The sequence below is a fragment of the Cetorhinus maximus genome, chromosome 22 (genome assembly GCF_964194155.1).
Source record: "Cetorhinus maximus chromosome 22, sCetMax3.hap1.1, whole genome shotgun sequence".
NCBI classification, from domain to species: Eukaryota; Metazoa; Chordata; class Chondrichthyes; order Lamniformes; family Cetorhinidae; genus Cetorhinus; species Cetorhinus maximus.
Window position 1 is genome coordinate 32,403,557 of NC_135900.1, and position 288,358 is coordinate 32,691,914.

Here is a 288,358-nt window from a genome sequence, read left to right on the forward strand (position 1 = left end):
ACACCAATCCCTTTGTGTGCAGACACAGAGTTGTATCTACTCTGGAGACTGGCTCTGTCTAACTGCATTGGTTACCTGGCACAAAACATGCACTTAAATACAACGCCAGTGTTCGTGTGCTGCGGGGAAAACTGTTCATCCTGCTTTTTTGAGAGGATAGTTGTCAAATGTTGTTTGATCATCTTCCTGCCAGGCGCCTTGGGCGTTTTACTATGTTAAAGGCGCTATATAAATGAAACTTGTCTCAAAGCTGCCAAGCCTCTGAACTAAAGTAAACAAAATAAAGATAAAAACAAAAAGCTAAAAGCTACTGCGGATGCTGGAAATCCAAAACAAAAACAGAATTACCTGGAAAAACTCAGCAGGTCTGGCAGCATCGGCGGAGAAGAAATCAGTTAACGTTTCGAGCCTTCATGGCCCTTCGGCAGAACTGAAGCATAGTTAGAAGAAGGGAGAAATATAAATTGGTTTAAGGTGGTGGGGGGGGGGGGGGTGGTGGGGGGAGAGAGAGACACATTGAGGGTGTGGTGATTGTGGAGATGAGCAGATAATCAAAAGATGTCACAGACAAAAGGGTCAAAGAGGTGTTTTGTCTGAGAAAAGTGCTAATTAAGAATGCAAGGCAGGATATTCAAAGTACAGCTCTAGTGGGGGTGGGGTGGAAAGGCTAACAAGGTTTTAGTTTTAGATTTAAAAATAATGGAAATAGGTGGGGAAAGAAGAATCTATATAAATTATTGAAAAAAAAGCGGGGGGAGGGGGAGGGGGGAAGAAACGGGGTGGGGATGGGGGGAGGGGGAGTTTAAGATCTAAAGTTGTTGAATTCAATATTCAGCCCGGAAGACTGTAAAGTGCCTAGTCGGAAGATGAGGTGCTGTTCCTCCAGTTTGCGTTGGGCTTCACTGGAACAATGCAGCAAGCCAAGGACAGACATGTGGGCAAGAGAACAGGGTGGAGTGTTAAAATGGCAAGCGACAGGGAGGTTTGGGTCTTTCTTGCGGACAGACCGCAGGTGTTCCGCAAAACGGTCGCCCAGTTTGCGTTTGGTCTCTCCAATGTAGAGGAGACCGCATTGGGAGCAACGAATGCAGTAGACTAAGTTAGGGGAAATGCAAGTGAAATGCTGCTTCACTTGAAAGGAGTGTTTGGGCCCTTGGACGGTGAGGAGAGAGGAAGTGAAGGGGCAGGTGTTGCATCTTCTGCGTGGGCATGGGGAGGTGCCATAAGTGGGGGTTGAGGAGTAGGGGGTGATGGAGGAGTGGACCAGGGTGTCCCGGAGGGAACGATCCCTACGGAATGCCGTCAGGGGGGGTGAAGGGAGAATGTGTTTGGTGGTGGCATCATGCTGGAGTTGGCGGAAATGGCGGAGGATGATCCTTTGAATGCGGAGGCTGGTGGGGTGATAAGTGAGGACAAGGGGGACCCTATCATGTTTCTGGGAAGGAGGAGAAGGCGTGAGGGAGGATGCGCGGGATATGGGCCGGACACGGTTGAGGGCCCTGTCAACGACCGTGGATGGAAAACCTCGGTTAAGGAAGAAGGAGGACATGTCAGAGGAGTTGTTTTTGAAGGTAGCGTCATCCGAACAGATGCGATGGAGGAGAAGGAAGTGAGAGAATGGGATGGAGTCTTTACAAGAAGCGGGGTGTGAGGAGCTGTAGTCGAGGTAGCTGTGGGAGTCGGTAGGCTTGTAATGGATATTGGTGGATATTGATATTGGCAAACTGGAGGAACAGCACCTCATCTTCCGACTAGGCACTTTACAGCCTTCCGGGCTGAATATTGAATTCAACAACTTTAGATCTTAAACTCCCCCTCCCCCCCCACCACCCCCCCTGCTTTTTTTTCAATAATTTATATAGATTCTTCTTTCCCCACCTATTTCCATTATTTTTAAATCTAAAACTAAAACCTTGTTAGCCTTTCCACCCCACCCCTACTAGAGCTGTACTTTGAATATCCTGTCCTCCATTCTTAATTAGCACTTTTCTCAGACAAAACACCTCTTTGACCCTTTTGTCTGTGACATCTTTTGATTATCTGCTCATCTCCACAATCACCACACCCTCAATGTGTCTCTCTCTCCCCCCACCACCCACCCCCCCCCACCTTAAACCAATTTATATTTCTCCCTTCTTCTAACTATGCTTCAGTTCTGCCGAAGGGCCATGAAGGCTCGAAACGTTAACTGATTTCTTCTCCGCCGATGCTGCCAGACCTGCTGAGTTTTTCCAGGTAATTCTGTTTTTGTTTTAAACAAAATAAAGGCTGGTATTGAAGTAACTTTCTATTGGTCTGTGTGGATTAAATTTCTCACCGAGGATATAAGTTTATCATTAGCAATCTTGAATCTGTTGTTTGCAATAATGCTTTCAAAACAGACAAGTGTTTAATAAGTGCTTTCCACATTGGCCAATAAAAATTGAGTACTGGTCTCCCTCCCGTATGTTGCTGTTGAACTGCTACCTCCTATTGCGACTCTTATTCAGACAACACCACAACATGCAGTGGCAATCAAAACTGGAACAAGAACAGGAGGCAGGATTTCCAGAGCTGTAAGTGCCCAAAAATGGCACTTGCCTCAGTAGCAGAGGTCCTAAATGCAGTGAGGATATCAGTCATGAAAGTTCAGACTTTCAAAATTAAAACAGACTCTTAATGGAAATAAAAACAGAAAATTCTAGAAATCCTCAGCAGATTGCCACATTGCTGTTTGTGGGAGCTTGCTGTGCACACATTGGCTGCTACGCTTCCTACATTGCAGCAGTGACCACGTTTCAAAAGTGCTTAATGGTTCTAAATTGCTTTGGAACATCCAGCGGTCACGGCAGGAATTAATGTTTCTTTTTTCATTCTCCTTCCATCCCTGTCTGACCATCCATTACTGACTTGATGGTCCCTCAACAAATGTTGTCCATCCACCCACTCAACGTATTCCACTGTTCTCACTCATAGGTCTCTTCTTTCCTTTCTGGCAGGAGAAGAAAGCTCAGAATACTAGGGAGAGACAGAGAACCTGGAGGTGGCCCTTCAGTCATCTCCATACTGACAGCTGTGGAGGGGCAGGCAGTGAAGATAAGCTGAGTCCAGCCATATCTGGCCACAGGTGATGGGGAGATAAGGGTCTCCCAGCTACCTGGTGATAGAATTAAATACCACACAGCTACATGGCATACAACACCCACTTATGTTAACTTGATGTCAGCAGCCATTGAAAAATGATGCTGTACACTAATTTGACTTAGTACCTTCTTACCATGTAGGATTCCAATTCATGTCTTTCATCTTCCACAGGCCCATCAAGTGTCTCACAGGAAGTGGTGCAAGAGGAGGTCAAAGACTTTTCTCAGAGGCAATCACTCACCATCATAGGGCTCATTTAAACTGTGAATCATTTCAGATATGCACACCCTGGTGGGACCAGCAAAACATGCATTTGGGTTTTCACATGGTGTCTCACACATCCCAAATGAGCAACAGGTGTGGGAGACAGCAGTGGAGAGTCCCCTCTGGTGGGTGCAGGATGCTCCAAGCTCTGCTTAACTGGACACAGGTGCTTTGTCCATGGAAAGAGTGGCTAATTGCATGGAGTATCAAATGGGGCTGTCAAACTAGTGTATGCTGGCCCTCAACTATGGCACCTTGAACAAGATTGATGAAAGTCTAACCTTGGTCCTTCTGTACTCCACTGATGTGCAGCAAAGTGCAGTCCTGCCATTGCTAGCAGAGATGTAGGTGACTATAGAGAAGATGGAGTAAGAAGACATAGAAGTGGGGACTCTCTTCAAAGCACTTCAACTTCTCACCCATGGCCCCTCAGTCAGTGTCCCATATGATGCCTCCTGTTTCGAGGGTCGAGTCTGACCCTGCATAGTTGGAGGTGGGACAGTCTTTGATGGGGCCCTCATGGCTCCAAATCCCGGAGGACATCAGCCAAGAACAAATGAGCAGCCAGAGCAGCGATATGAGCAGCCTGCTTTATCTCTGCTGAAGCCACAGGGATTGCACCATGTAGGAATAGCAGAAAAAGGAAGAATAAAGATTTTCAGTCGCGCAAGTGTATGAGAATGGGTGTTGATTGCTATGTCAGATTGTAAAATTTATGTTCAGGTTTTTAGTCAGGTAGAAGTTGTTTGTTTGCATCCTTTTCCTGTATTGCCCATTTTTGCCTGCTGCCTGCCTGGTAGCCTTCTCACTTCTGATGAATGGTGAGACAAGACTTAAAGGAGAAACATGGGTGTCTGTGACAAGGAAGCTTTGTTGATTGTAAGACTGACTTGTGGTGGGGAGTGAAGGGCCAAGTGGGTTCAGAATGTGGCTGTCAGATGGATTCACTAATGTAACTAAATCACGCCAAAATTAGGCCATCTCAGGAAGCCATGCATACCACTGTGGGTGCCCTCACCACATCATGTTCCTTTTCCTCCTGTTCTTCTCCTCCTCTGAAGTGGAATTGCATTCAGGTCCTTCTTCCTCCTGCAGCTCCTAACCTCACTGATGCGCTGTGTTGTGTGGAGTGCATCATGACTATTATTCTCAAGATCTGGGATGGTGCATACTGAATGGTGGCCCCAGGTCTGTCCAGGCACCTTCATTCAGATTGCCTGCTCAATGACAGTTCTTGCAGTCATGTGGCTTTGATTGTAATGCTCCTGGGCCTCATTGTTTGGACTCCTATTGGGTGTCATCTGTGGGCAGTCCTTGTTTTCTAGAGCCAGTGAGGTCTGAAGAGCTGAGGGAGGTGCCTGGCACAGAACGAAAACATTATCAAAGCAGCTCATTGAGGTCCCCGCAGACAAATGGTTATGATCATTATGGGGTTGCAGAGGAGCTGCACAACGATGGATTGGAAGCTCTTGCAGTTAACAAATACTCCAGGGTGATCTGGGGCTATCTTGATTGCCATATGTGTGCAGTCAATGGCTCCCAGGACCTTTGAGACTCCAGCCAGAGCCACAAAGCCAAGTGCCCTTTCATCCTGACTGGCCTCATAGGTGGCAGTATAAATAATTGTTGACCCTGGCAAGCATGTCATTACTCACCTGTATGATGCATTTATAGGGAGCAGGTTATGAAATTCCTGTAGATTCCTGAAAGGAGCCAGATGCAAATAAGTTGAGGGTAGTGGTCACTTTGACAGCCTCTGGCAAAGTGTGGCTATCAGGTCCATTTGGCAGGTGGTCTTCTTCCAGGAGGCTGCAAATGTCTGCGATTACCTGACACAATAGCCTGAGTCTTCTGAGGCACTGGTGATCAGCTGATCCTCTGCCTATATACCCTATGTTGGGGGATATTGCCTCCTGTGAGCTGCCCCTCTATGCTCACTCCCTCTCCCCTGTGGTGCGCCAGGTCTCTGGGGAGATGGCTGCAGCTCCTCTTGCTGCAGCTGCTCCTGGGCTGCTGGTATTTATGTTACTGCTGCCCATCTTGGTCCTCATCTGAGGTCTAAGGTGAAGCTGCATAAACATCTCCTCAGTCAAGCCCACATACAATTATTAAGGTGTAGAAATACAGGGCTGGGTGTATTAATGGGCGCATATAAACGTCAAAAGATACCATTGCACCTGCATGTCATGGCTTCTCATAAAATTGTCCTCTTCTAAATCAATGAGAGATCTTAAATGGGTTTCCATTCTCAGAATTCTCTTAACTGCAAACCAGAAAGCAACAGTAAAGAAAAAAACCTGAAGGAAAGTCTGATATGAGAAATAAAGGCTTCCGCAGAAAATGGCATGGGGAAGTGGCAAATAACAGCCTGAGTAAAAATGCAGCAGGATACTGTGATGCAGAGTGAAAGAAAGAACTTTCAAATTTTAGTTATAAAAACAATATTCTAGCCTTCAGGAATAAAACAAAGACATAGATCAGTCATGCGCACATGGATGAGCAGAACATGGGAAGCACAGCTCAGGTGAAATCTATGAAATTCAGCATGGGATCTAAATTGAATAGTTGTTCTTTGGAAATGAAGCTTGTGCTTGCCAATAGTGCAACTTTCTCTTGTTCACCAAAAGTACCAGAATCTGACCCAGTGTGAATTAGGTTTGCAAAGACGCATTTGAAGAACTCACACAATCTCAACATGTTTGTCTAGTGCTCATATTCCCAAAACGTTGCACGTTGCCAAGAATACAAATGCTTACTAATCGATGCTGTTAGTTGTGTGAACTAATCTCAGTGATCAGTAAGAACCATTGGATTATTCCTATCATTTCAAAATCTTTATTATTATATCCATATTTGTCATTGAATGACACAGAAAAGAGAAAAGAACTTCATGTCGAACTATTTGAAAGAATCTGACATGTTTGTGTGATGAGAAGTTGCTTTCTATTGCAAACTTTACAGTTAAGTATCAGTTAAACACTGTATCAATGGGCCAGATTTTGTAGTCTAAATAATGCTATGGCATTGTGCATAAGTGGTGCAGCATCTTTGGATGAGGAGCAGATACCTGGTTAAACATTAATATCCAAAAGTTGCTGCCTGAGTAGCGTGCTCTGACATTGGCTTTGTGAAAACAACTGCCAATTTATCTCCCTGGCACTGAAAATTAACTATTACAAATGCAGAGTCTCATTCCTACAGACGTTAAGGCCCGAATTTTTCAGGCAGCAGGCGGGCTCAGTGGGACCGGGTGGGGGGGGTCACATAGCCGATCGCCATCCGTGATTGGCTCCGCTCTGCCATTTTACGCGGGTGGGCCAATTAAGGCCCGCCCAGTATAATAAGCGAGCCATAGTGCTCAGCGCTACCTGTGCGGGGCAGGGGGAGGAGAGAGAGTCGGGGCCAGCACTCTTTCACGCATGTGGACGAAAGACCACTTCAATCTCCCTGAGGCACAGAGCTGCCTCGGGGAGATTGAATCGATATTCAAAAAATTAAATAAAAGGTTTAAAAATTTATTCAAACATGTCCCCTCATGTGACTGTGTCTGTTTTTGTATTTAGGAAAAAGTTTTATTCATTTCATAAGAGCTTTAGGAAACCTCATCCTGCTCATGGATGAGGTTTCCTAAAAAATGCGAAGGCCGCTTGGCCTTTTCACCTGCCCACCAACATTAAGGTTGGACAGGCAGCAATACTAATGACATCAATTACTTTCTCAATGGCCTTAATAGGCTGTTTGCGTATCGGCGGGTGCGCAGCTGACTCCAGCACGCGCACCCCCCCCACCACCGAACAAAATATCGCGGGACTGCGTGATGACGTCGGGACGCAGGCCCAAGGTCATTGCGCATCATTTTACGTGTCGGTGTGTCGGGCCCGCCCCCGCATGCCGACTGAAAAGTCCTGTCCTAAACGTGGTTGGAAATTTTTAGTTTTTTCCCCTTCTCCATGGTATGCCACCTGTGTTGGTTCATGGCGGGCACTAGAAATTTCAAGGGTGCAGTTTAAGGTGGTGTTAAAACTGCATGTAGCTCCTGTCCCCATCCCTACAGGATTTGAGCAAGCAATATTATTTCCTTTATCCCTATACACAACCAGCAATATTCCCAAAAAGAGGGCTCCCCTCTGGGTTGCATATTTTGATATGGGATAGTAATTTAGCCAATCGCCATTTTTATGATCCGGATATTTTCTACCTCGGAGAGGGGTTTGGGTCCCCCTTCCTGTAAATTAAATATAGCCAGGACCATTCTTACTAGTCGCAAGTGTGCGATGACACAATGTTTGGCTATTGGGTACGCTCCTGTCAGTCCTCTCAGCATAAGGAACAATTTCTGCCTTTGGGCGCCTAGGTCTGTAATCTGTCATCCATGATCCACTCTGGCACATCTCCATTGTGGACTTGGGCCAGGTTGTGCCAGACTTCTCCCACCAACCATGTGCCTTAGGCTATGCACACACACGGCCCCTGCCTGCCCATGTGGAGGCTGATGTAGGGATGCTGACATGGTGTGGGCATAGTTTTCTAAAACTTGCACAGATCCTTGTAAGGTTCCGGACAGGCTTTCTCCTGTCTGGCCCTGTTGTCTTTCCAATTCATTGGCTCTTAACTTAAGGCCCCGCAATGTGGCGGTCAGGTGATTAACCTTGTCATTTATCCCCGCTATGTCCAGGGAGTTAATAGTGAACGTCCCTGCACCATAGAAAGTGGCTGCGTCATTAATTAAGCTTTGTTTACGATGGGGCCGTGGGGGAAATTCCACCGTGCATGCGCCCTGGATGCTTGGAGAATGTCGGAGACTACCATATCAAAGGGCAGAATCTTTCCTATGGCGGGTGGGCTGGGCACGAGTGGGCGGAGGCGGGTGCGGGTGCAGAGCAGATCGCCACCCGCGATCGGCTCCACGCCACCATTTTACGCGGGTGGACCAATTAAGACACGCCCAGCATAATACGTGACCGGTAGCGCTCGCTGTGCAGGCGGGGGGAGGAGGGAGAGTCGGGGCCTGCGCTCTTTTGGGCATCCGCATGAAAGAGCACAGCAATCTCCCTGAGGCATGGAGCTGCCTCAGGGAGATTGAATATATATTAAAATAATTAAAGAAATGATTAAAAAATTTATTTAAACATGTCCCCTCATGTGACTGTGTCACATGAGTGGGGACATGTTTTTATATTTATGAAAATTTATTTATTTATTTATTTAATAGTTGCTTCAGAAACCTCATCCCGCTCGTGGATGAGGTTTCCTGAAAAACGCGAAGGCCGCTTGGGCTCTTCACCTGCCAGCCAACCTTAAGGTTGGACAGGCAGCATTCATAAGTGGTTCAATTAATTTCTTAATAGCCTTAATAGGCTGTGGCATGCGCCCGCCAAATGAAATATTGCGAAGGCATGTAATGATGTCGGGACACATGCCTGACATCATCGCTCATTGGCGTGTCAGGCCTGCCCCCACATGCCGACCGGAAAATTCTGCCCAAGGAGTCGGTGATGGAAGAACCTCATCTGTGCTTGGCACCACTCTGGTAGTCCCATCTGACTGACATTAAGTACAAATGAAACTATCTGATGTTTTATGTTCTCAAACAGATTCCCACCAGAGTCCTGTATCACAAGTCCACTCTGGGGTCCAGGGCAGACTTGCGGGCACTTTAAGGGCTCCCTGGTGGTTGAAACTGTAGTTCTGGGCGTTGTTGTTACTGGGGTCGTGTAGGTGGTTGTGGTTGTGGATGTGTTGTTCGGACACCCCCTCTATCTGCCATACTCCATCCAAAACTCCCTCGTACCATTTCTGGGACACATCCCCAAGCCCGTTAGGTTGGTGCTCGGGGAATCTGAGGTGGTGCTGTCAGTCATTATATTTGATACACATACAATATCAAAACATTTATCCCTGACACATCATGCATTGTCGGTGAGGGTCAGACATGTCTCTTTTTCTTTGTCCACTTTACTCAGGAGATTCTAAGGATACTTTTCATGGTACCATTGTTCCACTCCCAAATGTCCCTGGATACATCTTAGGTATACTCGTTTGTTAACAGTGATATTTAAGTGCTCCTGATCACAGTTGGCTTCACACGAGCTCATGTAGAACAGGCCTGGCTGAGTCCCTTGCTCGACTGTCTTGGTTCCCTTTATGATGGGGCTAATCGGGGTCATCAAACATATTGGCACTATTACAGCATCCATGTCCCTGTAAGAGAGAGCATAATGGATGCCGGTCATCACCAGTTAGTCCTTATTATTCTTTGCATTTCCATTGTTCTTAATCCGTGTCCAGCGTTTCCAGTGGCCTTGCCCTTTTATGTCCATGCTTGCGCATGTATCGCTGGTCATCAGGACCTTGGAAGGGGTGCTAAGCCTGGTTTTGCGGGCAGCGCCCTGATCATCATCATTTGACCCCCTACTTTTGGCTAGCTTTCCTTTTCTCCTGCCTGATCCACTTACATTTCCTTGATAATCTACTGGTCCCTAACCCCCTGTCTCAGGTCATGCAATTACTTACACAACTGTTTGATGATAAAAGTGAAATACTGCGGATGCTGGAAATCTGAAATTAAAACAGAAAACCCTGGAAAAACTCAGCAGGCCTGGCAGCATTTAACTCTGTTAAATTTTCGACTCTGTATGGCTCTTCTTCGGAGCATTGTTCTGTTTGACGAATTGTTTAATCCTTTCCCAAGCCGGTCCTACATCCTCACTGCCTGTACAAGTGCCCTCGGGAAGTCTCATGGCTAGTCTGGTCATTTGTTGGAAGGAATTAGTCTGGTCACTTGGTTAGGAGTCACCCGCTGTCTCATCAGGATACTGGCCAGCAGATTGGCCCAGCCCTCGCAGATTTTGGCAATGGTCTTGGAGAGTGACGCTTTGAGGGTTCTTTTCATTCTTTCCACCATACCCAAGCTCTGTGGTGGTATGGTATATGGAACTTTTGCTCAGCTCCCAACAGGGTACATGCCTGTATAATTATTTTACCTGTAAAATGTGTTCCCTGATCTGAGTCTGCCTGCAGAGGTATGCCCCATTGGGGTATAATTTCTTCAGCAAAAATTCTCTCTACAATATTAGCAGAACAATCTTTTGTCACAAATGCTTCTACCCATTGGGTGAACTGGTCCATTACAACTAAGCAAAACGTAAATCCCCTTTTAGTCCCTAATCGGCCATACTGCTCCTTTTACCCCCTCTTTTACTACTTATGATGTCCAGGCTCCTTTAGGCTTTACTAACTGCTTTGTTAACCTGTCATGCCATATTCTGAGATTTGACATGTCTAGATCCATCAGTGCTTGCACCCCCTTTAAAAGTGTACCATTTAGCTTGTATTGTCTCTCCTCACTCTTCCTAACAAAATCTATCACCTCACACTTTTCTGCATTGAATTTTATCTGCCATGTGTTCAACCATTCCATCAGCCTGTCTATGCCCTCTTAAAGTCTATTTCTATCTTCTTCACTGTTTACCATATTCCAATTTTTGCATCATTTTCAGATTTCAAAAAATGTACCCTCTGCCCCCATGCTCGAGGCATTAATGTAAATTAAAAACATCAGTGGTCCTAGTACTGAACCCTCAGGAACACCATTGTATACCTTGCTGCAGTCTGAGAAACATTCATTATAACTCTTTTTTTTTATCCCTCAACCAATATTGTATCCATGCTGCTATTGTCCCTTTAATCCCATGGGCTTCAATTTTGCTTACAAGTCTGATATGTGGTATTCATCAAATGCCTTTTGAAAGTCCATCTGCACAACAAAGAATTACATATGATTTATAGAACGGAAACAGGCCATTCGGTTCATGTCAGCATTTATGCTGCACTCAAACATTAACTGCATTACCTTCATCCACCCTCTCTGTTACTTTATCAAAAAATTCAGTCAAGTTATTCAATCATGATTTACCCTTTACAAATCCAAACTAGCTCTTCTTTATTGATTCAAGCTTGTTCATGTGGTTATTAATTTTCTCCTGGATTATTGTTTCGAAACCTTCCTTACCACCAAAACTGATTGGTCTCTAGTGATCAAGTTTATCCTTCTCCCCTTTTTTACAATCCCCCAGTTCTTTGCCTGTTATCTAATGAGGATTGGAAGTGTGTGGCTATCACCTCCACAATTTCCCCTGTTACTTCACTTAGCATTCTGTGATGTAGCCCATTTAGACTGTGTGACTTATCTAGTTTAAGTGCTGTCAGCCTTTCTAGTACCACTTCTTTATCTATTTTTATCTTATTCAATATCTGTCAATCTATTCTCATACTGTCTGTTTTCCCCTCTTATTTTCTTTTTCACTTCCCCTCTGTACTTTTCATATTCAGCCAGATTCTCACTTGCATTATCAAGCTTCTACCTGTCATGTGCCACCTTTCAATGTGTCATGCTTTAAATCCTTCATCATTGAGAGATTTCCAGCTTTGGTTTTTCTCCCTTTCCCTCTTGTCACACTAGTCAGGTCCAACACCTGACGATATTAGATTCCCTGCTAATACAAAATCTGGCACAGTATCTAACAACCACTCAGCCCAAATAAGGTATTGACAAAGGTCATATACCAAAGCTGGGAATGTTTAACTTCCTCCAAGTTTAAAAAGTTAACAATATTGTGATTTCACTTGTCACAGTTAAGTACCTCAGATATCAATATACAGGGTGTTAATTAATAATGTAATACCTCTATGTATTTAGCTCGAATCAGTGGGCTGGAAATTTCTTGTATGGCAAAAAAGACTTGTTCATCGGAAGATGTAAAGTACTCCTCCACAGGAAAGTTACTGTTCATTGGTGACTAACTCTTTTTCCACTTTTCTGACTTTGCATGAATTGATATCTAAGTAAAGATCTGACTAAGATTAATGTGTGTAGAATTGTGACCAAATATATTTCAATACAGATAAAACTTATTGTACAACCACGATCACGTGGCAAAATTTCATATGCATGAAGTCTGTCAAGAATTTTTTTATACAGAGAAACTGTATTAGAAGGGTGATGAAGGGGCTGACAAAGTATTGACCTGCTTTTCTGTTTCAGCTCCTAATTAGTCTGTGTACGTTCAGCACTCTTTATGTTAGTTTTGTATGTTACAATGTCATACTTAATTGCAATATTCTACTATAATTTATGACTTTTTTAATCACGTGTTATTGTGTTGATGTAACTAGTCAAATGACTAGATGACTAGGCAAGTTCCAAGCATTATTCAACGTTCAGCAGAACTTAAAATTCTGACTTGTCATTTAGAGTTATAACAAATGTTACATCTTAATTTTCCATGATTTACATGATTTTTTAGGTCTATAAATTCAGCCTATATCATAGCATAGGGGAAGAACATTAGAATTTCAGAAAAAAAAAACTCCCTATTCCAAAAATTGGTTGTGGCTTTATTTAAATGCTCTGTTATTGAGTGTAACTTGGTTTCTGATATATTACACCTAACAAAGAATCATAGTTATACAGATATTAATATAAAAGACATTCATTTAAAAACTTAGCTCAAATTGATACAAAAGGTTTTGTTTTCAGGATGTAGACAGTAGGAAACTTTGTTGGTGTTAAAAAGAGGAAGCTGATTTTAGCAGTATTTATATGGCAATCTCACTTGCAAATCTGCAGTGCTAACTTGAAAAGAGACTGGTTATCTTCAGCAATTGATGCACTGTCTGCGCTCAAAGTGGAACCGCCTCTGAAATTTATATTCAGGTAGGATGAACTTACTTTCCACAAAGGGTACATTTCATCCCTACAAAATATTCCTTGTACTGAGTGTTAATATAGAATACATATAATTAGTGAACTTATAAGAGAAATATAATTATAATCGTAAAGTTATGATTAAGTGATGTTTCATAAATACGTTAAATGTAATATATAAGAATTCTCAAAAGGCCTTCAATAAGGTACAGCATAATAGACCCATGAATAAAGATAAAGCATGTAGGTGACAGGTAGCAGACTGCATAGGAAGCTGGCTATGAAACAGAAAATAGACAATAGTGATAAAGGTTAACTACTCAGACAAGCAAAAGGTGGGAAGTGGTGTTCCACAAGGATTGATGCTGAGACCATTTTATTCATAATTTACATTAATGATTTGGACTTGGGAATCAGAAATATAATTTCAAATTTACAGACAACACCAAATTGGGATGAGTTGCTAATGCTAAAGAAGAATGTGACAAAATACAGGAAGACTTTTATAAATTTGGAGAATGGCCATGTAATTGACAAGTTAATTTTAATAGAGATTAATGTGAGGTGGCGCATCTTGGTAGGAAGGATAGAGGCCACATAGGACTTGGACGATGAGTTTAAGTGGGGTAGAGGGGCTAAGGGATCTGGGGATACAGACATACAAATCACTTAAAATAGTGACACAGATTAACAAAGCCATTAAAATGGCAAGCCAAACATTAGGATTAATTTCTAGGTTAGAATTGAAAAGTAGACATTAGCTTAAATATATAGAATCTTGGTTAGATCACACTTAAAGGATTGTGCACAGTTCTGGTCTCCATAATATATTAAAAATTTTAGAGGCATTGGTGATGGTGCAAAAACAATTTACTAGAATAATACCGGAACTGAGAAGATATACATATCAGAAAACACTGAACAGGTTGGGGATGTTTTTTCTAGAAAAGAGAAGACTGAGGGATGGACCTGATAGAGACAGGTCTTTAAAATAATGAAATATGTTAGACGTAGTAAGAAGTTTTTGTCGGGTATCTAAATCTAAAGGGCATAAATATAAAGTAACTTCTAATAAATCCAGTAATAAATTCAGGACAAACTTCTTTACGAAATAATGGATAGAATGTGAGATGTGCTACTACAGGAGGTAACGAGGTAAACAGCATAAATGCATTTAAGGGGAAGCCAGGTTAATGCATGAGAGGGGATAGAAGGGTGTGTTGATAGCTCACGGAAGCTGGAAAGTCTGACTCACAATGGATGATGTTCGAGGGGGTGGAGAGAAAGGTTCAGCTGCGTTTGGGGGAATAAGATGTACCAGGTAGTGGGAGAGGAAGGTCTAGGATCGACTGGAAGAGGAAGAGGTGTCAGGATGGGGTGAGGTTGGGAGGGGGGTAATGAAGGTGTCGGGGGGGAGGTTGGGAGGGGAGAGGGAGTAAGGGGGAGGAGGTCGTAACAGGGGAGAAGATGGTAACTGGGGAGGTAGGTGTAAGAGGGGTGGAAGGTGTAGGGAAGGGGTTTGGAGGGGGACAGGAATGCGGACAGTGGAGGGAGTCTGGGGGGAGGAAGGAGTGCAAAGAGGGGAAGGAGTAAGGCAGGTGGAAGAAGTAAGGCTGGAGGAAAGGGTCGGGAGAGGGGAAGGACTAAGTGTGGCGGGCGAAGTAAAGGTATCTGAAGGAGTCAGGAAGCGGGGGGGTAGGACCAAGGGGGTGGGTGGGGGGGGGGTGTGTGGGGGGGGGTGAGTCTGGGGGGGCTTGAAGAGGTTCCCATGGGGGGAAGGTGTTTCAAAGCAGGAAGGGGTTCCAAGGGGGGAAGCAAACCCCTGCAGGCAGCATTGAAAATGCTGAGGACATTGAGGTGAGTATGATACGTGAAGGACCCACGTGCCTGGGAGAGTGCTTGCATGAGGCTCCGTAAGGCCCTGCCACACAGACACTTCTCTCTCCATAATCACTCATTGGCCATCTGTTCCCTCGGCGACGCTAGAGGACGAGGTTGAGGGGCTCACAGACAAAGGGCACTTGGGGGGAGGGGACAGCCTCTGAGATTCTTGAGTGGATGACCCCCCGGTGTCCAGCTGACACTCCTCCTCCCATCGGGTGCCTGGGGGCCTCAGCCTGACTCCTTGAAGGGAAGAAGTACCTGGAGGGATGTCGAGGTGTCCCGTTTCCCTCTCGCATTCCCTCTCGCAGCAGGAACTCACCTATAGGGCAGAATCTTGCCCTTGGATGGCGTGCGGGCCCCACTGACTCGGCAGCGGGCGGGCAGCCGACCCCCACCACTGAAATGGGGCCCACCGCCATTTTGAGTGGGCGGGTCAAAATAAGGGCTGCCCAGCGGCCCGCCCGACAGGAAGCGCTATGCATTATGCACTTCCTGTGCGGGCGGGGGGAGGGATTTCCCATCTGTCAAAGTGCGCTCTTTCGCAAAGTCCTGTCTCAGGGAGAATACTGACAGTGATAAAAACTTTAAAAATAGAAACATTAAAAATTTATTAACATGTCCCCCTCATGTGACAATGTCACACGAGATGGGGCATGTTAATAAAGAACACATAAACTTTATTATTTTTGTACAAAACGGACATGAAACTTCATCCTGCCAGTGGATGAAGTTTCATGAATAATCTGGAGCCCGCTGGGGTTCCTGGCCTTCCCACCTTAAGGTTGGCCGGGCAGGTCTTTAAGTACTTTAACTAGCCTGTCAATGGCCTCAATTGGCCATTGACAGGTCAGCGGACGGACAGCTGATTTCGCTGTCCGCCCGCCTTCCTAAAAATTTAAATGGACCGGGATGACATCGGGGATTCCTCCCAACGTCACCCCACGTCATTTTCCCCTCGGCGACCGGGCCCCGCCCCCAAATCGCCGAGGGGAAAATCCTGGCCATAGTTATTGTGATGGAGTGCAGGTCTGTATACATCTCTGCTTTCTGCTGGACCAGGGTCTCCATGACGTCTACCATCCTCCCCATGGAGACCTCCATTCACGCACACGTGGGCACCACTTCATCAGAGAGCAGGCGGACGCACTCCTCCAACTCATGTGCCACTCTGTTGAGGGTTTCCAACAGCTCTGCGAGATGTTCCCCTGCCTTCTGCTGACTCTCCACGATGAGTTGGAAGGCTGAATCCAGAGGCTCGTCATCAGACTCAGACCTCACAGATGCCTCTTCCCCAGCAGTCCTCTGAGTGCTGGGGAGCTTGGCTGAACCTGCCTCCTCGTGCTGCGGACATGTGTCCATGCGGTGACCACCAGATTGTGAACCCGAGCCTGCTCTAGGCCTAGGTCCCACCGAGGTGTGTGTCTGCGCTAGTGCAGGGTGTGGGTAAGTGCTGTGATGGGTCTTCCAGGCAATGAAGGAGGTGTCCTCTTGGCTGGAGGTGAGGACCTGGATGGAGCTGAAGCACTGGCTGGCTGAGGGCGTTGATTGCTTGGCAGAGCTCACTATGAACCAAAGTAGAGATAATTAGTGCATGACAACAGAGTCAAAAGCAGGAGAGAGAGCACTCACAGTTGTGTTGAGAGAGGGACGATGTGGTGAGGATCCTCACAAAGGTGTTCGCCGCTGACCTCACCATCACCACAGGCACGGTCCATGTCCTCGCCAGTCAGTGCAATGGCACGCTCCCCAAAGTGAGTGAGGGGCCTAATATGGGCCACTCCACCCCCCAGTCTGCGGCCTCTCCCTGCTGCTGTGAGCCAGCTTCTCCTGTATGAAAACAGATGGAGAGAGTGTGAGCAGGACACATAACACTGCATGGAATGTCTGTGTGGTGAGCGGAGCCATGGATGGGATGAGGACACGAGCTCGAGATGATATGAGCCTGATGGAGATGTGAGGGTGTGTGTGAGAGTTAGTGTGTTGTCCCTTGAGGTGTGAGATCCCTGTGGATGTGTGATGGATTTGTGAGTGTGTGAGTTGCGAGTGATGAGCAGAGTCAGTTACCCTGTCGGAACGGATGAGACCATTCATCCTGTGGCAGCACTGGGTGGCTGTCCTCTTTTGCAGGGCATTGGTGCTGACCACCACTGCCACCGCCTCCCATGCTGGATTGGTGATGTAGCTGCCCATCCTGTGGCCAGAACGGGAGTAGGGCACATCGTGGCAGGCCTCCATGACATTCAAAGGACACTCGAGGGACGCGTCACTGAAGTGGCGGAGGGCTGCAGTCTTTTCACCTTTTGATGCCATCCTGTCTTCCATGTGGCACTCCTGGGCTGGAAGCACTGAGAGGTGTGCGCGCGATTGCACTTTAAAAGTGACTCCCAGTGTGATGAAGCAGTAAGGTGATGGCGTGGCGGGCAAATGAGAGCCCGCCCACCATGGAAATGGTGTTTCCCAGGAATGCATAATTAATCAGGCGGGTTTGGGACAATACGGTGTGAAAAGCTGCCATTGTGGCATTTTACCTGCCCGCTACTGCACTTGGTGCAAATAAAGGACGATTCTGCCCACCAATTCTTACACAGCATATCTCTGAGTGACATAATGTATTCTATAATGTTGATCTTTGCTGTTTACACTTAGTCAAGTGGGAACTAACGTGAAATTCAAACCTAAGACCAATACCACGATGGCAGCTGTGAAATTAAACCAAACGATCACATCTTGAAGCACATCATTGTGCAACATTGATTCAAGAGTGGAAACCCAATCCATGTTTAAAATCCCTGAAGTTAAAAAAAAGTGGGTTTTGCAAAGGGGAATATATTTGAAACATTGTATTTTAATGGATAAATCTGCACAATTAGTGAGTTGTTATAGACCATCTTGGATTTAGGAATGACGAATGAACCACAACTAATTAATAATCTGATATAGAGGGAAAATCTTGAAAATAGTGATCCTAATATTGAATTTGATATCAGGATTCAGGAGTGAAAGTCACAAACCGAGGCTTTAATCTTTCAAATTGGATGGGAATCTCTCTCAGAGTAAGAGGCCATGGAGACTCCCTGTCCTGGCCTCTCCATGATATTGACTCACTTTTCAACACCAGTGTTTCTTGTATACTGGAGGAGGAGTTCCCTGGCCTTTACCATGGGAGCCAAAAGGAAGCCATGAGGTAAAATTTGTTTTCCTGCTGCTTTCGGCTGTGCTTTGAGAATATCTGCACAGTTCGCCCCTCCTGATTGAACTCCCAAGATCTCCCTGCCAACCTTTAAACTTGGGCCGCCTAGACCTATCAGGCAGCCCCTGAGTGTAACTGGACAAAATAGGTAGGGTCGCGCATTGGCCACAGCTAGGACAACAGGCAATCCCCAAGAAAGAAGACTGATGGGGCCTGCACTTAAGGGTAAGTCTGGGATTTTGGATGTGCCTGGCTGACAGACCCCAGCGAAGGAGGGAAGGAGTGGGGTTGTTTTGAGATAGAGGGGGTTAAGGAGGGGATATGATCTGGGGGTGGCCTCCGATGGGCACAGGGGACCCTCCCCAAAGGACGTGCCTACCCTTCCTGCCTGACATTTTATGCTTCCATCTATATGGCTTTCAACGCCACCTATCAATGTGTGATTGATAAACATGGATATATGGCTTTTAATCCCATTATCTTTTTTATTGATTCATTCATGGAGTGTGGGTGTCACTGGCTAGGTCAACATTTATTGTCCATCCCTAATTTCCCTTGATAGATAGTGTTGAGTCGACTTCTTGAACCGCTGCAGTCCACGTGGTGTAGACTTGGAGCACCCACTCTGCTGTTAGGGAGGGAGTTTCAGGATTTTGACCCATGAAAGTGAAGGAATGGCCATATATTTCCATGTCAGGACAGTGTGTGGCTTGGAGGGGAATTTACACATAGTCGTGTTCCCTTGCATCTGCTGCCTTGTCTTTCTAGGTGGTAGAGATCAAGAGTTTGGGAGGTGCTGTTGAAGGACCCTTGGTGAATTGCTGCAGTGCATCTTGTAGATGGTACACACTGCTGCCACTTTGTGTCGGTGGTGGAGGAAATTAATGTTTAAGGTGGTGGATGGAGTGCTAATCAAGTGGCTGTTTTGTACTGGATAGTGTCAAGCTTCTTGAATTTTGTTGGAGCTGCACTCACCCAGGCAAGTGGAGAGTATTCCATCACACTCTTGATTTGTGCCTTGTAGATGGTGGACAGGCTTTGGGGTATCAGGAGGTGAGTCACTCACTGCGGAATTCCCAGCCTCTGACCTGCTCTTGTAGCGACAGTATTAATAAATATGTTGAATAGTGAGGCCCTAATACAAGTCCTTGTAGGACATCAGCAGTCACATCCTGCCAATTAGACATAAATCTGATTCACTTTGCTGTTTAGTTATTCTGACAATCACGGTCTACTGGAGAGGAAGAGACAGCTTAAGTGGAACACTGACGGAAATTGAAAGAATATTTAAATCGCATCATCCATACAGGTGCGCAGCCTTCAATCAGCAGTCAATATTCAGTAGATTTAAGCATCATTGATATGTGGATAATTTTGTTGAAGTACAACAATTTGTGTGAATGAATGGAATGCAAGAGACACCATTCAAGCGTGAAAATGTGGCATGGTGACTACTTACAAAGAAAATCATTCTTAATGAACAGTACCAGTCAATACAACCTGAGAGCCATTGTTCTACAGTATGACATGTCAAGTTGATGGTTTTAAATATTTTGTTTTTATGACAAAATAAACAATCATTTATCTACAGGAGTAGTCATTGCAGAAGAGAGTAACATGCAGGAATCTCCCACAGCAATTTCACTTCCTCTTTTTGCAATGTCAATAAAATATTGTGAAAACAAAATAAACGTTGCATCTTATTAGAATGCATGAAATATACTTAATTACAAAGAGCAATTTGTTAGTATTTACTAATTTTGATAGACTTTGTTTTAGAAACAGAGGTGTTGTCACCTTCTTGCTGATGCTCAAAACGTAACTACCTCACTTCAGACTTCTCACGGAAAGTCCAGAAATAAGATTCTTGCAATACAGAATGATTATTAATTCTATGCGTGTCTCATGAGCGTATGACTCAGCCTCACATTTAATCTGAATGACGGGAAAGGCCCACATACTTACATAACATTCCAGCTGTATTTATATACTTGTTTCTGATTTAGGTAAAAAAAAAGCAATATCATGTCAACATGAGTAAATTAGGCGCAATGAAAGGAATGTCTTTTCTAATAACCATCAACCTTCGGCACTCATTGTAGTTAAGAATACACAATCAAAAATAAATTCATAATGGCACCAAACTTTGACTGTGCCAGAATATAATGAAAATAATTATCATTCTATATTGCAAGAATCTTATTTCTGGGCTTTCCATGAGAAGTCTGAAGTTAGCTAGTTATGTTTTGAGCAACAGCAAGGTCAAAACAAAGTCTATCAAAAATATCATCGCCTATATTACTGGAAGAGATAATGCTTAACCAAATCTTGGATTTTTGGGAGTGAGTCTAGGTGTTGTCTATGGCATGAACTATAAGTCTCAAGTAGTATTGTGTACAGTTTTGTGTACTCCATTATAGAAAGGAGTCTGGATACTTGGAAAAAAACCCAAAATAGACTTTGTACTAGGAATAAGGACACAAGTGCATTGAGAGACTTGAAAAATGGAGTCTGTCTTCACTGGATCAGAGAAAGTTAAGGAGGATCTATTTTCATAGCTTTGAAAAGGTTTGAGAGGATGAATGGTATAAGATTATTTCATTGGTTGGTGAATCAGTGGCAGAGAGTCATAATTTAATGTTAGCACTAAAAGTATAAAGGGACACACCTATGGAAAACTTCCATCGTGCAAGGAGTTATTAGTGTTTTGCATGCACTATCACAAGTTATTGGTTATTGAAGCCATGTCATCAGGGCATTAAAAGGGAAATAGATTATCATTTGATTAGGAAAAATATTAAAGGGGAAGGGAAATAGGATTAGAGTAGAAGGCTCCGATGTAGAGTAACACACACAATGAAGTGAATGACCTCCTTCTGCTGAAATTTCTACTGCGCCTGAACCAGAGATTAAAACCCTTCCTTCACTCTGCTTTTTTCTACATGATCAGGAGGTGTGGGTGGGCAATGGGTAAGCTATTCTGGTCTTTACTGGGAATGACTTTTGGTATAAACTATGCATCTGATTCATGAAGCAATTCACAAAGGGTATTTATTAATTCAAAAACAAAAATATAATAGAATAGTTTACTGGTGCTTAGGATATTTTGCAAACAACCCCAGTTAAGTTATAATTCTATAGGAGATATGGAGGTGATTTCTGTTATGTAATATTTTAGCATTTAATATGAAAGTGGTAGCCATGTGTTCTGTCCTTTTTATTTCTTTGGAGAGGGATTGAACAACTTAGATATATAGTATAAGGTTAACATAACTAGTGTCACAATATTGAATATGTTTGATAATAATACAGTTTCTCACTACTATATTTCAAGTATGGTCACTCGTTATTTTAATTCCCCTATTTTAAACTATTTTTTCACTACCTCTGCCTCATGTGTCTATTACTGCTCCTTAAATGAGATAGCAGGCTGGCAAACAGCTCACATGTACCTGTGTGTTGACTTATATTGATATTTCTCTTCCCCCCAATAGTGGTAAAGTGCCTTGCCTTTTCTTACCAGCTTCTGCTAATCGCCCAGTTAACCTCTGCATGAGGAATGATGGACACCTGCCAAAAGCTATCTTTCCATGCCATCATGCATTGGTGCACATTGTCATTATACATTGGTAACATAATGAATGTCTAGTATTCCCACTCATTCATCAATCTTGTTGACTTACATTGGATCCCAGTCACCCAACACCTCCAATGTAAAATTCTCATCCCTGTGTTTAAATGTTGTCATGACTTTACACTTACTTATCTCCATAGCCACTTCCAGCCTTACAACACACCCGTTCCTAGAACTCCCTGATCTTCTGACCCTGGATAATTGAGTATCCAACCCTTTATCACACCTTTGACAGTCATGTCTTCAATCATTAAGGCCTCACACTCTAGAATCCCCCCCTTCAACTGCTTTGCCTCTCTCCTTCCCTCTCTACCTTTAAGGCCACTTCTATGACTGCCACCCCATATCTCATTATTTGTCTCAGCCTCCAATTTTGTCTGAAGAAAGGCTCTATATAAATGCAATTTATTATTATTCATGTTGTTGTAGGCTAATGCCTAAGGTGTACTAATGTAACTTCTCTTAAGTTCTTCAGTGTAAATTTGATGCCAATATAAGAACATTGTTTAAAATTGAAATGACAGAGCCACTTCAAATAATGCAGCTTGATTATTAGGTCATTAAGCGCAATGATCCTCGTGTATAATATTCACCTCAATTTAGTTTTAACAGTGTGAGGAGTGCAGTAAGTATTAATTTCTATGTTTAGTGCTCCTTGATCAGAAATGAAAAGTAAAGTACCCTCATCACAGGTTTGGTAATAATCATTGTTTACCATACATTGTTCACATGATAAAGGACAAGCGAAAGGAAACCTTTTCAATTAAATTCACACAAGTTTCCGTAAAAATAGCAGAGCCTGGTCAGGTGCCCACACAGAATAAAAAATTCCCATGATAACATGTGACTTTATTATGTCACTCCTCTTGTTTTACTTCTGTTTCTTTCAAAAGATAAACAAAAGATCTAGAAAAAAAACCTTCGGTTACTGACAGCTGGGCTATTACTAGCAGTCAGCCCTGTGAGGTAAACAAGGGAATAGTTAACATGGTGCTTTACCTCTATAATTGGCACTTAAACAGGATTCTTGATTTGATGTTCAAAATGTACATTCAGTTAGATAGATTACACAGGAGGGGAGAATTTTCTGTATGTCGGACAGGCCAGTTGGGAGCGGGTGGGCATGGAGCCAATTACCATCTGCGATTGGCTGGGCGCTATCATTTTACATGGACGGCCAGTTAAGGCCTGCCTGGTGTGATGCATGGCCAGTGGCCTACCTGTGCAGGCGGGGGAAGGAGGGAGAGTCGGGGCCTGCACTCTATCATGCATAAGAGTGCAGAAATCTCCCTGAGGCACGGAGCTGCCTCAGGGATATTAAGTGCATAATAAAGCTTCAGAAATAATAAAGTTAAAAATTATTTAGACATGTCCCCTCATGTGACAGTGTCACATGAGCTGGGACATGTCAGTGAATAATGCAAAAAATATTTATTTATTTAATAAAACCTTCAGGAAACCTTATCCTGCCCGTGGATGAGGTTTCCTAAAAACACGAAGGCTGCTGGGGTTCATTGCCTGTCCGCCAACCTTAAGGTTAGATGGGCAGTGTTGATAAGTACTTTAATTGGGTTTTTAATGGCCTTAACAGGCCTTTGACAGTTCGGCGGGCGCGCACCCGATGTCACCGCGCGTCATTTTATGCATCGGCGTGCCGGGCCTGCCCCCGCTCACCGACGTCAAAATTGTGGCCAGGTTTACCTTGCTTTCACCGTATGTTTTCCGAAGTTTGGTGCTAAATGGTTTTATCTGTGGGCTGCCAAGACAAGACTGCCCTTGTGCTACATATTTAGCATTTTCAAATAGCTAAATTAAGTGCTGTGTTATAAGTTAATATTGTAAGTGTATAATTTAGAAACTTATTGAATAATTCTGTTGAAAATTAAGAACATGAAGTGAATAATTAAATAACTGTTATAGGAGAAAATTTGTATTATAATTAACTTATATTTGCATGTGCTAATTGGTTTCACTTTGTCTTAAAGTAATATTATTCCTACCAATATAATTATAACCCCATGAGTTTAATTTTCCAGTTGATCTAATTTAAATTTGTGAAGACTTTTAGTTCACATTTAATTAAGTCATAGGTGATTCCTAGTGGTGTTTACATTTATACTTTCCACGTTTCATAAAGATACAGCTTATGGGCTGAATCTTTGGCTTGGCAAGCGCGGGCGGGGCCCGCTGAATTGTCAAAGGCCCATTAAGGCCATTTAACTGTCAATTAAAATAATTAATGGAGCTGCCCGTCCAACCTTAAGGTTGGCAGGCAGGCAAAGAACCTAGGCAGCCTTTGCATTTTTCATGGAACCTCATCCATGGGCAGGATGAGGTTTCATGAATGATTTTAAATTTAGAAATTTTTTAATATTGAAATTGATGCACATGTCCCAGCTCATGTGACAGTTTCACATGATGGAGCATGTCTGAATATTTTAAAAAAAACTTCTTTTTCTATTTTTCACATTCAAATTAATCTCCCTGAGGCACGGAGCTGCTTCAGGGAGATTTTTTGCGCTCTTTCGCGAGCATGCGCGAAAGAGCGTACTCCCGACTCAGGGAACCACCCCACCGCCCGCACAGGGAGCGCACAGCGTTTCCAGGCGTACATCACGCTGGTGGGCCTTAATTGGCCCGCCCACATCAAATGGCAGCATGGACCCAATCAGGGGTGCCGATCGGGTTTGCGCCCGCTCGCGCACAACAACCCCTGACTGGGGGGGGGGGGGATATATTTCTTTGGTAATGTGGGAAATTTCTTTTTCCTACCATTATGAAATGAACATTGGAACAATATTCCATTTGTAAATCCAGTAAATTAGGAACCATATGTTAACATGTTACCCTGAAAAGACAGTAGTTATACTCTTCAACTTTCGTAAATATAAATCTTTTATTACTCATCTTCTTCTACTATGTGCATTTAATAATTCTTCAGGAAAAATCAGATTTCAAAATCTTTAAACAGCTCCACTTGAAACTGGCACTAATTCAACAGTATGAAGCCAGTGTTGAAACGTCAACTCTTTTCTTCTCCGTCGATGCTGCCAGACCTGCTGAGCTTTTCCAGGTAATTCTGTTTTTGTTTTGGATTTCCAGCATCCGCAGTTTTTTGTTTTTATTTTTATATATATATATTTATATATTGAAGCCAGTGTTGATTGACTCAAACTATTCTTGGATTTAAGCTTCATTTGAATGCCACCAGTAAGCTATGGCAGTCATAGAAAGTTGGGAAATCAGTCAACTCCAATGCTAAACTGATCAGAAAGTCAGCTCTGGCATTTGGTGGAGCTGCCTGGAGGATCCTCCTGGCAACTTGAAAATTCTTTCTAAACCTTTATTGTTTTTTCTCTTGTGTGGCTGCCAGCAGCATCTTTAAAGATGGAATGGAAGTGACATGCACTTTGCCCATTTGTCCCTGAAAATTGTAAATAGGGATCTTTAATGGGCGTAGGACCATGTTTGACATTCCTCAGCAGTGTCTCGCCCAAAATATGTAGGCATGCTGTTTAATAGGATCCAAACCGGTTGGTGGAGTCAAAGCCAAGACACAGAGCCTTTCCTTGCTGAGAGAGTTTATTGACTTTGTTCAGTGTCAACACTCCTCACCTACACCCAGTGTCCCAGCTAGCCCCCATTTATATGTGCTCAAATACTGAACACCTATTTCCCATAACAATATAATTTCCATTAACAAACCTTAACAATGTAATTAATAGGGCATTGACATATGCTTCTTACCCATTAAAAGTGGGACTTGGACATCAAATTTGGCTTCTTGAGTGGAGGTGCCTCCACCCACCATTTTTTTTAACTGCCAGCTGCCCATTTTCAATGTGAGATATGAGCATCCAGCAGTTGAGAGCCAGCCTTGTTGTTTGTTTATTTAAGTTGTGTATTTTGTGTCCAGACATTATGGCAGTAATTTTAAACCCAAGAATGCATGGGATAGTATTAATGGGAGGAGTGGAGTTTAAATTGTTAACAACTTGGCCCTAGCCTGCCACAAATGTGTCTACTGGTTTAACAAGGTTGTGTCTGGGGTTGAATGATGTCCAGTCTTGTGAAGTGGGTCACTAATTATAATATTCAAGTGAGATTCAGATATTGTGATCAACTTAAATTTAACCGCAGCAGATCAGTTTCCCAGGACCCGGGCAACACTGCAGCTAAAGGGAGGTGGGATTTGTCACAGGAGGTAAGTGCTTTTCTGGCACTGCTTGTGGGCCAGGTGGAGCAGGAATGCTTCCCTCCTGGTCTGTCAAACAAGCCTTCCATGATCTTCCTTCCTCCCTGTAATGTCCAAAACCCCTCACATTCAGCAGCCCTGCTCACCCTGTGATCTCTACCGACCCCTCGACAATCTCTCAGACCCCTCCCCCGATCTCATTCCCCCTTCGTCCCTGCTATGCTCTTTGCCCTCTCCACTTCAATCTTCTTGATTGACTGGGGCCATCCTCAGCAGGGGCTTGTGCCACAGGCTTTGCTGTTTATTAGATAGCCAGTCAGCTTGTCAATGTGGCCAGCTGTCGGGCCAGAAATGGAATAAAAGGAATTCCAATTAATTCCTGCCATTAAATTCAGCAGGTCCTCTATGTTCCCAGCATTTCTGGCCTTCCTGAACGTTAATGAACAGTCCCGCTCCCTTCCTAACTCTGAGTATATAACAGGGCCAATTACCTGCTACTCTCAATGTCTAGCTGTAGATTAGCTTGTCAAACATTTGGATATTGGGGACCCTTTTAAATGTTGAGACATGTCTAGGGAGTCCCTTCCCTAATTTTCAAAAGACAATCTCAGTGTCTGAAGGAAAACAGTCCTGTCATTGCAGAAACTGTTTATTTCATTAGCCTTTGGAGCAACACAATTCACATTCTAGTCAATAAAAAAAAAATGCAAAATGGTAGATGGACAGAAATCTCTTGATCTTGCAGTCTTTTATGTGTTCACATAGACCTTAACGGCGAAGTTTATGGCCCGTTGCGGGGAGGGGGGAGGGGGAGGGTGGTTCAGGGCCATAAAATACAGCGAGCCGTTCAAAACCTCCATTGACTTCAGCGGGAGTGGAAGATCCCGCTGGTGGGACGGGCCGTAAAATTCCGCATAAGAGTTCGGGGGCTTCATTTTGAAGGTCTGCATTGTACAGGAGATGGTTTTGCATTCGTGCTCACACAGCTGAAGGGTTTCTGACTAGTGAATTCATAACTCAGCATTCCCTCACACTGGTCCATTTGGAGTTACAAAAGGACTTGTAATGTAGGGTTAAACACTTTTCTCAGGCATAAAGCATCAAGTTGGCTGGTTTATACACACACTATGTACAATTCGAAAAAGCATTTCTTTTTAGCTATAGAATATTGCAGATCCTTACAAGCCTCGATTTTGTTGCCTAAATACATTGGCCTGATATAAGCAAAATGAATTTCCCGCAATTTACTTACTTTTTAATATTGCTGTTGAAAGGAATAACCTCTTACTTACAAGCTGTCATGAGCCATCTTTTTTTGAGTCTCCCTGAGGTATATTTGCTAACTTTGTTGATGGCATTTTAGGGAGTGTTGTGCATGAACCCCAACAAAACCAAACTGAACATCATTATAAAATTAAATTCTGATTGTAAGATAAAGCATGTGAAAGAATGTTTGGGCAATTAGGTGAAAATGACATCAACCTATTTGGGAAATAAACAATCTGAAATCTCAGAAGAGCTGTGATGCCTGCCTGCATTTGTTAACTGCATAAGTAACTGTGAATACTTCATAACATAATACACAATAGCTACTGGTATCATATAGCTGCAGAGAAGTGACATTGATCCTTGTGCATGGAGAGAAAAAGTAAGAGTTAGTAACTAGTCACTAAATTTGCCTGCACTGTACTGTGTTGTAAGAACCCTAAATATACCCTGGGAAAATGTGTGACATAATGGTTATAATGCTAAAAAGATTTATCGTATCTTGGAGCAATTGATTTCAAACATACAAGTGATATGAATCATTCATTTGGCAATAATGAGGATGTTATACTTAATGTTTATTGTAAACAGATGTGGATATAAGTGAGGAAAGATATTCCATCCATAAATTGTTCATCACCTATAATTTAAGCATCTCTGGCCTTGTTTCAAATCATCGAATATTAACCTCTTGTTTTTGCATGAGTAGGTATTAAATCATGGCCACTGTGCTGTCTAGGTTTACTGGTGGCATGGTGTCATTCTTAGTGACATGGCTGAGTATCATACTTCTGAAGAAAAATTTATAGCCCATTATAAATCATCTTGATTTTTTTAAGGGTTGATGTGTTGATAATTTACAATCAGTATTCCACCACACTTGTATGTTTATGTGCCAAATATTCCGGCGCTGAAGTGTGGTGCAAACTACTTTACAGTGTGATTGGACAAAGCAGGCTCTTAAAGGACTGTGTGATGTAGAATAGTTAAAAACAGCTCTTCATGTCTGGATTTAGTGTTTAAACTAAACACTAGTTTAGTGTTTAAACTAAACTTAGCCCAAACAAGTAGGATCAAAAAGGACGCTCTCCAATAGTTGCACCACTGACTGTTCAGCACTGTGAAAATGGAAAAATGAAATATATAACCAACAACCTTTTCTATTTAGCAGTAAGTATGCAGGCACCAATGCCTGTCTACAGTGCCTATGACATCTTCTACTGCTGTGGGAAATAATTCTTGCCCCTATTTCTCCTCCAGGCTGGTTAATTTGTTTACTCATGTCCTCTCATTCTGCAAGCACAGTTTAGAATCAGGTGCCCTGCTTGCATTCTCGTCAACCGGTTCCTGTTTTTTTAAAGCCAGGGTCAGGTATCAAAATGATTTCTAAACATTTTTTATTCAAATCCAATACTCAAAGCTGTAATCTCAATTCTTCTGTAACATATGTCATTTCACACAATTCTGAAACTCTTGGGGCTTATTTTAACTAATTAAGATATTAATGCTTGGGAATATAATTAACAATAATTAGATACTTCACATAATTATATGTTAGCAGAACTAAACATGTACATTGATAAAGTTAAGAAGAGCCTTCCTAGGAAAGGAATCCCAATTATTCACACAGAAGGGGGTAGATTATGTTTTACATCTCTCCTGATTTTTTATTTCTATTGATTTTGTTTGCATTAGTTCTCTAGGGTTTTGGTGTATTTTTTTTGCCAGTTATGGCAGATGATGTAGCGAATGTCCAAAAGAAGTTGCCAATTTTTTGCTGTGTTTTTTGAGGGAGAAATATTGGCCAGGATACTGGGGGAGCTTCCTTGACTTTCTCAAATGCATTATCCTGAAAAAAAAAACAGCTGGGACCGTGGTTTAATATCTCTTCCAAAAGATAGCACCATTAGCCATGTAGTACTCCCTCACCGAAGTGTCATTATAGATTGCATCCTCAGGCCCATAGAGGGATGGGGCAGGGGGACTTGAACTCACAATCCCCTAACTCAGGGCATTACCCAACTGAGCCAAGGTCACACTTTCGGAAGGGAATAATTTCTGCCTGCTGATTGACCATGGTGGGCCCCATTTTCACTCCTGGCTTGGGAGTCCTTGTTCTAGGACCATTTGGACTGCAATATGCTGGCCTCAGTCTGGTATATGCAGTGTAAGTGCAAAGTATGTTTCTTTTCAGTAGACTCACAAGTTTTAACTTCTTTAATGCCACTTAAACCTAGGATCACAATGCTTTGAAAAAGTATGTAACTTTTCACTGAACTCATTGCATTATTATTGTAAATTATCTTTGAATATGGAGCAGTGAAAGTCTCTAATGTTCTAGGTTTTTTCTATGTTTAGATTCTGCTAGCAGTAATGGTCTGCACAATCTCCCTTTCTATTCATGGTTCTGAGAAATTGCTTATTTTTTTTGTGGTTGTTCTTTCTTGTCCTTCGCTTCTGCACCTTAGGGCATGGAGAAATTTCTGTTCTGAATGTTTCCTGGTTTGTACGTTTGTTCTTCTTTTCACTTCCCCATAGGTTCACTGGAACTTTCAGTTGCACAGCCATTAGATGTGTACCACATAATCTATACCTTCCTTCTGGGTCCCTGGAGTTGCCAATGCCATTTCCAAAGTTGCTGCCATTTTTAGCTGTCATTGCTGCTATGTGATAATCATCATCTAGTAGTTCTAGTTCTAGTTGAATAGAGGCCCCATGGTCCTCACCCTGGCTTAACAGATGGCTTACTTCTTTGATTGACAGGTCAGCCATCTGTTCAAACTGCTTCAGAGGTTTCAATGTATTCAGTTCTAGAGCTTATGTTTACATTGCTGTGAGATGGAATCCCATTATGAGTGCTTGGTTGAGCATAAGCCCCACTAATGAATTCAGCTATTTAGGAGTTGTTTACATAGCTGTGAAGGGGACTGTGTGATTTGTTTTATTGACAGCTTTATGAACTGCTAAGAGGATCTTGTCTTTGAAATGGTTTTTGAATGCCTGTTTGTTTATCTTGACAGTCTTATGAGCACTCAATAGGTTTCATCCACTTTTCAAAGGGAGTTTGAATGGATGTTTGTTTATTTGACAGTTTCATGAGTATTTAAAAGACTTTCCAGTGTTATTATAGGGCTCACAAATTCTGCCCATAGTGGACATTGGGGAAGTACTTCAAAGCCTCAACAAATCTCTGGACTTTAAGACTTAAAAATGAAAGCACATGTCCAGATGACACATTAAAGTCAGATTCTAAATATCATTGAATGCAGAAGAGGACTTTAACCTCTAGGTAAGGTACACTAATGCATGTGAATACTTACAGAATGCTGGTCAATTTAATGGTCACTTGCCCTATGATGAATCACTGCATTGAACATATTTAACTCACATACAGCATCTAATTATTATAGTTCATGTTGACGAGATCTTTTAAACTTACTTGTCAAAAGGTTACCAATTCCATGAAAGGGTTCCCCCAAGGCTTATGACTCCTCTGAGGTGTCATGAACCATGCATCCTAATAAAATAAGTCTGACTCCATGAAAATAGTGGGGGGCTTAAAATGCCCACCCCCATAATCAGATAAGACAAGGCGGTGATGTTACTTGCTACCCGCGCCCTAATCCTGGGGCCATAAAAATCACACATACTGGGAATGGATGCAGGAATCCTGGAACTGGATCCCACAGACCATTTTTAAATCTCACCTGCTTCCGTTCTGACATGGAAGGAGGCATGAAAATTCGGGCCCTGGACTTTAAGGGTTAAATTTTGAGGAGCTAGTGTTCTAGTTCTTGAAATTTAGAAGGTTAAAGGGTGAATTGATCACAGTTTCCAAGATATTAAAGGGTAGATACGGAGAAGCTATTTCTGCTAATTGGAGGGTCCAGCACTAGGGGGCATAGCCAAATAAAAAATAGAGCCAAACCTTGCAGGATGGAAATTAGGAAATGTTTCTTCATGTGTAAGATGGTAGAAGTTTGGAACACTTCTGCAAATGGCAATTGATGCTAGATCAAATGTTAATTTTAAAACTAAGATTGATCGATTTTTATTAAGCAAAAGTGTCAAGGGATATGAGGCAAAGGTGCATGAGGTTGCAGGGCAGCCATGATCTTATTGAATGGTGGAATAGGTTTGAGGAGCTAAGTGGCCTAATCTTGATCCTATTTTCTGATGTTCATCACTGCAGGGCACAACAACATTAAAAATGTCTTTTCATCTCAAAATCAGATGTTTTATTCGAAACAAAGTATTTTAAATATCCATATTTGGAAAATCTTCAATTTGGACTCATATCCTGTGGAAATTGATGAACCGCCACATCCCATAAAAAACAGTTAAAGAATACTATGGATGTAAAGAAAATCTATTGGCCTTGAAATTTACACTGTTTCTCTCGGGTTTCTGTGACTAACCTCCTGAAGTTGCACCAGAAGTCCAGTGGTAGGTAGCTCTGTGATCTTTCACAGCCATTATCCTCTAACCACAATGGTTAATAATGTCTGTAAGTGAACACTTCTTTAATCCACCAAATTATTCAAATTCCCCTAGCATATTCAGAATCCATTGCAGGTTGCTAACTCTCATCTTGAAAATAAGTCTGTTCAGCATACTATACAATTCAAAGTTTTAATTTCTTTTTGGATAAACTTAGCACAGATTACCTTTTGAAAGCTGTCATGGGCATAAAGAAATTTGCTGCCGCCTCACAGCTCCAGGGACCTGGGTTCAATCCTGACCTCGGGTGTCTGTCTGTGTGGAGTTTGCACATTCTCCCTGCGTCTGCATGAGTTTCCACAGGGTGCCCTGGTTTCCTCCCACTGTCCATAGACGTTAGGTGGATTGGCTATGGTAAATTGTTCCCCAGTGTGAGTGTATGCTCTGTGATGGACTGGCATCCTGTCCTGGGTGTACCCTGCCTAGTGCCCATTGCCTGTCAGGATAGGTTTTGACTCCGTGACCCTGAATTGGATGAAGTGGTTCTGGAAAATTGAGTGTATATGTATATATAAAAGGCTGCAGGGGGCATCTCCACATTGTACATATTATTTATGGTTTTTATACAAACCTAGAGTTGGTTAATTTAACCCAATGGTGGAGTAGAGATGGTAAAGCAGTAGTATTTTGACACGGATATTAGATTCAAAACTGCTAAGGATGTTTTAATGCCACTAATTCCCAGCTTTAGTACCTTTTTTTGGGGATTTGCTTTTACATTGTGCTAATTATTTTCTCACTGTCTTTAGGTTATTTAAATAATGCTCTAACTCTCAGTCAGTCCAGTAGATAAACGATCAGTTACCAGGTTTCTGCTAGTGGTTTTCAGCTTGACCTTTCACTCGATAGCGTAGTATTGCATAAGAGCAGCAGCTGCTTGGCACTGTTCTACTAATACAGTGCCAGCTAATATACTTGGTTTTAAAGCAACAACATCTGCAGCCTGCCTTGTTACAACACTTCAAGGGTTTGCATTTTGCGCATGGGTGGGCTAGGCGAATTGCAGTTGCACCTTCCAATTATCTGTAACATAACCTTTGCATCACACTATTTTATCTGTTATCTCACCTGGTGCGAGGTGTAGGAGTTGGGAGATTAGTTGGACTTGCAGTCTGCTGCACAAACTACTAAAAATATTAGACCTGGAAAGGCAAATATCATTGTAATATTTTGTTAAAAGCCAACCTCATTTTTTTACAAGCCTTTTACTGAATGTCTGAATCAAACTGAAGGATGTTATTTGGTTGCAATAAAATAAATTCTTTGTGAGTTTAAGACTGCTGATGGATATGAAATATGTGACTCTTCATATTCCTGCATCAAGAGAGAAAAGTGAGAGCTGAACAAACTTGGTGTAAAATTGGCATTTGCAAATTTCATATGTTAGCTTTCAATGTCTGGAGTGTTTGTGAATATTAGGTAATATGATTGCAACTGAAAGATTGATGTAACAATTAAGGGATGGATTTTCACTTAAGTGCGATGACTAAGGAGCTCTTTACAAATGGCACCCAGGTCCTGATTCGGGGATTCCTGATCCCATTCCAGGTGTTTCTGACTTTCAAGAGTGCCTTATAATGGTGTGAGCTGGTTCAGGTTGCAAACCTGCACCCAGCAGTCCTGACCTGGCTGGCTTCATTGCAGGAATAGGAATGTCCTAGTACTTCGCTATTTTCATGGAGTTGGGTCAGCTTTTCAAAGAACTCTGCAAGCAATTTTAAAATGTCCTAACTTCCCACAGTTGTGGCATTCAGCTCCCCCTGCTGGACATTCTTCCCCTTCATATAGCGTTTTCCCACCACACTGAGAGCATCTCGGTGGCGGTTGGTGCTCTTCTTCCTGATTTTGTGGGCTTTTGCTTCACTGCCATTCTCTTTTCCGTGTGACATATTGAATAGCTTTACTAAGTTTTTTCCAAGGGACATCACTTTCCCCACAAATAACCGCTCTGTTGTGCTCCCTAGGTTCAATCTGTCATGCTATTTGCACTGCTTATGTGAGAGTTAAATCTTCCCTTGTTTGAAAAAGATCTGATAGGGTTTCATCTAAGACTCCAACGATTGCATATTAATTTAGCTCTGAGGGTCCCATAGTCTCAACTCCCTGTGAGACTGTACAAGTCACTTATAAATGAGTCCATGTGTTTGCCCAGTTTTTGCCTCCTCTTACTATATTTCCCTTGCTCAATTATCACATTTTTTTGAACATTGAAGTATGAATCAAATGCTTGGAGGACTTTCTCATATTAACTTGAAGCCTCATCGATGCCCTGTCTTGCAATAACTTCATTTGCTATGGTCCCTATTGTGTAGGGTAAAGTACTGACCTGATCCTTCTGGCCCTTCTCATGCAAAACAGAAGCTGTACTGTAACTGGAAAACCTCTTCCTCCAATTGTCCTAGCGTTGAGCGTGTTGTGAGCCTTCAGCACTTCAGAATGGTTCTGGGAGTGGCAATGTAGACTCTATGCTCCCCCTAAGCTCTGGATCCATTGCTTCTTCAGTAGTTTGGCTAATATAAAAACAGAAAACGCTGGTAAAACTCAGCAGGTCTGGCAGCATCTGTAGAGAGAGAAACAGTTAATGTTTTTCAGTAGTTTGGCTGTTCGATTGTGATCTGTACTCACTGCTGTCTGGACTTTGCTTCTGCTGAACCCTTGAAACTTTGTTTCCAGGTGAGAACGCACTTTTCTGCCTGTCCTTTTTACAAGGATTTGCAGTCCTCCCTAGGAGTTTTTCTCGGTCTTTATGCTCTATCTGCCGCCACCATGTTTCAGATGGTGCACATGAACAGTCGACAGAAACCACCAGCTGCAACCATGTTTTGTCTTGGGTTCAGGATCTAGACGGGGTTCTTTAGGATTTTCTTAATACCCTAAGAATGCTTTCATAGACCTTTATCCATAAAAAACATTCTTGTTTATTTACAGGTCTATATACATCTTAGTACTCTATACAAGGATGTACTTCTGTTTTCTACCAAATCTGAGTCTCTAGGTCATATGACATTGCATCACAGTTACATCATTAGTTACATCAGTATCAGGTGCTCCTGATGTTAACCCTTTACTCTACATCTCCCCCATGCCAAGATATGCCCTCACCCACCCCTATGACCCCTCATGCCCCCCATGCCAAGGTATGCTCCACACTCACAGTCTATGGCCCCTCATGCCAAGATAGGGCACTTCCAAGTCCATTCACCCACTATGCACTGTATAGAAACAATTGACCTTATAGTGACAGTGGGGGGATTTTAAAAAACTGTTAAAAAGTAATTCATTGATAACTGTCCACTCCCTTAAAAGAACGCTACAGCCCAATTGAAGTATCAATCATCAAGACCCTTTAAAGTATCAATAGCTGAAACTGCAAGCACTTAAGACCTCTTTATTTTATGTAAATAAACATAATTAAATTCACAGCATAGATCAGACAGCCAGAGTTGTTAATCATGCAATGTTTTCCCTGGGGCACAAGTGTTGCAACAGACTAATGGATTTCTGGGCCAAGAATACATAATGAGGCTTGGCTGAGATCCCAGAAATCCACTGACCAGTTTAAACACCTGAGCCATGGAGAAAACATTGCTTGATTAACAGCTCTGGCTCTCTGATCTACCCTGTTAATTTCACAATGTTTATTTACACAGTATAAAGAACTTTCAAATGTTTGCAGTTTCTGCTATTGATACGTTAAAGGGTCTGGATGATTTACACTTTTATTGGCCTGTAATAAGAAGGAGCTTTTTTTAAGAAAGTGGAAATTTATCAATGTATGGCTGTTTTTTATAGCTTTTTTAAAAACATACTACTGTCACCATACTGTCCATTTTTTCTATAGAGTTTATAGTGGGTAAATGGGTATAGAAGTGCCAAACCTTGCTAGGCTGTGAGGGGCTACAGAAGTTGTTTGGGGGCATACCTTGGCATGGAGGGCATGAGTGACTATAGAGGGCGTGAGGGGGGCATATCTAGGCATGGGGAGCATGAGGGGCCAAAGGGATTGTTTGGGGGATGTATCTTGGCATAGGGGGGGCATGGGGCCATAGGTGGTTTGTGGGGAGGCATGCGATGGCATGGATGGGGCATAGGAAGTGTGTGGGGAGTTGAGAGGTGAGCACTGGAGTACCTGTTTTTACTATAGCTGGAACACAGTCCCAGAGCACTGAGGTGGGGCTTTTAAACAGCTTGCCTCTGCACCCGGCATCCTCTGTGGCTGCCTCCGAAATTTTTCCCGGGTTGGCTGGCATGTCTGAAACCCGCACCCACCCACAGTGAAAATCCCAGTTTGTGGAAACTTTCTCCCAAGGTGGGCGAGGATAGGCAGGAATTTTCCCAACTCCAGTTACCCTGCAACTGAAGCACTTAAGACCTCTTTATTTTGTGTAAATAAACATAATTAAATTGACAGCATAGATCAGACAGCCAGAGTTGTTAATCATGCAATGTTTTCCCTGGGGCTCATGTGTTTCAACAGACTAATGGATTTCTGGGCCAAGAATACATAATGAGGCTTGGCTGAGATCCCAGAAATCCACTGACCAGTTGAAACACCTGAGCCATGGAGAAGTCCATTACCCCAGCTCTAATCCCGCAGGTTAGCAAATTGGACGTACATATAGGGCAGGATTTTCCCATCGGTGAGCAGAGGGGCAGGGCCCGCTTGCCGACACATAAAATGATGTGTGATGATGTAGGGCGGAACTCCCGACGTCAGTGTGCCTCATTTAAATTTTCAGATAGGCGGGGGCTCAGCAAAATCAGCTGTGTGCCCGCCGACCTGTCAATGGCCAAATGAGGCCATTGATGGAGTCATTAAAGTGATTAATGGACCTGTCCATCCAACATTAAGGTTGGCGGGCAGGCTAGGAGCCCTGGCGGGCTTTAGAAAAAGCATGAAACCTCATCCACGGGTGGAATGAGGTTTCATGTAGGTTTTTAAAAATTTAATTAAAGTTTTTAAAAAAGTTATGGACATGTCCCAACTCATGTGACAGTGTCACAGGAGGGGACATGTCAGGGATTTTTTTTTTCTATTTTTAATATTTTTTATTGTGGAGCCGATCTCCCTGAGGCAGCACTTAGCCTTAGAGAGATGAGTGCGCTCTTTCGTGCGCATGTGCGAAAGAGCGCAGTCTCAGGTTTTGGGATTCCCCCACCACCCGCACAGGGAGCGCATAGCTGGGCGGACCTTAATTGGCCTTTTGGGGGTGCCAATCGGAGGCACGCCTCTTGCGCGCCCACACTTCAACTTCCCCCCACCCCCGACTGAGGGAAAATCCTGCCCATGAAATATGATTCTTAGCTTCCACAACCCCTCAATATGTTCATCCCAACAACTGCACACCTTAATCAAAACTTAAAACAGATTATCTGGTTATTATCATATTGCTGCTTGTGGGAGCTTGCTGTGCACATTTTGGCTGCCATATTTTCTACATTACAATAGCACCAACACTTCAAATGTACTTCATTCATTGTGAAATGCTTTGGGACATCCTTGGGCGGTGAAATATACAATTCAAGTGTTTTTTATCTTCCTCATCTTTAAAGAGATAAAATAATTTTGGAAAATCACTACGTAGCCATTGATTTTTATTTTGCTTCCAGGTGGTTTACTTCTTGCAATTGGAGGTGTATTTTCACAAAATTAGATTTCCTTCTAGTTTATTGTTTTCCTTTAATTTATTAAACATAAGTATTGGTGAATTACTTGTAACAGTCGAATAACATTCAGGTATAAATTAACAGCTGAAAATATTGATGCTTTCAGCCGATCTGAATGATGGAATTGACTCCTGGACACTTCTTTAGTCTGAAGCCATCTGGTGGGCATAATGAATAAGGCAGCCTAGTTAAAAGAAGGGTTCCATGCTGTGATTTATCAATAGAAGGTACAATGTGGAATAACATATACTGGGGTGTTGAAATTTTTGTTGTTACCATTTGTGTAGTCTCTGTAGAGATTAGGACTAGGACAGGTGATCAGCCACGATCCCTGCCTCCTGGACAAACTGCTCAGTCAACTTCAAGTCCTTGTTGAACAAAAGCTTCCTCCAAATTACCATCAACGACTGAGATGGGACCCTACTGAAATCTTTGCACTGTGGCTCCAGGTTCATCTTTCTGCTTGGTAACTTGCTCAGGCAGACCCTGGTAGTGCAGAAACAAGGTATCTCTTTGAACCTGAGCTATACCCTGGACACCACCAACATGTTTACAGTTGAAGAATTCAGGTATTAGCAAAGTGAAAGGTCAAATCTGAGCTCTGATTTTATAAGTTAACAATTAGTCCACTTATATTGGAACTACAATTATAAAATTCCACTTGCATTTATACAGCACCTTTCATGACCTCAGGACATCCCACAGCACTTTGCAGCCAAAGAAGTATTTTTGAATTGCAGTCCCTGTTGTAATGTAGGAAATGTGGAAGACAAATAGCGCACAGAAAGCTTCCACAAACAATAATGTGATAATGATGAGGTAATCTGTTTTTTTAGTGATATTTATTGAGGGATAAATGTATTGGCCAGGACATTGGGAATGGATTCCCTGCTCTTCTTTGAAGTAGTGCCATGTGATCTTTAACATTGTTATGACCATGTGAGGAGGGACCAATTGGCTCCCTTCTATTCCCACTCTTCGTTTGAATGCAAAAGTTTTTTTTAAAAAGAATATACTTACCAGTTCAGTGAGCATTTAACTGTTATGCACTGTGATCATAAATGACAGAATTAGACATGCTTTCTTGAGTTTTAACAAAGGAAAAAGGATAGATATTATACTTTCCCTGGTCTAAGTAAGTAAAAGACTTTCGCATGCACCCACACACTCAAAGTTCACACACACGTATACACTAGAAGTTCACACACACACACAGGAAGTGCACACACACATGCATGCATGCATGCATGCACACACACGCATAAATGCACACGCACACACAAATAGATTACCGTGGGGAAGGATAGTCTAAGCAAGTCCAGAGAAATAAAGCAGGTATACAGTTTGCGGAGGTTGGTAGCTTGGCTGGCTTGAATTTGGTGGTCCTGCTGCTTTCCCTCGTTGAAGCGATTTAAAGATGTAGATGGATGATTTGTTTCTTCCTTTGGAGACAGTAGTGTGGGGTTTAGTTCTCTGAGAAAGTCTCTGCCTCCACCTGGGTAGTTACAATCAGCACCAGGGTTCAAAAGCTTGCAAGCTGGGTTAGAGAGAGAGAGAGAGAGAGAGAGGAACCCCATTTTGGGTCTTCTTTCTTCAATGTTTCGGCTGCTTGTCCTCTACTGCAGAGAAAGCTGATGCTTAAACACACAAAGGGTGGGCATGGCACATGACTGTTGCCCAGCAATCGTGGTTGTGGCTAGTGTATTCCACTGTGACTTGATTAGTTCATATCTGAGAATCCTCCTCTCAGCCGGGGTCCCGTCGTCCAACTGATTGGCTTTAATGGTTCATCTCCAACCAGTTGAGTATCCCAGGCGATTGTCTTAGTGCTTTGCTGATGGAGATAGGATATGTAGTTCACTCCTATTAGCCTGAGGTAATTGACCTTTGATGGTTTTTTATGCAGACATGGGGGGGAGGTGGGGGGTGGCAGACTCGTACTCTGCCCCACCCAACTGGCACCGGTGGGTATCTTGGCAGGTGGGGCGGACAATCCTGCAGGAACTGTATAATCTGATTCCCGATGGCAGGAGTGGACGGCGGGAACTTGCAGTCCCAACCATCATGGTGGGATAATGGCATCTCGCCATTCTTGCCAGAGGCCGTCAGGAAGCCCTTTTGCATTCCATTGACAGGATTCAATGAGCCCCAATTAGAATTTCCAGCACCATCTCCCGCCCTGTCTAATCATCCCACCGCCAGCGGGTTTTTACATCGGTCTGGAACATGTTTGGACCAATGTGGTGTACACAAGTCGGGACTTACCTGGATAGAGGCCTGGGGCAGCTTGCGGAGCCTGGAAAAGTTGGGGGGACTCTCACAACGGTGGATCCAGGAGCATCTCGTAGACCAGGGGATGGATGGAGCATCGATCAGGCAGACCCTCGAGTGCCTGGAGCATCCAGAACATCGAGCGTCGAGTGGCTGGAGCATCTAGGATTTGGATCATGGAGCAGCAGGTGGTTGGCTGCATGAGGTACATTGGCACAGCGATGGTCTGTGGTGTGGGGAGGGAAGGGGAGGCAAGAAGACTGGGAGGAGAGGAATGAAGAGGTGGGGCAGTTGTGGAGGACTAGAGGTTGGGGGTGTTAGGGGAAAGAGCGAGGTGCTGCGGGGGTCTTGGAATGGGTGGCGAGGGCCATGGTGAAGTGCAAGGCACTTAGTGTGAGGGGGGAGTGCAGGGGAGTGAGGGGAGTTTTGGGGGAAGGGTTCAGAGGGAGGGGGTCTGCGGTATCGACTGCTGAGTCCTGGGGGGCAAACCAAGGGAATTGATGATATGAGGGGATGGTGACAGCCAAAGGAGGCAGTGGAATCTAGTAGCATGGGGGCGTGATGTTTTGGTGATGTTTGGTGAAGGGGCAGCGAGGGTTGTTGGAGGGTAGATGAAAGGACATGCGGATTTTGTGGGTGGGAAGGACGAGGATGGGCATTTCTACAGTGACTAGGGTGGGCTCCTCAGGAAGGAAGGGCAGGTGTACATTAACCTGTAGGGGATGGAGGGTAATGGAGGGGGCGTGGTGTTCAAAGGTGACTTTGGGGAGGTTCACAATGATGCCAGGAGGGTCATGGTTAGGGGGCAGAGGGTGTGCGTCATGGGGTGAGGGTAAAAGATGTTCGAGCTGGTCTTGAAGCTTACTCTCACTGTGGCTGCTCAGAACCTCAAGGTGGAGAAATCGAGATGCTGAAGGGAAGTTGGGTCATTGCGTGGGTGGAGCTTCAGGTCAGCCCAACTGGACAAGTGAAGGGGAATCCCAGCATGTAGTCCTTACACTGCAAAGGTGTTTGAACCAATGAGCATGTGAAGGTAAAGGAGCAGCGTGCGTGGGAGGCTTCTCGCACCCGACTCACAAGGGCCCTGGCAAAGATCTTTGTCTCCCTGGGTACGCATGATTCTGGGGGACAGAGGTCCAGCCTGGGGTGTCTCCCTGAAAAGAGGTCCCGGGGGGAGGGAGGGGGGTGGGGGGTGGGGGTGGCGCACAGGCTTAACGACTAAGAATCACAATGAAGCCACATCAGATCTCATTAAAGTGCACATGTAGTCAATTAACAAAAGTGTACCAACAGTGAACACTGAAAACACACACATGCAACCACATGTGAAGCTAGGACCTCTTAACTTTTCATTGCCAGCCACTGCATCCAGGTGCTACCCCGACATCCGCAGCAGGGGCGGAGGCAATTGGCTGACCACTATGCCCTTTGACTTTGGTGGGTGTCCTCTGTGTCATTGAGGCCAGAGGGCTCTGGCTTACTTTGGGTCTCCTGCTCTGGTGCAGCTGCTCCCTCTGCAGTCACAGAGGCCAAAGCTGATGGGGTCACAGATAAAGGGGATTCTGAAGGGATGCGCACCTTCAGAATCCTGAGTGGAGCTCCCTGCGTGTCCGCCTGTCACTCGCCTTCCCTCCAAAGGGTCCTTCCCTGACTCCTTGAGGAGAAGGGGCACCTGGTTAAGGTGCCCTGCCCCTTCTCATGTAGCCACTGCGAAACCTCGTCCATGGATACTGCGATGGAGTGCAGGTCTGTGCGCATCTCCAGCAGAAACTGGGCGTTGTGCTGGACACGGGTCTCCATGGCGTCTGCCACCCTCCCCATGAAGATCTCAATGCGTGCACATGTGAGTACCACTTCATCGGACAGCAGGCCTCATGTGCTTTCCTGTTGAGGGCCTCCAACATCTCTGCCTGATGGTCCCCTGCCTCTTGATGCATCTCAAGCATTTGCCTAGGGTTGGCCCCAGAGGCTCGTCATCTGACTTAGACTTTGCCGGGGCCTCTTCCCCAGGAGTCCCCTGAGTGTTGGGGAGCTTGGCTGTCTCTGCCTCCTCCCGCTGTGGAAATGTGTCTGTGCGGTGACCACCAGAATGTGAGACTCTGCCTGAACTAGTTCTCATACCCACTGAGGTGTGTGTCTCTGGGCTGGTGGACGGTGCAGGTGATTGCTGTGACTGTTCGACAGGAGCAATCTCGTCGGTGGCTCCATCATCCTCACTCCCATGTGGGCTGGAGCTGGTGGTGAAGTCGGGTTCAGGGTCTGGCCTCACCCTCTTCTTGCTGGTACCTGCAGTTGTGAGGGAGAGAGTGAGTGACTGCATGGTCTGCCTCCAACATGGCACCATGCATGACCCTTAGCTTTCTAGGTAGAGACATTAAGCATTGTTCCTTTCTGAATAGAGGCTGGACACCTAACTAACTGTCTCCTCATGCCCGGACCCGATCATCTTTGCCAGATCTGCAGCCCGCGGTTCATATGGCGCGACCTGGCATGGAGCCAGGGCCCCTACTGCCCTCTCTCTCTTGTTGTGCTTGTTGTGTGCCAACTTGTCCTGCACAAGGAGTGAGGATGGTTTGAGAGCACTTGTGATGCAGGTGGTGTTCACATGCTGTCAGTCGACAGCAGTAATCCACTGGCTACTCTATGCTGTGTGAAAGATGTACGGCAGCTAGTCCACCAGGGTTCTTTGGCAGCACCTTCCAGAGCATTGAGCTCATGCAGGTAGAAGGATAAGGCACAAGGAGCATGGCATCAGCTGTGTTTTCTGGTGCCCTCTACGCCAAGCCCCCCTCCCCCTTCAATAATATGAGCTCTCTGTGTGCAGGGTCAATGACCCGCTGTCGCCTCTCTACCTGCAGACTACATGGACTGCAGAATGGCCTTGAGGCATCAATGCATCACGTTGAGAAGCTCTCAGTGCATGGGCAGCACAGATGGCGGCCTGGTCACTGAGGCCCATGTTCCAGTTCCCAATCTGTGAGGTGAGTTTGAGAATAGAGGGTTCACTTACCCTGTCAGTGTGGATGAGGCCATTCATCCTTTTCCTGAACTGCAGGACTATCCTCTGGTGTATACTGTTAGCAGTCACAACCCTGACGACTGCCTCCCATGCAGGGTTGGTGAGTCGGGTCGGCCTCCTCCTTCCAGCCCTGGGTAGGAGGACATCCCTCCTGTCCTCCACTGTATTCAGCAGTACTTCCAGGGATGCAGCGCTGAATCTTGGTGCCGGTGCTGCTTGGGGTCTCCGAGCCATTTCCTGGACTGCAGTTCAGAGTGGGATAAAGCAGAAGCTGTCTGGGCGGCTTTTAAATATGATAGTGGGGCACGTTACTTCCTGCCCTCCCCTCTGCTAACAAGGCTGGGAAAACCCCGGTGCACAACTAATAAGCCCAACATTTCGCGATTCAGTGTGATTTCCCGTTGGGCTCTGCGGAGGGAAATACTCTCGCCTCCTGCCCCTGCCACAGGAATTAGGCCCCGGAGTGGAAAATCCTGGCCGGGGTCTCCATCTCAATGGGTTGGAATGTGAAAGGTACAGTGATGTAGATGGTGTAGCCATCTTTGGCTGCAAGCTCAAATCATGCTTTAGTTTCTATTTTAAAAGGTTCAATTTGTGTTTCCAGCAGGTGGATTCAAAACCATTATTTGATATAAAGCATGTTTCCGTGAAGGGCAGATGTGGCCTTGGTTTAATGTCTCATCTGAAAGACAGCACCTCTGACAGTGCAGCATTCTTTTAGTACTGAACTCGAACATTTGATTTGTTTTCAAGTCTCTGGAGTGAGACTTTCTAATAAGCAGTATGTCAGTTACCTGCTTTATGTAGGAACACACTGCAGCCTGAGGTACATGTGTTCCCAGTTGCAGCCAGAAATGACCATGATGCAATATAATTGGCAATTATGGTCACCTTAACTGCCACAGGCAATGCAGCGCTGGCTGTTTTAATGAGCTCCAGCTTTTGCTGTAACATTCTGCAGGAACCTGACATCTAGTCTCCTGTGTGAAGCACAATCCCTTTTTACAAAACTGAAGTTCAAATAGCTCAGGCTAGGTCTGTCAATCCTATGAGTAGGGTGAGGCCAGCTTCTTGGACTCCTTGCAAGGTCACATGATGCTCGCCAAAGCCCTCCCTCTTGTTGCTGCTGCTCCTAGTCCTTCATTACCTGCAGCCACTAATGAATGATCAATATCATTCTTGATCTTCAGTAAACCAAGAAGCTCTCTGTGCAAAGAAATGCCAAAAAAAAGCACAGTTGCAGCAAACCAGTTTCTTAAAAATGCTGCTTTGGCGTTCCAGATAAATACCAATGATCTGAGCATGAGCAGGGGAATGACTGTTTGAATAACACTGGCTGATTCTACCCAGCACTGAGCAGTCACCTCTCTAAGGTTAATGAAAATGGCAGTGGGGTTCTATTGATGTGATGGGACCCTGATTTGCACATGTTTGTGAAGCTTCAGGTGGGCATTCTGTATGTCTAAGCTAATCAAACTGGCAACAGTGGGAAAGGCATCAGAAACAAAATGATAAGTTCTGCACCCCTGTTTCCTTTGTGGTTCCCCTGCCTTTCCCTGTTGAAAACAGAATTGAAAAATCAGCCTTGTGAGTTCTATAAATATCTGCTCATTTTTGTTTTGAGATCAGGGGCAGAACCTTCCCGTTGGTGAGCAGGGTGGGGCCCTACACGTCTGCGCGTTAAATGACGCGCGGTGACGTCTTGTGAGTGTCCCGACGTCACTGTGCGCCTTCGCGATATTTCACTGGGCGGGCGCACGATGATGTTCGATGCACTCCCGCCATTAATTAACGGGCCACTTAAGGCCCTTGACTGAGCAATCGACGCCAATTTTACGGTGCCTATGCAATCTTCGGGTCGGCGCACGGGCGCAACAGGCAGGTGGGTAGGACACATTTGTATTAACCTCATCCACGGGCGGGATAAGAGAACTCACTGAGGTCACAAGTGTGCTCGGTCAAATATTTATTTTTGAAAGTTTTTCAAACTTGCCTGTGTGATCTGCAGTACTTCCAAACACATACCAGCTGCTTTTTCTGGATTCTTAACCTTCAGGTCAGCACTCTGCAGTGAGGAATCTTCTCTGGGCCTGCAAGTTTCAGGAAGCCTTCCCTTAGCCTGGGAATGGGAGCTGAACTGTCCACTGGAGGCAGCTCCTCTGAGGAGGAAGGGAGGGCTAGAAGGGGAAGGAAGCCAGGAGTGCACATTCAGCCTCCAGGGGAGCCACCTTTGGGAGGACAGGCGCAGGCACAAGGGGTGCAGGGCCAAGAGGTAGTCCAAGGCGGAAGGGGCCGCAGAAGACGCCACTATCCTGCTGCCAGGTTATACAGGCGGTGAAGCAGCTACCACAATGTGTCTGAGGGCGCTCCGTCTCTCAAGGGAGACAGTCAACTATATCTGTCAGATGATAGGCCCTGAGATCTCCATGAATTGTGTGGGTGGACACCCCATGCCAGTGGCTCTAAAGGTCACAGCTGCCCTTAACTTCTATGCCTCTAGCTCCTTCCAGGGCTCGGTGGGTGATCTTTGTGGTGTTGCCCAATCAGCTGTCCACAATTGTGTCAAGCAGGTTACAGACGCTCTGTTCAGACAGGCATTGACCTTCATCCACTTCGGTTGGGACCAGGCCAGCCAGACATAGCGAGCCAGAGGCTTTGCAGCCATTGCTGGCTTCCCCCGTGTCCAGGGTGCAATAGACTGCATACATGTGGCCATCAAGGCACCAGCAGGTGAGCCCAGTGCCTTTGTCAACAGGAAGGGCTTCCACTCCATGAACATGCAGATAATGTGTGACCACAGGATGCGGATTCTACAAGTCTGTGCAAGTTCCCAGGCAGCTCCTATGATGCTTACATCCTGAGACACTCCCAGGTGCCGGGGCTCTTCAGTGCTCCGGCTTGGCTGGATGGATGGCTGCTGGGTGACAAGGCTATCCCCTCAGAAGGTGGCTTATGACTCCTGTCTGCCATCCAAGAACAGAAGCTGAGCAGCGGTACAATAGGAGCCACGGCACCACAAGGGCTGTGGTGGAGAGAACCATCAGCCTTCTCAAGATGCGCTTCCGATGCCTGGGCTGCTCAGGGGACGCACTCCAGTACCCCCCAGATCGTGTCTCGGTGATAGTGGTTGCACGCTGCACTCTCCACAATCTTGCGCTGGAAAGGGGGGATGCAGTGGATGATAAAGACGTCAATGCAGTGGTTGTGGCTGCACACGATGAGTCCAGCAGTGAGTCCGAGGATGAGCATGCACAGGGAAATGCTGAGGGGGTAGATGCTGACCCGGGCATACTCCAGGGAGACAGGGACACCCGGGAGGCTTTAATACAATGAACCTTCAGCTAGCACACCACAGATGGGCCTCCAGGGTCGTAGGCCCTGGGCTGTAGGCTCCATACTCGACACTTAAGTGCAAAATCTGCCAGTTTAGGAACAGTAACTAAGGACCCTGTTAATAAAGCTAAATGTCCAACACAGCACTCCTTACATTTATGGAAACCATACGCATGCAGAAGAAAAGAGGCACCCTCAGCCATGGTGACATATCTGAATTTAATATGTCAAGCAAACCAACTTATTACAAAAAAAAGACAATAGTGTTACAAATCAAAACAAATCATAAGGACCACATCTCGGGTCAACACAAAAGCACCAGTGATAAACCCGTGGTGTGCCTAAGGTGCTTTATGTTTACGTGTTTGGGTGCTATGTCTTGGTGCTGCCCCTTCGCTGGGAGTGGCATCTGAGCTAGCCTGCTGATCTGCTGTTTTGTTGGTCTCAATGACCTTGGCAGTCGTCCTCTGGCCCGTGGAGCTAGTGCTGGCCCTACCTGGGAGGGAGCTGCCAGGTCCACAGCTGGCATCTCCCCAGTCGTCACAGCCTCACCAGATGTTACGGTCACTGGGAGAGGGGCGGAGGAGCTGCCGCCCTCATCCGGAGCACCCTGAGAGGTGCTCGCAGAGACGACAGGCAGCTGCTGCGCCGACGTGAGGTCACTTCGGACCTCCCTGCTCACCGTGGATGGATGGGCACCAAGCTGGGAAACTTAATGCCCAGACCATCTCCCACACTGGCACTGATCAGCTGATGTCAATGCCGATGTGAGGGCTTGCTGGTCAGCGCACATCCCCAGGAAGCCCTGATTGGTCTCCTGGAGGAGCCTCTCCACAAGAGTCACCACTCTCTCCATGGAGGACGCATGACGCGCGGAATTGTGGCTCATTGCTTCGGCGATCGTCCGCGTAGACTCCTCCATCACGGTGACGAAGCCAAGCATAGCCTCACGTATCTCCCTCAGATTCTCCCGCACACCCGGCCACATTTCCTGCACCTGCTGCGTCGCGGACGACTCCAGAGGCACATCATCAGGCACCGACTGAGCATGTGCCTGGTCCCCTGCAGTCCTCCAACTGCTGGCGCCATGGGCACTCTCTGTCTCTGCCAGCTCCTCCAGTGACTGTGAAGTGCCCTCACCGCTGTGCCCCGGGACACTAGCCGATATTCGAATTCTCACCGAGGTGCTAGTATCTGCGCTGGTGCCTGCCTCGCAGAAATGGTGTGAAGCCAGTGAGACTTCACGACCCTCAGGTGTGAGAGGGGGCCTCTGCTGCTCCTCCTCCCGGCCCTGCTCTGCTGATGCTGAAAGGAAGAACAAGGACATTGGATCAGTTAACATGGAGACAATGTCAATGTGCATCCTTGTCCCCTGGATCATTATGCGCTCATCCTTCCATAACCAATGGTCAAGCCCTGTTGTAAAATTAAATCAATTAACATTCAGCAGTGCTATGGCTGTTGGGAGAACTATGCTGACCTCACTGTTGGGAGTAAATACCTGGCCGTGGCACCCCAGCCTCACCGACACCAGTGGACCTTGGCGCATGACGCCTCTCCAGATCCAGGGCCTCCTGCTTGAAGCGGCTAAGAATGGTGATCTGCGCCTGGCCACTGCCAGTCCTCGCACGCTCTGCCGCGTTGTGAGCATTCTTCTCCTGAAAATGAGAGAAGAGAATTGGTTAGTGCAAATTGCACATGGACTCGCTTCACGCACGGCCCACCCCAACCAGAGTGGGACATATCAGGGCTCCAGTGCCTCCTCACCCCGCTGCTGCCGAACACTCACACAAAGATGCTAGGCCTGTTCCCCACCCCACCACCCACCCCTTGGACACATGCTGCCTACATCACATTAGGAATCACACGGTATATCCTTCCATAGCAAGGAGGCGCAAGTATGTGGAGCGCAGAGCGCGGCAGATGGTTCGTTGCCATGACACCTTGAAGCTCCCCCCCAGCATCTCATCACCCTGACTTGGACATGTTCTGGAGTTCAAACACAGCGCCAAGGTGCAGCTCCGCCAGGTTGCCCCCAAACCAGTCATGTGGGACTCAGTGTAAAACATGCTGCGGGGGCAAAACACATCTCTTCACCACCCTCTCAGGGTGACCTCGGCATGGGCAATATCTGCTGGCCCACCCAGCAAAGGACACATGCTGTTAATGATTCAATGCAGTCACTACACTCAGACTTGGGGGGTGGGGGGGCAGCAGAGGGTAAGCCGACCTGCTGGGTTAAATGCCCAATGCCAACATGGCACTCACTCTGCCAGAGTGCAACAAGTTGTTGAAGCGCTTGCGCCACTGGATCCAGGTGCGCTGCAGCACGTCGCGGGAGCTCACCACCTCTGCCACCTCCTCCCAGGCACGTTTCGTCATGTGGGGGGGCGTCCTCCTCCCATCCTGGAGAATCGGCACCTCGCGCCGTGCTGCCACCTCCTCGGAGGGCAGCAAGGCAGTCATCCGAGAAATAAGGGGCGCACTGGCACCCCTGCCCTACCCTCCGGCCTGGCCTGTCCCGCTGCCCTACCCTCCAGCCCGGTCTATCCCGCTGGCCTACCCTCTGGACTGGCCTGCTCACCAGAAGCCCTCTGGTGAGCTCTTCCACTTGCCATTGTGAGCAGCCTTGCAAAGGCTGCCAGCGCTTCTGATAAACAGGCCGCTGGTTCGCCACTGGACCCGGCAGTCAGTGCACTCCCGCCGCCGCTCGCTATCCTGCTATCCTCGGGAATCAGGCATTACGCTGGGCTAGCCTTAATTGGCTCCCCCACCGCGCCCACTCTCGCTCCGCACCACCCCCCCCCACCCCCGGCCAACCAGGAGTACATTAAAACCAAATAACATTTGTAAATCATTACTCTTGCACAAGGAACAATTTAGATAACATTATTCTTCAGATAAATAAATTCAACTACTTTCTTTTAAGCTTAAACAAACCTAAATTACTTGAACGAGAGGAAATCTTTGTACGGAGCATTTATCTTTTTATCCAAATGTTATTTCAATTATATAGAAGCAGGAGAGTATTATGGCCTTTAACTTTGATAGAGCGAGCCCAGGAAATTGATACTTTTTAAATCAAGTCCTACATATACCTCATATCAGATTATTTTCTCATATAAATTTCATTACCTACAGCTGCATGGGGAGGTCTACTATAGTCATTGTATTGGAGGGAATTGAATTTGTTAAATAGTGAGGATCTGCCTATTAAGTTTGCATGGAGCAGAAGAAATAAAATAATTAGTGTTGAAAAGAGCAAATCTGTAGGTGTGTGGAGTTTAAAAGGGTATTTGGACATGCTGAGCTGCTGAAAGATTTCTCTGTCTCAAAAGAAAAATACTGCTTAGTATTTTCACCACTGCATGATCAAAATAAGAACTAGAAATTAGTTCATGCTTATTGAAGCTACATAGTCTCATGCAGAGAGCTGTCTTTGGGAATGTTTTAATGAGCAGCGAAGGTCACCAGCGTGTGACACTGTTTTTCAGAGTTCCTCAGGAATGATGCAAATTTCCTGTCCAAACAGTTTAACAGCAGAGAGGACCCTTCTGCCACACAGCGGTACAGCGCAAGCCTTTGCATGCTGGCATTGCCATGAAGAGTTTGTGTCACCAAATGTGACACAGTTATTTTCATGCTGCGCCTACCTATTTAATGTTCGGAAACTACCACAGTGTGTATGCTGAGGATGCATGCAGGGTGAAAAATGATGCAGGACAACGTGTTCTACATCCCACTAAAGGTTCTATTTCTTTTAATCTGAATAAGCCACAAATACAACAGGAGTGAGTCAGTCCAACAGATCTTCGAGAGAATATTTTATATTAAAGAAACATCTTGCCTGTCCTGGGGAAGACACCAAATGCAAAATACTTTCAAGATGTTTTAGAGAAATGTAAAGTGCACTTTTAGAAAGAACCGACATTCAATTGATAGCAGGAAAGTCGTATCTCTGTCTGGTATTTGACTAAAAATTGGAGTCAGTCAGAAATTGGTGGCAAGCTTTGGTGGCGAAATACTGGAGGAGAAATTGGACTTGTGCCCAAAATGGAGAATTTTCTCCCTGCGCTAGTCTATGTAAGCACAAGGCATATGTCAAGCTTGGCATCATTTGAATTGATGTGCACGTTGTGGCCACACAATTCTGACAAACTTCAATACAGAGCTGGCCACAACCAGGTCCTGGAGTGGGGATGAAATGCAAAGAGGTCGTGAGCCAGGGCCCCCCAGCTGGCCATGGCATTTCTGCGCCATCAGTAGAATCACTCCTGTACTTTGAGCGGAATCTTATCCGGCCCTCAGAGGCCACTTTGGAGGCCGGGGGATGGGGTAATTTTGAAAGTTGCATGTTGGCTTGGCTCCCTGACCCTGTCCTGCCTCCAAGCGGGATGCCTGGGGTGGACCGCCATGCCAATCGGCAACCCATGTCATGGAGACAGGCTGGCAGTTAGGCAAATTAAGCTCCCTGTTCTTATATTACATGTCTTGAATAAGTACCATCAGAACTTCTGGAGAAAGGTCACAGACCTGAAACATTGAATATGCTTGTCTCTGCACAGATGCTTCAGAACCTGCTGAGTATTTCTAGCATTTTCTATTGTTATTTCTGGAAAGGTATTACCTGCTGGATCTAGCAGCTCCCACCTCCCTTCATTTGCCGGCTTTCTCAAGCCTGGAAAACATGGCTCATGCCATCTGTAAAAAGCCTAAGGAACAAAGCCTTATTATCATATCACAACCATTGGCCTGTCTCTCCAGAGTGGGTTATTATGACCACCCTGCCAGGGTTATAGAAGACTTAATTGTTATGCTTCAAATTTCTACCCATTCCTCCCCCTACCCCCGCCAACCCTCTCCCATCAATCATGGAAAGGTTAAAATTATCCCCATTGTGACTATGTCCATGAAACAGTTGGGAGCATTCAAATCCCATGCACTGGATGTGGAAGGGACATTAAAACACATCTTACATTATTATTCAAGAACTCTGCTTGATGGGTACCAGAATGACAAACACCTGGGCAAACTGGGCCATAGATTCTTCGAGGTTATTCTATGCCTTCAGATCAGACTAGGTGCAGCTGACATCTTTTCCTTAGGTTAGGAGTCTATAGAACAAAATCTTTGGCTCAGCAGGTTTGCAATGTGGGGATGAGGCAACAATCAGAAAAAACAGCCACTAGTGTTAAAATCAGTCCCATGGCTTCACACATCGCTGTCCTGCATGCAACTTCCAGCCTTTACTCTGAGCAAGTGTCACCCAGTAATTGTACATTAACACTTAATGAGCTTAAGCTATTAAAACTATAGACTTCAGCAGAGATATTTGGCCTTGATTTTTGTGGACTCAGGCCGAGTCAGGAGGCCTTTAAAAATGGCAGGTGGGACCTGATTCCATGCTAACCACCCCCACCCCCCACACCCACAATTCCTGTTTCCATCACTTTTTGTGGGGTAAGGATATGGGTAGCCAACCTGCACACAGCACCCTCGCTCCTTCTGGCTCCATCATGAGGGTGGGAATTTCAAACCCCTCCCCCTCCACAATTTTGATGGGGCCTGTTCTGTTAGTAAATATGTTTCACAGCACTTCAGAGGAATCGTGAACCATAGGGAAACCCTAGTCTTGAGCCAGGAACCTAAAAAAGCCATCCAAAATCCCCTTTGAAATACATTGCCTCTCTTACCTTCTCACAAAGCTGTCAATCAATCATAGCCATTCATATTATCAATAGCATAAAGCTATGATCTTCTTTACATCACTTAATCTTGCATAAATAATAAATATGTTTATTAAACAAAGTTATCCCCTCTGCAGCTATGTAACTATTACCTCCTGAGAGCTAAGTAGATTATTCATTTTTGGAGCTCAGCCAAACATTCATAATGAGGTCATCTGTCAACTGCAAGCATAGAAGCAGTTAGAATGGATTTATTAACATTTTTCTGAAGTTGTATGCTGAGCAGTTTTCTTCACTCTGCATTTTTCAACGCCTCTTTGCTAATTGTATCAGGCTCAGGACTACTTCAAAGGCTTGCCAGGCTTGCCAATGATTCATTGATTCTGTACATAATGGATACTGAGAGAATGAATATGGCAGATGTATGGGGAACATGGAAGAGCAATGGGAGATATGTAGGGGCATGGAAGATGCAAGGGGGCATTATGGGGTATGGGAGCATGGGCAGTGGTGCAGGTGACATTCATGATAACAACTGGGCTGATGACCCACTATACAGAGGCAGGCCTTCTAGCTTACTGGCCTCTGCCTTTGGAGGCGGCAAGTTCCATTCTGTCACTGCTTCTCTGGAATGAAAATATAGCAGGTGGGGGTCTCCTTAATGGGGATGGGTTTGCAGAGTCAGGAAATTTCTCAACTCATGCTTCCCATCTCCTTCACAAAAATCCAGCCCAAGAAGGGCATTTAGTTTGGGACCATTTTGTTCCATCTCGTATTTGGTGCTAGTCAGAAACACTTGGAGTGTACTACACCGGACATGGTCTGAATCTGCATGTATTTTTGAATTCAAGCAATTTCAGTAGGCAATATGTTCCTCCAGGGCAGTTGAACTGGGGAAAGTGCGTGGGAGCATGGTGGGGAAAGCCAGCAGCTGAGAAAATATGGTAGCCATAATGGCAGGCTGCTGTAGGGACTTCTGACTATAATCCAGTAACAGCAACAACAATTCGAAGGGCTATCATGTCTGACGGCATTGTCCAGTACCTGAAAGAAACATTTTTCTTTCCCTTGCTTCAACCTCTTGTTGCTTGTCTATGGTTAGGTCCATATGATCTGACATTGATAGGGGCAGGGCTTATGGCCTAGTGGTACTCAGCAAGTACTGCTGCTCAGCTGCTGTTACCAGAATGATGAGGTGGGAAGCATCATTAGATCCCTTCTCATCATTTGATGATGGTCTATTTCGAACACCCCACACTCCCCTCAGGGTCAATCTCAGAAATACCACAACAACGCAGAGAAGCCACCAGTGGTCTTCACTGCGTGGTCTTGTGCCATGCACCTGAGGAACAAGCATTCTCAGGGTTGGTGTAAATACTAGACCGATGGGTAAAAGAACATTAAAATAGCATTAAGAAACTGATGTCTATGTTTTTCCATTGACATAAGAGTCAGACAGTAACCCTGATTGAGGATTGTTAAAAGTTGGATGAAATCTGATTTCCATAGTTCGTCTTCCTGGAAACTTTCGGTAATTTCACTTCAAAATAACATTCTGCTTAAGTTCATCTCCATTGATCGAATTGTCAGTGCTTGGACTGCAGCCCTGCTGAAATAATTGGCCTTCCTATCAATTATTGATAGGGTGCATGATAATGAACCGACAATGTAAGAATTCATTTGCAATTAAAACTCTTTTCCATTTTTATTCCAACTGTAAGGCTTCTGAAAACGTGGAAAGATCGGAATGCAGTCACGAACTGAATGTCGGCTAGAGCTGACGAGGAAACAGCAGCAGCAGCAGGAGAGATGGGGCAGTGCATGGCAACACCACAGCACATCTCAATACGCTCAGGAGCATCTTCCTGTCTTGTCCACAACTCATGCATTCCAGGACATCTTCCCAAAAGGGACATGGAAACCAGCACAAATACCAGAGAACATTTTTAAGGTAGTACACTACTCTAGTAAAGCTTTGTAAGATCCATAATTTGGTTCTTAACAATTTTTTTTTAAAATTGTTATTTGTGAAATAATTTGTCCTGCCTAAATTGACCTAATCCTGAAGAATCTTAATGATAACACTGAATTACATTCAAATCCTTCAGCCTACATGTATTTTTGTTTACCATTCAATTAACTCACATTCAGCGAGATTCATTTTGTTTTTGGAATCTCTGTTTAAACTTTAGACTGGGAAAGAAATTCCAGTCTCCTGGACTGCCATTTTCAGAGGCTTCAGTGAATTCTGTGGTGTGGAAATAATTGTAGCAAAAAAGCTATTCAAAGGTCAGGCGAGGTTTCTTCTATAAAATCATGCCTACTCAAGTAAACCTTTAGTTAAAACAAAACACTTCTGCTTGCCCTGTGTTCTTCCCCCATCTGCATTATCCTATTTTCATTCCACTAGCAGGAGGCTAGTTACACCAGGGGCCCAGGAAGATTGGGAAGCGGAAAGGCGAATTTTTTATATTTAAAATGTTGATGCAGCTAAAGGGCTTAGCACATTACATAGCAAATATCATTTTGGGATACAGCATATGAATGCTTTGCAACATGACTGGTGGTGAATGTAGCAGACATGAAGAAATAGATAACTGGGATTTTTTTCTCTTGTCATATTTGGGCCTGCTTTGGACAAATTGATAAAGGTTGATTGCAATGATTATTTGTCAATGCCATTACCTTTGTATGATGCGGTTACCAGGCTGATTGAAGCTGACTTAGATGACATTGGTCTTTTTCATCAACAATTAGCACGTTCCTATATTAGCAGGCTTTTGGAAAAGGACCTGAAATGTCTGGAGCTAAAGAAGAATAATGGCTAGCTTCTAACATTTTAGAGCCTAATGTGGGAAGATGCTATTACAAATATGAGAATGATGGGATGCCATATGGGAAAACCAGGAAAACCACTAGGGAAGAAGCCATGACATTCAACAGCATGAGCCACTTGGAAGGAGGTAACTGAGTGAGATCTCCAATCATTCTAGGGCCTCCTAGCTGTATCAGCAGAAGTTGAATAAACCCATGAAGTAAGCACAGGTAAGAGTATTTTCAGACGAATAGCAGAGCAGATGAGTTAACTACAGGAACAGTCTGCAGGCAGATTTTTTGGGGCTATGTGGTTTACTATCAAATAAATATATGGTTATTCAGCATGCAGAGGACTGGAGTACAAAGGGAAGGAAATTATGCTACAGTTGTAAAAAGCTCTGATTATACTGTTCTGGAGTATTCTGTTCAGCTCTGGGCACTGCACCTTTGAAAGTATATATTGGTCTAATTGGAAGGTGTGCAGTGCAGATGCATCAGAAGAATACCAGGGCTAAACATTAAGTTATGGGTATAGGTTGCATGAACTGGGTTTGTATTCCCTTATGTATAGAAGAGTAAGCCTGATCTAATTGAGGTCTTTAAGGTGATTACAGAATTTGCTGGGGTAGATGGAGATAAACTATTTCCTCTGGTGGGGTAACAAAGGGACATAAAATGTAAAATTAGAGACAAGCTGTTCAGCAATGCAGGAAACACATTTTCACGTGAAGGACGATGGAAATCTGGAAGTTTCTCCTTCAAAAGGCTGTTGAGATAAGTTCAATTTTTAATAAAGAGATTAATAGACTTATGTTAGGTAGGGGTACTGAGGGATATGGAACCAAGCCAGATAAATGGGATTTAAGATACAGATCAGATACATGTTCCAATTGAATGGCAGACAGGCTAGAGGGGCTGAAAGGCCTATTCCTGTTCTTATGCATTCAATTAGAAAATGGAGCAGAAAAGAAATCTGCGAGCAACAAGGATTCAATTGAAATTTCAAAGTATTGCAAGTATTTTGTTGCATAGTACAACTTGTGCCAAGTATGTAAAGAATGTTTTAACTCGTTTGGTAGCTGCTTCCATAATTGGCTGAATTTATGACTGTAACATTATAAAGGCTATACAGCCATGACTCACATACTGAAGGTGATAACATAGCGCACGTACAGTTTATAGGAATGAACCCTAGAGAAGAATGCCATGTAATAATTACTTGACTACTGTTCATTCCCAAATTTAGCTAACGTCTCTCTCTTCTTTGGAACGACAAATTATGGCACATAGATGGAGTTCATAGTTGTGTACTTGTTTGTATCTCTCAGATGTTAGAAAAAGCCCCAACTGAAAGGAGTTTGGACAATCTCAAGCAAGCTCTTGTAGAATGTTTGTCCTTGTACCAAATTACTTACAATTCAATGTGAAATGTAGGCAATTAGTATGGTGAATAAAAAAAAATTCTCTCAGATGAAGGCTGAGGCGATACATTGCGACCTTTATTATGGCCTGCGACTGGTTATTCAGGATCTAGGCTGAAATCTTTCTGCCTCTAAAATTTTTCAGAAAAAGCAGGCGCCAATCCTGCTGCTTGTGCCTGACTATCTGCCTGCTCCACCTTACTGGAAGCAGCCAATTAAGAGGCTGTTTCCAGGAGGGCCATCCAATTAAGGACTGTGGGCAGGACAGGCACCCAGCAGAGCAAATGGGAGGGCCTACTGCATTGCCTCATCTGTACCCCAGCTGAGGGAGGTGCTTACTGCTGTGGCAGACAAGATGGAGGCACCCTCTGGGTAATTGCACCTTATTTAAAATGACTCATGACCTCAGGCATCAGGCCAACATTGCGGAGGGCAACACGTGGTCCTGTGGCAGCAACTGCCCAGTGGGGTGTGGGATTTAAATACAGGAGGACTCACAGGGCTTCCTGGCCTGCTACCAGGAGGCCATCACCAGGGACTTGCCAGGCTTTGCCTGCAGCATGGGGCCTGTCCGTGTCCGTCGCTGGTAAAAACCCAGCAACACCCCAATCTGGTCCCAACTGGCCAGGAAAATGGCACTAATTGGCTAACCATAGCTGTTGGGTGGGTAGCTGCTTCTGTTGTGTACCCACCTCAGGCAAGATTCGTCAGAGGAGGGAACACACCGAGTGGTCAACCTGGTACACATTGTCAAAAATTCCCACCACCCGCTTCCAAAGCTCTTTTGCATTAGCTGGTGAGATTGCAGCCATAAAGGTCCAGCATAAATCAATGAAATTTTGGGATTAAGGAAGCAAAATTCAAAAGCATAGCGCGCTTTTACACACAACTTGTTTTTTCAGAAAAACAGGCTGCCTGTATCTCGGGTTGGGAATCAGTGTTGCCAATACCAGTTATTGTGTGCAGACCATGCTGGCAGAATTCTGATGAGAAGTCCAGCACTGGAGGCCCAGGTTCCTGCACTGAAATCATGCAGATATGGTGGGTGGACCAATTTAGTGTCTTGCCTACCTCGATCTGAACAGCTGTAGGCACGCCTTGAATTGTGACCCCTGCGCCAGAAATTGGGGCAGAGGAATTTCTAGCCCGATATATCCGGACTGTGCTCTCCTGATTCAGAATTGCTTAACACTGACACTGCGTATTGAAGACTGGTCTGTTGTCTAATGTTGACACTTTTCACCTTGATGGTCAAAAAGGAACATCAATAATGAAATAAGTATTGGTCGATTGCAGCTGTTTCAGTATAGTTCTCTTAGAAAGTTAGATTCCTGCAAATGGAGAGGGTGTAAGTCACATCAACACTTGGAAAGGGGTGGGGAGGGGAATGGCTGGGCCGGAAGTAGGCTGTACCCTGAACAACCACAATTTGACGCTCTTTGGACTAGACAATTGAATTCTGGTAAGAGGGACCTTGGGCAGATCTTCTGTCCACCCCACATCAAACGGACATTCTGAGGGGATTTCCTGGGTTTCCCCAGAAAAGCCCTCCCTTTATGTCTTTGAAAGGTCTCATTGAAGCTCACATTAGTGAGACCTGGCATGAATGCCCTTGAGGCCTTCTGAATTCCACCAGACCTTCACTGGAGTGCCCCCTTTAGTTGAAGTGGCTTGATCCATGGCTTTGTGGAGAGTATTGTTTTTAAAAAAAAACTTCAGCCCAGTTGGGCCTCCAGAGGGCTCTGTTCCTCTTCAGAATGGTGGATTGGCTTGGACTGTGGCTGCTGCTTCTGATGCACCATTGCAGTTGCTGGTCATCTTTCCCCAGCTATGCAAATGACATCCTCCATGGAATTTGCCAGCTTTGGTTGAGGGCAAGTGGAGGTCCTGATCTGGGGCATATGCGCAGGCAGAGGAACGTTCCAGGGCTTTCCAGGGGTTAATGTTCAAACTTTAAAATGACACTTCAAGTGGTTTAATGCTTTATTCCTACTACAGTGGTGCAGTGGCTTAATTTACCACAACATGAGATTCATTAAGCTAAGATTGAAAACAGTTTCTGAAATGCTTGCTTTCAATTCTATGTGGAATAGTGCATGGATGTTAAAGGTTTGTAGAATAAAGACTTTGCTCAGTTCTGGCACTGAAGGAGAAATGCAGTCTCTGTAGATTAACATTACAAATCAGTCAATAGTGTCAGCCCAACAGTCTGTAATATATATAAAACAAAAACAAAAAATGCTGGAAAAGCTTAGTAGGTCTGGCAGCATCTGTGGAGAGAAAGACAGAGTTAATGTTTTGAGTCCGTATGACTCTTTGTCAAAGACTTCTTCACTGACTTGAACCTGCCACTTCCTCTAAGTGCTGCCCTGACATCTGCAGCAGGGCTGGAGACAGCTTGTGCAATGCTTGGCCCTGTTGCCTCTGGTGAATTTGGCATGCCCCCCTTGAGGGCCCCGGGTTGCTTTGGCCGTCCTCCTGTGGGCCAGCTGCTCTGTCTACAGTGACAGAGGTCGAGGTTGAGGGGGGTCATGGGCAAAGGAGATTCGGAGGGAGCAGACAGCTTCTGAGATTCCTGAGTGCATGACCCAGGGGTGTCCAGCTGCCGCTCCTCCTCCCTTCAGGTGCCCAAGTGCCCCGGCCTGACCCCTTGAGGGCAAGGAGTACCTGGAGGGGCATTGAGGTGCCCCGTTTTTCTCTCGTGTTGTCACTGCAGGAACTCACCCATAGTTACCATGTTGGAGTGCAGTTCCATGCGTACCTCTACATTCTGCTGGACCAGGGTCTCCATGGAGTCCGCCATCCTTCCCATGGAGATCATCATATGCACACATGTGGGCACCACTTCATCAGAGAGCAGGCAGATGCACTCTTCCAATTCATGTGCCACTTTGTTGAGGGCTTCCAACAGCTCTGTATAATGTTCCCCCATCTTCTACTGACATCCATAATGAGTTGGAAGGCCGAATCCAGAGGCTCATCATCTGACTTGGACCTCACACCTCACAGATGTCCCCAGCAGCTCTGAGTGCTGGGGAGCTCGGCTGAGCCTGCCTTCTCCTGTTGCAGACATCTGTCTGTGTGGTAACCACAGTAAACCTGAGCCTGCTCTAGATCTAGGTCCCGCTGAGGTATGTGTCTCTGTGCTGGTGGAGGGTGTGGGTCAGCGCTGTGACAGGTCTTCCAGGCTGCTTATTTCCAGCTCTTCTATGGAGGAGGTGTCCTCTTGACTGGAGATGAGGACCTGGGTCGAGCTGAGGCCCTCTTAGCTGGTGGTAAGGACCTGGATGGAGCTGAGGGACTGGCTGGCTGAAGGCGTTGGTTGCTTGGCAGAGCTCCCTGTGAACCAAAGTAGAGATAATTAGTCCATGGCAGCTGAGTTAAAAGCAGGAGAGAGAGACCACTCACTGTTGTGTTGAGAGAGGGATGATATGGTGCAGGATTCTCACGTGGGTGCTCGCCGTTGACCTCACCAGTCAGTGCAATGGCACATTCATCAAAGTGAGCAAGGGGCCTAATTTGGGCCACTCCACCACTGGTCTGGGACCTCACCTTGCTGTTGTGAGCCAGCTTCTCCTGCATGAAAACAGATGGAGTGTGTGTGAGATGTACACAGGGCACTAGAATGTTTGTGTGTGATGAGGATGTGAGCTCCAGAGGATATGAGCCTGATGGAGATGTGAGGGTATGTGTGAGAGTTAGTGGTGTTGTCCCTTGAGGTTTGAGATCCCTTGGATGTATGATGGGTTTGTGAGTGTGTGAGTTGAGAGTGATGAGGTGGTTGACTTACTCTGGTGGAATGGATGAGAGCATTCATCCTCTCACTGCACTGGATGGCTGAACACCTCTGTGCCCCAGTGGCATTGACCACCGCTGCCACTGCCTCCCAGGCTGGATTGGTGACTCTGGTGGACCTACTGTGGCCAAAACAGGGATGGAGAATATTGTGGCGGCCTTCCTCTGTGTCCAGCAGGCAACCCTGAGAAGCATCACTAAATTTGGGGGCTGCCGTTGTCTTTGCTTTCGGGGCCAGTTGTTGCCTGGAGCAGTCCTAGTCTGTAGACGTGAAGTAGGCATGCGCTCAGGCGCGCTTTAAATATGGCGCCAGGAGAAAGGAAGCGCTGCGGTCACAGCAGGGTAGGCAAATCTGAGCCTGCCTGCCAGGTATCCGGCATGTTTCCCGTGAATGCATTATTAATGAGGAGGGAAGTGCCGGGAATGGGACGATACAGTGAGAAAACCTGACATTGCGGCCGGCGGGTAAAACATCCTTTTTCCTGCCCGTTACCACATTTTGTGAAAATCTGGGATGATCCCGCCCTCAGTTTCTCCAGTCTCTCCCTAGTGCCATTTTACAAATCTCTTCTGAATCTCCAAGGTCTTGAGATCCTTCCTAAAAGTGTGGTGCCCAGAATTGAACATACTCCAGCTGAGGCCTAACTAGTGTTTTATAGAGGGTTAGCATAACTTTCTCGTTTTTGTACTCTTTGCCTCTATGGATAAAGCCAAGGATCCCATACATGTTGTTAAGAACCTTCTTGTCCTGTCACCTTCAAAGATTTGTGCATCTATACTTGCAGGTTTCTTTATTCCTCCACCCCTTTCAAATTGTACAATTTAGTTCCCTCAGCTGATTTCTGGGACAAAGGGGTTGTCTTATTAGGAATGGCAGGTAGGGCCATACACATTGGAGTTTAGAGGAATAAGAGGTGATATTATTGAAACATAAAAGATTCTAAGGGGGCTTGACAGGGTAGTTGTTGATAGGATGTTTCCTCTCCTGGGGAGTCCCTGTGCTAGGGAACACAGTTTCAAAAATATGGAGTCTCCCATTTAAGATGGAGATGAGGAGGAATTTCTTCTCTCAAAAGGTTGTTAGTGTTTGGAATTCTGTTCCATAGAGAGCAGTGGAGGCTGGGTCATTGAATATATTCAAGGCTGAGTTAGAAAGATTTTTGATTGACAAGTGAGCCAAGGAATATGGTTGACATACAGGAAGGTGGAGTTAACGCCACAATCAGATAAGCCATGATCTTATTGAATGGTGGAGAAGGCTTGGAGAGCTGAATGGCCTACTCCTGCTCCTATTTCTTATGCTTTTATATTGCCTCTGCTCAATCTTCCCACCAAAATGTATCACTTCACACTTCTCTGCTTTAAATTTCATCTGGCATGTGTCTGTTGATTTCACCAGGCTTCACTTGGGAAGCTGATCCTTCCCTACAGATCTCATCAATTCGGTGCTACCCAGATTAATCCCAGCTTCAGAGATTTTTCCTGCTATCAACTGGGTTGGACATAACACTAATGTTTAATTCAGAGCCTAGAATGCATTCAAAACAACAGTTAAAAATGAAAGTTTAGAATTATTTTCTTATTTACTTGTTGGCATTTGAATGGTTAAAGAATGATGTGCCTGTAGGGTAACCTCAAGGACGTGATGGCACAATATGTGTGGCATAATTTGACCATTTTCATCGTGCAGAGAGGATTACCTGGGCTTGTTAACATTCTCCTAATGTCACAATGTTAAGAGCACATTGTTTCTGGGATCACTGAACAATTATGTGTGCCTTTCACTTGCTCAATCAACATCAAACAATAATTTGTACAGTTTCCTTCTCCTGTCTTTTACTGCCACAGGAATGGAGTCTTGATAGCTCAGCTCTTTACTGTCATTAGAAGGATTGCAAATTCTGGGTCACTGTCACTAAGAGTACATTTTAACCTTGTTTTGGTGTAACTCTTAATTTACTCTCCTTTTTCTGTCTGCTCAGTAGTGTCCAAAGCTATATAGAACATATTGAATTATGTAAATATGAAACTGAAGTGATTCAATAAAGTTTTGATTATTTTAAAAAAAAGTTCCAAGACAAAGCAAAGTAAAAAGTTTATCATAATTTCTCAACATCCAGACATATTCTTACAGAAGAAGGCTTTTTAAAAAATTAACCTAACTGTACAATGAACAGTTTACACGAAGTGTGCTAATGCTAATTTTTTTAATAGGGCCTGAAGTAACTATAGTTTCTAAAATGAAGGTGGCTTCAATAGAATAAACATGGTAACAGAGAATATTAAGCTGATTTTGACTAAAATGGGTTTAAATGTTTTTGAAGCATAGCAGAAGTCCAGTTTAACCATAATGTCTAACAACATGCCATTGATTGATCTTTGTTGGTATGTTGCCAAATGAAATTTAAAAAAATCCTGTGATCATTTTTAAGGTGATGTCAATTAATGGTCATGGGAAGCAAACAATCTATTCTCCTGTGCTTTTAGGAACTGCAAGAGGTTTAAGTAAATCATGCAGGACATTATCAAAGTTGACATATCCTTGCTGTAACTTGGTTATGTGACAAGCAGCATGCGACATGCTCATCCTATATTTTCTTATTGATTTGGATCCCGCTGGATTGATGATGGGTTGGCCTTGCCCATCTCCATGGGCACTGACCCTGGCAGATCATCTGGGGTCTGGCCCATTTAAAATTTACCAGCGGCGGTATTTCCACAGCTGCCAGGTCAACTGTCTTAAGCAGGAGGGTAGAGGTGCATGGAAAAGGGTTGCAGCACCTCATCCAAAAATTAAAATAAAACAAGCCTCCCTTACATTGATCAATTGCTCTGTGATTGATAGTGCTAGTCAGGGCCCTTTAATTTTTAAACTTTTCCTCCTGTAGTCCCCACCCCCTTCCCCCGCTGCATATTCCTCATGATTATCAGTGTTATGAGGTCATTAATGAGCAGGAATATGTAAGATGGTGTATTACTGTTGTTAATGTAATATTTAAATGCAACCTCCCCAGTTTGTGGATATCTTGGAAGTAGTTATGGGTGTTAGAGAGTCAATGGAACAGCTCCATAACATGGAGGTTATTTTACTGGAAGGGTGAAAACACAACAGAAATCTGTTTTGTGCTATTAAAATACGCCTGTTTGAAAGTTTCGTTTTAGCATATGATTTTGGTTCTGAACAGCGGTTTCAGGATAGCTTGGGCATTGAGTGAGAGAGCACACTGGTTCTCAGATGTAACGCTAGAAGTCCTGATAGAGGGGGACCAGAGGAGGAAGGGTGCCCTTTTCCCTCATAGGGGAAGGAATCCACTTTGTCCTCCTATCCCTCCTGTCCGTCTCTTCAGGCGCAACTAGTGCCTGGCTTCATGTCCTCCTCCCTTTCCTCCTGTAGACCAAAGTGGACTCCCAACAAGATGCTGATCCCTTTCTCTTGGCGACTGCTATAAGATGTCCGATAAGTTAGAGTGGCACAATTCTCACTCTTGGGTATTGCTGAAAAAAGAGACATGACGTCGAAGCTTTTTGTCTTGCCCTCATCAGGATAGATGCAAGAATGCCAAATTTCAAAGAGAGGAAAAATTTAAGGTTCTTAGTCGGACTCACAATATAGCTCACTTAGGCATGCTAGAAGCTTCATATATTCAGATGCAGAGACCTGTCCTCTGCAGGCAAAAGGAAATTGTATAGACATTGCAACTTTTTTGAATAAACAAAAGCTTGGGGGCAGTAGCAACCTGATGCATTCGCCGTGGCAATATCTTGAGCAATGGGAGCCGACTTGCCAACCAATCAGCACCCCTTTTCTTATGCAGTGTAAATTGTTGTTCCCTTTGAAATTTGACATTCTTGCAATGATGAATGCAAGATGAAAAGCTTCGACAATATGTCTCTTTTTTTCATCTATACTCAAATTCTCACTCTTCTTAGGTGAAATCTTCAGAGAATTTCCAGAATAAAAGTTGGTAGAATGCTGGTGACGCCTTGATGAAATGTCCCAGATAGCCTCCCAATGAGTCTCAAAAGCCCTCTTCAAAACTCCAGCAGCAAGTGAACAGTGAAAGGATACCTGTATATGGTGCTCCAGATCCTCTGCACTAACTAATTTACTCATAATCAGCTATTTTCTGTTAGCAGAAGGTGTTAGGTCAAGCAATAGCAGCCAAATTGCATTCAACCTTGTTAATGAGCATAACAGTGGTTAATAAACATAACAGTGGCAATCAGCTGCTTAACTATCCTCAGGGTGGTCGTTCGAAGTGTAATTTACAACCCCTTTACCAAAATGACGCTTTGTGTTAAACGTGGGCTAAGACTGGCATTTCATCGTAAGGCCCAATCTTGGCCAGCCCAGAGGTTCTTTAGTATCTCAGGTATCCAGGGAAAATCACCTCCATTACGTCTTATTGCACTCATCAAATTTAGGCATTTTCAGGGTGGAAAATGCAGCCTGAAGAGTAAGGGAAATATCTCTGCTGCAAGGTTTGCTGGGAAGGGATTTATTAGAAAACAGTGATGCGACTTAAGTTAGTTGCTGGAAATTTCCTTGGAGGAGGGAGGAGGGCATGAGCTGGGTTTCCCCAATCAATGGCATCATTTTGGCAACCTGCCAAAATGTCTCCAGGATTTCCACCAATCTTATGCTGAAGTTGTGACAGCTGAACAGGATAGAACCCCTGAGGAGATTCCCAGCAGATTTGTTTCAGTAAATGAAAGCTTTGATTTCCATTTATTGCACTTATGAATGTGACTTGGATTGGAGATCATATAACTTGGAAGTGATAGGTTGTCATAAGAACTCTCTGCAAGATATTTCCCATAAAATAAATACCGGCAAAGTGTTACAAATGAGAGGTTTTATAAGATATAAAAGCAGAAAACGCTAGAAAAACTCAGCAGGTCTGACAGCATCTGTGGAGAAAGAAACAGAGGGCAGAATTTTCTGCCTGTGCCTGCCGGATGGGTGGGCCCGACCCAATCTCCGACGGGCGGGGCCTGACCCAATCTCCGGCGGGCGGGGAGCTGATCCCCACCAGAGAAGCGGGCCCCGCTGCTATTTTACGTGGGCGGGCCAATTAAGGCCTGCCCAGCGTGACGTCCGGCGGGATGTGCTATGCGCTATGCGCTTCCTGTGCGAGCTTGGGGGGAGGGCGATTCCCCAAAAGCAAGAGTGTGCTCTTTCGCGCATATGGATGAAAGAGCGCAAATCTCCCTGAGGCTAAGTGCAGCCTCAGGGAGGTCGCTTACACTTTAAAAAAGATTAAAAATAGAGAAAAAAAAATTCCCTAACATGTCCCCCTCATGTGACAATGTCACATGAGATGGGACATGTTAATAAATTACAGGTTTCATGTTTTTTCTATTGCCCGCCGGGACTCCTGGCCTGCCCACCAACCTTAAGGTTGGACGGGCAGGTCCTTTAATTGTTTAATTGATCCTGCCAATGGCCTCAGTTGGCCATTGACAGGTCGGCGGGCACACAGCTGATTTTGCTGTGCCCCCGCCTTCCTGAAAATTTAAATGGGGCGGGATGACATCGGGGGTTCCGCCCGATGTCATCCCGCGTCATTTTACGCGTCGGCGAGCGGACCCCGCCCCCTGCTCGCCAACGGCAAAATTCTGCCCAGAGTTAACGTTTCGAGTCTGCCCGACACTTCTTCAGAGCTAAAGAGAAGTAGAAATGTGATGGAATTTATACTGTTTAAAACATAACTATCTTATAAAACCTAAGATAAAAGCAAAATACTGCATATACTGAAAATATGAAATAAAAACAAAATGCTGGAAAAACTCAGCTGGTGGTGGAGCAGCTAAAACACGATAGAAAGTCAGCGATAGGTGGGGGCTATGGAGAGACTGACAAAGATGCCATGGGTAGAAGACAAAGGGAGTGTTAATGGTAGTGGTGAAGACTAAAAAAAGTGCCGATAGTGGCATAAAGGTAAGAAAGCAGAATGTGTTAATAGCAGAACAAGGGTTAGCACTCTTTGAAAGAACAACGTAGAACAAGTGACAGATGGCCCTTTTGGGGGTAGTGGGGGGAGGGGGAGTGGCTGGGGAAAAAGGATCTTAAAAATTGTGGTAAAAAGAGGGATAACACAATGAATGAGTCAATAAAAATGAAAATAAGTAAATAAATAAATAAAAATAAATTTTAAGAAAGGGATTTAAAAAGGGTTGAAGATAGAGGGCTCTGCGGATTCAGAATGTTAACTCTGTTTCTCTCTCCACAAATGTGTCAGACCTGCTGAGTTTTTCCAGCATTTTCTGTTTTTATTTCATATTTCCAGCATATGCAGTATTTTGATTTTATCTTAGGTTTTATAAGATAGTTATGTTTTGGACTGTATTTCTACTCTAGGGTAAAATGGAGGAATGAAGAGTGTCATTTGACCTGTTCTGAATTTTACTTATAGTAAATCTGCATGGTTTGGTTGGTAAAGATTAAAGTTGGGTGAGGGGGTGGGGAGCAGGTTGTTTTACTGGGTAGCAGGTGCAAAGTGTGGTAAATACCAAAAGCATCTGTGCTGACAGTGAGTAAATTGTTTGTCTCCAAGTCCCAGGGAGGTGTTGAGAATTTTATGTTGTAAACAATAATTTGATAATTAGCCATAGTCCATGTAGGACCATAGGTATTTCTCTCCATTAGAGAGAGACTGTTGGTTAGATAGCTTGAGGGGCGCCACTCTGATTATACTTTAAACTGCCTATTTAATTCCAAGATATAATAAAGTTGTGATCTAATAACATTTCTACCTGGATACAAGGCACATGTGATTCACATTGTCATGGAGATGGCCTTTGGGGAAGTGTGTAGTATCAGAATTCAAGGTTCGCCTGAAAGATATTTCTGAATTTCACAGACCAGACAGACTGCCAGGATCAGAGAGAAGGAGGGAGCAGATAGTGACGGCAAGTCTCTATGGTTCTCCTGCAGAAATGGGTGAGACCTCATGGTCAGATTGAAAAGACCAAATTTGTGAGGATTTAAAATGAGGTTGGAAGATTTTCCTAGCTCAAGCTAGAGGGAGGAGCTCCATGAAAGCCTTCACAGTGAAAGACAGTTCTGGGGTTAAGAGTTAATGGGCTGGGAAAGGAAAAGAGCAGAAGTAAACCCTCAGAAGCTAAGAATCATTTTGTACTAGTTCCGGGAGAATGGAATGTATACTTAAGGGATAAAGTATAACCAAGGAGTGGGATTTTTGGCTGTTAAAAGTAAATGGGGAAAGTTCTGTTCTGTAGTTTAAAATATTGAAATAATGGTTAGGCGATGTTACTTTTAGTTTGTTTCCAGAGTTTAGGACATAGCCAGCTGAAAGCATGACTGCCAACAGTGGGGTGATTGAAATAAGGGATGCACTGGGAACCAGAGTTTGAAGGAGTGCAGAGATCTCAAAGACCTGTCGGGCTGGAGGAGGCCGCACAGACACGGAGAGACAAGGCCATGGAGGGTTTTGAAAACATGGATGAAAATTTTAAAAGGGAGGCATTGTTGTTCAGGTGCCAGTAAGGTCAGCAAGCACAGGGATGATGGGTGAATGAGATTTGGGCTGAGTTAAAATATAAGAAACAGAGTTTTGGATGAGCACAACTTCAGGTAGGGTAGAAGATGGGAGGCTAGCCAGGAGAGGCCTGGAATAATCAAATCTAGAAATAGCAAAGGGTTAAATAAGGTCCTCAGTAGCAGATGAGCTGAGGAAAGGTTGAAGTTGAGCAATGTTACAGGATGGAAGAAGGCAGTCTTGAGGATGGTGTGGATATGTGGTTAGAAATTCAACTTTGGGTCAAACACAACACAAATCTTGTGATAAAGGCAAAATACCGCAGATGCTGGAAATCTGAAACAAAAACAAAAAGTGCTGGACAAACTCAGCAGGTCTGACAGTATCTATGGAGAGAAAGACAGAGTTAACGTTTCGAGTCTATATGACTCTTCTTCAGAACAAAGGTTGTGTGTGATCTAGTTCAGTTTAATACAGTTACCAAGGATAGAAATGGTTGGTGGGCAATGGAATTTATGGTGGGGGACCAAAGAGATTGGCTTCAGTCTCTCCTTTTCTGCCTATCCACTGTTAGATGTCGGACAAACATTGTGACAGTTGAGGAGTCCAAGGAGGTTTGGTGCAATCGAGCAAAATACTGCTGAAAGCTAAGCAGTTTCTTTTTCTCATTGAATTCTTGGATTGTTGGATAGCCGCTGGAGAGCCCTGTAGTGGGAAGGCATTGCAGCAGTGACTGACTTTTCACCGCTGATTCTGATAGCAGGTCTATGCCATGTTAGTGGCCTGCAGTTTCGGGGGCGGGGAGGCGCTGGTTAGGTCAAACGTAGAGCTTTTGAGTTACCTCTCAAAAATGGCAGAGGAAAATCAGGGCCACATGCTCACAATAACTTTTATACTGTTTATGAATGCTCAATAAGCAAAACAGTACTTTAACCATGAAAAATTGATATTACAATTATAGTAAATGCAAGGCTATTAATACAAAAGCCATATTGACTTAAAATAGTATGTGAGAAATTGTGAGTTAAACTGTCCAGTATTACATTACCAGCTACACATTGAACGTGGCTGTTCTAAGCATGTTTGTAAGAAAGAAAATAAATATTGTTTTATATATGGGAGCAACAGAAGAGAAAAAAAAAACCTGTTTTACCAGATGATCTGAAGTATTCAAATAATTTAAAAACTTTCTGCACTGCTTGTATTTTCATGGAGTTTTAAGACTCCAAATACATTTTACCTCCTGACGTTACTGATCTTATTAAACCCAGCAACTTTCTAAAACAGCATTACTGTGTACAGCGTAGCAGGTGGCAACATAAATACTTCTTCTCTCCAAGTCTTCAGTTCACTACCAATGTTTTAATCCTATTACTGCTAACTGAGTGAAGCCTGCAGTTCTTTTCGGTTATGCAAAGTTTAAGTCATAATTAGAATCAAAGGGGAGTAAAGAACCTTGTTAATACCAGTACTTAGCTCTCGTCAGCTTAGTTCAAAAAATTACTTGTTTTGATTGTCAGAAAAATTTAGACCTAGTGGGACAAAGCAATATAAAACTCAACGTAATCTTATTTTGTGAAAGTTAATATTTAGATCTCTGACGCTGAAATAGAAGCAGCAATCTAAATGCGTGCTTGAAGATGTATCAACAACCAATCTGTGTGTGTGAGAGAAGGAATAATCGTAGAATCATAGAATGGTTTCTGCAAAGATGGAAGGTATTCAGTCCCTCAAGTCTGTGTTGGCTTTCTGCAAGAGTATAAACCTATGGGCCCCTCTCCCTGTAGCACTGCAATTTTTTCCCCTTCAAGTACTTATCTAATTTATTTTTGATAAGTCGACAACCAATCTGAATGTTTGCTAGAAGAATTAAACTAAAGTACCAGGGCAAAGACCTAACATGTATTTTTAGGCTAGTTATGCTAGACAGTTTGCATCAGTGCAAAATCAAAACAGTTTTGCTTTCATGCAGGTTTAATCCTTCTCTTCACTTGACTCTCATTGCATCTGGCTGCTCCTCTGAAACTGGAAAGTCTCTGACTGGTCATCCAGCTTTGAGATCCTGCCAGCCACCCTTAATTGGACGGGGAACCTGTCTCCATGGCAATGAAGAAGTCACCCCGATCAAAATCCCAAAGAGTGGCAGGGTGTGGATTTGGGTCCTGGAAACAGTCCCGGTTCCTGTTCCCCACCCCACAAAGTGAAAATTCAGCCCCAGAGGTACAAATCAGGTTGATAGTAAATCAGCAGCCTGTTTTGCACTGTGTTCAATTTTCTTTTTCATTGAATGAGGAGTAAAACAAGCTGACAATTTCTGATCAGTCTGTTTCATGCTACCGCCCTTGATCAATTTCATCCCCTGTATTGATGACAGGTCATGACCTGAAACTTTAACTCTCTCCACAGATGCTGCCTGAACTGCTGAGCATTTCCTGCATTTTTGTTTTTATTTCAGATTTCCAGCATCTGCAGTACTTTGCTTTTGTTTCATCCCCTGTATGTTAGGTGTCAGACATATGCCTTATGCTTCTAAACTTAGAGGTACTGTGTAAAGAACATTTACAGACTGTTTTATATATGTTTCATGATTCTGTTCATGTTACACCACAACTGATGCAACTTGCAAAAGTGATGTTTGGGGTAATTAATTTTACAAAGCTTTTCCAGGTTGATATTTATTGTTCAGGATTAGAGCAAAATCTGCCTAGAAACACACCTAGCCCTGTCAAATTTGGGAGAAAACAATCTGCAAATTTCTAGCCCTGAATTTAAAATATTTCCCATGCACAATCATGTACAATAATGCACAACACATTGATTTCAGTGGCGAGTAGATTAGGGCTGCCTGCCACAGATACATGTAGAATCTAAAAAAGAACTGATGAACAAAGGCTTTGGATGTTTCAGCTGCCTTTATTAATATTAATATATATATATTAATGATCTAGATCCTGGTGTGCAGGGGACAATTTCAAAGATTATGGATGATACGAAGCTTGGGAGTGTTGTGAAATGTGAGGAGGATGGTGTGGAACATCAAGAGGACATAGACAAGTTGGTGGAGCGGGCAGATAGGTGGCAGATGAAGTTCAATGCAGAGAAGTACAAGGTGATGCATTTTGGTAGGAAGAACATGGACAGACAATATGAAATAAGAGGTGAAATGTTGAAGGGGGTGCAAGAGCAGAAGGACCTGGGTGTATATGTGCATTGATCATTGAAGGTGGCAGGACAGGTGGAAAGAGCAGTTAATAAAGCGTATGGTATCCTGGACTTTATTAATAGTGGCGTAGGGTACAAGAGCAAGGAGGTTATGCTAAATTTATATAAGACACTTGTTAGACCTCAGCTGGAGTGTTGTGTACAGTTCTGGGTGCCACACTATAGGAAGGATGTGAACACGTTGGAGACAGTGCAGAAAAGGTTTACAAGAATGGCTCCAGGGATGAGAAACTTCAGCTATGAGGATAGATTGGAGAGGTTGGGACTGTTCTCCTTGGAGAGAAGAAGGCTAAGAGGAGATTTGGTAGAGATGTTCAAAATCATGAGGATGCTGGACAGAATAGACAGGGAGAAGCTGTTCCCACACGTAAAAGGACCAAGAACGAGAGGGCACAGATTTAAAGTGATTTGCAAAAGAAGCAAATGTGACGTGAGAAAAAACTTTTTCACACACCGACTGGTTTGTGCCTGGAATGCACTGCCTGGAAGTGTGGTGGAGGCAGTTTCAACTGAGGCATTCAGGAGGACATTAGATGATTATTTGAATGGAAACAATGTGCAGGGGTACAGGGAAAAGGCAGGGCAATGGCACTAGGCCAGAATGCTCATTTGGAGAGCTGGTGCAGACATGATGGGTCGAATGGCCTCCTTCTGTGCCGTTAAAGTTCTGGGATTCTGTGATTTGCAATTATGTTTTTTTGCTGGTTCTTCCATGTTTGAAATCGTTTTTGCGGGACTTACCTGAAACTTATGTCAGGGGGCAAGCAAACCCAATTCATAGGATTGATCAAAGCAATGAGGGGAGGGGAGAAATTGGTAAAAGCCATTAGTGCAGAAATGTTAATTACTTTGACTGTCAGAGCAGCTTTCTAAAGTTGCCACATAACATTAAATGCATAATCAGATTTGCTTGTCTTACTTGGCGGGCAGAGTTTTGTCAGTTCTTTGTTGGGCCACAAGATGGAGCTTATTCTAGAAGTGATTTGTTTCATTTTGAATCGGAGACAGAGAAAGAAGAGATGATGCGACTGTCTGTCAGTGATGACAGTACAGTGTTTACAATAATATTAAGCAGTCTAAGGCTTGTTTGCTACACTCTATCACCCTCCGTTCAAGCAGGAAGTTTAATGATAAACAGATAAAATAGAAACGAGTAAGATGAAATCTTAAAGGTTAGTGGATAATCAGCAGCTATTTTAAAGATGTGATCAGATAATTAAATGAGAGGCAGAACCTGGAAAGTGTTGGCATTGATGGCATGATCACTAAGAATGAAAACTTGGAAAAATACTTGGCCCACTGATTGACCATGTCGTGGGGGGAGAGTGGTGGCGGGTGGAAGCAGCAAAATATAATAATTTATTTATGTAATTGTCTAAATTTTGAGGTGCCCACTTTCATTTATTTGCCAGATACTTTAACAAATATATAGGCAGCCCTGATGTTGTCAGTGAGTTCACTATCATCATGCCTTGAACAGTTCTGGGTAGTGAAATCATTTGCAGAAAAGGTTCAGCTCTTGGGTTTAAACATATAACATTATATTTTGGGGAGTGGCACTAGGCGAATTGCTCCATGGGAGAGCCAGAATAGACACGATGGGCCAAACAGCCTTCTTCTTTGCTGTAACCATTCTGTGATTATGATCTTAAATCCTGTAAATTTATTTTCATAACCTCGTTGAAATATAGTGGATGATTTCTCCTTCAATTTTAAAAACCTGACACAATATCTATAATAGTAAGCACTGGAAATATTTTGCATGCGTTTTATTTAAACAAAGTGAAGGTTTCCTCATACTGAAAACCTCAAGGACTAGAATCAAATTGCAGCATAATTAATATGGTTTACAGAGGCACAGGAACTAGGTAACTTTCTGAATAGTTAGAGACAGGCGTGTATAAAACCTACATTATATCTACAAAAACTTGAAGAAATGTCAATTTAGGAGTTTTTTTTTATATGAGAGTAGATTTTCTTCAAGCTGTATAACTGCTATTTAGAACCAGCTGCTCAAGTTACTTTTATTGCAGTTTTTATTTGATTCAACAAAAGAAGATGACAAAACAAGTGTAATTACGATATTTGCTGCAACCTTTCTTCTGTCAAACATCCACTATTCTCCTCCCCACAAAGTAAACTGTTAGTGTTCAGATGAACACCTACCCTACCTAAATTATTGAAAGATATATACCGTTATGTCAGATCACCCAGGATCAGGCACATTTTAATAGCTAGCCATATATGAAGTAAGTTTCACAGGTCTTTCTCCTTCCCTTCACACTGGCCATTTACGTAGAACACCAGCAACTGGATGCAGGTTAAAGAGGTTTTATTTCCTTCCTCAGAAGAGCAGGTTAAAATTGCAGTCTGTGGGATCAATGGGAAGGTTGGCTGTTGAGATTCTTGGGTAAATTTAACTGCCCGTCCAATCCGTTTGCTTATGAGGAGGTGAAAGTTCCTGCTCTCCACCCGTTCAGTTTGTTTGTCCTTTGAAGTGAAAATGACCATGTTCGTCTTCTGGGGTGTTGGTAGGATTTTGGCTGCTCCTGGAAGGTTCCGTTGCAAAGAGGACTGGATAACCACAGACGGTTGAGTTTTGGATGAGTTGCTGGCTCGGGATTTCCTCTCCTTGCATTTGCTCCCTGCCTCTGATATGTGCTTGCTTTCGAAGGAGGCTGCGCCTTTTTTTTATTTGGTTGTGCCAGATGCAGCGATCCTGTGCGAGCTCCTCCCAGGACTCGTAGTCAATATTAAACTCCTAAGTGAAGCCTTCAGGGTGTCTTTGTAGTGCCTCCTTTGACCACCATGAGAGCACACCCCAAACTCAAGTTCTCCATAGAAGATTCCCATTGGTAAGCAAGTGCCAGACATTCTGGCCACATGACCAGCCCAACTTAGTTGTGACTGTCTCGATATGGTGTGGATACTTGACATGCCAGCTCAGGTGAGTACCTGTGTATCTGGTATTTTGTCCTGCCATCTGATCTTCAGAAGCTTCTGAAAGCAGCTCAAGTGAAATTGGTAGAGCTTCTTGCACAACGCTGGTGCACAGTCCCAAGTCTCACATACATAGAACAGAGTGGGTAGGACTAATGCTGTATAGACTTTCATTTTGCTTGGCAGACTTACTCGTCTTCATTCCCAGACTGATGTTTGAAGTCTGCCAAAGGCTATGTTTGCTTTGGCAACTCTTTCATGTGAGTAGTTAGCAATATAGACAGCTCAAGACAGGGTGCTGTCTAAGTGAACTAATCCATGGCTGGCAGGCTGTGGTCATGGACTGAATCCTTGGGTTTGAGGTAGGGCTTTCCTGGAGCAGGCTTGTCCATTATTTCAGTTTTCTTCATGCTGATCATAAGACTGAAGCTGTCGCATGCTTTGGAGAACAAGTCCACGCTACGTTGCATGTGCAACTCTGAACTGGCAGCAAGTGCACAGTCACTGGAAAACAGGAAGTATGTCCTTGGAGGCCTTAGTCTTGGCCTGGAGTCAGCTCAGATTGGGCAGCTTCCCATCCATGTGAAATTGATATCGATGCCAGGATCACCATTTTAAAAAATTCTTTTGTGGGATGTTGGCATCGCTGGCTAGGTCAGCATTTATTGCCCATCCTGAATTGCCCTTGAGAAGGTGGTGGTGAGCCACCTTCTCGAACCGCTGCAGTCCACGTGTTGTAGGAACTCCCACAGTGCTGTTCGGAAGGAAGTTCCAGGATTTTGACCCAGCGACAGTGAAGGAACGGCAATATATTTCCAAGTCAGGGTGGTGTGTGACTTAGAGGGGAACTTGCAGGTGTTCCCATTTATCTGCTGCCCTTGTCCTTCTGAGTGCTAGAAGTCATGGGTTTGAAAGGTGCTGTTGAAGGAGTCTTGGTGAGTTGCTGCAGTGCCTCTTGTAGATGACACACACTGCTACCTCTGTGCATTGACGGTGGAGGGTGTGAATGTTTGTGGATGTGGTTCCAATCAAGCATGCTGCTTTGTTCTGGATGGTACCAAGCTTCTTGAGTGTTGTAGGAGCGGCACTCATCCAAGCAAGTGGGGAGTATTCCATCACACTCCTGACTTGTGCCTTGTAGATTGTAGACAGGCTTTGGGGAGTCAGGAGGTGAGTTACTCACTGCAGAATTCCTAGCCTCTGACCTGCTCATTTAGCCACAGTATGTAAATATCTGGTCCAGTTCAGTTTCTGGTCAATGGTAACCTTCAGGATGTTGGTAGTGGGGTATTCAGCGATGGTAATGCCATTGAATGTCAAGGGGAGGTGGTTAGATTCTCTCTTGTTGGCGATGGTCATGGCCTGGTACTTGGGTGGCATGAATGTTACTTGTCACTTATCAGTCCAAGCCTGAATATTGTCTGGGTCTTGCTGCATTTGGACATGGACTGCTTCTGTATCTGAGGAGTTCTGAATGGTGCTGAACATTGTGCAATCAGCAACGAACATCCCCACTTCTGACTTTATGATGGAAGGGAGGTCATTGATGAAGCAGCTGAAGGTGGTTGGGCCAAGGACAAAGGAACTCCTGCAGTGATGTCCTGGAACTCTGGAACTGAGATGACTGACCTCCAACAACCACAAACATCTTCCTTTGTACTAGGTATGACTCCAACCAGTGGCGAATTTCCCACCACCCCCCCAGTCCCGATTGCCATTGATTCCAGTTTTGCTTGAGCTCCTTGATGCCATACCCGGTCATAGGGACTCCCAGGGCAACTCTCTCCCTACTATATGCCACTGTCCTGCCACCTCTGGTGGGTCTGTCCTGTCAGTGGAATGGTGATGGTGGTGACTGGGACATTGTCTGTAAGGTATGATTCCATGCGAATGACTATGTCAGACTGTTGGCTTGACTAGTCTGTGGGACAGCTCTCCCAATTTTGACTCAAACCCCCAAATGTTATTAAGGAGGCCTTTTCAGTGTTGACAGGGCTGGGTGCCATAGTTGATACCGTGTGGTCCGTGTGGTTTCATTCCTTTTAGACTTCATAGTGGTTTGATCCAACTGACTGGCTTTCTAGGCCATTTCAGATGGCATTTAAGAGTCAACCACATTACTCTGGGTCTGGAGTCACATACAGGCCAGACCAGATTTCCTTCCGTAATCGACATTTGTGAACAAGATGGGTTTATGTTTACGACATTATGGTTTTGTGGTTACCATCAGACTAGCTTTTAATCCCAGGTTTATTAATTGAATTTGAATTTCACCAGCTGTCATGGTGTGATTTGAACCTGTCTTCCCAGATTTGAGCCTGGGCCTCTGGATTACTAGCCTAGTGACTTTACCACGACACCACCGTCTCCCGCTTCACGGAAGGCATTGGAGATCATGGCAGAGAAAAAAATTCTGAAGAGGGTCAGTGCTAGGATGTAGCCCTGTTTAACTCCATTAGTGACAGGGAATTGGCAGAAGATTCACCATCATCCAGGAGAAGCACGAGCACACTCCCATGGAATGGTCAACCATTGTGATGAATTTCTCAAGGCAGCCAAATTTCTCCATTATCTTCCAAAGGCCCTCATGACTGATTGTGTTGAAGGCCTTGGTCAGGTCAACAAACCTGGTGTAGAGGTCCATGTTCTGTTCTTGGCATTTCTCCTGGAGCTATCTAACTGCAAACACTATGTCCATGGCTCCTTGACCTTTCCTGAAGCCACACTGACTCTCTGGCAGTGGCTCCTGGTCAATATGTTGCACTAAAGCTCAAAGATTCTGGTGAAGATTTTACTGGTGATGGAGAGGTGTGAGATTCCGCTATGAGTGTTGCAAGGCTGGCGAGTTCCTTTCTGCTTATACAGGTAGACAATGGAGGCATCTTTGTATTCTTGCTGGATGGTTCCTTGGTCCCACATCGAGTGGTAGAATTCAGCCTTGTAGACCTCAGTTGAGAAAGCATCAGCCCCTGGAGCTTTGCCACTAGGCAGGAGTTTGATTGTGTTTGTTGTTTCTAATAGCGTGGGAGGGTTATCAAGACAGCTGTTGATGAACAGTAGACTGGGGTCTGTAGGCAGATTTCAGAGCATCATTGAATCTCATCCAATCTTCCTGGTCAACAAATTAGCGACTATCCTAACTGGCGAGTAGGAAGGAGGTAAGTGTGTCGCTTTGGAATCAAAGGACCGGATTTTCCTGTTCAAGGTGAGAAACGGGAGGTGGGATTGGTCCTGACTCACATTCCTGCCTTTGTTGCTAGCCTGCTGGGAGGCAAGATTTTCATGGGGTCAGGGTCTTAATGACCTAGAGACCGGTCTACTGCCCAATTAGTGACCCGGGAGGTGGTGGTGGAATGGTAGTGAGACAACAGGGAAGTGGGTCACATTCTGGTAGGATCAATGGCAGTTTTCTGTGTGTGGTCTTAAAGAAAAAGAGAGGATCTTCACCTTCAAAGTGCCGGGCAAATAGATAGCTGGGATCCGGGATAGGATAGGGTAAGATTGTTTATCGAAACTTCATTGCTGCTCAGTCGTGTTTTGTCAAAAGTTACACCATTTTCCCATCAAATCAAACCGTTTCAGCTGCCGCCAGTCTCTAGGTCATTAAGACCCTGACCCCATGAAAATTTTGCCTCCCAGCAGGCTAGCAACAAATGCAGGAATGTGAGTCAGGACCAGTCCCGCCTCCCGTTTCTCACCTTGAACAGGAAAATCCGGTCCTTTGATTCCAAAGCGACACACTTACCTCCTTTCCGGTCAGGCTGATACTGAGCAGCTTCACAGAGCTCCAAATGGCCTCGTGCCCCCATAAAAAACTCGGAAAGTCAGAAGGCGAAATCTTAACGAGCCCCCTAATGACTTCAACATGCCCAATTAACAAGGCAGGCCACTTCACCTTCCCGCCCATGCCCCACCCTGTCCCCCTGTCCTATGGAAGATCATCAGATTTGGAAGCGGTATGCTGGTGCCATTTTGTTTTTGCCTCCGTTCCATCCCGATTCGAGATGGGAAAACCTGGCCCAAGATGTTTCCAAGATAGCGTGCCTAGAAATTATAGTTTAGAACTAATTTCACTTCCAACAGACTCTGTAATCTGCTGCCTGAACCAGGTCAACTGCAGGGCAGTGCTGATGATTGACTAACCAGTCTGGCTCAGTAATGAAATCTAGAAAGGAAAACCTGACACTGAGGACTGGAATTCTTCCCATTCAGCCACAGATAACTGAAAGCCAAGCAGCAGAATTCTTGTATCATTTTGTGCTGGTAGAAACATATGTGCTCCTTCAGCTCTGACCTCTTTTGCACCTCCAATTTTCACCCCCCTCGCATTCATGTCCATCTTCAGCTGCCAAAGTTTTAAGCTCTGGAGTTCTCTCATGAACCTAAGATAAAAGCAAAAAACTGCGGATGCTGGAAATCCAAAACAAAAACAAAAATACCTGGAAAAACTCAGCAGGTCTGGCAGCATCTGCGGAGAGGAGCACAGTTAACGTTTCGAGTCCGAAACGTTAACTGTGCTCCTCTCCGCAGATGCTGCCAGACCTGCTGAGTTTTTCCAGGTATTTTTGTTTTTGTCTCTCATGAACCTTTCTGTCTCTACTTCTTTCTCCTCATTTAAGACGTTTTTTTAAAAACCTACTCTTTGACCAAGATTTTGGTCACGTATCATTGTGAGGTTCAGTGTCAAATTTTTGAATCATGGAATGGTACAGCACAGAAGAAGGCCATTCAGCTCATTGAGCCTGTGCTTGCCCTTTCAAAGACTTATTTAATTAATCACACTCCTCTCTTTCCACAGGTAATTAATTAACTAATTGGTAGCCTGTTGTGGTGTATAAAATATTCTGTTCCTGTTTCTTGTGATTACTGTTTCCTTTGTACTTCAGATGCCTGACATTTTAAATCATTCAAAACCTGCCCACTTACACAAGGTTAAAATCGGCTCCATGATGTCACAGGGGCATCATTGTTTACAACTGATGGCTTCTGCTCACCCTTTGAGAAGTTGACAGACTAAAACAATGTAGAAAAAACAGCTTCCCCAGCTCAATTTTCCCCATCTAGGAATTATTATTTCCTATTGCTTGATCCATCAACTGCTTCCAATATCCCTTTTTAAAAATGTATTCTCCTACTTAATTCCAAATCCCAGTAAACAGCGATCTATCATTTAATCAGAATTACCTGGAAAAACTCAGCAGGTCTGGCAGCATCGGCGGAGAAGAAATCAGTTAACGTTTCGAGCCCTCATGGCCCTTCGGCAGAACTGAAGCTCCCTTCTTCTAACTATGCTTCAGTTCTGCCGAAGGGCCATGAGGGCTCGAAACGTTAACTGATTTCTTCTCCGCCGATGCTGCCAGACCTGCTGAGTTTTTCCAGGTAATTCTGTTTTTGTTTTGGATTTCCAGCATCTGCAGTAGCTTTTAGCTTTTTGTTTTTATCATTTAATCAGTTGTTTTAGAAATTATAGCAGCATCATCCATATTTAGTCAAGCTTTCAAGAGAAATCCCTCTATTTTCTGTGGATCCCTGGGTGGGAATAGTACAGTGGAGTGCCTAATCCTGTAGCAAATACATCTGCGCCTACATGGGAATCTGATGCAAATGAAGTGGAATTGGGCTTTATAATTGTACCCAGCCCCAGTCATACGAAGAATTGACAGTGGCGTACACTAATGCCATGGAGGACCCAGGTAAATATTTTCATTAAACAGGGGCTTCACTGAATGTTTGGGCTGAAGATAGAGGTTGACTTTGCTCCCCTCCCATCTCCCCCTCCTACCTATTCCATGCCTATGTTACCTCTTGACTCAATTTTTGTACTTTCTTTCTCACTAGTCTCGTCACACTCCATAAACTGAAACTTATCCAAAATTATGCCGCCTACATACTATCTTGTACAAAAAGTGTAATTTTAACCCCAGCCTCCGTGAGTAAAATCAGTGTATGGTGTAAAATTGGTGGCCGTCACAATTCCGTCATTTTCCTGCCGGGTGGATTAGATTAAAATCACACCCTGGTGCTGCTCACCTCCTACTGTCCTTGCCAATCTATACTCCTTCCCTGTCCCACTGTATATTGGCCTTACACTATTCAACTACTGCATCATTTTTGCCTTATTTTGACTCTAGCCTTCTGTGCATCAATTGTTGCATCCACTTCATCGTTGGTGGTAGACTGTCACCAGTATTGGCCCTAATCGCTAAAATTCCATTCATATGTGAAAGACCTAAAACCTGCTTCAGGCATGGGTAAAAGACATCATCAAAGTTCATCCTTATCCAATATGGTGGGTGCCTGACTTCCACTCATAAATGTGTGCATGCTTATCAGCCATTCTGCGACCCTATCAGGCAGCACAGCATCTGAATAATTGGTGGTCCATAACCCAATTTCTAGGCTGTTCTATTCCAGAAAGCTAGTTTGTGAAAGATACAACTAGAGCCAATCTTTACACGCTTCTACATTTATTTACAGAGATACACTTTACAAGAATACACCTCCTAACCCAACAGCCACAGATTTAGTCTATTCATGTCTACTTATAAGAGTCCCAAGTGAATGCCCAATTAATGCCCCCCTCAACTGCAAGAAATTAAACACAATTAATATACAATTAACATAGGCCAGTGTTATAATCTCAGTCCAGAAATTTCCAGTCCAGTTGGCATTGGGTGTCATGGCAGGTGAGGTGGGGGGTGGGGAGTGCGGAGATCAATATGGCGAGATGGCCAAATATCAATTTTATGCCGTCATGAAACCAGTTTGCGATTGTCCGCTCCACCTGTCAATGGTGGGCCAAGTTTCCTGTCGCCATGCATTGGGAACCGAATTTCAATACTTTCCCATCTCATTATAAGCCCTACTTGCCAGAATCATCCCCCCACGCTGGATTATCCAGGCACGTCAGCGTGATTGCACACCGATGTGTTTCACAACTGTACAAAAGTGACGTGCACCTGGCGAGCTGCATTTCACTTGGGACTTCGAAGTTTGTTTGCCTACAGTGCTTCAGGCAGCACTCACGATCATTAATGTCAGGCTTCACAGGCAGAACCACATTGTTTTTAGGGGGGGCTCATCAGGCAGGTCTCTACCTACCAGACTAGCCATAAGGCGGGGGTGGCTTTTCAGTGGCTGCAGGGCTAAGGCTTGCTTAGGGAATGGGCATAAGAGGCCTCAGGCAAGGGAAGAGGCTGCAGGGTGAGGGCTGTATTGGAGAAGGTGGGTATCCCAGGATGTGTGTGGGAGCACATGTTGATTTGTGCAAATGGCCTCAAGATGGTGAGGGCTGAGGAGGCAGTCTCTAGAGGAGATGAGGCCAGATGGAGGCGTGTGATTGAGTGGTGATTGAATCATTCTTCGGTTTTCTGCACTGGATGGCTGACCTCTTGTGTGCAGCATTGGCACTGACCACCTCTGCCACCACCTCTCAAGCCAGCATGGTGAGATTGATGGGCCTCCTGTGACCAGAGCGGTAGTAGAGGACATGGCGGCGGGCCTCCACAGCATCCAGAAGGTGTCCTAGGGCTGCGTCACTGAATCGGGGGGCTGCGCCCTTCTTGGCTTTTGGGGCAATGTCTTCACCGGTGCCGTCCTGGGCTGTAAGCATTGAGAAGTATGCATGCAGTTTAAGTATGGTGCCTGGTGTGAGGAAGCGGTGAGGGAACAGCATGATGGGCAAATTGGAGGCCACCCACCAGCGAGGTGGCGTGTTTCTTGTGGCTGCATAATTAATGAGATGGGAAGCGATGATACGACATGAAAACCTGCCATTTTGGCCGACAGGTAGAACGACTTTTTTACCCGCCTGCTACCGCACTTTGTGCAAATCTGGGATGATTCCGCCCTCAACCTTGTAACCGCCCTCGCTACTCATTGTCAACTTTTTCTTATTCATTGATGGTATGTGGGCGTCGCTGGCTAGGCCATCATTTCTTGCCCATCCCGAAATGCCCTCGAGAAGCTGGTGGTGAGCTGCTTTCTTGAACCACCGCAATCCCTGTGGTGTAGGTACACCCCCAGTGCTGTTAGGGAGGGAGTTCCTCCCTAAATGAGCCCTACAATCATTCCTTTACAGCCCCCTCTTCCCTTTTATTCCTTTCATATTTTTAATGATCCTACTCTATTTGTCCTTGTTGTAACTGCAACCTGTCCTGGGCTGTAATATTTCAGCTACATTGTTGGATGAAGTCCAACAATTTTCCCAAAAATGATGCTGCTACTTAGAATATTGCAATTGTCTCACTGTACTTATGATAGTCTATGTTTTAATATTTTGCTGTAGTACTAAAGGAGAATGCGCCTTCTTTGTCTTAATGCTTGCACACCATTTCCAAAATGCAGAAAATGCTGGAAATTGAGAAATATAGACTCCGTGAAGCACCTTGGGACGTTTTATAATGTTAGAAGTGCTATATAAATGCAACTTGTTGTTGTTGGAACATTGACTAGGAAGTCAAATAAAGACAAATAGAACTGGTCAAAACAACCATGGGTGCAGAGAAAACAAGTAAAAGTCATTTGTGCAGAAATAGTAATTACTCTGCTCAGAGCAAACTGCATAATTTTAGCTAGTCCAAATCTCTGTAGACATTCAAGGGTCTCTCAGACTTGGTTCTGGCAAATTGAAGCTAAGCGGCCTGGATTCGGTAAGTGGTTTGTACCCCCAATGGGCAGAGTGTGCTTTCTATATTGGACAAACAGAAATTCTACAGCTTCAAGTTTCTTAGTATCTTGGTTGTGAGATTATAGTAATTTTCCTACTTTGCCAAACTCCCAAGTGTTGCTCGATTTGCAGTACTGTAGGGGCAAGTGAAAGTTGGTGCAATGCTTGTTCAGTCAACACAATCTAGTGGGTCTTTTGGCATGGTTGAACACTGTCCCTAATACCCAAACAAGAATATTCTTGAAGCATAAGTGATGCACAATACTATTCAGGGACTGTTCAGTGCACCCCTGTGGTGTAACTATTAAGCTTCAAACTATTTAAAAACTATAGTTCAAAAATACTGTGTTGGATCAACTACTATGCTGTGTATTTGCAGAGAAAAATGCCTTTGAAACTTCAAAATTGCAAGATTAAAAACATTAAAATACCATAACTGTAAGAATGTGAGGTCAAAAGATTTGTGACAGGAAGCTAATGCCTAATGACATTTTTGGCTTGAGAGGCTAACTTGAAGACTGTTTTAAACAAGATTATTTAATTGAATTATGAACAGGAAAACCCATATATAAATCAAATGAACATAAGTATTCTAGTGATATCGATTGAGACAACTGCATTTACAGATTCCTCCACTCAACACTTGCTTTCTTTATCTTTCCAATCGATCTATGATGCACTGCAAATATCTGTCAGCTTCACTGGGATTTATTTCAAGAATTTCCTTGCCTGGTGAATGTGTAACTTATATTATACATGGATGATTTGTTAGAAAACAAATGCTTCATCTCCCTTTGAACACACGCTAAAGTTGACATAACCCTACTGTGGAGCCCAAACAAAATTTATCACTTAAAAATCTACCCATTCTAAAACTTACAATTGTAATAGGAGCCATCTTAATCAGTTTCTTCTCTTCCCTTTCCTTTTCTTTTCAGTCTTATAATATGTTACCTAACTGTTCTTTATGACCCTTACACTGGCTAGAATGCTTCATTCTTGCTAACTGCTGTGGTGATTAGTGGAAAGGATTGTCTGCATCACCAGTTATTCAGGGCTTTTAGTATGCAGTTAATTCACATGAAGCTCCACAACCATCTGTTCATGGTTTGTTAGGCTGGAAAGCTTTATTCCCTCTGTTGTACCATTTAGTTGGCAGCAGTATATCTTCTGACAGAGTTGGAACCATATAGGAAGAGTTTTAGAGGATGATTAGAGTGGGGAGAAGGGTGGCGAAGAGAAGGACATAACCCTGGCAAAAAGATGGTGGGTGTTGAGCCCCTAATGATTGTGCCTGTTTTTCCTCATCCATGTTACAGAAATGTTTTGCCTTCAGAATGTGGAACTTACTACCACAAGGAGCAGTTGAGACAACTAGTATAGATGCATTTAAGGCAGAGCTAGATAAACATGTGGGGGAAAGGAATATGAGAATATGTGATAAAAGCAAAATACTGTGGAGGCTGGAAATCTGAAACAAAAACAAAAATTGCTGGAAAAACTCAGCAGGTCTGACAGCATCTGTGGAGAGGAAGACAGAGTTAATGTTTCGAGTCCTATAACTCTGATGAAGAGTCATATGGACTCGAAATAACTCTGCCTTCCTCTCCACAGATGCTGTCAGACCTGCTGAGTTTTTCCAGCAATTTTTGTTTTTGTTGTATGAGAATATGTGATTTGGGTTTGATGAAGAAGCATTGGAGAAGGCTCATGTGGTGAACCAGTATGGAACTGTTGGCTTGAATGGCCTGTTGCTATACTGCAAATACTATGCGATAACTTTTCTATCCCGTTGACTGCAAAACACCTGCCTATCTGAACTGAAGTCTGTCACTACAAATTAGTTCTGGCAGGTGCCAATTTGTGGGAGGTATGCAGGACAAATGAGCTCACTCGGCATGGTATGTCAGGGTCATTGTCTTTTATTCAGAATTGCATTTTGTGGTTTCACTGGCATTTTTTTTTTGAAGACTAAACTGCAGAGTGTGCAATAACTGCAAGAGTTAGACGGTTCCTCTTTCAATCAGTGTCACACAGTTCTAGTTACTCTGTGTAACTGAGGAAATGTAACCCAAGTACTCCTTCTGGAGTTGCACAATATTGTGAGTGATGCAAATTCAAAACCTCCCACTTATCTCATATCCAATAAGGGTTCCAGAGAGCATAGGAACAGCATTATTTGTGAATGAAAGTTTGAAAAAGTTTCTTTCTGATCATTTCAGTAAAAATGAGATAAAAGGGTTTTTTTTAATAAGAATAATCTTCTGTATTAATAAAAATTGTTTTCAGATCAGGTTAAAGATGATAAGCAACAGTATGAATATCGCAGTTTAAATCAGTTTGTGGGTGCGGGTTATGGAATTTGAGTAAAATCAGTATTATGGTTGTACAATAATTCATTGAGAGCTCTTTTGTGGAAATTATAATGCGTATTCTTTTATTTACATTAAGTTACAAACCCTTAGGAAATAGGTGCTCAAGGATTGTGATGATTTGTCAAGATAATTGTGCTTAGGTTTGAACACAATCCTTTCTGATATCATTAACTTATAATTCCTCTTAAGGCAGTTTCATAATTGATTTAATGACATTGTGTAAATAAAATATATCACTAGGGTTATTAAAGGTAATGTACCATCAGTGAGAAAGTGTATAGGAACATAAGAACAGGAGTATACCATTCAATCCCTTAAGCTTATTTTGCCATTCAATTAGATCCTGACTGATTATCTCAATCTATTTACCCATACGTGTTCCATATCCCCTGATAAACTTTCCAAACAAAAATCTACCAATCTCAGTCCTGAACATTTTAATTGACCCAAAACCCACAGCCTTTTGTTTGAGTGAATTCTAGATTTCAACTACTCTTTGTGTGAAAAAGTTCTTCCCGATTTCACTCCTAAATGGCCTAATGCTAAGATTAGTACTGTGATTATGACCTCTCGTTCTGGATTCCTCCACCAGAGAAAATCTACCTTATTGAATCCCTTTATCATTTTAAACACCTCTATTAGATCACCCCCTAAACTTCAAAACAGGAAGGAACATAAGCCAAGTTTATCCAATTTGGCTCACGGGGGAGAATTTTCTCCCCTTCGGGGGGGGTGGGGGGTTGTGCGGGTGCGCGCGCAGCTGATCGCTGCCCGTGGGCGGCTGGGCGCAGCCATTTTATGTGTGCAGGCCAATTAAGGCCCACCCAGTGTCATGTGAGCCTGGAAGCGCTGAGCGCTCTCTGTGCTGGTTGGGGGGGGTGGGGATTGCCTGAGTCGGGGCCTGTGCTCTTTCGCGCATGCTCGCAAAAGAGCGCAGAAACCTGAGGCACAGAGCTGCCTTGGAGATTAGGTTAAGCTTAAAAATTTTAATAAAGGGAAAAAAAAGGACATGTCCCCTCATGTGAAACTGTCACATGAGCTGGGACATGTCTATGAATTTTATTAAAAAATTTTTCAAATCTTTAAAAACCTTCATGAAACCTCATCCCGCCCAGGGATGAGGTTCCATGAAAAATGCGAAGGCCGCCTGGGCTCTTTGCCTGCCCGCCAGCCTTAAGGTTGGACGGGCAGCTCAGTTTATTGTTTTTATTGATAGTTAACTGGCCTTAATAGGCCTTTGACGTATTGGCGGGCGCGCACCCGAGTAGGCTGCACGCCTGCCGAACTGAAAATCTGAATGACGCGGGGTGATGGCACACCTGCCGCGTGTCATTTTAAGCCTCAGCGAGCAGGCCCCGCCCACATTCGCCGAGCCGAAGATTCTACCCATAAAGTTAGCTTATCTGTTTAGGATACAGGTGAACTACCCTTGTTGAAATACATTAGACAATTTCCATTTTTTAATGATTGTATTTTTTAATGTAGATGAAAGTCTCAAGTATTATTGTACAGGGATGATCTAGGATTGCAGTCAAGTACTTTAACCATATGCAAGCTTCACAGGATTAGTAACATCTTTTTGCATAACAGCATTTCAGGAAAAGAATGAGATTAAAAATCATATGTGTCAGATATTGAGCTCTTCCACTCAGACTTGAAAGGGTTAGTATAGTGGACAAGAAATAGAGTTCTGCACAATTGAATCCATTGTAAGAGAATATTGACAATGACTGTAGCAATCCATACGATCAAGGAGAACGCTGAGCAGTGGCGGCCTTAACTTAATATTGTGCGGAGGATGAGCAGTCCAGGGCCAGTGGCCAATGGCCTCCACTGGTGAGGGAGAATTCCGTCCATAGTAAACCAGACCCAGGCAACTCCTCAAAATCCCTCCTCTCCACATTGTGGCAGGAGACCTAAAGGAAACTTTAGAGCAGAGATTAAAAATAACTTGGGATGGTGTACAAAACACCAAGAATTGGATTAATTGGCATAGCATAAGGTGGCTGGGCACAGTTGGGGAAAGTGTCAGCCTTGGAAGAATCCCTACCAAGTACGAGTGTCCATGCAATTAGCTGTTCGAACTCTAACCTTTTCAGAATAATTAATGAATAACAGAGGGGATCAGGACAAAGACACAAAGTGATTTGGTGAGTCCTAGCAAGTAATACATCAAAGAATGTTGGTAATTGGCCCTGTGGCTTTCATTCTTTGCCCTATTTCTTTCAATTCATTGACTCAAAATAATGGGTTCAGGTTCATTATCAACAGGTTTAAGTACTAAGATTCCAACACTCCAACAAAGCTCTGATTGTGGCTGTACTTGTGGCTAAGTAGTAGGTGTAGGTCTGAGTGCATATGCTTGAAAGGTAACACGGTCGCTTAACAGTGATTTTGAATCTCTCTCTGCAAGTTAGACCGCAGAAAAGTTCAACAATTTATCTTAGTCAAGATTTCTTAAATTTAATGATGTTGGAATACAGCTGGTATGGGCAGGTAGGTACTGTTTAAAGAGCTTCTTTCCATTTTTAAAAGTCACTGTGAACCAATCTTTACGAGTTTATAAGTCTCCAGAGATATCTGGATGCTTTTTAACAAACCATTTGTTATCGTGTGAATGGTGTGTATGACGATCAGAGAAAGAATTATAATTAATTTCTGAATAGAAAAGTACATCGTTTCAGATGAGCTTGGATTTCAAGTGGATCTCAGCATTTTATCAATTTGCTGGTCTTGCACAAAACGCTGTGTGTGATGTGTGACAGAGAACTGCTTTGTAGTTGCTCATTTTGCAAATGCCTCTTGTGGGTTAGTGGTAAAGTGCAATAGCGAGAGGTTATTTCATACCAGAATGTGAATGTAGAAATCTGAACAGTTGCAGTTTTCAAACAAATGTTAATATTGATAAGTAACACAGATTGGTGCCATTAACAAGTAAACTCCAGTGGTTTCCGTTTAATAATGATTGACCCTTTTTCTGTTAACCATATGTCATAGCTTAGAATGCAATATCTTAATAAGAACTATAACTCATTTAGGAGTTTTTGATTGTCACCAAATTGATTAGATTTGCACTTTTTATTATCATGGGTGAAAAAAGGAAGGTTTTGAATAAGAGCTCTGAGAAAAGGCATAGATTCCAGAAATAAAAGTTCAGAATATTAGTCACTGTGTATGCTGTGAGTCCATCATTTTAATTTTAGGTTTCCTATATTTATGGTTATTGGCTAAAAGGAAAGAAAGCAATTGCATTTATATATATTGCCTTTCCTAACCTTAGGATATCCCAAAGGACTTTACAGCCATTTGAAGTACTTTTTTGTTTATTCACTGTTGTAATGTAGGAAGAGAAGATAAAGGCTATTCAAAATAATTGTTTAAAATTGTTTAAAAACAATTTAAGCACTTGTAAAGATTTCATGGATTGTCATCTTTTCACTCATTTAAATTGAATATGTTCTCCAATGACACCACCTTCCAATAGGAAACTGATCCTTCCCAATATGATCACATTATATCTCTAATTGTAGATATGTTAGCAAAACTTGAATACATTATGCATTAGAAACAAGACTTTTCCTATCCTAGCTCCTTGCACAGATTTTTTTACATCATTGGGTGGAATTGCCCGGTCCTGATGGCTGCAAGTGTCATGGCGGGCGTGAGTGGACAATATGGCGAGAAGGCCAGAAAGCAGTTTTACGCCGTCGTGAAACCAGTTTGCGATCGTCCGTTGGACCCGTCAATGATGGGTCGTGTTTCCCGATGCTGCACGTTGGGAACCTAATTTCAATACTTTAGCATCTCATTATAAGGCCAGCTTGCCGGAATCATCCCACCATGCTGGATCATCTGGACACGTTGGCGTGGTTGCGCCCTGATGTGTTTCACATTTGTACATAAACAATGTGCACGTGGTGAGTTGCACTTCGCTTGGGACTTTAAGGTTTGTTTGCCTACCGTGTTTCGGGCAGCACTTGCGGTCATCAGTGCCGGGCTTCACAGACAGCGCCACATCACTTTTAGAGGGGCTCGCGGGCAGGTCTCTACCTACCAGACCAGCCGTAAAGCTTTTCAGTGGCTGCAGGGCTAGGGCTTGCTTGGGGAAGGGGTGAAAGGGAAGAGGCTGCAGGGTGAGGGCTGTGCTGGGGGACGAGGGTACCCCAGGGAGTATGTGGGGGCATATGCTGGTCTGTACAAGTGGCCTCAAGGTGGTGAGGGCTGAGGAGGCAGTCTCCAGAGGAGATGAGGCCAGATGGAGATGTGAGGATGCTTGTGAGAGAGTGAGTGGTGATGTCCCTTGAGCTGGCAGTGGGTGAGATGCCAATGAATGTGTGATTGCCTTGTGAGTGTGTGAGTTCAGAGTGATGAGATGATTGCCTTACCCTGGCAGCGCGGATGAGATCATTCATCCATTTTCTGCACTGGTTGGCTGACCTCTTGTGTGCAGCATTAGCACTGACCACCTCTCCACCTAAGCCAGTGGTGAGACTGATGGGCCTCCTGCGGCCAGAATGGGAGTAGAGGACATTGCAGCAGCCTCCATGGCACCCAGAAGGCATCCCAGGGATGTATCACTGAATCGGGGGACTGCACTCTTCTTGGCTTTTGGGTCCATGTCTTCTGTGCAGCGCTGCTGCAGTTTAAATATGATGCCTGGCGTGAGGAAGTGGTGAAGTAATGGCGTGGTGGGCAAATTGGAGGCCGCCCACCAGCAAGAAGGCATGTTTCCTGTGGCTGCATAATTAATAAGGCGTGAAGGGGACAATACGGTGCGAAAGCCCACCATTATGGCTGGCAGGTAAAATGTCTTCTTTCACGCCCGCTACCGCACTTGGTGCGAATCTGGATTAATTCCGCCCATTGTGTCCAACACCATTTCAGCTCCCTGCACTTGTATTAATTTCACTCTTGTTTGTTACTCATGGATCTGCAATTTCTGGCATTGTGATGTAATGTCCTTTCATAATGCCTAATTGTGGTTGAAACTTTCAGCAGGATTTTCAAAGATCTTTTAACTTAGACAATAGTGAGGTGGTTTAACACGAGGTAGTTTGGGAATACAGGGGCCACATTCTGTGTATGCGGTTAGTTCTCAGACAGACCTGCTGGCCTGGGTTTGGTGTTCTGACGAAGCATCATCACATCCCACCAAGCAGAGATTCTAATTCACCACACCCTTTGAAATGTTGTAAAACTATAAAATACAACCATATCAGAGGAATCTGGAAATAAAATGGCATCTAGATAAATGATTGTAGATTAATTTAATGAAGAAACTCTGGCTTAGAAATTTGGTTGCATCCTTGTAGCTGTCAAGGCCACTGTGACTCTTATAGTTTTTAAGCTATGGGCCCTTGCCAGGACCCAGGTGACAGGAGTGTGTTTGTGAGATATGCATGAGGCATTTGAAACTGTGCCTGTGGTAGAAGAGCTGGCAGACAGTGCGTGAGATGTGAGTTGTGGGTAGGTGGGTGTTGTAATAATGGTGAGTGTGCAAGTGTAAAGAGGGGGTGCAGTGGAGTGTGGTGCAGTGATTGTAGGAAATTGAAGGGAATCAGGGAACAGTAGTCTTGAGAGTAGTGTGAGTCTCATAACTAATGAAGCTGTAGGTGCTGGAGGTGTGAGTAGAGTCTAAGGGAGCAGTATTCTTACCTTGACATATCCAATGAGATCATTGAACCTCTTCTGGCATTTCTGCGTGTAAAACACCTGACATTCACATACGCTACCACCTCCTACCATTGACAAAGGAGTTGATACCTGCAAGGGCTTCCTACCATCAGGGACAAAGAGGAGCCATCCCACTTTCCATTGCCTGTATCTCCAAGGCAGCATCCATAAACCTTGGTGCTCCTTCAGCACTTGTTTAAGCATTTTCTTCCTTTATGTCTTTCCCTGTTGTCTGTAGCCTCCCCTTTAAGGAGGTACTGGCTGCCTTTAAGTGGTGACAAAGACCCACCGTTAAATGACCCTTCCCCTGACAGTTGTGATCCAATGAGTAGAATGGATGGTGCTGGCTGCATACCTGCATGATTCAAATGTTCAGACAGCACAAATATTTACAAGACAAATTCACACTGGGTGTCATATTTTGCAATATCCAATTTAAAAATGATAGTAGGCCTGCTGCCACTGGCTGCAGTTCATCCCTTACTCCAGTTATATATACAAATTCTGGCCAGTGTTTTCCCCGATATGCCAGAAATTATGGAGACAGATTAAAGGTAAAAATAGATATGGCTGCAGAGGTTACTGCCTAAAGTTGCCCTTCAAATGTGCATAAAATTGAATTAATAGAAACCTGCTCACTTCTGCTTAATCAGTATCTGTGAGGACCTCAAAGCAGCTATGCGCTCATTTCTGATTCTCCACATCAGGAGTGGAGTTTTCCCAGAGAAGGCGAGGTGGGTTTGGGTGTGTACGGGAAGCTAAATCCCCTAACATGAGGTCGGATCAGGATCCCGAAAGCATCCCACTCTCTTCCGAGTCTCACCTGGGCTAGCATTGGGAGCCCCTCTGCAGTCGGTAAGTAATTAAAATATTCAAATAGCTCATTAAATATGGTTTTAACGCTCAGTTCAGGATGTGACAGCTAGGAAACCTGTTCCTTAATCTCAGAGCCACTCGCCAAGCTCACCGAGGCAAATCCACAGTGAGGAGCTGCTTCGGCAAGACTTCCAAACTGGCTTTGATCAGTGACACTGAAGAGCTCCGGCCTTGTCCAGGTGAGAGGTTGCTGTTCAAAGCACTTCTCCTCTCAGTGAGTGCTATCACTGCTAGACTGGTGAATTCCAACTGCTTGGAAGGCCTCTATAGCACTTCACTCACCTCGAGCTGCATTTTCCCACACCAGCCTACATCACAGCATGGTAGCAGGTTATATAGCTCCATCTTCCACCTCTGATGAGGGACAAGAGGAGAAACAATACCAGCAACAGCAGCACGAGCTACACCAGCAGCAGCTGCCTTTCCCTCAGCCACATGTCCCAGCAGCTGCCTTTCCCTCAGCCACATGTCCCAGCAGCTGCCTTCTCCTCTGCCGCCTGTCCCAGCAGCTGCCTTCTCCTCTGCCCTGTTTCCCAGCAGCTGCCTTCTCCTCTGCCGCCTGTCCCAGCAGCTGCCTTCTCCTCTGCCGCCTGTCCCAGCAGCTGCCTTCTCCTCTACCATGTCCCAGCAGCTGCCTTCTCCTCTGCCGCCTGTCCCAGCAGCTGCCTTCTCCTCTACCATGTCCCAGCAGCTGCCTTCTCCTCTACCATGTCCCAGCAGCTGCCTTCTCCTCTGCCGCCTGTCCCAGCAGCTGCCTTCTCCTCTGCCGCCTGTCCCAGCAGCTGCCTTCTCCTCCGCCGCCTGTCCCAGCAGCTGCCTTCTCCTCTGCCACCTGTCCCAGCAGCTGCCTTCTCCTCTGCCACCTGTCCCAGCAGCTGCCTTCTCCTCTGCCGCCTGTCCCAGCAGCTGCCTTCTCCTCCGCCGCCTGTCCCAGCAGCTGCCTTCTCCTCCGCCGCCTGTCCCAGCAGCTGCCTTCTCCTCTGCCGCCTGTCCCAGCAGCTGCCTTCTCCTCTGCCGCCTGTCCCAGCAGCTGCCTTCTCCACCGCTGCCTGTCCCAGCAGCTGCCTTCTCCTCCACCGCCTGTCCCAGCAGCTGCCATCTCCTCTGCCCTGTTTCCCAGCAGCTGCCTTCTCCTCTACCGCCTGTCCCAGCAGCTGCCATCTCCTCTGCCCTGTTTCCCAGCAGCTGCCTTCTCCACCGCTGCCTGTCCCAGCAGCTGCCTTCTCCTCTGCCCTGTTTCCCAGCAGCTGCCTTCTCCTCTGCCGTGTGTCCCAGCAGCTGCCTTCTCCTCTGCCCTGTTTCCCAGCAGCTGCCTTCTCCTCTGCCGCCTGTCCCAGCAGCTGCCTTCTCCTCTGCCCTGTTTCCCAGCAGCTGCCATCTCCTCTGCCCTGTTTCCCAGCAGCTGCCTTCTCCTCTGCCGCCTGTCCCAGCAGCTGCCTTCTCCTCTGCCCTGTTTCCCAGCAGCTGCCTTCTCCTCTGCCCTGTTTCCCAGCAGCTGCCTTCTCCACCGCTGCCTGTCCCAGCAGCTGCCATCTCCTCTGCCCTGTGTCCCAGCAGCTGCCTTCTCCTCCACCGCCTGTCCCAGCAGCTGCCTTCTCCTTAGCCGTGTGTCCCAGCAGCTGCCTTCTCCTTAGCCGTGTGTCCCAGCAGCTGCCTTCTCCTTAGCCGTGTGTCCCAGCAGCTGCCTTCTCCTCTGCCGCGTGTCCCAGCAGCTGTCTTCTTCTCTGCCGCGTGTCCCTTCACAGGGCAGATGGGATTGACCCTGAAATCCTGCTGGAACAAGGTGAAACTTGCTGAACAGGGTCTGCAGGATCATCTTTCTCAACATGTTCGAGCACCAGTGCCTCAGGAGACTTGAGCTTTCTCAGCAGGTTACCGCTGACATCGGCAGCCTGCTGTAACAAGATCTCCCTCCCAGTGGACCAGTTGGGCATGCATTGCCTGTGGCAGGTAAGGTGCCTGTCACTGGAGGGCCAACCTCCAATGAGTGAGTAACTCACTCCCCCAAAGCCTGTTCACAATCTACAAGGCACAAGTTAGAGTGATGAAAAATTCCCCACTTTCCTGGATAAGTGTAGCTTCAACAACACTGAACAAGCTCGATACTATTCAGAACAAAGAAGCCCACTTTGCTGGTACCTCACCCACCACCTTAAAAATTCACCACAGTGGCAGCAGTGAATACCATCTACAAGATGCACTGCAGCAACTTACAAAGGCTCCTTTGACAGCGCCTTCAAAACCCAGGACCTCTACCACCCAGAAGGACAAGGGAAACAGATGCATGAGAACACCACCACCTGCAACTTCCCCTCCAAGCCACACACCAACCTGGCTTGGAACTACATCGCTGATCCTTCACTGTCGCTGGATCAAAATCCTGGAGCTCGCTTCCTAACAGCACTATGGGTGTACCAACACAACATGATTCAAGGAGGCTACTCATCATCACCTTCACAAGGGCAATTAGGGATGAGCAACAAATGCTCCAGGGAAAAGTGAAAGACTGAGGGAGCAGCCTTCCCAGATCTCATTCCCATTCCTGTGGTTGCTGCAGCCTCAAAAATCTAAATACTGACGAGCCCTTGTAACGCATGTTGTGATCTCTTTAATTAGAAATCCTTTCTTTGATCATTTCAGTGCATCACCCCACATGCTCTCCTGAGGAGGGATACTAATACTATGGCTGAGTTAAAAAACGTGAGCAAAGCTTGCTCTTTCACCATTCAGTTTCCAACTGACAAATGTTCCCACTGTTTGGCCAGGGACTAAGTTGGGAAAACTCCACATCTGGTATCATGTCAGCAGTGCCTTTAGAAAATATGAACTCCAAAAATCCTAGAAAAAGGTCATTTGTATCCTTTGTCAACAATAGCCGTATTTGTGAACTATGATTAGTACAAATGTTAGGTGAGACACATTAAAATTAAAAATTAAACCCTGATTTTATCTTGGAGCGTGAATCAGATGGGCAGGGATGGAGAGAACAGGAAACGCCCAGGATAATGTTAGTGTGAGGCCCGAGTGTTTTTATATCCTGATTTACATTTTAATATAATTGATTTCATGGAGATAGGGACAGGCAGCCTCCCCGTTTTGTCCATGAAAATTTAGGTGGGCTTCCTGAGGCCTAATTAAATGTGAATGGAACTCTTAAAGTGAGATGGGATTCCCCATTTGATTCCAACAAGAAAAGACTTGCATTTATATAGTGTCTTTTATGATCACAAGACATCCCAAAGTGCTTTACAGCCAATGATGTACCTTTTGAAATGTAGTCACTGTTATAATGTAGTAAACATGAGAGCAAATTTGTGCTCAGCAAGCTCCAACAAACATTAATATAATCATGACCCAAATAGCCTGCTTTTGTGATGTTGATTGAGGGGTAAGTATTGGCCAGGACACCAGGGATATAACTCTCCTGTTCCTCTTTGGAATGCATCCACCTAAGAGGGCAGGTAGGGTCTTGGCTTAACATCTGATCTGAAAAATGGATGGCAGGATTAATGAGTATGGCAGGTTTCCCACTGCCTTCCTGGAGATTCTGAAGGGGGAGGTGAGGGAAAAGTGGGACATAATGTTATCAAACATCCACAGTTGCATCTTCAGAGCCACTATCCAGCAAACATGGCCAGAGGTGCCAACAGCATTACCCGCAGGACCTGGTTTCACTATACAAAGAGGTTAAATGACTTTACAAGAACAGCAGGGGTGAGTAAAGCTCTTTGTCTCTCCATTTATCATGAAAAAATTTGCTCACATTCCTTTCACTCCTCTTTCTCACCACTCTCAACAATTCCCTCCTCTCCATCACGTTCTTCAGCATTCAATCAGAAGGGCAAACTGGAATACCTCTCTATCATTCCAGACACCTTCCAAACCTCTTCTTTTGCCCTCTTCACACCACAAAAGCATTCTTTTCCCACATCCTAGTACTTGCGCAGCTACAACTATTCTTGCTCCCGACGCTCCTTCCTCACTTTAGATCCCATAAACTTGGCTTTACATTCATCACCTCCTCATTCTCATTTCACCTCATGGTGCAGGAAGCCCTGATATTAATGATGCAGGCAAAGCTGGGGGCTTACCTGAGCAGGATATCTAAATACTATTTGTAATCTATCATGCACCCCAGCAAATATTCAGCAAGCTTCACAACTTTAAAGTATTTTCTGAAGACTGTCACCTACTAAATTTCTGCTTTTCAGTGCTGTCTTAACTTGTGTCTCTTTTCTCTTTTCTCTAGGTCCTTCTCAGCAGCAAAATCTTCCTCAAGGAGAGACTTAGGAGGACATTCCTTCTAAGGATGCATCATCACATGCCCTATCCTTCCCAAGCACTAACACAGAGATTTGGTAATTTGGCTTATAGGGCCAAATGGAATTTTCTTGTTAGTATGAAAGAGGGCTTGTTTTGAGAGCAGAGATGATTTAGTTTCATAAATGAAGAGTATGATGGCGATTTGGACATGCATGCATTTGATGTAAGTTGGACACAATGAAAAAAGCAATCGATTACCAAAACATCTTATCAGTCTGATGACAGGGACACAGAAGTACAAACTTGGCTTTACACCAGCTCCCTGACCCAATGCTATGGAGTATCTTGAAGCCAATAAAGTGATTCTGAAGTGTAATCAATGGTGTGGTGTATGAAATAGACACTAAAGTTTCCATGAATCTATGAAATGCTCCTTGGAATAGCATAAACTTAAATTCCAATACTGGCTGCTAAGGGGTTAAAGCTATGCTGAGGCAGAATTTGAAATACTGGATTAATTATCTTATCCACTGATTTAAACAAAGTTTATATTTTCCATAATACCATTCCAGCAAATAGACCTTCAAGAGGTCAGCACATCTCCAGTAATGGTGTATTGGACCATTATTGATTTAATCTGCATTAATTCTTTCTGTCTGAGTTGTTGCCTGCTGTGATGAAAGAATGGTGTCACGTTGAATTAGTTGCATTTATTAGTGATTTCCAAAACATCCTTTCATTCCACACCTATCAGTAGAGGCTTGTTAGTATTTACTTGGATAGACATATGCAGAGGTCTGTACTTTACAACATCTGAAGATTTCTTGTGCCCTCAATCAGTAGAAGATCATCTTCAGTGCTAATGTGCTTAAGTGAACTCAGAATGATCTTCTGGTGGTGGAAGACACAAAAAATCTTCAGATGCTATGAACTACAGACCTCTGCATAGCACATCTTATTAATAGCAACAATCTTAATAGTATTGCTGAGAAAAAGACTTGCGGTCAGAGCTTTTTGATTTGCATTTATCAGGACAGATGCAGGAATGCCAAATTTTAAAGGGAACAACATTTTATGCATCATGAGAAAAGGATGCTGATTAGTTGGCAAGTCGACTCTAGTTGAGGAATTGCCATGGAAAATCATCAGGGAACAGTTTTCCCCCTTGCTTTTGTTGAATTCAGAAAAGGTGCAATGGCTGGAGATGTTCTTTTTGCTTGCAGAGGACAGGTCCTTGCAGGGATATGCGCTTATAAATGAGCAGGAAGTACCTACTCTAGTTTGGCAAAAATATGTTGTTCCAGTTACTCTCACAGGGACACCAGCTTTCCTAAGACAAATAGGATAAAGATTAGATAACTGTTGAGAAATATTATTCTGTGCGTTATAGGAGTATAGATTAAATCTAGTGTTGGGCTGGGGCACAATGATATATGTAGCTTCTAGCTTAATAGTAATTGCAGTTACTTGGAGCAGTGTTCTGTGATGGACTGGCATCCCGTCCTGGGTGTACCCTCCCTAACACCCAATGCCTGTTGGGATAGGCTCCGACTCCCCACGACCCTGAATTGGATGAAGTGGTTCTGGAAGATTGAGTGAGTGAGTGGAGCAGTGTTTTTCTTTCAGAAGTGAAATTAAATGGAGAAGCGTTACTTAGTTGAGTTCCTAAATGTGCGAGAAGCCGCTCCCAAGCTGCTAACTTTCAATACAATTATTTTGTAATAATTTTTATATTGTGTTAAACTGTTCAAATGAAAACATCTGAAAAATTGTTCATTAGCATTGCTCAAACTACTTAGCTTCAAGAGTAAAATGATTGAGTTAGAACTAACATGTTTAAGCTCCATGACTTGACAACTTTTGTCATAAAGTAAGTTCAACGTCGTTTTAACGCAATTACCATTCAAAAAAGTCTCCTATCCACATTTTTTTTTATCTCCTCAGTATTTCCCTCCCCCAGTCATAATATTCAGCACTATGACATAATCATGCTGATTGCACAAGGGTCAAACAAATGATTTCAGCACTATAAGAAGCAAAGCACCACAATTTTCAATAGTACTGTAAACATGTAGATTGGAGTACTGTCTCTTCCTCCTTCAGTGTCAACAGAGGACCTTACTCAGTATTTTCTTGTGCCTTAAATGCTTCCGTGGCCAAGATTGTACCAAGAATGATCACGGATGTTCAGGGATTAGAGAACTATGGGCCTTTGTACCAATACTGTTGCACTTGTCTGTGATTTCAGGTAGGAATTGAGTGAAGTAAGTTCTGGTTTATGGTCAGAGCATTTTTTGTATCTTGTAGCCAATGCTGTAATGGAATGTAGGCTCCTGCTGTATGAATGTGCATATGCCTGCTATTGTATGCATTCTCTTAGACAGTCCTGGTGATCTAGTGATGAATATCAGTATCCATTTCCTGGGGGTTAATGAGGAAGATTGATATGCCCATGTTCTTTGGGGCTTTGCACCCCACCCCAACATTATAATGCACAGAATGCACAGAATAATATTTCTCAACAGTTATCTAATCTTTACCCTATTTGTCTTAAGGGAGCTGGTGTCCCTGTGAGAGTAGCTGGAATGATAGCTTTTTACCAAACTAGAGTATGTACTTCCTGCTCATTTTACGTTGCATGTTGCTCTAATCGAAACTAATTTTAGCAACATTTCCTTCTCAGTAATTAAAAGAGAATCAGAAGTTGATTGTTTAAGTTATATTGTGAAAATATTAGACTAAATAAATGCTCATGTATAGTGCAGCTTTAAGCTCATGGCTCAGATTGGGAGAGAGAACTTTTCCCTCCCTCCCCATTATGTGTGAGTTAATCAGCTTCTGTCTCATCTTTGACTTACATTTTGTTAGCTGGATCAAGGAGTAATTAAGACAATTAAATAGTGAGTATCCTCATTAAGGCTGTTTGTAGTTAAGTATCTATTACTGTGAAAAGCTGACCTATTGTGCAATTAATCACCTATTACATTTATATTGATTAGTACAAAGTTGTACTAGGTCACACTTGATCTAATTTTACAACTAACATTGCAAATTATGACTGCCATCCATTGACTGAATTCCACATAAAACTTAGTTATATTGCATAATTGGTCATTTTAATTAAGGAATAAAGGCATTCTTCAATTAGTAAGTCTGGCTAGAAATCATATAAACTGGCCTTTTAAACTGTAATCTTATTTACAAATTCCGATCCTGTAATTATAATTGGTGAGAAATACTCTGAAGTAGTTCATCTTGGTTCAAGTTGTTATCTATTTCTAAAGTATTAAAATTACAAGTGAGTTCTTTAGGATTTTTATTGTTGATTGAAAAAATGACAATATTAATATCTAATGAAATTGTGAACAATGAAAGATTGACTTGATTTTCAAAGTAATCAATTATTTGGCTGGTTACATTGCCCACATAGGTGGTCAGAAATTGGAAATCTAAGATTAAGCATTCAGGTGTTTAGGTGCTGGAGTAATTTCTTTATCTCAGTACAGTGATGATCATCGTCTGTCTGTGCTCATTTTGCTGGCTTGCTTCTTTGCAATATGTACTCAGACTAATTTTCTGGTGGCTCATCTAGAGTCATAGTCAGTACAGAAGGAAGCTATTCAGCCCATTGAGTCCATGTTGGCTTGCTATAGAGCAATCCAATCAATCCCATTACCCTGTTCCATGCCAATGGCCCTGCAAGTTTATGTTCCTCAAGTGCCCATCCAATTTCCTTTTGAAATTGTTTATCGTCTCCACTTCCATCACCCTTGTAGGCAGCAAGTTCCATATCATTACCACTCACTGCATAAAAAAGATCTTACTCAAATCCCCTCTGCATCTTTTAGACAAAACTTTAAACCTGTGTCCCTCGTCCTTGTACCATTAATTAATGGGAACAGCTTTTCTGAAATTCTCTTTCTGTGCTATAACAATTTTGTGATTCTGTGAAAACATGTTGGGATGTTCCTTACTAAATGGCTCTCTTGTTTAATATTTATAATTGGACTTTAGCTTGGTTCCGTACTCTCAGTACTTTTACAAAATATAGGAAGACATATTATCTTTCCAAGGCAGTGAGAAAGTAAGATTAATTTGGATACTCTCATTTATTGTAGACCATGAAGTATCTCTTGACCTTGTTATTTAAGCCTCCACATTCCTGCCTTTGTGTGTAAATGCCATGAAGAAAATCTTTTTATAGTCAAAGAGTAGACTTGACCTACTTGAACCTCTGATTCTGGCTCTGTCTTTTTTATGGCAGCTCTTATGATCAGAGTACTCCAGATACATTGACTGCCAGTTAACACCCGGCACAAAATGTTTATCTTTTCAACCGTGGAACAAAGCAGAATGTCTAACACATACACACTCTCATGCTGAATATACAAGGGCATCCAATGTTTTGGAAATAGAGAAGGCATGGTGTATTTGATTTTTTTTTAAAATCTTGCATCAGAGGATCACTGTAAAATGGCCATAAACATCATGCTATTGGTGAATACATTTGGGGTGAAGAGTTCCTCTTTGTGCTAGTGTTACAAATTTAGTTCTGCCATAAATACCTTCTCTGCTTCAGTGGGACTAGTCTTAGCGATTTACTTCTGTTAACTCAAAATAGCTTTTATCTACTTGTTCGATGGAGTATCTCATAATTAGAGTATTCCTTTATGATTTTGAGGGTATATTTATGTCTTCAGCACTTATGTTTCTCCAACAATTGGTGAGGTGATGCATGGTATGAGTTGTTAAACTACTTTATTTCAAAGCATGTGAACTTACAGATAAACAGTTAAAATCAGATTTACTTATTTCAGTTGATATAATTGGCCTCCCTCTAATAACTGAAGTTAATGGGCATCAGGGAAGATGATTGTGGTGATGGTAGACAAATCACATCAGCCCCAGGGCAAAGTTGCAGCAGTTCCTCAGGGTAATATCCTAGGCCCAACTATCTTCAGCTGCTTCATCAATAAGCTTTCCCCCATTATTAGTTCAGAAAGGGGACTGTTAGCTGAGGATTGCCCAGTGTTCAGACCCATTTGTAATAGCTCCAGCAATCAAACACTCCATAATCACATGCACCAAGACCTGGACAACATCTGGACTTAGGCTGATTAAGTGACAAGTAGCATTCACGCCACACAAGTGCAAGGCAATGACCATCTCCAACAAGAGAGAATCTAACCACCTCCTGTCACTGTCATTACCATCACTGAACCCCGCACCACCATCATGTGGGTTACCATTGACCAGAAACTTAAATGTATAGACTACTCAGAATATGAGTCCACACCTATAATTATAAATAGACACACATCCCACTGAGGAGGAGGATGAAGTCAGAAAATCAGGATGTCTCTCCGAAAGGAGACATCAGAAACCTGAAATGGAATGAAAGAGGAGAATTGTTTTTAAATCTTCTAGCAAGTCATTCCGGCCATCTCTTCAACATTACTTATCCTTCTTGAATTGATTACTGTTCTATAAGCTGCCAGGACATTCTCAGCAGACTTCAGTTCCAATTTGTTTATTGGGCAATACGTGCACGCACACACAGACACACACACACACACACACACACAATCTCCAACAAGAGAGAATCCAACCATCGCCCCTTGACATTCATGGAATTACCATTGCTGAATCCCCCATTATGTACATCCTGGGGGTTACCATTGACCAGAAACTGAACTGGGCTAGCCATATAAATACTGTGACTACAAAAGCAGGTCAGAGGCTAGGGATCCTACGGCGAATAACTCACCCCCTGACTCCCCATAGTCTGCCCGTCTACAAGGCACAAGTCAGGAGTGTGATGGAATACTCTCCACTTGCCTGGATGAGTGCAGCTCCAACAACACTCAAGAAGCTTGACACCATCCAGGACAAGGCAGCCAGCTTGACTGGCACCCCTTCCACAAACATTCAGTCCCTCCACCACCGACGAACAGTGTTAGCAGTGTGTACCAACTATAAGATGCACTGCAGAAACTCACCAAGGCTTCTTAGGCAGCACATTCCGAACCTACGACCACTACCATCTAGAAGGACAAGGGCAGCAGATAGATGGGAACACCACCATATGGAAGATCCCCCCCAAGCCACTCACCATCCTGACTTGGAAATATAATCAACGTTCCTTCATTGTCGCTGGGTCAAAATCCTGGAACTCACTCCCTAACAGCACTGTGGGTGTACCTACACCACAGGGACTGCAGCGGTTCAAGAAGGTAGCTAACCTCCACCTTTTCAATGGCAATTAGGGATGAGCAATAAATGCTGGCCTAGCCAGAGATGCCCACATCCCATAAATGAATTTTTAAAAAATCTGCGTGGAATTCACAGGGCGTAGTCTGGGAATACTCCACATATGCCTCCAAATTGGCCCACAATATAATGCGGCGTATGCCTCTTTGGTGCCTAGCCCACATCGTGTAAGAACAATTTAGAGGGGAAAGGGAAGGGAAAGAAGCCTGATTAATCCGAGGTTCATCGTAAATTGGAGCTTCCTTATCCCCATTGGAATCATGGCAAAGATGTAACCCTCACATCTGAATTTTTCTCCTATTATTTTCTTTGCTTTTAAAAATGGCTTATAAAAGTGAATTCATGAAAGTTTATTCAAGTGCTTTGCTTAACAGAGGATAATGGCCCCCCTACACATCCACAAATGGTGGGGAGATAGCAGAGGAGCCAATCTTCAGGGGGAAGCCTGGAAATTGCAGACACATGGAGGTCTTGCCTCAGTTTCATTTTTTCTTTCACTTCCTATGTAGCATCTGGTTTGATTGACAAGTAGTTTTTCATTTTAAACCCCTCCTCCACTCACAACCCTTTACTGCCCATCATGTGAAGGGTTTAATATCAACCCCAATGTTACTGCTTTCAAAGATGGTGTTTCCTTTTATTGTTGAGATGTTGCCCCACTCTCCTTTAAATCTGCCATCACACCCTCTCCTCAAAAAAATACCCCTTGACCCAACGTGCTTGCAAACTACTATCCCTTCTCCAACTGCTCTTTCCACTCCAAAGAGTTTGAACTTGTTACTTGCCAAAGTTGTGCCCATCTTTCCTGAAACTCTATGTTTGAATACCTCCAATCAGGTTTCTGCCCCTGCTCCACGGCCAAAATGGCTCTTATCAAAGTCATAAATGACATCTTATGTAACTATGACAGAGGTAAACTATCCGTTCGTATCCTTCTTCACCTGTCTGCAACTTTTGACACGGTTGACCACATAATCCTCCCCTAACACCTCTCCACTGTGGTCCAGCTGGGTGGAACCACATTGTCTGGTACAGTTCTTACCTACCTAATCATAGCCAGATAATCACTTGCAATGGCTTCTCTTCCTGCTCCTGCAGTACTGTATGGGCAGAAATATCCTCTAATTAAAAATTGGGAAGACTGAAGCCATTTATTTTGGTCCTGCTCCAAACTCCATTCCCTAGCTACCAACTCCATCCATCTCCCTGCAACTAAACTGGACCGTTCACGACCCTGACATCATAATTTTCTCTATGATGAGCTTCCGACCTCATATCAGTGCCATCACTAAGTCCGCCTCTGTAACATCATCCCTGTCTCAGCTCTTCTGCTGCTGAAACCTTAATTCATGCTTTTGTTACCTCTAGACTCGACTATTCCAATGCACTCCTGGCTGACCTTCCACATCCTACCCTCCATAAGCTTGAGGTCATCCAAAACTCTGCTGCCTATGTCTAAACTCACAGAAAGACGCAGTTACCTCTCATCCCTATGCTCACTGACCTACAGGGGGTCATGGTTAAGCAATGTCTTGATTTTAAAATTCTCTTCCTTATTTTCCAATCCCTCCTTAGCCTCACCGCCCCCAAACCCCATGTCTGTAATCTCCTCTGACCCCACAACCCTCACATAATTCTGGCCTTTTAAGCATGTCTGATTTTCATCCCTCCACCATTGGTGACGTACATGTCTTCAACTGCCTGCGCCCTCAGCTCTGGAATTTCCTCCCTACTCTCCTTTAAGGCTCTCCTTAAAACCTACTTTTTTGAACAAGCTTTTTTTCATCTCACCTAATATCTCCTGTCTGGCTTGTTGTCATATTTGTTTCATAAAACTCCTCTGAAGTGACTTGGTTGTTCTATTACATTCAAGGTGAAAACGAATATGCAGTGTTCTTTCATTTAAGTGACATTCTGTATATGTAATCCAAGGGTATATTTCCTAATTCTTGATTCTCATTTTGTACAAATAACTGATTTTTAAAAAAAATTACATTTGAGACATGATATAAACACAGATTCAGTCGGCAGTGAATACAGCAAATGTCCCCAACTCCTGATGATCATCATAACTAAGACACAAATGAAACATTTGAGTTCCCAGTCAGTATCACATTTGACAATTCTTAATCTTTCACTTTTTAACTACAACATTTATCAAATGAACTTTAAACTACTAGGAAGAATGCCTTTAAATTAAGTTTATAGTTTCGGCACGGTACTTACACAGTGGTTTACTTTTACAGTGTATTTACAGAGTGGGTTGACTTGATTCTGGCAGTAAGTTTGAGTCCAGAAAGCACTTCACATTGATGCTACAGCTGTAGTCTAAATTGACCATTAAATTTCTAACTGTTACTAAATATCCTGCCTTTCCTGACATTTGCTAAAGGGCAAAGCAAAGGATTATATATCCTTCAGAAATGATGAGCTTTAGTCTTCAGGTTGTTCATATTTACAGAATGAAGTCTTATGAAACAGTTCCATTTCTAATTACAATCCATGCTAAATTAGCACAAGTAATGGATTTCTGTAACCTCTGAGCAACAGCTATTATGAAGTAACAGTAAGTAGGAATTTGAAATCAGGACGGCTTACTTTAACCTACAGCTTTGAGTAGCACAAACCAAACAACTGTTCTCAACAGTTTCAAAAAAGTCAACTTAAGCACTTTGGATAAACTTCTGTTTCATACTTTAAACTTCATTCTGTTCAAATAACTACATGGATTGTGAGCAACCAGCATAATTTAGATTGGAAGTATTCCCAGTCTGTTAGAATTCTTTGCAACAGCAGAAACACGGATGTCTAAAACACAGATCTCAAAAATACCCTCCCACCAAGCAGTGGCCCCTGAATTATTTATGTCTCATTTTATCATAATGAAGTCAGAACTTTTGTCAATACAAAAAATATGCCCATGCTTCTGAATTTTGGATTACCGACCAGTCGCCACACTCAAAGTGAAGAAGTGACTGCAAGTTTGAGGCCTTGGCCTCATTTACATTAGCCTGGTCAGTCCCCTCCTGACACAGTTGCTCAATTGGCCCCACACCCCCACTCCCAACCCGACCCCTGCCCCCACCAAAGCTTCTGTATTTGCCTGAGGGCCGCTGCGATGTCCAATCTTCAAATAAACTTTGCTTTGTGGAGAGTAACAAGTACCTCGCCAGCTATAGGGAAATGAAGCCCAAGGTCCAATCTAGTGTCTCAGACTTCATCATTCAAGTGCAGGAATCATACCTTATGGTCCACCTGAATTTCTTGTTTATTGTGCCACCCAATCCTCCTGGGAGTTTTCTCTCCAGCACAATAGTGTATTTAAGATACCAAACGTAATGCAATAGATGAGACAGAATATGGATCACATTATCACTCAAGCCATTGGAGGCCTCACACAGTTTTGTATTTCTGGACGAAATTCTTACTATACTAACATAAACAGCAAAGTATTTCTTGTGAATTTACAATGGGAACAATTAATTGAAAATATTGGAATTCTTGAATGTGAGAAAGTGGACACTTAATAAATGAATAGATTTTTTCTTTGACTTGCATGTTTATTGTATACCCGAGAAGTTGAAAATAACATGTTGGCCCACAACTATGTTTGGGAAATATAGTTGGGTTTACAGTATGCTAACTTGACTCTATTTGATATTTTATTCCATCAGAAATTCTGAAAATTATTCTTTTGTGACATTTAACTATTGATAGACAGATGGCAAATGTATGGTGTGAATAAATGTGTTTCCTTGTAAGACTTAAGAAAGGAAATACCTAGCTTTATGAACTATTTCCATTAAGAATTTCCAGCTTGTAAATTGTAAACTCCTAATGGAAATACAAAAGCAATATACTATGTATATTGGACATCTGAATTAAAGCAGAAAATGCTGGAAATATTCAGCAGGTCAGGTAGCATTTGTGTAGAGAAACAGGTTAACATTTCATTATGGAGTCCGAAAATGGTTATTAAACAGAAAGAATATCATCTCCATGTCGGCTTTCACCAAGAGCGACTCAGTTTTTCCCGCCTTTTTCCTATTGCCGTGGCAACTTTTTTCCCTTCAGGTTCTTATCCAACTTCCTTTTGAAAGCCATGATTGAATCTGCCTTCCCCACACTCTCAGGCAGTGTATTTCAGACCCTAACCACTTACTGTTTAGAAAGGTTTTTTCTCATTTCACAATTGCCGTACATGTTAAACTGATGTCCCCTGATTCTTGACTATTCCACCAATCGGAACAGTTCCGCTCTACGTAATCTGTCTTGACCCTTTATGATTTTGAACACCTCCATCAAATCTACTCTTAACTTTCCTTTCTTTAAGGAAGACAAGTCCAGCTCCTTATCCTTGTAACTGAAGTCCCTCAAGCCTGGAGCCAAACTTTGGTTTAATTTACCTGGACCAGATCTCTTCTCATCCCATTGAAATTAGTCCTTCTTCAATTAAGTATTTTTGACTCTAAATTGCTCATTATCTTTATCCATAGCCAATCCATACCTTATGATCACTGTTCCCTAAACGTTCCCCTACTGATACTTGATCTATATGACCCACCTGTTTCCTCAGAACCAGCTCCAGCAATGCCTCATTCCTCGTTAGGCTGGAAGTGTCTTAATCAGGAAAATTCACTTGAACACACTTCAAATCTGATAAAAAGTAATTCTCAATGGAAATAATGGACAAAATGAACTTGATTACAGATAGATTCCTCAACAGAGTCTCTGCCTCATCTCATCTGCTGCTGAAACCCTCACTCCTGCTTTTGTTACCTCTCAACTTGACTACTCCAATGCATCCCAGGTTGGCCTCCCACAGCCTACCCTCCGTAAACTTGAGGTTGTCCAAGATTCTGCTGCCCATGTCCTTATTCACACCAAGTCCCATTCACCATCACCTCTGTGCTTGCTGGCTTACATTTGTTACCAGTTAAGCAGCATCTTGGTTTAAAAATTTCATCTTTATCTTCCATGGCCTCACCTGTCCCTATCTGTGTAATCTCCTTCAGCCACTCAACCCTGCGAGATATCTGGACTCCTCTAATTCTGGCTTCATGAACATCCCTGATTTTAATCACTTCACCATTGGTGGCTGCACCTTCGGCTGCCAAGGCCTATCTTCCTTGCTTTCTTCCTTTAAAAAAAACCTAGCTCTTTAACCAAGCTTTTGGTGATGTGCCCTGATAGTACCTGATGCGTTTTGGCATTAAATTTTGCTGTACAATGCTCCAGTGAAGCATCTTGGAACATTGCATTGTATTAAAGGTGCTATATAAATGTAAGTTGTTGTTCTTGAGTTATTTTTATAAAAGCTCAAATGGAAGCTTCTACAGCTAGGAGCAAATACTTAGGGTGACTACCAAGGGGTGATCCAGGTTGTTATTTCACCATCTTCCTTAAAGACTCATGTCACTTTTAATGAAAGTAACTAACAATAGAATTACATTAGGTTAACAAATGCCAGCAAAAGCATGTTCTTGGCAGGTGCAATATACAAATATGACATACATAAAATTGGTGTGCAACAGCACAGCTTTCAATGCAAGGGCAAAATTTTTTGCAGGCAATTTCCCAATTATAAAATTGGATTAAAATTAATAGAACTTGCTAAAAGGGAAACATTATCTTTCTTAGGATGTTGAGTAAATTAGATTTTTGAAAGGGTTACACTGAAGGTCAACTAAGAAGGATGTTGCAGCAGCATTAAAGTACAGTATTGAACTAAAAACAGTAGCAGTGGTATCTTCAGCCAATGGGCTATTATGTAAATGCAAACCATTGAAAATGAAGTCTACAGAACTCCCATTGAATATTATCAAATCTTATCACTGAGTTTCAAGTAATGTTCTATAATGAGTAAAAATTCAAAGGACAGTGAGAGTATTTAGAATACTTAAACCGTGAAGAATTAGTTCATAGCAATGAACAATTATGGTTTTAAAAATAGAACTTAGGAAACATTTGCAGGATGGTATTGGATTGGACTGTAAGTTAGAGAATGATGGGTATAAACTTGATGGCACTAGACTCGAGCACAAAGGTTGTGATGCATTTCAACCTCAACATTAATCGGGTGAGGTTCTGGTGCTTGTGACACCTCCACAAACAGTCAGTCCCTTTAAAGAAATGAATGTTAAACCACTTGCATCACAAACAGTGGCCAGAAGGCAAATCCTGGGAAGGGGGCGAGTGCAGAATGGGATAGTGTGGAGTTGGGGGAAGAACTCCTACTCCTCCTGATTCCACAGAAATGATTTCCTTTTTAAACTTACCTTATGCTGTTCTGTGACTGCATAAGAAGTAGGCCCATCTTTGATGTTTCTGTGATGTCGAGCTTTGTAGAGAGAGTCTAAACCACGTATTAATTAGGCTCCTTATTTACATATGTAAGATTTCTAATTCCTGTTTCGGGTAGCCACCTCGTACGACCGAAAGGTCGCTCAACATGACATTGGGGCAGACGTTCTGCGGTCATCTTGAGGATGTGGGAAATTGGTCCCTGAAATTGCCCTTAAGTTACATTCATTTTATGGCTATAAAACAGGTGCAATCAGATCCAATATCTACCCAGCCATCTATCATAACTGAAAGATTATAACTTGAACTTTCATTACCATCTACTCATGGATCTCTCATGGCATTGGACACTCTAAGTTGGAGGCTTTCTTGATTGTATCTGTTGTATTTGTGTTGCTGTTTGTCTCTGTGCGTCTTCCATAAGTGTCATTTTCTATTTCTCTTCCTGATTCTTCCCTTGTCTTTCCTTCTTGATGAGAGATGATGAGTTGCGTGGGATGGTGTGAAAGGCATTATGTTTTATAGTGGGGCTTATGAGAAATACTTGATCCTTAGCAATTCTCTTCCTACCCCTTTCCATATCACTTAAACTCCATTGCTCCTCATACGTCTGCATTTTACTAGTACCTTCTCTCCTTGTTAATTTACACTAATTGAGTATTTAATTGTATTCAGGTGGTGGGCATTAACTGGGGATTCACTTATGCTCCTATATGTAGGACCAGACTGTAGCTGTGGCTGTTGTGTTTGAAGGTGCACATGTGTCTTTGTAAATAAAAGCTTAAAAATGATAAACATGAGGACCCATTTCTATACTTCACCACCCAGCTATCAGAAAAAACTGTTTTCCTCTCTTTAGCATTACTCCTACTCACTCCAGTCATTACCCCTATCTCTTCCCCTTGAAACTACCCACTGAACCCCTGTATTTCCACATTCCTCTTGATCCGTCACTAAATTCACCATTAACCTTTCAACTGCATTTCCCACATTCTCACTGACTCCATGCAAGCAGGTGGTACTAGGCCTTATTCTGTCAACCTGTTGCCCTCCCCTTCCTGTTTCCCTCAAAGAAGCTTAGCCAACCATTAAAATTCGACTTGCTCCCTTAGGTTCAATGGTGCAGACGTGAATGAATATGGCACACAACTGGTTTAACCGGTCATCAGTAGATATGGCTGCACTACATCATGCACTGCTGTTCTTGTTCACCTCCTTCAGAACTGCTTGCCGCTTCATTAACTAAGAATGTAAAGGTGACTACTGGCTACTTTTTTTCTCCAATACCAACCATCCTCTTAAACTCCCTCCCCTCTTGTACAACAGTATGCGTGTGAAGCTCATGGACTTCTTTGCCGCTAAGAATGAGACAATCGGTTCAGCTGGCTCTGCCACATCCTTCCCTTCACCTACTAAGCCAAGCTTTCCCCAAGGTTTTCCCCTGCCCAAACCTGAATTCATATATTTCCTTCGTTTTTCTCTTTCCCATTTGACTTCATCTTCGATGAGGTGCACGTCCTGCTTCTCCCACTAAACTGCTGACCAACCAACTTCTCTTTCTGACCCTCATGCTAGGCAATACTGAAAATGGTTGTTTCTCTTCATTTCTAATCTGTTGTCATTACCCAGTGTTAAAGAGCCCACCCTTGACTCCTTCTGTCTTTGCAAGCTATCATGTCTTCTCCCACCTTCCCTTCATTTCTGAAGTCCTTGATCATTTTGTGCTTCCCAAATCCATGTCCATCTTTCCCAAAAAACGCATCTTTGAAGCTTCCCAATCAGAAGTGTAAATGGACAGCCGACCCAGTGCCGCCCATTTGCTGCCTTGTGGGAACCATTAAACTGGAATTCAAATCCAAAGTTTAAAAAAAGGTGTTGAATTAGCAGATTTCTCACACATATGTGCGCCAATCAGGCTGACATCTTGGTGTGAGTGCCTGGATGCACTTATTGCAAGAGTTTTTAGGATCCTGGAAGGTTCTCCAATTTAAATGTCACTAGTTGGCTTGCACCAGTATAGTCATGTATTTGTGACCCTCTAGAAAAAGGGGCAGGTTACGTGATGGAAAACTGAATGTGGGATTGCCAGTACCAATGGACTAGAATAGGTCATTAATCTTCTTAATAAATCTCAAAATGATGCTAGGCCTATGAGTGTCCAAGCAAGTCCCAGTCCTGAAACTATAGTCTCGAAAGCTGATATATTACTTCTCACATAGCATACCAACGTGCTACAATAACACAAAAGCAAAATCCAACGGATGGTGAAAATCTGAAATAAATAAAACAGAAAATGCGGGAAATACACAGCAGGTCAGGCAGAGTCTATGGAGAGAGAAAACAGAGTTAAGCTTTCAGCTCTGTGATCTTTTGACAGATGCCCACGTACTGCTTGGAATGCCAGACTGATCTGAGGACATTTCTAGCTAGGGAGTAGTCCAGTTTGGACAGATTCGATAGGCAGAAACTGTTCCCATTTGGTTGAAGAGAACCAGAGGGCACCAATTTAAGGTGATTGGCAAAAGTAGCAATGACAAAATTAAGAGAAACTTCTTTACACAGTGAGTCATAAGGATCTGCAATTCATGTCCTGAGAGTGTAATGGAGGCAGATTCAGTTGTGGCTTTCAAAAGGTGCTTGGATCATTATCTGTAGAGGAAAAATTTGCAGAGTTATGAGGAAAGCTGGGGGAGTGCCACTCGGAGCATTGTTCTTGCAGAGAATTAGCACAGATATGATGGGCTGAATGGCCTCCTTCTGTGCTGTAACTATTCTATGATTTTATGATTCCCCAGGCTACACCCACTCTGACACATTGGGCTATATTTGGAATGTAAAAAGGGAGTGCAGTGGATGGCTTACACAAACCTGGGGTCAGCTACACACAAAAAATCCATTCAGCGTATACTTTCTATGAATAATGCTGTTTAATTTTCTCTTCTAACTTCTTCAAGCTTTGGAGAAACAACTGAACAGATGCAAGACGGCAGCTCACCATTACCTTCTCAAGGGTAATTAGGGATCGGCAATAAATGCTGGCCTAGCCAGTGACGCCCACATCTCATGAACAAATCTTAAAAAGTGCTGCTAAAGCGAAAGAAAAACGTGCCATTTGTTCAGACAACTGAATGATACTGTTGCATCTTGAGAACTTGAATACATTTTATATGTTCTTCCTGGGCAAATGTGTCAATCCAATTCTCTACCTCTTCCCCTTTTAGGGAATTTGGGAAAGTCCAAGATATTTAAATAAAGAAAGTAATGAAGGCATTCAAGAAACAAAAGCCATTTCCATTTCACGGGCCAATCATCACAGCCTAGGATATCACTGCAATGTCCTCAGCTCATTCATCTTCAGGTGCTTCATAAAGCCAGGAGTAGGTTCTTCACAAAGTCACTTGGGTCCTTTCAGGACCTCTCTGAAAATAAAACAGATTATATCAGCCCATCGCTGGACCTGGACAACATTTAGGGTGGAATGTTCGGTGCCCTCAGGCGTCGGGCGTGTTCGATGGCATGAGCGGACAATATAGCGAGAAGGCCAGAAATCAATGTTGTGAAACCAGTTTGCAATCATCCGCTCAGCCCGTCGATGGCGGGCTGCGTTTCCCGCCATTGGACATCGGGAACCTCATTGTAATACATCTGCATATCATTATAAGGCCAGCCCGCCGGAATCATACCCTGCCCCCCACCAACTGCTGGATCGTCCGCTCACGTTGGCGTGATTGCACACCGATATGTTTCACAACAGCATATATAAGGCGTGCACTTAGCGGACTGCATTTTGAGTGGAGCTCGGAAATGAGTGCACAGTAACGTTGCGCAGTATTCTCGAGGTTCACCTGTTGGACTTCAAGGTCGAGGCAAGGTGGGGGGGGCAAGGGCTGCCCTGCGGTTGAGGTGAGTTGGTGGCGAGGGCAAGGGCTGCCCTGTGGTGAGGCACATTGGAGGCTGGGGTGGGGGCAAGAGCTCTACCCACAAATGCATCCATGAGATCAGAAATGCCATCTTTGCGAGGGCACAACTTGGTGCATTTCACCCAGCACCAAGACAGCCAGGATGCAAGAGCGATTGGATTTGCCCAGATCTATGGCTTTCCACCAGTGGAGGGTGCCATCGACGGCACTCACGTGGCACTCAGATCTTCATCGTAACACCTGGTCAACTATGTCAACCGCAAGGGCTTCCAGTTGCTGAATGTGCAGCTGGTGTGTGACCACCACAAACGCATCCTGCAGGTCTGCACGTGGTTTCTAGGGTGTGTCCACGACTTTTACATTCTCAGTCGGCACAAATCCCTGACATCTTCCAGGGCCCACAGAGGCTGCAAGGTTGGCTCCTAAGAGACAAGGGCTGCCCACAGAGGACATGGCTGATGACACCTATATGGTGGCCTCAGACTGCAGCAGAGAGAAGGTACAATGAGGCTTATGCTGCAGCTCGCAACTTGGTGGAGCAAACCATCATGATGTTGAAAATGAGGTTCCGGTGCCTGGACCGGTCTGGTGGAGCCCTGCAATATAGTCCACAGAGGGTATCACACATCGTTGTCATCTGTTGCACCCTTTACAACCTGGAGCTGCAACGGGGAGAGGAACTGGCTGAGGAGGAGATGCAGGAGCTGGAGGTCTCCTCTGAAGAGGAGGATGTCGATGGTGACGAGGGTGATGAGGTCCTTGAAGGTGGTGATGATGGCAATGAAGCCATCGCACTGGCCAGATGAGGTAGGCGTGCTTGGGAGGCCCTCATAGCTGCTAGATTTGTGGAGGATGATGATGACATGCAGTGAGGAGACACCATAATCTTATCACATTGCATCTATGAATGTTTGACTCCAGTCTGGCTTATGGGAGCGCACATACCTTCTGTGAAAATGCTCCTGTCATGGAGATACAGTGGAGGCCCTAATAGTCGCTCGATTGCAGGAGGATGATGACGACATGCAGTGAGGACTCTCCATATATCTTCACATAGCCTCTGAGAATGCCTGATTCCTGTCTGGGCAGCTCACTTGCGCTCTGTGATTAGGGTCATATCATGGAGACACAGCCATGAAACTTTTTAAGCATCTGATCCTTTGTCTGCCTTCTGCACCTGACCCCTTCAGGAGCACAGCATCACTGTTCACAGATGCTGAAGAGATGGGGACCAGCCTCACCTTAAAAGTGCTGAGAACACACAGAGATGCCTCCACGGCATCCAAAAGGTGCTTGAGGGATGCGTCTTTAAACCAGGGTCTGCTGTCTTTTTGCCTTTTGGGGCCATCCTGTCTTCCGTGCGGCAGTGCTGGGCTGGAAGCATTGAGAGGTGCGCGCGCGGCTGCACTTTACATATGGTGCCCAGCGTGAAGAAGCGGTGAGGTGATTGCGCGGTGGCTGAATGAGAGCCCGCCCACCATGGAAACGGCGTTTTTCCCGGGAATGTATAGCTAATGCGGTGGGTTTGGGGATATGGTGGGACAAGCCGCCATTGCGGCCGGTGGGTTAAACATCATTTTCCCAACCCGCTACGGCACTTGGTGCAAATCTGGGACGATTACACCCTTGGGCTTGAGCTGCCAAATCACAGATAACATTGAAGTGGCAGATAATGACCTCTCTTCCTGAATTTTAAAGGCACCACCCTATGTGAAGAGTCATCACTAAACAGAAGCTTAACTAGACAAGCCTTTTTGTCAATGTGGCTACAACAGCAGACAATAGTCTGGTTAGACTGCAATGAATGGCTCAGCTCCTGACCACTCAAATCATCTTCAGCATCCACAAGGCTCAAGTCAGGTATGTGGTTCAGTACCCACCACTTGGCTGCTTGGGAGCAGCTGCAGCAACACTCAAGCTTAATATGATTCTGGATAGAGCAGCTGGTTGAATCATTGCGTGTCACTACACTCAATATCCTCCCCCTCCAGCCTTGGAGTGCCAGGTGATAGGAAAGCGTCATATAAGTTAGGGTCAGGTATAGAGGATGTACACTAGATGCAAAATGCAAGACTTCTAATATATTAGGTAGAGATTTATACTGGAGAACTTCCATTGCTCAAAGCTAAACTTAATTGTTTAAGGCCTAAAGTGTATATATACTCTTTATAAATCTCCACATTACAGTTTCCAGCCACTTGTCTTGCTCATATTGAAATGAAAACAGAAGAATGATCATTTTGTGTGCACAATCTAAAATACAGATGAGAGGAAGTTGGTGTAACCTAAGATAAACTTAATGCAGGGAAAAAGGGGATCTGTGCATACATAAACTTTCAGCTCCTGTTTTCAGAGGAAGTGGTGATGACAAGAGGGGGGCAGTGAGATCAGAATGTGGTTCGTGCATCATAGCATAGATTTAAGCAAGCAACGCAGCTGCTTCTTGATATGGTTGTGCATTGACACTTCACATAGGAAGTCCTTTTACTCGAAAGTGCTGTGTCATTTCTTTCTCACCCTTCTCTGGAATTCAAATGCTGTTGAAAAGGAAAGAAAAGCCATGTTGCTTCTCCTTTGCAACTGGACTTTAGACTGAAATATCCTAAGATCTGCATTCAGCTCTTTATTAAACCCGTTGAGTCTTATTATTGAGTTGTACATGCTGCATTCCCCGATGCACCAGTGAGTATGAGTCAATGCTATGTTGTAGAGCTGATAACACTGACAGAAATCCAATTAGTGCCAGGAGGTAGCACATTTACCAGTGACTTTATCTGTGGATTCTGTTTCACTTATGAAGACATATTGAGCTATAAAAAGTGAGAGCTCTGCCTTTTGCAGGAGCTGCAGTTTATTTCCGCTTTGACTGGGTGCAGGTTAAAATTTACTGAAGGAAAAAAACCCTGATTAAACAGGTTGAGCAGTAAAAAAAAAAGGTTAAAAATGTAATGATCAGATTAATTTGGCAATGCTTTTGATGAGTCATTTTTAGCTTTCTTGTATACATAAGCAGGGCTGAAAACACTTAACAGTGTTTTAATTATTTTTGGAAAAAAGTGTAGTTTCATAGTATTTAGTCACTGATATTGGGAATGGAACTAGTGATTAACAAAGCATGCAATTCATATGGTTGATTTAAAATAAAAGTTAATGTGATAAATATCAATTCAATTCTTGATGCTAAATCAGTTTTCGACATCGTGTTAAACTGTGTAGTGGAGACAAACTCAAAACCAGTGAAGATTATATGAAATCATATTTCATATATGGCAGCATAGGTTACAAGGGCAGCATGCTGGCACAGTGGTTAGCACTGCTGCCTCACAGCTCCAGGGACCTGGGTTTGATCCTGACCTCGGGTGTCTGTCTGCTTGCAGTTTGCAAGTTCTCCCTATGTCTGTGTGGGTTTCTGCTGGGTGATCTGGTTTACTCCCACTGTCCAAAGATGTGCTGGTTAGGTGGATTGGCTACGGTGAGTGTGCATGTCCTGTCCTAGGTGTGCCTTGCCAAGTGCCCATCCCCTGTTGGGATAGGCTCTGACTCCCTGTGACCCTGAATTGGATAAAGTGGTTCTAGAAAAGCAAGTGAGAGTATATGTTTCATTCACAATAAATTTCTTAAAAAATATGGTACAAAGTAAAACTAATTTGTTTAGATTTGACAAATAAAATCCAGTGTTTTGATCAATGTAGTAACAGACTTATTCCCTCGAAGTGAAAATATTTAATCCTAATTTGTATTAATTTACAACAACAACTTATATTTATATAGTGCCTTTAACATAATGAAATGTCCCAAGGCGCTTCAGGGAACATTATAAAACCAAGTATGCCACTGAGCAACTCATAAGTCAAATGACCAAAAGCTTTGTCAAAGAGGTGTGTTTTAAAGGAGGAAAGTGAGATAGAGGCGCAGGGAGGGAATTCCAGAGCTTGGGCCTAGAGAACTGAAGGCACGGCCACCAGTGTTGGAGCAATTAAAATTGGGAATGCACAAGAGGCCAGTACGCAGATATCTTGGAGGATTATGGGGTTGGAGGGGCAAGGCCGTAGAGGGTTAAGGAGGAGAATTTTAAATCAAGATGTTGCCATTGTGGACCGTGAGTACAGGGGTGATAGCGGGAACGGGACATGCTGCAAGTTAAGTCACGGGTAGCAGAGTTTTGAATCACATCAAGTTTACGGAGCGTAGGATGTGGAAGACCAGCCAAGTGCATTGGAATAGTCAAGTTTAGAGGCATTGAAGGCTGGAATGAGGGTTTCAGCAGTAGATGAGCTGAGTCAGGGATGAAGTTGAGTGTAAGTGATTTTTGTGAAGGCACAAATGAGGTCGGAAGCTCAACTCAGATCAAGCGTGACATTAAAGTTGCAAACAGACTGGTGTAATCTTAGACTGTTGCCATGGAGAGCAATGGAGTCAGTGGTTAGAGAAGAGAGTTTGGAATGGGGGCTGAAAGCAATGATTTCAGTCTTCACAATACTTAATGGGAGGAAATTTCTGCTCGTACAGTACTAGGTGCCGGGTAAGCTGTCTAATAACAATGGTGGAGGAGTTGAGAGAAGTGGTGGTGAGGTAGAGCTGGGTGTCATCAGTGTGCATATGAAAACCAACACTGTGGCTTTGGATAATATTACCGAGGGGCAGCATTTAGATGCGAAATAGGAAGGGGGAAAGGATAGCTCCTTGGGGGACACTAGAGTTAATGGAATGTGAGCCGGAAGAGAGGCCATCGCAAATTATTCTCTTACCTTAGTACTGCCACTCATTCATAAGGGACCATGCAAGTCTGAAGGAGAAACTTTGAAATTGTTTTGGTGAATGTTGACTGTTCATAAGAAATAAGGGCAGGAGTATGCTATTGGATGGATTAAACCTACTCCGCCATTCAGTAAAATCATGGCTGACCTGATTGTGACCTTAACTCCACTTTCTTGGTTGTCCCCATTACCAACGACTCCCTTGTCGATCAAAAATCTAAGTAACTCTGCCTTGAATATATTCAATGACACAGCCTCCACTGTTCTCTGTGGAAGAGAATGTCAAACACTAACAACCCTCTGAGAGAAGAGATTTCTCACCTCTGTCTTAAATGGGAGACCCTTTACTTTAAATTGTGCCCCCTAGTTTGAGGTTCCTCCATGAGAGGAAACATCCTCTCAGAATCTGCCCTGACAAGCCCCCTCACAATCTTACATGTTTCAATAAGGTCACGTCTCACTTTCCTAAATTCCAATAAGTATAGGCCCAAACCTGTTCAGCCTTTCCTTATAAGGCAACCCCTTCATCCCAGGAACCAATCTAGTGAACCTTTTCTGAGATGCTTCCAATGCAAGTATATACCATCTTAAGTAAGGAGACCAGAACTGTACACAGTACTTTAGATACAGTCTCACCAATGTCGTGGTACAATTGTAACAACACTTCCCTACTTTTATACTCCATCCCCTTGCAATAAAGGCCAACATTTCATTTGCCTTTCTAATTACTTGCTCTACCTGTATACTAACTTTTTGTAATTCATGTACAAGAACACCCAGATCTCTCTGTTCTGCAGCATTCCACAATCTCGCTATTTAAATAGTCATCTGTTTATCTATTCTTCCTGCCAAATTGGACAACCTGACATTTTCCCATATTATATTCTGTAAAACTCTTAACCAGGGAGTCTCACTACCCTCTAAGGTCCTCACCCCGTACTTGGCATCAACGACACAAAACAAATTATGGATATAATTTCCACTATATGTGGAAAACCTTTATTAACCCACTAAGCGATAGTATATACTTACAACACCAGTTGCTTAGTAAGATCGGCTTGCAGGAGCTCATGCCGGGTTGTCGGTCCGCTGAATGAATTCCTCCACACAACTTCCTGTGACTGACCGAATCACACTTCTTGGTTGCAGCCCCAATGTCCTTGGGAGCTGTGGCTTTATACCTCTTTCTGACCCTGGCCGCTTGGCATATAAAGTAATGACTTACATCGAGTCATCTGATTGGATTTTCAATCCCACGTGCAAAGACAACCTGCACATGGTCATTTCCTGCTCTTAGAAGGGGGTGTCTCCAGGTACCTACCAGCAATGGTTATGAGTACTGAATCTTAGTAAGGCAGGAAGAAAGTCATTCACACATACCCAAGGGACCATTGTCTGGGTCAGTTTCTGTAATCAGGGTGTCTGGTGGTTACCCACTGCCTCAGTGACATGTCCTGACATGTCTGTGTCTGTTTGTGTGTACATCCTTGTCGAGTCATTATTTAAAAAAAAAACCCATATAAGCCTCAGCATTGATTTCTTCAGTCAAAAATTTTCATCCAACACTCTATATCCTTACCACCCGGTTCTGAGCTCAGGACGTTGGTCCATCTCACAACTGGTTACATTTTGTCACATGTATAAAGATAATACATAGTAAAAAGAAACTCCGGTGTCCACTTCCATTCTAACAGGTTTGCCATTTACTTTCACTGTGCCAAATGTTGATTCTGTCTTTCCAACTTTCAGATTAAACAGCAAGTAAATGTCTGAATTTGTTGCTTCAGGCTCTTCTACATTGTAGATTTCATTGGACTTCTTTTGTCTACAAGACTGCTTGAATTTTTCCTTGCATTGCCTCATCATATATCCATTTCTGTGTCAATACTGGCATTTGATTTTTTAAAAACTGCCAATCACTAAAAGACTGCTTGTTTCCACACCGATTAAAATTATTCTTTGATTTCGCTGCTAAGTTATTTTTCTTTATTCTTCAGCTAGTGGGGGCTGTTTCCCGCTTCTTGGCAGAGTCTCGCTTTTTCGTGCCACTTTTGCCTGAGGTTTCCCACCTGATGTGGAGGATGGCACCATTTTGCACATGTATTGCCTTTGAATTTTTTACTGCGCTTTCCATGGCAAGCGCTACCTCTAGCGCCTTCTTGAAATCTGGATTCACTTTTGACAATGATCTTTTCTGAATAGTGTCCTTATTCACACCACACACTAAACGATCTCTGAGCATGTTGTTCAGAGTTGCATCGAGCTCACAGTGTTCCGTTAGCTGCTTCAAATTTCCAACGTGGCGTGCAATTGTCTCACCTGGGGCTTTATTTCGTGAATTAAACCTGAACATCTGCACTGTAACTGAGGGCTTGGGTTGAAAGCGACCTTCATGAAGTCCACAAATGCATCAAAATTGTTAGAATTTAGGGCAATGTGTGCCATCAAACTTCGAATCAAGCTGGAGGTTTTGGTCCCACAAATACTCAAGATTATCGGGTCGCCTCTTCTCTTCCCCCGTAATCTCATTCACTCGAAAAAAGAATGCAAGGCGTTCTGTGTATTGAGACCAATCATCTGTGGCAGGTTCAAAAGGATCAATTCTCCCAAATAGTGGCATTTTGAGAGCTCTAATGGAGCTTGCTACTTACAATTACTGGGCGAGGTACAGTGCCAATTTCTTTCTAACTTAATTTCTTCAGTTCAATTCTATTTTATCCTCATTGCCAGTTTGTTGTAGGGTGGCCAAGTTGTACTAATACTGATAGAGTTGACCAGCAGACACTGCTTGGGTGGAAACTTTAAGTTTATTTACAATATACTCAGCAGCAACTACATGTGTGCTTTCAACTCCAACTCTATCTCTACACTGACTGAGAAGGTAGCCCACGCTACTCTCCTATTGGTTGCTACAGATCATGTTATTTTCCTTAACAAGTATTATTCTTAAAGGTACATTACAACTTAAAAATCCATAATTACTACACAGAGGTTTAAGTTTAATTCCAGACTAAGGGCTCCGAGAGAGTCCATCACAACCTATATAGTGTCCCCTGCGACTTCGGGGTCACACTCAATGAGATGCTGTGGGACTGATTAGTTTGTGGAGTTCACGATGACCCCATTCAGTGCTGTTTACTCGCAGAAGTCAACATCGATTTGAAGCGCGCCCTGGAAATAGCACTAGCCATGGAAAGTGCTGTGAGAGACTTGAAGGCTTTGCAACACATACAACATGGTGCTGTTCTCCATGGGGGGCGGGAACCTACCGTCGGGCTTGGTGCGAAAACCAGAGGCACAGCAGCAAAACAAGAGGCAATGTCCACTGTTAGAAAATCAAAAAGGCCTGGTAGAAACATTTCAGCAGCGACTCCAAAGTTAATCTGTTATAGGTGTGGGGGTGATCATGTACCAGACACCTGCAGATTTAGGGAGGCAGAATTCCATTACTGCCGTAAGAAAGGTCAGGTAATAAAGCAATGCAGGGCGAAACTGAAACATCCCATAAGGCAGCAAACCAATATGATTGAATTGAATAATACAATGGAACTTGAAACTGACGATACCGACATCTATTCTCTGTACAGCGTCACAGTGGTAAAAATCGAACACATCACTGTCACAATCTAAGTGAATGGGAAGCCCCTAATAATGTCGGTAGATATGGGAGCCTCAACCACAGTGATGGGAGAGCACACATTTAAGTACCTAAATGAAGTTACCCAGCCACTGAATCTGGAGCGAACAATGGCTCAGTTGAAGACATACACTGGAGAATCCATACAGGTAAAAGGTATCGCCAAAGAAACCTATGTCCTATAAGCAACAGACAGCCCAGCTTCCAGTGATCATAGTGTCAGGTGAAGGACCTAGTCTTGTGGGCGGTGCCTGGTTACACCAAAAAAAAAAAACAAGCTCAACTGGTCTGAAATATTTCACTTGAGAACAGGAGAAGTTCCTGAACTGCTAAGGAAATATGACAATGTATTTCGCGATGAATTAGAGAAGTTAAAAAGCCAGCAAGCAAAAATATATGTCGATTCTCAGGCGACACCCCATTTCTTTAAGGCCAGACCTGTGCCTCATGCCTTAAAGGAGAAGGTGGATGCAGAGCTGTGCCGGTTAGAAAAGCTAGGCATCATCCAACCAGTCCAATTTTCGGAATGGGCAGCGCCCATAGTCCCAGTGGTGAAGCCTGACCAAACTATATGCATTTATGAGGACTATAAATTGACCGTGAAGAAGGCAGCCAAACTAGATAAATATCCTTTCCTGAGATGACTTATATGCAAAGCTAGCTGGAGGCAAATCCTATACAAAACTGGACATGAGCCATGCTTACCAACTGGATAGCATGTCTAGAGAGTATGTAACCATCAACACACACAAGGGTCTGTATCAATATATGCGCCTACCCTTTGGAGTATCGTCTGCATGTGCAATCTTCCAAAGGACAAGGGAGAGTCTTTTGCAAGGACTTCCCCAAGTAGTAGTTTACCTAGATGATGCTCTGATCACAGAGTCAACTGAAACTGAACATTTGGTCAACCTGAAAGAGGTGCTAAGAAGATTCTTGGAAGCCGGTGTACGATTAAAGAAAGAGAAATGTACATTCCAAGCACCAGAAGCTACTTACCTTGGTCTCAGGGTGGATGCCATGGGTTTGCATCGGTAGAAGAGAAAGTCAGGGCAATCAAAGAGGTGCCCTCTCTGTCTAGTGTAACCAAACTCAAGTTTTCTGGGCATAATCAACTATTATAGCTGCTGCTTGCCAAACTTGTAAACAGTGTTAGCACCATTACACTTGCTTAAAAAGAATCATCGTTGGTCATGGAATTCACAACAGGAAGAAGCTATTACATTCATCATGTGTATTGATACACTACGACCCATTGAAAGAATTGGTATTAATATGTGATGTGTCTCCTCATGGTGTGAAAGCTGTGTTATCACAAAGAATTGAGGATGGATTAGAAAGGCCAGTTGGCTATGTCTCAAAACCCTCTCCACAGCTGAGAAGGGTTATTCTTAACTACAAAAGGAAGGTTTATTGGTGATATCTGGGGTGAAGAAATTCCACCAGTAGCTGCAAGGACAACATTTCACCATTGTGTCGGACCATAAACCATTAATGGCTTTATTCAGTGAGGATAAGGCCATTCCTCCAATAGCATAAGCAAGAATTCAACATTGGGCTTTGATATTATCTGCACATGACTATACCTTTATGCACCATTCTGGCTTGTATATTGCCCTTGCGGATGCACTCAGTCGTATCCTATTACCAGATAGCATTGTACATGCGCCAGTGTCACAAGAAGTTGTGCTGAATTTCTTGGATTCTTTGCCTGTGTGTGTGAAGCAAATTAGAAATTGGATGATCAAAGATCCAATATTGTCGAAAGTCTGAGACCTTGTATTGCAAGGATGGTCAAATTCACCAGTGTCTGAAGAGATGAGGCCATTCCATGCCCGAGAAACAGAGTTAAGTTGTCAAGATAGAATCTTGTTATGGGGATCAAGAGTTGTCATCGCTTTGCAAGGAAGAGAACCACTCTTAACAGAGCTTCACAGTGCGCATCCAGGCATATCAAAGATGAAAATGCTTGTGCGACACTATGCTTGGTGGCCAGGCATAGGCAGTGATATTGAGAGCATGGTCAAGCACTGTCTCCATTGTCAGCAACAACAGAAGTTGCCTGTTTCAGCTCCCCTGCATCTGTGGGAGTGGCCTGGTCGACCCTGGGTTAGACTACATAACGATTATGTAGGACCACTCTTAGGTACCATGCTTTTATTGATCGTAGATATGCATTTTAAGTGGATGGATGTGTATGAAGTCAGATCACTGACATTGAGCGCAACTATTGAAAAGCTGCGTCAATGTTTTAGTATATTTGGCCTACTGGAAGTCATTGTTTCTGATGTGGTACAGTCTTTACCAGTACAAAGTTTCAGAGATTCATAAGTGTAAATGGAATCAGACATATTAAAACAGCACCATATCATCCCTCATCAAATGGTTTAGCTGAAAGAGCTGTGCAAACTTTCAAATCTGGAACGAAGAGGTTATCAGAAGGTACTCTAGAAGCTCAATTTCTCGCTTTCTTCTCAATTATTGTACAACACCTCATTCAACTATGGGTTCAACACCATCTGAAATATTGATGAAATTCCACCTGTGTACAAGGTTAAGTCTGGTGTTTCCAAACTTAGAGGGGAAGGTAGGGAAGAATCAGAACAATCAAAAATTGGATCATGATATTCATAGCAAAGCTCAAAGATTCACTGTAGGAGATACAGTTTTCGTGCAGAATTTTGGAAATGGACCTTGTTGGGTTCCTGGTACAATTATCTCAGAAACTCCCAGATGAAAGTGGAAGACTGAATTGTTCAAAAACATGTGGATCATCTTAGGAATAGAGAGACATTCCAACAACCAATCATTCTGCCTGTGATTAATGTTGAATCCTCAATCCCTGAGGTGACAGAGTGTCCTAGAATAGACATGCCGGATATCTCTGTAGAGTTGCCAAATCCTGAACTGCCGCTTTCTAATATTGTATCTGGTGCTGCAGTTCCCGATCATGTCAATCCATTGGAAGAACCTCAAGTGGTAGAGCTACGCCGCTCTAACCGAATGAGGAAACCACTTCAGAGTCTTGTTCTTGAATTGCCTGAGTTTTATAAAAGTAAATGTTATGGATTATTCAAAAGTTCCCTGTAAGTAGGAAGTGTGAAAAAATTAAATGGGTAGGATATGTAGTAATTGAAGGTATAGCCTCTCCTACTGCCTGTCAGGGGTCATGTGAATCTTCTTGGAGGCTCCGACCGATGAGCCTTAAGCGCAGGTAATCAGTGGGACGGAGCTTTCTTGTTGAGGACCTGGTTCAAGCATGTAGCATCTGAAAAGCTCTCTGTTTCTGGTTGAAACCTGTCTATACATCAAGTCATTACAGTGGGGAACTCTGCTCCCCGGGTCACCATGACCATGCAGTTGGGCCCTTCCTGATCCCAAGTGAACCTACAGGTTGGTGCTACTTTTTCAGTTACATCATTTGGCCAAACAAAAGTATCCTGTCTTGCAGCGCACGCAGACAAATCCGGGATTACCCAAGTGATCCCGTCCACCTGTGCCACGTAACTAGGGTGTTGGTCATAACGTGACAAATGGCCCTATTTGCTATCTCTAATGTTTTTTGACTCTGAAAAGAGGATTAGGTTTCACCCCTTTATTTAGGACAGGAGAATACAGAACCAACCCTAGCATGCCCATGCTGCTCTTCCCCAGATGACACATGTTTCACCGGGACATACCTGCATGAATCCGCTGATTTTACAGATATCAGTGGTAAGTTGATAAGTGGACATAACCCTGAGATGTTTATCAGTGACCAGGAAGGCAATCTCCCTTCCACAATCCTTTGCAGGTTTTCATGGGCCTTTTCCACCAACCAGGAACCATACGTTGTACACGCATCATTTTCTGCAGCTTCCACAGAGATATTTTTATTCTCTTTCAGAATTTCATTCATGTGGTGGGCATGCCTTTCCAGTTCTCCCACCACATCTTGCAAATGAACAACCATAATTTGGTCTTCCTAGTAATTCATCTGGTTCCACATCATTGTGGAATTGTCCACAAGAATAAGACAGAACTTGTTACCTTTCCTTGTGCTGCAGTCTCTCAATTTAAATAGTCTTCTGCTTCTCTATTCTTCCTGCCAAATCGGTCAACCTGGCATTTTACCACATCATGCGCCTTCTATCAAATTTTTGCCCACTCATGTCTATCTATATTTGTATCGCTGGCAATAGGACCTTCATGATGCTGTCATCAAGTAGGAACTACTGGAGTAGTAGAGCTCCGTGGATTGTTAATGCGCCAAAGATGTAGTAATATCTTTGCATTGGGACGCTCTTAAGCAATTTCCTTTGTTGGAGGCAGTAGAATGAATACACAGGTTAATGCTTTTCATGTCAGTCTGAACACTACTGCTTTGGTCCCAATGGAATCCGGGAAGTAGCAAGAATAAAGGAAGATGTAATTTTCCCAATATACTCCATTACAAACTACCAGTATTAGTTGAATTGGCTGTATCATGATTCTGAAATATATCAAACAATGCTGTTAAAGGACATCATGCAAACATTACCTTAATATTTAAACCATATAAAATTATATTATGGCCATTTCTTTGTCTTCTATTCAACATGAACATGATCAACACTTTTTTTTTTGCTTTGCATACCAATGACTAGAATTTGCTTTCCCATTCCAACTGAAATTGGACAATATAGCTGTAGGAAATGAGCCAAGGAGGCATCTCCAACTTTAATAGCACTTCCAAAAATCTTTTATCTCCACTCCATCAGGTAGGTTGATCTTGACCATCCTGCTACTTGTAAATGACAGCAGTGAGACAGAGTCTGCAAACCCAGATAATTTCCCTGTCTCAACCACCACCTCCACTTCAGCTCCAACACAGTCAACCCAATGGAAGACCAAGAAATAGTTAGGGGTAGATTACTGGGGCAATGATGGAAGGCTTCCTGATTGGAGAAATTGGGCCCAGTAGTATGCATCTCTGTGTGAGACTGAGTAAGAGCCACTCTGTGTGGAATTGGGTTTTTTAGTGCAAGGCTTTTCCTGCCACTAATCTCAGTGCTTCCTGCTCCATTTGGGTGCGGCCTATTATGTCCTCCCCTCATCTTTCACCTCCGCCTTGCATTATGCCACTTAAGGCCTTTAAAAAAGTAATTAACCCAATTAATGGACCAGCCCGTCCAACCTTAAGGTTGCTGGGCAGGCCGGGAGCCCAGGCGGCCTTCAGAAAAAACATGAAACCTCATCCACGGGTGGGATGAGGTTTCATGAGGGATTTAAAATGTGCGTAAAATTTTTCAATAAAAGTAATTGACATGTCCCTGCTCATGCGACAGTGTCACATGAGGAGACATGACAGGAATATTTTTTTCTGCCTGTAATAACGTTTTCACACTTGAGCTGATCTCCCTGAGGCAGCACTTTGCCTCAGGGGCATCTGTGCGCTCTTTCGCATGCATGCGCGAAAGAGTGCACTCCCGGCTCAGGGAATCACCCTCCGCCTGCTCAGGGAGCGCTCAGCACTTCCGAGCGGACGTCATGCTGGGTGGGCCTTAATTGGCCCACCCATGTAAAATGGCGGCGCGCCCCCGACTGGGGTGGCCGATCACGAACCCACCCGCTCATGCCCATTCCGGCACTTCCCCCCCCCTCCCACAATGGGGTGCGGGGGAATAGGGGCAAGTGCTGCCCTATATTGAGAGCTGAAGAAGAAGGAACATGGAATGTAACTGGGGAAGTGATGAATGTAAAGTGAGAAAGGGATGCTGGGTGAAGTTGCTGGCTGTGCAAATGCTAGGAGGTAGGAGAAGAAAGCTGTTAGTGTGTGATGTGAAGTGAGCAAAAGAAAAGTTTAGTGTATTTGCAATAAAAATGGAAGGTGTTCAATGTGTCCACGTGATCGTATACTAAAGGAAGTGATAGAGAGGAGGAAATGGTTGACAATGATGGGAGGGTAGGGTGAAAGAGGTGTTGAGAGAGAAGAAGAGCTGTACGCATATTTGCTGCTCTTGTTCAGTTATTGAAGTTCTTTCTAAATTACATCTTGGCCCTAGGATGATGTTGCTGGTTCTGATGCTGTCATCCACTTCTGTGTAAGCCTGCTGGAGAGCCTCCTATGGGTATGCTCCTATATATGCTGGGGAACAGTATTTCCCTCCTTGTGCTGACTTCCTCCATGACAGCCTCCGGAAAGGCACCTGGAAACCTGGAGGTGACCCCCGAGTCTCACTGTTGCATTCACAATTCTCTCCACGCTGTTCTATGTGGTAATAAGGAAAGCAACCTAGCTTTAAATAGCTCTCGTGTGACTTGTCAGAATTTGTACAGCAAAAATGGATGACCTGCCTCTTGGTTGTGTTATACAATTATTGTGTATATGTGTCACACTTTATGCTAGAAAAACTGTTTAGAATAGGATGAAAATTCTATCTAGGCCTATTTTGAGGGGCTGATGTGGAGGGAACAGTAAGGTAGAGAACTATAAATAGCCATTGCAATTTACAACACTATCAAACAAATATTCAGTTTTCTTAGGATTCCATAAATAGTCTAGAGTTATCTCATGAACATTTTTTTCATACTTAGCAAAATATGCAAAAAATTAAATTACTTGATTTAGACACACAACCCAAACCTTTAATTAATAACACTTGTCTAAATGACTAGGTCACTAATCAGGGTCTGCGTTTCGGGTCTCGAGTAAGAAAATGTTTGCATTCCAGTCATAAAGAGAATTCTGTTCAATACATCTCTGAGAATTTGTTTTTAGTCTTCACATGTAATTAAAACTTGTCTAATCTTATTGTCTAGTTGCTGGTTAGACTCATAGAGTCATAGAGGTCTACAGCACAGAAAAAGGCCCTTCAGCCCATTGAGCCTGCGCTGGTCAAACAAGTACCTAACTATTCTAATCCCATTTTCCAGCTCTAGGCCCGTAGCTTTGTATGCCATGGCATCTCAAGTACATACTTCTTAAATGTTATGAGGGTTTCTGCCTCTACCACCCTTTCAGGCAGAGTTCCAGATTCCCACCACCCTCTGGGTGAAAAAATTCTTCCTCACATCCCCTCTAAACCTCCTGCCCCTTACCTTAAATCTATACCCCCTGGGTTATTGATTCCTCCACCAAGGGGAAAAGTTCCTTCCTGTCTAACCTGTTATGCCCCTCATAATTTTATACACCTCAATCATGTCCCCCCTCAATCTCCTCTGTTCCAGGGAAAATAACACCAGTCTATCCAATCTCTCCTCATAACTAAAACTCTCCAATCCAGGCAACATCCTGGTAAATCTCCTCTGCACTCTTTCTGGTACAGTCACAACCTTCCTATGATGCAGATTCCAGAACTGCACGCAATACTTTAGCTGTGGCCTAACCAGAGTTTTATACAGTTCCAGCATAACCTCCCTGCTCTTACATTCTATGCCTCAGCTAATAAAGGCAAGTATCTCATATGCCTTCTTAACTACCTTATCTACCTGTCCCGCTACCTTAAGGGACCGGTGGACACGTAACCAAGGTCCCTCTGATCCTCGGCACTTCCTAGTGTCCTACCATTCATCACGTATTCCTGTGCCTTGTTTGTCCTGCCCAAATGCATCACCGCATGACTCATTAGAATTTCAATTCTATATTCTGAAAAAAGAAAAGGCTACTACTAAGAAGATTCACTGTAACGTCATTTTAGTCATTAAAAATATCTTTTCTGCAAAATATCCTCTCAGCAGTGCAGAATGCTATAAGTAGATCAGCTACACGGTTAACTTTGCAGGGTGCAGCACTTTTGCACTTGGCTGATCTTGTGCAGCTGAAAGCCTGGTGCTTGTGAAACATGTTGGGGTAGATTTTAACCTTGTGTGATAATGTAAAACAGCATCTCAACTGCACACCTCACGCAACCTTTCTTTACACTGACTTTGATAGAAATAAACATTGGGAGAAAAAGGGGCCTGCCATCTTGCTAGAGGTCACTTTACACTATTGCATAAAGTCCTGGTCCACCTCATGTTGAATTAGTGAGGAACATCTTATTCTTTAAACCAAGGCAATAAGATACAGCTTAGAACTTGATGATTATTCTAACAGCAAAAAAAAAAGACAAGGAATTAAAAACGCCTTATCGAATGAGATCATGGAAGATATATGACTACATTCCTCAGATTCTGAACATGTTGACTGGAAACTAAACCACTGGATAGGAACAAAAGTAACAGGTGTTTTAAATTTAAGTGTAGAATTGCAAATGAAATGGTCATGTCTGTGTCCCGGCCAGCTTTCTTGTAGTAATAATGAGATATGAAAGTATTGTATTGTGCAAAGCTACTCATGAGGTCAATCTAATTTTAGTATTCTGTATGTGTAAAATGACATTTTTTGGGAAGGATAATATCTAATAAAGTCCCTCATTGTTCTATTAGCATTTAATGAACTAAGCTCAAAACAAAAAAATATTTTGTGCCAAACACTGAATGAAGTATTTATTGTTTTTGATATTGCTTTGATATCACTTTGATATTTTACTCTGAGTAAATAAGTAATCAAAAAAGTAAAAACCAAAAGGCCAAAGTAAAAATTAAATGGCATCTTATGATTCTTCTGGTCTTCTCAAAGCAACAAATACTGTTATGGATCCCAGGATATGTAAAATCTCTGCCTCCAAAATAAAGCAGTGCTTTTCCTATGCTGAAAGGTAGCCTTCTTGTACTTAACATTTATTCCTTACAATTGTCTTTGAGTCATCAAGAAGCTAAGTATTTTTGATGGGTCAAGATGTTAGGGTTAGGGAATATAAGAGTAGACAGTACTGATGGTGAAACACGAATAGACAGTGAAGCATTTTTACTACCTGCCTGCACAAAGTGGGTAGCTGATCTGGCTCATTAAGAACCTCTTATGGCCAATCAAAGGAGGCTGATGAAGATTTTCCAGTCAGCATCCAGGTAACCACAGGCGGCAGGGGCCAGTTGAGCTGCCTGGAGGTGGCCTCTCAGTGGTAGACCGGGGGAGTCAGCACTCCAGGTAAGGTTAGAGGCTCTCTCTGTTTACCTGGGCGCTACAGCAGCCATAGACCATCCTGTAGAGCAGCTCTCCCCAGAATTGTGACAAAAGGTATTTTTCACTTTAAGTTTAACAAAGTTAGAGAGAGGGTACCTCCATTTTGATGTGCCCTCTCTCTCACTTACTTGCCATTGCACTCTGCTGCTGCTGCCAATCTGGAAGCCCTCTGATTGGCCCTCTAGCTTCAAGAGCCTACCTACTGTTATTAATCGGTTGTTGAGACTGGCCTCTGATTGTCTGCTCTGGAGAAAATCACAATACTGTTTCCCCACACTGTGCGGGCTTCTGATCCCCATTTGAGACTGATGGTGGGGTTGAAAAGCTCATAGGGAGAATCCTGCCCTAGCTATCTCAGCACAGACTCCAAATTGAATATACATTCTTCCAGGTCTGCTTGGCTCTCTTATACATTGAATTTTACCAACCAAGATATAAGAAAGACATATGTTTGTATTATCTAAATTTCTGTGTGTTTAAGGACTTGTTTTAATTTCATTTTTGATTTAACACTTTATCTCACATTAATAGTAAATTATCCCTGCAGATCTACAGTCAAGATGATTGGAATCTGATTTGGGAGAAAAAAGGTTAAAACTTGTAACTTGTCACCAGGTCAATACATTCTGCTATTCTCCCTACTCTAGGTCACGCCCCACCCCCCACCCCCCCCACCCCCCGCTCTCTTCCATCCCCCAGTGAAAGTCTACTCTGATCTTTTGCCCATTCTGATAAGTGTAGTATTCAATTATACTGTGTTTAATTATTACTATTGATACTAACTGTGCTTGATTAGCTAAGCCTGGATGTGGACTCAGAAAAGTAGAATTTGCTAGAAGCTAGAGGTACGAGCATGGAGCAGACATTTTTAAGCTGTGAATAAAACCTGTTACACACATAGAAACTTATGTCATCTCTGCATAACTCTGAGATATAAAATATACAACAATAAGCACAGCTAAATACTGTGTTTTTTGAAAAACAATTATATTTTTTCTTTAAATTGTAGTAAGGCCTATTTAATGAACTAGAAAGCTAGCCCCTCACAATCAGGGACCAGGCTTCAGCCTAGCTAGGAATCACGGATGCAGGCCTATGATAGTTATTATAGCGATTAGGGAATGTGTATGCAATAAGCTTGAGCAGATGGAATGCTCTTTAATAATACTTTTGATAAACTCTGGGTTTTGAATCTGTTTAAATGATTCTCCATGTAATTTACTTTCTATTCATCTCGGATAATGCACATGTTTTGAGAAGTTCCCTATTTAGCACAGTTGAGAAACTATAGGTCAGTGTGTCAGTGTTCAAGTTTGCCTCATTACTATAAATGAAGAACAGTGAATAAACACATGGCTATATTCACAGCAAATGCTAATGCACATTTTTCTTCATTACATCTTGTGATATCTTGGCAGGACAAAAACGCTGACGCATATCCAATTAAACTGGTTTATTCTGATTTTGGTTTATATACATACATACACAAATGGCCACTAGAGGGTGCTATTACACTCATTCCTCCTTACTGAAAAAATTACACAATGGGCAGAATTTTGCCCTTGGTGGGCGAGTGGGCCCCATCGGCTTGGCGGCGGGCAGGCAGCCGACCCCCACCACCGAAACGGGCCCCACTTTGAGTGGGCAGGCCAATTAAGGCCTTCCCAGCGGCCTGCCCGACAGGAAGCTTCCTGTGCGTGGGGGGGGAGGGAATCCCCAACTGTCAAAGTGCGCTCTTTCACGCATGCGCGCGAAAGAGCGCACTGCTCCCTGAGGCAAAGTGCTGTCTCAGGGAGTTTACTGACAGGTAAGAAAAGTAAAAAAATAGAGAAATATTAAAATTATTAACATGTCCCCCTCATGTGACAATGTCGCACGAGATGGGACATGTTAATAAGAAACACATAAAGTTTATTAAATTTTTAAAAAACGGACATGAAACTTCATCCCGCAAGTGGATGAAGTTTCATGAATAACCTGGAGCCCACTGGGGTTCCTGGCCTGCCTGCCAGCCTTAAGCTTAGACGGGCAGGTTAATTAGCCTGTCAATGGCCTTAATTAGCCATTGACAGGTTGGCGGGCAGACAGCTGATTTCGCTGTCCGCCCGCCTTCCTGAAGATTTAAATGGACCAGGATGACGTTGGGGTTTCCTCCTGACATCATCCCGCGTCATTTTCCCCTCCGCAAATGGGCCCCGCCCCCAAATCGCCGAGGGGAAAATTCAGCAGAATGTTAAAATTCCATACAACTTCTACACATTTCTTGTTTTTCATTTATTTACAAATTCAATTTAGTCACTGATTTCCTATTCCTAAGAGGATACCGCATTTCTTGACCCAAACTTACAGAATTTGGGGAAGGACCTTGAATCGTCTTGGCCTGAGTCTGAGCAAAAGTTCTCTCCAACAAAGACTGATTTTGCCCTCGACTTTCTATTGAATTTTCCATTTCATCAGGCATGTCTATCTGACTCTGATTTGGATCTGAACTAGTTTCAGGCACCACTTGTGTTGGAATAACTATTGGTACTCTACTTCTATCCCAACTATCCAATTCATCAAACTCATTTGATTCTTCCCAACCCCCTCCTTCTTCAAGAACCTTGGAAGGTAAAACATGATCTATGTCTACAAACCTAACCTTTCCACTACCAAACATCTTGACCAAATATGTGCAAGGACCACATATTTTCACGGCTCTTCCTGGTAGCCATTTCAACCGCTTATGATGATGACCTTTCACTTAACTTTCTGGTTCAACTGGAAGAGGCTTTTTCTTTCTCACTAACCCTTATCATGATTCTCCTTCTGCCTGGATTGTTTCTCTTCTACAAACTATGTTAAATGTGGCTTCAACAATGAAATCCTCATTCTAGACATTCTTCTAAGAAACAATTCAGCTAGCATTCTTCTGGTAGTAGTGTGAGGTGTGTTACGATAAATAAACAAAAAAATTGTCAGTTTGTGACTCAATGACAATTGATGTTTCTTCCAATTTGTATCTATCATTTGTTTAACAAGAGCATATCTAACTATTTTCACTGTGCGCTCCGTTGCTCCATTTGAAGCAGGATGGCATGGTGGAACTCTACTGTGTTTTACCCAATCTTTCTCATGAAATTTGAAAATTCTTCTAAACAAAACTGAATTCTGTTGACAGACACAATTTCCTCTGGGAACCCATAAGCAGCAAACAAAATATACAAGATATCTAGAATTTTGCTAGTTATTGTTTGATTCATTGGAAACCCCTCAACCCACTTTAAACGACTATCTATCACAATGAATAGCTATTGCCCTTCAGGTTCTGCAAAATCTGTGTGTAACCTCTGCCACACTCTAGCTGTCTATTTCCATGGTTGCAAAGGTACTGATGGTGGCTTCTTTTCTACTGCTTGACATACCCAATACTGTTTCACTGTGTCTTTTATGTCCTTATCTAATCCTAACCACCAAAGACAGCTCTTCACTAGACTGTTTGTCAAGCTCATCCCTAAATTGAGCTTAATCATGAAGATTTCATAGCAAGTGCGATCTGTACCTTTCAGGAATTACCACTCTGGCTCCCCACATAACATAACCTTTACCAGTTGCCAACCATTGCCAGACTGATAGCTTGGCAGGAGAAAAGCACTGGTGTGTACACTTGGAGTTCCAACACCTAGCTGAATTAGTTTATTCTAATTTTAAATTATATACATACAAACTCAAATGACCATAAGAGGGTGCTATTACACACCTATATTTCAAGCAGTAGTAACAGTTCATAAGATAGGATAACAAAATCATTAGAGGAGAGATTTCTCAATGGGAGCATACACATTTCCTACTGCAGGGCATTTCAGGTACACTCCATGTGCAGATCTGCCTGTAGCTGGAGCCTGCATTGGAGAATCAAGGTGGAAATTAGTTCAAGCCACAGGATCTCAGAACTACCTGTGGCTGTTGACACTGTGATCTTCTGCCAGCTGGAGAACTGAAAATATATTCTAGATGGATCAAATTCTTTCCTTCTGCCTTCAGTCTTTGGCTTGCTTCATGACCTTGGCAGATCTTCTGGTCTTATAACCATCCCAAGGCAAGCTCCGATACTGAATTACATCAGGTGTTTTTTTACCCTAGAGCATCCAGCAGTTCTAAGCATAGCTAGATGAGGCAAATGGCCAGGTATGCCTTATTAACATGAGATTGGTGGGTCTGCCCCTCCTACAGGTTCAGGCCAACTGATGACTGCAGGGAAAATCCTGGGCAGAACAATGGGAGAGGACATCTTTTATAGCTCCACCTTGTTGTCTTCTTCCTCTTTGTGCTTGGAAAATATTGTTCTCCCAGCTCCAGTGAAGAGGAAAATCTCCTCATATGTATGGCAATAACTCAAATTTGAACTGGGAAATTAAGATTGAACCTTCATACAGCAAAGTTTACTAATGAACATTTAATGTGCTAAGGGTTAAGGTCTGTGTAAAAAAAAAAGCACACAGGAAAGTAGCATGTACATCCAAACATGAACTTTGCCAATTTGTCATTTTAACACAACAGCTGCAAATCTTTCCAATTTGTGGATTGGAAGATTTCTTTTCAATAATACACTAAAAAGGCAATATGCAAAGAAAACAGCAATGTTTATTTGGAGAAGGCATAAAACTCAACAGAATGGAAAATTGGACAGGGTGCAGAAAAGGGTAGCTGATCCACTACAGACTGTTTTGTGCATCTGCTGAATTTGAATTTCAGTCTCACCCCTGTATCTTTAAACTCGGAGATATTTTCTCCTTTACGAAAAACATAACTTTAGGCTTTGACGAGGGAAAATTGTGCCCCATTTTAGCCCATCAATTCATTCAGTGTGGTAATTATGGTTGTAAATGCACTTCTTTCCACTTATACTGGAATACTAACATGCTATGTCAACAGCTCTTTTGTAAGGAAATTGGCACTATGCATTTTTACAGTGACCTTTTAAAGCTACGGTGAGTGATTGGTAATGGTCCAGAACTTTTCAAAGCCCATGGTGACTATACTATAAAGTGCAGAAAATATTACGCAGCAAATGATTCTCTTGCAAAGTTATTCTTACACTAAGCTGAATGGTCTGCGAAAATAGTTAAACATATGTAAATTTTACATGTTTGACAAACAAACAGATGAGTCTGGCCACTGAACCAGCATGACTCTACAGCTAATGATAGAGCAGCAGATCATAAAGGAATTGATAAGAAGGTCTAAAGATGACCAGGTTCAGAACTAACTGTCAAATGTATTTTTGCTTCTTTCAAAGTTTGTAATACAATCACTGTACCATTTGGATGTAATATCCTTGTGATCAAAATGATGGACACTTTCTTCTTGCCCCAAACAAAACAAAAGGCTTGCCATGCATTTCCCACCCCCAATTTTTGTTTCCTTGTGGGACATGTGTTATATTTTTATCACCCCTTGATGTAAATGGTGCTCACTCATGCTGCTCACTTCACTAATGTATGGTCATTAGCCTGCACTGTTCTCAGCCTCGCTGCCAATAAGCTGAAAGTAAGAACTTTGCACTTGGGTTGTACGCACAGCTCAGTTGATCCACACAAAATGATGAATAGTGCATTCAGCAATGGCTGCCAGTGCAATATTAATTTTAATTCATGAAAAGATTTGGGTTTGATCTTAATGTACGCTCAATGCTCAGTGTAACATTTACAATTTCCACATTGAATGAACTTAACACGAGCTTATGATAGCTGTGCGTGGGTAAATACAAGGGCTGCATTTGAGCTCCTAGAATAAAAGTTACACATTCAAATGTCAACAACTGTCTACTATCTGTATATTATTAACCAACGACCTTTTGAGTACATTGCATTTTTAAAAAATAAATACTCTAATGTCTATTAGCTGCCACAATGCTATTTTTATACAGATGTGTTCATGCATTTTATAAACTTGCTGATCTTTGGCAGCTTTGAATATTTGCTTCATTTTGAGCTCGGGGCATGTTGGATCAGCCAGAGCACCACAGATGTTAATTTATATATTTGACCTGCTATTTTTAGTTGCTAAAATCCATAAGTTATGGAGTTTATAATAACGTTCTGTGGCATTAAACATTTGGGCTATTTATCGTTTAGCAACAAATCCCTTTTTAGACTATGAATTTTAGCATGGTAATTATAGGCAAATGTCAAGAGATTAGTTTTTAGATCAAAAGTTGGGGAAATCTGGCAATGAATAGACCCTTCTATATCAGCTGTGAAACCCATCAGTGTAATCTTTACTTGACAAGAACACAGTTGTCTAAAGAAGTTCACAGATACTTATAGAATGGCTAAAGCACCGAAGGCAGCCATTTGGCCCGTTGTGCCCATGCCAGCTCTCAGCAATAGCAACTCACCTAGACCTACTCCCACATTTTCTCCATAGTCTTGCAATTTTTTTCTTTTCAGATAATTGTCCATTTCTCTTCCGAAAGCCACAATTTAATCTGCTTCCATCACATTCTCAGGCAATGCATTCCAGAACCTAACCAGTCGCTGAATAAAAATGTTTTTTCTCATATTGTCATTGCTTCTTCAGGCAACTAGGGGGAGGTGGTGGCATAGTGGTATTGTCACTGGCCTGGTAATCTAGAGACCCAGAATAATGCACTGGGGACCTGGGTTCATATCCCACCATGGCAGATTTTGGTGGAATTTGGAATTAAAAATTTAATGATGACCCTGAATCAATTGTTGTAAACCCACCTAGTTCACTAGTGTCCTTTAGGAAAGGAAATCTGCTGCCCGTACCTGGTCTGGCCTATATGTGACTCCAGATCCACAATAATGTGGTTGACTCTGAAATGCCCTCTGAACAAGGGCAATTAGGGATGGGCAATAAATGCTGGCCCAGTTTCACTCTATCAGACCCTTCATTATTTTGAACAACTATATCAAATCTCCTTTTAATCTTTTTTTCTCCAATGAGAACAGCCCCAGCTTCTCCAATCTATCCAAGTAACTGAAGTTCCTCATTCCTGGAATCATTCTTGTGAATCTTTTCTGCACTCTCTCCAATGCCTTCACATCCCCTCTAAAGTGTGGTGCCCAGAGCTGGACACAGTACTTCAGCTGAGGCAGAATATTTGTCTTAAACAGGTTTATCATAACTTCCTTGCGTTTGTATCCTATGCCCCTACTTATAAAGCTCTGGATCCCATTTGTTTTATTAACTGCTTTCTCAACCTGCCTGCCACCTTCAACGATTCGTGCACATAAACCCCAGCTCCCTCTGCTCCTGCACCTCCTGTAGAATTGTACCCTTTATTTATATTACCTCTCCTTGTTCTTCCTACCAAAATGAATCACTTCACACTTTCTGCATTAAATTCATCTGCCACTTATCCACCCATCCTATGGCGTGTCTAGGTCCCCTGCAAATTTATCACTGTCCTTACTGTTCACAATACATCCAAGTTTTGTGTCATCTGCGAATTTTGAAATTGTGCCCTGCACACCCAAGTCAAATCATTAATACAGATCAGGAAAAGCAGGGATCCAGTACTTACTCTTACAAAACTATGTAGATATTATTGCCTGCTGGAATGAGGATTGTTTGTCGCTGGAGCCCTATTCCAAAGGAATAACTCAAGCTTAAGTGTCAATTTTCAACTAAAAGAATGGGTAAAATTTTTAGCTTGGTGGGTGGGCGTGTGCCCAACCCAACTGAGTGTAAAATGATGTGCGATGACATCGGGCGTGCATCCTGGCGTCATTGCGCACTTGCGCGACATTTTGGTTGGCGGGCGCGTGCCGGAGTCGGCAGTGCACCCGCTGACAATTAAAAGGCCTGTTAAGGCCATTAAAAAGGTAATTAAAAGAAATTTTTCGCTGCCTGTCCAACCTTTGTAGCCCTTGCACCTTTTTGGAAACCTCATCCACGGGCAGGATGAGGTTTCCAAAAGCAAATAAAAATCAAATAAAAACTTGATTTTTTTCATTAATAACATGTCCCTGCTCATGTGACAGAGTAAATGAGGGGATATGTTTCATAACATTTTAATTTTTTTACTAATATTTTTTCATATATCTTTATCTGCCTGAGGCAGTTCTCTGCCTCAGGGAGATTATGTCGTGCGCACTCGCGTGCATGCACGAAGGTTGCGCTTGTCCGGCTCGCACTACCACCTTGCCGGCACAGGCAGTGCTGAGCACTGCCGCTCGCGTTTCACGCTGGGCAGGCCTTAATTGGCTTGCCAACATGAAATTGCCTTCTGGGCCCAATCGTGGGCGGTGGTTGGCATCTGGACTGCCCCCGCCCGTCCCCGCCGATCACACATGCCAAGGGCAAAATTCTGCCCCATGGCCTCTCCCATACCCATCATCCAACCCACCCCCATTTCTGTCATCTCCTGCAGCCCCGCAGCCCTCCGAGATATTGGCACTCATCTAATTCTGGTCTCTTGAGCATTCCTGATCACTTTAAGCACTCCATCATTGGTGGTCGTACCTTCAGTTGCCTAGGCCCTAAACTATGAAATTCTCTTGTTTAAACCTCTCCAACTCTATATTTCTCTTTTTTCTTCTAAGATACTCCTTAAAACCTACATCCTTGACCAAACTTTTGGCCTAAGAGCGTCTTCATAGATATCATAGAAATCTAAAGCACAGAAGGAGGCCATTTGGCCCACTATGTCCATGCTGCTGACCAGTAGCCATCCAGCCTAATCCCACGTTTAAGCTTTTGGACTGCAGCCTTGTAAGTTACATTACTTAAGTGCATATCTGAGTAGTTTTAAATTATTATGAGGGTTTCAGCATCAGGCAGTGAGTTCCAGATCCCCACCACTCTCTGGATGAATATATTTCCCCTTGATTCCCCTCTACATATCCCACTCTTACCCTATGTCTATGCCCTTGGTTGTGGACCCCTCAACTAAGTGGAATAGAGCCTTCCTATCCTCCTCTGTTCCAAAGAATATAACCCTAGCCTTCCCAATCCTTCCTCATAACTAAAATTTTCTAGCCCACGCAATATCCTTGTAATCTCCTTGGCACCCTCTCGAGTGCAATTACATCTTTCCTACAGTGCAGTGACCAGAACTGCAGGCAATACTCCAGCTGTGGCCTCAGTAATGTTTTATACAGTTTCAACATAACCTCCCAGCACTATATTTTATGTCTTGGCTACTAAAGGCAAGTATCCTGTATGGCTTCTTGACCAGTACAAAAGCAAAATACTGCAGATGCTGGAAATCTGACATAAAAACAGAAAATGCTGGGAAATATTCAGCAGGTCAGGTCATTGACCCGAAATGTTAAATCTGGATCTCTGCACAGATGCTGCCACCTTCCCTACATGTCCAGCTACCTTCAGGGATCTGTGGACATGCACTCCAAGGTCCCTCTTTTCATCTACACTTCTCGATATCTTGCCAGTTATTGTGTATTCCCTTGCCTTGTTTATCTTCTGAATGCCTTACCTCATACTTCTCTGCATTAAACTCCATTTCCACTGTCCCACCCACCTGACTAGTCCATTGATATCTCCCAGCGGTCTACAGCTTTCTTCTTCATTATCAGCCACATGGCCAATTTTTGTATCATCTGCAAACTTCTTGATCATACCCACTAGAGTCAAGTTCAAAACATTGAATACACAACAAGAAGCAAGGGGCCTAGTATCTTACTACATAGTCTTATGTGACTTGATGTTAAATTTTGTTTTATAAGGCTACTGTCGAGCGCCTTGTTTCTGATTGGCTGGCAGCTCTCAGGAGTGGAATATCTGTCCCACAGTAGGAAGTGCAGCAATAAATGTCCCCAGGGGGGCTGGGATCCTGGCAGCAGGCTTCCCGCTGACCGAATTAAGTTCCACCCATTAACAGATGCTGCCTGACCTGCTGAGTATTTCCAGCATTTTCTGTTTTTATTTCAGATTTCCAGCATCTGCAGTATTTGCAGTGGCCACATAACTAGTTGTTGTTACTGAATTTCCACATAATGAATTGTGTTGTTTTTAAGCTAATAGAAGACTGAGAAATAGTCAGACCAGGGTCTTCTGAATCAGGCCGTTTGTATATCCATTGCAGTAGGTAAGACGGTGTTATTTGCTGGAGTGTGGGGGAATTAGATTGCAATTTTAAGATTAGATTACAGGCTGTGGGCAGGCTCCTTTCTCCATGTATTGTGTAGTTAACTTGAGATTTTTCAAGAATAGTTGTTGCAAGAGCAGCTGGCACAAGTGGTCAAAGAAAGAAGCAAAGCATGGCACACTGACACAGAGGAAGATGGCATAATTTCATAGATTTTGACTTGCAAGGCATCCTCAGGAAAATTATGACCAGGAGACAGACTACTGGGTCCCTGTAGCAACAAGCCTGTCAGAAATGTCACTCATGCCACATGGAGGGTGGAGGCATTCCATCAGGATTGCAGACAAAGTTCAATGACCTCACCAGACTAGGTAAAGTAATGCAGTGGACAGTGTCCCTTTACTTCCTTAGGCACCCTAGGCATCAGTACACTCTTAAGTCGCTACAAGGGACACTTGCTTAACTAACCCTTCATAATGTACTCTGATTGTAACTCAGCATTTTGTAATAAGGCTATCCATATCCCTTAACAACAATTACATACACAACTCTAAAAGCCTCTTTCCTTTTTAACAGACAGGTATGCCACATTTTTTTCCAACTCTCCTCTGCTACTTGGTACATGTTTCTCAACTACTATTCCTTCCCTTAGTACCTCAGTCTTCTTGCAGGAGAAATTGCCTTGCAATGTTCACAAGAATCAAGCCACTGGAGAGCACTCTACTTTTGTCGTGTGAGATGTTGAGGTTGGAACCATGTCGCTACATCTACACTGTTGTCACTGGCATCCCTGTGATCCACATCAACACAAACTTTCTCTGTCCCTTAACCCCAGGGTGGGGGCAGAGGGTAATGCTCATCTGTTCTTAGCCTCTAACCTCCTACCTTGAAGATGTACCAGAAGAATAGAGAGAACAAGAGAAGGAAGATGATAATGATGGTGATGATGAAAAACAATAGAGATGGAACCACCGTGTTATGAACTAGGACTATGATGATGGAATGGAGAACAAGGAGGATGATGATTGAGACAGAGAGGTCTAACCCACCCAAGAGTTCCTGTACAGATCAGCTGCTTCATGTTCCTCTGCTCAACTTCTCCAAACTGAGCCCCTGCACAAATTATTCATTCTTATACAGCTCAGATAATTTCTCCCATGGAAAATGGATTGGCAGTCATGAGGATGTGATACTGGGTGATTCAGAGAGCACCAAGAAAGAGGGGGAGTTTGAAATGGGTGAGGATGTACCATCTTCCCACTGGAAACTGAGGAAAAGGCTGTCTTTAGCTTCAGAGAATTTAGACTCAGAACACATGGGAACTTGCCTAAAAATAAAAATGTTTGAGGAACATTGCCCATTTTGTGCTAGCTCTGAGGCCTGTCTCTAAGGATGTGTAACAACTGACAGGCGTGACTCTTTGTTTCAGCCTTCAATTACCTTTTATGGTTTGGTGTCAATTTTGCTTTATAACCCTCTGTGAAGCACCTTGGCATGTTTTATTATGTTAAAGATGCTATATAAATATAAATTGTTGCTGTTGTGTTTGTAGTGATATCAGTGAAGCTTTTTCCTTTCATTCAGGTATCCAAATGGAGTGAATGGCAGCTTCATTGGAACCTGCAGCAGACACCCATCAAAGTTGCAACCAGGGACTAGTCAGTGCCTCCATCTCGGTGGAAGTACAGACTTCAACTCAGGTAGCAATAGGGGAGAGAGTCGACATTATCTTGCATACCGGCTTCCAGTCCATGGCATCTATAATGCATACTATTGTTTTTCAGGGCTTTTGGGGAATTAGATCAGCTTCCCACTCACCCAAGGGCTCACCAATCCAATAGAATGGTGGTAAGTTGAATTGTCCTGTCTGGCACTGCTTTCTCAAAGAACAGCAGCACATGACTTTCTCCATAAAACACCAAGTTATTCAGTAGCTGTGAGCAACCTCTATGTGTTCCCTTTATAACCTAGAGGTATTTAATGTCATGGTCCTGCTCCAAGTCTCCCAAACCTCAGACATTCCCTTATTCCCCACAGTTTCCCGTGCTCCCAGTGGTCTCTAGATTACTCAGGGAAACTTGTATGCATTTATAGCCCAGCTTGGGGTTTACAATGCCAGTGAAGTTGATCATGGGTCAGAAGATAAAATTAGTTTCTCTAGTTTCAGATAATGTTTTGTGTCATAGGTTTTGAAGGGCTAATATTAAGGATGTTTGGATCTTCCTTACCACTAATCAAAGCCGATTCTTCAACGACATTTTGTTTTAAGTTTACTTTCATCTTCAATGGTCTACTAGATTGTTGATCCTCTCCCCGCCCCACTCCCCCTTCCACCATGCACAACTGAAAGGCACAAGTTTTGTACAAAAGCAAAATGCTGCAGATGCTGGAAATCTGAAATAAAAACAGAAATTGCTAGAAATACTCAACAGATCAGGCAACATCTGTCAATGAATGGAATTTAATGTGGCCAGCATAACATAATCATTTATAATTTGAAATATAAATTTGCACTCTATCTCATATTGAAGGTTGTATGTATGTATACAGGAAAGGTCTAGTGAATATTTTGGAGCAGGTAAAGTTTTCCTGTCGCCCTAACAGATTCCCAAAGGTTAGAATACAGGGATATTTACATGAAGTAAAAAGAAACTGCTTGGCTACTGACAAGCTGTCACCAGCTCAATTTTTCTAAGGTAGTATTGAAATCATAAAACATTCGATGTTACAGCCCATGTAGATTTTTGCTTTAATAAGAGATGATACAAAGCTCTCTATATCCTTTCCATTGGTATTTAGTAATTTTGACCTTCCCAGACTATATACAACTCTTGACCAAGAGGTAGGCAGATGTTTAACTTTGGCTTTTCCTAAACCATTTGGAATAGTTAGTAAGCAGGGCCAATCCTTGATATAGGCAACTACAAAACTTGCAATAAAAACAGAAAATGCTGGAAATACTCATGATGAAAGGTCAAAACCTTGAAATGTGGGGCAGAATTTAATGCCTCCCGAGGCGAGTTTGGAGGTCGGGGGCTGGGTGATTGTGCGGGAGACTGCTAGGTAGAAACCCCACCACCTTCCCACCTCCCCCCAATTAAGTCTGGGGCCGGGGTGGGAAAGCTTGCAGGCAACCATGCCACCCAGAGGCCAATTGAGGCCCTTAAGGGCCTCAAACCTGCTTTCACTGGTATTCAACCAGTAGACGGTGTGTGACTCACCATGTGGAGAGACTGCCTAACAAACCCTTTCTTCTAGAGAGACCCTCGTTCAAAAACACTCTGTGTCCGATCGAGGGACCCAGCATTGAGAAGGGGGTTGATCAATTAGGAGTGCACTTTACTTGTCCAACAGGAAAAGGTTTGTGACTTTCAGTCTGAACTGGAGTTCATCGTACAATTCAAGCAATCTAAAAGGTCTGTACTCCATAAACGGTGTAATGTACCATCAATCGCAGCGTATAAGTTGACCTAGTGTAGGATACGGTCCCATTTTTTAGGCCCAAAGGTCATATTTTTATGCTCATACTCCCCCAACTTTTTTTACACATGACATGCTATACTCGCATTAGTAGTCAGCCTCAATTTTCACCCTGCAAATGGATATTTTACTGACTGGTACCTTATAACTGTATGCAAAGGATCAAGCAGGTGATGCGGACTGTGTTGTGAAGAGGCGTAGAATGCCTACATAGAGCAAATCCTGTGTGACGAATGACAAAGATGGCGACCATCCACACCACTTCGGTGGTTCACTTTTATACTCAGTGGGCAGAAATTTTCGCTCGGTGAAATGACGCGTGTTGATGTCGGCCATGCGTGCCGACATCTACACGCAGTTGTGCAATAGTTCGGTCGGCAGGCACGCACCGGAGTCGGCAGCGCACCCGCTGACAATTAAAAGGCCTGTTAAAGCCTGTTAAATCAATTAACCTAAATTAACCTAAAGGCCTGCCTCAGCCAAGCCTGCCGCCAAGGGCGAAATTCTGCCCAGTATTTAAGTCAACCCCTGTTTTTGGAGGGATTATACGCTGACGTGTACAGTATTGGATTGAATGGATGATTTTAAAATATAGCTTGCCAGGATGCAATTGGTCATTAAAATAATGTTTCCGCATCTAGTCTCGTCATTGTTTTGTATCTTTAATTTTTACTTATAAAGTATTGCATTAGAAGTGTAAATCTTTAAGTGGTGAACTGAGGCAAGTGAAAGGACCTATCAACCAAACTGTATGACATCATACAACTGGGACTATTGTAATACATTTTTTTTCTCTCAAGCTGTAAACAGGAAGCATGTTAAGCATAATATTCTGAAGCTTCAACTTAAAAGGCTGTCTTCATGATGAGCAAGTATCAAAAAATTGGTTCTGACCTTGTGTGACCTATATTTTTTCCATCACAAAGGCCTTCCATCTCCATTACATCACCTGTCTCCATCCTTGCCTCAATTTATCTGAAGCTGAAGTCTTTACCCATGTTTTTGTTATCTCTAGGCTTGACTATTCCAATGCTTTCCTGGCTGACCTCCCATCTTTCACCCTCCATAAGATTTAAACTCATCCAAAACTCTGTCGCTGGTATCCTAAGCCACAACAAGTTTGTCATCCATCCCCTCTATACTTGCTGACCTATATTGGCTCCCAGTTCACCAATGCCTGGGTTTTATAATTTGCAGCCTTGTGTTTAAATCCCTTTATAATCTTGTCCCTCCCTGTCTCTGTGATATCCTCCAGGTCTACAACCCTCTAAGAACTTTGCATTTCTCCACCTCTTCCTTCTCTTTTACAACCCACCTTAGAACCTTTCTGTTTGGCCATGATTCTGGTAATATCTAATATCTATTACTATTACATGGTGTCAATTTAGTTGGATTATTCTCCTGTGACCCACCTTAGGATGTTTTCTAATATTAAAGACATTATTTAATTGTGAGAAAGATAGAGTTACATCTACATAGTGCATTTCACAACATTAGGACATTCCAAAATGCTTTACAGCCAATGAAGTACTTTTGAAGTGCAGTTGCTATAGGAAGGGCAGCAGTCAATTTGCACACAGCAAGTTTCCACCAATATAATAATGACAAGATAATTTTTTTTGTGTGATGTTGATTGAGGAATAATTATTGGTTGGGACAGCAGGGTTAACTCCCCCACTCTTCTTTGCAATAATGTCATGTGATCCTTTATGTGCGAGGGCAGAAGGAGCCTTGGTTTAATATCTCCTCTGAAAAGTGACAACTCCGACAGTGCAGCATGCCCTCAGCCTGGATTTATGTGCTCAAGTCCAGGAGAGGGACTTGAATTCACAATCTTTTGACTCAGAGGCAAGAGTGCGACCAACTGAACCATGGCTGATACACTAGTTGCTGACTAATTTGGAATGTGCTTAACTCTGACTGGAACAAAGAGACAATGCAGGTAAATAAATTGCCTATTGTGCAAGCTAAGTAATAGAAATTAGGTTTCACACTGTATTTTACAAGTTTGGGCAAGATTCCGCCCCCTGTATGCCATGCTTACAATAAGGGTACATGACACGGAAAAGGGCTGAGCTTGCTTTGGAGTGCTCCTTGAAGAGTTGGACAGTTTTGGACAGTTTTTGAGGTGTAGATTTTTGGCAGCGTGCATTTATCAATTTTCTCTATTTATGGGGCAGAATTTTGATTGGCAGTGGAGATGGGTTTGGGCACAAGCAGCAAGGGGGTGGGGATGCTAAGTCCCAAAAATTGCTTATGTCCAGAAACCGGACATAGTCCTGCTCACTTCCGTGCTGTGTTTGAAGACATCCTGTGCAACTTTCAGGTCTATACATTAAATATGTGAAAAAGTAATTAATGCAGACTTTAATCCTTTAACAGCCAGCATGTGGGTTTCTTGAGTTATGTGAAACCTGTTGGGATTAGCAAGGTGAGAATGCAGCAGGCATTGAGGGTTTTGTGAAAATAACAGGCTGGAAACCCTTTAAAGGGAGAAGGTACAGAACTGCTTTTCTGCCTAACTGAAAGGCTTGTACTCACAGGGCTTCTTCTGAGTGTGTGCATTTATGCTTACAGGTGATTTCTAACTTTTTGAAAGTCAGTTCACCTTTCTTGTACTTCATTCATCTTAATCTGATCTTCCCTGCCATCAACCTTCATTGCAGCATGGGAGCAGCTTATGCAGCCCCACTTAGGATTTCTAATGAGGAGTGAGAGGAGCAGCAACACCAACAGCAGCAGAAGAAATAGGAGCAGGAGTAGACCTGTCAAGCCTGCTCCACCATTCAATATGATCATTGCCGCTCTTGGGCTTCAACACCACTTTCCCACCCACTCTATGTCCCTTGACTCCCTGAGAGACTAAAAATCTGTCTAACCCAGCATTAGATGTATTTGACAAAGGATTATCCACAATTCTCAGAGGTAGAGAATTCCAAAGATCCACAACACTTTGAGTGAAGTAATTTCTCCTCATCTCAGTCCTAAATGATCGGCCCCTTATCCTGAGACTGTGGCCCCATGTTTTAGATTCCCCAACCAGCGGAAACAATCTCTCAGCGTCTACCCTATCTTAGAAACATGTACGTTTCAATGAGATCACCTCCCAATCTTCTAAACTTCAGAGAATATAGGTCCAATTTACTCAGTCTCTCATCACAGGTTAATCTCCTCCTCCCAGGGTCCAATCTGGTGAACGGTCATTGTACCGCCTGCAATGCAAGCATATTCTTCCTTAAATATGGAGACCAAAACTGCGCACAGTATTCCAGGTGTGATCTCACCCTGTATAACTGTAGCAAGACTTCTTTATTGCTGTGCTGCAATCCCCTTGCAATAAAGGCCAACATGTCATTTACCTTCCTAATTGCTTGCTGTACCCGCATGCTAACTTTGTGTCCTTTGGACGAACACACCCAAGTCTCTTTAAACATCAACACTTGCAAAATAGGCAACCTTTAAAAATATCCTGTTTTTCCACTTTTATGACCTTAGTGAATAACTTCACACTTCCCACATTGTACTCCATCTGCTATTTTTTTGCCCACTCACTTAACATGTCTATATCTCTTTGCAGCCCCTCTGTGTCCCCCCCCCAGTTTATCTTTCTGCCTAGCTTTATGTTTGTTATAGAGTTGATTTTCTTGTTGGAAACATTGAACTTTATTTGTAAGACAGCAGCAGCAGCTACATGTGTGCATCTAACACTATAACTAAAGAAGAACTGTCTCCTAGAGGTTCTCCATGCTGCTAACCATTGGTTTACATAGGTCATGCGATCTTACAACACAGGATTATTCTTAAAGCTACAGTCCTACACATTTATCAGAACTATAATTATTACATTCCTCCCCCTTTTACTTTTCTGTACATTTTGTATTTACAATGATATTTATCTCAGGACATTACAATATTTACACAGGTCATGAAATTACAAGTTCAGTCTTTCAGGGAGTTTTCTGATCCGTGTGGAATGTTGTAGCTCCACGACTTCCGATTCTTTGACAGGAACCAGATTCTCTGGAATCACATTACCCTCAGGTATCTCATTAGGCACAGGCAGTTCAGTGTCTTCCACTCTGACAGAGACATTGGGCATGTCTACCCTTGGTTAGCAACTTCAACAGGAGCCACAGGTTCAGCAATGGTTACAGGTAGAACATTATTTTGTTGGGATATCTCTCTTCTTCGTAAATGATCCACGTGCTTACGGGTGATCTGGGCCTCCACTTCCACATGGTACGACAATGATCTGGTCACAGAACTTACTTTACCCGGTAGCCACTTCAGTCCTCCGCTGAAATTCCTTACATACACTGCTTCTCCAATAGTAAATTGTCTCTCACGACTATGCAAACTATGAGTCGCTTTTTGGTTTCCTTGACTTTTCTCCACCTTTCGCTCTAAATTGGGAAGTATCAGGCTTAGCCTCGTTCGAAGATGGCACCTAATTCTGCAGGTGTTGCACCTGTCATAGTGTGGGGGGTTGTTCTGTAGTGAAATGGGAAATGAGCACGTTTAGATTCCATTGATTCATCTGTTAATTTTTCCATTCCAGCCTTAAATGTTTGTACTGCTTTTTCCACCAGTCCATTAGGTGATGGATGGTATGGTGCAGTCTTCACATGATTGATACCATTGATGCTGACAAATCTTTGAAATTCAGTGCTTGTAAATGCAGTACCATTATCTGAGACGATTACTTCTGGCAATCCATAGATAGTAAAGCTTTGGTGTAGTTTTGCTATAGCAGCGCTTGACGTTGGCAACTTAACCTCATAAACGCCTAACCACTTGGAATGAGCATCTATAATCAGTAGAAACTTGGGTCCATGAAAAGGACTGACGTAATCTAAGTGTAATCTCGCCCAGGATCTACCAGGCCACTCCCATGGGTGTAATGGGGCTGCCAGTGGCAACTTTTGTAGCTGTTGACATTGCACACAATAGTGTTTTACCACCTTTTCAATATCACTGTCCATTCCTGGCCACCAAAGGTAACTTTGCACTATTGTCTTCATTCATGAGATTCCTGGATGGGCACTGTGTACTAAAAGTGGTTCCCTTCCTTGTGAAGGAACTATTATTCATGCACCCCATAATAGAATACCATCTTGACTGCTCATTTTGTGTCCTTGGTTGAAAAATGGCTTTAATTCATCAGAGACTGGTTCCTGGGACCATCCATGTAACACTTGGTCTTTCACTCGAGACAGGACTGGATCACAATTCGTCCAGTTTCTTATCTGCCTGGCACAGACTGGTGAGGAATCCAGGAAATTATCACTAAAATGAACACTTGGGGAATTGGGACATGGTCATTATTCTCTTGCAAAGGAAGGTGACTTAGGGCATTGGCATTTGCTGTATGAATCCCTGGACTATGCAGAAAGTATTCATATACCACCAAAATTAGGGCCCATGTTTGAATGCGTGCAGAAGCTATGGGAGGGATAGCCTTTTCCTCGCTAGACAGATCCAAAACTGGTTTGTGGTCTGATACTATTGTGAAATATCACCCATGCATGTATTGGTGGAATTTCTTTTACACCAAAAATAATCAACAGACCTTCCTTTTCGATCTGAGAATATCCTTTCTCAGCTGTGGTAAGTGTCCTGGATACATAGCTTATTGGCCTGTCTGTACCACCACCCGCCCTGTGAGATAGTACCGCCTCCACTCCAAAGGGGAGTGCATCGCAGGTTAGCACCAATTCTTTTGTTGGGTCATAACTAGCAAATTTTAAGAGTGCAAGCGCTGTTTTACTTTCATGAGATCTTCTTCTTGGGGTGATTTCCAAACCCAACACTGGTTTTTCTTTAGCAGTGAGTGTAGAGGGGCTAGAATTGTTGATAGATTTGGTAGAAATCAGCCATAATAATTTACCATCCCTAAAAATTATTCAAGTTCAGAGACTTTCTTAGGTGCAGGTGCCTCTCTGATTGCTTAAACCTTCTCTTCAATAGGGTGTAACCCTTGGCCATCTACCCAGTGGCCCAAATAAATGGCTTCATTTGCCTGAAAAGTGCATCTTTTCTTCTTTAGGCACATTCCTGCTTCTAAAAATCATTTCAGGACTTCCTTTAGATTAGCCAAGTGTTCCTTTTCCATGAATCCAGTTATCAGTACATTGTCCAGGTAGACCACAACTTGAGGTAATCCTTGTAGCAAGCTCTCCATCGTCCTCTGGAAAATGGCACAGACCGAGGGAACACCGAAGGGCAGGCATGTGTACTGATATAACCCTTTGTGGGTGTCTATGGTTACGAATTCTCGGGATGCATTATCCAGCTCCAGTTGCTGATATGCATGTCTCATGTCAAGCTTTGTATACATTGTCCCTCCTGCTAGTTTGGCATAGAGGTCTTCAGTCTTGGGAATAGGGTACCTGTCCAGTTTGGCTGCTTTGTTGACCATTAGTTTATAGTTCCCACAGATCAGGGCGGTCTGATCCAGTTTTAGGACAGGAACTATGGGTGCTGACCACTCTGAGAATGGAACCACTTTTATAACGCCCAGCCTCTCTAGCCGGTTCAACTCAGCATCAACCTTCTGTCTCAGGGTGTATGGCACTAGTCTTGCTTTCAAGAAGTAAGGAGTTGCTTCTGGGTCTACGTAAATCTTGGCCTGTAGGCCTTGGATTTTTCCCAGTTCATCCTTGAAGACAGTGTCACTTTCTTTTTAAGCAGGTCTGGCAGTACTTCTGCTCACAACTGGAAGATTTCAGACCAGTTTCATTTAATCTCTTTCAACCAATCACAACCTAGAAGGCTTGGTCCTTCACCTTCTACCACCATCACTGGTAGTTGTGCTGTTTGGTGTCTATAATAAACATATACTCTAATGATACCTTTTACCTGGATTTCTTCACCTGTGTACATTTTCAAGTTCCAAATTTAATTGTGGCGCACCTTTATTTAAATATCGGAAAGTGTGTTCTCCTACTACAGTGGTAGAAGCACCAGTGCCTACTTCCATTTTTAAGGGCTTACCATTCACTTGCAATGTGACAGTAATTGGCTCTGTCTTCTCAACTTTCAGGTGAATAAGGAATAAATGTCAGAATTGGTTCTTTCTGGCTCTTCCACACCATATCCTTCATTGGACTTCGTCTGTTGCCTAGTAGCCTGTTTCAATCTCACTTTGCAATGTTTCAATATGCGTCCACTTTTGTGACAAAAATAACATTCCCCCTTTTTAAATTGCCAAACATTAGGAGCATGATTGTTTCTATGTCAATAAAAAATAGTTTTTGAATTTGCTCTAAGCTGTTTCTTCTAAATTTTTGGTTAGCGGGGGCTGTTTCCCGCTTGGCAGCAGAGCCCCAGCTTTTTGTGCCACTTTTGGCTGACCATTCCCACCCAACTAGGAAAATGACACCATTTTGTGCACCTTGAATCACTTGTGCATCCCTTACAGCGCTTTCCATCGCAAGCACTATTTCTAACGCTTTCTTAAAATCAAGATCCACTACAGTCAGCAATCTTTGCTGAATAGCATCCTCTTGCACGCCACAGGCCAAATGATCCCTGAGCATATCATTCAGGGTTTCACTAAAATCACAATATTCCATTAGTTGTTTTAATTCCACCACGTAGGTAGCAATGGTTTCCCCCAGGGCTCTATTCTGTGAATTGAAGCTGAATCTCACCATTGTGACTGAGGGCTTGGGTTAAAAATGTTGCTTAATGAGGTCTACTAATTCACTGAAGGTCTTCGAATCTGGGACACTGGGGGCTGTCAAGATTTGAATTAATTTGTAGGTTTTGCTCCCACAAATACTCAGGAGAATCGCTCCCCTCTTTTCCTCCCCCATGCTTTCACTGGCTTGAAAATAGAATGCAAGACGTTCTATATATTGAGACCAGTCATCTGTGGCTGCTTCAAAGGGACCAATTCTGACAAACTGTGGCATTTTGGATGAGTACATCTTCCTTTCTTTTTAATTATCTTAGATACTCACAATCGCTGGGTGAAGAACAGCACCGGCTCTGATCCCATCCCAACTCTAATAAATTTTGTCAAATAGGATTTCCCTTTTGTAAACTATGTTGACTTGTTCTAATCATACTATGCTTGTCTAAATGCATTGTTAAGGCTTCCTTAATAATAGATTCCAGCAGTTTCCCAATGACTGATGTTAGGCTAACTGGCCTGTAGCTCTATGTTTTCTCTCTAGTTCCGCTCTTGAAAAGCAGTGTTGCATTCATCAACTTCTGATCTGATGGGACCATTCCCGAATCTAAGGCATTTTGGAAAATCATAGCTAGCACATCCACCATCTCTGCAGCTATCTCTTTTAGAACCCTAGGGTGTAGGTCATCAGGTCCTGGGGATTTGTTGGATTTTAGTTCCTTAAGTTTCTACAACACTTTTTCTCTGCTGATGTTAATTGCCTTAATTTTCTCACTCTTTTTAGGTTACTGTCTATTCCTGGTATGCAACTTGAGCCTACTGTGAAGACAGACAAAATTATTTGTTCAATGCCTCTGCCATTTCCTTATTTCCCATGATAATTTCTCCTGTCTCCGTTTCTCAGGGACCAATGCTTACTTTAGCTGCCCTCTTCCATTTTATATACTGATAAAAGCTCTTACAACCTGTTCTTATATTTCTGCCTTGTTTATTCACATATTCTATTTTTCCCCTTTTAATCAGTATTTTGGTGGAATTTGTGAGTGTTTCTAAAACACTCCCAATCCTCAGACTTGCTGCTGCTCTTTGCAATATTATATGCCTCTTCTTTTAATCTAATATTATCCTTAACTTCCTGAGTGAGCCACGATGGGTCTTTCATGCTAAGTTTTTATTTTTCAATGGAATGCATTTTTGTTGAACATTTTGAATTGTTTCTTAAAATGTTTCCCACTGTTTAATTACTGCCATATTTTATAGTGTTTTTACCCAATCAATCTTAGCCAGTTCTCCCCTCATACCTATCTAATTAGCTTTGTTTAAGTTTAAGATTCTTGTTTGTGATTGCAGTATGTCACTTTTAAACTTAACATAAAATTTAATAGTATTATGATCACTATTTCCCAGTAGACCTTTCACTATGGAATTATTAATTAATCCTGCCTCATTAGACAGTACTAGATCTAAGATAACTTTATCCCTAGTCAGTTCCATAATGTATTGTCCCAGGAAAGTGTCATGAAAACATTCTACAAACTCATATCCTAGAACCCTCCTGCCAATTTGATTGAGTTTATATGAAGATTAAAGTCTCCCACAATTATTATAATGCCTTTGTTACAAGCTGCAATAATTTTTGTTTAATGTTCTGTCCTATGATATAACTACTGTTAGGGGGCCTGTAAACCACTCCCATCAGCATTTTCATACTCTTACTATTCCTAATTTCTACCCATTCTGATTCCACTTCATGATTCTACTTAAGGATCTGAGGCCAGATCCTTTCTCACTAATATCCTTATGCCCTTACTATCAGGGCTATCCCTCCTCCAAAGACAGCATTTTCTGTTTTTATTTCAGATTTCCAGCACCTGCACTACATTTCTTTTGCACCACTACATAATGCAATCTTACATGATAGTACCATTATCATAGGAACAGCACTGAGGTTTTCAGTCTGTAACAGCCCATGGTCCCTGAACTCTTTGACGGTTCCCAGAAAATGGAAGACCTGGGTTACTCTTTGCAATGAGAAATATCACATCATAGCCAAGTCCAGATACAATGAGATCATTGTGATCACCTGAGGTACTATTGAGATCATAAAGTCAGAAGTGGGGATGTTCACTGATGATTACACAATGTTCAGCACCATTCGCGATTCTTCAGATACTGAAACAGTCCATGTCCAAATGCAGAAAAACCTTGACAATATCCAGGCTTGGGCTGATAAGTGGCAAGTAACATTTGTGCCACACAAGTGCCAGGCAATGACCATCTCCAACAAGTGAGAATATAACCATTGCCCCTTGAAATTCAATGGCATTACCATTGCTGAATCCCCCACTATCAACATCCTGGGGGTTACCACTGACCAAAACTGAAATGGACTAGCCATATAAATACTATGACTAGAAGAGCAGGTCAGAGGCTAGGAATACTGCAACGAGTAACTCTTGACTCCCCAAAGCCTGTCCACCGTCTACAAGGCACAAGTCAGCAGTGTGATGGAATACTCTCCACATGCCTGGATGAGCGCAGCTCCAACAACGCGCAAGAAGCTGGACACCATCCAGAAGAAAGCAGCTCGCTTGATTGGCACCCCTTGCACAAACGTTCACTTCCTTCACCACTGATGCACAGTACTAGTACCAGACGCACTGCAGGGACTCACCAAGCCTCCTTTGGCAGCACCTTCCAAACCCACGACCACTACATCTAGAAGGACAAGAGCAGCAGACACATTGGAACACCACCACCTGGAAGTTCCCCTCCAAGCACTCACCATCCCGACTTGGAAATATATCCCTGTCCCTTCACTGTTGCTGGGTCAAAATCCTGGAACTCCCTCCTGAACAGCACTGTGGGTGTACCTACACCACATGGACTGCAGAGGTTCAGGAAGGCAGCTCACCACCACCTTCTCAAGGACAATTAGGGATGGGCAATAATTGCTGGCCTAGCCAGTGATGCCCACATCCCATGAATGAATTTTAAAAAAGTTCGCTATGTAAGGGCTTCAGTTGGCCTCTGGGCAGAAGGGTGGTCTGCCACCTCCCCTGCCGCTGGTAAAATGCACAGGAAAGCATTGGGCACACCAGATCTGTTAAGCCACCCAGTTTTTTGGAGTCTTCCATCTCCCAGCCCACTACCTGAAGCCTCATAAAATCCCAGCTTTTGTTGTCAACAGCTATGCCTGGTCATGGAAACTTCTGCTATTGGTCAACTTTGGTTTACTATGTGAACATGCAGACATTGCAGCCCCAAGAATGTTTGGTGTATTTCCTCCAATCAGACAATGCTTTCATCTTTCAGCCTTCCCTCACCAAAGATTTGTCTTTCCACAGGCCTACTGAATGCTGTCCATGCATTGGTGTTATTTACAATACATATATTCTTTACATTCTACAATTGTTCTCCATCGAGTACTTCTAGGAGGTGCATTTGTCCTAATGAGTGAATTGTTGTGATCTGGAATGCACTTCCTGAAAGGGTGTGAGAAAAGATTCAAAAGTAACTTTCAAAAAGATATTGGATAAATACTTGAAGAGGAAGAGAAAACCTGAAGAGCTATGGGGTGGGGGGTGGGGGGGAGGGAGAGCAGGGGAATTGGGCTAATTGGATAGTTCCTTGAAAGAGCTGACAAAGGCATGTTGAAAAGAATGGCCTCCTTCTGTTCTGTATCAATCTCCAATTTTATAAAGGCATAGGTTTTCTCTGCAGTGAAGAGAGGTAAAGACAAAGGCAGCTGACGTGAAGATGGATGAAGCCAGCACTGAGAATGGAATCGGTGCAGGTGAGAAAAAATCAACTCAGGATCAAGTACTGTAGCACTCCGAGGTTACAAACCTTTGGGCTTAGTCTGTGGTGGTACTGTGGGAGGTTGATGGCATTACCGACAAGCCTTCATTCCAACTTTCAGTTTTACTAAGATTAAATTCAAATCATCTATCTCTAAAGGTCAGACATATGATTGGAGCAAATAGAAACTGCTTTGGAATCGAAGGAGGTGGTGAGGTATAGTTGGGTGTCATCGGTATATAAGTGGAAATTGACCAGCTGTTATTACTGAGTGGTAGCATAGAGATGACAAAGAGCAGGATATTACAGTTTGGTTCTTCATTAAACAGTACAGTACTCATTCTAGGTTTGCAGTCTCACCAAAGGAAAGACCTTGAGAATAAACCATGAGAATAAACAAATAATTCAGCTTTTCACAATGGTAAATTCTTGTAAATGTAGGGTCACTTTTTATTGATTTTTATATGGAATTACATCACAGAAACATGTCATTTGGTCCAACAGGTCTATGCTAGTGTTTATGGCTCACATGACCCTCCTCCAACATTATTTCCACCAACATATGCTTCCATTCCTTTCTCCCACATGTATTTATCTTGCATCCTCTTAAATGCATCTACACTATTCACCTCAACCTCTCCCATGTGGTAGTGATTTATAGATTCTTACCATTCCCTGAGTTTCCATGTTTCAAGAATCATAGAAGTTTCTCTTGAATTTCTGACCAGGTTTATTAATGACTATCTTATATTTATGATCCCTAGATTGGTTTCCACTACAAGTGAAAACGTCTTATCTACGTCTACCCTGTCAACCCCCTTGCTAATTTTAAAGACTTCTATCAAGTCACCTCTTACTCTCCTCTTTTCTGGAGAAAAGACCCCGAACCTGTGCAGCCTTTTCTTGACAATTGTATCCTCTGTGTTCCGGTAACAGCCTTATTAATCTCCTTTGCACTTTTTCCAGTGCTTCTATATCATTTCTCTGTTATGAAGAGAAGAACTGACCACAGATTTTATGTTCTTGGAGTTTAATCAGGAAAATCAGAATTAATAGGTATTTAAAAGAAAGTTTAATTTTGAACCATTTTGATTCAAACCAGACCTTTTGAGGCCGTACCTTAGCAGTTCTGTAAATGCCATTGTTCTTCAGAACTTGTTTTTATAATTTTTGAAATATGCGTACTTTATTCTTGTATGATAAACCTGAGATTGTGACTTGTATTGCTGAACATAATAAAATTGTTAAATCATAGAAAATACATTTGTATAGTATTTTTCATTGGACATCATAAAAATTACTTTGAAACGTGATATTTTTATATTTTGATACAAAGGCTTTGCCTGGTTCTGAAAGTAAAAGAAGAAAATCATTATCCATTTAATCTCATAAATCCAGAAGGGCATCCATTAATAGTCCTGTAAAAAAAATATCTGTATATAGTTTAAAAATAACACTTCAGCTCTGATGTAGTTTTGTAGCAAGAATACAAACTGTGCCTCCTGGGGCTTTTTAACAAGGTGAAAGCAACCCTCTCTTCAAATCTAATGAGCAAATTGAAAAAGCATAATGCGATATTTTTGTTTACAGTGGGATTGTGCCCTTACCATTTCAGAGTCAGTACTGATGAAAGTCTGCCCTTCTGTATGTAAATACGAGCAACACAATGAGCTATAGAAAAAAAAAGCAATAAAAATGACTGGAGCATGTTTTGGAAGAGGAAGAACAAACAGTGTATTATCCATAGAGACCCTGGAGGAAAATATGGCAGAAGACAGTTGAATAAATAGTTGCGACTTAATAACAGGCAGAGTAGTACTGAATTCTCAACAACAAGACTATGCAGAATTTCTGTTGTGATCAAATTGGGGGAAAGTGACGTCTTTCCAAATCAGTAGCTCTCCGAAGTAATTGACACACTGTGTAACGGAAGAATGGTCCTATCTGCACCAATTAGATCTTTTAGCATTCATTGTCAGTTTATAAAGTCTTCTGCTTGGCTCCGGGAGTAGCACTCTTCTGAAGATTGGCTGCAGAAAGAAAATTCTGGAAACGACTGTGAAATTGTAGTCTTCACAAACTACAAGTGAACGACATACTCTTCTGTGATCCACAATGCCACACATATCAGAATATGCATATTGCAAGGTGAGAATCAGATTCATTATGATGAACGGTGTAGCCTTTGCGGTTGCTTGTAGCAGTAAGATGAGAAATTCAAATATTTAGTACTTTATTGCGCTGACCGAAGTACACATGTCCCCCTATGTTCCCAATGGCACAATCGACTTCTGAGGAGAACCTGAAGATGTTTTGTTTGTTTATTTTGTGTGTGTGTCTGTATATAATAAGACTAAGTGCAATTACAGCTGACCTCAATTTAATTTATTTATAACTGAATTCAGTTATTATTAAAGTATTTTGCTAAGAGATAAATTACTCAAAGTTTCAGGACATTATTTCTTTGTGAAATTAGAGGCGATATCTTTGCCATATTTAAAAGGTAGCTAGATTAATGGATTCAATAGATTTTATTACTTCAAAAATGTCAGAAGTTTAAATATCCTTTATAATAAATTCTACAAATAGATCAACAATCTCAAAAATTTAACTTGTGTCACAGATTCTGAAATATGTAGACAACGTCTAGTTACACTGGGGTGGAAGATTTCCTCTGGTGCTGCACAGCAAACCCCATGCTTTTTGAACAGGTTTAGATTTTTGTTACACATAGTGCACATGGAAATCCTTTATCTTATTAAGGGGGATTTAAAAAATATTATTCTGTTTCAATCTCTTTCTGCAGGGTTGTGAAGAGAATAACCTTTCAGAAAAGTATGGTTAGTTTGGACTCTAGGGAACCTTGGTATAAAATTGTATAAGATTACGAAAGCAATAACTGAATAGCTTATTGTCAGTTTAACGAGTGAAAGTTAAAACCTTCAGATAAAATTAAGCTTATTGAGTCATTTTTTAAAAAGGCATCTTGCATGAATCTCTTTATGCACCACAAAGTTAATAAATGTCATGAGGGATCATTCGGATGATAATATTTTCTGACACATGCAAGGTCATGGAAATCTTTGTTTTGTTGTGTACTAAATGCAGCTTGGAACTTCTTATAGAACAAAGCAAAAGCAGAATGTATGATTCCTGTAACATAACCGCAATCAAATGATTGATATTACCATTTTCCTTTTTCTACTATTTCAGTTTTATAAGGTCATAAAATCATAAGAAATGGGGGAGTATGCCATTTAGCCCATTGAACCTGTTCCAGCATTCAATAAGACCACGGCTGATCCGATTGTGTCTTTAACGCCACTTTCCTGCCTGTCCCACATAACACTTAACACCTTTGTTGATCAAAAATCTGTCTAACTCAGCCTGGAATATATTCAATGATTCAGTCTCCACTGTTCTCTGTGGAAGTGAATTCCAAAGACTAATAATGGCTCTCTATAATTGCACAGGCACAGCAACAGCAAAAGTAAAGACTTTGGAGTAGTTGAAAGTTTGCAGTTTCTGTTAGGTGCAATAACCTAGATCAGAAATGTATCTTTTTTGCCATGCACAGTGAAAATACATGTGTTCTATAACTACCGGTTATCACTTTTACAATAAGGCATTAAGGACCAAGATTTTCACATTATTTTCAACAGGTTCAAACACACCTGGAAAACCCAACAAAGTACCATCTTCACCAGACACAGAGGCAACAGGTGAAACAGTACCTCGCACTGGGCACCAAGCTTTCCAATCAGGCACTCTCCATTTCTCACTCGCACCCAGGAGAATCTGTTAGAGCAACTCCTATTATGAGAAATGCCCACATTCCCCCTGGCAATGAAAGTAATACACCTGAAAGTCCAATCACACTGCTGTCTCTAGGAACAAATCACGAAAATGAGGTAATCTTTCTTTTCGTATTTTTGCATCTCTTTCTTGCAATTGATTAGCTACAGTACATATGTGTTTCTACAATCTTTATTCAACTTCCGATTGCTTTTGTATGTATTTCTAATGCGCCAATTCTGGGCCATGTAATAAACTACTTCATCACTGATTTGAACGGCAACAACTTTTATTTGTAACCCCTTTAATGTAATGAAGAGTCACAAGGCACTTCACAGGAACATTATAAAACAGAGCCACATAAGCAGATATTAGGGCAGATGACTGAAAACTTGAGCAAAGAGATAGGTTTTAAGGAGAGTCTTAGAGGAGGAAAGTGAGATATAGAGGTGGAGAGGTAGAGGGAGCGTATTCCCGTGATTGGGGCCTAGACAACTGAAGGCATGGCTGCCAATGGTAGAGCAATTAAAATTGGGGAGTTTGCAAGAGGCCAGAATTATAGGGAATGCAGATATATCGGAGGGCCGTGGGCTGGAGGAGATTATAGTGATAGGGAGGGGTGGGGCCATGGAGGGATTTGAAAACAAAGATGATCATTTTAAGATCAAGACATTGCTTGACTGGGAGCCAATGTAGGTCAGCAAGCACAGGGTTGATAGGGGAACGGGACTTGCTGCGAGTTAAGACACAAGCAGCAGAATTTTGGATGAACTCAATTTTCAGAGAATAGAACGTGGAAGACCAGCCAGGAGTGTGTTGGAATAGTCAAGGTGACAAAGGCATGGATGAGGTAAGTGCAGCTGATGAGTTGTGACGGGGGTGAAGTCAGGCAATGTTACAGAGGTTGTCTTAGTGATGCTTTATTTATTTTCCCCCAATGCTTATGAATGTTTTAAAAGTGTTATCAATGAACCCTTACTGTAATAATTTAGTTTGTATATATTCTGAGATGCCACCTTTTTAAGTGGCATGGTCTTCATTTACAAATGGTCAAATGCATTTTTTTGTTTGTTGAAAAATACAATGATGTCAATCCATCTAAAGTATATAATTGTGTTACTTAGCTCTGCATTTTTCAGATTGCAACTTTTCCACAGGGGAACAGAATCTTTACATAGTCATTGGAGCTAAATAATTTGCAGAAAGATATCGTTGCATTGATTGTTGATTGTAAGAAATGTCTATGCATATCATTGGATTCTTTTCACTTCGAGGAAGAGGCAAAGTGAAAGTTGCACGGCACATAACCACCTATCACTTACATGAATTATTATGACAAACATAACCCTTTCGATTATATTCCCACTTCAAATGTAAAGAAAAAAAATGTGGAATGTATTTGCAAATGTGCTTTTAAATTGTAATTAAATTAGGATAAGATATGGTTTCCAACATACACAGGCTGCTAAGCCACTGTAACACTGGAGAGGAGGAAACACATCTAAGTTAGCAAGTTGAGGAAAGGAGGGCTAGTGCAATTTACCACAAGTTATATGCTTGGGGATTTATGATTTCCTTTTGAAGAGTCAGTCATTTTATTTTAACTACTTCAAGTTAGCTGGCATTTTAGCTTCTAAATGCAGACATAAAAGTTTGTTACAATTACATTATTTTGATTTTAATTAAAAAATAAGTCCTCTGTGCCACTGGTGAAGGACAAAACAAGCTTTGCTGAAGTATAGAATTTATTAAAACAAATTCTTAATTTTTTTTCAATTAAATTTATTTCTTCACTGTTTTACCATGTGCTACCATGGCTAGTAATCCAGAAACCCTGGGTAATGCTTTAGGGGCTTGGGTTCAAATCCCACCATTGAATGTGAATTCAATAAAAATCTGGAATTAAAAGTCTAATGATGACCATGAAACCATTGTTGATTGTTGTAAAAAACCCATCTGTCCATTAGTGTCCTTTAGGGGAGGAAATCTGCTGTCCTTATTTGGTCTGGCCTACATGTGACTCCAGAGCCACAGCAATGTGGCTGACTCTTAAATGCCCTCAGAACAAGGGCAATTAGGGATGGATAATAAATGCTGGCCTAGCCAGTGATGCCCACATCCTATGAATAAAAAAAAACTTCTTATGGTTCAGAGGACAGGTTGGAGACTTTCTCCAAGTTGTCCACGAGTGCCGGTGTTCAGCTACTTGTGAGGTGCTCTCTCCATTTGGGAATACCTTACCCATGGCACAGCTTGTTGGATCTTCATTCTGCTACACCAATAGTTTCCTCTTAAATCATCGACACATCAGATCTGTTTTTAAGTTATGTTCAATTATTGCTCGACTTACAACAATTTACAAGTACATTTTTAAATGTAATTTTAAAATGTCTTCTTTGGACTTAGTGTCATGCACAATATTCCAGCTGAGAAGGCAGGCCACTGTCTTACTGTGAGACTATGGCAAAGTGCACATGAGCTTTTGGTAAGAGGCAGCACAGGAGAATGGCCAGGCTGAAGCATCCCATGTCCTATGCTCTCTGTTAGGAAGTGCAGAATTTCTTATTGCCACTTCTTTTGATGGTACAATCAAAATAGGCACCTCACAATATGGAGAATTATAGGTAAAAACCTGCAGTTTGTATTACATTGTGTTGAAGCACCAAAATGTTGAACACCCAATTCACTCAGACCCAGGACTCTCTTTAAAAGTGACTCCCTGGGAGGCGCCTAGCTCATCTTGGTCAGGCCAAAATGGTCTCACATGGTCGTGAACATGCTGAATGGAATCAGGCCGTCCTTCACTGATGGTCTTCCACGGTTTCTGTAGCTTGGAATCTTCCACCAGTTCTTCTTGGAACTGCTGGAATTTGCATTGTGCAAACTGTACCAGTTCAGTTGATGGACTTGTGTTCTCCTGCAAGGGTAATGTTGCAGTTTTTTGTCAAAACATTCTGGGTATTTCGATATTTGATTGTGAACTGAAGTGAAAGGACTAGTTTCTGAGGTTGATCTGCCTTGTGATATATGACTTATTCCATGGATTGTCACTAGTGCAAGGTCACAGCATGTGGGTAAACCCGCAATTGTTGGGCCTTTAGTCACCACGATGTAGAACATCTGTGACACCCAGGACGATTGATTGTCCTTGCACTCCAGGACTTTGGATCCTGCATGTGGAATTAATGAACCGTTGTACACTGCGAATTTCACTTTTGGCCTTCCACCTTTGTGGATATGTGTCTTTTAGAATTTTCAGGGGTAGTATGTTGGTACTTGCCCCTTTGTCAATTTTAGCTAATAATGTATAGTTGCAAACTTTCTTAGGGCAGATAATTTGAATCTTGGCAAACACCTCAGGTTGCATGATGGTGTCTTTGTTTTCCACGAGATTGACAGTGTGAAACCTGGTGTTCACCACCCTTAGTCTCTTCGTGTACATCATTGTCATTTTCTGGTTTGTCAATCATCTCATGTTTATGTTTCTGACGGGATGTCAGATCTTCTTAGTGCTTGAAGGTACCCGTTGTGTACGGTCTGTTTGGATCAGTGCACGGCTCTCTGTAGCTGCATCAGCCATTGATCTAGTGCACTGCTGCTGCCAATGGCCATTTCTGCCACATGCTTTGCAGAATTACTGGAAAGCTGGGAATTTCCTTGGTGGATGCAGAAGGCCACACCTTCCACATGTCTTGCTAGGTTTGGATGTTCTACTTAAGTTCGCCAACAATTGCGGTGGTACTTAGGACCTGTTAACTTAGTCAACCTGCAAGGATTGCTTCGTACTTACCTTGATTATTGAGTAGCTCTTCAATGGTATACGTTTTGGATTTATCCAGCAGATATTTCCGTAATGCTTCCATGGGAGTGGATGTGATCACCAACTCAACTATTCAGCCTGCAGGTTCTGTGTTTGAAAATTCACAGTATGTACCCTTTTCTCTGCATCTGCCCTCAAAGTGGTCAATGGATTCTGTAGGCTGTTGTCAAAATGACAAGAACTCTAGTTGATGAATACAGAAAATTTAACCTGATTCTGAACAGTATTCAATTTAGTCCATATCTTTTGTGGACCATATAGCTTTTCTGCTGTTAATTCTGAAATGTTCAGCATGTGTAGATCTTCATTCAAATTGCTAAGCTTCCTTGTATGGCTCAAACAGACCAAAATCAAGAAACCATAGCTCTGTATGCTGCTTAAACATTTTGAATTCGGACAGTAGGTCAGTTGGACATTTTGACAATATCCCTTTGACCTTCCTTCTCCCATAGTACCTGGGATGAGTGCCACTTTTGCACGCTTTTCTGAAGATCCACCCATTATAATTGCAACGTTCACTGGCTCGATTTTATGATGACTTTGTTTGTTTGACTCTCCCTCATTCGTTATTAATCCGACCCACACCCTGGTCACTCGCCTTTCCCAGCTGAGCTAACCTGGTGCTGGTCCTCTCGATGCACTATCCCATTCACTGACTGACAGGCTCTGTGCTGCAATCTCGTCATGAGGGACCTGTCTGCTTACCAGCTCTTTATCTGAGCCTACCTCAGTGTTCTGTCTTCAAAGCTTTTCTTCGCAGGCACCCTCTGCGTTTTCAACCCTCTTTGACACAAACCAAAATGTCAAAGGGCTTCTCATGCCATATAGTATGATATATGGCTGTTCACCATGCCATACCTGTACTTAACCTTGCTGTCACACTGCTTGACCACCACTGAACACCATGTTTTTTTAATAATTATATAAATTATACAATCATTTAGAAGGGATTGTGTAAAGACATTGTGGGTTCATTTATTAAGACTAGGCACATGAGAACAGATATACATGGATAGAAAGCTTGAAAACATTAGCAGCAGTGCTGTGTGTTGTTCTGCTCACAGGCCAAAGTGAAACTGAGGCTGTATCACATGACACACTTCCCATCTGGTGATAGCACGCTGCTATCCCTTAAAGGCACATTACAACACTGATGTTCATTTGTAAAGTACTGAAAGATAGATTTGGTTTCTGTGTAAGTGACAACATCCTGTGTGTATACACAATGGGCAGAAAATTACGCTCGGCGGGTGCGCGCACGCACGCACGACCCAGCTGAGCGTAAAATGATACGTGATGATGTCGGGCGAGCATCCTGACTTCATCGCGCAGTCCCGTGATATCTTGTACGGCGGGCGCACACTGCCGACTACATCCACAGGCGGGATGAGGTTTCCTAAAGCAAATAAAAATCACATAAAAATTTTACACTTGAATTAAAAACATGTCCCTGCTCATGTGACAGAGTCACATGAGGGGACATGTTTCATAAGATTTATAAGATCTTTAATTTTTTAATCTGAAATCAGTTTATCTCCCTGAGGCAGCTCTCTGCTTCAGGGAAATTATGTAGCACGCACTTATGCGTATGCGCGAAGGTCACGCTCACCCGGCTCACACTCCTCTCTCCGCACCTCGCTGAACAGGCAGCGCTCAGCGCTGCTGCTCGCATTTCACTCTGGGTGGGCCTTAATTGCCTCGCCAGCATGAAATTGCCTTCCGGGCCCGATCGCAGGTGATGATTGGTTTCCCGACCACCCCCACCCACCACCACTGTGCCCTGCTTGCCAACAGCAAAATTCTGCCCAATATGTGTCCCATGCAATGCTATACAGCCTCCCTTTGACATGCATGAAGTGTGTATTAGTGCTCCATTTACACAACGTATACTGTATGCCACTCATTGAAAATAACAATCCCTGCTAAACAACAGCATGCAGAATTCTGTAACTTATCTGCACTCATGAAGCTGTTTGGTGGATAAAATAAAATGACAGGAGGTTAGTTGGTTGCGGATGTTACAAAACTTGGAAGCATTGTAAACTGTGAGGTGGACAGTGTAGAACTTCAAAAGGACATAGACAAGTCGGTAGAGTGGACAGATAGGTGGCAGTTTAAGTTCAATGTGGAGAAGTGTGAGGTGATGCATTTTGGTAAGAAGAACATGGAGGGACAACATAAAATAAGGGGTACAATTCTTAAGGGAGTGCAGGAGCAGAGGGACTTGGGTGTATATATGCATAGGTCATTGAAAGTAGCAGGACAGGTGGAGAGAGCAGTTAATGAAGAGTACAGTATCCTGGGCTTTATTAACAGGGACATAGAGTACAAGAGCAAGGAGGTTATGCTGAGCTTATGTAAGACACTAGTTAGCACTAGTTAGACCTCAGGTGGAGTAACGTGTACAGTTTTGGGTGCCACACTAGGAAGGATGCGAATGCATTGGAGAGAGTACAGAAGAGGTTTACAAGAATCGTTCCAGGGATGAGAAACTTCAGAGAAGGCTAAGAGGAGATTTGATAGAGGTGTTCAAAATCATGAGGGGAATGGATAGAGTTGATAGGGAGAAACTGTTTCCGCTCATAAAAGGTTCGAGAAGAAGAGGGCACAGATTTAAAGTGATTTGCAAAAGAAGAAAACGTGATGTGAGAATAAACATTTTCACACAGCGAGTGTTTCAAGTCTGGAATGCAATGCCTGGAAGTGTAGTGGCGGCAGGTTCAATCGAGGCATTCACGAGGGCATTAGATGATTATTTAACTAGAAATTATGTGCAAGGGTACAGGGAAAAGGCAGGAAGATGGTATTAAGTCATAATGCTCATAAGGAGAGTTGGTGCAGACATTCGGCGCTGTAACAATTCTGTGCTTGAGTGAGCCTCCTGTCTCGTAAAATGAAGGTTTGCGCTGTGATGGCTAACTGTGTTAAGCAACACCTGGTATGGATCAGGAGCCCCACGCTGGCATGGTAGTTTCTGCTGCATTTGCTGAGGCAGTGGCCTGAGAAGGTGTACAATTCACTGGCCTCTTTTCTCTGGGCCGTTCTCAGCCAGCTGAGCTTTTCATTTCTGCTTACCTCTTCCAATGCCCATCCAAGCAAACAGTAGGTGTTCAGAGGTCAGTGTCAATACCTGTTATCTTCATATCTGGCTCATAGGTGTCCATGTAATGGAGGTATGGACATCCAGGAGGTTGTGACCCAGCGGCCAATTCACTGTACAGAAGCTCTTTGGGTATTTGGCATTATCCATCTGATGAATGTATATGAGCCAAAGTAGACATTGTTGATTGAAGAATCAGTGTATTGCTGATGGAATTAGCATGTTCCAGAACCTCTGAGTTGGTGACCATGTCCTGCCAAGAGATGCTAAGGATACATCAGAGACAGCGAAAATGGAAACTGTTCAGCCTTTTCCCCTGTCTGGTATATGTTGTCCAAGTCTCACTGCTATATTAGGAGCGTGCTGAGGGGATAGGTTTGGTAGACCCACATTTCTTTTATTCATTCACGGGATGTGGGCTTCGCTGGCTGGGCCAGCAATTATTGCCCATCCCTAGTTGCCCTTGAAAAGGTTGTGGTGAGCTGCCTTCTTGAACTGCTGCAGTCCATGTGGTGTGGGTACACCTACAGTGCTGTTAGGAAGGGAGCTCCAGGATTTTCACCCAGTGACAGTGAATTCAGGATGGTGAGTGAGTTGGAGGGGAACTTCCAGGTGGTGGTGTTCCGATGTGTCTGCTGCCCTTCTCCTTCTAGATGGTAGTGGTTGTGGGTTTGGAAGGTACTGCCTAAGGAGCCTTGGTGAATTCCTGCGGTGCATCTTGTAGATGATACACACTGCTGCTGTGCATGGGCGGTGGAGTGAGTGAATGTTTTTGGATATGGTGCCAATCAAGTGAGCTGCTATGTCCTGGATGGTGTCAAGCTTTTTGAGTGTTGTAGGAGCTGCACTCACCCAGGTAAGTGGGGAGTATTCTATCACACTTGTGCCTTGTAGATGGTGTACAGGCTTTGGGGAGTTGGGAGGTGAGCTACTCGTCGCAGGATTCCTAGCTTCTGACCTGTTCTTGTAGCCACAAAATTTATATGGCTAGTCCAGTTCAGTTTATAGTCAATAGTAACCCCCAGGATGTTGACAGTAGGGGATTAGGTGATGGTAATGCCATTGAACGTCAAGGGGCAATGGTTAGATTCTCTTTTGTTGGAGATGATCATTGCCTGGCACTTGTGTGGCATGAATGTTACTTGCCATTTGTCAGCCTGAACCTGGTTATCGTCCAGGTCTTTTTTGCATTTGGACATGGACTGCTTCACTATCTGAGGAGTCGTGAATGGTGCTGAACATTGTGCAATCATCAGCGAAAATCTCCACTTCTGACCTTATGATGGAAGGAAGGTCATTGATGAAGCAGCTGAAGATGGTTGGGCTGAGGACATGGCCTTGAGGAACTTCTGCAACGATGTACTGGAGTTGAGTTGACTGACCTCCAACAACCACAACCATCTTTGTGCTAGGTAGGATTCCAACCAGTGGTGAGTTTTTCCCCCTGATTCCCATTGATTCCAGTTTTGCTCGAGCTCCTTGATACCACACTCAGTCAAATGTGGCCTTGATGTCAAGGGCAGTCACTCTCACCTCACCTCGGGAGTTTAGCTCTATTGTCCATGTTTGAACCAAGGCTGTAATGAGGTTAGCTGTTTGGTGTTCACGGTCAGGTTGCTGTTTTTCCACACTCTCTTACTGAGCTTGGACATAACAGCTATAGCTTTTGCAATGATTTCAGCATCAAGTAGCTCTCCTTTTGTTCTGATATGTAAGTAGACACCCTCCGTAGATGGCCTGGAGCAACAAAGAAGAATATGCCAATGAGTGTTGGTGCCAGAACACAACCCTGATTAACCCCACTGTGGATCTCAAAGGGTTCTGATGATACTCTGTTATAGCTTATCTTACCCATCATGTGTCATGGATCACATTGAGCAGCTTTGGCAGCCAGCCAATTTTCTCCAGTAGCTTAAATAGAATGTCTCTACTCACTTGGTGGGATCAGTGAAGGTAAAATATAGTGGTCTGTTTTGTTCATGGCATGTCCCTTGCAGGTACCGGACTGAGAACTTTAGATCTTTCAATGGGATTCAAGATTGATGCATTCAGTCAAAACCTGCCATCTGCCAAAGGCAACAAGGGGAAATACGTTTCCTATGATGCTCAGCAGGAGGGTACCTCAATAATTGCTACAATCACTGCAGTTGCCCTTGTTCTTGTCCAGGTCATAATCATTGCATCACGCATATCCTGGCACACTATCTCCTCCCTCCAGCAGATACTGCAAGAGTGCTGGTTTCCCACACTTGATGAGTCCAGGCGGCATAGCATTGCATCTGGAACTTTTCCCATGGCAAGTGAGTCAATAGCTTTGCTGAGCTCCTCACAGCCCCAGGCTAGAGCTTCAGAGGAACTCAGAGAAAGATTGTCCCCCAGACATGCAGCTTGCAGGCCCACTGGCATGTGGACACACCCTGGCACACATGAACCAAACTCCCAGCTAGGAGTTATCCAGTGCGTTGTGGATACATTGGGAGAGTTGAAGGTTAAGGGAGTAAACCCCCCTGACGAAAAACTCTGAAGCGGAGCCCAAAGGCGAACTGATGTATAAATAGATCATCTTTCCAGCAACTCCTGCAACCAAGCCGATGCTAAACGTTTTGTTTTGCGTTCCTTTGGACGCAACTGGGGAGGTCAAGGGGGGGGCGCCCTGATGTCAGGGCCTTCATAAATTTTTCCCAGGCTTGTGTCCCAGAGAGAAGACTCCAGTATCACAGTGTTAATGCAACAGGGGAAACAGCAGTTATGAGTGATAAACCCCACTCAATTGGCGTAGAGAACAGATCCTACAGGCCATCTCCAACAGTGGGAAGACTCATTGTGTCCCACTGCTCTGCCACCACCCACCTCAACTCGGACAGCTTTCGATTAGAATGGTGTTGACCTGCCTTGGTCCATCAGCTTCAATGGGTGCTTGGAGTTTATAGTCTCTGCTTAATAGGTGGACAGCCTCCATCGCACCAGGCAAACAAACAAAAAGAAAGAAGATGCCAACTCTTCGGTTGGCAAGCTGGGACATTAGGACAATGTGCACGGGCCTGACAGATGACTTACAGTTGGTCGATAGCAAGACAGCTGTGATCAACGTGCAACTCAACAGGCTGAACATTGACATAGCATCCCTATAAAGTTACTTGATAGTAATGTGGAAACTGAGGCTACCCAGTCATTCAATGGCAATGCCTCAGCGACCACAGAGCAATATTTTTTTATTTCTCATTGATTTTGGTTGCAGCAATGTCAGAAATACAAAAATTAAAACAGATTAACAATGCAATTGTTTTGAGTTAATACCCAAAACCACACACAACCCTGGATGGGATAGGGCTTGACAGAGCTGTGTTTTGTTCCCTTTTCTAAAAGCTATGTTTTCAAATGAAAGCCATATACATGTATAACACGTAACAGTCATGCCAACATGGGTTTCTTGTCCGCACTTGTTTATCACTATGAATGAAGACATGGGAAATACAATGACTTTACTCAGGGTTTGTGATGTATTGCAGTGGCTAGCCCATTCCCTTTTGATTGTCATTAAAAATAAAGTTGAGGGCACTTTATTCTGAAAATGTCATTTTCACCTGCAAACCACATATTGTTTTTAGATGGATGATGTTATCGATGATATAATCAGTTTGGAATCAAGTTGCTTCAACGAAGATTCTCTCGGTTGTTTGGAGCCACCTCCCCTCATCCATAACACAGTAAGTACTGATAGAGGAAAGAGACGTCTTTAGCAACCAGTCGATTTAGGGGCACTGGAGAACAGGGTGGGATGGACTAAAGATCCAACTTTGGTCTACTCCAAATGTTTTGTTCTTTCTTCCATATCACTTAAAATGAGAGAAAATATTTAATCTTAACCATTCTCTGTAGCATTTCTTTCATGACAACAGGTAAACTAGAAGATGGTTCAAGGAATTATGAACAGGTGGAAAAGCAATTCCACTTACGTAGGTCTTGAATTTATTGTTCAATGTTATGGATAAAGCATTTTTATGCAATATATTATACACTTTTGTCGATCTCTCCTTAGCTCCCACCTATCCCTGACCTTCTATTTTGCTCCACCTGCTCCACCCCCTTTATTACAGTATAAAATCCATCACATTTCTACTTCTCTTTAACTCTGAAGAAGGGTCATATGGACTTGAAATGTTAACTCTGTTTCTCTCTCCACAGATGCTGCCAGGCCTGCTGAGTTTTTCCAGCACTTTCTGTTATTTCAGATTTCCAGCATCCACAGTATTTTGCTTTATTTTCAAGCATTTGCATATTTTGTTGCAGATTAGTTGCTCTAAATGCACCAAAACCATATCATGTTATATTATTGTAATCTTCTGCTGGAGAAGACTAAAATCACAATGACACTGTGCCTGTTTCTAAATGTGCAGACGGAGTTTAAAAAAAACACAGCAAAAAGGCAACTGTAATTTTGATGTTAATGTTATTTTGAGGGGAGGATTCAACTTCTTCTGTAATGTCATAAGAAGTATTTGCAGAGCTGTCCATGCTACCTAACCCTTGTCCACTTTAATGCAAATTGAGTACTTGATTCCATTTCTATGTGGTGGGCAGGCCTACACTTGATGTTCCACTGGGAGCAGGGAGAGAGTTGAATTAACCATGCTGTTTTTATGTCATCAGCATCACCTTCTATTCAAAAGTTCAGGTTACAGATTTCAACCTAACAGTGCTACTAAAGCCACATAGGAGATTTTATAGTGAAAATGTTAAAGTATGATATAAAATCCTACTTTCAAGAAAAATATCACTTGGCCAGAATAGCAAGTTTTTCCTCTAATTTGATGAGTCCAGACAGGCATTTTATATTTTTTAATGTCACTATTAATTTTTACTCTATCTCTGCTGTAGGTGTTGAAGAATTCTGACTGCTCATGAGACTGTTGCCACAGTCTATTGTTCATGTGTGTTCTGCAGCATAAAGAATCAATGGGTTATGTGACCATTACCGTGTGCAGTTTTGGTCTCCTTATTTAAAAAAGATATAATTGCTTTAGAAGCAGTTCAGGGAAGGTTCACTGGTATGAAGGTGTTGATTTATGAAGAAAGGTTGAACAGGCTAGGCCTATATCCATTGGAGTTAGCTCTTACTCCAATTGGTTGGTTTTGGAATCACTTAGCTCTGTCTATTACTTGCTGCTTATGCCGTTTGGCACACAAGTAGTCCTGTGTTGTAGCTTCACCAGGTTGCCAACTCATTTTTAGGTATGCCTGGTGCTGCCCCTGGCATCCTCTCCTGCACTCTTCATTGAACCAGGGATGATCCTTCAGCTTGGTGGTAATGGTAGAGTGGGGGAGGATACAGGTTGTGGTTGAGTACAATTCTGCTGTTGCTGATAGCCTACAGCACCTTGTGGATGCCAGTCTTGAGTTGCTAGATCTGTCCAAAATCTATCCCATTTAGCACGATGGTAGTGCCACACAACACGATGGAGGGTATCTTCAACTTGAAGAGGGGACTTTGTCTTCACAACGACTGTGCGGTCACTTCTACCAATACTGTCATGGACAGATGCAGCTGCGGCAGGCAGGTTGGTGAGGATGAGGTCAAGTATGTTTTTCCCTCTTGTTGGTTCCCTCACCACCTGCCACAGACTCAGTCTAGCAGCTATGTCCTTTAGGACTCAGCCAGCTTGGTCTGTGGTGTGCTACTGAGCCACTCTTGGTGATGGACATTGAAGTTCCCCCCTCAGAGTACATTCTTCACCCTTGCCACCCTCAGTGCTTCCTCCAAGTGGTGTTCAACATGGAGGAGCATTGATTCATCAGCTGAGGGGTTGGGTGGTGGGGTGCGGTACATGGTAATCAGCAGGAGGTTTCCTTGCCATGTTTGACCTGATGCCATGAGACTTCATGGGGGCCAGAGTCAATGTTGAGGACTCTCAGGGCAACTCCCTCCTGACTGTATACCACTGTGCCGCCACCTCTGCTGAGTCTGTCTTGCTGGTGGGACTGGACATACCCAGGGATATTGATGGTGGTGTCTGGGACATTATCTGTAAGGTATGATTCCATGAGGATGACTATATCAGGCTGTAGCTTGACCAACCTATGAGACAGCTCTCCCAATTTTGGCACAAGCCAACACCTGTTAGCGAGGAGGACTTTGCAGGGTCAACAGGGCTGAGTTTACCGTTGTTCTAGGTCGATGCCAGGTGGTCTGTCCAGTGCCATTCCTTTTTACTGACTTTTTAGCGGTTTGATACAACTGAGTGGCTTGCTAGGCCATTTCAGAGGGCAGTTAAGAGTCAACCACATTGCTGTGGGTCTGGGGTCACATGTAGGCCAGACCAGGGGAGGACGGTAGATTTCCTTCCCTAAAGGGCATTAGTGAACCAGATGGGGTTTTTACGACAATCGACAATGGTTTCACGGTCATCATTAGACTTTTAATTCCAGATTTTTAAATTGAATTCAAATTCCACAATCTGCCATGGTGGGATTCAAACCCAGGTTCCCCGAGCATTACCCTGGGTCTCTAGATGACAATACCACTACGCCACTGTAGAGGAAATGACAATGGACACCCAGCCCCGTCGACCAAGCAAAGTTCTCCTGACTAACATCAGGAGCCCTGAAGAAGAGTCATATGAACTTAAAACGTCAACTCTGTTTCTCTCTCCTCAGATGCTGCCAGACCTGCTGAGTTCTTCCAGCATTTTCTGTTTTTATTGATTTAACATCTGGACGCTTGTGCCAAAATTGGAGGAACTGTCCCACACACTAGTCCAGCAACAGCCTGACATGGTCATACTCAAGGAATCATACCTTACAGATAACATCCCAGACACCACCATCACCATCTCCTGGTTATACGTTGTCCCACCACAGTAGTGACCCACCAAAGGTGGCGGCTGAGTGATATACAGTTGGGAGGGAATTGCCTTGGAGGTCCTCAACATTGATTCCAAATCCCATGAAGTCTCATGGCATCAGCTCAAACATGGGCAAGGAAACCTCCTGCTGATTACTGTTGTAATATGCCTTTAAGGGATAGGAGCATGGCATCACTAGGGGAGAAATGTGTCATGTGATTCAGTTTAATCTCACTTTTGCTTTTCAAGTACTCACAGCTCTGCAGTCTTTAATCTTTATATTCATGCATATATGTTCCCATTTGGCTAGTCGAAATAAATGAACCCACAATGCGTTTACAGAATTCCTTATAAGTGGTTGGTGTCTTTATATCACAACAGAACAATTACCACCGACTGCCCTCCCTCAGCTGATCAGAATCAGAATTCTTCCATGTTGAACACCACTTAGAGGAAGCAGTGAGGGTGGCAAAGGAGCAGAATATACTTTGGGTGGGGGACTCCAATGTCCATCACCAACAGTGGCCCGGTAGCACCACCACTGACTAAGCTGGCCGATTCCTAAAGGACCTAACTGCTATGCTGGGTCTGCAACAGGTAGTAAGGGAACCAACAATAGGGGGGAAAAAAAACTTGACCTAGTCCTCACCAATCTACCTGTCGCAGATGCATCTTTTCATGGCAATATTGGTTGGAGTGACCACCCCACAGTCCTTGTGAAGATGAAGCCTCGTCTTCACATTGAGCATACCCTCCATCATGTTGTGTGGCACTGCCACTGTGTTAAAGTTGGAACAGATCTAGCGACTCAGAACTGGGCATCCATGGTCATTAGTAGCAGCAGAATTGTATTCAACCTCAATCTGTAACCTCATGGCCTGGCATATCCCCCACTCCACCATAACCATCAAGGTGGGGGATCAACCCTGATTCAAGGAAGAGTGCAGGAGGGCAGGCCAGGGGAGCACCATGCATACCTAAAAATGAGGTGTCAGCCTGGTGAAGCTGCAACACATGACTATTTGTATGCCAAACAGCGGAAGCAGCATGTGATTGACAGAGCTAAGCGATCCCACAACCAACGGATCAGATTTAAGCTCAACCATCCTGCCACATCCAGTCATAAATGATGGTGGACAATGAAATGACTCACTGGAGGAGGTGGCACCACAAATATCTCCATCCTCAATGATGGGGGAGCCCAGCACATCAATGCAAATGACAAGGCTGAGGCATTTGCAACAATCTTCAGTCAGAAGTGCCAAGTGGATGATCCATCTCAGTCTCCTCCTGAGGAGCCTAGCATCAGATACCAGTCTTCAGCCAAATGATTCACTCCACGTGATATCAAGAAATGGCTGAAAGTACTGGATACTGCAAGGGCAATGGATCCTGACAATATTCCAGCAATAGTATTGAAGACTTTTGCTCCAGAACTAGCCATGTCCCGAGCCACACTTTTTCCAGTACAGCTACAACACTGGCATCGACCTGGCAAAGTAGAAAATTTCCCAGGTATGTCCTCTCAACTAAAAACAGGACAAATGCAACCAGGCCAATTATCGCCTGATCAGTCTACTCTCTATCATTAATTGATGGAAGGGGTTGTCAACAGTGCCATTGTTTCCTTATTTAAGGGAAATTGTAAATGTATTTAGGGGGAGACGGTGGAGTAGTGGTATTGTCACTGACTAGTGTTCCAGCGACCCAGGGTAATGCTCTGGGGACCCAGGTTTGAATCCCATTTGAATTCAATAAATATCTGGAATTAAAAGTCTGCTGAAGACCATGAAACTGCTGTTGATTGTTGTAAGAACCCATCTGGTTCACTAATGCCCTTTAGGGAAGGAAATCTGCTGTCCTTACCTGGTCTTGCCTACATGTGACTCCAGACCCACAGCATGCGGTTGACTCTTAAATGCCCTCTGATGGGCAATAAATGCTGGCTTAGCCAGTGTAGCCCACATCCCATGAATAAATAAAAAAAAAAAAATTGAAACAGTTCAAAGAAGGTTTACTAAACTAATAACTGGAATGGGAGGGCTGCCTTATGATGAAAGGTTGGACATGCTCTGATTGTATCCACTGGAGTTTATAAGATTAAAGAGGTGACTTGATTGAAATGTATACGATCCTGAGGGGTCTTGAGAGGGTGGATGTGAAAAGAATGTTTCCTCTTGTGGGAGAATCTAGAACTAGGGGTCACTGTTTAAAAATACAGGATTGCCTGTTTAAGACAGAGGTGAGGAGAAATTTTCTCTCAGAAGAGAGTGAGTCTTTGGAACTCTTTCTCAAAAGGAGGTAGAAGCAATCTTTGAATATTTTTTAAGGCAGAGTTAGATAGATTCTTGATAAACAAGAGGTGAAAGGGTGTCGGAGTTAGGTGGGAATATGGAGTTGAGGTTACAATCAGATCAGCCACAATCTTATGAAATGGCAGACCAGGCTCGAGGGGCTGAGTGGCCTCCTCCTGCTCCTAATTCATAAGTATATTCGTATCAAGCAGCACTTACTTAGCAATAACCTGCTCATTGACGCTCAGTTTGTGTTCTGCCAGGGCCACTCAACTCCTGATCTCATTACAGCCTTGGTCCAAACATGGATAAAAGAGCTGAACTCCAGCAGTGAGGTGAGAATGACTGTCCTTAACATCAAGGCAGTATTTGACTGAGTGTGACATCAAGAAGCCCTAGCAAAACTAGAGTCAATGGAAATCAGGGGGGAAAATTCTCCACAGGTTGGAGTCATACTTAGCACAAAGGAAGATGTTTGTGGCTGTTGGAGGTCAATCATCTCAGTCCCAGGACATTGATGCAGTAGTTCCTCAGGATCATGTCTAGGCCCAATTATTTTCAGCTACTTCATCAATAATTTCCCTCTATCATAATCTCAGAAGTGGGATGTTCGCTGATGATTGCACAATGTTCAGCACTATTCGCCACTCCTCAGATAACGAAGCAGTATGCAGCAAGAACTGCACTATATTCAGCCTTGGGCTGATAAGTAGCAAGTAACATTTGCGCCACACAAATGCCAGGCAATGACCAACTCCAACAAGAAATGATCTAACCATCTCTCATTAACATTCAATGGCATTAACATTGCTGAATCTCCTACTATCAACTCCTGGGGGTTACCATTGACCAGAAACTGAACTGGACCAGACACATAAATACAAGAGCAGGTCAGAGACTGGGAATGCTGTAGCGATGAATTCACCTCCTGACTCCCCAAAGCCTGTCCTCCATCTACAAGGTTCAAGTCAGGAGTGCGATGGAATACTTTCCACTTGCCTGGATGAGTGCAGCTCCAACAACCCTCAAGAGGTTTGTCACCATCGGGGACAAAGCAGCCCACTTAACTGGCACCCCATCCACCGCCTTAAACATTCACTCCCCTCACCACTGATGCAAAGAAACAGCAGTGTGTAACATCTACTAGATGTGCTGCAGCAATTCACCAAGGCTCCTTTAATAGCAGCTTCCAAACCCATGACCTCTACCACCTCTAAGGGCAAGGGCAGCAGATGTATGGGAACACTACCAAGCGGATTGCCCTCCAGGCCACACACCATCCTTGCTTGGAACTATATCACCATTCTTTCACCGAAGTCCCTCCTTAACAGCACTGTGGGTATACCTACACCACACGGCCTTCAGCAATTAAAGTTGGTGGCTCACCACCACCTTCTGAAGGGCAATTAGGGGTGGGCAATCAATGCCCACATCCCATGAAAGAATATTAAAAAGAAGTCTGCAGTGTCAGGAGTGGTACTGTAATTTTAAATTAGGAGTTTATTAATTTCCTAGGCTCAGTTTTCCCCTCATGTTTAGTAATCAAATACACATTTGCCTGGTGTATGCCTAAAAACACCTTTAACCACAGAGGGCTGGAGAAAAATAATTCTGAATATTCTGGATAACATTCTTAAAACCAACAAACGCAGATTAAATGAATTTGACTACAAATGGATGAACAAACAAAATTAAGGTGAAAAAAGAATTAAAAGAAAATCTCTACAAAACCCATACAGAAAAATAGGGAAGAGCTCACTGACAGAAAACTCAGGGTTATCAGTGGGGTAAAAAGGAAACAAGAGAGAAAGAACAATTGCATAGTCTAAACAGAGAGTAATTGGTTAGGGTTTTGGGAGGCTGATGGGGATGGGAACTGGAGGCGGGTAGGCCCAGAATTTCGCACCACCAGCTGGCGTGAGAACTTGCTGGCACCATCCCACTCTAGAGCCATTTTCCAAAAAGTTGGATTGAGGGCTGAACAGCTATGTCTTCCTCCGTAAGCAGTGGGTAGTCAATTGAGATAATTGAGGGATCTGTTAAAGGCCTCTCTCATGCGCCAAGTGGAATTTTCAGTTGACTGGCAGGCCTCATGGCAGTCAAAACACAGCCAATGAGAGGAGATAGCCTACAGGTGAGAGACAGGGGTGTGGGGGAGGGCAGTGCTTCACTCTGAGTGACCCATCCCACATCCACCATGGCTGTCGGGCCACAGCTGTGGCTGCTGGCTGTCTAATGAAGGGGTTGTCTCATGGACTATTGCTGTGGCAGTTTAGAAATCAATTTTTAAAAAACTGGTCTACAGAGGGCACATCCATTGTGATACACCCTCTCTCTCTCTCTCTCTCTCTTTCTGCAGGCATCAACAGCTCCCAACTCAAATGGTGGTGCTCCCAAAGCGTCATCATTGCATGGCCTTCTATTGGCCCTTCAGCCTCAGAAATCTTCCCTCCCTCCTTGATTGGGACATCCTTGATTGAATAAAATGCTTTCCCCAAATAGACCATTTAAGCAAATTAATGCCTTTGATAGAAATGAAATGGAAGCCTGTCTATGACTGGAATAGTTCAAAACAAATAAATCCTCAGGAATAAATGTTATTTCCCTCAGAGTGCAGAGAGAATAGGAAGGAAACTTGTGCCACACTGAGGAACAGGGACACTGGAAAAGTATGAGCAGAGTGAAAACAGATCCATTAGTCTTCCTTCCATTCCATTTAGTATAATGGAATCTGTTGCCAGGAGTAAACCTATCTGTATAACAATAGATAAAAACTGAAAATGCTGGAAATACTTAGCAGTGTCTGTGGAGAGAGAAACAGGATCACAGAATAACAGAGTGCAGAAAAGGCCCTTCTGCACTGACACGTGAGAAACACCTGACCTACCTACCTACCTAATCCCATTTACCAGCACTTGGCCCATAGCCTTGAATGTTATGATGTGCCAAGTTCTCATCCAGGTACTTTTTAAAGGATGTGAGGCAACCCGCCTCCACCACCCTCCCAGGCAGTACATTCCAGGCTGTCACCACCCTCTGGGTAAAAAACGATTTTTTCTCACATCCCCCCTAAACCTCCTGCCCCTCACCTTGAACTTATATCCCCTTGTGACTGACCCTTCAACTAAGGGGAACAGCTGCTCCCTATCCACCCTGTCCATGCCCCTCATAATCTTGTACGCCTCGATCAGGTCGCCCCTCAGCCTTCTTTGTTCCAACAAAAACAACCCAGGTCTATCCAACCTCTCTTCATAACTTAAATGTTTCATCTCAGGCAACATCCTGATGAATCTCATCTGCACCCCCTCCAGTGCAATCACACCCTTCCTTTAACATGGCAACCAGAACTGCACTCCAGCTGTGGCCTCACCAAGGTTCTATACAACTCAAACATAACCTCCCTACTTTTGTAATCTATGCCTTGATTGATAAAGGCAAGAGTCCCATATGCATTTTTCACCACCCCACTAACATGCCCCTCCGCCTTCAGAGATCTATGGACACACACGCCAAGGTCCCTTTGCTCCTCAGAAATTCCTGGTGTCATGCTGTTCATTGAATACTTCCTTGTCAAATTACTCCTTCCAAAGTGTATCACCTCACACTTTTCAGGGTTAAATTCTATCTGCCACTTATCTGCCCATTTGACCATCCCGTCTATATCTTCCCGTAGCCCAAGATACTCAACATCACTGTTAACCACCCGGCCAATCTTTGTGTCATCTGCAAACTTACTAATCCTAACCCCCACATAGCCATCTATGTCGTTTATATAAATGACGAATAATAGGGGACTCAGCACAGATCCCTGTGGTACGCCACTGGACACTGGCTTCCAGTCACTAAAGCATCCTTCTGTCATCACCCTCTGTCTCCTACAAATAAGCCAATTTTGAATCCACCTTATCAAATTACCCTGTATCCCATGTGCAAGGTTCCCCAATATACAGAATTAATGTTTCAGTATAATCGTAACCTCAGTCATATTTTGCACCATTTTATGCCCGAAAAATGGGCACAAGTACCAATTTTTTACCATTATGTTTTTCATATTGAACAGATTGATGGTTTTAAATTGCGCAATGAATCTATCGCTTATCAAATAAAACATAATTCCAAAGATTATGAAACAATTATTATTTTGTTAGTAGCAATGAATGACAAAAGCATAGTGTTGAAAGTGATCTGAACTTGAATATTCTCATTAGGATAGGCAAATGTTACCATTATTTTGGTGCTTATCCATGAAGCATGGTACTCAAATAGTTATTAGCTAACGTGCAGGCACCTTGCAATCATCTCCTGCTATTCAAGATTGCAAGGTGTTGATGCCATTATTTCTAGGCATTATGAGTATTACAACCAAAATTACTGCTGGTACCCACTATGCTGAATGCAACTTGGAAAGAATATTTCTAGAAGCAATGAGAAAATTAAAGATAAAGACAACTTTTTATTATTCATGGCAAGTGCTGAAAAGTAAAATCTCTGATATCCATCTTGGGATATTCCTTTCCTTTCAAATATCAGATAGTGAAACACAGCTTTGTTGATTTTTCACCCTGCTGTTTAACTTCTGTTTAAATAGCTTCTTGTAAGTCAGCAAACATTAACAATTGCACTGCTCGACATAACATCAAAGAGCTGAACAGCCTGCAGGAGAACTATTTTGCTCTTAATAAATTCTATATCAGACTAGTGTTAAAGTCCAAGGAGTCAGAGTTCACTTGTTTATGTGAAATGATGTTTAGCACATGTGCTCTAACTCCTGCTCACATCGCAGCTCCAAGAAAGAAGGAAAGTCAAAATGAAGGAGAAAAACAAAGCAATTACTATTATGGAGTTTATAGAGTCACAGAAAATAAAACTGGTAAGAAATAGGTTTGCTTATTATTGTTTGGACTATATTTATAAAGTCAGTAGATTTTGGAGACATTTTATTGAGGAATTTATGCAAAATTAAAATATCTTATCTGAGATAACTGTAATGGAATACATTACCTCAGTAGAGCAGTTCTGTACTGAATATAGAGGCCTACAAGGGTAGCAGCTTCAGCATTTCCGCATCAGAAGTGAAAAAGTAGCAAACTTGCAATGGCTTTGCTTATTCAAATAACAGTTCAAATTTGGAACATTCTTGGAACTGTGCAGTCTTCCATAATTCTCCTTTACTATTCAGTAGTAAGAATTTACTGATTATTTTTCCTAAGCCTACTGCAATAGATTTCCTCTCGCATACTATATTCAAAAGTTACATTCAAAATGGGTCTAAGATGAGGCATGCATGAAGAATATTATTGCCTTTTTAATAGGTCTTCAGGGAAGAGAATTGCTATAATATTAAGGGTAATTAAGTGCTGGGTATCGCAAAAATAACAATGTGATATTTTGAGTCAATATGTAAGCACCTTGCAGTGTTTCAAATGCAGTTTAGATGTTTTTGTCTCCTGTGAGACCTTTCAACTTCAAAGGTTATCATCAATGGATTATAAAGTAACCAAGTACAAATGGGAGAACACAGTGTCAAGCCTTTTGTGATGTAATTATTAACAGCTTTGCAATGATTTTATTCACTGACTATAACATAAAATCACTAAGTGGTTATAATTGTTTGAATTCTCATTCTTTTTTGGTATTTTACAAAGCAATCCAAATTTGAGCATTCTCTAAAGACAAAGGGCAGAATTCTTCGTTCCTTGAGCAGGCACGCGCCCGACCTGATCGGTTGTAAAATAGTGTGCGATGACATTGGGCGACTGTCCCGATGTCATTGTGCGATATTTCGGTCGGTGGGCGCGTGCGAGAGTCGGCCGCACGCCCACCAACAATTAAGAGGCCTATTAAGGCCCTTAATCAATTAATTTAAATATGTTTTTCACTGCCCATCCAGCCTTACGGTTGGTGGGTGGGCGAATAGGCCAGGCAGCCTTTGCATTTTTGACGAAACCTCATCCACGGACGGGACAGGGTTTCCAACAGTAAATTAAAAAAAAACCTTTTAACATAATTTTTAACATGTCCCTCTGCATGTGACTGAGTCACATGTGGGGACATGTTAATATCATTTGTGAAATCTTTACTTTTCATTTTAAAATTCCTCAGCTCCCTGGAGGCAGCTCTGTGCCTTCAGGGAGCTTTCAGTGCGCACTCCCCCGCGCATGCGCAGACTTCAGCGCTCGTGCTCATCCCGCCCCCCCCCCCCCCCACCCCAGCAGCACCGAGGCTCTCAGCACGCGTTTCGCGCTGGCTGGCTGTTAATTGGTCAGCCAGCATGAAATGGCGGTCAGAGCCCGATCGCGGGCGGCGGTCCGTTTTGCAGCCGTTCCCAGGCCCACCTGCCGTGTCCGCTCGACGAAGGGAAAATCCTGCCCAAAGTAAAAAGGATTGACAGCAAGAGCGATTAATTAATCTTTCAAAAATAAGCACTCATATTAAACGTGTCACTGCAATATTTTGCCTTTTGTGCAGGTTTTTTTAAAGTATTAGCTAAAATTTAACATTATTTTTCCCACGTAGGTTAGCTGTCTCTAATACTATAATGTAACATTGTTTATAGGGGAGACTATCTTCCGAAACTGCATTAGTTAGCCTGCTGTATTGCTACAAATTGAATTTGGTATAGGTTCTAAAGTCATCCATTACTTTTTGTGATTTGATTAGTTTACATGGGGTTAAGTGCAGAGTTTAATGTTGAATGGGGTTTTACACTTTAAACCAATGTTTCTTTCTCAGCAAATTCCCAGTATAATGCCAGCCATGCTTACTGGAAATGGCGAAACAATCTCCTCAATTACTAAATGTGGAAATAATGGACAGGCATTGCAGCATTTCTAGAGAGGTTTCACAAGTTAAAGATAAACATTAGAAGCTGCATAAATCAAAGTACGTGAGAGAAAGCACATATTTAAAAGCATCCCATGTCACTGTTCCACGAAGAGCTGGGGAGTTCTCCCCACTGCTGGCTAATATTTATTGTTCAGCCAGCCAGCATTACCATAGAAAAGTTACCGCACAGAGAGAGGCCATTCAGCACATTGTGTCTGCGCCAGCCAAAAAGTAAAAAAATTTTAAAAACTAGCTGCCCATTTTAATCCCACCTTCTAGCACCCGGTCCATAGCCTTGCAAGGTTACTGCACTTTAGGTGCAGATCCAGGTACCTTTTAAATGAGTTGAGGGTTTCTGCCTCCACCACCAAACCAGGCTGCGAATTCCAAACACCCACCGCTCAATCTTGTACACCTCAATCAGGTCACCCTTCAGCCTCCTCAGTTCCAAGGAAAACACCCCCAGCCTATCCAATCTTTCTTCATAGCTGCAATTTTCAAGTCCTTGTAAATCTACTCTGTAGTCTTTCCGGAGCAAGTATGTCCTTCCTGTAATGTGGTGACCAGAACTGTAAACAAAATTCCAGCTTTGGCCTGATTAGTGTTTTATACAGTTCTATCATTACCTCCCTGCTTTTGTATTCTATATCTCATCCAATAAAAGAAAGCATTCCATATGCGTTCTTTGCCACCTTACCCACTTGTCCTGCCACCTTCAGGGACCAGTGAACAAGTACTCCAAGGTCTGTCATTTCCTCTACCCCTCCCAATGTCCTCCCATTTATTGTATATTCCCTAGATTTGGTTGCCCTCCCCAAATGCATTACCCCACACTTCTCTGGATTGAATTCCATTTGCCACTTTTCCATCCACTCAACCAAACCATTCTGGAGACAATAGCTCTCATTTTCACTATCAACTACACAGCCAATTTTTGTGTCATCTGCAAATTTCCCATTCATGCCACCCATATTTAAGTCCAAATCATTAATATGTACAACAAACAGCAAGGGACCCAACACTGAGCCCTGCGTAATGCCACTGGAAACCGGTTTCCATTTGCAAAAACATCCATTGACCATTAGCCTTTGTTTCCTGTCACTGAGCCAATTTTGAATCCAACTCGCCATCACCCCCTCTATCCCATGGGATCTCACTTTCCTGACCAGTCTGCCATGTGGGACCTTGTCAAATGCCTTATTGAAATACATGTAGACAACATCACTACCCTCATCAATCCTCTTTGGTACTTCCTCACAAAATTCAATTACATTAGTAAGGCACAAACTTTCCCTAACAATACCATACTGACTATCCCTGATTAATCTGTTCTTTTCTAAGTGACAGTTTATCCTGTCTTTCAGAATTAATTCTAATAATTTCCCCAACACAAAAGTCAGACTGACTGGCCTATAGTTAATTGGTCTATCCCTCACACCCTTTTTAAATAATGGTACAATGTTTGCAGACCTCCAATCCTCTGGTACCTTGCCTATATCTAGTGAGGATTGGACAAATGATTCTCAGAGCTTCCGCTATTTCCTCCTGGGCTTCCTTTAACAGCCTGGGAGATAACCCATCTGGCCCTGGTGACTTATCCACCTTCAAGGATGTCAGTCCCTCCAGTATATTCTCTCTCACTATGCTTATTGTATCTAAAATTTCACACTCTTCCTTAACTAGAATCTCTGCATCATCCCTCTCCTTAGTGAAGAACACTGCCCACATCTTCTGCATCAGAGCACAAGCTACCATGTACATCTCTGATAGGCCCTACCCTTTCCTTAGTTATTCTCTTGCTCTTAATGTACTGGTAAACGTCTTTTGGTTTTCTTTGATTTTATCTGCCAATATTTTTTCATATTTTCTTTTTGCTCTCCTAATTACCTTTTTTACTTCACCTCTGTACTTTCTACACTTCTTTACTCTTTCTACAGTATTAAGATTTTGTGACTATCATAAGCTTTCTTTTTCTGCTTTATCTTACCTTGTATACTTCTAGATAACCAGGGGGCTCTAGATTTGGCAGTACCACCCTTTTTCTTTGTGGGGACATGTATAGACTGTGCCTGTAGAATCTCGCTTTTAAATGCCTCCCACTGGTCTGTCACTGATTTCCCTTCAAGTAGCTGTAACCAGTCCACTTCTCATCTCCATAAAATTTATCTTTCCCCAATTTAGAACTTTTACTCCTGCTCTATCTCTATCCTTTTCCATAATTATATTACATCTAATTGTATTATGATCACTTTCTCCAAAATGATCACCCACAGCTACTTCTTCTACTTACCCAGCTTCATTTCCTAATACTAAATCTAGAATTCCACTGCCTCTAATTGGGCTTGTTATGTGCTGTTTGAAAAAAGTTCTCCAAGAATTTTGTGCCCTCTGTGCCTATTACACGGTTGGTACTCCAGTTGATATTAGGGTAGTTGAAGTCCCCAACTATTATTGCCCTATTGTTTTTGCATTCAAAAATCTGCCTACATATTTGCTCTTCTATCTCCCTCTCACTATTTGGGGTCTATAGTACACTCCTGGTAATGTGGCTGCTCCCTTTTTATTCCTAAGTTTAAGCCATATGGCCTCATTTGATGATTCATTTAGTATATCATTACGACCAGTCCCCAGGTGAGGATCCCCAATTTGTTATGATCCTGGACAAGATACCCCAAAAAGTTAGCTTCCCGAATGTGACCCCAATTTTGTTATGCTCCTGGGTGAGGAGGAATGAACTGGCTCCTCTTCTTCATTCAACCCCCTCAGTTGGTCACAACAAGATTTAATTTAAATGGGATCCCTTCCCTCATGTTTACCTTTTCCCAACGCAAATGTTTTGGAAGGAGCCAATTTAACCAGGCCTTCTTGAGTCAAAGGAAGATGAAGTTTATTAGTTACTAAAACTCCGAGAAAAAAATAAAAAAGCAACACACATACACACAGATCAGAAACAAAAAGTTGAGTCCAAAAGTAAAAGTAAAAATAGAAATACGTATCAGTCTTTGGCTTGTTCACGAGGAGAAGATGGTGAAACGTTGTGTCCATTAAGACCATAAGATGTAGGAGCAGAAGTAGGCCATTCAGCCCATCGAGTCTGCTCTGCCATTCAACGAGATCATGGCTGATCTGATAATCCTCAATTCCACTTTCCTACTTTTCCCCCATAACCCTTGATTCCCTTACTGATCAAAAATCTGTCTATCTAAGCCTTGGATATACTTAATGATTCAGCCTCTACAGCCCTTTGTGGTAAAGAATTCCACAGATTGATTACCCTCTGAGAGAAGAAATTCCTTCTCATCTCTGTCTTCAATGGGTGACCCCTTACTCTGAGATTATGCCTTTTGGTCCTAGAATCTCCCACAAGGGGAAACAACCTCTCAGCATCTACCCTGTCAAGTCTCGTAAGAATCTTATATATTTCAATAAGGTCACCTCTCATTCTTCTAAACTCCAATGAGTACAGGCCCAACCGACTCAACCTCTCCTCAAGAAAATCCCTCTATACCCAGGATCAACCTAGTGAACTTTCTCTGGACAGCCTCCAATGTCAGTATATCTTTCCTTAAATAAGGTGGCCAAAACTGTCCACAGTATTCTAGGTGTGGTCTAACTGGTGCCTTGTATAGTTTAGCAAGACTGCCCTATTTTTATATTCCATTGCCTTTGAAATAAAGGCCAACATTCCATTTGCCTTCTCTATTACCTGCTGAACTTGTTAGCTAGCTTTTTGAGATTCATTTATGAGGACCCCCAAATCCCTCTGTGCTGCAGCTTTCTGCAGTCCTTCTCCATTTAAATAATATTCAGCTCCTCTATTCTTCCTGCCAATGTGAATAACCTCACATTTTCCCACATTATATTCCATCTGCCAAGTTTTTGCCCACTCACTTAACCTGTCTATATTCCCCTGTAGACTCTTTGTGTCATCCTCAGCCATTTACCACCTATTTTTGTGGCATCCACAAACTTGGCGGTTGTACATTCACTTCCCTCATCCAAGTGATTAATATATATTGTAAATAATTGTAGCCCCAGCACTGATCCCTCTGGCACTCCACTAGTTAAAGGTTGCCATCCTGAAAATGCCCCTCTTATCCCAACTCTGTCTTCTATTAGTTAGCCAATCCTCTATCCATGCTAACATACTATCCCCAACACCATGAGCTCTTATCTTATTAAGTAACCTTATGCGCAGTACCTTGTCGAATGCCTTTTGGAAATCCAAATATGCTACATCCAATGGTTCCCATTTATCTATCCTGCTTGTTACCTCCTCAAAATTCCTCCAAGTCCTATTTATATCTTGTAGGAAAAGTCATGGTGATTACATAATTTGTCTATGGCATAAATGAAAATCTTGAAAGCATTTGCAGTCCATAGCATTGTACTCATCCATAGATACCTGGAAACTCCCAGCTTTGTTCATGGTTTGTACAGAATCAGCTGACCTTAACTCAGATGCTACAGAGGAGAGAAAAATTAAGGTTTCCTTTCCTGATCACTAGCTACCCGGGGTCAAACAAGGCTGCGTGACTGTAACAACCCTTCTCCATTTTCCTCCCTGCAAGACTGCACCTCTCCTCTAGCAAACTCCCCACAGGCATGGAGATAATCTACATAACAGACAGGAAACTGTTCAACCGACACCACCTTTAATCCAAACCAAAAACTACTCCAACCTCAGTCATAGAGCTTCAGTATTCAGATGATATTTGTGTGTGCGCTCACTCAGAAACTGAGTTCCAGATCGTTGTTGACTCCTTCTCTGGAGGCTATAGGACTTTCACTAAACACCCACGATATGACGGCCCTCTTCCAACCAACTCCCAAAATCATATCCCCCAATGATCAAGATCAATGGCGAGATCCTGGAAAATGTGAGCCATTTTCCATACCTTGGGAGCCTCCTCTTGAGGAAGGCAGGCACAGACGATGAATTTCATCATCATCTCCAATGTGCCAGCTCAGCCTTCAGCTGACTGAGGAAAAGAATATTTGATAACTAGGATCTCAAACCCAAAACTAAGGTCATGGTTTACTGTGCAGAAGTGATCCCCACACTCCTACATGTTTTGGAGACTTGGACAACTTGCAGGAGGCACTGCAAAGCACTGGAGAATTACGGCCAGCGCTACCTTTGCCAGGTCCTCCAAGCCTGGTGGCAGGAAAGGCGGTACAGCAGGAGCACCCTTCCCCAAGCCAACAATCCAGCATCAAGGTGCTAATCACTCAAAACCAGCTCCACTAGGCAGGACATGGCATTCGTATGCTTGACACCAGACTCCCAAAGCAACTACTCTACTTCAAACTTGACCATGGAGGAAGACTCCAAGGGCTACAACAAAACATTTTAGGGATGTCCTCAAAGCAACCTTCAAGAGGTTAAACATCCCCATTGACTCAATGGGCCCTGGCTTATGACCAACCAAAATGAATAAGTATCGCTGAAAGAAAGAGACATGTCAAAACTTTTCATCTTGTACTCACCAGAACATTTGCATGATTACCAGTTGTAAAGGGAGCGACAGTTTATACTTGATGAGAAGAGAGTGCTAATTGGTTGGCAAGTGGACTCTGATTGGTAGAGGCATTGCCAGGGAAAATGCACCAGTTAACTGATGACTGCCAATTAACTGCCAAGCTTTGTTTAAATTCAAGCCAGGCAGGTTGACTCTGATTGGCCAAGGCATTGCCCTGGGGGGATGAACCAGAGTATGCCTGTCACCTGTTTTGTTCAGGTGAAACAGGCATAAAGTGTGTGCATGTTCTTTCTGTCTGCAAAGAACAGTGTCCATTGTATTAACATATGTAGCCACCACGCTGCAAGCCTGACTGGTAATCTTAAATTGGTTATCAGCATAACTTGCAGAACACTCAGGATTGTTTAGCAAATGTTGTCCAATCGTGGACTCACATCCAATGTTCGACACTGTGTTTTGAGTTTTGCCAACACGGGTTGGTTGGGTACGGTCTGTACCTTGCCCGTTGTGAACAGCGGCTGGGACATGCTGTTAGATACAATCTGCCAGTCTTTGGGATGTACGGCCTATACACCTAGCATCACACTGGCACTGAAATTCATATACCACATTACTCATTTGTCTGATAGGCAGAACGTCTTTTTGGCTTGATGGCAGCATCCTGTTAGTGGCGAATACTACTCATGCTGCTACTGCTCAATAGCAGCATGAAATAGCTAGCTTTTCCTGTTGCTCAAACTTTTGAGAGACCTTACCCTTCCAGAGTAATCTAAAGGAAACTGTGCAATTTTCAGGACTGAAAGTGGCGACCTTAGGCCCATTCATGAGTTTGTGTGATATACAGCGTGATATGATCTGATCAGAGTAGTCATTATCTCGCAGAATGGCTTTGAAGCACCCTATTTCAGCATCAAGCTTTCATGGTGAGCAAATGGTTCAGGGTGTCAATAAGGTCAATTGTATAGCGCATGGAACGGTAAGAAACCCAACACATGTATTGACCAGTGAAAGTAGACTTGCATTGATGGGAGTAGAGAACCCCCAGCAGATTTCTCAACTAGCACATCAAAGAAAGGGAGTTCATTTGACTGCTTCATTTCAAAGGTGAATTTGAGCACAGGATGAAGCCCATTAAGGTGTATAAGGAAATTCTTACATGCAGCTGCAGATTCAAATATAGCAAATATATCATCTACATATTGGAAATATGCAAAGGGTAGCAGGTTAGGTGTGATTCCATCAAAGATGCATTTCTCGTGGAACCCAACAAAGATATTTGCAAGAGCTATGCCTAGAGGGGGTTCCATGGCAACACCATCTATTTGGGCATACATGGTGTTGTTAAAACTGAACTAAACTGTGCGAGTTGCCGAGTTCATAAGTTCAATAAATGCTGATTCACACAATGGCGGCGGATCTAGATTGCCATGATATTGTGCTGCAGTGCAAATGTCTTTGACTTCCTTGAGTGGTACATTGGTGAAAAGGCTAGCAATGTCAAATGAGCACATGGACATGGCACTACTATTGATATGCAAGTCATGTATGGTCTTCGCAAATGGGAAGGAATCCTTCACCGTGTTGCATGTAAGTGCAACAAGCTGCTGGGTGATATATATGATTGGATTCGTCTTCATGGCTCACTGTGTCTGCATGTGTATGGGTTGCCCGAGGCACATAAAAGTGATATACCTCTACCCCCATCATATCTATGACTGGTTCTGCACAACATAAATTAGCCAAATGGCTGGGCAAATTGCTACAACAAGTTTTGAACAAATTTTCCACATACATATATATAATAGAACTATGAATAATCATCAAGTGATATTCTAAACTTGAAACCTAATTAGTTAAATACAAACAAAATCAAAATGACAGGGCAGGTGATATGTTGCAACTGTAGCGTGGAGGAGATGGTGGATGTCTGTGTGATCCACAGAAAACACATCTGTAGTAAGTGTCAGCAGCTCGAGGAGCTTTGGTTCAGAGTTGATGAGCTGGAGTCTGAGCTTCGGACACGGTGATAAATTAGGGTGGGAGAAAGTTACCTGGACACTTTGTTCCAGGAGGCAGAAACACCCCTAGATTTCGTTCATGGTCAGGGATAAGAGAGGCAAGTATGGGGATCCAAAAGTTGGCAAAGGAGGAGCCTCAGCCCTTGTAATTGTCCAACAGGTTCCAGGTTCTTTCAAATTGCATGGATGAGAGAAGGACTACAGGGAGGATGAGCAAACTGACCATGATACCCTGGGTGCAAGGGCCATCCAAGTCAGGGGACCAAAAAGGAATGTAGTTGCAGTAGGGGACACTATATTTAAGGGGAAAGGCATGGTTATCTGCAGCCAAGAGCATGAAGCATGAAGGCTGTTTATTTCTGCCTGGCGCCAGGATTAAGGACATCTTCTCAGGGCTGGAGAGGACCTTGGGGTAGGAGAGGTCCAGATGGGTTCTAACCTACATAGGTAGGAATAAAAAAGAGGTTCTGCTGCAGCAGTATGAAGAGCTAGGAACTAAATTAAAAAGCAGAATCACAAAGGTAATAATTTCTGGATTGCTACCAGACCCACGAACAAATTGGCATAGGGTATATAAGATCAGAGAGTTGAAAGTGTGATTCAGAGATTGGTGTGGGAGAAATGGCTTTTGATTCATGGGATACTGGGGAAAGAGGGAACTGTACCACTGGAATGGCCTTCCCTGAACTTTGAAGCATCTTGGGATCTTTTATTCATTTAGCATCTTTAATGTCATAAGTTGTTGTATTCCAAAATGCATTATCGTTCATTGTACATAGCTGATATTGGTTTTTCACTATTTACTTCCAACAATGTTCAGCAAATGAACGTAAGTGCTGTCATTCATTTCACCAACAGATGGTTTGTATGAGTGCGTGAACTGCTTACGGACTTCCACTCACTACTAACCTGTTTAAGAGAGAAATGGTTCATGACAAAACTGTGAGCATTCAGTGCAACTGAAATCAAGCAACACAAACAAAAAAAGTGAACAAAATTTATCAGAAGGGACAATGTTGGATACACAGAGCATCTTACAAATATCTAGCAGCTGCATATAACAACTTGCCTGACATCACATAACAGCATAAATATTGACTTTGTCTACTCATTACAGATTAAGCTAAGAACACCATTTCATGGAATCAAGCATTAATAAATTGCTTATTCCAGACCTTAATGTACATGTCTGCAAATGTTCTCTGTCAACCTTTTAAACTCAGTTCCAACAATTATAACAAACTAACTATAGCTGTTTAAATTGTAAATCTACTCAAGATTAGTGTTATAATTTGGCAATGAATAAAATCAAAAACTTTAGGTACAACAGTAAACTAGGTGTGAGGAGATATCTGCTTCCGGTGCAGTAACCTACAGGACTACATACCAAAGCTGGAAGATGAGGTTAGACTGAATAACTCTTTTTCAAATGGCTTCCTTCTGTGCCATAATTTTTTTATATTTAAGTGAAATACACATTTATATGTGCATTTGAATGGTTAGCAGGAAGGAAAGTATTCTTTTCCGGTATGTTCTGTAGTATTCATTTTACCTGCTGAGTGGCTCTGCTATATAGCACAACTCATTCTTTCTATGTGGAATAATTGCCATAGATCCTTCATAATGGTTAATTGATTGATCAATGCATAAGAGATGCTTACTTCATAAATTGCAGGCAGAAAATACATGGATTTTAAACAGTTGGTTCCAGCTGTGACCTGTATTAAGTTGATTGTTTTCAATTAAGGTAAGGTGCAGGTGATTTTTTTAAAATAAAGCTGTCAAAAACTATTAATAGGTGATAATTGAGGTAATTGCTTTCAGCATGATAAGTTTATATTTACTGGTTTTCAGGATTCTAGTGTTCTCACACTCAAGAAAATCCCAAGTGTGTTTTCCTAGCAATAATACATAAATGTAGCACATATACTATCAGATGGCTACTCCTTGACACTCTATTTTAGAAGTTTTGAGTTCCTTTTCTCTTGCTTTACCAGATGCCATTGTCCAACAATATTCTAGATGTTTTTGGTGGAGATCAGGGAATGACTACTACTATTGGACTCACTGGTACTTCTTGCTCTGTTAACCTTCCAGTGAAAAGGGAAATTACAGCTGCTCAACCTGGAAGTAAGTGGTGTATTAATCAATAGTACATTGGAAATCCTTGTGAGATCACAGTGGTAAAGTCTTTTGACTTTCAGATTGTTTAAGGGCCCATCTAGAAAACCTATAATGGGACAAAGGATATTTTTTTTAGCAATCTGATTAGATTAAATTAAATGTAGTTTGTTTTCTGTTTCTGAAAGTGTATTCTAAATATTTGCTTTGGTAGGAAACACATGGCTCTCAGTATTAGGTGTCAGTAGACCCAATTGGGCTAATATATCTGAGGGAAATAAATTAGCTGCACTATTTTCAAAAGTAGTGTCCTATCTATACAGACTGAATCAATTCTTGTTATGAGCAGCTAACGTGCTTTCTGGTTGCCAGCAACAATGAACATGAGGGTTATTTTTTGACTGATTCTTCAAATGGTAGTAAATCCATTTGACACAATGAGATCATATCTGTAAAGGACACTCCAATTATTTCTCATTTTGAGTTAGGATCTCAATACATGAGATATGAAGCATAGTCTTTTTTAACAGCCTTAATGCTGGGCTTTAGGGCAATAGCACCATCATGATAATTGGTCTACTTTCTGCATATTTAAAGTATATATTATCTTTAAATAACTAGTTTACTGGCAGAGATCCATCCCTCCATTCATGCTTTCGAATAGGACATTGCAAAGTTTTCTTTAAAGACACAGTTTCCTGTCTCTAGCAAGAATAAGCACCAGCTGCTACATTTTTAAACATTTAGCTTCACCCTTTTACTGACATTAATATCCTCTCTATTTCCAATGATTAGAAATGGAATTCCTTTACCTTTGGGAAAGGTGACTCCAAGAAGCATCTTTCATGACAGCCACTTCTTTCCCCCAACAACTCTAGATTCTCTGAAGGTCAAGCCCTTTAAAAGATGCATTTATCAGAGACCAATAGCTACTGTTTAGCTTTCAGCTGAGTCATGTCCTGTTTGAGTTACCTGGTGAAACGTGGAATTCTGTTAATAAAGAGTTCTCCATATGCATGGATGCGGAGCTTCCCTTCTCAACATTTATATATTTTAGATTCCTAATGCTCTTTTAAAAAAAAATGCATTAACTGCAGGTAAACATAAAAATTATTAGGTATTACCAAGGGACAGTGCCCCTCCCCACTTGTATCCCCAGGTCTTTTTACATCTGGTTTGATGCAGCTGTGAACTTGGATGTCAGACTACAATCTTCAGGGGCTCCCATACACTGTCCAGAATTAGGTCAGAATTTCCACCAGAACTTAAGTGTTGGTGGAAAGCAGACAATGCTTTTGCACTGATGACAGTTGTGGTATAAAAGCACCTGATGGCTTGTATATCATTCCACAACTGGGAATCTTCTCACAATACTCGTACTTCTGGATATAATGAAAACAAAAGCTTGACCTCTAATATATAACTCTTCTCTGGCCCCTAGTCTCTAATGTCCTGTGCTCTTTTTCTCTGTTTGTCTGTCTTGTCTCCATTTTCAGTATCACAATGATCTATGCTTCTTTGAACTTCAATTTTTTCAGCTACAAATAGAAAGAACATCAAATCCTTCCTCATTCATAGTGTCTGACAGCATTGAAAGTAAGTTTGCTATAGTCTTGTGCTCGCATTTTTGTCTCAGCACCTCCAAAGCTAAGGATCCTTTTTGCCTCCCATTGTTCCTTTCCTTCCTACACTTTTCAGTCATTGAAGAGCTTTACACCAACTTTATCATGAGTTTATTGCATCTCTTTTTTCTGTGTCCTGTACAATGGACCTATGTCACTTCTATTTCCTTTTCTAAAAATTAGCACTCCAATATATTTGTGCTATAAAAAAGGATAGCTTTTTTTCTGGCTTGTACCATAAGTTTGTGCAATTCTATTACTCAAATTACAGGCAGAGGGAATCCTGTCCGCTTTAGATTCCCTTTTTGCTGGCTCTCAAAAGAAGTCGTAGAGAAAGCAAGAAAGTTTAATCTATTAAAGAACAAAAGACTTCTATCACATTCCACCAATTCAACATGAAAAGATGGTTTCAGCTGGTTTTATAACCACTTTCCGTAACCAAGAATGAGACCCTCTGTCTGACATTTTAATTAATATCATGCTCTGTTAAAACCTAATGAATTTAGGAAGCTGGGTGAACGCCTCCCTTCAATATTTAAATCAATATAACAGTCTTTCAGATTGCGATTTATTTAGAACACTGGCTTATTATGAAAATTCACAATCGTGCACTTGAGGGTAGATTTTGCTGGTTAACTGGATTAAGATTGGTTGCTGTGGTGATAAATACCAGTACTTTTCTCTGGATATTCTTGTGGGTGGGGGCTTGTATTAAAAAAAACCTAATTTCATTTAGAAGTTCTAGTGGAATAAATTAAATAATTCAGGGATGGGGACTTATTTGGAAATTGCTTGCAAAGATGGTTTACTGGGATATGTTTATAAGTGACTATTGAAGGCTGTTAGAATGGCAGGCAGAGGTCTATCAATGCATATGATTGTGTTTCATTTAAAATGGAAATGGAACTCATGGTTATTTGAAACTAACCAAATCCTCACTAACTGCTACAGATGCTGAAACACGTGCACTTGTTAAAGAAAGACAAAAGAAAGATAATCACAATTTGAGTAAGTATGGAAAGATAATTGAGTATGGTCAATTGTCCTTGTGTTAAGTGTTTATTCCATCAGGCTATATTTAGGTTTAATTGTATTTACCTACAGCATATGCAATTTAATCATCTTATGTGACTAATTTAACACTTTGTAATTTAACAGTTGAACGAAGACGACGATTCAACATCAATTATCGTATCAAAGAGCTTGGTACCTTAATCCCAAAGTCAAATGATCCGTAAGTATAGAAGTGTATTGATGCATTTACAAAATTTTTCTGTTTTAAAACTCTTTACACTTGGGTTTCAGTAGCATTGCTGCAGAAAACTGGATCAAGTACTTGTGCAGTGAAAAATAACCCAAAACTATGCTTTAGAATTTCTTCAGCGTTATGGCCTCATCTCAAATAGTGCTCTGCAGCCGGGCTTTGTAGTTGCTTTAAATAAATTATCCTTCTGGATTCAAATGTTTTTAAAACCTTTAATTATAATTATAAACTAACGGCTGTAAACTGTATCAGCCTATTGAAATTACCTGTCATGTGGAAGATTCCAGATTCTCTTTCTGGAAACTATTAATGCTGGTATTAAGAATAGGATTGATGTAATGGTAAATGATGGGAATTCATGTGAATTATTGATTTTAAATAACCCAGGTAATTAAAATTGGGTACAAAAGCAGTGAGGCAAATGTTTGGTAGTACATTCAAATACTTTTCTTACCATGTGAAATAATAAGTTTGAAACTAGATTGGATAGGATACTGATCTCCAATCTGTTAATGAATTTGATGGACTGTCTTCCTAGTCCTTACGAATTAGCACCCAGTCTGAAATGAGATAAGAGAGCGTCTGAGGTTGATGTTAAGACCAGTTGTTAGGAAAGTTTTTCATTGATCTGTGAACACTTGATTAGATGTAAATTTTAAATTAGATAGTATCCCATTATCTCCCCAGTACACAAACTTTAACCAAGAATCCAACCCTCTTTACATTGTCATTTTGCTTTAAAGTAACCGTTCAATTTCATAGCTTTTAATATTAATTTGAATAAATTTTTCCTTTTTTTGATAAAATTCTGCTGAGGCAGACTTTTATTAAAAGATGACCTTTTACTCTGCAGTGATGTGCGTTGGAACAAAGGTACCATTTTGAAAGCATCTGTGGAATATATCAAGTGGCTCCAGAAAGAACAGCACCGTGTCCGAGAATTAGAAAACAGGCAAAAGAAACTGGAACAAGCTAACCGGAGACTACTGCTGCGGATTCAGGTTGGTAAGGAGCCTGAAGGCCAAAGTGTGTTAGTTGTGCTATGCAATTACTTGGAAAGAAGAATGCTGCCAGTGAAAATCTACACCTCTACCCTTGGTGAAGGCAAGAGTTGCTTTTTCTTCACTTACTTTATTTGCGCGAAGGATGTGGGAGTCACTGGCAAGAATTGAATTTGTTGCCCAGCCTTATTGCTCTTCATCAGCTGCCTTCTTGAGAGCTGCAGTCCATGTGGTGAAGGTGTCCCTGCAGTGCTGACTGGGTGCTCCAGGACTTTGACCCAGTGGCAGTAAAAGAATGGTGTGATACTTGCAAGTCAAAATGGTATATGACTTGAAGGGGAACTTGCAGGTGATGGTGTTCCCATACATATGCTGCCTTTGGCCTTCTAGGTGGTGATAATTGTGGTTTTGGAGGTCCTGTTGAAAGTTTGGCAAGTTGCTACAGTGCATCTTATCGATGGTGTACACTACAGCTGCATTACACCTGTCATGGAGGAAGTGAATGTTTTAAGGCGGTGGATGGGGTGTTGATCAAGTTGGCTGTTTTGAACTGGAAGATGTCAGGATTCTTGGGTTTTGCTGGACCAACACTCATCTAGGCAAATTGAGGGTATTCTACCAAAATCTTCATTTCTATCTTTTTCTAGATGGTAGAAAGGATTTGGTGAATCAGGTGGGGCACTCGCAGAATACCCAGCTTCTGATCGGCTCTTGTAGCTGCTCTACACGTGGCTAGTCCAGTTAAGTTTCTGGTCAATGGCAAGCTCCTGCCAATATCTCCCTCACCCACACCCAACAGATGTAGGATTGTGCTGTTGAACGTCAAGGTTGGGGGTGGAGGGGAGAAAGAGGGTTGAACTCTTTCTGGAGCTGGCCATTTTGTGCCACAAAAGCACCAGGCATATTATTTTCTGTTTATCAACCCAATTCTGGATGTTGTCCAGGGACTGAATCTTCTGTTCGCCCCGCACGCTGACGCATAAAATGACGTGCGGGGACGTCAGGCGTGCGTCCTGACATCACTGCACGTCATTCCGATCTTCAGTTTGGCTGGTGCACAGCCAAGTTGGCTGTGCGCCCGCCAAACTATCAAAGGCATATTTAGGCCATTAATCAACTAATTGAGGCACTTGTCAGGGCTGCCCTGCCCATCCAACCTTAAGGATGGCGGGCAGGCGAAGAGCCCAGGTGGCCTTTGCATTTTTCATGGAACCACTTCCACAGGCTGGATAAGTTTTCATGAAGGGTTTATTAATTTAAAATGTTTCATGCGAATTCATAAACATGTCCCACCTCATGTCACATGAGGGGACATATCTGAATAATTTTATTTTTTATCTTTTTTATGACTTCCTTTATATCCCTGAGGCAGCTCCTTGCCTCAGGGAGATTTCTGTGCTCTTTCGCACACATGCGCGAAAGAGTGCAGGCCCCAACTCTCTCCTCGTCCACCTGCCCGCACAGGGAGTGTTCAGCGCTTCCGGGTGTGTGTCACGCTGGGCGGGCCTTAATTGGCCTGCCCACATAAAATGGCGGCACACAGCCAATTGCCACCCGCACCCGCCCAGCCTGCCCGACGGGAAGAAAATTCTCCTCAGGTTTTTTGCATGTGGGCATAGACTGCTTCATTAGCTAAGGGATTACAAATGGAATTGAACTCTGCACTCATCAGCAAATATTTTCAAACATAATGACTTCTGACCTTATGATGAGGGGCAGGTCATTGAAGCAATTGAAGATTGGGCCTTTTATTAGGGCTTCTTGATGCCATACTCAGTAAAATCCTGTCTTAAAGTCAAGGGCAGTCACTCACCTTGCCCTTGGAATTCAACTCTTTTGATCATGTTTGAACCAAGACTGCATTGAGGTCTGGAGCCATGTGATCCAGGGAGAATCCAAACTGAATACATGGGTAGGTTGGAGTGCTGCTTGTTAGCATTGCCAGCAACACTTTTTTCCATCACTTAAAGTATACTAATTGGGTGTGGAGGAATTAGTTTTGTCCTGTGGTTTGACTGCCAATTCGAGTCAATTTTCCACATTTTCTGGTAGATGCCAAGTTGTAGCCGCTGTACTGGAAAAACTTGGCTAGGGGAGTGGCTATTTCTGGAGCACAGGTTTCCAATACTACAGCCTGAATGTTGTCAGGGGCTATAGGCTTTGCTGTTTGAAGTACACTTGATAAAGAAACAACTAAATGGAGTGAATCAAATTGACTGAAGACTTCAGTAGCAGGGCAAAATGGATCATTCAGTTGGCATTTCTGGCTGAAGGGGACTGATGGTGCTTCAACCTTGCCTTTTTGCCTTCCATTAATTGTCCAATTCATGACTGAATGTGACAAGTTTGCAGAACTTTCAATGGATCTCTTGATTCCGGGATCACTTGGCTCTGTCTATAATATGTTGCTCCTGTTTTAACACATGTACATTCCTATCTTGTAGCCTCCTCTGGTTGGCATCTCATTTTAAGGAATGCCTGGTGCTGCTCCTGGCATGCTCTTCTACACCCTTTGCTGAACCAAAGTTGATCATGTGGCTTGATAATGATAACATGAGGGGTATGCCAGGTCATGAAGTTACGTAACTGAACTGAATCCCTCATCCCTGGCACCATCCTAGTATACCTTTTCACCCTCTAAGACTTTGATAGACTTCCTAAAGTGTGGTGTCCAGAATTGAACAGAATTCTCCAGCTGATGAGAAGAATTTTGTCTTCCAATAAAGTCGGGGATTCTATAGCTTTTTTGAAAAAGCCTTCAAACTTGTTCTGCCTTCTGCAAAGATTTCTGCATATACACCCAGCAGGTGTCTCTGTTCCTACACCTTTTAAAAAAAATAGTACCATTCAGTTTATACAGTCTCCCTCATTTTTCCAAAATTTATAACTTCTCAATTTTTGGTACTTTTTTATTTCTGGTCCAGCTGAAAATATATAGTTGTGTAAATAATAAACATTAAAATGTAATTCCTTACTTGTTTCCATACAGCTTTACCCTTAAGTCTTTCCTCATCTAGAGCCTATTGCCAGATTCTTTTGTGCCTAAACTGAATAAAGAATCTCAGTCAAGAGGTTGACTATCAAAATACAACAGTTACACTGTTCATGTCCTGCAAGCTAACCATAACTCAAATCACTCCAGATTACAACTCCCAGAATTTATCCAGATCAAAGTCTAAAATGAAATAGATAGTCAAGTTAGAAGTTATAAACACATCTGGGGATGGCTAGTTTTCATTTAACATTTTTGCATCTTGATTTTCTAATTGTGAAAATGAAACAAATCTCCCAACTATGACAGCCTGAATTGGATATCTAAAAATGTGAAAAACTTCCGAAAAAGCAGACATCACTGTTTTTATTCGTTCAGGCAACCTGGGTGGTGCTGACAAGGCCAACATTTATTGCTCATCCCTAATTGCCCTTGGTAAGGTGGTGGTGAGCCACTGCCTTGAACTGCTGGAGGCATGTGGTGTAGGTACACCCCCAGTGTTGTAAGGAAGGGAGTTCCAGGATTTTGGCCCAGCGACAGTGAAGGAACGGTGATATAGTTCCAAGTCAGGATGGTGTGAGGCTTGGAGAGGAATTTGTAGGTGGTGGGTGTGCCCATGCAGCTGTTGCCCTTGTCCTTTGAGCTGATAGACGCTGTGGATTTGAATGGTGCTGTTTTGTAGATGATGGACAGGTTTTAGGGAATCATGAGATGAATTATTCATTGCAGAATTCCTAGCCTCTGACCTGCTCTTGTAGGTCTAAGTATTTTTATAGCTGGTCCGGTTCAGTTTCTGGTCAATGGTAACCTCCAGGATATTGATAGAGGGGTATTCAGCAATGGTAATGCCATTCAATGTCAAGTGGAAACGATTGGATTCTGTTGTTGAAACTCTTTCGAGTTATCAACAGTCACAGATTGCAACTCTTTCGAGTACAATCACAGTTCTTGGTTTCCGGGAGTGGGACATGAACCTACAACCCTCTGATTCAAAGGCGAGGGTGCTATGAACTGAGCCACAGTTGAACATTGCCTGACACTTGTGTAGTGGGAATGTTAATTGCCACTTAACCCAAAATTGAATGTTGTTCAAGTCTTGCTGCATATGGACACTGACTGCTTCAGTATTTGAGGAATTGTGAATGGGACTGAAAATTGTGCAATCGTCAGTGAACATCCCACTTCTGATCTTATGATGGAGGAAAAGTCATTGAAGTAGCTGAAGATGTTTGGGCCTAGGACACAATCCTGAGGAACTCCTGCAGTGATGTCCTGGGACTGAGATGATTGACCTCCAACAACCATCTTTCTTTGTGCTAGGCCTGACTCCAGCCAACGGAGAGTTTTCCCCCTGATTCCTATTGACTCCAGTTTTGTTGGGCTTCTTGATGCTACACTCGGTCAAATGCTGCCTTGATGACAAGGGAAGTCACAATGGTGTTTTCCCCCCACTCTGCTTTTTTGCATCCTAGGATGTTGGTGATTTGACAATGGAGATGTTGTTGAATGTCAAGGAGAGGTGGGGGTTAGACTGTCTTATAGTTATTGCCTAGCACTTGGGTGATGTGAATGTTATATGCTGTTGTATATTCAATATCTCAGAACTATGTAGAGATGATACTAGTTCCTCTGTGTAACAGATTTTATTCAGAGTTTTGAAATGTCTGTTCCATGCTTACAATTCTGGTCTCCAGCTTTGTTCACCCCTCTGAGTCTGCAACCAATCGAGCACAATGAGCATCAATAGCAAACAGACTTACACAATCAAACACAGAACAACTGAACTCTACACTTGCCATTTTTCAGCTCAAGCCTGAATGTTGTCAAGGACTCGTTGCATGTAGGCATAGAATTGCTTCATTATCTGATGAGTTATCATGCAACTAACCACTGCACTCTCACTAACACACCCTTGTGGCCATTTTCCTTTGTGCTAAACATGAATCGAGCTAGTAAAGAATTTTCCCTGATTCCCATTACCTTCAATTCTACTTGGGCATCTTGATGCTACACTCAGTCAAAAGCAGCAGACACTCTTACCTCACCTCTGGAAATCAGATCTTTCATGCTATGTTTGGACCAAGGCTGTAATGAGGTCTGAAGCTGACTTGATGCATCTGCAGTGCTAGTAAACAGTGTCTCCTGGAATTTTAACATTTTTAAAATTCTATTTTCTTCAACCCCTTTTACCCTAGGATTGATTCACTCCCTAGAACTGCTCATATGAGAATGGCATCAAGTTAAACATCAAACCAGCCTTAGTGTTGCAGGACATCAGTGGTTTTTTTGAAATGTATAATCTGTTCAATGATGAAACCAATAAAAATCTAATCAAAATAAATGAGTTTTGCAGATTTGCAATTGAGATTTGAAGAGTTGTTGTGCTAGTTTTTTTTCCAAAGCCCCCCACATTGGTGGAAATGTCTACCTATGTGATTGCAATCAAAAGCCTAAAATACAATTTTGACACTTATTGAATTGGACCTCATGTATTGGGATAAGAAGTGTTGTAATTTTCCCCTTCCCTCCAACACCTCAAAAAAAAAATTATATTTGGTTTTGTGCTGTAGGAGTTTTGCTTGACACTGTTGTAACTTAGTCCAATACCCACGTTCTGGAAAAGTCCTACATTCAGTATGAACTAAGGATTATATCCTTCTCCATATTTTAATGTAAGCTATGGTTATATTTTGCATTTATAAATGACTTGATGCATCTAAGATGGCTTTCTCTCATTTTCAGGAACTGGAAATGCAGGCCCGAGTCCATGGGCTGCCCACGATGTCCTCAGCCCTTAGTCCAACAGAGCTGGTTACTCACCTTGTCAAGCATGAGTCCTACCAAGCAGACAATAGCCCTGATTACTTACAGCAGCCAACTTTGCCTCAGATGTTGAGTGAACTCAATGAAGGGCCCTGTAGCTTCTTGGATCCTTTGTCCCATTTCACAGACTTGTCCTTCAGTGCTGCTTTGAAACAGGAAACCAGGCTTGATAACATTCTAATAGATAACACAATTTCACCATTGGCTGCTGATCCTCTGTTGTCTGCAACATCACCTGATGCATCTAAAGGAAGCAGTAGGAGAAGTAGTTTCAGCACAGATGATGATGAATTGTGAGAAATGTTATTCTGTGATGCAGTGAGGGACTATGATCATTTCACTTAAAAATGATTAAACACAAATGATTTGCTTACTGCTTGATGGCCTTTGAGCCATTTGCACATCAAGCTGTTAGACCTTTACTCTGAAGGTTAGAATCCTCTCCACATGTTTGATTATTATTTCACCTTTGCTGCTGCTATTAATAATCCTTTGAGGGAAATTGAGACCTAGAGCTCACATGAACAAAATAAAACTTGCATATTTTCAGAAGTATATAATCATATGCACAATTAATAGGGAATGTAAAATTCCAACAGCCCTTTTCCCTAAATAGATTCGAATCTGATCTGTATACTGAAAATCAATTTGCCTTTTTTTTTGTGGAGGAGAAATAAGACAGAAATATGGAAACACAAATCTGCCAAAACTGAGAGTCAGACAAATGCACATTAGACTATTTTATGTAAATACAGCATTATGTCCTGCACAGTTTGAATAGTTACAGACACTAGGTGGTTTATTGAAGGGTCAGCTGGAATTGCATTTTTCTGAATGCAAAATAATGTGTATTCTTTAGGAATTTAAGATATGACTGTGTTTCCTCCCCTGCCCCCCAGACCCCTTGCCAAGTATATTTGAGTCCAACTGCATTCTTATGCTTCAAGGGGGAGAGAGATTCTCAGCTCAGCTGACTGGGTGTGGTCTAGAATCATGCATAACTTACCATTTCTGTTTTTTAAACAGCAATTGAGCAAAAGGGAGATGGCGAGTTCATTTTGAGAAATAAGCACCCACGTGGTGCAAAAAACCTTTTTTTAAGCTATTGTAATACTGACTCTTCCTGGACATATGGGAGAATTATGTTGCAGTATTACATGCAAGAGCCTTTGTTTAGAGTATAATTAAGGTGTATATTAGTTTGTTAGTAATGTATTAAGCAAGTGCATATTATAGAAAATACTTAATACATTCTCGAATAATTTTTTTAATGTTGAAAGAAAGCTCCCACAATGTCAAGGAGTTAAGAGAAAATTTCGTTTCTAATGTGTTACATTACTTCTCGCTGCAAAATACAGAAGTAATGGTCATGGAATTTACACTGATTTTGTTTCATAATGTGCTTTAGTGATCTTCCTTTTGAAATAATATTTCATGTACATCAGCTGTTTTTCTTTTTAAAAGAAAGTAACCTATCTTCCTTGGCGTTAGAGCTGTCTTTTCCACTATGTATTAATTGTTGGATCCATTTGATCGGTGAGCAAGAACAGCATAATTAAAGATATGTTGCAATTGGCAAAAGGGGCATTACAATAGGTCTTAGTTTCCCATATTTCAATAACAGTATTCATGTATACTGTATCCTTAATATAGCAAAATATTTCAAGGTGCTTTAAAGAATCAGAAAATAAAACATGGGACACTAAGCCAAAGAATTGGGGGGAAAAAAGGAGGGTGGCCAAAAAGCTTGGTCAGAGCTGGGTTTTAGGAAAGGTCTTAAAAGGGAGGTGGAAAAGCAGGGGAAATTGAGGGAATTCCAGAGTGTATGGGGCTGAAGTCATTGCTGCCAAGTGTAAATGCAGAAGAGGCCCAGAGTCGAATGGAAAGTTCAGATCAAGTTGTTGACCTGGAGAGGGGTGCCATAGGGAGGTAGGGGTGAGGTCATGAAGGGGTTTAAGCACAAGGATGAGTGTTTTAAATTAGTGCTTGGGGGAACCAGGTGCCAATGTAGGCTGGCGACGATAAGAGGTGATGGGGAAGCAGGACTTGATGCAGGATGGGATACAGGCAGTATGAAATGCTGAAACCTGTGACCTTTTACTGATGGTGATGGTTTGGTATTGCATTAGCATATTTGAATAAATTTTTGTACCTGCTGGAATATCAGAAGTTCCCTTAATTGATTAGCCATAATGTTACATGAGCACTTGTGATATTTTAGTAACATTTTCCTACATATAGCTTAAATTACAATCTTGTTTTGGAAGGCTGTCCTTCAAGCAATCTAAACTTCTTGGAAGTAATGCAAAATTTGGCTGTGTTTGAATCATTTAACGCAGTAAAATAGAATTGGGAAGGAAAAACTGATCTGAACTTGGAAGCATTTAGCCAGTCTTTGCCTTAGAAAGACAAAAGAAAATTAATATCGTCAATGAAGGCTAATTTTCGATGGGAGAAAATGTTTTAACAATGTTTACCCTGTTCTGTATAAATGGGTTTACAATTTGCAACAGTGCACAGACAACATGCTAGTTTTGAAATGAGGGAAGAGATGAAGATTTTGACAGCTTAATGACAGCAGTTACTAAGTACTTGTGCAACGATTTCTGTGCTTGAGCACTAATGATTGAGACGCACATCTATATTCAAGGTTATAAACTACTGAAATGTACTGTCATTGTATAATTTACAATTTTTGTATGCAATAACCCTTTGTAAAATTTGTATAGATTTTTAATCTTATGTAAAAGACTCAAGTGCTAAATTCTTTTATGTACATAGTGTTTTTGTTTCTGGACATTACTAAAACCAGTAAACTCACCATAAAACATTGAAACTTGTGACCTTCATATTCAGCCGAATGTCATCATATGCCCTCACTTAAGGTTGCTCAATATAGCTTGAAAACTTCCAACAAAAAAAAAGTTGCACGACAACCACCAAAGTATGCTCCTCATTAAAAGAAAATGGGATGCTCACCTCTGCTGTCATTCAGAGGGGGTGATGGCCATGGCTGGGACTGCCCAGCTGAGATTCATCAATTGTAGGCCCTGGCAAGGTGAGGGTGAGGGGACATGGTGCTGTGGGGGGTAGCCATTGCCAGGGGTGCTTTATTAGAAAGGATGCCTCCAAACATGCAAGGAGGCCATGATGGTTCATCACTTAAGTGCCACAATTGGCCTCTGGGCAGGAGGACCATCCTGCAACTTCCCCCATCTCTGGCAAAATGTCATGGTGGCAGGAAGGTGATGGGCATGCCACACCATCCTCACTTTCTAGATCACAGTCCACCATCTATCCTGCTCCTTGCAGGGAACCAGGAGGCCCTCAAGGCAAGCCCTTGGGTGGGAATGGGAGCAGGACGCAAAGGAGATAAATTCCTGGAGTCCATCTCCAAGGGCCTGGTAGCAGTGCCACAAGAAATATAAATACCTTAAATGGGTAGTAAAGTGCATCTTCATGTGATATTTCATACTCAGCCACCACACATGCAACCTCTCACTGCATTGTCCTATTCATTCACCAACACTAGTCCCTAACACTTGGGATTTGCACCTAACATTCTGATACACCACCTTGCCCCCAAGCACCCAAATCCCTACATATCCTCCAGTTATTGACCTGTAGGAAGCACATCACCCAAACAGTGCCCCCTTTCTTGTGGGCCTAGAATACCTGCCAAAGAAGGGTGTAAAACTGAAATGGGAGGGAGGGGAGGGTTGGGGGAGGTGCCCTAGTACACCTTCATCCCCTGGTACACCTTCATCCCCTGAGCCATGTGGAGGAGCTAGTGCTCTGCATTATGGGACCAGCTGTGACTGAGCCCTTGGAACCTGGCATCACTTGAGGGCATTCAGGTTGATGGTATTTTACTGCCTTATGCCCCTTCCCAACTCTTACCTCTCCCTCACCTTGCTATGTGGCATGAAGTGCAAGCTGCAGATGGTCTGATCATGAACCCTTTGCTTTCCCCCTCACTCCAAACCCCCTTCTGATTTTATGTTTTCAGATACCCCAAGAACTGCTATCTGGCCAGCACAACACATCTGGGAGGAAGAGAGAGAGCTGCACTAGGCCTCTGTGGAAGAAGTCCTATCATTTGATCCAATAAGCACAGCCACAAACTCTGATGCTAGCACTCTGCATGCCGTAAAGACAGGCGTAGTGGTGGGATCTACATATGGTGAGCCAGGCCAGGTGGAAAGGATAACTCATGCCAGATTATTGGACGGCAAGGTCATAGGTGAGTTTTGCTACAAGGACTCATGAGGACTTTCATGAGCTAGAATACAGGAAAATGTTATACCCCTGACAGCCAGTTGGTGAAGCAGGTGACTAGAAGTAAGTTAATTTGTATTTACAGGGTGAAACATTACAAGTGCTTTGCTCCTAACTCTACTCCTCACCAGCATCAATAAATGTCTCTTTATAGCTCTTTTTGAAACCCATTGTCAATTAAGGGCCCCATTTGAAAGAGGCACTATTACCCCACTGTAACAGAAACAAAAACTTAGGAAATGTATCAACTTAAAATATCATTCCCAGGGGTGATGATGCACTCTAGCTCTCCAGGCGTCCATGGGTTCGGGATGGCCTTGAGTGCCGGACTGCTGTGGTAGTTCACCGACCTTTGCTCCAGAACAGATCTCCAGCTAGCCTAGACTCTTACCATACCAAGATGGTACAGTCAATAGCTAGGCTGTGACCTGCTTGAGGGTATCTGAAGCCATCTGCTGTCTCTTCTACCAGCTGTGCTGCATCCGTTGGAGTAGCACTGTGGAGGAACACTAAGACAGAGAAGGGTACTCACAAGACGGACACTAAAGGAATGCACAAGTATTGGTGCCATTCAATACGTAAGGTTTCAGCACTACTCTCAATGTTTGGCTCTTTTAATGAGTTTGGTACAATTGAATGGCTTGCTGGGCCACTTCAGTGGGCAGTTAAAAGTCAGCCACATTCTTATGGGTCTAGAGTCACGTGTAGGCCAGATTTCCTTCTGTAAAGGACATTATGGAACCAAATGGGTTTTTACGATAATCCGATAGTTTCATGGTCACCATTACTAAGACAAAGCCCTGGAACTTCCTAACAGCACTGTGGGTGTACCTACACCAGATGGAGTGCAGTGCTTCAAGAAGGCAGCTCACCACTACCTTTTCAAGGGTAATTAGGGATGGGCAACAAATGCTGGCCTTGTAAATGATGCTCACATCCCATGAAATAATTTAAAAAACCTGAGTGCTCACAAGATAGTTTACGTTTCATGTTTAAAGACTAGTTCTTCTTCAGTGTCTGCCTCAGTGAGAGGTCTTTATTGAACTACTCTCAAGTTGTCTGCTTACAGAGACGGCCTCATGGTAGAGGTCACCTGAATACAGAAAGCCAGATGGGACATGTAGAACTGATTGCATTTCAAACTCAAACATCCCCTTTTTTTATTCTCTAGCAAACAAAAGGTACGTTTGCATGCACGATCATGTATAACTGTGAATTACCCAAGTTATTCACTATACACCCACTCTTCTCATGCATTAACAACTTTTGTTCTACTAGTCAGTCTCTGCACCTGCATTGCATACCTAGTCTTTAAATCGTACAGGTATCTTAATGGTATGTGTGCACATTGTCATCGGCTGCTCGTCTGAATGATGTTCCGTCTCAGCTGAACAGCCAATGGCACTTGTTACCTTGTTAACTGTTGTTGTTCTATTGCTGTTGTTGGGGACATGTGTATCTCTGGGATTGATGGTATTTCTGTACTCAGTACTGCTAGTGAGATCCCTGCTTCTTGACCAGCCAATTGCTGTGAAGGAGCAGCTTCGCTCGTTGTGTATATATGCCTGCGTTTGCACCATATATTTAGTCGTTCACTTGGTGAACGAGGTGACAATTTCTCTACACACGTTTCCACATGGGCTGACTCCTGTTGAGAGCATTGAAGGTTTGCACCCTGACTGGCTCTCCCAATGCTCAGCTCTGATAATGGTTTGACAGTCTAGTCAAACTGAAATTTGGCTTCCTGCCATTTCACCTTGATTTTTTTCACTCATGCCTGTTACTAGTTCTGGTTTCGGGTAACTTTTTTGCTATTGGAAGTATATTTTGCATGAGGTGTGACATTAGTCTTTGGACTGGACTACTTTGCATGCCTGCAGTCAGTGTGTTTCTCCTCTTGAGGATTTCTTAGTATATGTCTGTGCTAGATTTGCTCAGTTTCTTGACGAATCCTTTGGCAATTTTCACTGCCACCTCAGCCATTCCATTCGACTGGGGATAGTGCAGGGATGATGTGTAGGGTTGAATTTCCCAATCCTTTGTGAATCAGCTGAATTCTTCACTTGTGAACTGAGGGACATTGTCACTCATCACAATGTCTGGAATGCCGTAATGACTGAAGTGTGCTTTCAGGCATTCTACTATTTCTCCTGTTGTCGTTGAAGTCAGCTGGTCTAACTCCCAGTACTCAGAATAGTAATCTAGAGTGACAAGATAGTAAATTCCTGTTATAGGGAGAAGGTCTACTCCCAGCTTCATCCATGGTCTGTCTGGGATGTCATGCGTCGTCAATGGCTCTCTAGTTTGTTTAGCTTGATACTCGTTACAAGCACCACACTGGCCAATGTGGTCTTTAATTTTATTCCTCATGATTGGCCAGTAGAGCACTTCTATTGCCTTTCTCAGACTCAATTCAATTCCTTAATGGCTTGCAATGATGTCTTTCAGCATCTCTCCTCTCATCTCCTTAGGGATGATGACCCTATTTCCTTTGTACAAGATGTCACCTTGGGCTGCCCGTTCATCTTGGCATGCCCAATATGCTCTTGTGAACACATGTGTATCCTCGATGCTCTCAGGCCATCCTTTCATCAGTACATCTTGTAGCACTTGTAGAGTTACATCTTGTTGGGTAGTTCGCTTAATTTGAGTGAGGCTCTTGTCTGTCAGATTTAATGCCTCTGCTGGGTTTATTACTTCCAGATCATGTTGAGCTGCTGCTTCACATTGAATCTGGAAGATTTTGCATTCTGTCGTAGCATCCTCAGCTTTCTTCATGGGGAGTGCTGCACTTGACAGCATGCCAGCGATGTACATCTGTTTCCCTTGCTTGTATGTCACACCAAAATGATATCTCTGCAAACAAGGTAACATTCTTTGCACACAGGAACAGATAGTTGCGGCTCACGAAAAATGCTTTGAAGGGGCTTGTAGTCAGGTTCCACTGTTACTTTGTCTCTCCAAAGTAGGTACTGAGGAGAAGGTTCACAAGCAAAAATAATAGCCAGGCACTCCTTCTTGATCTGAGTGTAGCGTCGTTCCATTTGCGTTAGTGCCCTGGATGCAATGCGACTGGTTTCCTTGCTGCATTAAGGTTGCACCAAGACCTGTCTTGCTGACATCACACTGAAAGGCAAATTCATCACTGACATCATAGTACTTCACATTGGTGTTGTTGCCACTAGTTTTTTGATTTTAGTGAACACTGCTTCTTGTTCTGTTCCCCAATACCACTGCACAGCCTTAGCAGTGAGCTAAGCGTCACACTCCGATGACAAATTTGACAGAAAGTTTGCTAAATAGTTCACAAATCCAGCAAATCGTTGCACTGCTTTCACATCTCTTGGTCGCTGCATTGCTGCTACAGCTCTCACATTGACAGGATCCAGGCAAAGACCTTTTGCTGTCAGTACATGATCTATGTACTTGACTTCAGGCATCTTCAATTGCAATTTTTTCTTGTTCAGCTTCAGGTTCATCTGGCAAATTCTCTAGCAGTCGTATTTAATACTGATCATGGTCAGCTATGGCTTCTTCCATTGTGTCTCCACATCCATAGACTAGTAGATCATTACCATGGCTTCCATTCTGGGAAGATCACTGACTATCTCATGCTGTCTGCGTTGATACTCTCCTGGAGCTGTGGAAATGCCAAATGGTATGCGCAACCATCTCTATCTCCTGAATGACATCCAGAATGTTGTTAGAAAGCTCCTGCAAGCTTGAGGGGCTGAATGGCTTACTCCTCCTTGTTCATATGTATGTATGCTTTCATCCAGTTTCACTTGCCAGCCCTTTGCATCTAGGGTAGTAAAGATCTTTGCCTTGGCAAGTTGCGGCAAAATTTCTCTGATAGTTGGCCTGAGATAGTGAGATCTCTTCAGCGCTTTATTTTGATCCTATGGGTCTAACCATACTCTCAGCTTTCCAGGTTGTTTCACTGCTACTATGCTGCTAACCCACTTAGTCAGAGTTATCATCTTTTTGATTACTCGCCTCTTTTCCAGATCTTCTATCTTGTCTTTTAGGCTTGATTGAGGGCAGCTGGAACTCTTCTTGGCAGATGCTGAATTGGCAGATATCCTAACCCTGTAAACACATCTTTGTACTCCTTTAGGATCTGTTTGGCGGCCAATGGTTTTGTGTGCTGTGACATGTTGTAAACATCTGTTGGCACGTTCAGAGTTATCAGTCCAAGCTTTAGACTTGCTTCAGCTGAGATGAGTGGCTATTGTGTCCCATCTATAATCTGAAACTCTAGATCTTCCTTCTTGCCATTGCGTTGGGTTCTTACAGTAATTTGTCCTCATGGTATGAGTATCATGCCCTCATATAACCTTAACCTTACTTTTGAGGGCTTCATTTTTGGATCGGCATGTTAAGCCACTTTGCACAGGTGTGTGAAGGTCATTATGTTGCATGACGCACCCGTGTCTATCTGACACTTCTTGTTCACTTGATAGTCTCCTTCTGCGGTGATCATTGTAACAGTCACAAACACTTGTCACTGATTGACTTGACAGAACCAACATGCTGTGTCGTGTATAGTTCTTTATCAGACTCTTCTACTGAATCCTTTCCAGTGGCCATCTTCATAGGCTTGTTTTGCCTCTTTCTCGCCAAACACTTCTGTGCGAAATGATTCTGTTCTTTGCAGTTAAAACACTGCTTTCCCTGCGCTAGACAATCCTTCTTTTCCTTTGTATGATGTCAACCACAGTATTTGCATCCTGCCCTTTGCCTGAGATCGCTCTGCTCTTTTGACCTAGAATGTCTCTCAGCATAATGCATCTCTAGGTCTGCTCTGTCACATATGTGCTCTAAAGTGTTTTACAACTTCCGCATTTCTACACATGCCTATCACTTTCATGAGGATCATTTCTCATCTTTCAGTAGACTTTCTCTCACTGTGGGACCTCATATGCCCAAGACTAATCTATCTTTAATCATATAATTTTTAGTTGTCCGAATTCAAAGGATTCTGCAAGCTATGTTACTGTAGTCACTTACGTACATGCGAACGTACAAAATAGGAGCAGAAGTGGGCCATTTGTTCAGGATATTATTTACTTCAATCAAATCGTCCCTCACTCTTCTAAACTCTAGTGGAAACAAGCCCAGTCTGTCCAACTTTTCCTCATAAGACAACCCACTTATTCCAGGTATCAATCTAGTAAACCTCCTCTGAAATGCCTCCAATACATTTACATCCTTCCTTAAATAAGGAGACCAAAACTGCACACAATATTCGAGATGTGGTCTCACCAATGCTCTGTATAAATGAAGCTTAATATCCTTGTTTTTATGTTCAATGCCTCCCGTAATAAACATTTCATTAGCCTTCTTAATTACTTGCTGTACCTGCATACTAACTTTTTGTGACTCATACACTAGAACGACTAGATCCCTCTGCACCTTGGAATTCTGCAATCGTTCTCCATTTAAGTAATACTCTACTTTTTTATTCTTCCTGCTAAAGTGAACAGCTTCACATTTTCCCACATTACACTCCATCTGCCAGATTTTTGCCCACTCACTCAACCTACCTATATCTGTCTGCAACCTCCTTATGCTTTTCCTTCCATTTATGGGTTGTGGTCATCACTGGCTAGGCCAGCATTTATTGCCCATCCCTAATTGCCCTTGAGAAGGTGGTGGTGAGTTGCCTTCTTGAACCGCTGCAGGCCATGTGGTGTAGGTATACTCGCTATATATGCTGTTAGGGAGGGAGTTCCAGGATTTTGACCCAGCGACAGTGAAAGAATAGCGATATATTTCCAAGTCGGGATGCTGATCGGCTTTGAGGGGAACTTGCAGGTGGTGGTGGTGTTTCCACGTGTTTTCTGCCCTTGTCCTTCTAGATGGTAGCGGTCATGGTTTTGGAAGGTGCTGTCGAAGGAGCCTTGGTGAGTTCCTGCAATGCATCTTGTAGATAGTACACACTGCTGACACTCTTCTTCGGTGGTGCAGGGAGCGAATGTTTGTGAATGGGGTGCCAGTCAAGTGGGCTGCTTTTTCCTATATGGTATCAAGCTTCTTGAGTGTTGTTGGAGCTGCACTCATCCAGGCAAGTGGAGAGTATTCCATCACACTCATGATTTGTGCCTTGTAGATGGCGAACAGGTTTTAGGGAGTCAGGAGGTGAGTTACTCACAGTATGATTCCTAGCCTCTGACCTGCTCTTGTAGCCACAGTATTTATATGGCTAGTCCAGTTCAGTTTCTGGTCAATGGTAGCCCCCTGAATGTTGATAGTGGGGGATTCAGTGATGGTAATGCCATTGAATGCCAAAGGGAGATGGTTGGATTCTCTCCTGTTGGAGATGGTCATTGCCTGGCACTTGTGTGTCACTTGTCAGCCCAAGTCGAGATATTGATCGGGTCTTGCTGCATTTGGGCATGGACTGCTTAAGTATCTCAGGATTCACGAATGGTGCTGAACATCGTGCAATCATCAATGAACATCCCTACTTCTGACTTTATGATGGAAGGAAGATCATTGATGAAGCAGCTGAAGATGGTTGGGCCTAGGGCACTGCCCTGAGGAACTCCTGCAGTGATACCCTGGAACTGAGATGATTGAGCTCCAGGAACCACAACCATCTTCGTTTGTGTTAGGTATGATTCCCACCAATGGTGAGTTTTCCCCCGGTTCCCATTGATTCCTGTTTTGCTAGGGCTCCTTGGTGCTGCACTCAGTCAAATGCTGCCTTGATGTCAAGGGCCATCACTCTCACCTCACCCCTGGATTTCAGCACTTTTGTCCATGTTTGAACCAAGGCTGTAATGAGGTCAGGAGCTGAGTAACCCTGGCAAAACCCAAACTGAGCATCAGTGAGCAGGTTATTGCTAATCAAGGGCCACTTGATAGCACTGTTGATGACCCTTCCATCACTTTGCTGATGATCAAGAATAGACTGATGGGGCGGTAATTGGCTGGGTTGGATTTGTCCTGCTTTTTGCGTAACAGGACACACTTGGGCAGTTTTCCACATTGCTGGGTAGATGCCAGGCTATCCCAGGACTCACTGCGGGAGTTCCTTCGGGTAGTGTCTTAAGCCCAACCATCTTCAGCTGCTTCATCAATGACCTTCTGTCCACCATAAGGTCAGAAGTATACTTTCAGCAATTTTCTGCTTTGCTGGGTAGGTGCCAGTGTTGTAACTGCACTAGAATAACTTAACTGGGGACGCGGCAAATTCTGGAGCACAAGTCTTCAGTACTATTGCCGGAATATTGTCAGGGCCCTTAGGCTTTGCAGTATCCAGTGCCTTCAGCCACTTTTTGATATCACGTGGAGTGAATCGAATTGGCTGAAGACTGGCATTTGTAATGCTGGGGACCTCAGGAGGAGGCCGACATGAATCATCCCCTTGGCACTTCTGGCTGAAGATTCTTGAACATGCTTCAGCCTTGTCTTTTACACTGATGTTCTGGACTCCACAATCATTGAGGATGGGGATATTTGTGGAGCCTTTACCTCCACTGAGTCGTTTAATTGTCCACCACCATTCATGAATGGATGTGGCAGGACTGCAGAGCTTAGATCTGACCCGTTGGTTGTGGAATTGCTTAGTTATGTCAATTGCTTACTGCTCATGATGTTTGGCATGCAAGTACTCCTGTGTTGTAGCTTCACCAGGTTGACATCTCATTTTTAGGTATGCCTGGTGCTGCTCCTGACATGACCTCCTGCATTCTTCATTGAAGCAGGTTTGATCCCCTGGCTTGGAAGTAATGGTAGAGTGGGGGATATGCCAGGCCCTGAGGTTACAGATTGTGGTTGAATACAATTCTGCTGCTGCTGCTGCTGCTGATGGTACACAGCACCTCACAGTTGCCCATTCTTGAGTTGCTAGATCAGTTTGAAATCTGTCTCATTGAGCATGGTGGTAGTGCCACACAACAGGATGGAGGACATCCTCAATGTGAAGACGGGATTTCGTCTCTACAAGGACTGTGCAGTGGTTACTCCTACTGATACTGTCATGGACAGATGCATCTGCGGCAGGCGGATGGTAAGGATGTTGTTGATAAGGATGAGGTCTAGTATGTTTTTCCTTCTTGTTGGTTCGCTCACCACCTGCTGCAGACCCAGTCTAGTAGCTATGTCCTTTAGGACTCAGCCAGCTCGGTCAGTAGTGGTGCTACTGAGCTACTCTTGGTGATGGACATTGAAGTCTCCCACCCAGAGAAAATTCTGTGCTCTTGTCACCCTCAGTGATTCCTCCAAATGTTGTTCAACATGGGGGAGTGCTGATTCATCAGCTGAGGGTGGTGGGGCGGGGGGGAAGGGGGTTGCGGTATATGATAATCAGCAGGAGATTTCTTTGCCCGTGTTTGACCTGAAGCCATGAGACTTCATGGGGTCTAGAGTCAATGTTGAGGACTCCCAGGGCAACTCCCTCCCAACTGTATAGCATGGTACCGCCATCTCTGCTGGGTGTGGCCTGCTGGTTGGACATGGCATACCAAGGGATGGTAATGATGATGTCTGGACCATTATTAGTAAGAATTCCATGAGAATGACTATTGTTATAGAGTTGATCTTCCAGACAGCTTTTCTTAGTGGACACATTTAACTTAATTGACAAGACAGCAGCAGCAACTACACATGTGCATCAAACTCCATAACTAAAGAAGAACTCTCTACTAGAGGTTCCCCGCACTACTAACACGTTGGTTTATACAGATCATGTGTTCTTACAACACATGATTATTCTTAAAGCTACAATCCTACGTTTCTCACAATTATAATTACTACATTCCTCCCCCTTTAACTTTTCTGTATATTTTGTATTTACAAGGATATTATCTCAATTTAATTACAATATTTACACAGGTCATGAAATTACAAGCTCAGTCTTTCAGGTGATTTCCAGGTCCATGTGGAACATTGTAGCTCCATGATTTCTGATTATTTGGCAGGAGCCACATTCTCTGGAATCTCATTAACCGCAGGTACCTTCTTAGGCACATGCATTTCAGTATCTTCCACTCTGACACAGACATTGAGCGTGTCTGTCCTTGGTTGAGCAACTTCAACAGGAACCACTGGTTCAGCAATGGTTACAGGTGAAACATCATTTTGTTGGGGTATCTCCCTTTTTCTTAAATGATCCACAGGCTTACAGGTGATCCGGCCCTCCACTTCCACATGGTACGACAATGGTCCGGTCACAGACTTTACCAGGTAATCACTTCGGTCTTCCACCGAAATCCCTTACATATACTGCTTCTCCAACAGTGAATTGTCGCTCACAACTATGCAAATCATGAGTCACTTTTTTGGTTCCCTTGACTTTTCTCCACCTTCCCCTCCAAATTAGGAAGTATCAGGCTTAGTATTGTTCAAAGACAGCACTTTGATGAAAAGATAGAGGCATTTTCAAAACTCCTTGGTAAGCAAAGGGTGTGAACTGGTATTTCTGGACATTTCACTTCAAGTACACTGTAGGTCATTACATGTCTTTTAGATTTTGGTGAATCACATTGACTATTACTTACATTGTATACAACAGACTGGTTTTGATTAAGATGGTCAGGGCCTCTAGAACTACTTAATCCATCATCAGGTATTCTGGCTATTTGTTGTTGTTTAAGATAGTCTTCGTTTCTTCAGGTTGCTGAATGCTTACACAATCCTTTTTCATCCTGTTGCAGTCCTTGGACTCTCCAGGCTCTTTCTGAAGTATCTTGCCTTGTTTCTTTTTCAACTCAGAAACTCTCCCAGTTTCCTTTTGAAATCTCACTGGCCAATCAAGGTTAATTTCCCTAAACCAACTTCAACCTAGAAGTTCCACCTAGAAAGCTTGGCCCTCTACCTTCTAATACCATTACGGGTAGTTGTGCCGATTGGTATCTATAATGAACAGTTACTCTGGTGATAACTTTTACCTGGATTTCTTTGCCTGTACGTTTTCAACCTGGCAGATGTTTGTCCCAAATTTAATTGTTGATCACCTTTATTTAAATATCTGAAAGTGTGTTCTCCTATTACAGTGATAGAGACACCCATGTCTACTTCCATTTTTAAGGGTTTACCATTCACTTGCGCTATGACAATAATTGGCTCTATCTTCCCAACTTTCATGTTGAAAAATGACTAAATGTCAGGATTGGTTGTTTCTGGCTCTTCCACACTATAGACTGCATTGGACTTCGTTTGTTGCCTGGAGTCCTGTTTCAATCTCGCTTTGCAATGTCTCATTATGTACCTACTTTTGTGACAAAAAGAACACTGCACTTTTTAAAACTGACAATCACTAGAAGAATGATTGCTTCCACATCAATAGAAATTAGTTTTTGACTTTGCTGCTAAGCTGTTTCCTCTCATTTCTCGAATAGTGGGGGCTGTTTCCCGCTTCGTGGCAGAGTTCTGGCTTTTCGTGCCACTTTCAGCTGACTGTTCCTACCCATCTAAGATAACAGCACCATTTGGCACCCCTTGAATTTCTTGTGAATCCTTTACAGTCTTTCCATCGCAAGCGTTATTTCTAACCCTTTCTTAAAATCAAGATTCATTCAGCCAGCAATCTTTTCTGAATAGCATCTTCCTGAACACCACATACTAAATGATCCCTGAGCATGTCATTCAGGGTTTCACCAAAATCACAATATTCCATTAGTTGTTTTTATTTCACCATGTAGGTAGCAATGATCTTCCCCAGGTCTCTATTCCGTGAATTGAAGCTGAACCTCTGCATTGTGACTGAGGACTTGGGTTGAAAATGTCCCTTAATGAGGTCTATTAATTCACTGAAAGTCTTCAAATCTGGGGCACTGTGGGCTGTCAAGCTTCGAATTAAAGTGTTGGTTTTGCTCCAACAAATACTCGGGAGGATTGCTCACCTCTTTTCCTCCTCTGTGATTTTGTTGGCTTGAAAGTGGAACACAAGATGTTCTATATATTGAGACCAGTCATCTGTGGCTGGTTCAAAGGAATCGATTCTGGTGAACTGTGGCATTTCGGATGAGTATATCTTCTTTTCTTTTTAATGAACTTTGATACTCACAATCGCTGGGCAAGGTACAGCACCGAATCTGATTTATCCTCGTCACCAGTTTGTTATAGAGTTGATCTTCGAGACACCTTTTCTTAGCGGACACATTTAACTTTATTTACAAGACAGCAACAGCAACTACAAGTGTGCATCAAATTCCATAACTAAAGAAGAACTCTCTACCAGAGGTTCCCTGTGCTGCTAACACCTTGGTTTACACAGATCATGTGACCTTACAACACAGGATTATTCTCAAAACTACAATTATTACAACTATGTCGAGCTGTTGCTTGACTAGTCTGTGAGACTGTTCCACCAAGTTTAGTACAAGCCCCCAGATGTTCATAAGGAGGACTTTGCAGTGTCGACAGGGCTGAGTTTGCCATTGTCATTTCCGGTGCGTAGGTCGAAGCCCGGTGGTCTGTCCAGTTTCATTCCTTTTTGACTTTATAGTGATATGATACAACTGAGTGGCTTACAAGGCTATTTCAGAGGACATTTAAGAGTCAACCACATTGCTATGGACCTGGAGTCACATGTAGGCCAGATCAGGTAAGGACAACAGATTTCCTTCTATAATGGGCATCAGTGAACCAGCTGGGTTTTTCCAACAATTAGCATTGGGCTTTTTTCTTTAATTCCAGACTTTTCTGGTTGAACTCAAATTCCACCATCTGCCATGGTGGGATTGAACCTGGGTCCTGAGAGCATTACCCTTGGTCTCTGGATTACTAGTCCAGTGACAATACCACTATACCATTGCCCCTCCCCTGTCCTCCTCACAACCAGCTTTCCTCCCCATCTTTGTGTCACCTGCAAATTTAGCTACCATGCCTTCGCTCCCCTCATCTAAGTCGTTGATGTAAATTGTAAAATGTTGAGGCTCCAGTACAGGCCCCTGTGGGACTCCACTCGCCACATCCTGCCGATCAGAAAAAGACGCATTTATGTATACTCTCTGTTTTCTTTCAGCCATGATAATATGCTACCCCAATATCAAATGCCTTCTGGAAATCCAAGTACAGCACGTCTACAGGCTCCCCTTAATCCACAGCGCATGTTACTCCTTCCAAGAACTCCAATAAATTGGTTAAACATGACTTCCCTTTCATAAAACCATGCTGACTATTCCTGATTACCTTGAGTTTTTCTACGTGCCCAGCTATAACTTCTTTAATGATCGATTCTAACACCTTCCTTACAACAGACGTCAAGCTAACTGGCCTGTAGTTTTCTGTTTTTTGCCTCGCCCTCTTCTTGAATAGAAGGATTACATTTGCTTCCTTTCAGTTCGATTGAACCTTTCCAGAATCTAATCAACTTTGGAAGTTTAACATCAATGCATCTACTACCTCATTAGCCACCTCTTTTAAGACCATAGGATGAAATCCGTCAGGACCCGGAGACTTGTCAACCCACAGCTCCATCACTTTGCTCAACTACTTCCCTAGTGATTGTAATTTCACCAAGTTCTTCTCTCCCTTCCACCTCCTGATTTACAGCTACAACTGGAATGTTTTTTGTATCTTCTATAGTGAAGGCAGAAACAAAATGTTTGTTCATTTCATGTGCCATTTCCTTATTATCTTCTATTAACCCCTCTTTGTCACTCTCTAGAGCGGATGATCCATCTCAGCCTCCCACTGAGGTCCCCAGCATCACAGTTGCCAGTCTTCAGCCAATTCAATTTACTTCACGTGATATCAAGAAATGGGTGAAGGTACTGGATACTGCAAAGCCTATGGGCACTGACAACATTCTGGCAATAGTACTGAAGACTTGTGCTCCAGAACTTGCTGTATCCTTAGCCAAGCTGTTCCAGTACAGCTATGACACTGGTATCTACCTGGCAATGTGGAAAATTGCCCAAGTATGTCCTGCACACAAAAAGCAGGACAAATCTAACATGGCCAATGACTGTCCCACCAGTCTACTCTCGAACATTAGCAAAGTGATGGAACGGGCCATCAACTGTGCTATCAAGCAGCACTTACTCAGCAATAACCTGCTCACTGGAGCTCAGTTTGGTTCCGCAAGGGCCACTCAGCTCCTGACCTCATTACAGCCCTTGTCCTAATATCAAGGCAGCATTTGACTAAGTATGGCATCAAGGAGCCCTAGCAAAACTGCGGTCAATAGGAATCATGGAAAAAAAAAACTCTGCACTGATTGGAGTCATACCTAGCACAAAGAAGATTGTTGTAGTTTTTGGAGGTTAATAATCTCAGTTGTTTTCTTTTATTCATTCATGGGGTGTGGGCTTCGCTGGCTGGGCCAACATTTATTGCCCATCCCTAGTTGCCCTTGAGAAGGTGGTAGTGAGCTGCCTCCTTGAACTGCTGCAGTTCATGTGGTGTAGGTACACCCACAGTGCTGTTAGGAAAGGAGTTCCAGGATTTTGACCCAGCGACAGTGAAGGAATGGCGATATATTTCCAAGTAAGGATGGTGAGTGACTTGGAGGGAAACTTCCAGGGGGTGGTGTTCCTATCTATCTGCTGCCCTTCTCCTTCTGGATGGTAATGGTCGTGGGTTTCGAAGATGCTGCCTCAGGAGCCTTAGTGAGTTCCTGCAGTGCATCTTGTAGATGGTACATACTGTTGTCGCTGTTTGTCGGTGGTGGAGGGAGTGAATGTTTGTGGATGTGGTACCAATCAAGTGGGCTGCTTTGTTCTGGGTGGTGTCAAGGTCCTTGAGTGTTGTGGGAGCTGCACTCATCCAGACAAGTGGGGAGTATTCCATCACACTCCTGACTTGTGCCTTGTAGATGGTGGACAGGCTTTGGGAGTCAGGAGGTGAGTTACTCATCTCACGATTCCTAGCCTCTGACCTGCTCTTGTAGCCATAGTATTTATATGACTAGTTCAGTTCAGTTTCTGGTCAATGGTAACCCCTAAGATGTTGATAGTGGGGGATTCAGTGATGGTAATGCCATTGAACATCAAGGGGTGATGGTTGGATTCTCTCTTGTTGGAGATGGTCATTGCCTGACGCTTGTGTGGCGTGAATGTTATTTGCCACTCATCAGCCCAAGCCTGGATATTGTCCAAGTCTTGCCTCATTTGGACATGGACTGCTTCAGTATCTGAGGAGTGGCGAATGGTGCTGAACATTGTGCAATCATCAGCAAACATCCCCACTTCTGACCTTATGATGGAAGGAAGGTCATTGATGAAGCAGTTGAAGATGGTTGGGCTGGGGGCACTGCCCTGAGGAACTCCTACAGTGATGACCTGGAACTGAGATGATTGATCTCCAACAACCACAACCATCTTCCTTTGCGTTAGGTATGACTCCCACCAATGGTGACTCTTCTCCCGATTCCCATTGACTCCTGTTTTGCTAGGGCTCCTTGGTGCCACACTTGGTCAAATGCTGCCTTGATGTCAAAGGCCATCACTCTCGCCTTACCTCTGGAGTTTAGCTCTTTTGTCCATGTTTGAACCAAGCCTGTAATGGGATCAGGGGCTGAGTGAGCCAGGCAGAACCCAAACTGAGCTTCAGTGAGCAGGTTATTGCAAAACAAGTGCCGCTTGATAGCACTGTTGATGACCCCTTCCATCACTTTGTTTAAGATCAAGAATAGACTGATAGGGTGGTCATTGGCTGGGTTGGATTTTTCCTGCTTTTTATGTACAGGACATATCTGGGCAATTTTCCACAAAGCCAGGTAGATGCCAGGCTATCCCAGGACAACACTGCAGGAGTTCCTTAGGGTAGTGTCTTAGGTCCAACCATCTTCAGCTGCTTCATCGATGACCTTCTGTCCACCATAAAGTCAGAAGTGGGGATGTTCACTGATGATTGCACAATGCTTCAGCACCATTTGCCACTTCTCAAATACTGAAGCAGCCCATCCCAAATGCAGCAAGACCTGGACAACATTCAGGCTTAGGCTGATAAATGACTAATAACATTTGCCCTACACAAGTGCCAGGCAATGACCATCTCCAACAAGAGATAATCCAACTGGCTTCCCGTAACATTCAATGGCATTACCATTGCTGAATCCTTCACTATCAACATCCTGGGGTTTACCATTGACCAGAAACTAAATTAGACCAGCCATCTAAATACTGTGGCTACAAGAGCAGGTCAGAGGCTGGGAATTCTGTGGTGAGGAACTCATCTTCTGACTCACCAAAGCCTGTCCACCATCTACAAGGCACAAGTCAGGAGTGTGATGGAATACTCTCCACTTGCCTGGATGAGTGCAGCTCCAACAACACTCAAGAAGCTTGACACCATACTTGTTAAAGCAGCCTGTTTGACTGGCACCACATCCATCACCTTCAACATCTACTCCCTCCACTACCAATGGACAGTGGCAGCACTGTGTATCATCTGCAAGATGCACTGCAGCAACTCACCAAAGCTCCTTTGACAGCATCTTCCAAACCCGTGACTCTACCACCTAGAAGGACAAGGTGAGCAGATGCATGGGAACACCACCAACTGCAAGTTCCTCTCCAAGCCACACACCATCTTGACTTGGAACTATGTCATTGCTCCTTCACTGTCGCTGGGTCAAAATCCTCTTTAACAGCACTGTGGGTGTACCCACACCACATGGACCGCAGCATTTCAAGCAGGCGGCTAAAAATGTTGGCCTAGCCAGCAATGCCCGGATCCCGTGAAAGAATAAAAAACACCCCTTAGTCCATCTGCATGCAATTCCACCCAAATTTCAGTTATTTACTATAATTTGTAACTTCAATTATTTCATCTTCACGGTTTTGCTGCATGTCAACAAATGATCTCACCTCACATTTAATCATGTACAGATGGAGCACATTTTTATAACCAGAACTGTTATCCAAGGTTTGTGAATTGTTATTTCCTTTGGTAATTTAAAACTGGTTGAAAATCATGAAAATAAGCACTAATTTATTTGGTTTGCAATTCATAATGATTTTTCATTGCAGACAGGTTCACTTAGATTGTGCATAGGTACCAGCATTCAGAGATATAGATTAAATTATGTAAAACAGTAATTTTGTGTTTCCTGAGGTAATTTTTCAAGTGAATGCTTTAATATGGTAGTTTTTTTAATGACATTATGGACAATTTAAAGACAAAAATATTACCGGTGGTCTACAATATCATTATTTATAACATTATAACCATTAGCTTTTTTTAATATTAATTCTTTTTAGCTTTTTCATGAGGATCTTAATATTACAAAAAATCAGCAACATTTTTCATACAGCCTGTTTCATTGGTTATACATGAATGAAACACCAAATTGCAGGCAATATAAAACTTCAGGCAGTTATCCAGTTAATCTACCAGCTCAGTGTGAGTGAAGAAGATACCTGACCTATACTATGAATGTGATAAAATATGTTAGCAGTAATAAAGGATGTAAAACAGAGACCAGAATTAAAGTTCAAAGATAGCCACGCTTAACAGAGTCGGAGCTATTTATTTTTAATGAAAAAAGTCATTAGATTCAAAAATGTTTTTCTTCTAAGCCACATTAATGCCATCAACCCTAGGAGGGCAAGCTGCAACATACTGAAAATTTGACAGATAAAACCCAAGCTCCCATAAACAGCTCAATTACCTTCATTAGATGCAAAGAAAGAAAATAGAATGTGATAAAAAAAATTAAAGCACAGTAAACAGCCACAAAATAATACTAAACTTTGATTCAAACATATGGTCCTAAACTCAATCACTTTTCCAGAACCACTTTATTCAATTCAGCGTTGCAGGGAGTCAGAGCCTATCCTGACAGGCAATTGGCACTAGGCAGGGTGCACCCAGGATGGGATGCCAGTCCATCATGGGGCACACACACTAAGGGGAAATTTAACTGTAGCCAATCCACCTAACCAGCACGTCTTTGGATGGTGAGAGAGAACCAGAGCACCCGATGGAAACCCACGCAGACACAGGGAGAATATGCAAACTCCACACAGACAGGCGCCCAAGGTCAGAATCAAACCCACATCCCTGGAGCTGTGAGTCACCAGCGGCAGGAAGAATCAAAAGGCAGACTATCATTTAAATGGAGAGACTCCAAAATAGTGCAGCTCAAAGGGACCTGGGTGTTCTTGTGCTAGAAACACAAAAGGTTAGCATGCAGGTGTAGCAAGTAATTAAGAAGGAAAATGGAATTTTGGCCTTGCTAGGGGGTTGGAGTTTAAAACTAGGGAAGTCTTGTTCCAACTGTACAGGGTGTTGGTGAGGCCGCACCTGGAGTACTGTGTACAGTTTTGGTCCCCGTATTTAAGAAAGGATACACTGGCATTGGAGGCAGTTCAAAAGAGATTCATTGGGCTTTTCCTGGGATGAAGGGGTTGACTTATCAGAAACGGCTAAACAGATTAGGCCTTTATTCATTAGGGTTTAGAAGAATGAGGGGTGATCTTATTGAAATGTACAAGATTCTGAGGGGGCTTGACAGGGTAGATGTTGAGAAGATGTTTCCACTAGTGGGGGAATCTTGAACTAGGGGACATAGTTACAGAATAAGGGGACACTCATTTAAAACTGAGATGTGAAGGAATTTCTTCTCTCAGAAGGTAGTGAATGTTTGGAATTCTCTACCCTTGAAAGTTCTGGAGGCTAGATCACTGCAAGTATTTAAAGAGGAGGTAGATAGATTTTTGAAATATCGGGGAGTTGAGGGCTATGAGGAGCTGGCATGAAAGAGGAGTTGTGGCCTGGGGCAGATCAGCCATGACCTTATTGAATGGTGGGGCAGGCTTGAGGGGCCGAATGGCCTACTCCTGCTCCTATTTCTTATGTTCTTAACCACTGCACCAGCATGCTGCCCCCAATCCTAAACTCTTGCTGTCTAATTTACAAAGTTGAGCCATCCGGTAAAAGTGAAGCATATATTTTTATAAGTAATTTCACAAGTAGTACAAGTATTTCATCATGTCAACCAAGAGTAGCTTGTATTATCAAGTCATTGGTTCACATGAATAAAGATTTGTACTCTTGCTGCTGAGCCACACTTCAACCTTGTAAGCGACTGTGTCCCTAATTGTATACGTAACGGTTCTTTGGTATTATTAGCACATATTTAGAAAAAAGACTTACTTATATCGACAGATGACTCATTTTAATCCGATTACATCTCATACATTTTTGTGGCTAAAGCTATCCAGCGTCAACTCAGGAGTTGCGAGTGCCTTCTGTCCTGTTATTTTGCAGTTATCAAACATTGAGGTGATTGGCTGTTATTCTGGGAGAAGAACGGGGTACATAAGGCTTGTAAAATTCTTAAACTTACATATAAATTGGTGTTTTTCAGAACTTTCCATACAAAATAGTGCATTTACCTATTTTATTTAATCCTTTTTTTCTACTGGGCACAACATTCACATTTCAACACCTTCTGGGTCCTAAACATCTAATCGATGTGTATACACCATATAAATTACTTATGTACTTCCTGAACCTCTATTCAACAGATCAATTATGTGACAGGTTTTCATTAACTTCATAGATTAGAAAGAAAGATTTACATTTATATAGTGCCTTTCCCAACCACAGGATGTACCAAAACACTTCACAGTCAACGAAATACTTTTGAAGTGTAGTCGCTGTTGTAATGTAGGAATTACAGCAACCAATTTGCACACAGAAAACTCCCACAAATGGCAATGTGACAAAGACCAGATAATCTGTTCTTGTGAAGTTAATTGGGAGATAAATATTGGCCAGGACAACAGGGATAATTCCCTTGCTCTTCTTTGAAATAGTGCCAGGGAAACCTTTACACACACCTGAGAGAGCAGAAGGGCGCTGGGTTTAATGGTCCACCCAAAAAATAGCACCTCCAACAGCGCAGTATTCTCTCAGTACCATCAGCCTTGATTTTTGTACTCAAACCCTGGGGTGGAACTTGAACTCACAACGTTCAGATTCAGAGGCAACAAAAGCTAGCGACTAAGTCACAGCTGACACCTAACTAAGAACATAACAGCATTCAAAAATGCTCTGTGCATAAAAGTTGGAGGATCTTTACCAACAGAGCAGAGCACATGTTAGCCACAAAGTTCTGATAGTAGCCCTTCAATATCCCACCTCCATTCCAGAATCTATCACTTTATCATATCTTTATCAGGTACTAATACCCCTCAGGTTACAATGAGGATAACTACATTGATTTGGATATTTTTCCAGGGATTTATTTCTCACAACTCCATAACCTTTTCTTCTATTGTGATGGAATACATGGTTTCAATGCCCGTATTTTTTGAGACAGACCCTAATTGAAAAGTGAAACTGCAAAGAGAAACTGAGAAAGGAAACTGACCCTTCTAGTTTCTAAGGCCAGAATTTTCTGCTCGTTGAGTGGGCACGTGCCTGAGCCGAATGAGTGTAAAATGACACGTGATATTTCGGTCAGCGAGCGTGTGCAGGGGTCAGCAGCGTGCTCACTGACAATTAACAGGCCTATTAAGGCCATTAAAAATCTAATTGAATTACATTTTTTGCTGCCCATCCAACCTAACAGCGAAAAGGCCAAGTGGCCTTCGGATTTTTTGCGAAACCTCATCCATGGGTGGGATGAGGTTTCGATACACTATTAAACAAAATAAAAAATTTCTAACATGTCATGACAGAGTCACACGAAGGGACATGTTTTTAACATTTTAAAATTCTTTTTTATTTTTTAAAGCCTTCACCTCCCTGAGGCAGCTCTGTGCCTTATGGAGATTTTCCTGCGTGCATGCATGAACTTGTGAGCTCACCCTCCTCCCCCCCTACACAGGCCTTAATTGGCCCACCAGTGTGAATTCGCAGTCGGGTCCCGATCGCTGGCGGCGGTGGGCTTCCCAACCGCTCCCGCTCGCCCCCGCCGAGCCCGTCCGACAAGGGCAAAATCCTGGCCTATGGAAACTAAGGCTGAAGCTGAGATTGGAAACCAAAATCTTTGGGGAGGCTGAAACATATAAAAGGACACAGTGCCAGCAGAGCTCAGATAGTGATTCCAGTGATGCATTAAATGCAGACTGAAGAAGATATAGGCTAGATCCAGACACTGGGAGTAGGCATATTTAAAGTTGCCGCAGCTGTTTCTGTCACTTGACTATAACATTGGTGAATCTATGCCATCTAGACCACCATAAGCAGGGTTGAGGAGATGTTGTAGATATGTGTCATTTTTGGTGAAGACCTGGAACATGGGTTAGTTGTGTGCAGCTGTTAGTTGGGGATCAAGTTAAGCCCTAAAAGAGGAGCTGAAATTCTTCATGAGGAGGATAGAGTTTTCAAGGACCTTGAGACTGAGATTGATGGCGTATTTGCTAAGTAGACTGCTGAGCCAATTCGTAAGATCTGTCTTAGTTGTACCTGCCATTTAATGTGTAATTTATAGCTTATAATCAACTGCAATTTGCCTGTTAATTCGTGTTTAACTTATGTGATTCTGGGCTTTAAAGTATAGGTGGTTACCAAGATCATATTGAGCGTTTGCTTTGTGTGGCTCTTGTATAGTAAAAATTATTTTGTTTTAGAACCATAGAACCATAGAAATGTTACAGCAGAGAAGGAGGCCATTTGGCCCATCTTGTCCATGCCAGCCAGAGGACACCCAGGTGCCCTTTCTAATCCCACCTTCCTGCACCCAGCCCATAGCCCTGCAGCTTACAGCACTTAAGATGCAGATCCAGGTGCTTTTTAAAAGAGTTTAGAGTTTCTGCCTCTACCACCAACTTGGGCAGCAAATTCCACTACCCTTTGCGTAAAAAAGTTCTTCCTCATGTGCCCCCTACACCTTCTGCCACTTATCTTGAATCTATGTCCCCTGGTTCTAGAATTCTCCGCCAAGGGAAACAATTTTATCATGTCCACTCTATCTATTCCCCTCATAATTTTGTACATAAACCATAGAATCTTGTGGCTTCATTCTTTCAGTAAAAAACTGGGATTTTGAATTTCTCTTTTTTTGAAAAAAGAGTTACTGGTCTTGACTGAAATCATAACACTACGTTCATGTCAGTTTTGTATTCCGAATGAATATATTCCGGAACCCAGTACTAGGAGGGTGAACAAGCTTATTTCTGGTTCATTCCTACAGTAGGTTTTGAATGCTCAATTGCACATAACTTCATGAGCCTGTATATTTTGCTGTCGTCATTACATTCAGGGTGACTTGATTTGTGAGTGCTGCAAGATGACATTATTTTTATCACAGAATGTTTGATTTTGGATCAATTTCCAATGTGCTCATTGAAACAAATGCCAAGTTAAAGGAGATGCACAGAATGCATTAAACATAAGACAGTTATACACCATTGAGGACACTTCTATACTTAAGGCCTTTACCTGCATTTTTATCTTTGGCCTATAATTCAATTTCCACCGGTAGACTGAGTCCTCTATGAGCTGAAACTTTCATTTTTCTACAAATGGTTTATAGTTTAGTGTGTTCAAGTTTAAACAATTATGATCTAATTGCACTATATTAATCACTGGAGGAAACATTAAATGATTACCATGCACTCCCGTCATTTTCAAAGATGAAACATAATTTGCCACTGTATTAACATGTCCTGCTTATTCAAGTGCATTTGAAAATAAAAATAAGTGTAGAAACGCAGACCAAGCCATAAAAACAGCACAATACTTAAGAAAAGAAAACTGGAACCACTGGAGTCCACAAGGTATTAATGCACCTTTGTCTTTTAAAGAGTCTTATAAGCAACACATTATTTGAATGAACAGGTCAGATTTGTCTCTCCATAAACTTTCAAGATGAAACATTGGATGTGGACAGCGTGAATCCTTTCACCCACATAGTTTGGATCATTTGTCAGCTGACAGAAAGCATTCATCATGGTCAGAATATGCTGTATTTTCTGGTACCTATACAATTTGAAAGGTTATTTAATCCGACATGTTCAGGCAGATATTACATTAAATGAAATAAAAACAGAAAATGCTGGAAAAACTCAGCAGGTCTGACAGCACCCGTAGAGAGAGAAACAGAGTTAACGTTTTGAGTCCGTATGACCCCTTTTCAACTCGGAAGAAGGGTCATACGGATTCGAAACATTAACTCTGTTTCTCTCTCCACAGATGCTATCAGACCTGCTGAGTTTTTCCAGCATTTTCTGTTTTTATTTCAGATTTCCAGCGCCCACAGTACTTTGCTTTTATCTTAATACAGTGAGTGAGTTCAATTGTATTTATCTCAGTGCTCTGGCATAAATCAACACTCATATTAGCACTTCTTTGACTACACAACATAAACCAAATTAATTTTATCTCTTTTATCCCAAATAATTATTCACTTGACGTTTTTATCCATTTCCATAAAACATTTACCATTACATGACAACTTCAAACTGATGTTAATAATTCCCAAAGTATCTCTAAGAAAGAACTCATATATATGATGGTGGTGTCGTGGTAATGTCACTGAATTAGTAATCCAGAGACCCAGGCTAATGCTCTGGGGACATGGGTTCAAATCCCACCATAGCAGCTGGCGGAATTTAATTTCAGTTAATAAAAACCTGGAACATAAATCTAGTCTCATTGATTGTGACCATGAAACTATAATCGATTGTTGTAAAAACCCGTCTTGTTCACTAATGTTCTTTTCGAGAAGGAAATCTGCTGTCCTTACCTGGTCTGACTTACATGGCCAGATACACGGCAATGTGGTTGACCCTTAACTGCCCTCTGAAATGGCCTAGCAAGCCACCCAATTCAAGGGCAATTAGGGACGGGCAACAAATGCTGGCCTTGTCAGTGACGCCCACATCCTATGAAAGAATAAAGAATAAAAATTATATAATATGTCTCAGAGTATTTCACAATCAATAAATTGTTTTGAAGCATGGTCACTGTTCCACAGGAAACGTGTCATCCAATTAAGTAGAGTCTCACAATCAGCAATGAGATAAATCTCATGTTAGTCTATTTTTGCGGCTTGGGTTAGCACCTAAACTGTCACTCTTCACAGATGGTAAATTGACATAAAATTCACATTCAGAAAAGTGGTATAACTTAGAAGATTATTTATTTGTTAAAATATATTATGGCTTGAGTACAAATGCAGAAAGCATACGTGCATGTGCCATAGACAGACAGTAATGTCCCTTTTTCATTATTTTATTAAAAAAATTCTTACGCTGCAAAAGTTTCAAAGTGAAAGTGATTTGAGATGAGCTCATCAAGGATAATTAATGGGCTTGATTATTAAAGTTCGTTAATTGTCTGAACATGAATTTCTTGAAAAAAAGTACTCATTCATTATCTTTTCAAATATGACTATAGGCAAAACATAATTAGAAAAGCGCCGCTTAATTCATTTCTTTATTTTTGCAATTTAAAACCACTGTTATTAGCTTAATGAGATGCTCTTTCGGAACATGTTTAACATGGCATGAAACAGCTCCTCAGGTGGTTTTCTTTCCTTCTTTCTGGAACCTGTCACACACATACAGCAGTAGTGAAAGCAGTGGAATCTTTACCATTACCTTTTAAATTTGCCTTCATTTAAATGTCATTACCTTGTTACTGTAATAGCTCTCCATCAATTACTGATGGTGCAAAAAGATCATGATGATTGTCTAATAGCAATATAAACCTATGTCAATTTCCAAGATCTAGGTCAATTAACGCATTACTCTATCTGCATAAAATTTACTAAACCATCTTGAAACTTTTATCTATGGCATGGAGGTAGAAGTAGAATATGAAATATTCTACACTTGCTAGTACTATGACTGGATACAATACAAGTTTGGCCCTAGGCATCAGCCTAACCGCCAGTATCCATTCCATTTGCCGCTTGCTAATTCTTTCTCTGCAATGGTACAAGCACAACAACCCATTTAAAATAGATGACACACAATGTTAGGTGGCATGGTGCTGGATATATTTACTAGTTAGCACCATTTTGGTACTGTTGGTGCTAATGAACTGAGGTAGAATTTCATCTTTACCATCTGGGCATTAAGCTTGCTGGATGAACTTCAGGAAGAGAAATCTGATGATGAGAATCATATTGCATTATCAAAGACCTTCTCATTTCCCTTCCATAGAAATTGAGCTCTCATTTCTTGCCTACAGAATTTAGGGGAGGCTTGAGGGCAGACATTACGCTCCTTAATGACATCCGAAGATCTGACCTTATTTAGATCCCTGGTCATCTTCAAGGTATAAGCAGCAGATGGGCCATAATAGAAGGGGGCGAATATGAGAACAACACCTCACAAGGTGAGGGCTCACCTATGGAATTGGCAGATCACACAACCTGAATATCTATATGTCTTAGGTTGGCTGTGGAACTTGCTCATGATGAATTTAAATAGCTTTCTGCTGAACATGGGTGTAAGGCAAAAGTATTTCCATAGATCAGAAGGCTGACCTACATGCCTATCAGATCAGGGGTCAGGTCACTTCAGGTCATGGTAATAAAATAATTGCAAGAGTTTATGAAGGCTGCATAACCATAATAACATAATTATTAGAAGAGTTGAGAGAGTTAAGTGCATTTTACTGGCTTTATGTTGTTATTCTGATGTTATTTACATGCATCTTTGATGTACTATGATTTAGTGATGGTATAAATGGGATGTAGAGATCAAAGTTAGAATTAGCCTAAAAATTTTGAGTGAACCACTGTAGAGCATTCACTCATAATGGAATTATGAAGTATGGTCTCTCAATAAAGACCTGATCCTGCATTGTTATAATTTATGTGTGTGTTTATTCTGGTTTTTATATGAATTATAACAAGAAAGCAGTCTAACACCATCCACTACTCTCATCAGGCCTCTCCAAAAGATTGCAGAAGAGACAGGATGTGGAAAGCTGCAATCAAGCATGCCGGGCAGGGCCATCTCATAATTCAGCAGAATTACAACTTATTGTTATTGATTATTCTTAAAAAAGGAGGAAGGGATAGACCAGGAAATTGCAGACCAGTTAGTCTAACCTTGGTGGTGGGGAAGTTACTAGAAAGAATCCTGAGGGGCAGAATATATCTGCACTTGGAGAGACACGGTCTCTCTATCAGGGATAGTTGGCATGGATTTGTTAAGGGAAGGCCGTGTTTGACAAATTTGATCGAATTTTTTGAGGAGGTAACCAGGAGTGTTGATGAGGGTAATGCATTTTATGTGGTTTACATGAACTTTAGCAAGAATTTTGATAAGGTCCCTCATGGCAGACTGGTCAAGAAAGCAAGAGCCCATACGATCCAAGGCAAAGTGGCATGTTGGATCCAAAATTGATTGAGAGGCAGGAAGCGGAGGGTGATGGTAGACAGATGTTTCTGTGACTAGAAGCCAATTTCCAGTGGGGTTCCACAGGGCTCAGTGCTGGGGCCCTTGCTGTTTGTGGTGTACATAAATGATTTGAGTTTAAATGTAGGAGGTATGACCAAGAAGTTTATGGATGACACAAAAATTGGTAGGGTGGTAAACAGTGAGGAGGATAGCTGTAAACTGCAGGGGGATATCAATGGACTGGTCAGGTGGGCAGAACAGTGGCAAATGGAATTCAACGCAGAAAAATGTGAGGCAATGCACTTGGGGAGGGCTAACAAGGCAAAGGATTACACTATGAAGGGTAGGTCCCTGGAAAGTACTGAAGATCAGAAGGACATTGGTGTGCATATCCACAATTCTCTGAGGGTATCAGGGCAGGTAGATAAGGTGGTTAAGAAGGCATATGGGATACTTGCCTTTATTAGCCAAGGCATAAAATACAAGAGCAGGGAGGTTATGCTGCAACAGTACAAAACGCTGGTTAGGCCACAAATAGAGTACTGCATACAGCTCTGGTCACCACATTATAGGAAGGAAGTGATTGCACTGGAGAGGGTGCAGAGGAGATTTACCATGATGCTGCCTGGGCTGGAGGCTCTGAGCTATGAGGAAAGATTGGTTGGGCTGGGGTTGTTTTCCTTGGAGCAGTGAAGGTTGAGAGTGGACCTGACAGAGGTGTATAAGATTATGAGGGGCATAGATAGGGTGGATAGGAAGGCACTTTTCCCATTAGTAGAGGGGTCAATAACCAGGGTGCATAGATTTAAGGTAAGAGGTAGAAGGCTAGGAGGGGAGTTGAGGAGAAGATTTTTCACCCAGAGGGTGGTGGGAGTCTGGAACTCACTGCCTGAAAGGGTGGTTGAGCCAGAAACTCTCGTAACATTTAAGAAGTATTTAGATATTAACTTGTGTTGCCATTGCCTTCAGAGCTATGGGCCAAGTGCTGAAAATGGGATTAATGTAGTCAGACCTTTGTTGACTGGCATGAACATGATGGGCTGAATGGCCTCCTTCTGTGCTGTAAATGTCTATGAATCTATGAGTATTATTAATAATTATTATTGTTAGGACACTGTGGAAGTCCTGAGGCATGGTTATATGTGGGAAATGCCCAGGAAGTTTAAACTTCTGATGGGCAATTTCCTGCTGCCCAAGACCCTCTGTGAATATCTCCAACTCTGAGCTTAGGGTGGAGACTTGTGCTAGTTACCCAGGAAATACTCCCTCACCCACTACCCATCTACCTGTTCACCAATCGATTCATTGACTCACTTACATAACTATCCACTCACCCACCTACCCATCTCATCCACCTGATTCACCTCAAGCACCTCACCTAGCTACCCACTCACCCACCCACCATAACACTCACCCACCTACCCATCTACCCATTCACCCACTACCTACACACCCACCTATCTGACTACCCACTCACCTATTATGATACAGCCGATGGTAAATGCTTAGCTGTTCAAATCCCACAGGGAAACTTGAAACAACGGTCATAACCAATTTTGCAATTTGTATGTTTCGAGATGCAGGCTTTGATTTCAGTAGTAATAAGACCACTGAGCCTCAAGAGGTTTTTTATAAAACTAAATTAAACATTTATTAATAGAAGAAAGTTTGTAAGCACATACATATATCTACAACATTACTACTATAATAACTACAAAAATCCCCTAATTAATCTGACTCCACGTTACACCTCCTTTAAGGCAACAGTAAAACACACAGATTTAAACAGATCCCTGGCAAAGCACACTCTGGACAGTTGCATTCAAAATGAGTTTCTTTCAGCTCTGGGTCCTTGCAGTCAGCAGTTTGAGGCTTACAGGCTGGAGGCTTTAGATCTTAGAATCCCTCTCCTTTTACCAACAGTCTTCTCTTCCTTTATATATATTTTCCTCTTTGAATGCAAATTTTCATTTTATCACTATGTCATTTGAACTTTACCTCTTACAGTAATAAGACCTTTTCTTAAACCCACTTTATTAGTAATCCTTGGGAAAAATAAACATACACAGTGTTTCTGAGCTTCACCCGGTTAGGTGTAATATTTCACTCCCTCTCCTTGAATCCAAGCTACACTAGTTTGTTTAAAGAAAAACTGCAAATTTCCTCCACGTTTACCTAACTAATATTTCAAACCTACTTCTCTTCTATACATCAAAGCCAATATTCTATGCATCAAACCTAATGCTGCTGATCTGAAGATTTGGGCTGTTGAGAAGGCTGTTAAAAAGAATCCAGAATAATTGCCTTTGTAAATATAGGCATAGAGTACAAAGGTATGTTGTGCTAAACCTCTGTTAAAGACTGGTTAGGCCCCAGCTGGAATGTTGGGGCAAATCTTGGACAATACACATTACGAGGGATGTCAAGGTCTGTTTGTGGTATATATAAATGATTTAGACTTGATGTAGGAGGGTTGATCACTAAGGCTGTGGATGACACAAAAATTGGTGGGGTGGGAAATAGTGAGGATGATAGCCTTAGATTACAGGAGGATATAGATGGGCTGGTCAGATGGGCTGACCAGTGGCAAATGGAATTTAATCCGGATAAGTGTGAGGTGATGCACTTGGGCAGGACAAACAAGGCATGGGGATACACGATGAATGGTTGGACCCTGGGAAGTACCGAGGATCAGAGGGACCTTGGTGTGCATGTCCACCGGTCCCTTAAGGTAGTGGGACAGGTAGATAAGTTAAGAAGGCATATGGGATATTTGCCTTTATTAGCTGAGGCATAGAATATGAGCGCAGGGAGGTTATGCTGGAACTGTATAAAATGTTGGTTAGGCTACAGCTAGAGTATTGCATGCAGTTCTGGAATCCGCATTATAGGAAGGATGTCATTCTGCTAGAGAGAGTGCAGAGGAGATTTATCAAGATGTTGCCTGGGCTGGAGTGTGTTAGTTATGAGGAGAGATTGGATAGACTGGGGTTAATTTCCCTGGAGCAGAGGAGATTGAGGGGGGACATGATTGAGGTGTATAAAATTATGAGGGGCATAGATAGGGTAGACAGGAAGGAACTTTTCCCCTTTGTGGAGGGATCAATAACCAGGGGGCATAGATTTAAGGTAAGGGGCAGGAGGTTTAGAGGGGATGTGAGGAAGAATTTTCTCACGCAGAGGGTGGTGGGAATCTGGAACTCATGCCTGAAAGGTAGAGGCAGAAGCCCTCACAACGTTTAAGAAGTATTTGGATGTGCACTTGCGATGCCATGGCATACAAGGCTATGGGCCGAGTGCTGTAAAATGGGATTAGAATAGTTAGGTACTTGTTTGACCAGCACAGACTTGATGGGCCGAAGGGCCTTTTTCTGTGCTGTAGACCTCTATGACTCTATGACTTAGAGAGGATGCAGGGCAACTTTACTAGAATGGCACCTGGGATGAAAGACTTCAATTACACAGACAGACTAGAGAAATTGTGATTGTTCCCCTTGGAGTAGGCAAGGGAAAATTTGCTAGATATGTTCAAAATCTTGAAAAGAATAAGGAGACTTGTTGCCTGTGTCATGGAATTGGTTGGCAAAAGGGCTGGTAACCAGAGGATACAGATGTAAGATAACCAAAAAAAAGAGGCGACAGGAGGAAAAATAATAGAGAGTTGTTGTGATCAGGAATATATTGCCTGAAATGGTGGTGGAAGAAGGGTTAATAATAATTTTCAAAAGGGAATCAGAATATTTGAAAAGGAAAATGGAATAAGGGAAAAGAGCAGGGGTGTGGAACTAATTGTTTTGCTCTTTCAAAGCGCCAACACAGACATGACAGGCTGATAGAATGATACAGAATGGAAGGAAGCCTATGATTCTAAGATTAGAATACACACATTCATTGTACTGTGGGATAATGAAAGAAATTAGACTGTTTCATCAAAAATGCATTTTGCATTCTGTCCTGAAGCAGATTAAGTGTGTTGGAACATTGGGTAAGTGTGTTTTATGTTTATCACACCTGTTGATATAATTGCACGGTCTCTAATAGGAACAGAAGTGAAAGCAGGAACATTACCAGCCACAGAGCTGGTGCTGCATTTCAAAGACAATTGTTACAAGAAGCTCAAATTTTCTACTTTGGACTTTCATTTTGTTCATAGCTTTGTTACAAAATGAAAGGAGTGCCTAAGGAAAAGTGAGTCTCATCGAAATAGAAGCATAACATGAGGTGCAAGTGTAAGAAAGAAATTAAAATAATTAGTTGAGCATAGAAGCTGGAGACTGTTCTTGCAACCAGAAGTGAAAAACAAAGTGCAAAAAGTTCCTGATCTTTAGCAAGGGAAGGGTAACCACTACTCCCTGAATCTTATCCACAGTATGGTTGATGTTTACACTGTAGAAATACTTAATTGGCCAGTTGGTAATGTGTGTGCGTGTCTGTGTAATCAAAATTTTTGGTGTGAAATGTTGGCGTGCATAAAGGTGACTTTTTTTCCATTCTTTCATGGGACATGGGTGTCTCTGGCAAGGCCAGCATTTGTTGCCCATCCCTAATTACCCTTGAACTGAGTGGCTTCCTGGGTCATTTCAGTGGGCACTTAAGAGTCAACCACGTTGGCGTGGGTGTAAGCCAGACCAGGTATGGACAGCCAAATTCCTTCCCTAAAGGACATTAGTGAACCAGATGGGTTTTTACAACAAGATTTCAATTTCAGACTTTATTAATTGAATTTGAATTCCACCAGTTGCTGTGATGGGATCTGATGAGCTGCTTGATTACTAGTCCAGTGACATTACCACTATGCCACCCTCTCGCTTCATGCTCCATTGGTATTCAACTTACGACACAGATCTTGGCAGAAAGTGCCTTTCTGATGTGCCTTAGCTCACAACCTCATTACGCAGCCAAGCACACAGACATGCTTTTGAACAGCTCAACACTCAGTCCTTGTAATCCATACATCCACAATTAGCTAGAGTATATGAGGGGCTGTAGGCATCTCTCGCTGTTTACTTCAATTCTGCGTGCCACTGTCTTTCCTCCCTCCGTCCAGTTTATGATGTTATCCATCCATCCAGTTCTTCTTCAACTTGGCCCGTTCTTTTTTTATTAATTTACGGGATGTGGATGTCACTGACTAGGCCAGCATTTATTGCCCATCCCTCAGTGTTACCAACACTAGACTTTTCCCTGCCTTTCCCAGTTGTTGTACTTTCTCAATATGCACTTTATTTCAGTCAATAGCCTTATTTGGGGTCCAGCTCTTGCACCCTTACAATGCAATGCTCCACACCAGGGATTTTACAAGTTGCTTTTTCTAAGGGCCACCCGGTGTGGGATGCCCTCATTATTTCATTAAGCTGACAAGTTGTAGAGTTGTGATGTTTTTATCATTACTTTGCAATGCCATAGGAGAATAGGTTAGAGAGAGGTCAGCTCTGCTCCTCCAGTATTGAGATCTTTCTAATCTTTTTGACTGGTATAACATACTTCATTTTTTGTTTAACAAATGTTTTATTCTTTGTGGTAGAAGGTCATCAGTAGACTCCTGTGAATTTGTGTAGTAGCTTAGCTTCATGGTTTCTAAAAAAAAATAAAAGTTAGGATCTATCAAGCCAGATTTCACTCTGGGATCTGACTTGTCCAGTATTAACATCAGCTTGGGTCATAACAATACACACAGCTCCTTTTAAATGTGACTTATTTGATCTCCCCTCTGCTTCAACTCTCCTTTGTCTGCAGCTCTCCTTTGTGTCTGGCCACATTGTTTTCTTATGTTAATTTCCTTCCTGTGGTACTGCTTCCAGGTAAGGGTCGCCAGGTCACTTGGACCACTATTCTTATTATCCAAGAAAGCTACGATTGATCCCTTTATAATTGACATAAACTCTTGAAGGTCCCTTTCAAACATTCTTAAAACAATTACAGATTCCACAGATATTTTGAAGAAATTACAATTGTTTTTGTATTGCTTCCAAGATAAAGTCATCACAATATCTCATATCTGTGTCATGATGTACTTTGGTATTCAAATTACCAGGGTGACACTTATTACGAGCTTTAAATGGAACAAAGATTACATTTACATGTATTTTCACACTATTACACCATTAAAAACAATTTTGAGTCAAGCGATAACATCCTGCATCACTTATAACCAATTTGTCTCAGTCAAATGCTGACAAACAGACTGATTGTGGCCTAGAACTTCTCATTTGCATGTCACAACTGACCAAATGTATGAAACTGCACTTCTTACAGTTCAACAAGTATTTTCAGAACAGCATTCAAAATATTGCAAAACTGCAAAATTCCAACTATTTCTGAATTTCTTTATACTGCATCCTGGAATTTGGTCAATGGTTATGAATAAAACAGCTCTTAACAAAGAAAGTGCAGGATCCTATATTCCATCATACAAGGTCTGTGTCCCATTTATACAATGTGTAATTTCCCATGGACACAGAACATCAGTCACAGAAGCAACTAATTCAAACATGGGTAAGATAGCATAGTGGTTATTTTACTGGACTAGTAATTCAGAGGCCTGGGCTAGTAATCTGGGAGACCCCAGTTCAAATCTCATAATGGCATCTTGTGGATTTTAATTTGCTTAAGTAAATTAAAAAATTGGAATAAAAAGCTAATATCAATAAGGGTGACCAGGAAGCTTTTGAATTGCTATAAAAGCCCAATTGCTTCACTAATGTGTTAGGGAAGGAAAACTGCCACCCTTTCCCATTCATGTCATACCAGAATTACACAATGACCTTCTTCAACAAGGAAGTCCACCTCCCAACATTCAATGTCATTACCGTCATAAAATCCCCCACCATCAACATCCCTGGGGTCACCATTGACCAGAAACTTAACAGCACCAACCAAATAAATACTGTAGGTTCAAGAGCAGGTCGGCGATTGGATATTCTGTGACTCACCTCCTGACTCCTCAAAGACATTCCACCACTTAGAAGTACAAGTCAGGTATGTAATCAAGTTTCTCCACTTGCCTGGATGGGTGCAATTCAACAATGCTCAAGGAGTTCAACACCATCCAAAACAAAGCATATTGATACCCCATCCATCATCTTAACCATTCACTCTCTCCATCATTGGTTCACCATGACTACAGTGTGACTACAAGATGCACTGCAGCAACTTGCCAAGACTTCTTCAATGGCACCTTCCAAACTCACAGTCTCTTCCTGCTGGAAGGACAAGAACAAAACCGCCTACTAATTCCCTTCCAAGTTGCACATCATCCTGAATTGGAATGTTTCAGCGATACTGGGGCAAAATCCTGGAGCTCCTTTTCTAGTGGCACTGTGGGAGTACCTTCACCACACAGGCTGCTGTGGTTTAAGAAGACTGCTCACCATCTTCTCAAGGTCAGTTGGGGATGGGTAATAAATGCTTGCTGTGTCTGCGATGTCCCCATCCCATGAATGAATTAAAAAAGGTAGGAGCCTAACTTAATATCAATTTGGAAAAATAAAGTCCTGCACTCAATAAGTTCTGGTGTGCCAGGCATCATTTCCAAATGATGCGTGTGTGGAATCGATGTTTGGGCTACTAAGAAGTCGATTATCAGTCGTAACAGATATAGGGGGGCAATAAGTATATCAAGCTGGCTGTCTTTTTTCTCCCACCGTTTTTCTACCACCGGTGTACCAGTGCATTTCCAATAGGAATCCAGCCACCTGAGGTGTTTGGATGAAGAAGAGAAAGACTTATGGAGGAATACCAGGGAGATCAATGTTAATTGCATATTAATTGTGTGTTTAATTGTATGTAGGTAGTGGGCATTAACTGGGGATTCATTTGCTCTCCTATACATAGGAGCAGACCAAAACTGTGGTGTTTGGGCTGGTTTGTAATGTGTAACCCTAAATAAAAGCTTAAAAATTATGTAAAGATTAGTCTCCAGTTTTATCCTTCACTGCTGGGCTTCATGGAATAGACAGTCAGGTTACTTCAGACAGAGATAAAATACTGTGGATGCTCAAAATCTGAACTATAAACAGAAGATGCTGAAAATACTCAGCAGGATAAGCAGCATCTGTGGAGAGAGGAACAAATGTTTTGGAAAAGGTTAGAGATGTAACAGGTTTTAAGCAAGCACAGAGGCAAAAGGGTGGGGGGAGGGAGAGATGGGGGGAGGGAGGGATGGGAGAAGGAGGAAAGGTCTGTGAGAGGGCGGAAAGCAGAAATGATTAAGTGATAAAAGGGATTATGGTGCAAGGTGAAAGGGGCTGATTTGAGGCCAATGAAGAACAAAAAATGGGTTGAGATGAAGTGGGAACAGCAGGGTCGTTACCATCTGAATAAATAGAAGCCACTGTTATGATTTGGGTATACATTACCCTTGTATAAGTAAAGCTTAACTACTGTCTCTGATTTTAACTGACAGTGAAGGAAAATGCTTCACAAGTTGTGCACAAAGATACTTTAGATATACTGTTCGATAAAACATTTTGAATCATAGCAAAGTGAAGCTTTGTGATCTGTATAGTTTGGTGGTACTGCACCTTGAGTAAAGTGTCCAGTTTTAGTTACCGAGAAACAGGACATATTCACTGGGGGCATTGCAGAGAAGAGTCATGTGGCTGATCCCTTGAATCAGGAATCTGGGTTATTGGGACAAATAACTATTTATTTGATTTGCACTTTTCACAAAGTCAGGTCATTCCAAAGTACTTTACAGCTGATTAGATAGTTTTAAGTGTACTCACTGTGGTAATGTAGGAAATGCAGCAGCCAATTTACACAGTAATCTCTGATAAACATCAATGAAATGAATGGCCAGATCATTGGTTTTAGGTGTTGGTTGAGGGATAAATGCTGGCCAGGTCACTAGGAGGACCCCTCAGGAAAAGGTTGGCTTTTTCAGCTTGTAAAGAAGATGTCCAAGTGATGATTCTTTTGGGTAATGCTATTCAAGGTAGTAACTGGAAGTAGGGCAAAGGGGACACCGGTGCAAACCAGTAAGAGGTGCATTGATCAGGGGCATGATCAACACACAGGATGGGCTTCTTGACAATGATATGGGTGGAATTCTTGCATCATTGACAAAACAGACTTGGCAGTGGGAGAGTATAGGCCTGATCTGGTATGAATTAAGACTATACCTGTGAGTAACTAGGGGATCGTATTGTAATATCCGTGAGATTGACAATCACAACTGACACAATTTCATTGCGAGTTCAACAACTTTATTGCCAAAAGATTAAACTTAAACAGGGTTATTTTAAGAACATAAGGCTGAATTATACTCTTCCTCGCCAGCAGATCTGAAGGCAGGGAGCTTGTAGAATCTAGTAGGTGGCCTGCCTGCTGCCTACCTGCCTACCCCAGCCTGCCTGAAATTTTACGGGTGGGGGGGTGGTGTTGGAGGTGTCAGGCGGCACACCTACCCTTGAGCCTATTGAGGCCCTTGCTATCTTACCCATGGCAGGGGGAGGCCCTTGCCAACCGGGTAGCTTTAGTTGTGTGAGCTTGTATTGAGGGTGAGGTGGAGTAAGGCCTCTACTTTGAGCCCCCTATGCCAATCAGACGACCCTCCCTCTCCAACGTCACACATCCCACTTTACCCTCCCTGCCCCTAGCCCCCACCCTGCTTGCTGGGGCCTGCCAGCCTGCTCCCAGTGAAAACCACACTTCCCACTTACCCTAGCGTCCTGCTCCAGTGATGATCTCCATTGGGGATTGCCTATAATCCCAGCAGTGGCCATGGCTCCCAGTTGGCACTGCTGGGCTGACAGAGCTGCTAACCATCTGATTGGCCAGCAGCTCTCTGAGATGGGACTTCCTGTCCCTGTGAGGCGGAAATCCCACCTCCAGCCTATTAATGACCAGTTGACTGATAAATGATAGAGGTGCAGCCATTCCTCCCATGGGCAGGCCCCGCACCAGCTTTTTAGCTGGGAGAGGGTGTGCGGGGGCCATGGTACCCATACATTACCCCCTAGTTAGTCAGACTAGGTTGACGGCAGGTCAACTCTGCTTAGGACTGATCGATATTTTGCGGGACTTCTCCTGTTGATGCTCTCGCTCCTGACGATGCTTTAAAGATGTGATTTTTCAGTCTGATTTTATACTTTAGATGCACAGCAACTGCCCTCATGCCCAATCCTTCTGAGCCACTCGTTTGGTCTCCGGGGTGCGTGATCAGTCTTCGATTATTTCGTGTCCCACTGGACTTATCTATCTTGCTTTCTCATGTGACCCTCCTCCATGTGGTTGTTTAGCCAGAGGATGTCTAGCCTTCCAATTGTTGTTTGTTTTATTTGTTTTTGCAACTGGTTGCGTGATCACCCATGAGTCATAAGGCATCTGGAAATATCAAAGGTAAAACACCCACAGCAAGTTCCTTCACTGGCAGCAATTTATTAACAGAGAATGTCAGGCATTCTTTTAAGCAAACCTATACAGGAATTCTGAAGAATATTCAGAGTATGAAATGGAAAGATTCCCAGGAAAATCAGAGACGGAGGCCATAAAATTGGACAGGGCGCTAAAAATGGATGCGAGTATCACAATGCATAACTAACTTGTATCTGTTGTTTCTGATGCAGGCAGCTTCAAGCTCCCTGTTGATTCGCATGATATCTGTGTGCAGAAGGCGGTAAACCTGCTGCTCCATGGCTACACCCATCAGCAGGGGGTCCAAGTATGTGCAATGCTAGAACCATGCAAAGCTAGCCTGTATTACTTAAATAAAAGCAAAAAAACTGCAGATGCTGGAAATCCAAAACAAAAACAAAAATACCTGGAAAATCTCATCAGGTCTGACAGCATCTGCAGAGAGGAACACAGTTAACGTTTCGAGTCCGTATGACTCTTCAACAGAACTCTTCTGTTGAAGAGTCATACGGACTCGAAACGTTAACTGTGTTCCTCTCCGCAGATGCTGTCAGACCTGCTGCATTATTTAAACCCTGTTTGCACTTCTTCAAGGGGAGCTGCATTCTGGCTGGAGCAGGTGTTAGAACTAATTGCAGAAGACAGTGTTAGCAAGGGGCACATTGAATCATGGTACAACAGGGCATAGAGCTGGTTCCGAGTTTCTTTGATGCTGTACTGGAACGCTTGATGAGGCAGTCTGCCTTCTGTTATATGGAACCTGTTCGTGGGCTGAATTTTATGTCCTATGAGTAGGCATGTGCTTGACCCAATTGGGCGTGAAATAGCATGCAACGATGCCGGGCAAGCATTCTGACATCATCGCTCACTCGCGCATTATTTCACTCAGCGGGTGCAGGAGCTGCGCCGGCCATTAATTAACAGGCCACTTAAGGCCATTAAAAAGCCATCTGATGGCAATTTTTCATTGCCCATGTGATTTCACGCTCATCGCACGGGCAAAACAAGCAGGAGGGCAGCCCACAAAACCTCATCCAAGGGCAGGATAAAAAGGGTCAGCAGCATTGCCAGAGTGATTGGTGAAGAGTTTGGTAGATAGTTTGCCACTGATGACTTATTAGTGCTTCGCAGCTTCACCTCTGTTCGGGGCTTCATTCTTAGCATTTCCAGGCTTCATTTCGGGACTTCTTGGTGTCTGCAAGGCCCCCGGAGGATATAGACCATGTGGATCCTTCTGGGCATCAGACAGCCTTTCGTTACCCTGGTAACGGGGATTGTGGTCTCCGCTGGTGGCACCTCCTCTGAGGAGGAAGAGAGGGGCAGAAAGGGGAGGAGGCCAGGTGACCCAATGCAGCTTCCAGGTGAGGGACCTATGGGAGGAGAGATGCAGCCACAAGGGGCGCAGAGCCAGCAGGTAGTGCAAGGTGGAAGGGGCCGCAGAAGACGCCACTGTCTTGCTGCCAGGGTTTACAGGTGGCGATGCAGCTACCTCAATATGTCCGAGGTGCAATGCTGAAGGAGGCTGCGCCTCTCCAGGGAGAGAGTGACTTCCATTTGTCAGATGATTGGGCCTGAGATCAGCTCTGACTGTATGGGTGGACACCCCATGCCAATGGCACTGAATACCACAGTGGCCTTCAACTTCTATGCCTCCGGCTCTTTCCAGGGGTCAGTGAGGGATCTTTGTGGAGTGCCCCAATCAGCCATCCACAGCTGAGTCAAGCTGGTGACAGAAGCTCTGTTCAGACGGGTACTGATCTTTATTCTTTACCGTACAGATGAGGCCAGCGAAGATAAGTGAGCCAGAGGCTTTGCAGTGATTGCTGGATTCCCCACTTCCAGGATGCAATCGACTGCATACATTTGGCCTTCCAGGTGCCTTCATCAACAGGAAGGAATTCCACTCCTTAACATGCCGATAGCGTGTGAACCTAAAAGGGAGAACAAGGACATGTCATTAGTTTAAGTCACCACACTGTCACTGTGCATGGCAGGCACTCTGGTGAGACAATGGAGATATGCATCATGGTGCCCTCATCTTCCAATGATTAATGGGGTCTCCAGGTTTAAGGCTCACATCAATGAGGAGACTACACTAGGATGGTTGCACAAATCGAAAATCTCACCTCTGTGCACTGCGCTTTTACCTTCATCTGGCACCCCTGCCTCTCCAAGCCTGGTTGCACGTGGAGCATGCCGGCTATTGAGCTCCAGGGTGTCTTGTTCATATCTGGAAAGGATTAGGAGGCTAGCCGGGCCTCCGCTGGTCCGCAACCTTTCAATATTGTTGTGGGTTGTCTTCTCCTGAAACAACAGCGGAGAATTGATTAGTCCCCTATGTGCCTGCAGCACCATCACAACCTGGCCAATCCCAGCTGAGGAGCACCTGGCAGCACATATCTGAGTCGTGGGCCTCAAGCAGCAAGGCACTCAGTCCAAGCAGCCAGGGCTCACCACATTGGCCAGCTGCAGCTGCAGTGTGATTGACAGTTGGCACTCAGACTCTAGCATCCTTGAGATCCATGATGGGGGGGGGGGTGAGGGATGCCCACACCTTGACACTTCTGCACACTGACCCATGCCAACGTGGTACTCATCCTTCCTGAGCGCAGCAGGTCTTTGAAGCACTTCTGGCACCGCACCCGTGTGTGCCGCACCACGTCATGGCGGCTGCTCACCTGGACTACCAACTCCTCCCATGCCCTCTTTTTGAGGTGCGGTGGCCTCCTCCTCCCATCCCTTGGGTCAAAGGTGTCCTTCCTGGCAGCCACCTCCTCCAGGAGGACCACGAGGCACTCATCTGAAAAGCGGGGTGCCAAGTATCCACTCGACCTGCCCTCCTGCCTGGTGTCTCCAGTGAACCTACAGGAGGCGTCCTCCGTGGCAGCCTTCCAGGGCTGCCTGGGCCATTTTTAAACCGGCCACCATGTCACCGGTGGACCCGGCGGCCGACAGGCTCCTGTCCTCGCTCGGCCCTTCCCAGCCAGTGCAGAGCCACATTTCTTGCTGGGCGGGCTTTAATTGGCCTGCCAGCATGAAATCACGGTTGGGGCCTGATCGTGGGCAGGAGTCCGTTTCGCAGTCACTCATGGGCCTGCCCGCCACGCCCGCCCGACGACTGTCAAAATTCAGCCCTTTGGGTGTATGTGTTGCACACCAGAGTCATAAGCCAGGTGGGCAGCAGAGAGTTCTTGTTGCCCAGTAGCCACCCTCTGGTGGTGGCTCAAGTGCGGATGGGACAGCAGACTGTCCATAATGAAGGCATTGACCTGCATAATGTGCTGCGTATGGTTGCACAGCAGTGGAAGTGGTGGAATCCCTTCCAGTTGCAGTGTACAGCAGAGTTGACATGCGGTGCCCTCAAAGTGTTGTATGTGCAGCCAATGGCACCCTACACCCTGCATGGGGATGTCTGCTTTCCTGGTCAAGTCACATGCTCACTGTGCCTGCTGCTCTCTGCCAAGGGCCAATGAAATGTATTCCGTTCTTTTGGAATACAGATCCTCGGAGATCTCTACTACTCAGCAGTGGACAGTAAGCTGGAAGATATTGCAAATATTGCCTGCTCCACCCTGGAAGGAGCAAGAAGCATAAAAGTTCATGGCCACAGTCACCTACACAGCTAGTGGTAATGCCATCCTCGCCATGATTTGAAGCTGCAGTTGTGGCTGCATAATTCATTGAGGACGCCCTCAGTGAAGTGGAGATATTTGATACACTATTCTTTCCTGAGGTTCAGGTATGAAAATTATTTCGGGAACACTCCAGGCGGATAAGACCTCCGACTGCGAGCCCCCATCCTCTCCTCCTCCCTCTTCCAGCAATGTATCCTTATCTGTGCTGCCTCTCCTCATTCTCCCTATAATGTTGTAGTCCAAAGGGAACGCAGGTTACTGCATCCATGTACGGGAGCAAGTGGTACATGCAGAATCCTTGAAATCAGGACAAGGTCCTTCAGCACATGATACATCACTTCCTGTAGATGTCTGCAACGTAAAACAGCTTTGAAAATAACAAAGCACTTCTGCAATTGCAGCAAGAGCCAGTAGAAATAAGTCAGCGACTGACCTAAAAGCTGTTGATGATTCCTTTAAATAGCACTGGTGAGGAGTGGCCTCCCTGTTCAGCTGTGCGAGTTTATGTAAGGGCATTAACCAAGATGGCATTACTGCTGTCAACTCTTCAGGTACTGGTGGTGATGTACTGAACTTGTGCTGCTGTTATGTGTCGGGACCCTGAGGAAGCCCTGACACATGCACAGGCACTGTAATTGCCTGGGAAGTTTAAATTTCTGATGGGCAGATTGTAGCTGCCTGGGAGGCTCTGTGAATGTCTCTTACACTGACCTCAGTGTCAGAGGCTTGGGCTAGACACGCACTACTTACCCAGATACTTAACCTAGAATTGTTACACTGATTCATTTCTGGTGTAACTCCGTGATCAACACCGCGACTCAACTCATCATCTCCCACTCACATAACCCCCACAACCATAACACCACCTCAACCAACCCCTACCCTCTTGACCCAAAACCCCATCCCCGTCCTGACCCTCCCTCTCCGACTTGAAGCCCCCGCAACCTGACTATCCACCCCTCGGCATGATCCTATCCAGCCTGACTCAACTAATAACCCTCCCCAACTCCCCACCACCCTGAGTCAACTACCCGCATCTCCGACATGACCTTCCCAATCCCTGACCCGACTACCCCGGACCCAACTATCCACCCCCCCTGATCCAACTACCCCCCAACCTGACCACCCACTGACCCGACTGTCCACCCCCTGACACCACCGAACCGGCTACCCACCCCCAACCCTCCAGCCCGACTTCCTGCTTACATTTCATCATCTAGCCACTCACTCACCCAGTCACGCACTCACACATTCACTCATGCACCCTCTCACCCACCCACCCACTTACTCACTAACCCAGTCACTAGTGCCACTGAAAGAACTGAGACCTTGAAAAACTTACCTGCATACACCAACTGATGTTATAAAAAGGGGACATGTCCTCGGTGCTGCTTCTCTTTGCCGGCCTTCTCCATGGATCGCTGCGCCAAGGCTTCGTTTCTCCAGCCAGGTTCAGAAAACACGGCTGAAAATATGAATAAAGGTAAGCAGGCAATTGCTGGAAATATATAAGATTGTTATAGTTTAGGACTATGTCTTAAATTTAGGATAAAATGAAATGGGTCATGTGACATCTTCTGAAGCCTGCCTGACAACAGGCCCGGGTGACATGATGTTAAAAATTAAAGAGAGGCTCAAGTTGTTTGGCTGGGAAGAAAGTGTAAGGTGTTCACACCTGGAGACAATGACAGAAGTATCTGTGTTTACTCTGGTTAGATTGCTAGTCTCCAAAGTCCCAGGAAGGTGTTGAGAGTGCTGGATTGTAAATGGTTATGATTTGAACTGTCCACTTGCTTCCAAAATGGAATAGAGTTGGTGTCAGCACTGCCTAATTAACACTTCTACCTGGATATATGGCCCACATAATTCACTTTGCCATGGGGATGGGCTTTGAGAAGGAAAGGGTCCATATGAAGCCATTTGTAGAATTAGGTTACAGGGTTTCCTTCAATTTCACTGAATCTCATAGACAAGTCAGTCTGCCTGGATCCGGGAGATAGGAGCAGCCAGAGGCCAAAAGTTCATTGTGCATAAATGCAGGTGGGAGCTCACACTCAGGTTGAAAATACCAAATTTGTGAGAATTTGAAATGAGACTGGAAGATTTGCCTAACTTGTGCTAGAGGGAGAATTGCCAGAAAATCCTTCACTGGGAAAGTTAGTTCTGGGATTACAAGTTACCAGGCTGCGAAAGGAAAAGAACGGAAGTATACTCTTGGGAGCTAAGAATCACTTTCAACTGGTTTCCAGAATATTGAATATCTACTTAAGGGACAGTGTAAAGTACACCTGTGAAGTGGGCTAAAAGTAAAAGGGTAAACTTCTGTTCTGTAACTTAAAGTATGTTGCCTATAAAAATAGTATTTAGTCAATATTGCTTTTAGTCTGGTTGTTAAGTAAAAGTCTTAAAACTGAAATCTTGTTTTGTCATCCTTTCAGCTATCAACTGGAAGTTCAAATTTCTTTTTTTAATGTTATCTGCCTCTATGGGGATCGAAACACAAAGATCACTGCAGTCAGCAGCAATGTACGCAGCATTACCCTTGATCAGAAGATCTGGCCCATTGTTTTGAAATGTGCAATGTAATTGTGAATTTGGTAGTGAAACATCTGTAATAATGTGCCTATCAAGCCTTTGAAGCAACTAGCAAGCCATGTAATAACTAAAGGTTATAAAGCATTTGACTATATTATATGTACCTAATTATCATTACATTTATTTTAAAACATTTCCAAAGCCTGCTTTTTGCCATGATTTCCTGCAATTGCTTGTGAATTACTTAATGAAGAAGTGGCAGGCCCATTCTCATGTAAAGGGAAGGCTCACCAATGTATCACAGATGGAAAGTACGTAGTACCTTGTCACACAGAATGTGAGCCTCGTATACACTATTGAGATGTAGAAGAAATTACACAACTTGAGTTGTGATGAAAATATTAGCATAAAGTAGCAACATACAATATATGTGGAGATGAAACAAAAATCCTAGTCAGAGATGTACCTATCTATTTGAAGAAGCATACACACATAATATGTGCTGAAAGAAATGAATACATTTTTATTAATAAATAGCACTGATACAGATACAAATCATAATACAGGTAGGGGGATTTCTTTATTTCCTGTAGATCTCCACATGGATAGGCAACCAGATGTCAGTGCATTTCTTCCAACAAAAAGAACAACAACAAGAGGACATCAGAGCCAACATGCAAAAGTTCCAGTTCACTGGAACAGACACCCACCATATATATTTCTCATCCAGCTCATGTACTTAGCTACAAGGTAAAATGCATTAATTTCTAACAGTTTGTAATCTATCAATCTATCATCATGCAAAAATCATCAATTATCTAAAACTGAACCTCAAAAGGTAAGACCTCCTCCTGAGGTCCCCAGCATCACAGATGCCAGTCTTCAGCCAATTTGATTCACCCCCCTTGATATCAAGAAATGGCTGAAGGCGCTAGATATTGCAAAGGCTATGGACCCCAACAACATTGTGGCAATAGTACTAAAGACTTGTGCTCCAGAACTAGCCACGTCCCTAGCCAAGATGTTCTGGTAGAGCTACAACACAGGCATCTACATGGTCATGTGGAAAAATGCGCAGTTATGTGCTGTCCACAAAGAGCAGAACAAATCCAACCTGGCCAATTACCGCCCCACCAGTCTACTCTCCATCATCAGTAAAGTGATGGAAGAGGTCATTGACAGTGCTATCAAGTGGCACTTGCTCTTCAATAATCTACTCACTGACATTCAGTTAGGGTTCAGCCAGGGCCATTAAGCTCCTGACCTCATTACAGCCTTGGTCCAAACATGGACAAAAGAACTGAACTCAAGAGGTGAGGTGAACATGGGTGGCCTTGATATCAAGGCAGCATTTGACAGAGTATGGCATCAAAGAAACCTGGCAAAACTGGGGTCAATGGGAATCAGGCGAAAGCTTTCCACTGGCTGAAGTTATGCTTAGTACACAAGAAGATGGTTGTGGTCATTGAAGGTCAATCGGTCTCAGTTCCAGGACATCACTGCAGGAGTTCCTCAGGGTAGTGTCCTAGGCCCAACCATCTTCAGCTGCTTCATCAATAACCTCCTTGTTGTAATATGCCTTTAAGAGATAGCAGCATGTTTAAAGACACTTTCCTCCATCATAAGATCAGAAGTGGGGATGTTCGCTGATGATTGCACAATGTTCAGCACCATTCACAACCTCTTATATACTGAAGCAGTCCATGTTCATATGCAGCAAGACCTGGACAACATTCAGGCTTGGGCTGATGAGTGGCAAGTTACATTCATGACACACAAGTGCTAGGCAATGACCGTCTCCAACAAGAGATAATCTAACATATTCCCTTGACATTCAGTAGCATTACCGTCACTGAATTCTCCTGTATCAATCCTGGGGGTTACCAGTGAGCAGCAACTTAACTGGACCTGTCACATAAATACTGTGGTTACAAGAGCAGATCAGAGGCTGGGAATTCTACGGCGAGCAATTCGCCTCCTGACTCCCCTTAGATTGTCCACCATCCACAAGGTACAAGTCATGAGAGTGATGGAATACTCTACACTTGCCTTAATGACTGCAGCTCTAATAACACTCAAGAAGCTCAAACAGGATAAAGCAGCCCATTTTATTAGCACCCCATCCACCACCGATGCACAGTGGCAGCAGCGTCTCCCACCTACAAGATGCAGGGCAACAACTCACCAAGGCTCCTTCGACCACAACCTCCACCACCTAGAAGGACAAGGGCAGCAGATGTGTAGGAACACCACTATTTGCAAGTTCCCTGCAAGCAACACACCATTCTGACTTGGAACCATACCGACATTCCTTCACTGTCACTGGATCGAAATCCTGGAACTCCCTTCCGAGCAGACTGTGGAGTGTACATACACCCCACGGCCTGAGTGGTTCAAGAAGGTGACTCACCACCACCTTCTCACGGGCAATTAGGGATGGGCAATAAATGCTGTCCTAGCCAGCGACGCCCAAATCCTGTGAAATAAAAATATAAAATGCCAGTCTAGAAAATTTACTAACACTAACTGACAAGTTCCAAAGAAGCTATTGCTATATCTGAAAAACATATACCTTCAGAGCCAGAATACAGAGCAGCTAGTAGTTACACTGAAATTGGGACTTTTACTATGTTAAAGATACAATATAAAGGCAAATTGTTGGTGATAACATTTTTGATAACTTCAAAATTATATTAACTTCAAGTGCACTCAAAATTCCATCACTTTATTGCTAGAAGAATGTATATAAACATCTAAAGAAGTGTACATTCACTGATGAATGTGAAATCCATTTTACAAACAGCAAGATCTGAATTGGTCAATGAGGTGAATGACTAGTTAATCTGTTTTTGGTGATGTTGGTTGATGTAGAAGGTTTGGCCAGGGCACTGGGAGACATCCCTGCTGTTCTTCAAATTGTACCACAGCATAACCTGTGACACAAGATAAAATATTATAAACAGAGTCATAGTGACGTCAAAACTAGTTAGGATGGCTTTAGAATATTTGGTGTACATAATCAGTTAAATGAAATCAGTAAGCTTGATGTTTGCAAAAAAACGTCCTTTTTTTGAACTCTGAGAATTTTTGAAGTCTTGTAGAAATGTCAAATTTCATTGTAAGTGTAGGTTCAACAGGCTTTCCTTGTTGTAAGATATACCTTCACACACAAATGACAGAGGGGTTTTATCGAGAGTTTTGCATGTTGGTCCTTTTCTTAATTTATAGATTCACGACAATTTATATTTTCAAGTAGAATAAATGCACACTGTAGCTTGTTATTAGCCCAAGGGCACACTAATTCACAGAAATGCTGGGAAAAATCCTACTGGAATTGCCAAATTTTCTTCTTGTTGGGGATTAAAGGGGCCCTAGCTGAGCAGCCCCCTGAGTACCTAGTACAAACTCTCTGCACTGTTTTGTACTGATACTGCCCAACAACTCATAAAACTGAATGGATTTGGAAAACTTCACATTGACTATTTGCCAACAATCTGTTTTTTATGTGCATAGTCTGTATTTTTCCATTAATCAGAGGTAATGTTTTCTTTCAGCCAGCAGAAATTTAAAACTGTTATTTGTGTCTGACAACTCAATGTGAAGAGATACAGATAGGAAGATCATTTTGTACAGACCTTAGAAAAGATGTAAAAGTTCTCTGATCTTTTTAATATAGCCTCTAAATTCATTTATTGCAAGAGTTAACACCCTGACATTAATCAAACATTATAGACAGCGATAGCTTGCTATGGGGTTAGCTGTGATTAGTTGAGCCTTGAAAAAGGCCTCAGTGTGCCCAATCACTTGTAATGGTTGAAATCTGTTCTGAGTGGCCAGAGAAGAAAAATAAACTATGTTTGGGAAACAAATTCCCTCATTTTTTCCATCAGGTTTTGTATTATCATAAATACTTACCAGTTTACAGGTAACTATATTAAAATTAGACTGCAATGACATTTCGATGTCCAGGCAATTTCTGGATGTTTGCCCAGGCTTGGTATTTAGTCATCTACCTACACTATATGCCGTATATGGAAGTGTTTTCAAGGACCTTTGCCTTAAGATTTATAACAGCATTTTAAGGCTATTTCTGAAGCTTTTTCCATTTAGTTAGCCAGACTGAGCATTCAGAATGTTATGAAAGATTGGTTTCCAAATGGGAATCTTCCTTTACTTAATTTTTTGGGCCAGCCTGCTCCAGAGGCAGAAAGTGCCCACCTTTACAGGTTGAAATGTACATACTCGGTAATAACCATGGAAATTGAATGCATGGGGTCTGACGTGGCAGATAACCAGATGTAGAGTTGTAGCTCTGCTGCCAGAATGTCAGCAGCTAATGCATTAATAATTCTGGCAGTGCCAATGGCAGTAATGATTGATGAGACCTCACGTTATTTTTTCAGCTTTTTCTATGCAGTAGTGTTGTCTAACGAGCATGGTGCATTGGCAGAGCAAACAGCACCACTACTAATACAAACTACACCACCTCTATTTCATTAACCATTAAACAGAGAGTTGAATAGTGTGCCTCTCCACCATTTGGCTACAGACTTTGTTTCCTGCCTGCATATTTGGTGTCTTACTCACTTGGTTTTCCAGCTATTTCTGTTATTTACCAGACTTTGTAGAGGCTGAGATATATGAACAAATATGGGAAGCTTTTGTAAAAGCTATCAACATTTTTAAATCTGTAAGTGACCAATGACTTTTAAGTTTCTGAATTCACTTTAATTTACCCATTGTCTTCTTTTGATTTTCCCTTGCCCCATCACCCAGAAAGCTCCCAATAGCAGGTCCAAAATGGACAGGGTACTCTCCCACACCAAGCACCTGAAGCCGATCTCATTAAATTAGGTCCGGTTAGCATATTAATGGTTGAGTGGCTGCAACAAACCCACAGTCAGATTGATGCTGATTGGAAATCTACTCTACTATATCTCCTTTCTAACTGTGCTTAAATGTACCCACAAGGTGAGTCAAACAAGAAGCAACAATAATAAGAGTTCATGGCAATGGTGAGTGACTAGAAATGTCTGAAATAAGGGAGAAAGCATGGATTAAAAACAAAAGCCTAGATATTATGCCCACTGGTCAGGGCTCACTACAATGTTGTTTCATTCCCCCAGGACAGTGATGATTTATGCTATGGAATTTATGTGCCATGCTATGGAATCCTAAAATGACTTATCACTATGCGGTTGGTGGTGGGAAGAGGCCAATACTTTTTTTATTCTTTCACTGGATGTGGGTCTTGCTGGCTAGACCATCATTTAATTGCCCTTGAGAAGATGGTGGTCAGCCACCACTTTGAACTGCTGCAGGCCATGTGGTGTAGGTGTTAGGGAGGGAGTTCCAGGGTTTTCACCCAGTGACAATGAAGGAATGGCAATAAAGTTCCAAGTCAGGATGGTGTGTGACTTGGAGGGTAATTTGCAGGTAGTCGTGTTCCTATGCATCTGCTGCCTTGTCCTTCTAGGTGGTATAGGTTGTCGGTTTGTCGAAGGAGCCTTGGTGAGTTGCTGCAGTGCATCTTGGATATGATACACACTGTACGTCGATGGTGGAGGGAGTGAATGTTTAGAGTGGTGGATGGGGTGCCAATCAAGCGGGCTGCATTATCCTGGATAACGTTGTGTTTCTGGTCAATGGTAACCACCAGGATATTGATAGTGGGTTATTCAGCTATGGTAAAACCATTGAATGTCAGAGGAAGGTGGTTAGATTCTCTATTTTTGGAGATGGTCATTACCTGGCACTTTGGTGGCACAAACATTACTTGCCACTTTTCATCCCAAGCCTGAATGTTGCCCAGGTCCCGCTGCATATGGACATGGACTGCTTCAGTATCTGAGGAGTCATGAATGTTGCTGAACAATCATCAGCGAGCATTCCCACTTCTGACCTTATGATGGAAGGAAGGTCATTGATGAAGCAGCTGAAGATGGTTGGGCCGAGGACACTACCCTGAGGAACTCCTGTAGTGATGTCCTGAAGCTGAGATGGTTGACCTCCAACAACCACAGCCATTTTCCTTTGTGCTAGGTATGACTCCAACCAGTGGGGAGTCTTCCCCATGATTCCCATTGACTCCAGTTTTGCTCGGGCTCCTTGATGTCACAATCTGAATGAAGACTTCAGTATCATATTGCTGTTCCCTTCTCATATGAAAAAACAATGATCTCTCAGGGATTAGTGTTTCACTATCGGGCTGTGGGCTCACATACAAACCCTTTATGGTAAATATGCCTGTCATGATACAGGAAAGGCCGATGCAAGTACCCCTTCCTCCATAAGAAGCTCAAGTTCGGTGACAGTTTCCTGTCCTATCCTCTCCCTGTCAGCCTAATTTATCTCTTATTAAAAAGGAAAATTTGCAAAGCTAGAAATACACAGCAGCTAAATCAGCAATTTGTAAAGATAGAGGTCAGTTTATGATATTTTAGGTGCGTACCCCTCATCAGATAGTGCTCTGTGGGTTACAGGCTTTCTGCTCAGGAGGACTTGTAGGGAGGTTTTACCAGCAGCAGTGGGGGAGAAGCCCTTAACAGGCCATTAATTGGCCTCTTAAGAGCCTAAACTGGCCTAAGGGCAAATGGGCTACCCACCACCGCAGCTGGTAAAATACCATTAGAGGCATGAAGGTGACAGCACAGCAACCCCAACCATCCCACCCAATGTTACACCTGCACATCACCCCCATCCCCACGCCCCCTGTCTCCCAGCCTGCCCCTGGGTGGGGTGAGGGGTATACAAAATTCGAAAGCAATCGGCACAGCGCCGCGATTTCATGCTGGCACGCCAATTAACACCCACCCAGTGTGAAAGGTGGCTGGGGAAGCTCCGAGAATGGGCAGAGGTGGGGGTGAGAGGGGATGATGTCTGCCTGGCCCAATGGTGACCCGGCGGCTGATTCAAAAGAGGCCGAAGGCAGCCCCTGGAAGGCTGCCATAGAAGGACATTGAAGTCTCGATGGATTCCATTGCGGTTGGACACGGCAGCCGGGAGGGCAGGTCGGCGGGGCAGTCGACCCCGCGTTTCTTGGCTGAGTGCCTCACAGCCCTCCTGGAGGAGGTGGCAGCCAGGAGGGAAACACTTGTCCCCAGATACGGGAGGAGGAGGCCCCCCCCACCTTACCAAGAAGGCCTGGGAGGAGGTGGCATCCAGGGTGAGCAGCCACGATGTGGTGAGGTGCACATGGGTCCAGTGCCCTAAGTGCTTCAATGATCTGCTGCGATCGGGAAGGATGAGTACCATGTTGGCATGGGTCAGTGTGCAGAGCAGTTATGGGCTGGCCATCCCCCCGTGGACCTCAGGGGTGTTAGAGTGTGAGTGGCAACTGTCAATGAGACCAGAGCAGGCCAAGGGGGTGAGTCCAGGCTGCTTGGACTGAGTGCCTTGCGGCTCCAGGGTCACGAATCGGCTGAGCCCTGCTAGGTATTCCTCAGCTGGTGTTGGCCAGGCTCCAATGGTGAAGCAGGTACAGAGTAAACTGATCAATGCTCCTCTATCCTTTCAGGAGAAGACATCCCATAACAATATTGAGAGGTAGCGGGCTGGCGGGGGACCCCCACACCTCCTAATCCTACTGCGCTATGAGCAGGAGGCACTGGGCACTGGAGCTCGAGAGGCGGCTTGCGGCTCGGTTAACCGGCCAGACGAAGGTAAGAGTGCAGTTCACTGAGGTGATAACATCAGCTATTGCAACCATTGTAGTGTAGCCTCTATATTGATGTGAGCCTCGAAACTGGAATCCCCATTGATAATGGAAAGACGAGGGCACCATGATGCAGATATCTGTTATCTCACCAGGGTGCCTGGCATGCACAGTGACAGTGTCATGACTTAAAATTAATGACATGTCCTTCTTCTGCCTTTTAGGCTCACCAGTAGGCAGTCGCAATGAGGAGCCTGAAGGCCCACCCCTGACCCCGGAGGACCATCATGCTCACCAGGCACCTGCGTCACACCCCCTCTGTCAAGCAGGCACCGGCGCAGATACCAGCACCTCAGTGGGCATAAGATCACCATCTAGAATCTCAGTGCACATTGACGAGGGCGCTCCACACTCGCTTGATGTGCAGGCAGAGAGTATCCAGGGCACCGGCAGTCGGAGGACTGCTGGGGACCAGGACAATGCTCAGCAAGAGGCTGACGATGGGCCTCTGGAGTTGTCCATGAGGCAGCAGATGCTGGATGTCCAGCAGGGTGTATGGGAGGATCTGATGGAGCTACATGAGGGAATGCCTTTGGTCTCCGTTTGGAAGGAGTCCCTGCAGAGACTGACCACTGTGTTGACCCTCATGGCCGAGTGCAATGCCTCTTCCATGGAGAGAGTGGTGACTGTCATGGAGAGGCTGCTTCAGGGACACAATCAGGGGTCCCTGGGGATGAAAGGGCACACACACATAACCACACACTGGCTATGACCTCAGCTGGTCTGTGTCAGTGTGGGAGATGGGTTGGGCACCCAGTATCCCAGCTAGGTGCCCGTCCATCAATGGTGAGCAGGGAGGTTCAAGGCGACCTCACGTTGGTGCATGAGCTGCCTGTCATCTCCGCGGGCTCCTCTCAGGACACTCCAGATGACAACAGCAGCTCCTCTGCCCCTCTGCCAGTGACCGTGGCATCTGATGAGGCTGCAGCAACTGGGGAGATGCCAGCTGTGGCACTGGTCACTCCCTCCCAGGTGGAGCCAGCACAGGCTCCATGGGCCAGAGGATAACTGCCAAGGTCATCGAGGCCAGCAAGACAGCAGAGTCAGCAGGCTGTCTCCAATGCCGGTGCCAGCGAGGGGGGAGCATCTAGACGTAGCACCCACAAACGTAAATGTAAAGCACCTTAAGCACAAGACGGCCTTATCACGGGTGAGATTAAGTTCCCCCATTTTGCTTTAACTTTTTTAATGGTGTGGTTAACAACAATGGCTTATGTTCATTTCAGCCAGGTTTCACATACATAATTAAACGAGATATTATTTTGTGCTATTAGCCTCTGTATGCTTCGTTTGTTCTGTAGGTGCAGGGAAGGCCATTATACAATGATGGACGTGTGTCTCCTGAAACTTTATTGCACAAGCACAGAGCGTATTATAGTGGCCAAGGAACTAGTCCTGTCAGAGATCGAGTATGGAGCCTGCAGCTCTGGCACGCAGTGATGGTTCTTATTAGGTAGGCTAGCTGAAGGAGTGTTGGATCAAAGCGTCCCGGGTGTCCCTGCCTCCCTGGATGTTGCCCAGGTCAGCATGCATGTCCTCAGCATTCTCCTCACCGTGCTCGTCCTCGGACTCACTACTGGACTCATCATCTGTGGCCTGCGCAGCTGCGTCAACAGCCTCTTCCTCTACTGGGTCCCCCCTTGTCAGTACCAGATTGTGCAGAGTGCAGCATGCAACCACTCTCAGTGACACCCTCTCTGGGGGGTATTGCAGTGTGCCCCCTGAATGGTCCAGGCATTGGAAGCGCACCTTGAGAAGACCTATGGTTCTCTCTACAATTGCCCTTGTGGAGGTATGACTCCTGTTGTAACGCTGCTCGGCCTCTATTTTTGGATGGCGGAGAGGCGTAATGAGTCACCTTTTGAGGGGATAGCCCTTGTCACCCAGCAGCCGTCCATCCAATCAGGCTGGAGCACTGAAGAGCCTCGGCACCCAGGAGTGCCTGAGGATGTAGGCATCATGGGAGCTGCCAGGGTATCTTGCACAGACTTGCTGAATCTGCATTTTGTGATCATACACTATCTGGATGTTCATAGAGTGAAATCTTTTCCTGTTGACAAAGGCGTCCGGCTCACCCACTGGCACCTTGATGGCCACATGTGTGCACTTGATGGTGCCCTGGACACGAGGGAACCCAGCAATCGCTGCAAAGCCTCTGGCTCACTCGACCTGGCTGGCCTTGTCCATACAGTAATGAATGAAAGTTAATACTCACCTGAACAGAGCGTCTGTCACCAGTTTGATGCAACTGTGGACAGCTGATTGGGACACTCCACAACAATCCTCACTGAGCCCTGGAAAGAGCCAGAGGCGTAGAAGTTGAGGGCCACTGTGATCTTCAGAGCCACTGGCATGGAGTGTCTTCCCACACAGTCAGAGCTGATCTCAGGCCTGATCCTCTGACAGATGGAGGTCACTGTCCCCCTTGAGAGACGGAGCCTCCTTCAGCACTGCACCTTGGACATACTGAGGTAGCTGCATCGCCACCTGTAAACCCTGGCAGCAGGATAGTGGTGTCTTCTGCGGCTCCTAATGCCTCGGACTACCTGCTGGCCCTGCGCTCCTTGTGCCTGCGCCTCTCCTCCCACAGGTTGCTCCCCTGGAAGCTGCATCGGGACTCCTGGCCTCCTCTCCCTTCTGCCCCTCTCTTCCTCCTCAGAGGAGGTGCCTCCAGCAGAGAACACAATCCCCGTTACCAGGGTTATGGAAGGCTGTCTGACACCTGGAAGGGCCCACAGAGCCTGAATCCTCCAGGGGCCTGGAAGGCACCAATGAGTCCTGAAATGAAGCCTAGAAATGCTCAGAATGCAGTTCTGAAGCAAGATGAAGCTGTCCAGTTCACAAAATCAACCAGCAGCACATGATCTCCAAAACTCCTCACAACTCATATTGACAATGCTGCTGACCCTCCTTATCCTGCCTGTGGATGAGCTTTTGCAAATTGTGGCCTGCCCGTCTGCCCGTTTCGCCCGTGTGATGGCCAAAAATTCGAACAGGCTATGTAAAGTCAGAGACAATTGGTGTGTGGAGGGTCTTAACTGGCCTCTTAATTAATGGCGGGTGCGCCTCCGTCTCCCTTGTGTGCCTGCCTAGCGAAATATCGTGAGAGCGCGTGTTGACGTTGGCACGCCCGGCCGAAGTCAACACGTATCATTTCACACTCGAGTGGGTCAGGCGCGTGCCCGCCTGCCTAGTGAAAAATTCTGCCCCATACAGATAATCTTAGCCAACTTCTTAATAAGACAGGCAAAGTTGTATGGGGAAGGGAAGCTGTTGGTATTTGGTTGCATATTTCCTTCTAGTTATATTTAAAACATGAATAAAGACTTCCACAGATTAGTGTCAGATTTCATTCTGATCTCAGTACATAACAGTGTACAACATTCTCAAAAACAGCTCCACACTGTGGCTAGAATGATAGTGGAAAGATATCTCAACCAAACTGATGAGCACATTTCAAGGCTCCGCTAAGCAGTGCATAAGGGGTTATTGTTCAGTGTGTTCTGCGGCTCCATCATGCAGGCAACAGAGCAAGTAACTAGTATCAAGCACTTACAGCAATAAAGCTAGTAAATCATTCATGGCCTTTAAAACTCAAAGTTCAAATGTTAGACCAAATTCCTGTGGCTAAAAACATCAAAAAGAGAAAATGATAAAAACACAAAGAAGGATGCTAAAACTAAGTTTGCAAATGTGCTTGTTCTATTTAAAAAATGAAGAGTGCTTTTAAGTTATTGCCAACTAATATTATAGAAACATTGACTGTAATAATCCAGGCAATGGACGTATTTGTGTATTCAACTTTTTCTGGAAAGTTTACTTGAATATCAATATTCACAAAACACCTAAAACCACATTCACAATGGCACATTTCGCCAAATTAATCCTGTACCTTTACTGTAGTGAACAGAGGGTTCCCCACGTGTTCCTTATCACATCCTTCTTGATGCTCAAAAAAAACCCCAAAATGACATTTCCAATTCTCTCACTTTTGTTGAGAGACAATGAGCTGCAGGATGTCATAGCTTGAACATACCATCCAAAATTGGATCGAAGGGGAATTTTCACATCACTAATTATTTATACCAAAAAATTCACTGGAAGTGCATCATTGCAAAATCATTATAATACAGTGGGCGGAATTTAATGCACCCTCTGAGGCGCATTTGGTGGCGGGGTGAGTGTTTGATTGAGTGGGAGGGTGTGGGGTAGGGACCCCATTGATTACCCAACTACATCCTCCATCTCCACTGCCCATCTCAGGACAGGCAGGGTGGAGGGTGACCTTCCCATCCAGAAGCCAATTGAGACCCTTAAGAAACCAATTAAGGGTCACTCAAGGGCCTCATCCCTCTGCCACTGGTATTTAACCGGTGGCAGGCAGGGGAATTGCCATCTGGGGAGGCTGCCCAGTGAACCCTATCAGGTTTGCCAGTGGCCTAACTGGAGGAATCCCTCATTCACAGGCACCTTGTGCCCGATCGAGGGATCCAGCATCAGGAAGGGGGTAGTTTGCTGAAAGCTACCCCCTGTCCTTGCTTCTATCACTCCTCCCCATACCTCAACTGTGAACCCCCTCCTGCAAACCCCATCCCTTCCTCACTCACTTCTATCTGGGGATCTTTGGCCAATCCCTGCTGCAGGCCTGAGTGCAGTACCTGCAGTGGTCACTGCTCCTCGGGCTGCTGCCTGTACTTGAGAGTTGCCAGACCCTGATTGGCTGGCAGCTCCCAAGGGCGGGATTTCCACCCTTCTCGGGGCTTAATTGAGCGGGAGGCCCAACACTGTCCAGGTAAGTGCCTCATTACCTGGTACTTGAGGTGTCAGCTGTGGCTCAGTTCATAGCACCCTCGCCTTTGAATCAGAAGGTTGTGGGTTCATGTCTCACTCCCAGAAACCAAGAACTGTGAATGTACTCGGAAGAGTTACATGCGATCTGTTGATAACTCGAAAGAGTTACCTGGTACTTGTATTGGGCCTCTCAGAAAGAAGCAATGCGGGGTTCCCACCAGTTCTCCAACTGTTGCAAGAGACTCCCATTGCACTCAATAAATTCTGCCCAGTTGCATTAATTCTGAATCAGCTCCTCCTCTATAGTATACTTAAAAGTGAATGGGTCAGCATCCATTATCTATATATAGTTAAGCAATCCAGATTTAGATTGTTACAGATATGCAACACATATTATACCTACGATAAAACTTGAATAAAATTTTTACACCTAGTATAATCAAAAATAAGGATATTTTAGACTATTTATTAGTGGAACTTCAGAAATATTTAGTTCTTATTTCAAATGCAAAAAAGCTACCACTTGCTTTGCATATTGTCATTTTAACTGGTGCAATGATTGCAGCATTGTCTTGGCAGATGGTATCAAATTAATTTTTCTAAGCTAAGTGCGAGAATTGAATTTTTTTTAATCAATCCTTTCATGTATGTTGGTGTTCTGGCAAGGCCAGCATTTGTTGCCCAAGCCTAATTGCCCTTCAACTTTGTGACTTGCTAGGCCATTTTAGAGGGCCGTTAAGAGTCAACCACATTGCTGTGGGTCTGGAGTCACATATAGGCCAGACCAGGTAAGGATGGCAGATTTCCTTCCCTAAAGGACATTAGTGAACCAGATGGGTTTTCATGACAATCAATGGTCACTATTACTGAGACTAGATTTCAATTGCAGATTTTATTAATTGAATTTAAATTCCACCAGTTGCTGTGGTGGGATTTGAACCCGGGTCACCAGAGCATTAGTCTGGGGCTCTGGATTATAAATCCAATGACGTTACCAGTACGCCACCATCTCCCCATTTTTTATATTTTCTCTTCACTGTTACATTCCCTTATTTCTGTTGCACTGCAGTCATGGAATTCAACACTATTGAATGTGATACAAAAGACAGAGGCATCAAATTTCCTTGGCAATTCTACTATACTTTCACTGGAACATGGTAAGGAGAGAGTTATGTGCGTTTTCTGGGATTTCAATGTTTGTGAGGGGTGAAGCCCCCACCTGTCTCTTACAAGGTTGGTTAGGAAGTGGGCAGCCTTGGGGCTAAACCAGGAATGGGGTCTCCCTCTGTTGGGAATTCCTGCTTCCCCAGTTCATCTGGGCTCCAGGTCCGAACTCTGGTACACTGAGGCATTGGATATTATTGATATTAAAACATGAGAACTTACAAAATAGGAGCAGGAGTAGACCATATGGCCCCCGGAGCCTGCTTTGCCATTCAATGTGATCGTGGCTGACCTTCAACTTCAACTCCACTTTCCTGCCTGCTCCCCATATCTTTTGATTCTCTGGGAGACCAAAAATCTGTCTATCTCAGCCTTGAATATGTTCAATGATGGTGCATCCACAACCCTCTGGGGTAGAGAATTCCGAAGATTCACAACCCTTTCGTTGATGAAATTTCTCCTCATCTTAGTCCTAAATGGTCGACCCCTTATCCTGAGACTGCGTTCTAGGTTCACCAGCCAGGGAAAACAGCCTCTCAGTATCTACTCTGTCAAGCCCCTTCAGAATCTTATATGATTCAATGAGATGTCTCATTCTTCTAAGCTGCAGAGAGTAGACACCCTAATTACTCAGCCTCTCATCATAGGACAACCCTCTCATCCCAGGGACCAATCTAGTGAACCTTTGCTGCACTGCCTCCAATGCACTGCACTGGCCTTGATATGGGCAAAAGTATGCCTCAGAAGGGTAGGTTGGGGGGCAGCAGGGCAAAGGGAGTGGCCTGGGCCTTTGAATATAATGGTCATGATTTATTTTTATTATTAATTGAATCAGACCCTCCTTCATGTGCGAGAGGTTGAAGAAGAAGGACCTGGAATTCCATTGGGCTGGTGAAAATCGGAGATTCGTTTGTGGTGAAGAAATGTCCACTGGCCTCGTACAACAGGCATCCTATGAGCCCTGGCAGGATCAGTGCTAAAGGGCAACAATGGGCGTGAATCCGGTAAAACCTTCATATTGCAAGGACTTTCAGGGTTAGAGCTCCTTAAATGTGTTTTTTTATGGTCCTGGAATGGTGTCACTCCTAATATGTAAATGGTGGAGGATTCCTTTTGTATTTCACATGGAATACTAGGTAGTACAAGTACGTTATGTTCTGTTGTCTTGCTAGGCTCAGAGTTACACACTAATTAGGGAACAATACAAGACATGAGGGTGCAATGCTTTGTAAGAAGGATGCAAACAATACCAACCCCAGGTTTAAAGTTTGAACATTTTCTGAATATGTCTGAGGATATGGCTGGACAATTGTATTTAATTCACTCCCTGGTATAAAAGGCAGTAACCAGAGCACACCGATTTATGATCAATGGCAAAAGAATCAGAGGCGACATGCGGAGAAAATTATCTTATGTAGTGGGTTGTTCTGATCTGGCATGAAAGGGTAGTGGAGGTAGCTTCAATAGTAATTTTCAAAAGGGGATTGGATAAATACTTGAAAAGAAAAAAAATTGCAGGGCTATAGGAAAAGGGCAGGGGAATGGGACTAATTGGGTAGCTGTTTTCGAAGAGACGCACAGGCACAATGGGCTGACTGGCCATTCTATGCTGTGTGATTCTATGAAGAATTCCTTGCTCTCAGATAGTGCTGTGGGATCTTTTAAGCTCACCATAGCAGGCAGATTGGGCCTTAGTTTAAGGGGTTGGAAAGGCTGCCCACCCACATGCTGCTCAGGGTTGTCAAGTGTTAATTAAGGCCAATTAAAGGAAGTTGACTGGGATATTCTTGTTCATCTCCAGGTTCCTGCAGGTGACAGGGGTTTGGGGGAGGGGGAGGGGGAGGGGCCAATTTAATTGCCTAAAGGTGGCCTTCAGGCAGCCGACCAGGGGGCAGAACTCCAAGCAGACTTAAAGATCCTCCCTACCTACCTGGGAGTGGCAGCAGTGTCAGGGTGCCCTGTAAAAGGGCTCCACCACCACCACCACACCCACACCCCAGCTTCCACCCCCCCTCCACCCATAGTGGTGGCCTAGCTTTAACGAAGTCTAAGACAGGGTGCCTCCCTTTGAAGCACCCACACTTCCATTGCAGCCTGCTGCTGCTTTCAAGCTGGAGAGACTCCGATTGGCCCTCAGGCTTCGAAAGCCTGCCCACCATCCTTAATTCGATGGTGAGCTTGTCTCTGACCACTAATTAGCTGCTCCGGGGAAGATCACATTGAGTGACTGTTCTCCACACATACAGGCTTCATCTGGGTCTGAGTTCAGAAGCCCCTGGGGAAAATCCTGCCCATATTTTAGGGTCCCAAACAACGAATGTGAAGGGCGGCGCGCACATACTTGTTTTGCAATCACAAATCACTCTCTATATGAAAGAGGCTTTTTGAGGTAAGGCCTCAATTAGAACACAATTCGGACTTTTTGTGTAGAGTGTGGTGACACTTCATTTGGAAAGAGATGGGACAATGCCAGACACTGAGATACATTAATGATGCCAAAAATTAAAGAGTGGAGGACAGAAGAGAGTTGAAAAAAACAGGCCATTAATTGTTGAGACAAGGGTTTGAAACGAGGAACAACTGGAGAAGTACTTGGGAGAAGGTAGGAGTGAGTGATTGAAACTGATGAAGTGGGGTGAGAGGCAAAAACAAGTTCATTGATTCCTTGTTAATTAATTTTAATTTTTGGCAATGGTATAAAACAGGTGGAATAGTGCCACCCACTATACACCCAACTTGATAATTCTCTTCTTTCTGCTCTTGCTTAGGATGTGAAGAAAGGACCAAAGAGCGAGGAAGTAGGAGGAAAGGGATTGTTGGTAGTGACAGTAGCTAGAGCTGAGCATAGCACTTGAGTTATAAATATGATACTCATATGACTTGCTCATAACCACCATCACTTCCATATAGCAACACCCAATGCGAAGGAAGCATGTATAATGAGTGGACAATCAGCTAGCTCTCTTGTCGATGCAGTAAATGACCCCTGTTTATTTAAACGAGAATTCTATACAGTACATGAGAGTAACTCTGTTTCACTGAGCAGATTTAAATATTGCCCCATAGGTAAAGATCTTTCGTTTAGTAGTGACTGCTACATTGTCATTTAGGTGGATGAGGATTAAATCAGCAAATGCTGGAAATTTTTTTGAATAAGTTTTAAAAGGCTGTCTTTAAAGGAAAATAATTTAGAAAATATTCAGTTATAAATCCTCCCTGCTGACCCTTCATATTTCCCTGTCACATGCAGCTAGCATAGACAAGCTTATCATCAATCATTTCCAGCTAACAGAAGCAAGGTAAGTGTTTTCAGCAGCTGATCTCCATTCAATATCATACACAGGAAGCTTATTCAGGCCATATTCTTTATATTCTATTTGGTTCTGATTCAATGGATTGCTTTTACTTCCTTACTGTACAATTATACAGACATACACATGCATATTTATATAGCTACACACGGATATATTGCATTTTTAGAATAAGTTAAACAGTCAACAGGACAGTATTTTTAAATCCTATTTATTTTGCTATATTATTTCATTATTGAATATATTTTTCTAAAAGCTAAAAACCGTGGATGAAATGCAATACCTGATGTCATTAACAGCATTGTTGTATTACATCCAGGATCTACATTTTTTATAGAATAGAATCATACAATAGTTACAGCAGTGAAGGAGGCCATTTGGCCTGTCAAATCCATGCTGGCTGTCTGCATGAGCGACTCACCTAATCCCACTCCCTCTCCTTTCCCCACAGCCCTGCAAGTTTTTACTTTTCAAATAATTATCCAATTCTCTTTTGAAGGGTTCAATTGATTATTCCTTCAACACAGTGCATTCCAAATCCTAACTTCTCAGTGCGTTATAAAGTTTTCCTCATGTTGCCTTCGTTTCTTTTTCCAATCACCTTAAATCCCCTTTGGCTTTTGATCCCTCCACCAACAGGAACAGTTTCTCTCTGTCCACACTGTCCAGACCCCTCATAACTTTGAACACCTCTTTAAAATCTCCTCTTAATCTTCTCTTCTCCAAGGGGAATAGCTCCAACTTCTCCAATCTATCCACTTAGTTGAAGCTCCTCATCATTGGATTCATCTCATGAATCTTTTCTGCACTCTCTCTCATGCCGTCTCATCCTCCCTAAAGATGTTGTCCAGAACCAGACACAATTACTCCAGTTGAAGCCAAACCAGCATTCTATTCAGGTTTATCATAACTTCTTTTCTTTTGTACCCTATGCCCCAATTTATAAAGCCGAGGATCTCCTATGCTTTACTAGCTGCTTTCTCAACCTGCCCTGCCGCCTTCAATCATTTGCACGTATATATCCAAGATGGGTTGTGTTAGGACTAAGACGGTTAAGAAAGCCGCCCGAGTGATCATTGAGAAATACTACACCCGCCTTGGCAATGACTTCCACACCAAAAAAAGGGTCTGCGAGGAGGTTGCCATCGTCCCCAGCAAGAAACTTTGCAACAGCGCTGAGAGCTACTTGAAGCCAGGGAGCTTCCCCAGGGAGCTGAACAAATTTAAAATCAAAAATAAAGATTTTAAAAATTTGAAATAAAAATGTCCCAACATGGGACTCACTAACAATAACATGAACAGAATAAAAATACTGCCCAAAAATTCGTATTTTTAAAAATTTAATTGTGGAAACCTCATCCCACCCGTGGATGAGGTTTGCTAAAAAAAATCAAAAGGCTGCCTGGCTGATTCGCCCACCTGCAAGCTGTAAGGTTGGATGGGCAGCGAAAAATAGGTTTAAATTAATTGATTAAGGGCCTTAATAGGCCTCTTAATTGTCGGCAGGCCCGCTGCCAACTCTCGCGCGCGCCCGCCAACCGAAATATCGCGTGTGCGACACAGGGTAAACTCACTCTCAGCTGTAGGAGCTGAGTAGTTTATTAGTCAATTGGTTGAATCTGGTTACTGTAGCCCCAGTTCAGTTTACTATAAATTCAGGGTTCTCTAGTGCAGGCTTGGAGTTTGATGAGAGGGCACTGGGGGCAAGGAGTTGTTCATTTCCCCTGTCTATCCTTCTTACTCCCTAGAAATTAGTTCTTGCTCTACTACAGGGAAAGGAGCTAGCTGTTTTGTGAGTATCTGGTATGTGGGTAAGTTCTATTCTATCCCTAAGATTTAAAATAGTACACAATTTGGTGGTAAAGTTAATAAAATAAATAAGAAAGCGACATAAATAAATGATTAATATAATTAATTATTTAAAACATGTTAAGGATGGCAGGGCAGATGATATATCGAGGCTGAAGCATATGGGAGCATCTGGATAACATTGTGATCCAGGGCAAACACATCTGCAATAAGTGTTTGCGGCTTGAGGAACTTTGGCTCAGAGTCATTTTGCTGGAGGCTGAGCTGCAGACTCTATGACACATCAGGAAGGGGGGAAGTTACCTGGGTGTTTTATACCAGGAGGCAGTCACACCTCTTAGGGTAGGGTCTTCTGATTTGGTCAGTGGTCAGGGACAGGCAGGTGTGACTGAGTGAGGCAGGTAAGGGGACCCAGAGGGCAGGAGTGTGAGCCTCTGCAATTATCCAACAGGTTTGAGGTTCTCTCAGCTTGTATGGATGAGATTGGGGGCTGCAGGGTGGATGAGCGAACTGACCTTGGCACTGTGGTACAGGAAGCCATTCAACTGGGGGGAGTAAAAAGGAATGTAGTAGCAGTAGGGGACAGTATATCAAGGGGGATTGACGTGTTCCCTGTAGCAAAGAGGGAGAGTCCAGATGGCTTCGCCTGTCCTGTGCTGGGTTTGGAACCACTGCTCAGGGCTGGAGAGGAACTTGCAATTTGAAGGGGAGGATCCATTGATCGTGGTCCATGTAGGTATCAATGACAAAGGCAGGATGAGGAAGGAGGCTCTGCATAGTCAGTATGAGGAGCTAGGCACCAAATTAAAAAGCAGAACCTCAAAGATAATAATTTCTGGATTATTACCTGAGCCACGTGCAAATTGGCATAGGACAAATAAGATTATAGAAATTAATGCGTGGTTCAAAGACTGATGTGGGAGAAGTGGGTTCCGGTTTGTGGGGCACTGGCACCAGTATTGGGGAAAGTGGGATCTGTACCACTGGGATGGTCCACACCTGAACCGTGCTGGGCTGGTGTCCTTGTGAGCTGCATAGCTATGGAAGTGGCGAGGGTTTTAAACTGAATAGTGGGGGCCAAGGGATCAAATTTGGGAAGATCTGGTAAACCAAACAGTAGAGACCAGGCAAGAGGGACAGGTATTAATATGGGCCAGAATTTTCGGCTCGGCGAGTGGGGGGCGGGGCCCGCTCGCTGAGGTGTAAAATGACGCAGGTGCGCCTTAGCGTCACCACGCGTCATTTAGATTTTCAGTTCAGCGGGCGCGCAGCTGAGTTGGCTGCGTACCCTCCAAACTGCCAAAGGCCTATTTTAAAGCCTGTTAAAAACGAATAAACTGAGCTGCCCGTCCAACCTTAAGGCCCAGGCGGACTTCGCATTTTTCATGGAACCTCATCCACGGGCAGGATGAGGTTTCATGAAGTGTTTAAGAATTGAATAAAATTTTTTTAAAAATTCATTGACATGTCCCAGCTCATGAGACACATGAGGGGACGTCTTAACATTTTTTATTTTCTTTATTTAGATGTTTAAAACTTAAATTAATCTCCCTGAGTGCGCACCTCTGTGCCTCAGGGAGATTTCTGCGCTCTTTTGTGTGCAAGCGCAGGCCCCAATTCAGGGAACACCCTCCCTGCCTGCACAGGGAGCGCTCAGCCTTACTTGGCCCACCCACATAAAATGGTGGCGTGGACCCAATCGGGGGTACCGATCAGGTTCGCGCCCACTCCTGCCCGCAACACCCCCAAAGGGGGAAAATTCTGCCCAAGGAAAATGATAAACAGAATGTGACAGGCAGGGACAGAAAGTGCAAATCTAACAGTAAATCAGCAGATAAGGCGAGACACTACAAAAATAATAAAAGGACAAAACTGAAGGCTCTGTATCTAAATGCACATAACATTTGAAACAAAACAGATTAATTGACGGAACAAATAGAAATAAGTACGATCTGATAGTCATTACAGAGACATGGCTACAGAATGACATAAATTGAGGGCTGAATTGTTGAAGGGTATGTGACATTTAGGAAGGACAGGAAGTTAAGAAAAGATGGAGGGGTGACTCTGTTAATTAATGATGGTAATAGCACATTAGAGACGAATGACCTAAGTTCAAGAAACTAGGATGTAAAAGCAGTTTGGGTTGAGATGAGAAATGATAAAGGCAAGAAGTCACTTGTGGGAGTGGTGTACAGAACCCCTAATTGTAACCACACAGTAGGACAGAGTATAAAAGAAGAGATAATGAGAGATTGCCAGAAAGGCACAGCAATAATCATGGGGGATTTTAATCTACGTATATACTGGAAAGATCAGATGGGCAAAGGTCGCATAGATGGGGAGTTAATAGGAAGTTTTTGGGATAGTTTCTTAGAACAGCACATCTGAAGCCAACCAGAGAGCAGGATATACTAGACTTGGTAATGTGCAATGAGATAGGATTAATTAATGATCTCCTAGTGAAGGCACCCTAAGTAGCAGTGATCATAATGATTAAATTTTACATTCATTTTGAGGGAGGAACGAGTGCATCCAAGACTAGTATTTTAAACTTAAATAAGGGCAATTATGAGGGCACTAAAGCAGAGCTAGCTAAAGTGAACTGGAAAATGAGGTTAACGGATATGCCAATAGAAGTTCAGTGGCAGACATTTAAAGGGATATTTCAGAATATATACATTCCAATGAGAGAAAAATTCCAAGGGGAGAGCCCATTATCCGTAGTTAACTAAAAAAGTTAAAGACAGTATCAACCTTAAAGAAAAAGAATATAATTACGCAGGTCAGAAGATTGGAAAGAATATAAAGAACAGCAAAGAATGACAAATATTAATAGGGAGGGAAAAATTAAGAATATAAGGGAAAGCTAGCTAGTAATATAAAGACGTATAGTAAGAGTTTCTATAGATATTTAAATGAGAAAAGAGTTAACAATGTGAGTATTGGTCCTTTAGAAGTGCTTCTGGGGAATTGTTAATGGAAAGTAGGAAGATGGCAGATGAATTAAACAGTTATTTTGCTTCAGTCGTCACTACAGAGGACACAAGTAACTCCTGCGGTTGAATTCTCCAGTCAGTGAGTGGGAGCAGGGCCCACTCACTGACGCGTAAAATGGCGCACGGTGACATCGGGCGGGTGTCCCTACATTACCGCGCATCATTTAGATTTTTAGTTTGGCCGACTGTCAAAGGCCTATTAGGGCCTGTTAAAAACTAATTTTAAAAAATAAATGAGCTGCCGGTCCAACCTTAAGGTTGGCGGCAGGCGAAGAGCCCAGGCAGCCTTTGCATTTTTCATGGAGCCTCATCCACGGGCGGGATGAGGTTTCATGAAGAGTTTAAAAATTCAATAAAATTTTTTAATAAAATCATTGATATATCCCAGCTCATGTGACACTGTCACATGAGGGGACATGTTTTAAAAGTTTTCAAATACTTTATTTAGAAATTTTAAACTTAAACAAATCTCCCTGAGGCACCTCTGTAACGCAACAATTAAGACCCACCCACATAAAATGGCGGCGCACACCCGATCGCGGCGCCGATAGGGTTCGCGCTTGCTCCCGCCTGCCCTCACACAACCCCCCCCCCCCACCCCCTGACAGGGGGTCAAAATTCAGCTCCTGGAAATAGCTGTAAATCAGGAAGTGAAAGGGAGGGAGGAACTCGGGGAAAATTGCAATCACCAGGGAAGTGGTATTGAGCAAATTGTTGGGGCTGCGGGCTGACAAATCCCCAGGGCTGGATGGACTTCACCCTAAAGTCTTGAAAGAAGTGGCCAGTGAGATAATTGATGCACTGGTTTTAATTTTCTAAAATTCCCTAAATTCGGGCAAGGTTCCATTATATTGGAAAGTAGTAAATGTAACTCCTTTATTCAAAACAGGAAACTATAGGCCAGTTAGCCTAATATCTGCCATAGGGAAAATATTCGAAGCTGTTATTAAAGGTGTTATAGCAGGGCACTTAGTGCCACATCAAAGGCTATTGCAGAAAATAAAAGCTCATGGTGTAGGGGGTAACATATTGGCATGGATAGAAAATTGCCTAGCTAACAGGAAGCAGAGTTGTCATAAATATTTTTTTTTCTGGTTGGCAGGATGCCACAGGGATCAGTGCTGGGACCTCAATATTTTACAATTTATATAAATAACTTGGATGAAGGGACCAAAGGAATGGTTGCTAAATTTGCTGACGACACAAAGATAGGTAGGAAAGTAAATTGTGAAGAGGATGTAAGGAGGCCACAAAGTGACATAGATAGGTTAAATGAGTGGACAAAGATCTAGCAAATGGAGTAAAATGTGGGCAAATGTGAAATTGTTCATTTTGGCAGGAAGAATAAAAAAGATTACTATCTAAATGGTGTGAGATTGCAGAGCTCAGATTCAAAGGGGTCTGGATTTCTTAGTGCATGAATCGCAAAAGGTTAGTATGCAGGTACAACAGGTAAATAGGAAAGCCAATAGAATGTTATTATTTATTGTGAGGGGAATTGATTACAAAAGTAGGGAGGTCATGCTTCAGTTGTACAGGGCATTGGTGAGACCATATCTGGAGTATTGTGTACAGTACTGGTCTCCTTATTTAATGAAAGATGTAAATGCGTTAGAAGCAGTTCAGAGAAGCTTTACTAAACTAATACCAGGAATGGGCGGGTTGTCTTATGAGGAAAGGCAGGACAGGTTAGGCTTTTATCCACTGGAATTTAGAGTAAGAGGTGACTTAATTGAAACCTTTAAGATCCTGAGAGGTTTTGACAGGGTGGATGTGGAGAGGATGTTTCCTCTTGTTGGAGAATCTAGAACTAGGGGGTCACTGTTTAAAAATAAGGGGTCGCTCATTTAAGACAGAGATGAGAATTCTTTTCTGAGGGTTGAGAGTCTTTGGAACTCTCTTCCTCAAAAGGTGGTGGAAGCAGAGCCTTTGAATATTTTCAAGGCAGAGGTAGATAGATTCTTGATTAACAAGAGGGTGAAAGGTATCGGGGGTAGGCAGGAATGTGGGGTTGAGGTTACATTCAGATCAGCCATGATCTTATTGAATGGCAGAGCAGGTTCAAGGGGCCGAATGGCCTACTCCTGCTCCTAATTCGTATGTTCATATGACTACCCCCAAGCCCTCCATCTACCCTCCCAATGCCCCCCCGACTACCAGCCCCCCAGCTACATCCCCACTCCCCTGACTAACCTTCCGAACCCCCCAAATGGCAACCTGACCCCATCCTACACCCCCGGCCATTCCTACCCACCCCCAACTGACCCCACCCCCCAACCACCCCCCACCCCCCCAGCTCGCCCACCCACCCACCACCACCATTACCAAGTGGCCAAACCCACCCCTCCAATCCTACTCACTTAACGTAGACGCTTGCATTTTTCCTGGCTGGCACCTTTAAACTTACATGCTTTATGGCAGCTAGTGCTGTAAAAAGGGAGTGTGGCTTCACTTCTCACGACTTTGCTGCCCTAGACTGAATGCCTCGGAAACCCAGTGTACCGCACTTTTCTGTGGAGGCCTCGAGTTAGAAGGTTGGGCGTGAAATGTGCAGCTCCTGACTAAGGTAAGTAAAAAGGAGAGGAGTGGCAATCCGATGATGATTAGAAGTTCTCTCCCTTTATCACTATCCTCTTCACAATAATTCCAATACAGTTTACGATACTTCCAAATTTTGTGTTTTTGTTAACAAAGGACTGACAATTTCCTTTTGTATGCTGAAATAATAGTTCTGTTTTTGTTAATTATATCTTGTAAGTAACTGAATATTGCCAACTTAAATTTCGATAAATTAATAGTTTTATCAGTAACAATACGACAAATATTTCCTTTCATCTTCTAGTTAATTATAGTCAGCTTTTGCTAGTTTAAGTTAACAATCAAGGGGTTCCCGAAGTCACAGTTTCTGTATCAAGTCATGCGTTTGTGCATGTGACTAAATACTGGTTAAATCTCTACACTGACTTCCAAATTTAGTGTATTCTGCCTGGAGGGAGTCCAGAATAGCAGGAAGATATGCTTCAATACTTAGGGCTAAATTCATTGTGGATCCGAGTTGACAGTTAAACAATAAAGTCATCCTGTGTTTCTAACCAAGCCCTGCAGTATTGAATTCCTTTTTCTGTTGTAAACTTAGTGGTTAATAACAACAGCATTACAACACGAACCCTTACAATATTCTGCAAATATTACCCAACTTGCCATTTAAATGATATTTTTCACATAAATCGAGAAATAAAAATTGTTCTTATATTTTGCCCATGACAGCAGTGACTACACTTCAAAAAACACTTCATTGGCTGTAAAGCGCTTTGGGATATCTCGTGATTGTGAAAGACATTCTGTAAATGCAAGCCTTTCTTTCTTTTTGGTTTACTAATGTCCCTAAAGCACTATTGAATGCTTGGTAATAGTCCATTTTGTGAAATGTAACTAAATAAACAGAATCAGAGGACCTATAGGAAAATGGGTACAGCAGCTGAAAACTGTTCCTCAGCCTTTGCTTCATCACATAACTGCGACAAACAAGACTTAAATCTTGTATGTAGAGGTCTTGTATCCCAGACCTTCCCTTTTGTTCTTCCTCCCCTCCCTTTTCAATGGTATAAAACCCATCGCATTTCTACCTTCAATTCTGAAGAAGAGTTGTATTTGACTTAAAACTTTAACTCTGTTTCTCTCTCCACAGATCTTGCCAGACCTGCTGAGTAGTCCCAGCACTTTCTGTTCTTTATTGCTATGTACCAAGTTGTCTTGAAGTCCTGACTGCCTCTTTGGGTAAATGCACTTCTCAATTAAAAAGAAAAGCTTTCATTTACATAGCATATTTCACAACCTCCGGACATACAAAGGCACTTTGCAGCCAAAGAAGTACTTTTGAAGTGTACTCACTGTGTTGTAGTGTAAGAAATGTGGCAGCCAATTGTCATATATCAAGGTCCCACAGATAGCAAGTAATAATGACAAGAATCTGTTTGTTTAGTGATCTTGTTTGAGGGATAAATAATTTGCCAGAGCAACTCCTTTAATCTTCTTTGAAATAGTGCCATGGAATCTTGAGAGGACAGATGGGACCTAGTTTAATATCCCACCCGAAAGATGACACCGCCGACTGTGCAGCACTCTCTCAGTACTGCACAGTGCTGTCATCTTGGACTTTGTGCTCAGGTGTCTGGAGTCAGGCTTGAGCTGACAACCATCTGATTCAGAGGGAAGAGTGCGAATCACTGAGCCACAGCTTGACATAATGATGTGGTACAACGTGGTACGGTGCTGCACAGAAAGTAGTCGCATTTGATCTGGAGTCTGTTAAGCAGCTAATCTCAGCTGAGGCAACATCTGCTAATATTGGCATCAATGTCTCTGCCTCATTTACATCTTCTGCAGTCAAGCACATTTCAATTTTCTCTGAACTCTGTGGTATTTTTCAAACACTGGGTCACCCACCATGTATTGAGGGGAGGAAACAAAATATGGGTTGCACTTGTATCATGTGACTGGTAGATCCTGGGGCAGGGAAGAAGTCTTTTTAAATATTGTGCTTTGCCATGTATTAGCAATCGTTCTGCATTCCAGATTTCCAGTGCTCTCAGGCTCAATGGGAAGAAATGCGTCATTAAACCATTATTTAAATAAGTCTCTGGGTATTCAACGTATGCTGTCACATCCCATTAGAAAGCCCTAGAAGTAGCTTGGGGGTGATAATTCAACAGTAACAAGACAAAAAAGTCAATCTTGACTTCTATCCACTGAGTCCCGCTGCAAAGTGTGTGTATAGTTCTCACTTTTAAAAATTTATTTTTTCATGGGATGTGGGTGTCGCTGGCTAGTCCAGCATTTGTTTCCCATCCTTAATTGCCCTTGATAAGATAATGGTGAGCCTTCTTGAACCTCGGTCTGTGGTGTCAGCATACCTAGCGTGTTATTAGGGAGTTCCAGGGTTTTGATCCAGCAACAGTGAAGGAATAGTGATATAGTTCCAAGTCAGGGTAGTGTGCGGCTTGGAGAGGAACTTGCAAGTGGTGATGTTCCATGAATCTGCTGCTCTGAACTTCTAGGTTGTAGAAGTTGTGGGTTTGGAAAGTGCTGTCGGAGGAGCCTTGATGAATTGCTGCAGTGCATCTTGTGTATGGTACACACTGCTGTCATTCTGTGGTGGTGGCAGAGGGAATGAATGTTAAAGGTGGTGGATGGGGTATGGGCCGCTTTGATGGTGTTGAACTTCTTGAGTATTTTTGGAGCTGCACTCATCCAGTCAAGTGGGGAGTATTCATTCACACTCCGGATTTGTGCCTAGTAGATGGCGAACAGGCTTTGGGGAGTCCGGGGTTGAACTACACGTTGCAGGAGTCAAGCGGCCCTGGCGGAACCTAAACTGAGCGTCCGTGAGCAGATGATTGCTGAGTAAGGGACAATTGATACCACTGTCAAAAACACCTCCCATCACTTTGCTAACGATCGAGAGTAGATTGATAGGGTGGTAATTGGCCAGGTTGCATTTGTCCTGCCTTTTGTGTACAGGACATACCTGGGCAGTTTTCCACATTGTCGGGTAAATGCCAGTGTTATAGCTATACTGGAACCACTTGGCCAGTTGTGTGGCTAGTTCTAGAGCACAAGCCTTCAGTACTATTGCTGTCAGGGCCCATAGCCTTTGCAGTATCCAGTGCCATCAGCCATTTTTTGATATCATGTGGAGTGGATTGAATTGACTGACGACTGGTATCTGTGATGCTGGGGACCTTAGGAGGCAAAGATGGATCATCCACTCGGAACTTATGGCCTAAGATGGTTCCAAATGCTTCAATCTTGTCTTTTGCACTGATGTGCTGGGCTCCCCCATCATTGAGAATGGGGAAATTTGTGGAGCTTCTTTCTCTGGTTAGTTGTTTAATTGTCCGCTACCATTCACGACTGAATGTGGCAACACTGCAGAGCTTTGATCTGATCCATTGGTTATGGGACCACTTAGCTTTATCACATGCTGCTTCCATTGTTTGGCATGTAAGTAGTCCCGTGTTATAGCTTCACTAAGTTGACACCTCATTTTTAGGTATGTCAACTGCTATTCCTGACATGCCCTCCTGCACTCTTCATTGAACCACAGTTGACACCCTAGGTTGGTGGTAATGGCAGAGTGGGGGATATGCTAGGCCATGAGGTTACAGATTGTAGTTGTGTACAATTGTGCTGCTCCTGATGGCTCACAGCGCCTCATGGATGTCCAGTTTTGAGTTGCTAGATCTGTCCCACATGTATCCCATTTCGCACTTGGTAGTGCCATGCAACACAATGAAGGATATCCTCAATGTGAAGACAGGACTTCATCTCCACAAGGACTCTGAGGTGGTCAATCTGTCAGCTGTAGCTCAGTTTCAGAACTTTCACTTCTTCATCAGCAGGTTGTGAGTTCAAGCCTGACTCCAGCAACTTAAGCACAAAATCTAGGCTGACTGAGGGTGCTGCAATGTCTGTGCTGTCTTTCAGATGAGATGCTAAATTAAGACCCTTTCAGGCAGGCATAAAAGATCCCTACTGATACTGCCATGGACAGGTAGATCGGTGAGGAGGTCGTCAAGTAGGTTTTTCCCTTCTTGTTAGTTCCCTCACCACCTGCCACAGGCCAAGTCTGGCAGATACGTCAATTAGATTTTAGGGAGTTAGGAAGCAAATTAAAAATCAGGACCTCAAGCACTATAATCGCAGGATTACTCCCAGTGCCACATGCTAGTGAGCATAAGAATAGGAAGATTCAGCAGTTCAACATGTGGCTGGAGAAGTAGAATAGGAGGGAGGCCTGCAGATTTCTGATGCACTGGGACTGGTTCTGGGGCAGGTGGGACCTGTACAAGGACAGGTTTCACCTTGAGAGGACTGTGACTAATGTCCTGGCGGGGAGATTTGCTAGTGCTATTGGGAAAGGTTTAAACTAGATTTGAATGGGGGACGGGAACTCGAGCGGAAATTCAGAGTGGAGAGGAGAAAAACTGGCAGTGGGAAGTAGAGAAGTATTAACTGATAAGGGGGATATATCAGAGAGTAGTATCAAGGTAGATAGAATACCTGGAGAGTTTGATAGAATTAGAGTAGGCAATAGTAAGTCATTAGATGGGGTCAGAGTAAGGGGAAAGTTTTTTTAAAAAAGGCCTAAATCAGGGAAAATGTGCATGTATGTGAATACATGGAGTGTGGTTACTAAGATTGGTGAACTACAGGCACAGGTTGATAAATGGAATTATGATATTATTACCATAAATGAGACTTGGCTCAAAGAAGGGCAGGCCTGGGTGTTAAATATTCCTGGATACAAGGTATTTAGGAGAGATGGAAAAGGGGGTGTGATGTGGTAGTGACAGTATTGATTAAGGATGGCATTACAGCACCGGAGAGAGGGGATGTTCCAGAGGGGTCAAGGATGGAATCTCCCTGGCTAGAGGTAGGGAATGAAAAAGGTGCAATAACATTGATCGGTGTAGCATATAGACCACCAACTAGTGGAAGGGATGTAGAGAAACAAATTTGCAAAGAAATTAGAGAGGTGCAAGAATTATAGAGTAATTATACTGGGGACTTCCATTATCCAAATATAAACTAGGATTGGAATAGTGCAAAGGGACAAAAGTTCCTGAAATGTGCACAAGATAATTTTCGACAGCAGCATATTTCCAGTCCAATGAGAAGGAAGGCACTGTTGGACCTGGTTCTGGGAATGAGTTGGCCCAAGTGGATCAGGTATCAGTGGGAGAGCATTTAGGGGACAGTGACCATTGTAGCTTAAGGTTTAGGTTGGCCATGAAAAAGGACAAGGATTAATCCAGAGCAGGATAATTAATTGGGGGAAAGCCAACTTCAATGGGATGAGAATGCATCTGAGTCATGTGAGCTCGAATCAAATGTTGTCAGAAAAGATGGTGGCTGAACAATGGGCCACCTTCAAAGAAAAAAGTATTGCAAACAACGTCAAGGTATATTCCCTTGAAAAGAAAAGGTAGGACAAATAAATCCAGAGCGCCCTGGATGACAAGATAGATAGAGGTAAAGATAACAAGGAAGAAGTGTGTGTACGACAGATGTCCTGTAGAAAATACAATGGAGAATCAGGCTGAATATAGAAGGACCAGAGTGGAAGTGAAAAAACTAATAAGTAAAGCAAGGAGAGAACATAAAGAGGCTGCCCGCTAATATAAAAGGGTTTCTTAAGATCTTCTATAAGCATATAAATAATAAAAAGGTGGCAAAAGAAAGACTAGGGCTGATTAGAGATTAAAAAAAGAACTTGCATGTGGAGGCGGGGGAAATAGCGGAGGTATTAAACGAATACTTGCATCTGTCCTTATAAAGGAAGAAGATGCTACCCAGCTGAGGCGAGAGAGGAGGTAGCTGGTACACTAGATGAATTTATAATTGAGAAGGAGGAGGTTTTAGAAAGGCTATCTTTACTTAAAATTGATAAGGTATCAGGACCAGATGAAATGCATCCAAGAGTTCTGAGGGAAGCGAGAGTGGAAATTGCAGAGGCGCTAATGATAACCTTCCAGTCTTCCTTAAACACAGGGGTGGTGCCAGAGGACTAGAGAATTGTAAATGTTACACCCTTGATCAAAAAGGGATGCAAGGATAAAGCTGGCAACTACAGGGCAGTCAGATTAGCTTCAGTAGTAGGGAAACTGGTGGAAACTATAATACGGAATAAAATCACTAGTCACTTAGACAAGTGCAGGATAATTAAGGAAAGCCAGCATGGATTCATTAAGGGGAAATCATGTTTAACTAACTTTCCAGAGTTTTGAGGAGGTATCAGAGAAGGTTGATAAGGGAAATGCTGTTGATTTGGTGTATATGGATTTTCAAAGGGCATATTATACAGCACCACACAGACTTGTGAGCAAAATTCTAGCTCATGGAATAAAAGGGAGAGTAGGCACTTGGATAAGAAATTGGTTGAGTGACAGGAAAGAGAGTAGTGGTTAATAGATGTTTTTCAGATTGGAGGAAAGTTTGTAGTGGAGTTCCCCAGAGGTCAGTGTTGGGGCCCTTTTCCTTCCTGATATATATTAATGACCTGGACTGTGGTGCTCAGGGCATGATTTCAAAATTTGAAGATGATACGAAGATTGGAAACATTGTCAACAGTGATTAGGATAGCCTTGAACTTCAAAAGGACATAGGCATGTTGGTGGATTGGGCAGACAAGTGGCAGATGAAGTTCAATGCAAAAAAGTGTGAGGTGATTCATTTTGGCAGGAAGAATATGAAGAGACAGTATAAATTAAAGGGAGAAACTCTAAAGGAGATGCAGGAACAGAGGAACCTCGCTGCATATGTAGACACATGGACACATAGAAACTAGGAGCAGGAGTAGGCCATTCAGCCCTTTGAGCCTGCTCTGCCATTCAATATGATCATGGCTGATCTTCTTTCTCAACGCCATATTCCCGCTTTCTCTCCATACCCTTTGATGCCTCTAATATTCAAAAATTTATCAATTTCTTTCTTGAATATACTCAGTGACCCAGCCTGAAGAAAGTTTTCTTCATCTCAGTCATAAATGGCCTGCCCCATATCCTGAGACTATGGCCCCTGGTTCTAGACTCCCCAACCAGGGGAAAACATTCTCCCTGCATCCAGTCTGTCTAGCCCTGTTAGAATTTTAAACGTTTCAATCAGAACACCTCTCATTTTTCTAAACTCTAATGAATACAGGCCCATTCGAACCAATCTCTCCTTGTACGACAGTCCTGCCAACCCCGGGATCAGCTTGGTGAACCTTCGCTGCACTCCCTTTATGGAAAGTATATCCTTTCTTAGGTAGGGAGACCAAAACTGCACACAATACTCCAGGTGTGGTCTCACCAAGGCCCTGTATAACTGTAGTAAGACATCCCTACTTCTGAACTCAAATCCTCTTGCAATGAAGGTCAACATACCATTTGCCTTCCTAATTGCTTGCTGCACCTGCCTATTTACTTTCATTGACTGGTGCACAAGGACAAATGTACATAAGTCATTGAAGGTGGCAGGGAATGTTGGGAGAGCAATTAATAAAGCATATGGTATCTTAGGCTTTATTAATAGGGCATGAGTACAAGAGTATGGAGGTCATTTTGAACTTGTATAAGACACTAGTTAGGCCTCATCTGGAGTACTGCGTCCAGTTCTGGACACCATTCTTGAGGAAGGATGTGAAGGCATTGGGGAGAGTACAGAGGATATTCACAAGAATGAATCCAGGGATGAAGAACTGTGGCTATGGGGATAGATTGGAGAGGTTTTCCTTGGAGAAAAGAAGATTGACAGGAGGCTTGATAGAGGTATTCAAGATCCTGAGGGGTATGGACAGGGTAAACAGTGAGAAACTGCTCCCACTTAAGGGAGCATCATGAACTAGAGAGCACAAATTCAAAATAATTGGCAAAAGGAGTAAAAGTGATGAGGAAATTTTTTTTCATCCAGAGGGTGGTTGGAGTCTGGAACAAACTTCCTGAGAGGGTGGTGGAGGCAGGTTTGATTGAGGTATTCAAAAGGAAATTGAATTGCTACCTGAAAAGAAGGAATGTGCAAGGTTGTAGGGAAACGGCAGGGGAGTGGGGCTAGGTAGAATGCACTTTCAGAGAGCCAGTGCAGACTTGATGGGCCAAATGGCCTCCATCTGTAAAGATTTTGTGATTCAGGACTCGTCCAGCTCAGTCAGTTAGTGGTGCTACCAAGCCACTCTTGGTGATGGATGTTGGTGGACATTCTGTGCTGTTGCAGTGCTTTTTACAATTGGTGTTCTACATGGAGGAGCACTGCTTCCTCAGCTAAGGGAGGGGCAGCAGGTGGCGATCAGCATGATTTTTCTTTGCCCATTTGTACCTGATGCCATGAGACTTCATGAGGTCCAGAGTCTATGTTGAGGATGGCCAGGGAAACACCTCCTTGACTGTATATCACTATGCCACCATCTCTGCTGGGTCTGTCCTACCATTGGGACAGGACATACCCAGGGATGGTGTGCTGGCGTATGGGATATTTTCTTTAAGGTACGATTTGGTGGGTATAACTATGTCAGGCTGTTGCTCGACTTGTCTGTGGCACAGCTCTCCCAGTTTTGGCACAAGCCTTCAGATGTTAGTCAGGAGGACTTTGCAGGGTCAATAGGATGGGGTGTACCATTGTCGCTCCCAGTGCCTAGGTCGATGCCAGGCGGTTGATCTGGTTTCATTCCTTTTTGACTTTTCTGTAGTGGGTTGGTGCAACTAAGTGGCCTGCTAGGCCATTTCAGAGGGCATTTAAGCATCACCCACGTTGCTGTGGGTCTGGAGTCGCATTGCGGCCAGGCCAGGTATGGTTGGCAGATTTCCTTTCCTAAAGGACACTCGTGAACCAGATGGATTTTTACGACAGTGAACGATTGTTTCTTGGTCACCATTATTGGGGCTAGCTTAATTGTGCAGAAGTTATCCGAGAGAGAGCTGGTGAGAAAAAAGGAGAAACAAGCTTAGACTTTCATCCCAGATACCAGGATGATGTGTGGGGAATTGGCCAGGGTGTTATTCCAGCAGTTCCCAATCAGCCACAGCTACTTCAAGATTTTATCATTAAAAGTGATGGCAGCTGTGAATTATGTCCAGCTAAATTAGGGCGTGCTTAGCCAAATGGCATTATAATGATGGGATGCTGTAATATGATATACCTCCCACCATTACTTCAAAGAAACACTGGACATCAGGAACAGCTGCATTTTTCTAGCATTTAGAGTCAGATGGGTGAGGAGGGGACTTAAGGCACACAAATTTTTAGTCATTACAAGAAACAGTTCTTTTAAAAGATATGCGACTCCATTTCAAGTGCTGAAGCCAACCAGCCCAGCTCTGCCGCTTTTGAACTCTGAGGCCTTTCTCTCTCCTTCCCCCAAGAAAGCATTGGTGGGAATACTACAGAAGCCCACCAAAAATATCATGAAATTTGCCAAGAGAAATTCATAGGTTACATGCGAAAATCTGAATCACTGCCAGAAAATTAGCCCAAATTTGCTAATTCCAGGTTTATTTTGGCTGAATGCTTCAGTAAAAATGGCAGTGCAGACACAGAAATAAAATTGACCGGATACCTTAGTTAATAAATATGAAGAAAAGAATACTATATCTGATAGCACGTGATTGTGCACTTAAATTGACATTTAAAAATAATATTTAAATTTTCATTACATTTCACTGGGATCTATTGTTGTCATGCAGGGTGTTCCAGTACTCAAAGTGGACAGGTACTGCCTCTTACCTCTTTAGAAGTGACTAGCCTTTAATTGAAGGTTCAATCTCAGCTCCAACTTCATTTTCATTCAGCAGGCTCATGGAACAATGTGGAATACATTTTTAACTATACAGTAAGTTGCTGTGCAAAAATAAAATCATTCTAACACTTGAACTCTGTACAGAAAGCCAGATTATTACACAACAGGCAAATGAGCAATGATGTTAAATATGTAAAATTATGCCAGTTAATCTCATGCTTTAGAATCTATTCAACTATTAAATGTAGAGTAAGGCATGTAGAATTTTATTGATGAAGACAAAAGTGCTATTTTGCAGATTTATTATTCTAACATTTACTGGTTGTAGGGCAGACAAGTATAAAAAGGATATTTGAGTTATTTTTAGGAACCAGGACTGTTCTGAAATAGTACACACTTTGTTCTAGTTAGCTGAGTATGCTGGGAAAGATAAGGTTACTGATAAATGATGTAACAGGCCTGAACATACTACAGATACTGATTGCAGTATTCGTAATTGATTATGGATCTGTAGAAATGTACTGTGATTGTAGCTGGGCACAGAATGAGAAACAGCACAAGACTCTTAATACTCCTCTTAGGAATGCTATACTTATCCCATTAAATCCAAGGTACTTTGCCTTGGGGATGCCTTATAGACAGTCTATTATTACACTGCCCATAGTCAGCCTTCTCAAGAGAGCTTGAAGATACTTGGTTGACAGCTGATGATTTTTGCTGTGGCAGTGCCTAACTGATCTGCAAGGCCGAAAAGGTCCAATTCCTTCTTGATAGCTTTATAGCGGTATTTGCATGGGACAGAAAACACTTATTTTCCAGTGCCTGCTTCTGTTCATTGGACAAGAACACTTACAAAGACATGCTAATATTGGACTTTCTTAGAATGCTGTGCAACCTTAGCTGGATTATATGACCTCTTAAAGCAGGCTGCAAAGCCAGAATGATTTGTAATGCAAAACGGAATCGACGGCCCAGATACACTGAGGATTAGAGCTCAATATATGAAAACATCTAAAGGCTCTGAGCAGTAAAAGCAGACTGTGATTACTGAAACAATCAATTACACAATGCACTCTCTCCTTGTATCACATACTTTACTTTAATTAAGCAATAATGAACAAGAAGGTCTAAATTAATTGCTAATTAATGCAAGTCATTTTACTAGATGCCAGAATTAGTTTGGGCACAAGGTGAGGCCAGGTGGTCAAACAAATCCCAAAGAGCATTCACCAGCGCGCTTTATTTGTTATTGCTAATTATGGTGTGACAAACCAGAGTAATCGTGTCAACAATACAAAATTACTCTTTGATTGAGGTAAAATGGCAATAAACCTGACTGGGACAGATCCAAAAATGAATATCCTGTGTTTGTTTTGTTTAAAAAATCTACACAGTGTGCAACCTAGCATAAATAACATTCGGCAATCTATTTGATGGCAAACTATTACCATTGTGGCTTTCCACTATCCCAGTGGCAATATGCTCAAAGTTATATATCACAGAAATAAAGTAGAATTGATATAATAGTGACGTAACTCCGTGAAAAATAAGAGTAGCCTCTAGCTTACTGATTCCCTCCTGATAGTCCATTAGTAATAGTTACCTAGTTTTTTTTTCACCATCATGATTTCCATTGTATTACACTATTTGTCTACATGCCTGAATTACATGCCTGAATTACTTTTACAGAATTGTCAGTTATCTCCCACCCAATTCTCCCACCAGGATACTTGTTTTGACAAATTCTGGCTCATGAATTTCTAATCGCAATGATCAAATTGATGTCTGGCAATTGTGCAGGCATATTTAGAAGCACAGTGGTCCAGCAAGATAGCAATAGTGCAAGTTAACTTAAAACCCACCAATTATTAAAAATTGAAATATTCCCATTTAAATTCATATATTAGTAACTTCTGTAATTATTCGCTACCAGAGTGCATAACGTATAGTTAAATCTGTGTTAAAGATCATTTGTGTAAAAGTCAGTCCCAACTATAAATTAATGATTCAGACTTGAACTCATATTAGCAGATCACCTGTCTACAAAGACTACCTGAAGACAGTCCCAGAGGTAGTCATTATAGACAGTTTTCAATGCATAACTGTTCTGAATTATGAGGTCAGGTGCATTTTAGATAATGCAAATCCTCTTTTTTATTATTTCATATTTGAACTTACTGTCAACTTTATGCTGTAATGTCTTAGCATTTTCAGTGATTTAAAAATGTTTAACTTTGTGCAGAATCCCACATCCTTATCTGTACTGTTGACATCTTTCAAGATGGATTGCAATTGTGCTGAACATCTTAGAATTTTCCTGTGTGTCTATGAAAGATGTATTTGTACTTGTTAATGTTGTGGCCAATCACAGATTAAGTGAAGAAATCACTGATCAGAATTTAACTTACATTTCTGAAAGATATTCAGATTGTCTTTATTTAAGCGGCATACAAATATATGTAGTGGTCAAATTAGTCACCTATGTTTAACCTACAGAAACAACTCATAACAAGTAGGGAAGCACTTGTCGTAGTATATTTTTATTCAAAGAATGGTATTCCCAACAGTCAGAGGCCAGACATACTTTTTGATTGGTCTTACTGTAGTTAACCAGAGAGAAGCCAAAAAAAAGGATGGCAGACATGAATCACAGGGAGGTAGAGAATGAAAATGCTGCCCTGATCTATATGAGGTTTCATGAAGTCTACAACATCACCACAAGGCACATTCAAATCACACTGCTACTGTCAACAGAACCTGAACTCAGCTCTCAGCAGAAGCATTGTGGAAAGATATTTGACATAATAAAGGGGTTGCCTAGCTGTGTGGAGCTAAAAGCATTTGCTTGGGAATTTTCACTGGCTGGAAGAGTATCAGTGAGCCTGCGAATAAAGGATATATTATTTTCAGTGATGTAACATTTTTAATATTATGAATTAGCCAACTGCATAACTCATGAGAACACAGGTGTACTGAATCTACCAGAGTAACAAGGCACCCAATTCTTTTTTTTTTTAAATATTGTGCCAAAAATATATTGGTTGAAAAAACAGAATGATGTGCTCTGTTTATCTGAGAAGCCATAAACATTCTCCAGTTAAGGCACTGTTGATATACAAGAGGGAGTGTAGCGATGGTTCACCAGACTGATTCCTGGGATAGCAGGATTGTCATATGAGGAGAGATTAGGCTGACTAGGCCTGTTGAGTTTAGAAGAATAAGAAGGGATCTCATTGAACATATGAAATTCTGACAGGGGTGGACAGACTGGACGCAGGGATAATGTTTCCTCTGGCTAGGGGGTCTAGAACAAGGGGTCATAGTCTCAGGACACAGGTTAGAACATTTAGGGCTGAGATGGGGAGAAACTTCTTCACTCAGAGGGTAGTGAATCTATGGAATTCTCTACCACAGAAGGCCGTGGAGGCCAAGCCACTGAATATATTTAAGAAGGAAATAGATAGATTTCTGGACTCTAAAGGTGTCAAGGGTATGGGGAGAGTGCGGGAGTATGGCATTGAGATAGACGATCAGCCATGATCATATTGAATGGCGGAACAGGCTTGAGCAGCCAAATGACCTACTTCTGCTTCTATTTTCTATGTTTCTATGGCTCATGTAAAAGAAGGAACAAGCCATTTACAATAAATGAATATAGGAAGAGTTCAGGTAGGAAGGCTATAAAGCACTAGAAACTACAGTGTGGAATCCAGATAGGAACATGCAATTACTCAGCGAGTGATCTTGGCTAGGATTGGAAACAAGTTGATGGAGAGCTCCTTTGAGGGCCATGGACATGTGACAATAATACTAAAGAGAGCTGTTGCACAGGACCAGGATAGGATCTGAAGAGAAAGAGATAGTGTGATTCACACAAGTGGAAATGGAGCTGGGGACATGTTCCGCTTGATACCTGTAACGGAGACAATAGATTTATGAGGATTAGGTGCATGGGATGTTGTCTTCAATAACAAATTGAGTTATCTAGGCACCGTTTTTCAAGCATGTTAATAAATTCAAACACATTAAGAAAAGATAAAAATACATGTTCTTTTCTGAAGTTAAATAGATGTACAGCATTCGAGAACTTATTTTCTAGTACCTAATTCTGTCACCTAGCTTGGCATTTTAAAAAATACTGCCTTGTGTCTGGTAATTTATGAAGGCAATGACATATTACTAAAGTATAATACATTATTTAGGAATCAGTACATGAACATTAGATGACAGCTCTCCAGTTGGCAGATAGCTCACTCTTAGGCTCATTCATCTGAATGGTGAAAACCACAAATATCATCATCTACTGGCAACAGTAAATATTGAAGGTTTGGTGATGCTTCTGTCCTCGCAGGACATGTAAGACCTTTAAAACTGATAGAGTGATAAAGTAAGAGCACTTCCTCCAGAGACAAAGGCAGCTCTTTGCTTACATTCATTTTCCATACAAAGATAATATACAAAGTTCAGATTATAAAATACTGGAAAAAAAATCAGCCTCACTATTCCCTTAAAGACTGTAGAAAATTCAAATGCTTTTGCTCATTCCTAGTTATTCGGTACTACATCAGTCCTTCTAGACAGTAAAGCATTTCCATTTTCAGTGAGGTACAAGCACTTCTCTTTTAAACAAAACTTCTAATCGGTATAAATGGAGAATTTGCACTGAAAAGAATCAGAAAGGCTCCCTGAAGATGTGTCTCGGGCACCATAGTAACCAGACCTTAATCTATTCAGCATCTATGGATCACCTAAAAGAGGGAAAGGCAAATTCAACATCGATTATTATATGAGGAGATGAGTGGCTTTCCAGCCTTCTATGGGTATGTAAATTTACACAAATTGTGCTTGTACAAGTAACTTAAGCACAATAAGCAAATTAAGATAAATAAGAGCTTTTAGAAAATAGTAAAAAAATATTTAAAGCTGCAACAAAATCATTTCGGATCAAAACCTTGCTAAAATATCAAAGGAGAGATTAATCACCTGAAATGTATAACTTATAATGACATCATTTTGATCAGCTAAAAAATGATTTTTAAACACTAAAATATACTTTCCAACAGGAAAGGTTGTGTCCTTCACCAACATGCAAGGCAGCAAGAACTGGATAGAAGCAGTCTAGCCTAGATACTTAACTTGCCTGAAAAATTCTATTGATTATTCAGTTTGAACTTTTTATAGGATCATAGAATTTTACAGCACAGAAGGAAGCCATTCAGCCCGATGCACCTGTACCAGCCGTCTACCTAGTCACATTTCCATGCCCTTCCATGGTCTTTCATATTTTCAAATATTTATCTATTTTCTTTTTTAAATTTCACTTTGCTCAGTAATCTAGAATCACAGTATTTGTAGAACAATTTCATGCTTTACTTACTCACAAGCAAAAATAATACATTTCACAATGTTTTTTATGGACCATTTTATGTCACTAGTTACTTATAAGTGCCTTGAAAATTACTAGTGTACATTTACAAAATAACCTGGCACAATAATAAATGAAATCGTCTTATGTTGCTATGGAAACTGTAATTTCATGCTTTTTTAACATGCAGTGAGTTTTAATGAGAAAACTATCATAGCAGTTCTTTACCCCGTTAGTTTAATACTGACTTTCATCATTTTCATGATAGCATTGGCTGCAACTAATTATTTTCCTCTGCTGTGCTGTACAAAGTTTACAACGTCTCCCTTACACTGCCCCACGCACAATTTAAAGCTATTGAAAATTATGCTGCTCCAACACCTTGTAACTTGAGTTACAAAAGATCACTCTCGCTGAAAGATTTTAGTGACTCCTGCACAGTAAACTAGCCAAACACAAAAAAAGAAAATGGTTTATTGAGACTGCAACAGCCAGAATGAAAATTCACAAACAATAAAGAATTTAAACTGTTGCAACACAAATGCAGAAACCCTACCACATTTGTAAAGAATGTCAAATTTGACATTTTTAATTCACAGTTAAGGATCCTAGATTCAGTTCAATAGATTGTCAGTAAGCGGTGCAGTTTTCTTGTGCAATGCAACCAGTAGCAATATAGTGTTTCTCCACTAGGCGCCTCTCTTGTTACATGTATTTTGTTTGCTTGAATTTTTATGCTTACTGTCATACTAAGAAACATGAAGCACTGCTGGATGCTTCTGCCTGCAATTGTTCTGTATTAATTGTATGCTGAATACTCTTTGATATTTACATGAAGCTTTCATGTTTTATTCTCACTTCTCAACATGACAACAAAGAGTAACATTTAAGGTTCATTTAAAAATGGCTAATATTACCTCATTCTATATCTCATTGTTTCTGCATTTCCCCCTACAATGTTGTCCTTCATTTTATAGAGTAAGACAGCCTGGATTGTGGACTTCTCGTCAACCACCAGAACTCTGAGCTACACTCTACCTCACCCAAGGTGCTGTGTAGTTAATGGCTCACAAGGGGAGCACTGTAAGTCAGAACGTTCTGGGTTTAAGTCCCTTTCTTGAGCTTTGAGTTTAAAAAGAATCAAACTCGCCACTCCCTGTGCAGTGCTGAAGGGGTGCTACACAATTGGAAGTATTATCTCTAAGATGAGATGCTATGCTGAGAAACCCAGCTGCCCTTCCGGCTAGATTTTTGTGGAATTAATTTTGACGAAGTAGCAGGGGAGCTCTCTGCAGAGTTCTGGCCAATATTTATACCTCAACTAACATCATTAAAAAAATAAGGTTATCTGGTCATTATCTCATTGCAGCTTGTGGGAGCTTGCTGTGTACAAATTGGCTGCTGTGTTTCCTACATTACAACAATGACTATACTTCAAAAATATTTAATTGGTTGCTAAGCACATTGGGATGTCAGGGACAAAGAACCAGGTTTCAAATTGGCTTGGACTTTAGATTCACATTTGAATGGTTGGACACTTCTGATATTCCAGAAGGATTTTGAGTTTGACCATGATGAGGGCGACACTTCCTAAATCATCAAGAAATAAGAAACGGAAGTTTTTGACAAGTAACGCTCTACACTTCATATCATCTTAGGTGGATATATCTTCCAGGTTTTCATGGAAACTGTTGCTGAGGGCTGCTCTTCCTCTTCTCCCGCAGCCCCCAACATCATTAACCTGCCAAAGAAATAGATGCCTCATACACACAAACTCCAAAAATAGGTGTAAAAATGGAAAATGCTGGAACTAGCCAGCAGATCAGGAAACATCTGTGGAAAGAGAAGCAACGTTAATGCCTCAGACTTGATGTCCTTCTGTTAGAACTGGAAAAAGTTATCAATGAAAACAGATTTTAAGCAAGTAGAGAGTCGGAGAAAAGGGTAGAGGGCAAAGAACAAAAGGCAAGGTCTCTGATCAGTTAGAAGGCAGGAGAGATTCAATCACAAAAGGGATGATGGTGTAAGGTAAAAGAAGATTGTAATGGAGCAAGTAAAAAAAAAGAAAGATCAAGAAGATGTGTAAAAGGCAATAGTGAAATCATCACCAATACCCACTGTCCAAAAAAGTGGGGACAGTGGTTATGACCTGAAATTGTTGAATGCAATCTTCTTAGAGTCTGGAAGGCTGTAAAGTGTCCAATCAAAAGATGAGGTGTTTTTCCTTCAGCTTACATTGAGCTTCATTGCAACGTTGCAGGAGACCTAAGGCAGTGAGGTCAGAGTAGGACTGGGGCAAAGAATTAAAATGCCAGGTGGCTGGAAGCTCAAGGTCATGCTTGAGGGCTGAATGGAAGTGTTCCACAAAGCAGTCACCCAATCTTCATTAGGTCTCCCCAGTGTAGATGAGACCATACCATGAGCTATGAATACAGTATACTAAATTGAAATAAGTATAGGTAAATAACTCTCTCACCTGAAAGGAATGTTGGGGCCTTGGATGGTGAGAAGGAAGAAGAAAAAGGACATGTGTTGCATTATATGTGCTTACATGGCAAGGTGCCATGGGATGGGGAGAGTGTTTAGGGAATGATTGAAGTGTGGACCAGGGTGTTACAGGAGGACCAGTTCCTTCAGAGTGTTGAAAGGAGAAGGAAAGATGTATTTGATGGGGGCATCACACTGCAGGTGGTAGAAATGGCAGAGGATGAACTGTTTAGTCATAGAATGATAGAGTCATTTACA

The 288,358-nt window shown here is 43.0% G+C and overlaps 1 protein-coding gene and 1 long non-coding RNA gene across 10 annotated transcripts; one reads left to right on the forward strand and one right to left on the reverse strand.

Moving 5' to 3' along the window:
* Positions 1–57,739: 57,739 nt before the first annotated feature.
* On the forward strand, positions 57,740–203,013 carry tfec (transcription factor EC). 9 transcript variants are annotated; one of them, XM_078568054.1, is made up of 9 exons: positions 57,740–57,915; positions 157,840–158,088; positions 168,501–168,599; positions 178,812–178,898; positions 190,352–190,484; positions 193,049–193,105; positions 193,256–193,331; positions 194,182–194,362; positions 200,097–203,013. In XM_078568054.1, the coding sequence occupies exons 2-9, from the start codon at positions 157,996–157,998 to the stop codon at positions 200,472–200,474; spliced, it is 1,104 nt and encodes a 367-aa protein (XP_078424180.1). In that variant the 5' UTR covers positions 57,740–57,915; positions 157,840–157,995; the 3' UTR covers positions 200,475–203,013. The 9 variants fall into 9 exon arrangements, with proteins under 9 accessions (XP_078424180.1, XP_078424175.1, XP_078424183.1 ...); XM_078568049.1 differs by lacking the exon at positions 57,740–57,915 and adding an exon at positions 86,752–86,975; XM_078568053.1 differs by lacking the exon at positions 57,740–57,915 and adding an exon at positions 97,360–97,539.
* Positions 203,014–227,055: 24,042 nt separating this feature from the next.
* Positions 227,056–257,861, reverse strand: LOC144696363 (uncharacterized). Its single transcript, XR_013580155.1, has 3 exons — positions 257,796–257,861; positions 244,997–245,119; positions 227,056–227,191 (listed from the first exon to the last, which is right to left on the reverse strand). It is a non-coding gene; the product is annotated as an uncharacterized LOC144696363 (long non-coding RNA).
* Positions 257,862–288,358: the final 30,497 nt, after the last annotated feature.

Excerpts from the sequence above, each read along its gene's own strand:
- tfec (XM_078568048.1), top strand. The coding sequence starts at position 156,293 with ATGCCACACATATCAGAATATGCATATTGCAAG. Across the intron at positions 158,089-168,500 it reads GAACAAATCACGAAAATGAG|ATGGATGATGTTATCGATGA; the intron begins GTAATCTTTCTT and ends TATTGTTTTTAG. Across the intron at positions 168,600-178,811 it reads CTCCCCTCATCCATAACACA|CTCCAAGAAAGAAGGAAAGT; the intron begins GTAAGTACTGAT and ends CTCACATCGCAG.